Genomic DNA, 288,358 nt, shown 5'->3' with positions numbered 1-288,358 from the left:
CAATCAAGCTAATTCCATATGCTTGTCAAAGGTAGAGATGCTAATCACTTAGTTTGTAAAGGGTTGAAGACAGAAATGGGAAGGAACAGAACAGTGTTTATTAGGCTTATGACAAATAATCAAATGGAAAAGGGTGTGAATGTTTTAGAGGCAATGTTGGCTGCCTAGTAAATTATTGAAGACTGAATGAAAATGTACCAACTGTGGCTGGCAGCACCTCTGGGCAAAGCACACTTGGCATTTCCATTGCCCAGGGAAGGCATGTATTCAGTCAGCCGGGATGATGGCATCTCATCACATGCTAGTGACCCCACTAGTCAATCAGGCGTCCACAAGTCTTCCTGTTGAGCTTCACAGCATCTTCCTCAGAATTATTAATGAGAAAAATAATGTCGCTGTAGCTCAACTGTCTCATGTGGTCCTAAGTTTTTCATATAGAAGAATATATGGTTTCATTAATAAGGATGTTGCTGATCTAAACACATTGCCAGAATGGACATCAGGTAACCTGCAATGTAGCATGTTTAATAAGTCTGGTTTGATGCCAGATTTGTTTCACAAAACTTTATTGTTCCACAATAAAGTTAGTCAGCAAGCTCATTAATGCCTCTTTATGAAATACCTCCACATTGACGGCTCTTACTCATGTATGTAAACACAATCGTTTCCATCAGTCTGCCTTAAGCTTGTGAAGAGTTGTCAGTGTGTCATTTGTAATTGAACTGGCGAGTCATGCCTTTGTGTTTGTCAGAGTAATGCAGGTTTGTGATGACTCATACCTACATGCTACAGAAAGGTCAGAACCAAACCTGCCAGGACAAGTTCTCCAGGTAAGACGCAAGCATCACTGAAGACACTGAGTGAATGCATGTTATTTCTCCTACTGTAAAAAGCAATATTTAACACTAATGTAAATTATCGGGGATCTTCTATTTTTTATTTGTAAATCATCTAGCCGAATAACATGTTCTCTTACAATCTGGAAATAAATGATGTATGGTTTACTTTATGTACAGACCATTATTTATTCAAGAAGCGTGTCCTTGCTCTCACAAAAATGTACAACGCACTTAATTCCCAATCTGAGAAGCACAGGTGTCATCACCCAGGTCACAGACCAGGGGTTATTCTGAAGGAATAGAGATTGAGTCTGTCTCTGCAAGACTCAGTGATCACAGTGCCACATATACTACAGCTGACATAATTTCCTCCATATAAATCATACAGTGATGTGAACCATTCACAGAATTTATTGTAAACAATTTTGTAAAACTTTGAGCAAGTTTTAAAAACAGTGCTATATATTGCATCATTTTTCTCAATATACAACAGCACTTAGAATGTTGATGTGATAAAAGCATTGTTTCTTCACTGGTAAACACTCCATGTCCATGTTTTGTAGAAACACAAACTGTCACCCAGACAACCTGCATTTTGCACCTTAATGCTCATATCAGTTTTCAGACAATAGGATAACATCAAATTAGTACAAGAGAGGGTGCTTCTCTCTAGGGTCACGCCTAAATATGAACTGCACTGTAGCTTCACAAACGACTATTTGTAGTACACTATGACAAGCATGAATTTCTTTTTTAAAATATACCTTAGCACAAATAGTACAACATGCAACAATACCTAACTATATGTTATGGTAAATCATTAAAAATGACTAAAATAAGAAATGCATGTAAACTTCACCTTCAAGTCAAGCTTTGAGCATACATTTCTGAAAGGGAAATCAGTGCGTTATTTGTATAAATAGCTTCTTAAAGTTATTGTTTGAAAAGGAACAAATAAATAAAATAGTCAAATGCAGATTCCCCAAATTTAGAGATAGTGCATGTTCAAAGGAACATGTCTGAAAGGGGTCTAGGCCTAAATGTATTCTCCTCATTCTCATCCTCCTTCCATAAATGATATTCACGTATGGAACTGAACAGTGGTCGTTTATGCTTCTTTTTATGTCCCACATAAGGATGAAGCAGCCGACTTAAGCTGTCAAAGCCCCTTTGAACCTCAGGGAAATGATAATCTTCATTCCTTTCAGCATTTGACTCCTGCAATACCCATGGCTCACCAAGCATCTTTCTTAGTTCAGGGGACGCACCTTTGAGCAAGTAGTGATATGGTTTTTTACCACTGTTATCCCGAATGTTTGTGTCAGCTCCGTAATCACACACAAGTAAAGTCATCACACATTCTTGACCGTGTATGGCAGCAATGTGTAAAGGTGTGTAACCACCATGTGTTTTTCTGTTAACATCAATGTGTACACCCGCTCTCTTGGATATTTTGATTATTTTACAAACCATCTCACTCTTGCCACTTTTAGCAGCCCAGTGAAGAGCTGTAAAGCCAGAAATGAAGTCTTTCTTCTCAGACAGTTGACTATCTTTCAGCAGGAGACCATAGACTTGAGTCCAGTGCCCTGCTGCTAAATTTACAAGCCACTCGTGCTCTGCACGGTCCAGCGGGATGGTTTCTGAGTATTTGGGCTGATCACCCGGTTTTGTGCTTCTGTACCCTCTCCTCATCTGGGGTGATCCTGGTGCCGCACATTCCTCTACTTCCCTCTTTTTTGTTCTGAGAGATCTGTAAGGGTCCACTTCTGAAGCCACTTTACCCATATACATTTCCCTGCAGTCTGCTACTGGGACTTCTGTGTTTAACTGGATTGGTGGCATCCTTAAAGGCAACATGTAGGGCTTCATTGTGGATTCCACTGTTCCTTGATTCAATATTTTGAAGTATGATCCATCTTGTCTGCGCAGTAGTTCAGCTCCCTGTGCATTTGCTTGGGATTTGACTGCTACAACGGCAAAAACGGCACTAGTCTTGTGCTCAAGAGGACATAACTGTCGTGGTAAAGGCAATTCGGTGGGCGAATTGAAAGAGTTACTGTTCAAACGGTCGTCACTAGTACTTGAAACAATTGAAATATTGTTGTTGTCCAGATCGGAATGGAGGGTTTCACCCACTTCGCGATGAGAACAGCCACGGAAATCCAGTCGGGAGAAAGTTTTCCAGCAATCCGAACTTTCCCCAAGCTTTGATTTCTGTGGCGCAATGTCTCCTTTCAGTAAGTGCTGGTACTTTTTCTTAATCACAATGTACTTCATGCCCTCGATTTCTTTCACGACCGCAACGTTGTTAACGAACATCTTGAAAAGTTCCCTTTTGTGTTTCTTTTCCGTAACATCACAACTGTTTAGAATACATTTAAACGCATTCAACAAATCCGAATTCTTTGCCTTGCCGCCTTGTTCCACCAAGAACTTCAAAACATTTTCTTGAGTCAAAGCCATCGTTATCACGCAACAAATGATAAAGCCCAGTATCCAGCCTATCATACAGTTCAGTGAGCCTGTCCCTGCTTCTACCTGCAGCTTCCGGGGCGCACGCTCAGTTGGGGAACAATTGGAATAAATTATGCGTGGATCAGGAAGCGAGGGAACAGACTATGGTTTTAGCGGTGGTTTCTGGTAAATGTAGTCAATTGTGGCATCAAATTGCCTGACGTTCTTAAATTGGCTCCTTTTTATACAGTTTAAAGTAAAAGAGAAAAAAAAAGCCAATCTCTTGATCAGTTATGTTGAAAATAATTCCACGTGTCCGCTTTGGATAAAAGCGCTATATAAATGCAGTCCACTTAACACAAATCAGGTGTTGCAAATTATCATTTGCTTCATCTGAATTCTCAAAAGGAAATCAATATAATCAGTGGACAGTAGACAAAATGAACAGTGTAGAAGTACTGTGACCATGATAATCCAATCTGTATATTGTCAGTTTATCTTGATGTGACATAACCAATTTATTATATGACTTAAAGCTTAATGTACAGAATTGTATTCATTTCATATAGGATGGCTGAAGAACAAGATTTAATGTTTTAATATGTGCATTGTTATTTCACTTTATACAGAAACTGTGTAGAAGTGGGATATGTGTATTATGTCTTGTTTTAGCAGCATTTGCTTGAGAGTAACTGAAATGTAAACACAAGTGCACATGCAGTTGTCATAAAATTGTGGATTGCAGTTTGAGTTTGGATTATACATTTAATTTTGATACTGATGATTATGAATTCGAATGACTTTTACATAAATGTATAATGTATGAAGTGATTTTTTGTAAGTATACAATTTAAATCTTTACTGGAAAAAACTACTTTATAAAGTGGTGCCATGGCAAATGTTTCAGCATTGAAGAAAGTCTCTGAGATTAAATGTTTGCCACTCTGCTAGTTTTAAATCCCAATTAAATGACCGCATTAACAAATGTCAGTTTTGTCCTTGTTTTTAAAAACTGTGTAGACAGCAAACGTTCTTTCACTCTGAACTTCTAATTTAGTTCCAAGTGTCAATTGTGGCATGTTCTCTATTTGTAAATTATGTATTATGAATGTATATTTTATATATTATTTTCTATGATATTATAAATTATCTTTAACAGGGAGTAAATCAAATAGTTTGATTCTCAAACTTGGTACTAAGGAGAGGACCCACGATGTGTATGCTGGTTTTCATTCCATGACTGTGATTGTATAAACTTTAACAAGCCACTAACTGAGCTTGTGACTTAGTGAGACTTTACTTTGTGTAACTGCCACAAGCTACCTTGGCACATCATGTGCAAATGTGAGTGGCATTCCGAAACAGCAGGACATCCCAGAATTGGAGAAAGTTCTCATGCCCCATGAAATATGGTTTAGTCTTTTGAGAAAATATCTCAAAATGGAACTACTTTGAATTGATCTTCCTTATAAAATAATAGTAAAAATGTTACTTGTGTGCTATAGTGGGAGCCTCTGTTGGCAGAAAATATAATTGCAGGGAAAGTGTGACTAAGTTGGGTGAAATATTTGTTTAAATGAGTGTTTGAGTTCACTGGCGGATTCGGGGGGGGGCGGGAGACCCCCATGGCACCAGGGGGGTGCCCCCATGGTTGGCGAGCGACATAGCTCAGGAGGTAAGACCGATTGTCTGGCAGTCGGAGGGTTGCCGGTTCAAACCCCGCCCTGGGCATGTCGAAGTGTCCTTGAGCAAGACACCTAACCCCTAACCCCTAACTGCTCTGGCGAATGAGAGGCATCAATTGTAAAGCGCTTTGGATAAAAGCGCTATATAAATGCAGTCCATTTACCATTTACCATTTAAAGTGCCCTCTAGAGTGGCGGAAACGAGAGGAAGTGCCATATTGGCTGCCCTTCACAATATGCCCTCTAGGGTGCCCTTTCATGCAATAAATTATGATGATGTGCCCTCTAGAGCAAGAAAATTCGATAACGTGTCTTAATGAGTGCCCTTCTAGTGGAGAAAACGTGATGCAGTGCCCTATAAGGTGCCCTTACAATGGTCTAAACTTGACGTTCCCTATGGGTGCCCTTCCAATGGAAAAGGGTGCCGTTATTAAGTGCCCTCCATGCCGCCCCTACATGACAGTGTCCCAAAGGGTGCCCTTTCCGGTAGAGAAAATGGGATGCAGTGCTGTATAGGGTACTCCTACAGGTGAGAAAACATCATGAAGTGCCCAATTAGGTGCTCCTCTAATGGAGAAGTGCCCCTCCAGTGGATAAAATGTGATGCAGTGCTGTAAAGGGTGTCCCTATATGCGTGAGGATGTGGGGAAGTTTCCTAATGGATGCCCCTCCAGTGGGGGAAATGTGTTGTGTTGCCATATAGGTGCCCTTACAATGGGATAAACTTGAGGTTCCCTACAGGTGCCTTTCTGATGAAAAAAACTCATGAAGTGCCCTCTTAGATGCCCCACCAAGTGTGAAAACACAATGCATCATAGCCGGGGCCGGCCTGTGGCGTAAACTCTCTTTGCGGTTGCTAGGGGGTACGGAATGGCAACAGAACATTTCATACCAATGTAATGTAAGAAGGATTTTACCAGGCGATCACCCCATCCCCCCCTTGACATTGACAGAATCCAACAGCATGCCCCCCCCCCCCCCCCCTCGAACAGATTTGTAGATTTGGTTAGTGCCACCGAAATCCTAGGGCCGGCCCTGATCATTGCGCGCTGGTGGGGCCCCATGTTGTGCAGTAGGTGCCCTTTTTATTTTTTCGCCCCTGCCCTGAAAACAACCTGAGTCCGCCACTGTTTGAGTTGTATGATAGTTTGAATAATGAATGTGTATAAATGAAGATAAATTCGACAATGTGGTTTTTTTTAAACTACAAATCTGACTTTATTTTCTCAATAAAATAATTCAATGTACAATCACAATGTTACTTTTAGCCCTTAAAGCACATAAAAAGCTTCCTATATTATTGCGAAACCTTTAGGAAAAATTATTAGTGCATTTGTATTCAGCTTTCAGAGCACATTACTTCAATTTTACTTGCTAGGTACAGAAATCAGCAAGAATAACATTTAATGTCAAAGCTAGCATAATGTCCCTATACCCATCTATACTTCAATTTCAAAGCAATGATATCCAGAAACACATTTTCAAAAGAATCTTATATTATTTTAGTAGTATAAGGACTGCAAACCAGTAGATCATTGATGCAATCTGCTGTGGGATACAATAGTGTATCTCATCTTTCTGAAGGAATGAAATACCAATAAGTTCTGCATGATGAGCATGAGAGACCTCATCTCAATTTTTTCAAGTGTATGTTTAGGTATAACAACAATAAATTATGGTGAAGGGTATACCTCTTATTGAATGGTGCCTGATGAGCTCAGCCAGTTAGTGGGTTTTCTTGAACAATTAATATTATAACTGACATGTTTTGATAGCACCAATTAAAAAAAAAAAATTAATCACATTTATGAAGGTTCATGTGGAGTGATAGCACGTGGTGGCATTTCCAAATAGCTCATTTAAAAATGGAGAGGTGGAGAAAAATGTGTTTAACTCTTGTAGAAACGAAGCTCATTCACTGTCCTCCCTGTAACACACACGCACAGACTTATAAATGCATACCCAAAGTAAAAATGAGCCATAAATGCACATTGCATGCATACTTTTGTACCAATATGAGATTCATGACACGTAAAGACCTTTGTTTTTGTGCATATCCCAGGTGTATGAGATGATGAATGCTGACCGTTTGTAAATTTTATGTGCAATCATGTTCATAAGATTAGCATAAGGAAAACTCCATGAACAAATACAGATAAGAAAAAAATGATGAGTGATCGTGGAAATGTGATTGAGGCCATTGTCATAAATGCATGCACACTTCAAGGAGCTAAAAAGCAAGGATCTATGGGGGGAGGGTAAGTAAGGAGTAAGGCTAATACAGTGTCTGGGAACTGTGCCAAACAGGACTATAAAATATGTTTTGTACATTACAAAGGTTATGACTTGATACTGACTGCAGCTACTCGTGTCTTTGCCCTACTGTTGTGCCAGAATTAGGCTGACTCACTCTGATATGGCTGTGCAAATGTTTTCACAATTTTCTTTATCAAGCCAAATGAGAACCAACCATAAAACTCTGGACACTTAACATATCTGCTGCTGGGCTGGTGATAAAGACAGGCTGGTGTGGTGGAACTACAGTGCTGTGAAAAAGTATTTGCCCACTTCCTTCTTTCCTTTATAGTATTTCACTTCTTTTGTACTCTACTGCATAAGTCTTTCCAACTTCACTGGATTCCTCCTCTTATAATATAAACATATTTGACATTTTCTCAATTTTCTTCCCAATCACTGTGATAGTCACATTGTAGCTATTACTAATAAAATCTGGCAATAGAGCTTTGTGTCAGGTCTGAGATATATAGACTTCACAAATCACCAGACCTGGGTCAAATACGTATTTGTTATGGATTCAAATACTTTTCTATACTTTACTGATCTTGTCTAGTGTGTTGGAACCAATGAAATAGTCTCAAAAAGTGCAAACCCCCCTTCTGGTCATATTGGCAGGCTCAATTGCACCAGGAAAGATCAAGAGAGCACAGAAAAGTATTTGAATCCAAAACAAATACGTATTTGACCTAGGTCTGCAAATCACAAATATGATTGTACAAATATTCTCGACCATCATATCACCTGAATCAAGCAGCTGGAAACTTGCCCTTAAAAGTGCTGGTCTTTTCCCCTGTCTATTTAATAATCTATATATCAGTGTGCATTTCTTCTGTTTATCTATCCACCTTTCAATACTACAGCTTTGGTTGCTTTTGAAGCGGTCAGATATTAATGTGACAACCTGGCTATAAATGGTGTTGTAAACATATCAATTTAGCAGTGAATCCCTTTACCTGGATGGTTCCATGGTGTCCTTGGTAAGATAGACGATCCAGTAGAACAGGTTGAAGGCAGCAAAGGAAAGAGGGAAGAGAATGCGAGCATACTGGTCGATTATGCTGGTGCCTGTCAGAATATGGTCGGGAGGGATGGCAGAGCCCTGCTGGAGGAAGATGGGGACTCGAGGGTGCTCAGGCTGCTCGCTGCGAGATACAGAGCATCTTTTCTTCAGTCCACTGCCGTAGTCAGACTGGAGCTGTGGGCAGGGGGGACAAATGTAGATATTTCTAGGAACACACACACACAGCAAAGTTTTTGTGTCCTGATTTCTGACACAATTGTACTTTATTAATTTTCTATTTATTTAAATAGGCGGTTTCAACAAGTAAAATATATCAATCTGACCACAGAAGCCACACAGCTGTGACTGGTCTATTGCAGATGGACGAAGCTGCTCACAGACTGAACTTGGTTGTTGTAAGTTTTCATTAAATTACACCACTTTGTTGTTTTAAAATGTACAATCACATTCTTTGAGGTTAATTTGAGGTGTTTGAGTATAATGTAAATAGGGAGTGAATGTAGTCCTACAATATTGAGAGGTATAGTTCAAATGACTTGAATTAGTGTCACATGGTGTACCGGCAGGCATAGATCATCATGGTAATTCAACGCTGTGTAAAGAATTTTGTCAACTTTTCATAAAATTGGCTTTATAACAGTATGTTTTTAAGTGAATGACTGTCAGTGAAATGTGGTGACCCATCTAATCCCTGCAACACCACCCGTCAGTTCAGGATAGTGCATTTAATCATGTTATCAGCGTTCGGGTTGAAAATGTTCTTGTATGAATACACATATATGACCAATTTAACAAATGGTCCTTTCTAATAAATAAATATTATATTTCTAATCTGTTGCAGCCCCACAGAAAGAAACAGTAAACAGGTGGAGGTGAGAAACAGCTTGGCTAATGAGGAATGCAGTAATAAAGGGTGATTCTACCGAAGTGAGCTCCTCATCGCTCCCTGCAGCCGCTGCCTCCAGTGCAGCTCTCTTGCGCTTTTCCCGGTTAGCGTGCAGGGTGGCGAAGTAATTGACGGCGGCGAACTCAATAAGTGCGAAGACAACAAAGGCAAAACACACAGCGATGAACCAGTCCATAGCTGTGGCATACGACACCTTGGGCAGAGAGGATCGAGCGCTGATGCTGAGAGTGGTCATGGTAAGAACAGTTGTTATGCCTGTAAATATGAGAACCACAAATATTGGTTTCAGAGACTGGAGTCTGACGTGAGTTTAATAAGAACATTTCCATTAAAAAAAAGAAAAAAAATTTTTTTTTTTCATTTTTTAATGGAATTACACTTTTTAAAAATACTGGCCACTACAAATTTATCTTTGCAATATGTTTAAGAGCCAGGTAAACCTAATTTGTTTTTAGTGCAAGCTTTTTGAAAGATGTTAGCTAATGCTTAATACATTAATGTAAAAAGCAAACTTTAACACTATAAAACACTGAAATACACATGTATTCCTCAGAGGCTATATGTCCAGTCAAGCCATGAAAAACAAGTTTTACAAAGCAAAATGCACATGCTTTCTGTGCATCTTGGACACTTTCTATTTAAAATCTAGACATTCTACAACACATAATAGTTCATGTGGAATGTCAAAGCAAACAAAGATTGTATGTAGCCATACCTGCCACAGTACGTGCAGGGACAGACTCTTTGTTGATCCAGAATACAACTTGTGACAACACAACAGTCATGATCAGTGGGATGTATGTTTGAATGAGGTAGTAGCCTAGTTTCCTTTCCAGAAGGAAATGGATAACCTGGACAGAGTATTCACCTATAATTAAAGCAGACAAACATAGCACTGGTATGATGAAAAGCAGCTAGTGAAGGCTTACAAACAATTCATCTACAAGGAAAAAGGAGCTTCAAGTTAACTGCACTTGGCAATATGGCAGCATGGCAATTGTAAAACATATCTTCATCCTGGTACCATTTTTAAAGAAGGACTGCTGAGATGTTTATCCTGTTAAGGCACTATTCTAGTGTGTAGGTGGACCCCGTAATCTAGTGCACACACACCACTCACTCACACACTCATACTTAGACTCTCCAATTAACCCGTGGGAGAAAAACGGAGTACCCAGAGGAAACCCACGTGGTCACGGAGAACAGGCAAACTCCACACAGAAAGGCCTTCTTGCTGTGAGGCAACCGTGCTACCCACTGCACCACCATGGCGTTGTGCATAAAATATGATATGCATTCTCCTTGGGTAGCCCTCTATTAAATGTATTAATATAAATAACACTATGTAAAATCATACATATAGTATAAATGTCCTTTTTATAGGCTCACATGAATATACTCATATGAACATGTGCATATACAGTACATTTACATAATTGTTGTTAGCAACTTGTTTTCTGATTAATTTACAATTGTTTCACTGTTGTTTTTTCCTCCAGTGTCTTATTATTTCAGATACAGCAGTAAAATATTAAATACATACCTTGTTTGGCGAGGTGCAGACCAAGGGATCAATAATACTCTAAAAAGAAAGGTTGCAGTCTCCTCCAATTCAGGTTTTTAATCACCAATATGCCCTGATGAAGGTAGCTTGCAGCCAAAATGTTCGTAAAAAACTGCATCGATGGAAATGGTGTGTACGACTGTTTCCTTTTAAGTTTTATTATCATAGATACAGAAAAATAATAGAATTAGAATTTTTTCAGCTTTTCATGAAATTGGCTTTATAACAGTATGTTTTTAAGTGAATGACTTTGTCAGTCAAATGTGGTGATCCATCTAATCCCTGCAACACCATCCGTCAGTTCAGGACAGTGCATTTAATCATGTTATCAGCTCTTGATTTAACAATGTTCTTGTATGAATACACACATATGACCACTTGAATAAATGGTCCTTTCTAATAAGGAACTACTTTGTTTCTAATCTAATGAGTCAAGATAGGCTGAATGGTCTTGTGACCTTATGATTTAACCCAGAGCAGTTTGAAGAACACAGTCTGCTCTTTCAATGTTTATATATATATTTTTTTAACAAGACCAGGTCAAAACCTAGAATATGGCTTGACAGAACCGGCCAACCAATGGTGTAACTTTATCAGTCAGTCACTCAGTCACAGACATGCGCGATGTAACTTCATCACATACTCAGTCACAGACATTCGTGTTTATAGGCCTGGCCACTCTGTCCAGCCAAAAATCATACTTGGTCAAAGAAAGAATTTAGCTCTTACCAGTTTTAAACCGGAGTCTTTCGCTGGATGCTCTCTGGCTCACAAGATCATACTGAAGTAAGCTTGATGATTCTTTCGGTACTTCTACAGAAAAAGTTGCTCCCTTCTTCCAAGTATAAAGAAGTTCACTGACAGGGTAGCCATCTGTATTTCAAAACAACATTGTTGTCAGTTTCCAAAAATAATTTCAACAAGTCCTTCTGATAATTACCGCTTAATAAAGGTCAACTTACAGCTGCCAAATTTCAGAGGACAGGCATGTCCATCCATGGGAAAATCCATCAGTCTCATGGGACACTCTGCACTGATAGTAAGTCTGAAAGGCATAGAAAGCAACAAAAAACAACAACTTTGAACTGTTAGTTTTTTCATCATAGCATAGCAACAAAATTAAAAAGACATGCTAAAGCATATGGTGAATAAAACAAAATGTTACCAGGAAAACCAACACCAATATCATAGTTTTGAATTCAAACACCACCAGACAAATGTAAATTGAATCCTGGTAACGGCGTCTCATGGGTCTAAATGGTACGCTTGGTGTGGTAATGGCTAATACTTTTCCATAACTACTTTTTATTTTTTATATACAATACTTGCCAGCAGAGCTTGATAAAGCTTTCTGGGACATGGGTCTAATGATATTTAACCCTTGTGTTTGCTCCTGGGTAATATTGCATTTTAAACTACCCAACCAAAAGAGCAGTGGCACTTTTGACTAGTGGCTAAACCAGTGCTAATTTTCTTTCCATGTGCTCTCCCTGACCATGAAATCAATTGAGTTTAACAACCGAGGTGGGTAACCCGGCTTCAAAGAGTAAAAAGACTGACCATGTATTTGCTCCACCACCATGCACTAAACCAGCTGATTCTAATTAGCATAACTCTTCACCATGGTAGGAGAACTAATTATTGTAATCAGCTGGTTTAGTGCATGTTGGTGGCGCAAATACATGGTCAGTCTTTTTACTCTTTGAAGCCGGGTTACCCACCTCTGCTTAACACCTCTCTCAAGCTAACCAATCAGTGTCATGGGACTCTCCATGACCGCATCTATTTACATTCATGGTTATTTTCCAAAATAACCAGTTAAAAGATATTTTCTTTGCAAGAAAGACAACACTAAAACAAAAAATGTCTTTTTACTGAGTAGACTAATGTATATTTTAAAATTTCTCCAACTTTGTGTACCTGCATGTGTGTGCATGAGTGCATGCCCTTGCGCACATGGATGAACACCATATGTGCATCAGACCTCATCTGAGCATGCATGACTTGCACATCAATATGATATGATTATACTGATGGGTTTCATTTTTCTCAACTTGACATTTTAATTTCCCTTAAAAAGGGAGCATAACAACAAATTTTGAGTTAGATGAATTTATCTCATTGAGTTGTGCATCCTACTTCAAGTTTAGGCAACTTTTTTTCAAGTTGGAATTTTACAATGTGCTGCTGCACAATAAAAATATAATTTTGAAATAGTAATCTCAAAATAGTACTGTTATTATAAGTTTTACAGTATCATTAAAAATGATTTAGCATAAAAAATGTAATCAATGACTGTTGGATGGATAGATGGACAGAATTTTGCCATGCCTTGTTTATTTTGTTTACACCACCATCACCTGTATTTTTACACTGGCCCAGTGTAAAATTCTAAGTTACATGAACTTGGTCATTTTGGGTTTGTATTTGAATAGAGTAATAAAATATAGCTCACAAAACTACAAATATTTTGTGAGCTGAACAGAACAATATGAGTTAATACACCTTATTTATGGTTGCTCTGGAAACATAAAAGGCTTGTCACCAGAGCTTAGAATTAGTGATCCACAGAACCTTGAACCTTAACATTTTTAGATGGGAGAGGCAAACATTTTTACAGTGTGTTCTTAGCTGACAGCCGTGGAACCCGGCATGGTCTTCTGCTGCTGTAGCCCATCTAAATCAAGATTTGATGTGTTGTGCATTCAGACATGCCCGTCTGCACATCACTGTGGTAAAAAAGCTGTTATTTGAGCATTTGTGGCCTTTCTGTTCGCTTGAACAAGTCTGCCGTTCTCCTCTGACCTCTCTCATTAACAAGGTGTTTTTGGCCATAGACCTGCAGCTCATTGGATATTTGTTGTACCATTCCCTGTAAACATTTAGTTTTGACTGTAGTGCATAAAAATCACCGGATGGCAGCTGTTTCTGAGATGCAAGAACAACCACGTTTGGCACCAAAAATCATACCATAGTCAACGTTGCTGAGATCATGCATCTTGCCCATTCTAATGTTAGGTTGATCAAAAAACTAAACCTCTTCATTACATCTGCAACCTTTATATATTACAGCTACATGATCTGCTGTATGGTGGAGCAGGCTATTTGTGTTACAAGCAGTTATACCTAACAAAGTGGCTGGTGAGTGTATTGAGTATATCTGCATAACTTTTATTTTCTGCATTCCTTAAATGTCTTTTACAATCCCAATAATCTCCTGGGTATATCTGAACCAGGCTAACAGTTCCACAGGCACTAGTAATTAAACGGAACACAGAGGTTATGGGATCCTTTGTGCTAAATATCAACAATATAGGAATGTGCAGTGATTGTACAGTGTAAATGCTTGACTGGTATACTACAGAATGAAAATAAAAGTGATTAGATACATAAATGAATTTATAAACTATGGATATTTATATTTCCATTTCTAAACAACAATGGAAATGGCATTCCCAGTGCTTAAAAATTGGAGTTATTCCAGGTTTTACTTAAAGCAAGTGAAATTACTTAGCAGGAACTGCCAATAAGTTACATCCACTTAGTACATTCACATGCATTAAAAAACTGGTATGGCTTGAACACTCACCACCCAGCAGTCTGGCAAGTCCCATCCCATGCAAAGGAATGTATATTCTGGGATAATTGTATTTAGGGATTTTTTAAAATAAATGCCAATAAGAAAAATGCAACCACTACTTGTCGTCTCTTCATTCTGGAGTCCAGTACACTAGCTATAAATGCCATGTGAAAAGGATTTTGGACTTACTTCATGGTGTAGAGAACTGTGCCATTCTGCATGATGCGGAACATCTTGTTTGGAGTGGTCATGTTGTGAGCAAAAGACTTTCTTGCATTCCGGAAGAAAGTGTCTGGGGTCCAAATCTTGTTTACCATGAGGTTGTTCAGCCGGAGGATCTCAATTGGCCCTTCAAATACCAGCCTCTTGTCCACCCACATTTGCCGAAAGAAAATGTCCATGGTGTACTCCTCCAATGTTTAATTGGAAACAGCAGAGAATTACTTTAAGGCTACCTCACAAATATGCTATCCAAAATATGTATTGTTTTCTTATATTTTTGCTTATCCAAATGAAAACACATTTTATTACATGCGCTAAAACATGACTGAGCATATCCATATTGTAGTGCATGCATAACTGTATATTTTTTGTCATGTTCATTAGGATGATAATGATTTGGTCTGAGACAATATAAACAAGATCATTAATGTAATTACCAGTCCTCTAGGATGCATTACCACCATTCTGTATATCATTTCACTTTAAACCCCCCATTTCATGACACTCATTACATGTACCCCCATTCCAGCACTTTTTGGTAATTTGTATTTGTCCTAATATTGTAGCTTGTTCTTCTGCCTAGTTGGCTTGGCAGAGGTTAGGTCAGAATAGTGTCCACTGTGTGAACTAAACTGCGTTCTTGGCTAGAAATAGCCAATCTTATTGAACCTGTGTGTTGTAGTTGTCCATGACCATGAAATGCACTTTTGTCCGTCGCTTTGGATAAAAGCGCCAAATAAATGTAATGCAATGCATTAAAGGATATTATGATTCATTTATTCAATACCAATCTGATCCTATTGTTTTCTCCCAATTTTGGAATTCCCAATTGTATTTGTATGCAAGAACCTAGCCACAGGCAACCTCTATTTGGAGATTCCAGCCAGCTGCCACATCTTTTCATTATACAGTACACAAGGTGAAATGTTCAGTCATATGAATCACACAGGTGAACAGCAGTTTACACATCAACCAGAGGAGATGTTCTTAAATGATAAGGCAAGGGAAACCCTGCTGACTGAAACCTTCCTTCCTGGGGCAACACTTTCGCCAATGGTATTTGCCTGATATGACTCCCAGCCAATATCAACACTGACATGGCTGCATCAATGTATTATAAGACATCTCCAGGAGGTCCCAAGAACTATATATGATGTTGCTCATTAAAATGCCTCCTACAGTGGATACTACAGTGCTGCCTGGGAAGCAAGGATATTAGTGTCAGCACCCATGTCTGAGGCTCATTGCTCAAGACCAGCACTGGTCAGTTGGTGCTCTGCCTGCCCACTCTGCAGACAAAGTGCACTCCCATAGCTTAATTACTAGAGCTCAGGTGGCTGACTGTATAGGGAAAATAAAGCAGTGGATGACCGCATGCTCCTTATGGGAGACCCAGGCTTCTTTGTGCTTACCCCAATTGCCAGAGGACATTGCAGTGATTTAATGGGCCGAGGATTATGATTAGGCATTCCAGATTGGGAGAAAGTAAAATTCCTTAGATAATATGGGTCAGAAAATACTACTTTCCTGGGATAAAAGCCTCCAAAAGCATGTATTCCTGAAGTGTCTGGTTCTAAATGGCTTTTAAAATAGTAAAGAGCACACCAGAAATAGAGCACTCAACTTAAACCTTCATGGCAGAGATTACCAAGAAGATTAAAGTTCTCAACCTGTTCTTCTGTCATGCACGCAAACTGCACGATAGCAGCACCATAAGGACACAACCAAAAGTAATGACTAAGAACATGAATGGAGACTTAAGAGGTTTGTATTTTGTCTACATCTGCAACACTTGAACAAAAATCACAGCATTTGGCAGTTTGCATTTATGGAAGTGAAATATCAGCAAGAACAACCTACCATTTCAACATCTGAAACTGGGCCAAAGCTGGTGACAAAAATGTCTGTTTTGATCTCAGTCACAGGACCTTCAAAAGATTAAAGCACAATTCTAAATTCATTTAACATTTTCATAGCTTAAAAAGGGTTAGAAAATATATAGTTAACATTGTCAGTTATATATAATTAACTAAAGATACTTGGTATTCTTAGAATGTATTTCTGCCTTTTCTTCTTTTGATACAGCATTACAACTTTTCAGCTAGCAAACAAAAAATGAAACATTAGGTTGATGTAATGCATATAGGATGTACTAGCCACATATGGTGGTCCAACTCCTTATTAAGTGGCTTTATGTGAGTATTTAATTTGTTGTTCACCAGTTCAATTTATGCAATTAAAGTTTACATGGTAAATGTGTTTGAACACATTCCCTAAATTAAATGGCAGTGCATTTGACCTTATAAAATTACACTGCAAATGAAATGAAAATAATAAGATGCGCTATATGATAAATGTAATTTCCAATTTTACTTTATTTCACAAGTATTTCTTTACTTGTTATTTATTAAAATTAAAAATAAACTATTTCCCTTACTTATGCCCATAATACATGGTAATACATGTATGCCATATACTTCAAGAACCCGTTCAGACACCATCTCTGATGATCCGCAAAGTACCTAATATCTCAGTTTGTTTTGTAATTTTGGTTAACCATAAATGTTCCAAATCAGCAATTGACTTAAGCTAAAATTAAATGTGCGCAGTGATTTAGGTCGGTATAGGGGCTGTTGTTTGGATGGGGTGGTGGAGAGGAGAATAGGTGGGTTATGAGAGGTGCAGTAGGGTGGGGGAGAGTGTTTAATTGTACTTAATTGTATTAATTCAGCAGATTAATTTAAAATCTGTCAGTTTTCTTTTCAGGTACTAATGGGACTTCATATTTAAATAATAGACACGTCGCTTAGAATTGAGCAACTATACCATAGCAGAGATTATGTACATTGCACAATGTTGCTCTCTTGTGACACAAGTACCTCCAAATCCTGGTCGCAGCCGGTTGTCATAGCCGTCTAGTAGTCTGTCCAAAATGCGCGTGATGTTATCCGAATATACTTGCTGATTTCCACATGCCCTGCATACACTGAAAACAAATGCTATTTAAGTTTTCAAAAATATTATTTCCTGTTTGCTCCAAGCATGACTTAGTCGTATCGCTAACATATGCCACTTCACTAAAAGTACGCTTCAATAACGTCGGTTTATTTATATTTATATTTTATATTATATTAATATATTCTTTACACATTGTAAATATAAGATACCGCCACCGTAAACGCAGTGTTCATCATACCGTGAACTCAGTGTACAAACATCATAGCCTACTCACCACGTCAGAAAAAACAAAACGACAAGGAACGACATTCTTGACCCAAAAGCTCTTGTCAGCTGTAATACTTTGAATATCCCATAGTAAATGTTGGTAATCCGGCAATGTGCTTCTTTACAAATTTGCAAGGAAATGTGTATGGACGAGGTTATACTGGTTAACAAATATATCACATTTTCAACGAACAGCAGAAAAGGAGAGCGAGCCCAAGACAGGAACAAATAACCATTTGAAATAATCTAAGGCATTACTGGAGATTTACTGGAAGTAGCTAATCCACTGGTACTTTTGTAGAAGAATTAGCCAGAGCCGTTTAGGGCAGATATTTTTAAAAGCTGAACGTCCTGCTGTTTGAGAATTTCTTTATTAACAACCTGCCAGTATTATAAAGTAAAACGCGCAACCGTTGGTAGGTAAAGTGAACCAGCCTGTTAAAATTAACTCTCCAAGACAGCAGCCACATTGCGAAGAATAAATAATGTCTCGTGTTGTTTGTAATGTTGATATGACATACATTCATCATTTATGTAGTCTTTTGACCGTTTACCAGATTTTTAAAGCACTGGGAACATTACACATATAAACGTATGTTAAATATTTATCATGGAGATATTTATCCTTATGGAACAAATCTTCCTTCACAATTTTAAAGAGTTAAGGGTCACAAACATGAATTAATTTCATTAAAAATAGGCCCTGGCAATAAACAACATGAAACTGAACGACTTCATATTAAAGCATTAAAACCTACAAGCAGATTTTAGTAGTGCAATTGGGATGGCAGGTTACGACTTGGTGGGGCCGCATGCCCCATACCTATACAGCAACAATAGTTTGGCACTTTTCAAGGTTCCCTACAGAAATAACCGCAATGACTGACCAGAGTGTCAGCCTTTAAAATATTAATTTCTGTACCTTCTGATCCCATTTCAACAGACAGAATTCACAAACAACTTCGCACATCCACACAATAAAGCCCCAAATTTAGGGGATTTCGTATTTTTTCCTCCTCCTCCTTCTTCTTCTTCTTCTTCTTCTTTCCTGCCTGATAATGTCATTGTAAATCTTCCAGGCCCACAAAGAATATATCTCCCCACTGGATGTTTAGGTACATCAGCCAATAAAAACATTGGATACACACACAAAATGGACATAAAAACAAGTGCACACATTTAAAAGAACAAAACTTTGCAACGCTCACATCAGCTTACCTTGTAGTTCACTGAGCAGTGTGTTTCTCTTTAGAACTTCTTGAATGAGTGATAGACCTGGGTTCAAATCCCCCTCAGACTCAAGTGAACCTCTAACTCATTACACTGGCTTGCTGGCTAACTCAACATAAAACATTTAAACTATTGTGTTTGCATCTGTAAAATCATTGCAGGAAACTCATTTATATTTCTGAAATCCAAATAAAATACACTTTAGACAGTTCTGCTTTCAGGCATTTTTTCACTGAGTTTAGCGTTAGCTACCTTGCTAATGACAAGACAGACTGAGTGTATAACATTAGTACGCCTCCAAAATTAAGCTCCAACATCTACGTTGTGATTCGGTCTGGTAGATAACATTATACTGGTGATATAGAAACTGGCAGAAGATAATTACTTATTCACATCAGGTATATCAATTTTGTGTAAGTCAAAAATGGTTCACATTCACTGCTGCGCCTATATTGAGAAATACTTTTTAACTAGGCTACTGTAGCTACCCTGCAAAGCAACATTTCTAAATTAATGTTAGCTAGCCCTATAGATTCTCCATTTAAAAATATGTAATGCACTTTCATTTATTTCTTATTCATGGTAAAGGAAAAATGATTGAATCCATGCTTATGTGTTTCTTTCAGAATGTAGGCTATGTGTATTTGCATGCATTTATGTGTATACATGTTTGTCATAGCCTACATTTATGTATGAATTGCTATAATCACTAACCCATAACAAACACAATACAAAATCTGAAGAAAAACACAAAAAACGTTTTCGACGTGCAAAAATGCCAAGTTATTCTCACATGCAAAGCACTGTCTATAAGTCATTAATTCACATTGCCAAAATGTAGGCCTGCCATTAAAAATATTCATATAAAAATTACACCAAATTACAAGAAACAACATTGGCTATCTTACCTCACACAAATTAAACAAACTGTATTCCAAAGCAATGCTACTCATTGCTTCCTAAATTGTTACAAGTAAATTGGCCCTGTGTGTACAGCATATAGTACATTAATGGTGCGAACATATAACCCACCCTCCAATCCAGGAGGTGGCAGTAATGCAACTCAAGTTGGTTTCGAACCTCCATTAAACTGCAGAAGAAGAAGAAGATGTTTGTTGAATGCGAGTTTAGCCCTTAGTCAGATGAATTACTGACGCGATTCATTTCTTAAAATTTGATTTCATGGTCGTCATCGTGATTTGGCAGTGCCGGGTAATGGGACGAGTACAGAAACAATAGTTACTAGCTAAATATCAATTCCGAACGTCGGAATTAAGCTGTATAAAAAAGATTCGCTATTTAGCAGTTCTTGCGTGCTAGTGTATTGTACCTTGCACTGTGTTGTAGCAACACAAATAGGACAACTATCATACCTATTTCGAAGTTTTTGTTATTTAATATATATTTCGGTTACTGGCTGTCTGTAGTCAGCTGTAGCTAATCGGATTGAGTGCTAGGTATTACGCTGTATAGTTGCTAGCTGGTTGTGTGAATAACCTCGGGTAATTAGCCAAAAAGTTAGCCAAGTTAAAAAAACCGACAAGGTCTGTTTCCATCTAACTTTAGTCTAGTTGCTGACTGTCTGTCTGTGAAGAAAGAGGAAGCTGAGAAAGCTGAAGAAGGAATGTGTCGTTGGTAAGTACTTGTCAAGTTACGACTGCCGACTAAAATCACGGCTTGCCTACCTATCAGACATGATATATTGAACATGTTTGTGTATGCTAATCTATTCGCTAGTTTGCAGTAGATCTCGCTAGATGCCCTCTGTAGTTATCTGTCTGTATTCCTCAAGAAAAGGGTCCTGTAGGCAATGTTTGCTGGCGAAGCCATGGTATACGTGACTGTCTTATTTCATATTAATTTACTGGATGCACGCAGGGGCACAAAGTTAACGATTCTTATTCGAGAGGAACTTCGATAAGGATATTGCCAAGATTACTAATAACTTTAACTCTAAGTGGCAAAATTGGAAATCATTGTTTGCCAATGCGTATACACAGCTAGGGAAATCCATGGAATTATGGGGTAAGGCCAGTGCAAGTGAACTTGTATATAACTACGCCAACAACGTTCACCATAGCCAGCTAACGTTAGCTGAAAGCACATACTTTTAAAAAACCATTCGTGTGTTTTTGCTTTATTCAGACGGGTAGACAGCAGAGAGGGTCGTAGATTGAGAAGGGGCCACTGCTGAGCGTGTGATAGTGGGGGATCGCTCCCTGGGGGACTCGCATGTGACTCGAGTCGTCCACTGTGCACACACTGCGCATCACGTCTCTCCACTTCAGAATGTATGTAAGGAATTCTGACGCCATGACGTTGTCCAAATGGCAAATTAGGTCATGTTAGCTTTGTGCCTTGATTCTTGTTCAAGAAAGTGTGGTTCAAGTGTATTTGCAGATATCTTGAATTGTCGTCCTTACTAGTCAGATTATAAAAGCAAATCTTGAGTTATCATTCTGACTGGTCACAATGTAATTATGACTTTTCAAAATGCATTTGTAGATATCTAAAATGTAATTACGGATAGTCTAGGGAAACTATAAAATATAAAAATGGTTTTCCACATAAAACGACATAACTGCTTCGTCATTGTATCACAGGGCCACCGGTTTGCTCACCATGTGACCTGCAGGAATTTGTATGTCAATGGTTGTCCTCCAGGGGTCCCTTTAGGCACTCCAAGGCACAGTCAAGTGGCTAATTGGTAATACGTGTTTCTAATCGAGACATTTATATAAAAAATTAAAAAAAACAATTAGTTGATCTAATACGGGGAGAGTCAGGGTGGAAAGTGAACATGGATGGAACTTGAAATGCTACGAAGGCATGTGTTTGAGCTAGTAGACTTCACTCCGGGTCATGGTGAGTTGCCGGGTCTGCTGGCTTTCGTTGTTACTCAGAACTTGAAGCACAGCAATTGATCAATTAAAGCAGTTTATTACACAGTTCATGCCCCTGTACAACATTTAGTTCATAGAAGTCTGGCTCTTACCAGACCCCAAATGAAAACAGATTGTTTACTATGCTGACAGAGAGTCAGCAAGTGTGAATAAGAAATGGTGCTGAGTTACAAAACATTTGATTGGATCAACATTGTAGAAAACTTATGTTCTCTGTAATGCAGTGTAATCATGTTTGTATTGGTGGAAAGCTGCTGTCATGGGGAGCAAGTTGATGTCTCAGCTACAAAGGTTAACCCTGTGTGATAAGCTTACAGACATGCCGCAATCAGGATTCATTGTTGTACTGTTTAGTCAGAATTGCATCTTGTGGTTTTGTCTTGTATAAAGACAGAAGTGCAATGGTTTGGGGAGACATCCATTTAGTATGCTGTAGGGCAGTTCATAGACGTCTGCCTCTTATCAGACCCCAAAAAAGTGCAATGGTTCAGGGAGACTAGTCAATGCTATGTCCTACGCATATAAGCCATTTACGCAAATAGCCATTTCACCACTCACATTTTGACCATTGTGTATTGTCATTATTACTGAACAATAAACTGCATTAATTTTAACCTGGCATTCCTCTTTGTCTCTTACCACTGCACACCTAGCAGTTTTAAGGTCCTAACATACACAGAGAACTCAGGATATCTGCACCGTAGTGTCGTAGCCGGATACACATTTTATGTAGGCTACACAAGCCAAAGACACTGGCGGGCAGTGTGGCTTTATACAAAGGAACGTGTGTAGTCTTACCCAGTGCTACTGGAACAGGATTAATTTGATGTTAACTTGATTATCTGACACCAAAATAGTGTTTTAACCTTTCCTTTGTGCTAACAGTTGTGCATAGACAGAGGTGTCTGCTCTTCACCACTAGTGTTTCTCTATATGGATCGCTATCTAACTTTGGCTTGTGTAGCCTACATAAAGAGTCAAAGAGGTATGCCTGGTTAAAATAATGTGGTTTATTGTTCAGTGTGTTCAGTAATCATGACAACATACAATGGTGCAAAATGTGAGTGGTGAAATGGCTATAAGCACAAATGGCTTATATGCACAGTTTTTGGCTGGACCGCAACAGTGGGGCCAGCCCTACAAACATGAATGTCTGTGTGTGACTGACTGACTGACTGACTGAGTGAGTGATAAAGTTACACCGCGCATGTCTGTGATGTCGGCCGGTTCGGTCCAGCCATATACTAGGTTTTAACCTGGTCTTGTTTGGGGTCTTATAAGAGGCAGACTTCAATGAACTGCCCTATGCCATACTAAATAAATGTCCAGTTAAATGAGTGTGTTTTAAACCAAGCTAGTGGTGGTCACTGGAAGCTTTTGAGTCACACAGGAAACTGACCACTTATTAAAGCGCAGTGCAGAAGAGGCTTAGAAGACCCTTCGTTCAGCAGGACGCACCATTCTTAAAATTTTCACTCCTGTTTTGTAGACGTACAAGTACATTTCCTGGATTGTATTTCCAGAGTTTTGCGACTTTCAATAATGAATAATTATTACTTGTAGGATAAAAACAATATTTCTGAGTGATTTTTTTTTTGGTTTCACGGTAGGTAAATAAGTTTTGTTTGCTTTTTTTTTTTATTATGAAAAAGCAGTTTTCATAAGACACTATTGAAATGCTTTTGGCAGAAGTGTATTGCCTGTATTATTAGAGTAAAAAAAAAATGGGCTGGCATTCATTTGTATGAATTTGTATTAATAATGTTGATTTGCATTGGGGCATTAAGCAAAATGAAAACCTGAGCCTTTGTTTTGAGTGGAATCCCTTTTAGAGTGAAGATCTTTTAATCAACCTAAAGATACTTTGAAGTTTTGTATCGCACACTGAATTTAGCCTAGTTGTTATTCTATTTTGACAATCAAATTTGATTCACTGGTGGAGAAAAGATCTGAAAAATTACATTAGAATTTTTCTTGAACCTTTTGAATATTCTTGGGTTTTGATACGTGATGTGTGTGTGTGTGTGAGTGAGTTTTTATGCTATGATTGTAAGTGTGTGATATTTCATGACTTATTTCAAACTAGCCAACCAATTAACTTGAACTGGTTGGGCTGTTCACTCCTCTTTGTTGTCACGTATAATGGTAGATGCTGCTGTGTGCTTCTTTTATATCGAAATCCAGAGCTTGTAGGGTTCAGTACTTTTCTCTATTGTGTATGATCAGACTACGGGACTATGGATCTGAAAACCACAGTGAGCTCTGTGCTGGTGGGAGTGGAAGGCATGACTTGTGGATCATGTGCACAGAGTATAGAACAGAGGATCAGCGGGATGCCAGGAGTGTTCCACGTCCAGGTGAGTTTCAGTATGTTCTTTAGCAAATCGGTGTTCACACAGCATTGGGGAACTCTGTAACATTCAATTGACAATCTCTCTTAATAGAGCAACATCAATATCAATATTACCATTTTATAAGGACACGGTGAGGTATTAGCTAAATTCAGCAGAAATTTGTGTTTAAAGAAGCCGTTGAATGGTTGTGGGGTCACATCAAAGATTACATGATAGATTTTATACTGTTTTCCAGCTGAATGGGTCATAGAACAATGGTTGCTTTAATGCAGGATTCTGCTTTTTTATGTGAATAAAAGACCTAAAATGTCTTTTTAAAGATTACAACCACAACAAAACAAATACTCTCGTTAGCCTACTTTGAGCCAGTCGTTGATGTCTGACATTTGTGTTGTTACACAGCCATTGGTAGCGTTGCACGATTAACAGAGAAAGCATTTCAATGAAATGTTGAAAAGCAGATCTTGCTCAGCATGAGTAAGTTAAAACAGGAATCGCTCCTTGATTTAAAAAAATATATATTTACCCGAGTGGCAAAAATTTGTTTTGATCAGAATGCCAGTACATAGCATAGATTTTATTTGTGTCTTATTTCATCCTACTAATCCTGCTGTTTCATCTGCCTTCTGTTATAGTTGTCATTATGAACAACATGCATTTATTGTGTTATCATTGTGAGTTGGCATGTTGGCAAAATCCGTTATTTTTATCAGAACGCAAGTGAATTGGTGTAAAAGCAGATTTTGAAATGTCCTGAGTTTGAAAGACGCTGCATTCCATGGGCTAGCGTACCCACGGCATAGGTAGATAAGTGTAAGGGTGTCAATTTCAGCAAACACCTTAAGACCTCTTTCAAGCAAATATTCAACCTGGTGCATGGCAAGTTTTAAATTATATAGTGGAGTAAACAAGGTTTCCATGCCACAGTTGTCAAATAAAACAGGCAATGAGACATGGCAGAGGATTTTCAGATTTATGGGAAAGTACCTCAGGGCTTTCCAATTAAGGCTGATAATTGTATTTACTCCAGCCTTCCCCTCCTGTGTTTCTCAATGTTTCTCAACATTTGAGGGAAAACAGTAGGTTGTATTGCTGCCAGATAGCCTGAAAGGGTTTTTAGTGTGGCCTGACCTATCCCCGATCAGTATGTTTGCCTGCAGGGGGAGCTGAATGAGGAGATAATGTAATAGTCTGTCTGATACACAGCTGCCCTTTTCAAAAGTCAAGCCTACAAATGTAATTGTTGACTGTCGGGTACATTTAACAGTAATGTGAACTGGAAAATATGGCACACGTGACTGCTAAGGCAAATGTTCAGAGTTGTTTGTTTACTTTTTGACAGTCTTTAATGCATTGTTTCCTGGGAACCCTGGAAACCCTGTTTTATTCCTTTAAGGTTCTATTAGCCTTTTTAAAAAGGCAAGAAGTGGCACAGTTTGTAGTGCGGCCGATTCTCATGCCATGCAAGTCCCCCAGTGCAGGTGGGGGTTCAAACACCTTTCATGACACCTTCTGAGCTGTGAACCCTATCAGCCACCTCTGCTTTCTTCCTGTTTGAATAAAGAAAAAATATGAAAGCAGGGAGGGCTGTCCACTCTCCGTAAAAAAAAAAAAAAAAAAAAAATTAGTTTTTTTTTAGTCTCTATCTAATCAACCAGGATTTTCTACTTGATTTGAGTTTTTGTTGTCTCTGTCATTTGGAGTATATGTTGAGCAGCTATTCAAACTTTTAAAATTCTTACACAAGTTATTCCCTCTTAATTTTAGAGATTTAACCCTGTGAAGTGTGTGGTATTTTCACCGATTTTCAAATGCTTCCAGTTTCAATTTTATTAAGTCCGGAGTCTACTGACCTGGGGCTGTATTCACCAAACATCTTAAGGCTGAAAGTGGCCCCTAACTGACTGATTTAGGAGAGTCTTTTGAAAAATAATGGTCGTGTCAATTCTAACTTTAGGACTACTACGTTTTTGGACTATGAGTAATTCCACAAAGCATTTTAGTGCTAAAAACAGGTCAATCCGTGAAAAGTTAGGGTTAGTCAGCAGGACTCCTAAGTCACTAAGAACGTTCCTAAAAATGGCTGCTGCTGGTAATCTGCCTCGTATTAGTGTCAGTGTTGTAGAAACATTTAATAACATCAAGGTATTGTCTCAGCTGAGGTATTATGAATACAGTAGAGTGGACAGAAATGGTAATGGCACATTTATCTGGAAGCGTATATGTTCCCACACTTCTTTCTTGTCTTATGAAGTGATCCTGACTCTAAATTTCCCTTTAATAATGTCCTTCCTTTCATGACCCAATTGGGCAAGAAGTAAAAGCTGTTCTTGCATCCTGTTTGGTTTTCATTTTTGTTGCTGGGCAATATGGCATCGCACTTATTGCTTTTAGTCATGGTTATTCTAGCCTAATAATTTAAAGGCTATTTAAATGCATATTTGCTCATTATTTTGTGAGTGGGCGAGATATGCAAGAGGCAGACACTTGTATATGTGCTCGACTAGTTACTATTCAATTCTTGGTTTCATGTTAAGTGACATTTAGCCTACATTTTTATTTAAAAAATCTTTATTTGAATATGGCAACATAATTGGTACCTCCTACCACAGTATTTCTGTAATGAATTCGCTGATGCAGACCTGTCACCTATCAACCAGTCACTGTGGGAATAGTACTGTAAGTAAGCTTGTTTGTGTAACGCAATGTCCAAAGCAACCAGGTAAACCCTGCCCTTTCTCTTGACTTAAGTCTTCCCATTCCTTAGCAAAGGTTGGTCACAGTGGCTTTGTGAAAAGGTTTTAAGAGGAAACTCTTAGCAAGAAACTTAGTGCTACTTAGGGGAACTTTTAGGAGTTAGATAAAATGTTTTGTGAATACAGCCCCAGATCATCTAAGAAAGTTTCACTTATTTATAATTGGTGCACCACTGGCCTTCAGGAAGAATCAAATTGTTTAAAATATTTTTCATAATTGCCCATAATATTCATGTGTGTTGGGAACATAACAAATATGGAACTCTAGACAAAAATATTGGAAGTAAACCAAAATATTCCTTACCCTTGATGATTAACCTCCTGAATACGTGTATCCAGAATAAATCAACCTATTTCTATCAACTTAACGTTCTCGCTGCGCTGTCCAATTTGCACTGTTCACAATACCCAATTTTGGTATCTCCTAGTGTGAATGATAAGCCAGCTGGCTCACAAATTTCTTAAAATTTGTAAATGTGGCAAGACAGCCTCCTAAGCTGTTTATTACAAAAGCTATTCTACCAGCTGTTGATAAGGTAGGCCTGTATTGTTAAATTGGAAAAGTTAACTGGTTCTCCACTTAGACTACATGGCCAAAAGTATGTGGACACCCAAACATCACACCTGCATGAGCTTCTTAGACATCTCATTCCAAAACCATGGGCATTAATATGGAGTTGGTCCCCCCCTTTACAGTTGGCACTATGCGTTCTGGTTTTTTCTGCCAGATAGTGAAGCATGATTCCACTATGCCAGAGTCTAATGGCGGTGTGCTTTACACCACTCCAGCTGGGGTTTGGCATTGTGTATGGTGATCTTCGGCTTGTGTGCGGCTTTTTGACCATGGAAACCAATTTCATGAATCTCCTGACAAACAGTTCTTGTGCTGACTTTGTTCCAGCAGCAGTCTGGAACACGGTAGTGAGTGTTGCAACCAAGGACAGATGATTTTTACATGCTGTGCGCTTCAGCATTCAATGGTCCTGTTCTGTGAGCTTGTGTGGCCTACTGCTCGACGGCTGAGCCGTTGTTGCTCCTAGATGTTTCCACTTGACAATAACAGCACTTACAATTAACTGGGGCAGCTCTAGCAGGGCAGTAATTTGATGGACTGACCTGTTAGAAAGGTGGGATTCTACAACAGTGTAATGTTGGAAGTCACTGACCTTTTCAGTACAACCCATTGTACTGCCAATGTTTGTCCATGGAGATTGTATGGCTGTATGCTTGATTTTATGCACCTGTTAGCAATAGGTGTGTCTGAAGTAGCTAAACTCATTAATTCAAAGGAGTATCAACGTACTTTTGGCCATGTAATGTATGTTTTTGATTTAATCTAGCTAAGTAACATTTAATTAAAATTTGATAAATTATGCCTACATAATAAAAACACACATCACGTCATATAGGCTACTAAGACTAAAATTATGTCAGAAAGCTCCAGAAAGCTAACTGTCTCTTTTAATGCTAACTATAATCTTCATGCCAAGAGAAGTGGTTCTGCTGCAGATGTGAACTGCTGCTGGGATGCCTGAGCTAATGTTAGCTCAGCGAGGCAGTTTCAATCTGCCCACTCGTGTTACTTCAGCACTATAGAAGGAGTAGAGGAGCATCATTGCAGAGGAGGGTACACAACGTATTGAAAGCAGGGGTTCCAGTAATTTTGACATTTACCTTTTGGGGGGGGGGGGGGGGGAGGAAATGACTTGTTACAAGCAACATCTTCCTCTAAACAATTGAATTGGTATAAAAGATGATGATTTTGCCTGTGATTTGAGCACAGAATATAGTTAAATACCTGTGTTGTTTATTTTGGACAGCCTTTTTTTGCATTATCTTTATCAAGCTTGCCAATACTTCTAGACTTGACTGTATACCCAAGTGTTTAAAGGTTGGGAATTTATGAGCAATGGCTATATGAATTGATGCTGTATTTATTACCTTATACCATTAAATTGTTGGAACTGTTGTAACATCGTTAGCTAACTGAAACTTTACTAATAGAATCCCCCAATACTTCAGGTGAGCTTGAACCAGGTGTCGTATTGCAGGTGTCCCTGGAGAAGATGCAGGCTGCCGTGGTATTTGATGCCAGTTTGCAGAGCCCAGATTCCCTTGCCGAAGCCATCGTGGACGTGGGCTTCGATTTCAACCAAGCCAATTCAACCGCAGCCACAGCTCTGCCCACAGAAACCAAGCTCATCGCCATGACAGATCTTCCTGCATTCCAGCCACAGGAACTCCACAGACTATCTGAGTTAAAGGGGGTCGTAGAGGTCCGGACAGCCCCAGATCAGAAAGGCTGCTCCATCACGTTCATTCCTTCTGTCTTAAACGCCGAGCAACTGAACGAGGCTCTGCACAACGTGGCTGTGGACACAACGCCCAGGTCCGTGGACCGGCCATTACAGGAACTGGTGAAAATGCATATCGAGGGAATGGTTTGTCATTCCTGCACCACAACCATCGAAGGGAAGATTGGGAAACTGCAAGGAATACATAAAATCAGAGGTGATTTCCTTCATTTCTTAAGTTAAACAAATTCACCCCAGAGTGGATACATATTTGGCTTCATTGGTTTGTATTCAAAGCTGAATTATTACCATCTGCTTCAACATTAGCATTGCTATGTAAATGTTTAAAATGCTATTTTAAAGTGAATTTGTTGGCTTCTCAGTAAGCTTTGTAATGTCGATTACATTGAATGCCGGTATAAAGGCCTTGGCATTGAGCTTGCTTACTTGTGTGTACACATTTTCATATGTGTGAATGTCTGATCCCATGTTACTCTTAATAGAACTCTATGGCAGAAGCATCAATGTATTTACCAGGTTTCATGAGTTTTTAATAGACTATTTATAGATTTTTTTAATGTAACAATTTACATATATTTATGATGGCTCTCAGAAGGCCTGACTAAGTATCATAATAACAGGCAAGACTTAGCTATTTAATTCATTAAAAGTATGGGAGAATAAATCCAGTTATTATTCATTGTGCACCTGTGGTGTTTGGTCTCATCATAAAAATCAGATTCCAGCCCTGTGTACTTGCACCCCTGATAATATTAATCTTAATTTCCATTGGTGCAGCACAAGTGACCTTACTCAAGGGTAGTATTTGAGTTAACCTCAGCAGTGTTGATAATATAGTTAATAATTTATTCTTTGAATTAAACTTTGATTACTAGAAAAAGCCTAGCCTAGTTGAAATCAAGTGTGCAGTGATGTACCTTAGTTTGAGGTGGTTAAGTATTAGAAACAACTAGGCAAAAAAAGAAACAAACACAATAGGCCAGGCTATGAATAAATAAATATATATTCTTTAGTTATTTTTTTAATGTGTACATTCCCTCTTACTTTGAACCAATTTTTGACCCCACATTTTACTACTCTTTTAGACCAGTCTTTGGAAGTACTGTCTCTTTGTTGCAATGTCCTCTGTAAATTTAGGATAGAAATATACATTATCATTTTATGTGATTCTTTGCAATTAAAAAATAGTCTGTTTTTTTTGTTTATCACAAGGTTAAAAAATGTTTTTAAAAAAAGTTCATAAACATGATAGAATTTAACAAACTATTCTTTATGCTACTGCACAGTGCACATCAGCTAAAGATTTTTGCTAGGTAGCATAAGCAGCATAGCATAAGGTAAGTAAAATATTTTCAGTGAGGATAATTTCAGGATTATTTAACACAAATTATTGTAATTTATCATCACTGAAAATGTGCTGCATATTAATGTGTGCTACGGGTTAGAATGGCTCGCTCTACTAGTGGTAAAATAAACTACTGCGATATACATTTATTTGTATATTTATTTGTACTACTGCGATATACATTTATTTGTATATTTGTATATTATTTGTATATATTATACATATATATGCTCAGCAGTGAGTATATATATGTATTAACAGTAGTTCATTTTACTGCTAGTAAAGCTAGACTTTGAATCCCCATGTGGTCAGTTCTCTGGGTTGGTGAGGCTGAAGCTGTGCTCTTTACCTAAAAGTAAAGTACTTTCAAGGTACAAGTATGTTTGGCACGAACCAAACAACCCATCACCCTGAGGTGCGTTCAAATTCAGTGAACAGAGGCAAACGTTCGTGGCGAACATGTTTTCTTTGAACGGTTAAATTCGAACAGCTTTTTAAGAACGTTCCAAATTGTTTGCATTAAACATAAACAGACATGGCCACGAGAGCATTTGTACTCATTAACGTTAGCTACATTAGGTGGAAATAGCTAATGTAATGTTAGCTAAACGTTATGCTACATAAAAATACTAACATTAACTGTTAGCAAGCTCACACTTACCAGCATCTTCAATTGAAATCCCCATCTGGGAACACTTTCCCTCAGTCTAGCATGCATTTTTGTTCACCGCAAACTACCTTTTCAGACCGTTCGTTTATGTTTGCAAACGTTTGCGGCGAACACAAAGCTAACGGAAAAAAGTTTGAAATAGTTTGCAAACGTTCGCCTTGTTCGCTGAATTTGAACGCACCTCAGGTAACGCCAACCATATTATCAAGCATGGTGGGTTGTTGTTGCCATCATAGGCAAGAAAACACAGGAAAATCCTTAAGGAGAACAAAAATAGGTCCTCCTCCATATTACTGACCCCCAGTGGGAAAATTATGTTCCCCAAGTTAACATTATTCATGGGAATTAAATTTTCTTTCTTTCTGGCTTTGTAGTTTCTTAGTTTTTTCCCCTTTTCATTTTGCAGTTTCCTTGGAGTCCCAGGAAGCTACAGTGTTGTATCAAACTCACCTCATCACAGTGGATGACATCATCCTCCAGATTGGCCAAGCAGGCTTCAAGGCCAGCATCAAATCCAAACCTCGCCCACTGCAACTCTCCAGCAGTGAGCTGGATCGCCTGATGAGCACCTCTGGCCAGAGTGCCCTGTTGCCAGCCAAGACGGTCCCACAGGAGGCCACTGAAGACATAACCACAACTTTGCTAAATGGAAGTGGAATAGATGGTCACAGCAGTGTGCATTGCATGCAGGGCAGCTCCGCTCCCACACCTGAGGTGCAGGCCACAGAGAGAGAGCGCTCTTCTCCACATTCCAACCCCAGACCTGTCAATGTGAGCCCAATTCAGCAGGGAATGGAGACTTTAACACCTGGACAGTTTGTTGTCAAGAACAACAGCGGAAGCCCAACTTTGCTATCAGTACCACCTGCAACCTCGTCACCAGTCTCTCCTTTGTGCCAGCCTTTGGGGGCAGCAGTGGAAATCCGTATTGAAGGAATGACTTGCAACTCCTGTGTACAGTCCATTGAGGGAATGATTTCTGAGCACAAGGGGGTAAAGTCTGCCCAGGTTTCCTTAGCCAACCACAGTGGAACCTTTGAATATGACCCTCTGATGACCTCTGAGGAGGAGCTGAGGGAAGCCATTGAAGATATGGGCTTTGATGCCTTTCTTCCTGGTAAGTTTTACCATTTCATACCTAGTTGTCTGAATGTTATTGAAGCAAGTGATGTGGCCTCCAAGGTGTGGATTTCAGTGCAGCGATTCACCCCACAATCCAGAATTGAATCTTGGCCTCAGTAATGCTGTCTGGTATGATGCATCATTGGCCATAGTTTCACCCAGGGAATGGACGGCTCAGATAGGCAGTGTAATATCCACCTATTCTCACTGAGTCAGCGTATAACACTATGTTAAATAGAGCTGTGCCATTTCATTTTGCACACAGCAGGTTCCATTTAGCACTTTAAATATAAATGACTGTTGACTGTCCTATGAACTGAAATGAGCAACGTGACATAGACCTACTATGAAATTAGTTGGAAAGGACTAATGGTGGAACCGTTAGAGTACATAATTTCCCCCTTGACATCAAAAACATTTATCTCATATTTGACTATTTTGATTGAAATGATCTCCCCTTTGTCAATTGCAGAAACCAATTCCCTAGTACCAGCCTCAAAGTGGCAATCATGTCCCAGCAAGCCGATTTCACCCTCCCCTACGGGTCCAGTGCCTGTGAAAGAGGTGGAAGGGCCTTTATTGGGGAGCAGAGAGGGAGGGGCACAGACCCTTTCAAAATGTTTCATCAAGATTGGGGGAATGACCTGTGCCTCATGTGTGGCAAACATAGAGAGGAACCTCAAAAATGAGGATGGTAAGGCCAGCATGCTTAACATTAATATCAGTTATGGGTGTGATAATGGCAGTAACCAGCATAAAGCAAGCAGTCACCTTGTTTTATTACATTTTGTGATCATGTTTGTATGGTTGAGTATATTAGCCAAGTATGCTCATACTAAAAATGTCACATTGTACTGCTGCGAATGGTTTATTGCCTTGAGAAAACTATCGTACTGCAACAGGAGTTTAACTATTGAGCTGATGCTGATTCTTAACTGGTTTTAGGGGGTGTAATCAGAAAGCAAAATGGTTATGTATTTAATTGGTGTGTTTTTTGTATTTTATGCAGGGGTTTATTCAGTCCTAGTTGCTCTTATGGCCGGCAAGGCAGAGATTCGCTTCAATCCTGGAGTCACTGACCCCTCCAACATAGCGGATTCCATTGCAGAGCTGGGCTTCAGTGCTTCCGTCATGGAGAATGTGGACAACTCAAATGGAAACCTGGAGCTTGTGGTGAAGTACTCATATCTTCTTTCAGTTTTGTGATTGTGGGGAAAAAACCAGAAGAACTTGTTTTAATTGCAGTGTTTTGTTTTTCCTGAAGGTCAGGGGAATGACATGTGCCTCATGTGTCCACAAAATTGAGTCAAATCTAATGAAAACCAAAGGTATTCTTTATGCTTCTGTTGCTTTGGCAACCAACAAAGCCCATATCAGTTATGACCCAGAAGTGACTGGACCACGTGACATCATCAAATTGGTTGAGGTGAGTTTTTGCTATTGAAAAGTTGCAGGGTCAGTTATGTAGGAGAGTGTGAAAGGCCTATTTGTGATAATTGATTGGAAAAACGTATCACTGATTGACAGAACTTGGGCTTTGAGGCATCGCTTGTTAAGAAAGACCGCTCTGCCAGTCATCTGGACCACAGCAAAGAAATACGACAGTAAGTACCCAGCGCAACTTAAACCGCTTTCACACTGTTAATGAATGAATACTTTCATTAGTGTACCAAACAATGCATTAAAGCCTTATGTTATTGGACATACGTTGATACCATTGTTCTTGTTTTATTTATGCTGTTCCCTTGGGAACTTGTTCACCTCAAAATCGTAGTAATTTCAGATGGATCCCAACAGCAGCCATAGGGAGCACTAGGTTTATTTCCAGTGTTTAAATGAATTAAGTCTTCCTGTTTTACCGGTTTGAGTGCATGTTTTGAAACCTTATAGTCATTGTCTTTGTACAGGCTTTCTGAATTAACGCGGTACTCACACTTTTTCCTAGCCTGCTGCAGGGGGTTTAGTGGGGAGGTTGCACAGGGCCTCACTCCTGTGCTGGCCTTGCACAAAACTGTTCTGTGGGGTCTTGTGCCAGACAGGGTTTTTTTTGCTTTAAAGGTAGACCCTGAAGTCACACACATGCAAATGGTGTATGCTGTAGCATTAAGATTTGCCTTTTCTGGAACTAAGAGGCCTAGCCCAAACCATGAAAAACAGCCCCCGATCAAGGGGTGTCCAGATACTTTTGCTCATGTAGTGTAGCTGATGAATAAAACTTATTGCCTCAGTGGGAGTTCACTCACAACGAGCACAACGTAAAACTGGATAGATGCTGCCATTCTATCCCAAAGCGTAAACCTGCTGTGTTCATGACAGGGGTTCCTGTTGGTGCAGCCTCTCATTTTTTTATTTTTAAATTTTTTTAATTGGCATTGGCCTGCTCATTTTGCTCCCACATCATATCCCAGGGTCTGTCTGTAATTCATTTTTAAATTCTCCGATATTAAATCTTTATATTTATTATGAGTAAATTCATATAGGCTTAGTAAATCTGGTATACTGATAGACTATGCGATGACATTGTGTTGTTTGCATGTTAAATCCTTTTCTCATTGGAAAGCTATTCTGCTGTGTTTATATCATTAGTCTTTTTTTATTAGCGATGACTCTAGATGTGCGTCAGTTGCTCTTGGTTCTGAGATGGACCATTCCTTGTTCCTCACAGGTGGAGAAGGTCCTTCTTGGTCAGCCTCTTTTTCTGCGTCCCTGTGATGGGGATGATGATGTACATGATCGTTGTGGACCACTACGTCTACACGGAACACCAGCACAATGCCAGCTCAGAAGACGTTCAGAGTCATCACTCTTCCATGTTTCTGGAGAGACAGCTCCTCCCTGGGCTGTCTATCATGAACCTCATTTCATTTCTTTTCTGCCTACCTGTGCAGGTACCACCGGCCATTCAGGCTTGTCTGAGTTAGGAACCACAGGGAAGGGGTGGAGTTTTGAGTAATTTTAACTTACAGAAATGTCCCTGCTGTCTCCTTGTACACTCTAAGACCTATACAACATATAACATTCAATAAAAGATGTGAATCATGTTCTTATCCTAGCTTTCCTGTTCAATTAAAATTAGGATTGAATGAGCTATTGTAATCTGTGATAAAATTTCTTGAAGTCTGTATCGCATTCTGATTCTTTCTTCAAATTGTTTTTTCCCCTTCTCTTTTTACCTTTGTAGTTCATTGGAGGGCGTTACTTCTACATTCAGGCGTACAAAGCTGTGAAACACAAGACCGCTAACATGGATGTTCTCATTGTGCTGGCCACGTCCATAGCCTTCACTTACTCCCTGCTCATCCTGGTGGTGGCCATGATGGAGAAGGCGAAAACCAATCCTGTCACCTTTTTTGACACGCCCCCAATGCTGTTCGTCTTCATCTCATTGGGAAGGTGGCTTGAACAGATAGCAAAGGTATTCTTTCTTTCTCTTGACAAAGGCCTTGATATTTTCATAAAGTGGGCACTTGATTAGATATACAACTACTAGTTATTGCAAATAGCCTGCTCTTCCAAACAGCCACTAAGCCACTTTGACTGTGGTATGATTGTTGGTGCCAGTGTGGTTCCTGCATCTCAGACAGCTGCCCTCCTGGGATTTTCATGCAGTATAGTCTATAGAGTTTACAGAGAAAAGTGTGATAAACAAAAAACATTCTTTGAGCAGCAGGTCTATGGGCAAAACCACCTTGTTAACTCCTTGAACCCGGATGACGCCAGTTGGCATCATAAAACACTCCCTCCGTTGAAACTCTTATTTCTGAACGCTGGATTGTTTTCTTTTATGCGTCTCTCGAACACGTCAGATTGACCAGATTTGCATTTGAAAACCATGACTACATTTTGGTTGTTTCGTCACCAACATTACTGCTGAAAACACAAAGCACGGAGCATGGAGTACTAATACTTCAGAAACATGTTTCAGAAATAATAATCTGAATACGCTACATGTCAAACCCTGAAGCAGATAGCCTACTGCAGCAAAAGAACATGGCAGGTTCCACTCCTATTATCTAAGAACAAGCTGGTTCCAGGACCATGACAGAACTTCAGTTTACTCCAATGGCCTGCACAGTCCCCAGATCTCAATCCAATAGAGCACCTTTGGGATGAAGTGAAATGGGAGGTTCAAAGCATGAAAATGTGGCCGAAAAATCTGCAGGAACTGCACAATGCTATCGTTTCTGCATGGACCAAAATCCCTAAGGATTTTACAGCACCGTGTTGAATCCATGCCACAAAGAATTCTGGCTGTTCTGGAGGCAAAAGTGGTACCTACCCATTCCTAGATAGGTGTACTTAATAAAGTGGTCACTGAGTGTAAATAAGGCACCTTGCCACAAGCAAAAATAAGTTTTAAGGATTACTGCATTTGATTCTATTTTTCTTCTTTGTGTTAGTGAGCTGGTAATGCAAGTCCCTAACAGTGTGGATTCCCTTGCCAGCGTGAAGTAGAATGATTGTAAACGTTCTAACCTGGTCTGTCTCTCTGATTATTTCTGAAGAGTAAAACCTCTGAAGCCTTGTCCAAGCTGATGTCCTTACAGGCGACAGAGGCGACTGTCGTCACCCTGGATGAGAATATGACTGTTCTGCGGTATTTGGTTTTTGCATTTTAATTTATGTGTTACTTAATGCAGTATTATTTTGACTTTCACCCAGCTTAGAATACTCATTTATATTCGTGAGACTGCCTTGCACTACAAAAATGATGCTATTTGCGAGAAACTTTATGAGAATGATGAAATTGGTAATTGGTTCTTGTTTTTCCCTGTCAGTGAGGAGCAGGTGGAGGTTGACCTGGTACAGAGAGGAGATGTAGTTAGAGTCTATCCCGGGGGGAAGTTCCCTGTGGATGGGCGTGTCATTGAAGGACATTCCATGGCAGATGAGTCTCTAATCACAGGTGGGGCTGATTTTGTGTGCGTGCATGTGTGCGCGCACATGTGTGTGCGTGTGTGTGCGCGCGCACACGTGCATGTGTGTGTATGTTCCTTGATCTTTGAAAGGTGGTATGTGCTCATATATGCTGCTGGTCTTACTTGCTCTCTTTGTGGGTTGAGTGTTGGTTCTCTCTTTGTGATGTGTGTGGTTCTTAGCCTGAGACCAAAACAATAAAATCTCCCTGTTTTGTGTGTCAGGGGAGGCCATGCCTGTGACCAAGAAACCCGGGAGTATTGTAATCGCTGGTTCCATAAATCAGAATGGCGCTCTGCTGATCACTGCCACACATGTTGGTGCTGACACTACCCTGTCTCAGATTGTCAGACTGGTGGAGGAGGCGCAGACATCAAAGGTGATTATGAACTTCCATGGGCTTACTGATTTATTGGTCAGCCATCACACGTAGTGAATCCTGTTCTCTATAATTAGACTGATTTTCTTATTTCATAATAACTTTTTGTTAATTTAAAAAAATTAATTGCATGGCTTATGACCTGGTCTGTAGGTTTATCCACATCTAGACAATATGACGCGGGCATAAGACTGAGTCTCTTTTTTTTTGCCCTCCTCCAGGCTCCTATCCAGCAGTTTGCTGACAAGATTAGTGGATATTTTGTTCCCTTCATTGTCGGAGTCTCTGTCCTGACCCTAATTGCTTGGATTGCTATTGGATGTGTAGACTTTTCTCTGGTTGAGAAATATTTCCCGGTGAGTAAACAAAAAAAAAAAATTCATTAATTTCTGTTTATATCAATTGTTATTGCAGAGTCTATGATGTCTATAAGTGGCTATATTTATAACTATAACTATATATATTTGATTTCAACAATTAGGTCCTGCTCATATTGTCTATGCATTGGCTTACTATGGTGTGCTTGCTGGTTTCTCCTACAGGGCTACAATAAGAGTATCTCTCAGACGGAAGTGATAATCAGGTTCGCCTTCCAGGCCTCTATCACTGTGCTGTGCATTGCCTGCCCCTGCTCCCTGGGTTTGGCCACGCCCACCGCTGTCATGGTGGGCACCGGAGTTGGGGCACAGAACGGCATCCTCATAAAAGGTGGCCAGCCATTGGAAATGGCACACAAGGTTAGAAATTCTGTCAGTTCTGTAAAGGAAGATTTCTTGAGATTAAAAATAAATATTTTGTTTTTATATCGTGCCGGTACTTTTTTCCCTGAGAGTCTCAGGCACATAGGAAATGGTTCTGGAGGGAACTCCAGCAACTGAACCTCCATGACTCATTATTTCAACTAAATAATTAAACTCTATTATCACATTTATATCAGTGATGTATATTCCAAATTCAAAATGACATTTGCTACAAGGGCTAAGCTACAGCCCCCTTAAGCAACAGTCTGTAAATGCACCTCTTCCAGGTGAATCACATTTTTTGCCGGAACCCATCCTTTAGCAATTCCGGTGCATTGCTTTCACTGACCAGGAATGATTGGTCTTCCCCTGCAGATTCAAACAGTAGTGTTTGACAAAACCGGGACCATCACTTATGGCACGCCCAAAGTGATTCAGGTGAAGATGGTGGTTGAGGGAAACCACGTGCCCAGAACTCGACTGCTGGCCATCGTGGGGGCAGCGGAGAACAACAGCGAGCACCCGCTGGGAGTGGCTATCGCTAAGTACTGTAAACAGGTCGGTGCAAGTCCGTCTCCCCCGGATGGGGCCTTTCCAATTCCACTGCTCCGGAAAGTTCTCCGACCTCGTCCCCTTTTATCTCTCCATTTCCAGGAGCTGGGCACTGAGCTGCTGGGCACCTGCACGGACTTCCAGACTGTGCCTGGGTGTGGTATTCACTGCCAGGTCAGCAGCACGGAGCCGCGGCTGCAGCAGAATGATGGAGATAATGAGGACAAGAACATCTTGGTGCAGATCAGCGACAGCGTACACCCCCTCAGCACAGAACCGGAGTCATTCAGTAAGTTGGGATGCATTCCCCATTGATCAAAGAAATGTTGTTAATCAGTATATTTAAAATCTCAACTTGGAAATTGAGCATGATGTCATTGTCATGGGGCGAGGAGCACACAGCTCAAAGTACACGGCGCAGTTGGAAAATGCGCTGGATTAGCCTGAATGTACTATCAGTGGGTGTGTTGCAACTTGATCATAGCCAGTCAAATGGCCCCTTTAAGCTGTTCACTTTGTGCCAAGGATATTTCAACAAATGGTTGCCTCAGAGTATAATTATTATGGGCCAGTTTTAATTTCCCATTAAACCGGTAGTTAAATAACTTAAACACACTATTCTGTAATTAAAAAATAATGACAAGCATCGTGACATTTTATTAGACAAAATAAAACCAGGGAAGGTCATAACGATACCAATGATTGCTGTTCACAGCAATAAAATCAACTGTTGCTCAAACAAAAGAAAAAATTATAATTCACAAGTCCATCATAATTCACAACAATGGCATGGCGTACTTAAACTGAACTGACCGATGCCCTTTAGAGGGGAGGAGCCTTTGGGTGGTTGGTGGGCAGTTGCTGCTTGCAGGTGACTTTCTCCTTGGTCATTATTTTGTCTCCAATGGCATAGAACCTGTAATATTTCCAAATGGCACTGCTCAGGTGCAGTGGGGGAGTTACTTTTTTTTTTTTGGTTCCTCCGTTTGGAATGTGAAGCCTACAGGCTACGGGGAGAGCATGACCCACACATGAACTTTATTTTTAGGCCCTCCAGACAAAACAATATTATGACTTGTTGTTTATTGGTCTCTTTTATATTATTATATTACCCTATGATGTTAAATTATCTTGGGAGGAGAGAACTCACCACAAGCCAAGTGTTGGCTGGAAAGTTGAGCCCAATATGTCAAATACTATGATAATAATACCACTGTCAGGTTGTAAATGGTCTTCTTGCGTACTTCACTTTACACTCTTAGAAGCCTAGAACATACAATGGTGAAATAAATGCTATATTACATTACATTCATTTAGCAGATTCTATTATCCAGAGGAATCTATCAGTTGTCGGAAGTGCAGACAGATCTGATTGGATGTCCTCTGGCTCAAATGTGCCTTCTGGGTGTCCAGCTCAGGTGCAGCTTCCCTCGTACGCAGTCCTTATTGGGAACAGGGAGTGGATGAGGAGGAACGGGCTTACGGTGCAGCAGAATGTGGATGAGGCTATGATTGAACACGAGCGGAAAGGCCGCACTGCAGTCCTGGTAGCCATCGATGGTAAGGATACGCACAATAAACACACTGAAGAAGTGCCTCAGGTATTTAGAGGGGATAAATTAAGGGTAGGGCTAAATAAACAGTTAACTGCTGTGTCCTTCTGTAGGTCTACTCTGTGCAATGATTGCCATTGCTGACACTGTGAAGCCCGAGGCAGAGTTGGCCATCCACACACTCAAATCCATGGGGCTAGAGGTGGTGTTGATGACAGGAGACAACAGCAAAACAGCACGGGCCATTGCTGCTCAGGTAGGGTGCCACCACTTCTGCACCCTACTAGACAAAAACAATGAAAAAAAACTGATGTTGAGGTTCTCATATTTCTAGAATGCTTGTTTTGGAATGTGTAACTTCAAAATGGAGAACAAATATGTAAGATATTCTGTTACAAACAATGAAAAGGAAATGCAAGGATGTGGTATAGTAATCCAGAGTGTCTACCCGTGTGTGCCTTATATCATTTTAAAATTATGGCCAATATAGTTGGTGAATATCATATAAATGCCGAATTTGTCACAAATATCAAAAGGTACATGCACATGCTTATATGGCTGTTACTGTACTAGCTCCTCTTGTGTATTTTATTGCTTTAAATGCTGCTGTCATAAAGCCAGCTTGTCATCAGAAAGTTCTCTAAATATTTATAATATCCAAATATCCTTCATTGTATGCAAAAACCGTGTGGGCCGATTGAAGTTGTACCCTGAACCAGAAATTATATTCAAAAATCCCAGAAAGTGAACTTTCCCTTTAACAATCACTTGTTGCGTTACAAACATGGGCACCTAGTGAACTTTCTCTCTGCAAATGTAAATGGTCTTTCCATGGTAGAACCTGTGTCATGTGGATTTGCTCTTATTCCAGGTGGGCATTAAGACGGTGTTTGCAGAGGTGCTGCCCTCTCACAAGGTGGCCAAAGTGGAGCAGCTGCAACGGACAGGCAGGCGGGTGGCCATGGTGGGAGACGGTGTCAATGACTCCCCAGCCCTGGCCATGGCGGATGTGGGGATTGCCATTGGTACAGGGACTGATGTGGCTATTGAGGCAGCAGACATAGTGCTGATCAGGGTAAGGACTAAAGAGCACATTACATATGACACTACATTACATATGTACACATGACACTACATTACATATACATATGACACTACATTACATATACACACTCGTAACCACTCATTTAGCCCAGGATTTACTGAGCATCTGTGGTCAGTTCATTGCGTCCTAATCCATAAAGGACCAGTCTGCTACTATATCTTCCCTATGATTACTATCGCTATGTGATTGTCACAAATGAGCAATGTTGTTCACTGTCTTTATATTTTCATATTTATGTACTCTGCCATCTAACGTTAGGCTATTATGAAGCTACAGTAGCTATGCACTAATATTAGCATTACGTCATTTAGCTAACGTTAGTCAATCAGATGAATGTAACCTAAGCTGTACCCGTGTATGGAGACATAGCGATATTAGGCTAACGTTACAGCGAAAGTAGATTAACTGTAGAGATCGTTCTATGCAAATGTGTATTTTTAATGTATAATGGACAAAAAGTGATAGTAATCATAGTTAGCTAGCGAACAACGTTTCACTTACTTCTGAAACGGGCAAGAACTTTCCTCTTCCACATGTGTAGGCAATAATAGTCCGCCGGCAATAATAGTCGGCCTGTTTCATTGTCAACATCCGTTGTTGCTCACTTCCGTTATGTTGTGGCTTTGCATTTGTGTTGTGATTTTTGCATTTGTGTTTTCTGTTAATGTGCTTGTGTTTTTCGAATTTGCAAAGCGTTTTGGATATGCAGTTCGTTCGACACGTCTCGGCCACTGTATGAACGGCATGTACTCACACACATGCTTCAGAGACACATATTCATGCTTATCTGCACTCACAAAAACATGGCAAAGCTATAATTATGATTGGACACTAATTTTGGGGAGAAATGGAGGGGGAAAGGGGAATACAACTGGAGGGGTAAAAATGTTTTTATCCATTTTTTAATTCAGGTGAGGCTTGATGAATCACCAGTGTATTTACTTAGATTTTTACACATTTTTATTGAGTGATATTTGTGAAGATGTAAATCTACAAAATAACTTGCAGAAGGCCATCAGTAGTGTATTAGCTGGGATGGTAACTAGCAGGCAGACAAATGATTAATGTCCATTGCCTATCATAAAGACTGTCACCTACTAGCTAGTTGGACATACCACTTAGCCAGGGCTTCCATCCTGAGGTACCAGGGCATCTATGTTATCTTGTGAGCCAATTAACTTGTGTACTGCTCAAATAAAGCAAGTTGCACCCTTCTTCTAAGCTTGTGCTGCCAGCCGCCTCTTCTCACACAGAATTCCACCTGCTGACTTGTGCAGTCATTGTTTTACACTCTGCAGGGCATCTAGCCACAGGCACACTTGCATAGTCCAAATTTCATGCAGCCCCATTGGGTACATTCTCACGCAGTGTCACTTGTCACTTTGCAGGCCAATAACTGTCCTGTTTATTTTTATGTTCTGTTGACTCATGTGGATGGATTATCCTTTACTGATGATGATGATGATAATAAATCAGAAGTTTTTGCTAATATTTATTATTTCTTGTTAACCATAATTTCATTACCACTGTTGTACTGAACCTGACCCATAAAATGGCAGGTAATACCATAAGTCGAGATAACAGTAGGTGTGGTCCATAGAATATATCACTCAGAATAAACTGCATTTAAAACTTAGGTCATGTTTATTTTGTTCAAGAGGCACTGACCCATTTCATTTTTAAAGGTTTTCCTCCTTGCTTACAGAATGATCTTTTAGACGTGGTGGGAAGTATTGATTTGTCCAAGAAGACTGTGAAAAGGATTCGGATTAACTTTGTTTTTGCACTCATATATAATCTCATTGGAATTCCAATTGCGGCTGGTAGGTATCAAGACATAGCTATTTCATTCACCTGAACTTGACGTGAACATGATTTTCTGTTTATTCTAAAAACTATAATATATTGTGACATATCTCAATGGATGTTCATAATTTGATATGGATGTAATAATATTGATATATGATAATAATTTGATACTTGAACATGAAATGTAACATGCATGGCACATTGGTCTGAGTTTTTATATAATGTAATCTTTTATAAAAAGTATCCTTATACTTAAAGTAATAATCTCGAAGATTTTCATTAAAATAAATGTCTTTTAAGTCACTATCAATCACTGCATTGGTGATTGAGCCTATTTTTATATTAATTTATACTATTATTATTATCATAATTGGTGTCTGTGGCGACATTCCCGGGAAAAAATCACAAGCGGCGCACAGTTAGTGATGCGTTTTTCATCACCCATCAGTGGTTGGTCCGCCAGAGAGGGTAGGCGGAACTAACGCAACAGGCTCGCTCTTCTACTCACTTGTGTGTGAGCGGCGTACTGTTTTTTCCGGTGTCTGCATGCGTTACAATAACAGAGAAAGGGGGGTTGGGGGAGTTATGGAACCCTAAAAAGTTTTTGTGTAACATGAGAGATCATATTATTTGTTGATGTAGATTTTGTATTACATTTAATGACAATGTAACTTCACTAAATTACATAGTTATTTGCACAGCTAACGCTAGCTACCGGACCATGTCAAGAAAGACAACATTAGTTTAGACAACGTTGCGCACAGTATCCATCTCTCATATGAGGTAACGTTGCGTTAGCTAGCTAGCTAATGTAATTAACACAATCTAATGTCGGCTAACAATTAGAAAAAAATGCTAGCTAACGCTACCGACCGGTACCGACCTCGCAAACCGTCTCTCGAATGCAATGCTACCTTGTTGCAACGTTGCAGTGTAGCTAACTTAAGGCCAGCTCAGATCAATGATTCGCAACGAGACTGGGTGCAACTTGAAAAATTCCAAGACGTCTGATTGTAAACGTTCTAAAACTGCACTTGGTGATTTGACAAGGACGGTCTTTTAAAACCTCAGGGCAGGCAACGGCTCTGCTACTAGCCAGTTCACACCGCTGCAATTTTCTCTGCAACATTCTAAAACCGTTTCGCCTCGTTGCGAATCATTGATCTGAACTGGCCTTAACGTTACCGTTATTTACATTGCCATCGAGTTCATCAATATATTAGCTATAATGATCGGAATAAAGCCGGGGTATGTGGAGCAGAGCCGGGTCTGATTTCTGAAGACGTCATGCAGGAGAAAACAAAATAAAAGAATACGGCAGTATGGATTAGCATTGTTATTATTTTATTACGCTTCCTCATATGTTCCTTCAGCCTTTATGCCCTTTTTGATGAAATCTCCTTTGTTTTTGTTTTATTCTTCTTGTTCTGATTGCTAATTTAACACCCAGCTCAGCTTTATTCTCGAACAGTTTAGCTAGCAAAACCAGAAACACCAGGGGTAACATTTTGCAAGGCAGTTGTTTCAAAAATACCACACAACAATCATTCACGAAAAAGACTGCTTATTGTGCACGAGATACATAATTGCACGAGCCACAGCGAATCCCGCAAATCCTTCTCTGCAGTGTAAAGATGTTCATACCGGGCAAATGGTGGATAAAGAACGTTTGCAGAAATTGATCATCACTAATTCTACCCCAGGTTTGCTACGGCATTTTAACCCGGCTCAGCAGTGTAAAGACATCTTGAGTTAGCCTCATGTTAGACAACGAATGAGTATGTACATAACGTTACTTTTATAACAACCCTTTTTTATTAAGTAAATAGTAAGTGTTATAGTTGGCGTGCCAACTGACTGACGTCACACAGGCGACACTGGTTGGATCCGGTTGGATCTATGGGAAGTGAGGTCCAAAAACACACCTGCAATTACCGCTTCTCGCCATTGGCACCGCCATAGAGAACGAAACTGAAATCTTCGAGATTGTCACTTTAAGTATCCTTGTGTTGGCTTTTGTGATTGTGTGAATTTGATAAAATATAATCAATATGGCATGTTTTAAAAGGTTTACATTATCTTTAAATGTAAATCAGGAGTGTTCCTTCCTGTGGGCCTGATTCTTCAGCCTTGGATGGGCTCTGCAGCAATGGCAGCTTCTTCTGTCTCTGTGGTGCTTTCTTCTCTCCTGCTTAAATGGTGAGTGTACAGTAACTCAAACATCAAAAAGGGAAGTAGTAAAGCTCTTCAAAATATCAGAAAATACTGTTTGTTATTCATTTGAGAGGGAGGGTAGAAGACATGGGCAGTTACAAAATTTTAAACAACCACAAAAATGACCAGTGCCTCAATTTTCAAATGTGCAAAATGGTGATACATATTACACAGATACTGTTAAAATATTAAAGAAAATATAAATTAAGTGAAGATGCAGTAGAGTGAACTATTGGAGATTTGTCATTAAATGCTACCTTAATTTGTGAACCCCATTCACATTTGAACAGAATTTAACTGGCATATGAATTTTCAAATTCAAGAAGCCCAACAAAGTACTAGCACGCCAAATTCTTTCTAGGAGACCAAAAATAGACTAGGCAGTGCAGTGGATCGCACTGTTGCCTCAGAGCAATAAAAGTAGCTGATCCACAAACAAATGCAGCTGATCCACAAATAAATGTAACTGGTTTACGAATAAATGTAGCCGATCCACAAATAAATGTAGCCAATCCACAAATGTAGCTGGTTCAAATTTGTTCATCACATGTCGCTTGCATTTATTTGTAAAAAAAAAAAAATCTGAGTGGCATAATTAACAAAAAATCCACAAATTGTTTTTTTTTCATGGAGTCTAGTCCAGCCAGTCAGATTTTAAGACATCCTTTCGTTAACAGCCACATTACTCTGACCTATCACAGCACGTATATAGTTCAGGATTGTGTTGTGGAGAGATCACACAACTGCTCGGTTGAGAAGATTGCTGTAATGGCTTTCTCTTTGATCAACGCATGAAGCCTTAAAACCTTGAACCAAAGTGAAACCATCTTATATTTGTACAGTCCCATTCATTTTTGAGAAGGGCTGATGAAAACAACTGTAACTTGTGGTTAACATGGCCATCTGTAAAGACTTGCCACACACCTTATAATTAACTAGTTAGCTTGCTTACTGTAGGCCCTGCACAAACATGCATTTTAAAACGTCTATTGACAGGGTTAATGTCATTATAGTGCTGAAGGCAATGATAGTTGGTGAACTTTGCAAACACTAAAATTAGCTATCTCTAGCTACTGCTTCATTAGCCCTTGTGGAATATATAAAACCATTTGCAATGTCCATTCATTTCAGCGAATATTGTTCCTCTCTCATTGCAGCTACACCAAACCCAGTGCGGAGAAGCTGGAGTCTCAGTTGAAGCATCGTGGGCAGTTGAGAACGAGCAGCTTGTCTGAAATAAGCATACACATTGGCATTGACGAGTGCCATCAGCCCTCGCCCAAACTTAGTCTTCTTGACCGCATTGTCAATTATAGCCGGGCCTCGATAAGCTCACTCCGTTCAGACAAACATTCGCTCAACAGCTTGGCCCTCGGTGAGCCTGACAAACACTCTCTGCTGGTTGGGGAGGCTCTCTGTGAAGAGACCGTATAAGGCCGGTGTATCATCTCTAGACCTTTATTCCACAGCTGCCTTCGCATTGACAATTCGAGCAGAAGCTGGAATTTTAAAATGAAGTTGTATTTATTTATTATTTTTTCGCTCCCAATGTGTGTGTTCACACCGCAGTGTTTTTAATGATTGATACCGTCTACATACGGTAAATTTATTACTCTACAAATATATAAGCATGTTTGCACCTTTAAGTGTATCTTTGAAAGAAATGAAACAGGTTGTACACAGAAATGTCAGTACTAAAAAGCAGGAAAGGAGGTTTGTCAATACTTGCTTTCATTTAGCATAATTGGCCAATTAAAATGCAGTGTGCACACAGTGAAATAGCAGAAGAGTATACAAAAGTTTTTGGTTTCAGGTTATACCACCGTCGCTCTGTAACAGATTTTTGGAAATACTTTTGTGTAGCCTCCATGAGAATCACAGAATATCATTTAGGATTGAGCAGCAAGTGCCTGTGATTAGGACTACACTCTTTCAAAATTTGGTAATTGGTAAACTGAAGGCCAGGCAAGGAAATCCAGTGTGTACTTCTGGTGCAGGGTCAAGTTCCTCTGTTGCAAAAAGACTGGTGTAAAATGTGTTGCTTTATCAACTCTTTTTTTGATGCATCCAGTCAGACTCGTTTCAGACCTTAAGAAAAAAGTATGAACCCCTCTGCTGTTTCCCATACACTTTTATCCAAAACTACAGCATTCCACTAGCTGTCCAACTTTGCACTGCAAAAAATATACTTGACCCCAACAATCTGGCTTCAGATCTGGCCACTCCACTGAAACTTCTGTTACTCCATGAAAGTGGCTGCTTTGTCATTTGTCCTGATTGTGCTAGATCTACCCGCTGCTTTTACAGACAGATGAATATTTTTTACATTGAAGTCATTTACAAGACATGCAGTGCAACCTGCAGTTTATATTCTTCACATACAGTCCATTTATGCCATGTTCAACAGCACTGTACATTGGCAGTGCCCCACCTGGGAATCAAAGCTTTGAAGTTGCATGGTCACTTCACTATACATTATGCTACTCGGGCACTTGATTAACAGGGCCTTTTATTACCTCAAGCAGAAATGGGAATCTCGGGCACTGCCTTCACCTGAATCTCATCCTGCCTCTCAGGGAGTTCTTCCCATGTACCCTGGCTAGACTCCCACTCAATATCACGCTGCCTTTCGACAGGAGTTCCCAGGAATCAGTGCTTGTGTCCCTCCTGTGCTAATTCTACACAGAAACTCATGTGTATGGCATCTCTTCAAAATGGCGATACTTATTTCATTCTCTTTTCCCCTTCTGACCATTAAATATAATTACACAACACCTCCATGACTTATCTGGAAGACGTGTTGCCAAGATTGACTTCTCAAGGTCTCCCTAGTCTTCACCCATCCAAGACCATACTATTACCAATGATGACAACTATGACATCTCAGACTGTCAAAAAACATGCATGACACTAGAACACAACATTCAGTCATTCAGTGTATTATCGGCTTAGACCTCTAGATTCTCCCTCTACTCCCTCTATTCTCTGAGCTACTTGCCCATTTCTTACTACCTACTGAACCCAGCTGCTTGTCCAGATTACTTCTTCCCAATATTAACTATTGTGGCTCTACACGCTGGTCACCATTCATGTTTGGTTTATATTCTACCATTTTATAGCTTGTATTTTATCTATGGAACTAAGTTAGGAGTTTCTCTGCATTGTACATTATCTATTACATAAATACCGTTTAATTCTTTATTTTAAGTCAATGTATTGTTTTAATGTTGCACTGGTTTTCCAAGCTCTTTTCAAGCATGCACAGCTGTATTTCCATAGTGTGTCTCAACCCCTAAATATGACTTGTAATGACTTTGGACAATTTTATAACTATCATACTAATGTTTTTGAGGCATACATAGTTATACAATTTGAAAAGGAAAAAGTTCTTTATATTTAAAACCAGAATCTATTTGTAAGTCCATTTTAATTGAATATTACTACTGCAAATCAAAGATGAATACTGTGATTGGGGTAAATATCTGAAATGCACACCTCTGCTCTATTTCCAATCCTTAACTCACATGCACTACAGTAATCGACCAGGTTCACTGATCATCTCACACTCAGCACTGTGAACAATGCAAACAAAAAATATACCTTAAGTCTTTTAAATTGTCTTTCTTTTAGTACAAATGTATTTAGTACCTGAATAAGTATATTTTAAATAACAATAAACCTTCATTCTTCAGCACTTTTCCTATCGAGTTTGGTATCTGAAAGTGTATAAAGAAAAAATAAATAAATACATGTTTAATACATGTCAAATGTTTCATCTTCAAAAGCATCTTATCTGCTTAAGTAGGACAATCCAAAATTTCAGCAAAAGTAAAACTAATCCTTCCTGCTTCTTAGGGTTATTAAGGTCAGCATCTGTAGACCTACAGGAATGTTGGAGCTTGTATTTTACTATAAGGTCAGTATATGAGTGTATTGTGGTGCTAAGCCATCTAATGCTTTAAAACAAGAAAAAGAAACCATGAAGACAATTCAGGTATAGGTGCAATGTGTACTTTTTTGTTCTCGTTGAAGCACATGCTGCCGTGTTGCTGCTGATCAATGTTTTTGGGGTGACCAAAAATAAGACCCATGGCAGTACATACGTAGCAAGAATATGTATTGGAATTTCTGTATCTGCCTCTCAGAAATTGCCACACTTGGGCAATGTTTGCAAATGTTTCTAAGCTTTTTGTTACTTGTGATATTGAAGCTCTGATTAGCATTTAACACCTAGGTTTTTATAATTCAGTTTTTAAGTTTTAAAGGCCTGTTAGCATGTGTTTTTAGGTTATTTTTCATCTTGGGGCCTTTGTTCCAGTGACTGTGACCTTTGTCTTAAGTTAGTATGAGGAAAATAACCCACATTTGTATTTTGGGCTACTTGGCAAATGTTTTTTCAAAATGAAAACCAACTATTTTGTATGTAAATATGACACCCTAAGACTACGCTGGCATTTATGTTCAAACTCAATGTGCTGTGTATTATGGAATATTTCTGCTTTGCCTGTATAGACATTTTATGTTTATTTGCTCTCCTGTTCACTCTTCTACTATAGCACTTTGCACATCTTAATGTTTTTGTACACCTGAGTATGCAAAAATGGCTTTTGCTAAGCCATATGATTATTAAACTATATGAGTTACAGCTCGTAGATGTAAGAACAAGATGAGGAATTGGGAAAACTAGTTGTTGATAATTTCAAGGAAACTATCTTTCCTAGTTGTGTGCTTATAAAATAGAATAGAGAATTTGTACTCTTATAAATGTTTAATATGAGTTTTTTTTTTGTTGCCAAAAATGACAAGACCATAGAACAAAATCATAGTTGTGTATTATCAGTAACAATTATTTGGCCATAAAGGTAAGTGATTTGCTTGTGCATTTAGTTAAAAGAAAATTTCAGAGGAAACGATGCAGAAATCTGTTACATCCCAATTAAGTCTCTTCAGTTTTGGTTTCATTGTAGCTTCATACGCCGTGTTTAATATGATGCTGCAATAGCAGGTTATATATATGTTGAATGTATTTTTGACATCAGAAATATGTGTGTCATAATGCTGTATTTCTTTTTTTTAAAGCATTTTCTGCCATTAAATAAAAAATAAATTTGAGCCATAGTCCTTGTATTTTAACAAATATTAACATATATTTTAAAACATTACAGTTTTAGTACATAACACTAAAACTCTTTAATTATGCATTCAGCGTGTGATATATACCTTATGGTCTGGTATCCAACCCTGTGGGTGCCAGTGCTGGCCATGACCATTAGCCCCAGAGGGCGGCACATAATTGACTGTAGCAGGGACAGAGGCCTTCAGCCATTTAGATTGTCTGTGTCTCATAATTTCCTAGTGACTCCTCTTGTGGATCAGCCAGCTTCCTGTCTGCCTGTACCAACAACTGTGCATTGAGTGTATTCCTCCAGTGCAGTGACTGGAGGAACAGGCAATGTACTGTGGAGTGAAAATAAGTGTGACTGGCAGCATAGCCTTAGGAAAAGTGCAGTTAGGTCCAGTCTAAAGCAGTGAAGAATTCTTTATCAGCATAGTTACTGTAGCACCCCCATGATTTTGACATTCATAGTGACCCTGCCAGTGCCAATAGTGGCCAGCCAGCAGCTCTGACTAAATTACATTACAGGCATTTACCAGATGCTCTTATCCAGAGAGACTTGCACACCTTTTTTACATAGCATTTATATTGCATCCATTTATACAGCTGGATATATACCAAAGCAATGCAGGTTAAGTACCTTGCTCAAGGGTACAACGGCAGTGTCCTACCTGGGATTCGAACCTGTGACCTTTTAGGTTACATGACCTGCTCCTTACCTCTTATACTACACTGCCGCCCACTAAGTACCCTGTGATGCCAGGAGATGCCATAGTATTGGGACAGAGAGCTGCTTCTCTGTCAGACTTTCCTGTCTGTCAAATATTACTGTCAGATTCAGTATATTTATCAGGGCTGTAGTACTCGAGTCCGGTCTCGATCTAGAGACCAATTTTTGATAGTCTTGGACTCGTAGTTAATATGACTGTCTTGAATCGGTCTCACAAGACTCGTTCCGAGACAAAAAGCTGTGTTCGAAATTGCATAGTTAACGTTACATAATATTGTTTTTAGTTGTGAAGCAACTCTACAGACACTTCTGTGTGTGTGTCTGTAGAAAAAGTTTGACACCGCATTTCCGTGAAAACGAAACTTGAAAAAAAAAAAAAAAGCACACTGCTGTGTGTTGTGTGCGCCAAGCATCTATCACCGAAACAGTGAGAGTATAAGCTTTCTAACTATGTATAACATGTCTAATTTTGCTTTTGTAATTTGCGTTTTATAGGTCAGCGTAACCAAAAAGTTTCTTATCATCGCATTCACTTACGCATTCACTCTGTGGTAGCAGTAAAAGACGCTGCACCTAACGAAACGTCAACGATTTTTCATAATTTCTTTGAAAATACTATTATTGAGGACCTCTGGGTATAGCTAAGCCATATGTTTGCTGATAGAACTATCTGACAACGTTTTCTGGAGCAAAACAGAAGCAGATTGAACTGTATCATTGATTTACTGTCTCTGTCTCCATCTACTGAACAGAGAAAATTTCATCATTGCTTATGTAAGTATTACTGCTCAAAATATTTCGGTTATATACGTTATTTTTGAAATTGAGTGTCTTTTAAATAGGTTAGTGGTATTATATAATGTGGATATTTCACACTGTAATGTAAGCGTTAGTGAGTAGTGTAGTGAGTAAGTGTTTGTGACGCATGCAACAGTGATGAGGAGTGTTGGAACATTGCCAAAACGTGGTGGACAATTGAAAATTGTTTTCATATCGTCCCATCCCCATACAAGAAAACATACGAGAGTACAGAGTATAGAAATACATTCAAGAGTTAATTATTACACATTTAGGTACTGTACAGCATTGTGTGACAATATTTTTGCATTATTTTAAAATCTGATGTCAATGTTTCATCTTAAACCTTCATAAGGGGCTCATTTATATGCTTTACAATGGAGAAAAAGCATTCTATTCCTTTTTGGAGAGATTTTGGATACGTGTCTGAACCTAGCTATTTTAGACCACTGTACTGACAGAAAGCTTGTAATTACCAATAGAAAATGATTGTTGGCTGGTGTGTGCCACCTTGTGGTTTCCGGAAGATGTTTAAGTTAGAATCTTCCTGAATACACAAGGTGGCACATGCCAGCCAATAGGTAACTTGACTCAGTGCCGCGTGCCGATTTTTAACTTTTATTCATACACTTGAGCAACCCTTAAGTTTGGAATTGGCCTTAGCAAGACCCAATAAAATCATGTGTGTGACAGGAGATCCTATGGATTTGTCATTTTTGAAAGTCAGTGTACTGGCTAGTACAAAAAATTTGAATTACAACCAGAGGGACCGCCAAAGTGCTGAGTTATCCTATGCAGCTTTAGTATGACATCTATATTTTCACATTGGGCACCACTTATGTCGGCAAACCTGGGGGGGGGGGGGGGGATCAGATCAGATGTGCTTCATGTTCTTAAAGAGAGTCATTTCTATTTGGACGGCACAGACTGACAGAGCGTATCTGCAATGGCTAGTTAAAATTCTGGGATTGTGACTGGTTTGAAAGAAAACCAGCATACGCAGGGGGGCCACAGGACCAAGTTTGGGAACCCCTGGTCTCGAGGGAGATTGTTCCAGAGCCTACGGGCTGTAACTGAAACAGCACGATCTCCCTTTATCTTCAGTGTAGAGTCTGGAACAGCCAGATGTGATCTGTCTGATGACCTCAGAGGGTGACTGGTTTTGTAAGGAGACAAAAGCTCAGTTATGTACTTACGTTTCGAACCACGCAAAGCTTTAAAAGTAACGAATAAAATTTTTCAATCAACCCTGAATGCAATCGGTAACCAGTGCAAGGCTAAAAATGGGGTAATACATGATCTTTGATTTGTCCTTGGTAACAGCTTAGCCGTAAAATTTGACTGGACAGAATTTGACACTTGACAGGAAGTCCTGCTGTGAACACAACAGGCTGCATTTTGGGATAGATTTAGCTTTTGTTTAATCAAAACAAAATAATAAAATAAGGCTAGTTTTATGTATATTTGTATACATCTTGTGGAAGAAAACAGATTTTATTCAGGGGTATATCAGCACAATGTCATTAGCTGAAGGTAAGCAACTATTTTCTGGTAAGCTTTACGTCCATATGATTTTAGCATTTTAGCAAAAATCTTCTACATCTAGCCGGCTAGCTAAGACTATTTTCATTTCTATTTTGAACTAGCCTAGCTACCTAGTAAGGTGGTTTAATTTATTAAATTATCAATGATAACTAGCTGAATGAATGAAATTAAACTTATTGCCCAGGAAGCAATTTATCTTGCACAGAATGAAAAAAGATACAGCATGCAATGCAAATTTCTAAATGTAACATGCTGTGCTCATGACAGGGTTTCCTGTCAGTGCAGTCTCTCATCAGTTTTTAAACTATCTCTGGCTTTGCCCCGCTCATTATGTCACCTCCTAGAGTCTACCTTTAACTTTGCTTTGACTTCATTATATTTTTTACATGTTTTCCCCACCACAGATTCCATTTTTTTTACTGTTAAAATCAAGAGGGCCTCGCGTCCCCCTGTGAAACGTCGGCGCCCCCCTGGTCGGGCCTCCCAGGTTGGGAACCACTGTTTTAAGACATCGATTTTAGCTTTCATTTGAGAAATCCAGTTCAGGTTAAGTAGGCGGTATACTTAGTAAGAAGTAGAACTTTTTGAGCAAAAAGGCGCAATGAGAACAACTGAAGAACAAAAAGACATGGTGTTGTGTGTTCTCACGGTGCAGTGTGCGACGGCCGCCAGGGAGAACTTTTAGAAAATGTCTTTCTTGTTCTCCAACCTCCGCCTCTCAGCTATTGGTCCAAATATGACATGGTTGGTTATGTCACAGTTGAGAGTTCAGAGGGCAGACTTCACATGCTAATGTACGGAGAGTCAATGCCAATCTCTCTTCTGTAGAGATGGGATTTCTGTGAGTTCCCGCATGTTTGATGAATGGTGCTACTCGTTTTAGCAAGTCATCAAAATGTCTAGCACTCATTCGGAAATAAGAGAAGTGGACCCCCTCGTCTAAACTCCGCATTTGCCGAATGTACAGACAAAACTCTCCATTCTCCATCCTACTCTGATTTAGAGGGCGAACGTACCATCTTCTTCTTTTTTTAACTGCGACCGCAGCAATAGCTCTGTCGGCCGGTCGGTTGGTTGGGTGGTTGGTTGGTCGGTTAGTCCTAAAAAAAGTGTCCCACCCCGTAGTGGCCACAGTTTTCGCCCCAGGAGGCTGAAATTTGGCATGGCAGAGCTGAGTAACTTTCAAGGCCGATTGACCAAGAGGGGGCGTGGCAATGGGCGTGGCCTATCACAAAAAGGCGCATAACTCCCGAATGGATTCACAGATTTTCACAAGATTTTGTGGAAGGTTTGGTCATGAGTCAAAGAAGCGGTCATGTGTTTGTGTGAGGGTGTGTGCGTGTCTGCGGTCGCAGCTATTGCGGATTCACGCTTGTTTTCTTCTTTTGCGTAGCTATATAAACTAAAGCCACTTTAAACTTTTTGTTTTGTGTTGTGATCTCACATAGCCATTCTTTTTATACATCCATGGCGTAGCCGCGAGACGGAGGTCTGGGCGAGATTCCAGCCCCGGTTAATAGCTGCCTCGTAATTATTCTGCACCCCCACAGTGGCGTAGAGTGACATTAAACAGTGTGGTGTTCTCACTGAGTATACCGACAATGGTGTTCGTGGACGTGTTCACTGGTGGTTCTCAATCCTGAAGTTCTTTCTTCTTACTGAGTATACGGCCAGCTTTACTGATCCTGCAGAATTATCAAACAGTGTTTCTTTTATGTTCATGTACGAATGGAGTGAGTCCTTAGTCTCGGTCAGCATAGAACAGCCCCCAGCGCTGATCTCCTGTCGTGCAGCGCTGCAGGTTCTCGTTCCAGCCAGTCACTATAGCATTGTAGTCTTCTTCAGAAAATTCCTGGTAGAAAAATTTAAATAATTAAATACATTTCAACTATACAAGGTATGCAATCCTTGAATAATCTGTTAAAATGCCACAAAAAAACAATTCATTGTAACTGCTGTATGAGGTCTGGAATCATGGAATTCCCCTAGCAATGATGAAGGGACAAATGCTCCATTGGCTTCAACGGGGAAAACATAGATTTAAATAAAACAATTGACCTCTGGTTTGTCAGTGGCATTACATTTTGTAATGGTCATGGGATGGCCATTGGCAAGATCAAATGAACGTTGACAGTGTATGAAAGGAACAGTATTTAGTGTGTAAATCAAATATTAAAATATAATTTAGTTATCTACAGCATTCTGTCCAAATTTTATTGAGTTGGCACACTATCATTGAAATGTAAAATGTCAAGTAACAGTAATTAACAATACTTTATCTTTTGGAAGCACATGGCCATATTTATGTGACTACCATGAAATACCAACTTTCAGAAAAGTAGTCTACCAAATTTAGAATCTTAGCTACAGCCTACACAGAAACAAAGTTATAGAAAACAAATTGTCCACATACTTAAATACTTAATTTAGGCTAAATTTAGCATAATATTAGCGAGAGTTCCTGCACGATTAACAGGAAATTAGCCAGATGGTTAAATAGCCTCACTAATGTTAACTGCTTTGACCATGGCACTGGTAGGCACTAGTCTGTATTACCCAAATATGATTGCTTCAGATTGCTTCTTTTTCCAATCTAACTCAGTAACCTCACTTGGTCTCACAAAAATGTCAATTTCTATCATTTTTTAAATTTATATTACAACTGCCAACTCTTCTCTGTGTCCATTTCTCCATAGAAGCCACCAAATTCTTATTCCATACCACCTGCATAAATGTATTCCCCAGTCACAGGGAGGGAAATACGACTCATGATTGGAATATTGTTTGAATTATGATTGGTTAACTGGCAAAAATATGAATTGGGTATAGAATCAGAAATTTGACAGATTGAGATTGTCAGTGTGGCTTTTAATAAACCATGGCTGTGCAGCAGTTTACTGCTAATTTTGACTAAATAGTGTATAGTAAAACCTTAATAAAAGATACAGAATATACTTTATCCTTGACCAGAAGATCATATTCTCATTACTGACAACTCAAATTCCCTCTCAGTGCAGAAATGGTATATTTTCCGTATGAGAACCTGTGGCTATCATGCTGCTTATTTCCAATGACAATTTACTGAATGACAAAAACAGCCTACAAGATTGGAGTTTAATATTGCATTACTACAAAACTGAAGTACTACTGATTCTGTGGACAAATATTTTATACTTTCACTGAATTTCTGTATCTGACTCAGATATTATGGGATGCATTTAAGGGCTTCATGATAAATAATTCAGTTACATTTACATTAGCCTTAATAAGATACAAGAAAAGAACATGGTGTCCAAAGTTTTTTAAATGTTCTTCGCATAACTGGCATCACATGTGTACATTCATATATGTAATACATTTTTTTTGCCCTGTGTGTCCTACAATTGGCAACTATGAACAGATTTATTTGAACTGTTATTTGTTGAAGGAGACGTTGAAATAAAATTTTTTTAAAAAGGTTTTAAGGACTGCGAGTCAGTGACCATTATGGAATTTCTGTGAGGAACCCTGAAAAGTGTTAAACTTATTTACCTTTATGTACTCCTCTCGTATCGCCTCTGCCTTCTCCAGTTCTATCCGGACCACCTGTATAAACTGTGAGGTCCTGTCCTCTGCGCGGACACGAGAGAACCCAGCTTGTTCCAGGAACTGGAAAAAACAAAACCATGTACTGCATGCAGCCATTTATATACTACAGCTCTGCGTTGCTCAGTACTCTTGGAAATATATTTGTCACTATTTTCAAAGCACATGTGCATGGAGTACCTTCCCATATTGTGGTGGGGTGAACAGGATGTACCCCCTTTGTTTGACATATTCTTGGAATTCTGGTGACCATGGCATCTCCCCACAGCAGTAGTCACTGATCAGCACTTTCCCACCAGGCTTCAGCCATGACTGCAAACAAAACACACACTAACTCAATGAGAGGCTGAAACACACACACACTAACTCAATGAGAGGCTGAAACACACACGCTAACTCAATGAGAGGCTAAAACACACACACTAACTCAATGAGAGGCTAAAACACACACACTAACTCAATGAGAGGCTAAAACACACACACTAACTCAATGAGAGGCTAAAACACACACACTAACTCAATGAGAGGCTGAAACACACTAACTCAATGAGAGGCTAAAACACACACAAACCCAATGAGAGGCTAAAACACACACACAGTCAATGAGGGACTAAAATACAATTCATACAAATGTAATGACTGAACTCATGTCAAGTTGGGAGATTAAAGCACAACTTATAATCACTAAATTATAAAGTTTAAAACACATTACGCATTCATTTGATGAGAGATACAAAAACAACATTAACTATTCTTGCCAAGCAGGCACAGTTTCTATGTGCGATGAAGCATATTTTGATTAGTTAGGGAAGTTTCTGATGGCCTGCTGGCTTTACAGTGGATTAGAGACAAGAAGTCATTGAAGGCAAGATCATAAACTTTAAGTAACTCCAAAGAAACTTGTGCAGTGACAATACATTTCCTGGAATCAAAATAATATCAAGTAATCACAGAAAGAGAACCATCCCTTTATTGTTATGTGTCAAATAATGAACGTACCTTATGGGAACCAAATTTAGTGCATTATTTTTATTTTTTAAAGAAAAATGGGAAATTATCCTGTACTTTACTCATGAGGCATTATGGATTATAGATGTGAAATACTCACATAGAAGCTTTTGAAGAGCTTAAGCTTGTCAGCAATGTGTAGTATAGTGTCCCTACTGTATATCACATCAAAAGACCCTTCTTTGAAGACCCTCCTGGTGGCATCTCCCACTTCAAACTGAACCTGGATAAAATACAAATTGCAAATTAAAAACTGTTATAATATGTGAACATCACCCAGGTTTGCACTGAATCTAATTCACCCTAGAATACATTAATGGACCACACACCAATAGAGCAAAAGCAATGTGTTTTTCTTGCCGTTTACATCACTATCACCTACAGTAGTTAGTCACTATACACTGCCTTCCAAATGTATGGGAATAGTGGTGTGAAATTTGTTATTTTTTCTTTATACTTAAGTTGTTTGGATGTGAAATCAATATGTTCAACAGATGAGACAAAAATACTGACAATCAACTTTTATTTCATGTTTCCCCCCATTTTCAGCTGTGCAAAATAACTCAATGATGACTTACAAGAGTTAACTTTTGCTCAGGTGTTTCCTTTTACATGGCTTGTTCACACATAAGAACAGTGAGTGTCTGGTCTTGGCTTTAGCCTTTGTTTTCATCTGTGGTGATGGCATTTGGAGTCAGGAGACACGCATAATCATGAAGACCAGAGAACTAACTATGGCTGAAAAACAACTCATCTGTAAGCTGATTGGACAGGAGAATGTATTAAGAAGACAAGTTTCCTCCCCAAAACAAGGATCAACTGAAAGCAGCTGCAGTGAAGGCCTGGAAAAGTATTTCCAAAGAATATACCACCAGAAGTTTGGTGATGTCAATGGGTTGTAGACTTGACGCAGTTATTGCATTTAAGGGTTACACAACTAATATACTGGTCATGTAGCCCTTAAATGCAGTAACATTAGACATTATTGCTTTGATTTACTTTTAACTTCATCCATTGACTTTATTTTACAAAAACGGGGATCTCAACAAAAAAAAAACACTGTTTCTGTAAAATGTACAACAAACATGTGAATACCATGAAGTAATAGCTTATTGTCTCATATTAATCTCAAATCCAAATGCCTTGAGTATATATCAAAAATAACAAATTTCACTCTACTATTCCTATACTTTTGGAAGGCACAGCCCCAATCTCTCAGTTGGTAACTTATCACACACTTGGTGTGGTTCATTAGCAGTTGAAATCCAATTTATCCAACCCAAGTAAATTAAAAATAATTTGCAGATGTGACACTTTTTTAAAGCACATATTTATGGAAGAGAGTTCAATGGAAAGGATACATCACTTGGAAACATATTCATTTTTGAGCGTCTACGTATGCATATGAATATTTATTATTATTATTATTCAGGGGCCGCTGGGTGGTACATCCTGTTAAGGCACTATTCTAGTGCATGGATGGATCTGATGTTCTGGCATCAAACCTAGACCATGCCAGTACTGACTATGGCCAGCAGCCCCACAGGGTGGCGCACACTTGGCTCTGGTGCTGTCCAGGGAAGGGTTTCAGCAGGCCCAGATGGTAGAATAGCATCTCATTGCACACCAGTGACCCCCTCTGGGTGATAGGGAACCCACAAGTTATGCGGCACATGAAATACCATTCTCTGACTTTGCATGAACCAAACTTGCCAACTTTGATGTGAAAAGAAGCTGGGACTGGTATTATGTGCCTTGAAAGTTTGAAAGTGCTCCAGCGTGAGCGTCACTCCAAATTGAGGTGAAAAATGGGGATCTATCTTTTGTATAAATGGAATACCGATATACCAAATATTGATCAGCACATTGTTAAGAAAAGTTACACCTAATTTTGTGGTGTTCTCTTTTTCTATACATTTGGTTGTGTAATGTAATTCAATAGAGGTGACATAACACTCTATCCACCTGCACACTCCTCCTCCTCCACCCCATTTTAGTTCTCAGTTTGAAAGAACATTTCATATACCATGCCACAGTCTGATAAGACAAGGCTATAAATCTTCTTTCTTGACTTGTACAGTAGTAAGTAGGCCTCATGAAAGTTGTATTCTGAATTCAATTTGACTGAAGTGTCTTTAGTTTTCTGATATTTGGGAAAACGTGGTTGAATGCAAGAGATATGTTCATTATTTTCTATGCATATGTTTCGCCTAAGTCGGCAAAAACAAAACAAATGGAGCACTTGTGGGTAAAAAATGTAAGCTAAATGCCTAATTTATTTTAATAAAACATTTGCAATTTGTAACACTGTGTTGACATTTGCCTCATTATGATTATGAGTATTAGTATTATATCATTATTATAGGCTATTCAACAAGTTTATAAGCTAGTCTACAATATTTTTATTTGAAATTTGAATATATATATATATATATAGGATATTTCCAAATTATTGATGCTTGAAAGAGGCAGCGATGCTGAGCCTATTAGACGTGGAAACTTACTGAAGGTAGGTTCTCCTTCATGGCTCTCTCAGTTGCAATCTCCACCATATTTGAAGACAAATCCATGCCAAGTACTTTCACACCAAATGTCTGTAAAATAAACACATGAAAACTGCTTCAAATGGTACAGCCAACTAACACATTCCCAAGCCAATTAAAAGACTAAAGGTAGGAATTGTGTTTTCTATTATTATTTTTCAAATTAAAGTTTATGAAAATGCATTTTCTCTTCAACTTCCTGTTCAGCTTACTGAAACTATAGTCTAGCTATAATGCATTTCTTTCTCTCATGCCTGCAACCATGTGAAAGCCATTCATTGCAGTACAAGGAAATAAGGCAGCAGGGGAAGAGGAAAAATAATGGATTATTCTCTGTTAAATGTAGCAAAATATTGAAGTTGTCATTGTGATGTAAATGGATTAATGCACTCAGGACACCTGTGTGCACATGCCCTGATACCCCACATTGCATCAAGGCAAAAACACCCATTCAAATGCCCATCTAATTGCTGCTGTGAAGGGTAGGGAAACTCTACAGGAAATTGCATGTGCTATTTTTTTCCCCAGACATGCAGATGCAAATAGATGGACATGAAATAAGGTTGATAAAAAATGGAGCTTGCAAGTGTTAAATTTAGGACATCACTAAATCCAAATACCAAAGCTATCCACATTGCCAAAGCATGTGCTGTGTTGAACTTTGTGCTCACCCTTGCCATGTAGAAGTCTCCACCCCCGATTCCACAGCCCACATCCAAAACGATTTGTCCAGGAGACAAATTCAGAAGGTCTACAAACTCCTTTGTTCACCCACATCAAGACCGCATTAAAGAGACAAGATGTACATATTTATATTTTTTTAACCTGTGTGCTAAAAGAGTGTCATAGAGAAAAAAAACGTTTTAAATAATATAATAAACTTGATGTTATCATATTATCAAATACTAAACCTTTAAATGTTAGTCAACATTTAAAAACATTCATGTAGTACTGTAATACAAATATTCATAGTTCTAATAGCTGGCAAGGGCAAAGTTGGATATCATGGAACAGGACAGATCCAGAGCAACAGAGATGAGAAACAAAAACATACATTAAACCACCCAAATGGTAAAAGGTGTTGCGTCTTCAGTTATGATAACACTTTCGTTTCCAGAAGTGTTTCTACTTCAAATTCAGTTTCACAAAAATAAAACGTATTCCTTTATTGGACAACATTCGGACACAATCTGTATCCATCATTTAGCCATGATCCTTTATGAATAAAAGAACATAAAGTTCAGAGCCAGGTTCAAAAATAGACTTCAGCCAGTGCTGCATGAACTTTATACTGCAGCCAATGACATGTATCTAGATGTGTTAAATTATATATTAACTTATTAATTATATAATAACTTAAGATATTCACATCATGAAAGCAAATGAAAGTCTATTGTTCTCATACATGTATATAAAAGATGAAAAAACTTATGTGCATTAACTTGTGTTTTCACCATTTATTAATGAACCATTTTACCACAAAGAGAACTTAAACGCTCTTAAACTCTTGCTGTGAGAGCCTGCCCTTTAGTTGTGGATGAGCTTGCCTTGGTGGTGCTAGGTCCTCCTGTGCTGACATATCCATTTCCAAAGATCTTCTCATATCTGAGGATACCTCGCCGGGAGTACTGTTGGTTGTCCAGGAAATCTTGGAATGTGTTAAAGCCCTTGTGGCACTCACTGCGTGGGACCTTCTGCATCAGCCAACACACCTGGTTTGGATTATTCTTCATCTGGAAAAGTGGAAGAAGCACCACTATAATTACTTTCTAATTTGCCAAACATTAAGACTCACTGATTGTCCTCAAAAGTCATTTACCTCATATTAAAGAATCTAGTTCCATCACTCTTAAATTAAATTAGGCCACAATGGCCTGGATCTAGTGTAACACTGCTTAAACTGGAATAATTATTTAATGGCTATTTAAGTATTTATTATCTTTATTTTCAATTTATAAATGTAATTTTAAAAGTAAATGCTAATGATGTCTGATTGATCCACTTACCTATTACAATGACAATGCTACAATGATACATTTTACAAGATTCCTTGCATTAGTTTCTCCAATTAATGGCCAGGCACCCAAATTTGTTTTAATTGACAGACATGCCACTCCTTCTGTTGTAACTAATTCTCAATTGGACAGTTGGCACAGATAGAATACTCAGCTATTCACCTTGATGTAGGTCTGCACTGATTTACTCATGACTACTTCAAAACCGAAAGCTTGCTCCCCTCCTTCTCCCATCTCCTTCTGCAGGGCAGATGTCATGAGATGGTTGTATTCAGCTGGTGAGCGGAAATGAGTAGGATCAAAATCTCTCTTGCCGTCTCCTGTGTAGAGAAATTGAATACGTTGTCAGAAACTCTTTGAGGCTCTTTAGTATTTTATAATTGAATACTTTGGTAGTGACTAATACTATGCACACAAAATTAAGAACTTTGTCTATATCAACTGAAATGAACAGAGTACTCAATTAAGCACTGCTTAATAGTTATCATAATTAAAGATCAAGAAAGCTATTATACAATTTGCAAAACAGCCAAAGCAGTAAAAACATAAAATACTCAACCTGCTTGGTAAAAGCAGGACTCCCGGAAGAAGAGGTAACCCCCTGGCTGAAGCCAAAGCAGCATGTTCTTTACAAGGGAAACCAGCTCCTCATTGCTCAGGTACATCATCAGCCAGTTTGAAAAGATAAAGCCAAAGCTGTGGCAGACATATCAGCAAAAGATTTAGCCCAGATAAGTAATCAGTATCTCAATAAATCATTTTCAGGCAACACCATATAATGCTCCATGTAATGTATTGTCAAAAATGTGTTATATGTAGTATTACCATAAAGTGTACATTATGACCTATGGGTTTTGCACCTCCCTTAAAGTTTACTGTACTTGTTAGGAGCGAACCACATGCACCTATGAGAGACGGAGGGTGCAAGTTTTAAATTAACCCGTCTGAAAAGTAACCAGCATTCTGATGAAGGTCAAAACGTTAACTGTTTTAATGGCAAAGTAAATACAATTATTTGTTTTTCATTTGATTGAATTACAAGCATAGCAGAACGTTGTACTAGTTGCATAGGTCAAAAAGCATTGCTGATGGCTTGAATAGAGAGTACAGCATTAGTTTGGCCATGTGAACATTTGTAACTGTAGAATATTTTTAATTCATGTTTTTGTCATGGACTAGTTTTGTGATCATGTTAAATAACTATAAAAAATCTTGTTACCCTCATAATGATATAGCCAGAGTTTCAGAGTCCACTGTATTATTATTATTTTTGGGAAAGGAGGGGGGGGGGGGGGCATCAATCCAGGGATCACAATCCTTGCCCTATAGAAGATCAGCCAGCTAACAGCAGCCATATATCATTTGATCTTGGACATTTCAGTCCAGAAATGTAAAAAGTCTGCAGCTCACACTGCACTGGTTCATATTCTCACAGACTCAACACTTTAGGCCAGGACTTTCCAGGAGTGCGGCAAACTGAGTACCTAGCCAGTACGTACAGCTGGAAATCTACTTGCAATGAATGAAAAATGTTGCAAAGGGACCTGCAAATGTTAATGGAGTGCATCATTAGGCTGTCCTTGACCGTATAACAAGTTATAAAAATGCTTAAAATTTATATGCTATTTGGTTACATGGTGATATTGTGAACTGTTATGAGCACAAAAACATGACTCTTGCACCATGGTTGCTTGCAGTGAATAGATATTATGTGGGCTGAAACAATTGTCTGTAGCGTGTCTTGACAAAATACTGCGGAAAAAGGTTGCATTAAGTAAAATGTGGCCATATCAGCTGCAATTTTTGATGACTATTTGCTATTTGCTTAATTTATCTGTATCTTACATATTGAAATATTGTCTGGGAGAGTGCATGCAATTCTTTAAAAAATAATTGTTAACCTTCAGAAAAGCTTTTCTAGAAGAACCACAATCTATAGTAATTATTTTAAAAAATACAAATATTAACCATATGACAAAAACATGCATTATAAAATAATTTTAAAATGTTTTATATCTTCCCTCATCTCTATCCAGAAACTTCTAAAAAAAATTTGTCTTCGGTTTTCAGCTTCACTCTTCCTTTAGCTGAAATCCAATTACTTATTTTATTACATTACAAATTTTTTTTTATTTTTTTTTTTACAATTTTCAAATGTACAATTTTCATTCAAATAGTAAGATGCCCTCTTATGGAACACTGTAAAGCATCTTGCTTAAAATTGTACTTCATTGACTTCATAGTTATTATAAACATTGTTTTAAAAGGCAATGTAGCCAATTATGTTCATTTAGCTTGAAATGTCTATTCTCATTGTTGAAAAGGTTTATATACACTCCACGGCCACTTCATTAGGTACATGCTAGTGTGGTCTTCTGCTGCTGTAGCCCATCTGCTTCAAGGTTCGATATATTGTGCGTTCAGAGATGCCTCTCTGCATACCTCGGTTGTAACGAGTGGTTATTTGAGTCACTGTTGCCTTTCTATCAGCTCGAACCAGTCTGGCCATTCTCCTCTGACCTCTGCCATCAACAAGGCATTTTTACCCAGAGAACTGCCGCTCACTGGATATTTTCTCTTTTTCGAACCATTCTCTGTAAACCCTAGAGATGGTTGTGCGTGAAAATCCCAGCAGTTTCTGAAATACTTAAACCAGCCCGTCTGGCACCAACAACCATGCCACGTTCAAAGTCACTTAAATCACCTTTCTTCCCCATTCTGATGCTTGGTTTGAACTTCAGCAGTTCGTCTTGACCATGTCTACATGCCTAAATGCATTGCGTTGCTGCCACATGATTGGCTAATTAGATATTTGCGTTAACGAGCAATTGAACAGGTGTACCTAATGAAGTGGCCGGTGAGTGTATGTACCATACAGTGAACTCCATAATGTTTGGGACAAAGACATATATATTTTTTCTTTATTTGGCTCTGTACTCCACAATTACTATCGCCGCACTAACCGAAGCAAGCTAGTTTCGTGTCATGCACAGAAGCCATCTGCATATAGTCAGTAGATGCATTACCTTGCTCCTCCTATCCGAATATTACGTTATAGCATTGACACGAGCATAGTTGGCAAACTAACTAGAACAAGACCAAGTAATCCGTTGCACAAGATTACCCAATCTGTGGGCAGGTCCAGCCCCGGTCGTGTTGCTTGACAGGAGGTCTTGCCATTTTGAAAAGTGGCATTATATAATGAAGAAGGGAGTTCGGAAATAAAAACGCCATTCGGAAATACGTCATTCGGAAAAGTGTCATTATGAAATGAAAAAAGCCATTTGGAAATACAACATGAAATAATTAAATAGCCATTAGATGGGAATTATTTAATTATTTCAAAATAAAATTAAGTATTTAATTATTTATTTATTTAAAGGATTTATTTATTTAATTAATTTTGGCGCATTTAGTCCTCCATATAACTCTCTTTCTTTTACTTTCTCTTTTACTAATTTTCTCCTTCTGAAATTAATTTATTCCTTTTTTTTTTTTTAACCTTTGTTAACAATCGGTAAATGCATTTATTTCAATGTCACATTTTGGATCATTTTGAATGCTGAGGTGCATTATATGCCCCATGGAGTTATTTTTATCTCGCCAACAGACAACATTATAGAACAGTGTTTCTCAACCCTGCTCCTGGGGACCCACTGCCCTGCATGTTTTAGATGTTTCCCTGCTCCAACACACCTGATTCAAATGAATGGCTCGTCATCAACCTCTGCAGAAGCCTGATAACGAGCCATTCATTTGAATCAGGTGTGTTGGAGCAGGCAGACATCTAAAACATGCAACCAGGGTTGAGAAACACTGTTATAGAACATCCATACACACAGTATGCATTAGATAATCAGTATTTAAGGTGGATTAATGAGATATTGTGATGTAGAATTTGGTGTATGGTTATTGCCAATGGTCACCTGTTCTTGGAGAAATTCAACTGGGTGACATCTGAATGGATGAAGTCTACATTTCTATGGTGACTGTTGTCCTGCTTGTTTTTTTCCACAAATTTCTCCATGAAGTCCACAGCTGTTACGTGGTCAGCATACTGGGCAAAGTGATGAGTGAACCGCCTGCAGAGTTAAAAGCCGATGACAATGATGGTTCATTTAGTGGCAATCAAATGCTGGAGGGCCACAGTGCCTGCTGGTGTTTGGTGTGTTCTTGTTTCTTTGAGTGCTACAGTCCACATACTGTACCTTGTTTTCTAGGCCTAAAATAGGACTGGAGTTCAAGACCCTGGGGTTAGAGGAATCATGGCAGTAATATAGGTCTCATTCATATCCTATCAGACATAAACAGCCTCAGCTGATTTAACTTCTGGTTCATAAAACTCAAATGACTGCACAAAACAGTCTTGAATTCATCAATAATTAATCAATTATAGAAAAATCTGAATGCGCCCAGACTGGCAAGTTTTGGCTAATGCACAATACATTGATTAGCATAAAATAAGAAGGCAGGGATGCAAATTGCAATAGTAGTAATCCACACAAAGTTTGCCAAATACATTGGCTACAGTAAAACATTAACTGTTCTCATGGAAAATGATTAATATTAACACAACAAGAATGACCCTCTCAAATGATGTGATACGTCTTGTACCAATACTAGTTGATTACAAACATCTGTCATGATGACTAGTTTGTGCACAAACAAAAGTGACAGTATTCACTCCAACTTTATGATACAGAGATATAGCCAGGTAGAGAGAAGGACAGACAGGCAATTGGAAACATGGCTGACCCAATGCCAGCCCCCAGCTCCAGCAAACGGGTGCCCTGCAGATTTGGCAGCAGGCCCATTATCTCAGGAAGCTCATGCTGAGTCAGTAGTAGTGCACTGGAGTCCAGCATCATCTCTTCTACCGAGGCGTCATGCGAATGCTCTTGCCAGAACTTCATCATCTCACTCCTTGAAAGCCCTACTTAAAAAATCAGATGTATTTATTTTAGCGCATCATACAGATAATATGGCATGTTGTTCTAAATACATCACAGCAGAAACAAAAATACAATACATGTACAGAGAAATCAGAACAGCAAAAAAACAGACATACTGCAATTGTGTGATAACGGCATTTGTGGGCATTGTAGTAGCTATAGGAAGTATTAAAAACACTGCCTTCCTAGTATTAAAAATTTGTTTAAAAACCCATAGAAACTATTTTTAAACTCTTTGCTGCAAAATTTGCAAGAAAGCAAGTGAAATTATCTTATTTCATTTGGAGATCTCCATTCACCCTGCACCACACAGGTTACTTTTGTTTCTGCAAAAGAGCAATTGGAGGTGTAAATCGGACAGTCTGTCATCAAAGAAATTTATGAATAGTGTTATATTGGGGGGGGGGGGGCGCTCTGGAGCTGAAGTGGACAGATTTATACAAATTGTGAACTCCGTCAATCCACATTTAGAATTTACCACTGAACATAGCCGAACCTCTTCATTTTTAAGACATCACTGTTTATAATAATATCCTTGCATTTATATAGCACCTTTCGAAATGCTCAAAGTGCCCTACAGTCAGGGGGAACTCACCTCACCCACCACCAATGCGTAGCACCCACCTGGGTGATTCAAGGCAGCCATTTTGTGCCAGAAAGCTCACCACACATTAGCGAAGGTGGAGAGGGAGAGAACAAATTATAAGGCGAAGGGGGACACACTTAAAACTATATATCTCCATAAACCAGTCAGTAGAAACTAGGGATTCTGTGTTTCAACGTGTTCCAGCAGCCAGCCGTACAGGCGTACTGATTAATAAGGGCACTTGGCTAGGTAATTTCAAATGTTCAATACTGTCTTTATAATATGCACATTGCAGGCCCATTGCTTCATTCTTCCGCATCCTATTCCTTCAGATTCTGTGTCCACATGTTCCATAAATGCATGCTGACTAATACGTAAATGGTTGCCTTCTAAATACTTGGTCATGGTGTCATTCTTATGGTTGACATCCTGGTTATACTTTTTAATATAATTAGTTAGTTCCTCCATAGCTTATACTTGTACTAACTCCTCAGTAATATATGCATGCTCTAGAGAGTCTGTGGTCCCCAATTGTGATGTTGTCCTGAGTGAGAGCTGCCTCTAAGTAGCCTATTCATTTGCACAAAGAACTTTTAGACTGATCGGAAGTATCTACTTGCACCAAGCACTTTAACTCTGTGTGTGTAACTACCACTAGACTTATCACTGTGTTGCTGTGGAGTGATGGGATGGCACTATAGACAATTTGACTGTAAAACTGTATGATTAGGCCCTAGCTGGCAAGTGTGTAATTTATGGAACTCCTCTTACTATCATCTTGTGTGCTTTGAAGTATATGCGTGCATATATGGTAGATATTCTGAATCAGATTGGTGCTACGTGCCAATGACTTCTGATGGACAAGTTGCAATTTAGCTTTCTATTCATGCTGTCAAATTTCTTCTTCATGGTGTATGCATAGACTCGATTAGCCAGTTAGTATTCTGATAAAAATGATGACCAGTGATTTATCTACAAATCCATGTCCGTGAATGTTTTTTTATCCAGTATTGTGAAAATAAAACTGTTATTCCTTTGTGTACCTCAGCCTCTGCCTTGTTCGTTCAGTGCACACACACCTAGCCGGGTCTTACTGTATGTCACAGTTGGTGCCACCAGGGTCTCCCACCCTTTATAACTGGGAGTGGCAAAGTCTGCTACTCTTGAAACCTGGTTACCCGGGGGTGCCTAGCCCCTCCTGTGGGCCACATACCTAAAATGGTTTCAGCCTATATTAAAATGTAGCAATGGTGTGGTCTACAAGTGCCTAAAGCGGACCAGCCTACATGTTTTTACAAGGTGGAATGGTTTGTGAGTGACTTTGAAATTGTAATAAACCTGTGAGGGGGGATATAACGGGTAGCATTGGGTGATACCGTATAATGCAGGGCAGTGGATGCAGCATGCGTATAAAGTGGATTCCCTTTTGTCAATACCAAACAGAAAAGTGTCTTGGACCATACTTTTTTCTTCAAAAGAAAAACAATGCCTATTCTTAAAATAACAGACCAGTTTTACTTGACAATAATTTAAATGTGTATACTAGCAGACAGTATCATCGATGAAAAAACCCAGATATTTATGTGATGACATAAAAATATCAAAAAATACACGATTAAACAAAAGCCTGTGCATATACGTGGTCTTCGTGTACAACAGGGAACAGGGGAACCGAGCAAACCGATGCCTAAGACGTTGTAGCCAGCCTAGTTATTTCTGCCAAAGCATTTTGATGATAGACATTTTAACTTGACGAATTACCTTATTGCTAACTTTGTGCCTTTATCGCAAAATAATATCTTTATGAAGACATGAGCGAATACTGACGTAGTCTATAAATGTGAGGTGATGCCTCATCACGACAGTAACATGTCATCATACTGTACAGTTCAGCACAGACATGCTATGCAACAAATCAGGCATTAGCCTACCGAGGCCGGACGAACCATGAATGCGTCAGACCGATGAAGTTGGATACATATCGTTTAAGTCAGACCTTTCTTCATCGTGCTCAATGCAAAACCGAAAAAGGATCAAATCGTCGACATCCAGGAACAAAACACGTGCTACCAAAAAAGGCTACTTACCTTCTTCCATAATTTGAAATAGTCAGCGACTAATTTCAGTACTGCTTGCAATTATAACAGTTAATAAGCTTTTATATAACTGTTTGTCCACTCTTGAAACTCTTGAAATTTAACAGCTGATGAGCTGTAACCAGCCAGCTGTTCAGCAAGTTCTGTCAAACAGGCTACAGTAGGCTACCCAGGCAAGCCTGCTTCTGCGTCCAAATGCGAGACAAAACGGTGAGAACGGGTTTTCTTACATTCACTTGGTTTTCTTATTTACTATTTAAGCTGGTCAATGTGACGCCCCCTGGGCTATCCATTTGTGATTGGACACAGGGAGTTGAGAGAGAAATGTCATACACTGTTTTAGCGAACTGAGTAAATGCGTTGAGGTGATTGGTGGAAACGATTCAGCCATCATATGTTTGAACATGATGATTGGTGCTACGCGGTGCACAGCTTCGGTATTCGCAGACCCAACAACCAAGATACTTGAATACCCTCTGTCTGCACTATTGAGAAAATCTGTTTGTGCTGAGATATTAAAGAATAGCTCTCAGAACTCAACATTTAGCTGAAGCTGCAATAGACTGACTAGTTAGAGGCGGACATGAACCCAGTAGGTCACTGTATTTTTAAGCTCGAAATAATTGCCATGTGAACTTCTTCCCCCACATCCTGAGTAGACGACTCGGAATGTTTAACACCCCGTGGCAATGGCATAGGAAAGCTACCAACATTGTTAACTCAACGCTCGAAAGGGACCACGTCAGTTAAAATAAATGGACTGGCAAATGATGTTTCAAATGTATCCTTAGCTTGGCTCTTTTTAAAAGAATGTAGGCCTATACACAGGCATAGAATTAATGTATTAATGTATTAATAGTATATCCGTTTAAATATATTGGCTAAATGAACACTGTCTGCAAATACCAGAGGCATAATTTTAAAAAGCATCTTTGATATACAAAATGCATATCTTAAAATGCATAGTGTGCATAGTTATAAAATATTAAAAGTAACCAAACATTCTGAAAAGAGACTATTTGTGATGAAATTCTTTTAGTTTTCAAAACATCTGCAACTCCTGAAAGTATGACAGAATAAGATCACTACATGACTATAAGTCCTCCTTTTTATGTGGCAATGACACTGGGATACTTCATGGTAAATTTCCCCTCCACATACGGCAGATTGAAATATTATTTAGATGAGGAAGCTGTAAGAAAATGCAGTGTGTGCCTTGATAGCCTAAGTATGATTTGCTGTTTGTTGTCTGGTCTGATAGTATATTGAATTTTCAGGCCATTTAGCATTTAGCTGCCGCTAGCAGCTATATAAAATATATAAACTACAGCCGAGTATACTGTTAACCATCATCTTTAAACAAGCTTCACCTCTGACATAACAACCCAAGGGAACAATGAACATAAGACTCTTACATGTAATGCATTTAGGAGTACTGAAGCTGTGGAAATTTTTATCTTTTTGGGAATTAAATTGATTATATAAGCAGACTTGAAGTGCTTATATTGTAATTTAGACTGCATTGCAAACTGTGGCTCATCTGAAAATATATGATGTAGCTGCACAAGTCTTTTTAAGCACACTTTACTTAAGTTGAAAAGATGGAAGCTTTTGGCATGGAAAAGGCTGGTCTTTCTGAAAAGACAGGACAACTTATGCATTCTTCAAAAATAGTTAATAGGTAATCAAGAAGCAACAACACAATGCTACATGGTGGATAGATTTAACCAATGTGTCTATAACAATTGATATTCATGATATATGAAACTCAAATGAAGCAAAAGATCCGTCATGAAATGAAGCAAAAGATCTCTCAAAAATGACAAAGCAATCCTGACTTTATATTTTCCATTGGACCATACAGAGGTGCTCTAAGTGGTCAAAGTACAGAATGTCAAAGTCTGGAGCCATGGTGACTCCCATGGCAATCCTTTCAATCAATTTAATTTATTGATGTTCAAAAAGTTATCATTTTTATTAGTACCAAATCTAGCCAGATAAAGGCTAAATTTAGTCGGCAGTTTGAGAGAATCCTGGGGTTAGCCTACAAAAATATTCAAAATAAATTCCCCCCCCCCCCCCCCCCCCCCCCCCCATGTGAGGGATATACAGTAAGGTTACATTAAGGTGATCTTGGATAAGATCTGGAAGAACAGGTACACTAGGCTAGTGAAGCAAAGAAACAGCTCCCTTAACAAGATGAAACATGACTTGGTCAAACTTTTAAATACAGAAGTGCAACACAAGGACATGGCCCCATGTATCCTCTGTAACTGTGAACCTCCATCATCCATGGATTTGAATTTCTAAGTGGTCACAACCATTAAATGTTTTTTTTTTAGTAATTATTTCACATTTTAGGGGGCATTTTCTATTGTTTCATCTGATTAAGTCACTATTTGAAACTGGTCTGCCATGCAAAACAATTGGGGACTGTGGCTGCAGCTCTTGCATTGATTTATTATAATAATAATAATAATAATAATAATAACAATAATAATAATAATAATAAATGAAATGTATTATGTGCATTTAATCGTGCAAACAATCTCAAATTAAATGCACTAATGGGATTTTTTAAAAATTCTTTCTGTTGTGCTTCTTTAAACAAATGTACAATCCATTCAGTTGTCATAAACTCTTTAGCATTTTCAGTGTTTAATGTTTTATAATCCTGGTTTTTGATGACCCACAAGAAACATCTCTAATGTAATGCAAGAAAGAATAGTTAATGGCTAATCCTATTAAACATGAGGAGTTCCAACACAGCAGCTCCAAAGTTCAGTGATCAACTCCCTGACTGATACAACTCATAAATGATTAATTTGCAGTTTTGCACAGTATGAATGTATGGCCAAAAACCCACTGAGAATAGTATGACGCTATGAAGTCAGCATGGACCAAAATCCCAAATGAATGTTTCCAGAACCTTGTTGAGTTCATACTGCAAAGAATTCATTTTATTCTGTAGGCAAAAGTGTGTCCTACCCAGTGCTATATAGACATAGCTAATAAAGTGCCCACTGAGTGCATATATGTATACAGTGCAGTCCGTAAGTATTTGGACAGTGACAGCATTTCTGTTGTTTTGGCTTTGCACTCCAGCGAATTGCAGGCCATCATAAGGCTGACAAATGAGAATAAATCGACCAGAGACAGACTAAACATTGAGTGTCAAAATAAACTGTAATACATTGTAAAAAATCAAGAATACACCAGTGAGCTCAGCAAAGCAAACAACCTAGTAGGCCATGGAAGGCCACTGTAGTGGACGACTGAAGAACAGTTGCAATTCTAAAGAAAAACACCTTTTCAACTATTGAGCAGATCATGAACACTGTCCACTATGTGGCCATAGATGTGTCAAAGACTACCATAAAGAGAAGACTAAATGAGCATAACCTCAGAGGATTCACCATAAGAAATACATAAAAAACTGAAGTGTTTTTGGGCAAAATCTTATGGAGAGATCAGGTCATTGTTAACCTGTACCAAGGTTATGGAAAGAGAAAAGTTTGGAGAAAGAAAGGGACTGCTCATGATCCAAAGCATACCACCTCATCAGTTACACATGGTGGAGGTAGTGTTATGGCTTGGGCATGTATGGCTACCACTGAAACTCAATTGTCCTTATTGATGATGTGACTGCTGACGGCAGCAATAGGATGAATTCTGAAGTGTACAGAAATAGCTTATCTGCTCAGATCAAAGCAAATGCCTCAAGATTAATTGGACAGTACTTCACCATGCAGCAGAGGAATAACCCCAAACATGCTGTTAAAGCAACCAAGGAGTTTTTCAGGGCCAAAAAGTGGAATGTTTTTGACTAGCCAAGTCAATCAACCGTCCTGAATACAATTGACTATGCGTTTCTCTTGCTGAAGGCAAGACTGAATTCAAAACACCCCAGGAACAAACCGGAACTGAAACTGGCTGGAATACAGGCCTGGCAGAGCATCACCAGGGAAGATAGCCAGCAGCTGCTCATGTGGGTTGCAGACTTCAGGTAGTCATTGAATTCAAAGGATTTGCGAGCGCTAAATATGATGACTTAGCATAGGTTAGGATACTTAGCATAGGTTAAGTCAGAGTTATATTCACTGTGTGAACTAGACTTTAATGTGTTTATAACTATGAATAACTGTACAAAATGAGTATTGTACCTTATCAGATCTGTGTTTTGTAGTTGTTGCAATGACCTTTGGTATGCACTTATTATACTTTGCTTTGGATAAAAGCGTCTGCCAAATAAATGTAATGTAATGTAATGAGTTACATAAGATTATTGTTTTATTTTGTCCAATTACATTTGGGCCTATAAAACGGGGGATGAAAAGGGTGTGTATGAAAAGGGCTATAATGCCTGTAGAGATGACCCAATATGGAGGTAATATCCTCAAGTTAAATGGATTTTCTGCTATACATTACCTACTCCTTAATAGTCTACTGGAAACAAGGGCTGTTATTGGCAATTCATCAGTGATTATCTTATAAAATTGTGGTGATGCTACAGTTAGGTATGTAAAACTTCCATCTGGACATATAACACCATTTCATTGATGAAAGATTTTTTAGTAGCATCTTAAAAGACTGTTTCTTAATGTAGCCTAGATGCTAGACTTTCTTAATGCTAGAGCATCTGCCAGTGAAGGCATAAATTAAAACTCCTGTCTCCTTGTCGGTCCAGAAGTGAAAGCTTAAACACACCCAGCTGTTTTTATGTTCTAACTCTGTGCTAACAGCTGTGCATAGACAGAGGAGACTGCTGTCTGCCAGGAGTGTTTCTCGATTTGGATTGCTATCTAACTTGGTAGACACAGACATGTCTTTGGCTTGAGTAGCCTACATAAATACAATTGTGTATCCTGCCACGACACTAGTGTATAGGTGAGTGACTACGGTATGCAGATATCCTGAGTTCTCTGTGTATGTTAGGACCTTAAAACTGCTAGGTGTGCAGTGGTACGAGTTAAAGAGGAATGCCAGGTTCAAATGAATGCAGTTTATTGTTCAGTGTGTTCAGTAATAATGACAACATACAATGGTGCAAAATGTGATTGGTGAAATGGCTACATGCATAAATTACTTACGTACGTGCAGGAGACCGTGTTGACAAGTCTCTTCGAACGATTGCACTTTTTTTGGGGTCTGATAAAAGGCAGACTTCAATGAACTGCCCTATGCCATACTAAATAAATGTCCAGTTAAATGAGTGTGTTTTAAACCAAGCTAGTGGTGGTCATTGGAAGTTTTTGAGTCACACAGGAAACAGACCACTTATTAAAGTGCAGTGCAGAAGAGGCTTAGAGGACAGAACAGACCCTTCGTTCAGCAGGACACACCATTCTTAAAATTTCCACTCCTGTTTTGTTGAAGAGTAGATTTCCTCAATTGTATTTCCAGTGTTTTGTAACATTCACAGAAGAAGAAGAATTATAAAAACAATATTTGTTTGGATCTGGATTTTTCTGGTTTCATGGTAGGTAAAAATTTAGTTTGCTTTTTTAAAATGAAAATGTGATTGTTTTCATAAGAAACTGTGGAAATGCTTTTGGCAGAAGTGTATTGCCTGTATTATTAGAGTTAAAAAGAAATTTTGGCAGGCATATATTTGTATGAATTTGTATAAATAATGTTGATTTGCATTGGGGCATTAAGAAAAATGAAAACCTGTTAATCTACCTAAAGATGCTTTGATATTTTGTATAACACATGTAGGCTATTTAATTGTGTTTAACCTTGGTGGATATTCTTGTTGGATTTTGATACGTCAAGTGTACGTGCGTTGGGGGGTGGGTGTTAATTACTTTTATGCTAGGTCTTGTAAATGTGTGGTATTTTATGACTGATTTCAAATTATCCCACCAATTAACTTGAACTGGTTGGGCTGTTCATTCCTCTCTGTTGTCTCATATAATGGTGCTGTGTGCTTCTTTTATATCCACATGCAGAGCTTGTAGGGTTCAGTACTTTTCTCTATTGTGTATGATCAGACTACGGGACTATGGATCTGAAAACCACAGTGAGCTCTGTGCTGGTGGGAGTGGTAGACATGACTTGTGGATCATGTGCACAGAGTATAGAACACAGGATCAGCGGGATGCCAGGCGTGGGTCTGTACAGCCGCTTTTCCACCGCATGGTACAGGCTCAACTCGACTCGACTCTACTCGACTCTACTCGCTTTTGGTACCAGGTACTTCGTTTTCCACTGCAGATAGTACCCCCGTCAATGTAGCTGGTCGTCATAGCGACGCCGCATGAAACTGCCGTTTCTGACCAATCAGTGGTCTGCAGTGTTTTCACGTCACCTTCTGGTATCTCCTCAGCTCGCTTGGAACCTCGACGAAGGTGATACCAAAAAAATGTACCAGGTACCAGGTACTGTCCACAACTTTTGCCTGATGGAAAACCAAAAAAGGTGAGTAAAGTCGAGTTGAGCCGGTACCATGCGGTGGAAAAGCGACTTATGTCTTTTTGTTTGTGTCCTTGTATAAGAACTTAATTTGAGTTTGCTTGTCCAGCAGGGGGTCTGGAGACAGAATGTGGATGTTGGATGCTCTAGGGAAAAAATCTTAATTTTTTGTATTTATAAATTGATTGCCATTGAGCCTCTAAGATTTTGAAAAATGTATTTTTGGTCCAGAAGAAAGATTTTCCCCTAGTGGCTGCCCAATGCCTCCTCTATCAACAACACATTTTTCCCAGGAAGTATACCAGTTCTAACAATAGCAGTGCACCTTCTTAACTTCAGCAGTTTCACATGAGAAAGATGTTATGATTGCAGGCCTGGTGAGGCAATTCAGTGACAATTGAGATAGTTTGTAAGGCAGCTGAATAAGAATTAAATGGCTTTTAAATAGTTTGGTGAGTGCCTTTACCCACTGAGCCATTCAGAAGCCCTAAAGTGTGTTTAAGCAGTTCAGGCTTGTATAAGCTTTTCCTCTGTGCTATTGCAACTTAAAGTTTTTCCCTTGTGACACGTTTTGGGTGTTTTTAGAACAGTGTAAACAGCAAAAATTCTCATGCAGTTGCATTTGTTCGAAAACGTAACATGCGACCTTGCATGCGGCTTGTGTTTGGTCAAATTGAAATTGTTCAGTTCATGCATAGATTTTGTATGCCAGTGTACACCAGCTGGGCTGAATGTAGCCTGTTATGTTCTGAGACGGTTCATTCCCTGCTCCCCACAGGTGGCGATGGTCCTTCTTGGTCAGCCTCTTTTTCTGCGTCCCTGTGATGGGGATGATGATGTACATGATCGTTGTGGACCACTACGTCTACACGGAACACCAGCACAACGCCAGCTCAGAAGACGTTCAACATCATCACTCTTCCATGTTTCTGGAGAGACAGCTCCTCCCTGGGCTGTCTGTCATGAACCTAATTTTGTTTCTTTTCTGCCTACTGTGCAGGTACCACAGGCCCTTCATGCTTGTCTGAGTTAGGAACCACAGGGAAAGGATCCAGGTTTGGGTTGTTCAACTTACATAAAAATCACCACTGTCTCATTGTACACTTTCTAAGACCTATACAAAATATAATATTGAGAAAATATGTGAATAGTGTTTTTATCCTAGTTTTCCTGTTCAAAATAACATTAAGATAGTTTGAATTTTGATCAGAATGTGATCCAGATTTCAAAAAACTTTTATCACAGATTACAATAGCTCATTCTGTGTTTTTTTTTCTTCTTCTCTTTTTAACTTTGTAGTTCATTGGAGAGCGTTACTTCTACATCCAGGCGTACAAAGCTGTGAAACACAAGACTGCTAACATGGATGTTCTCATTGTGCTGGCCACGTCCATAGCCTTCACTTACCTGCTCATCCTGCTGGTGGCCATGATGGAGAAGGCAAAAACCAATCCTGTCACCTTTTCTGACACGCCCCCAATGCTGTTTGTCTTCATCTCATTGGGAAGGTGACTTGAACAGATAGCAAAGGTATTCTTTCTTTCTCTTGACCAAGGCCTTGATATTTTCGTAAAGTGGCCAATTTATTAGGTATACCTGCTAGTTAGTGAAAATTGCCTGCTCCTCCATAACATGATCTTCACCACATATTTGTTGATGTATTTCAGGGAAAATGGCAAGGCTTGACCTGAGATTTTTGTAGCTTCTGCTAGCTTTCAGACAGATACTTGCATCAATCAGTTTTCTAATCCACATTTTTAGAAATCTAATACATTGAGCAATAAAGGCAATGGGCTCTTTTCTGGAATCGATGGCACATGGGCGCACTGAGCATGGGTACTGAAATTAGGTATTTTCTGGCGAGGAGCACACAGCTCAAAGTGCACGGCACAGTAAGAAAATGCTCTGGATTTGGCTGAATATAATATCAGTTGGTGTGTTGCGACTTGATTAAATCATAGCCAGTCAAGTGGCCTCTTTTCATTCCCTATAAGCTGTTCACTTTGTGCCAAGGATATATTTTTCATAAGAAGTTTCTCCCATGATGGTCTTGTACGAGAGGTGCAGAGTAGGGCCGTCACTTTGTTTAAAAAATTTAGTTTGGTTGAATCTCAAATTTGTTTAAATCTCCTTCAGTCAAGATTTCAACAAATGGTTGCTTCAGGGTATAATTATTATGGGGCAGTTTTAATTTCCCATTAAACCTGTAGTTAAATAACTTAAACACACTATTCTGTAATGAAAAAATAATGACAAGCATCGTGACATTTTATTAGACAAAATAAAACCAGGGAAGGTCATAACAATACCAATGATGCTGTTCACAGCAGTAAAATCAACTGTTGCTCAAACAAAAGAAAAAAATATAACTGACAAGTCCATCATTAAATCACAACAATATGATGGCTTACTTAAACTAAATGGAACTGACCGATGTCCTTTAGAGGGGAAAAGCATTTGGGTGGTTGGTGGGCAGTTGCTGCTTGCAGGTGACTTTCTCCTTGGTCATTATTTTGTCTCCAATGGCATAGAACCTGTATTATTTCCAAATGGCACTGCTGAGGTGCAGTGGGGGAGCTACTTTTTTTTGGCTCCTCCATTTGGAATGTAAAGCCTACAGGCTACAGGGGGAGCATGACCCACACATGAACTTTATTTTTAGGCCCTCCAGACAAAACAACGAAATGGCTTGTTGTTTATTGGTCTCTTTTATATTCAGCACTACCAGATGATGTTAAATTGGCTTGGGAGGAGACAACTAATATAGTTCATCCATGTGGCTGGCATATAGCTAGCATTTTAATTATAGTGACATTGAAAACACTGAAAACATTCAAGTTGAAGTTCTTCTAACATTCTTCTCATTACATATGGGTGTAAGAAAATTAACAAAATGCAGTACCACAGGGGCCAAATTGCAGTATAAGAACAGCCACAAACAATGAAAAACATAAATTAACATTAGATTAACGTTATAAAAAAGAATATTTTTTCTGGATTAAAAAAAAAGATTTTTCTTATTATGCTATCAAATTACTGATTTGTACCGATTTTACCTATTTTTACCATCAGTAACTATGTGTCTGATATTTAGCATGACAAGAGTAACAGAGAACAAGTTAAACTCAGTAGAGTGCAGATCTCCGCCGGGCATTCCAAACGGAAGCAGTTGTTGATCACTTGCGGCCCCTAGCGGCATGTTAGGAGTTAGCACTCAGTCTATTTCAATGGACAACAATGATGGCAATTAATTCAAATAAAATACTTGTCGTTGACCGATTTGCAAAATATTTGAGAATTCAGGTCCTTGGCCTGCTGTCACCATGCACAACAAATATTAGGCTGATTGGCCCAGTAATATGCAAGATTAGCTGCGGACAGAGACACAAACAAACACACACCCAAACACACACACGCACAAACACACGCGACCAAACGCATGATCCCCACCAGGCTCTGCCTGGCGGAGATAATAACAACAACCATTTAAATGTCATTTGTATAGAAGTGCTTCCATAACAGTGCTTCACGTTATAAAATAAAGTGCTTGTGAGACTGCTTCTTAATTTCCTATAGTGGGATTTTGAACTCTACATATTCAGTAGTACTACAAAATCCTTTACACACTCACACACATTTTGCATTGGAGGTAGATGATGCTCAAACACGTCCATTCAGGCTCAGGCATACGCAAATGGTATCCCCAATGCTCAAACAGCATCAAATGCTATTTGTGAAATTATTTACAAAAAATCTCACAGTTCCGCAGTATTCTGCATTTATGTGTAAATTTTGCTTTATAACCCAAATTTTGTGATTCCGTCCAAGATTTCTGTGGGCTGTTTGATACTCACTGACGCACCCCCAACCGTGACCTCTCCTCCCACTTCGGGACACAGCGAGTCCCCATATGACTAAATGGGCTCAAGCGTGTCAAAATCCTTGCCGAAAATGCCACTTTACCAGTGTGACATCTCACCACACCGAAAGTTGAGCCCATTATGTCAAATTCCGTGGTAATACTACTACTGTCAGGTTGTAAATGGTGTTCTTGCATACTTACTTTACACCTTTAGAAGCTTAGAACTTTGTATACAATGGCGAGATAAACACTATATTACATTACATTCATTTCTGTTGTCCAGAGGAATCTATCAGTTGTTGGGTGTGCAGACAAATCTGTTTGGATGCACTCAGGTGTGCCTTCTGGGTGTCCAGCTCAGGTGCAGCTTCCCTCGTACGCAGTCCTTATTGGGAACAGGGAGTGGATGAGGAGGAACGGGCTTACGGTGCAGCAGAATGTGGATGAGGCTATGATTGAACACGAGCGGAAAGGCCGCACTGCAGTCCTGGTAGCCATCGATGGTAAGGATACGCACAAGAAACACACTGAAGAAGTGCCTCAGGTTTATAGAGGGGCTAGTAGTGTAATATATGATTGGTGGGAGATGGTGTCAATGACTCCACAGCCCTGGCCATGGTGGATGTGGGGATTGCCATTGGCACAGGGACTGATGTGGCTATTGAGGCAGCATACGTAGTGCTCATCATGGTAAGGACTAAAGAGCACATTACATATGACACTACATTACATATACACACTTGTAACAACTAATTTATCCTTAATTTTACAGTTCAGTGCATCCTAATCCATAAAGGACCAGTCAGTGTTTACAATATTGGGATGGCTGCATTTGACATACCTGAGAGGCAGGAGTGGACCAGTCATAAATCCACAAGGTAGTCCTGTGGGCTGCCTAGCTGCCATATCTCAGAGCCCAGCCCAATTTCTGGTAGCCCACATACTTAGTGATACACCGGAAATATATAGTGCAGTGCATAACCATTTGGATGGGTACAGTTTTTGTTGTTTTTGCAGTGCAGACTCAGCTTTAATTTGAGGGCATTTACATCTACATCGGGTGATCTATCAGAGAATTACAGCCTTTTTTATGCAGTGCGCCCCATTTTAGAGGAGCATAGTCTAGTAGCATAGCACAACCTGAAATAAAGTGGTCGCATTTAGCACTTGGTTGCACATTTTTTGCCTTTGATGACTGCCTGAAGTCAACCTATAAACTCTATAAACACTTGTCTTCCCTGGTGATGCTCTGCCTGGCCTGTACTGCCATCTTCAGCTCCTGTTTGTTTCTGCAGTGTTTTGCCTTCAGTCCAAACTCCAGCAAGTGATACTCATGTTAGATTCAGGAGAGGTGATTTTTCCATAATTTTGGTACAGATTAATAGTCGTCTCATTTGTTCAAAAGACTGTTCCAGAACTCAAAAGTTTTTAGTGTACAAACTCTAACCTGGCTGTTCTGTTCTTGATGCTTATCAGTGGTTTGCATCTTGCAGTGAACCCTCTGAGATTATGCTGGTGTAGTCTTCTCTTTATGGTAGTTGTTGATACATCGATGCCTACATCCGGGCGACATAGCTCAGGAGGTAAGACCGATTGTCTGGCAGTCGGAGGGTTGCCAGTTCAAACCCCGCCCTGGGCGTGTCGAAGTGTCCTTGAGCAAGACACTTAACCCCTAACTGCTTTGGCGAATGAGAGGCATCAATTGTAAAGCGCTTTGGATAAAAGCGCTATATAAATACAGTCCATTTACCATTTACCATAATGGAGTGGACTCACTAAACATCTATGAAGCAAAATGTAAACAGAGTCCTGTAGTTTCTTCAAATCTATCCAAAATGGCTAAATTGTGCATTGCTGTAAATCATAACATTATCATATATTACACTACAAATCAACTGTTTTGACTCATGAAACTCATCATTTTCAAGTGAGAATTACTTTTCATCAGTGTAGGGGTATTAAGATGTTTATGGGTCCAAAACCTATCCAAAATCTAAACTCAGTAGAGTGCAGATCTCCACCAGGCATTCCAAACGGAAGCAGTTGTTGATCACTTGTGGCCCCTAAGCGGCTGGTTAGGAGTTAGCACTCTATTTCAATGGACAACCATGATGGAAATTAATTCAAATAAAATACTTGTTGTTGACCGATTTGCAAAATATTTGAAAATTCAGGTCCTTGGCCTGCTGTCAACAAACATTAGGCTGATTGACCTAGTAGTATGCGAGATTAGCTGCAGACAGTGACATAAACACACACACGTACAAACACACGCGACCAAACTCATGATCCCCTCCAGTGGAGATGATAATAAAAATGAGTAAAATGCTTTTTGTCCATTATAAAGCATCTAGATGTACCCCTTATGATGGCTTTAGACAAAACATTGAAATCACATTGAAAAACTATGCAAAAACATTGTGGCACTGTGGTAAACATACGTAACTATGTAATCATTCACTCTTGTATGTTTTTCTGTACTCTGCAGTATGTAATCTTTTGTTGCATTATGATTGCTCCAAGGGAAATTTTACATTCATCTAGCACACATCATGTGATGTTCTGTGCAAGGACCCAAACGCAGACCAGGGAAATCCAAAAAACGTTGTCTTTATTCAGTCCGAGGTTCGAAGCCAGGTAATCAGAGAAAGGACGGTGCCGAATCGAGTTTCCAAAAGAATTGTGATAAACAGGCAAAAAATCAAAAACCAGGAGATCAGAGCGGCGAAGGTACAAAGGGACAGGCAAAAGAGAAGTCAAAGCAAAGCAAAGGTCAAACCAGAAGCAAACAAACCAAAAAGGGGCAGGAAAACTCAAAGTCGTTCAGAAGGGGTGTCTCAGGAATCTCGATAAACAAAGGCTTACTAAATATCGGCACAATGAATTCGATCAACGTTCTGACTGTGGGCTGGTGGAAAAGACTGACATTTATACACTGGGGAAGGTAACAATCAAGGAGGGGTAAGTGAGTGAGGGCGGAGTAACAAACAACATCCAGGTGAAGAACATTAGGATAACTAATAAAATGACAGGGGACTGACAAAACGCGGACTGGAATCACATAGACAACAATGATAATAGACGGCCAGGGTTAAGCAGGTAAAAACGCGTGCAGAGCGAGAGAGGTGCAGTCAGAGCAAGAGACAGGTGCAGGCAATTGCAGAACTCAGCGTTAGAGCAGGCTACAAAGAAAAGGGGCGGAGCTACAGCGCAGCATGGAAAAGGGGAGACTGGTTAATGTATTAGTATAGTGATCTAAACTATCAAAAACCCAAAACTAGTGTGTGTTAGTCCATTAGTAATATTCACATGTTAGTATATTAATGAGGTTAGTACTTTACAATCTATAAGTTAGTAAGGATTAGTAGAAATTAGTAAAACTAGAAATAAGTAGGAAGTAAGTAAAAACGAGACTGGAAGGAAGGGGGGGAAACCACGGAAACCCGGAACCACCCGAATAGTGAAATCACACAAATACAGGGGAGTGAAGCAGCTCAGGGAACACAGACACAGAGACAGTACTGGGGAGACAAGTGACCGGGAAATACAGACTACAACACATCAGCACATAGTAAATTTGAATGAGTATCTACCATTTCATTGTGAGTGGTATTAATTCTAGCACAGCAGGCCACTACAAGCCACTACGCTAACTATGCCCAGGGTCCATGCTTCCTCCTGCTCTTCGGGCCCACTCCCCAAATCCATGTCAGCATGCCACGAATTTGCTTGAGCTGACAAAATTAGTAAAATCTTCCATACACGGAAGGAAAACCGCAATTACGCCTCAACAAGTCCTTGTATATTACTGCGGAACGTTATGGTTGACCGTTGATGCTGTTACGTTTGGCTCTCAATTGCTATAAATTTCAAATGAGACTTGGGATAGACCATTGCAAAGCTGTCCTCTATTGGAAAAAAAAAGTTATCAATTAAACCCAAAAGAACAGAAAAGGATTACAACAGTGTGAAAAGCAATTGGGGTTTTGTGCATGGTCATTGTAAATTCTTACACCCGCTTTCTCTTTACATATTTATTTCTCAAACGAGTTGTTCAAGACAATAAATAACCACTGAATCTGAAAAGGGACATCTCTACGTGTAAGATTGTATATTTACTCCATATTTAGTCACGGGTACTGACAGAATGACGTGGTATAAATTACAAAATAATTCCTCGTCTATTTCGTTATTCAGTGAGCAATGTTTTTCACCGCTGTATTGGCAAACCTTTGGCCTATTGTTGACTTTATCTTGCTATAACAGAATACAAATATTTGGTGGTGAAAGTATTTTTATAAACTCTCAGTTAGACGCTGTTGTCCTGTGTGGCATGCTTGGGGGGTATAGTTGCAGCTGAGGGTCTGCGTGTTAAAAGGATGACCTACACAAGAATGGTGGCACTTAGAAACTCTGTATTTGGCATAGTTGTCATGTATCATCTACCAACAATGTACATAGTGGATACTATAGGACTATGCCATAGTATCCATCATTAGGTTTGAATCAAACTTAGGGAAATTCACACAACAAAAATTTCAGTCCATTTGAAACAGACAATAAAAAAAGAGTAATCATTCAAAACTTTCAAAATGATGATTACCACAGCTGTTTAAAACTGTTTTTATGTTAATCTTGTTGAGAGTGGAAATCAGATTCTCATCAAGATGCTTAGTCAAGTTGGTAGCCATAGTTTGTTCTTGTAATGTAAACAGGACACCTTTGCATCTAAAAAAAAAACATTTTCTCATGGAACATGTTTTTTCAATATAGATTTTACAAAGTTCAATTCAACTGTCAACATTTTACCCCAGTATTTTGTATCAATTTTATGTTTGAGAACATAAAGCATTTATCTGGAGGAAAATACATTAAAACACATCAGCATCAATCAAGATACTTAATACGTTTATGCAAAGTAATGATGTTGATAGTTTCTGGTGAGATTCTAGCAGAAACTCAGTGGCTTTATTTTCAAGTATATTTCTTTGATTCCTTGTTCTGTTTCATTATGGCCCCGAATACTGTTGTTTATCACTTCTTTAAATCAAATTAGCTACAGTAGTTGTATCCATATCAACACTTAATTTTTTTGACAATCCCAGCAGTCCAGTTTTATAGATCTTTACAACTCACAAAACCTTCATAGTACATGTAACATCAGTTGCATTAGAAATCATTTTTTAATACTTTGGGGCACACTATTTTTAAGATAATGATTCCCAACATTTTTCAGAAAGGATCTCTATTTTACAATTGAATAGATTTGCCACCAGAACAACACACAAACGCACACATGGAAAATAGAACATGCATTTTACATAGTGGTATTTCATATTGCATTTAATATGTCACACAATATAATGAACTGAACTATAGTAAACCTGTGGGCCTTAACAACAATAGTAGGCAATATTACCGTAAGCAAAGTGGCTGACAGATTTTGTAAAACTGGTGGCAATCTGGCTGTGATTTGGAAACCCATTTTTTCTGTTAATATTGCCATGGATCAGAGAGGAATTTTATTTCTTACCGCAAATGACACACTCATTTGAACATGGGAATTTCATTATTTATGGCATGCATAGCTATTTCTGACAATGTGGCTTAAGAGGGTAAATACTTTATTAATACTTTATTGTCCACACTAGGTGGACATTTGTTTTTCGGCTTCACATTACAACATACACACATTAAAAACATAAATGTGAAAATTAAGAAAAAATAACAGCTAGTTGAATTATGGGATTGTGACTGGTTTGAACAAAAACCAGCATACACAGGGGGGCCACAGAACCGAGTTTGGGAACTCCTGGTCTTGACGGAAATTGTTCCAGAGCATACGGGCTGTAACTGAAAAAACACAATCTCTCTTTATCCGCAGCATAGAGTCTGGAACAGCCAGAAGTGATTTGTCTGATGACTTCAAAAGGTGAATGGTAGGAGACAAAAGCTCAGTTATGTATTTAGGTTCCAAACCATTCAAAGCTTTATAAGTAATAAATAAAGTTTTTAAATCAACCCTGAATGCAATCGGTAACCAGTGCAAGGAAGCTAAAATGGGAGTAATATATGATCTTTGTTTGTTGTCCTTGGTAATAGCCTAGCCATAGAATTTGACTGGACAGAATTTGACAGTTGACAGGAAGCTCTGCCGTGAACACAACAGGCTGCATTTTGCGATAGATTTAGCTTTTGTTTCATCAAAACAAAATAATAAAATAAGGCTTGGTTTATGTATATTTCATACATCTTGTGGAAAAACTGATTTTATTCAGGGATATATTAGCACAATGTTGTCAGCTGAATGTAACTACTTTCTGGTAAGTTTTATGTACACATGATTTTAGCATTTTAGCAAAAAAACTTGTACATCTAGCCAGCTAGCTATGACATCATTTTCATTTCTATTTTGAACTAGCCTAGCTACCTAGTAAGGTAGTTTAATTTATTAAATTCTCAATGATAACTAGCTGAATGAATGAAATTAAACTTATTGCCCAGGAGAAATGTGCTTTGCACAGAATGAAAAAAGATACCGCATGCAATGCAAATTGCTAAATGTAACCTGCTGTGCTCACGACAGGGTTTCCTGCCTGTGCAGCCTCTCATCAGTTTTTAAACTATATCTGGCTTTGCCCAGCTCATTTTGCTTTTACATCACACCATAGAGCCTAACTTTAACTTTGCTTTGACTTCATTTTATTTTTTACATTTTCCCCCCCACCACAGATTCCATTTTTTTAAACTCTTAAAATCAAGAGGGCCTCGTGTCCCCTATGAAACGTCGGCGCCCCCCTGGTCGGGCCTCCCAGGTTGGGAACCACTGTTTTAAGACATCAGTTTTAGCTTTCATTTGAGATATCCAGTTCAGGTTTCTGATCCTGCAGAATTATCAAACGGTGTTTTTTTATGTTCATGTCCGAATGGAGTGAGTCCTTAGTCTCGCTCAGCGTAGAACAGCCCCCAGCGCTGGTCTCCTTTCGTACATCGCTGTAGTTTCTCGTTCCAGCCAGTCACTATAGCATTGTAGTCTTCTTCAGAAAATTCCTGGTAGAAAAATTTAAATAATTAAATAAATACATTTCAACTATACAACGTATGCAATCTTTGAATAATCTGTTAAAATGCCACAAACAAAACAATGCATTGTAACTGCTCACTGATTAACTGATGGAGTCTGTGTGATGTCTGAGATCATGGAATACCCCTAGCAATGATAAAGGGACAAATTCTCTGTTGGCTTCAATGGGGAAAACACAGATTTAAATAAAATAATTGATCTCTAGTTTGTCAGTGGCATTACATTTTGTAATGGTCATGGTATGGCCATTGATGAAAGATGAAATGAACGTTGACAGTGTATGAAAGGAACAATATATTTAGTGTGTACATTAAATACGAAAATATTAACTATCTACATAATTCTGTCAACATTTGTTGGCACACTATCATTGAAATGTTAAATGTAAAGTAACAGTAATTAACAATACTTTATCTTTTGGAAGCACATGGCCATATAAAAAACAAATTGACCACATACTTAACTAATTTATCTTGAATTTTATAAATGCATAGAGTTTAGGCTAACACTACACCAGCACTCTGTGAAATCAAACAAAGAAATTAACTTAAAGAAATTATGCATTGTGTTTAGCCAAAACTTACCTGCAACCATAGACAAACAAAGGATAGTAGACCTTAAAAAGCTGGTTATGAAGCATGTGTTATTAGGCCTTCTGTATGTTACAGTATCTTACACAACACCCTTGCATGATAGGTTGTGGTCTAATCAGAATCAGCATTTAATGATATGCTTGCTAGATAATACTCAGTTAATGTTAGCTAGTTAGCTAGTTCCTGTGTGATTAACAGAACCATGGCACTGGTAGGCACTAGTCTGTATAAAGCAAATATGATTGCTTCCGATTGCTTCTTTCTCCAGTCTGGCTCAGTAGCCTCACTTGGTCTCAAATTTTTGATTTTTATCATTTTAAAATTTTTATTACAACTGCCAACTCTTTTCTGTGTCCATTTCTCCATAGAAGCCACCCAATTCTTCTTCCATACCATCCTCATAGATGTATTCCCCACTCACAGGGAGGGAAATACAATGATATGTCTGGAGACAATCATGTTTTTAAGGACTGTGAATCAGTGACCATTATGACATTTCTGTGTGGAAGCCTGAAAAGTGTTAAACTTATTTACCTTTATGTACTCCTCTTTTATAGCCTCTGCCTTCTCCAGTTCCATCTGGATCACCTGTATAAACTGTGAGGTCCTGTCCTCTGTGCGGACACGAGAGAACCCAGCTTGTTCCAGGAACTGGAAAAAACAAAACCATGTACTGCATGCAGCCATTTATATACTACAGCTATGCGTTGCTCAGTACTCTTGGAAATATATTTGTCACTATTTTCAAAGCATGTGGCCATGGAGTACCTTCCCATATTGTGGTGGGGTGAACAGGATGTACCCCCTTTGTTTGACATATTCTTGGAATTCTGGTGACCATGGCATCTCCCCACAGCAGTAGTCACTGATCAGCACTTTCCCACCAGGCTTCAGCCATGACTGCAAACAAAACACACACAAACTCAATGAGAGGCTAAACACAACACACACACTCAATAAGAGGCTGAAACACACACTAACTCAATGAGAGGCTGAAACACACACACTAACTCAATGAGAGGCTAAAACACACACACAGTCAATGAGGGACTAAAATACAATTCATACAAATGTAATGACTGAACTCATGTCAAGTTGGAGATTAACGCACAACTTATAATCACTAAATTATAAAGTTTAAAACACATTACGCATTCATGTGATGAGAGATACAAAAACAACATTAACTATTCTTGCCAAGCAGGCACAGTTTCTATGTGCGATGAAGCATATTTTGATTAGTTAGGGAAGTTTCTGATGGCCTTCTGCCTTTACAGTGGATTAGAGATAAGAAGTCATTGAAGGCAAGAACATAAACTTTAAGTAACTCCAAAGAAACTTGTGCAGTGACAATACATTTCCTGGAATCAAAATAATATCAAGTAATCACAGAAAGAGAACCATCCCTTTATTGTTATGTGTCAAATAATGAACGTACCTTATGGGAACCAAATTTAGTGCATTATTTTTATTTTTTAAAGAAAAATGGGAAATTATCCTGTACTTTACTCATGAGGCATTATGGATTATAGATGTGAAATACTCACATAGAAGCTTTTGAAGAGCTTAAGCTTGTCAGCAATGTGTAGTATAGTGTCCCTACTGTATATCACATCAAAAGACCCTTCTTTGAAGACCCTCCTGGTGGCATCTCCCACTTCAAACTGAACCTGGATAAAATACAAATTGCAAATTAAAAACTGTTATAATATGTGAACATCACCCAGGTTTGCACTGAATCTAATTCACCCTAGAATACATTAATGGACCACACACCAATAGAGCAAAAGCAATGTGTTTTTCTTGCCGTTTACATCACTATCACCTACAGTAGTTAGTCACTGCCTTCCAAATGTATGGGAATAGTGGTGTGAAATTTGTTATTTTTTCTTTATACTTAAGTTGTTTGGATGTGAAATCAATATGTTCAACAGATGAGACAAAAATACTGACAATCAACTTTTATTTCATGTTTCCCCCCATTTTCAGCTGTGCAAAATAACTCAATGATGACTTACAAGAGTTAACTTTTGCTCAGGTGTTTCCTTTTACATGGCTTGTTCACACATAAGAACAGTGAGTGTCTGGTCTTGGCTTTAGCCTTTGTTTTCATCTGTGGTGATGGCATTTGGAGTCAGGAGACACACATAATCATGAAGACCAGAGAACTAACTATGGCTGAAAAACAACTCATCTGTAAGCTGATTGGACAGGAGAATGTATTAAGAAGACAAGTTTCCTCCCCAAAACAAGGATCAACTGAAAGCTGCTGCAGTGAAGGCCTGGAAAAGTATTTCCAAAGAATATACCACCAGAAGTTTGGTGATGTCAATGGGTTGTAGACTTGACGCAGTTATTGCATTTAAGGGTTACACAACTAATATACTGGTCATGTAGCCCTTAAATGCAGTAACATTAGACATTATTGCTTTGATTTACTTTTAACTTCATCCATTGACTTTATTTTACAAAAACAGGGATCTCAACAAAAAAAAAACACTGTAAAATGTACAACAAACATGTGAATACCATGAAGTAATAGCTTATTGTCTCATTAATCTCAAATCCAAATGCCTTAAGTATATATCAAAAATAACAAATTTCACTCTACTATTCCTATACTTTTGGAAGGCACAGCCCCAATCTTTCAGTTGGTAACTTATCACACACTTGGTGTAGTTCATTAGCAGTTGAAATCCAATTTATCCAACCCAAGTAAATTAAAAATAATTTGCAGATGTGACACTTTTTTAAAGCACATATTTATGGAAGAGAGTTCAATGGAAAGGATACATCACTTGGAAACATATTCATTTTTGAGCGTCTACGTATGCATATGAATATTTATTATTATTATTCAGGGGCCGCTGGGTGGTACATCCTGTTAAGGCACTATTCTAGTGCATGGATGGATCTGATGTTCTGGCATCAAACCTAGACCATGCCAGTACTGACTATGGCCAGCAGCCCCACAGGGTGGCGCACACTTGGCTCTGGTGCTGTCCAGGGAAGGGTTTCAGCAGGCCCAGATGGTAGAATAGCATCTCATTGCACACCAGTGACCCCCTCTGGGTGATAGGGAACCCACAAGTTATGCGGCACATGAAATACCATTCTCTGACTTTGCATGAACCAAACTTGCCAACTTTGATGTGAAAAGAAGCTGGGACTGGTATTATGTGCCTTGAAAGTTTGAAAGTGCTCCAGCGTGAGCGTCACTCCAAATTGAGGTGAAAAATGGGGATCTATCTTTTGTATAAATGGAATACCGATATACCAAATATTGATCAGCACATTGTTAAGAAAAGTTACACCTAATTTTGTGGTGTTCTCTTTTTCTATACATTTGGTTGTGTAATGTAATTCAATAGAGGTGACATAACACTCTGCCACCACCTGCACACTCCTCCTCCTCCGCCCCATTTTAGTTCTCAGTTTGAAAGAACATTTCATATACCATGCCACAGTCTGATAAGACAAGGCTATAAATCTTCTTTCTTGACTTGTACAGTAGTAAGTAGGCCTCATGAAAGTTGTATTCTGAATTCAATTTGACTGAAGTGTTTTTAGTTTTCTGATATTTGGGAAAACGTGGTTGAATGCAAGAGATATGTTCATTATTTTCTATGCATATGTTTTGCCTAAGTCGGCAAAAACAAAACAAATGGAGCACTTGTGGGTAAAAAAATGTAAGCTAAATGCCTAATTTATTTTAATAAAACATTTGCAATTTGTAACACTGTGTTGACATTTGCCTCATTATGATTATGAGTATTAGTATTATATCATTATTATAGGCTATTCAACAAGTTTATAAGCTAGTCTACAATATTTTTATTTGAAATTTGAATATATATATATATATATATATATCTATATATATATATGATATTTCCAAATTATTGATGCTTGAAAGAGGCAGCGATGCTGAGCCTATTAGACGTGGAAACTTACTGAAGGTAGGTTCTCCTTCATGGCTCTCTCAGTTGCAATCTCCACCATATTTGAAGACAAATCCATGCCAAGTACTTTCACACCAAATGCCTGTAAAATAAACACATGAAAACTGCTTCAAATGGTACAGCCAACTAACACATTCCCAAAGCCAATTAAAAGACTAAAGGTAGGAATGGTGTTTTCTACTATTATTTTTCAAATTAAAGTTTATGAAAATGCATTTTCTCTTCAACTTCCTGTTCAGCTTACTGAAACTATAGTCTAGCTCTAATGCATTTCTTTCTTTCATGCCTGCAACCATGTGAAAGCCATTCATTGCAGTACAAGGAAATAAGGCAGCAGGGGAAGAGGAAAAATAATGGATTATTCTGTTAAATGTAGCAAAATATTGAAGTTGTCATTGTGATGTAAATGGATTAATGCACTCAGGACACCTGTGTGCACATGCCCTGATACCCCATATTGCATCAAGGCAAAAACACCCATTCAAATGCCCATCTAATTGCTGCTGTGAAGGGTAGGGAAACTCTACAGGAAATTGCATGTGCTATTTTTTTCCACAGATATGCAGATGCAAATAGATGGACATGAAAAAAGGTTGATAAAAAATGGAGCTTGCAAATGTTAAATTTAGGACATCACTAAATCCAAATACCAAAGCTATCCACATTGCCAAAGCATGTGCTGTGTTGAACTTTGTGCTCACCCTTGCCATGTAGAAGTCTCCACCCCCGATTCCACAGCCCACATCCAAAACGATTTGTCCAGGAGACAAATTCAGAAGGTCTACAAACTCCTTCATTCACCCACATCAAGGCCGCATTAAAAAGACAAGATGTATATATTTATGTTTTTTAACCTGTGTGCTAAAAGAGTGTCATAAATAAATAAAAAACTTTAGAATAAAACAATAAAACAGATGTTATCATATTATCAAAACAAAGCCTTCAACATTAGCATGTGAATAGACATTTCAAAGCATTCATTTAGTACTGTATCACAAAAGTATTCATAGTTCTAATAGCTGGCAAGGACAAAGTTGTATATCGCATGTCACAGAACGGACAAATCCTGAGCAACAGAGATGAGAAACAAAAACACATTAAACCACCCAAATGGTAAAAGGTGTTGCATTTTCAGTTATGATAAAAATGTAAAATATAGATGCAATCAACAATTGTGGGGACAAAGCACATGAAAAAGGTTTAGTGCTTTCATTTTCCAGAAGTGTTTCTACTTCAAATTCAGTTTCACAAAAATTAAATCTTTATTGCTTTATTGGACAACATTCAGAAACAATTTGTATCCATCATTTAGCCATGATCCTTTATGAATAAAAGAACATAAAGTTCAGAGCCAGGTTCAAAACTAGACTTCAGTCAGTGCTGCATGCACCTTATACTGCAGCCAATGGCATGTATCCAAATGGGTTAAATTGGATATTCACATCATGAAACCAAATGAAAGTCTATTGTTCTCATACATGTATATAAACGGTGAAAAAACATATGTGCATTAGTATTCGTTATGTATGTCACCATTATTAATGAACCATTTTACCACAAAGAGAACTTCTAACTAACACGCTGTGAGAGCTTGCCCTTTAGTTGAGGATGAGCTTGCCTTGGTGGTGCTAGGTCCTCCTGTGCTGACATATCCATTGCCAAAGATCTTCTCATATCTGAGGATACCTCGCCGGGAGTACTGTTGGTTGTCCAGGAAATCTTGGAATGTGTTAAAGCCCTCGTGGCACTCACTACGTGGGACCTTCTGCATCAGCCAACACACCTGGTTCTGATTATTCTTCATCTGGAAAAGTAGAAGAAGCACCGTAGAAATTACTTTCTAATTTGCCAAACATTAAGATGCACTGATTGGCATAAGTCATTTACCTAATATTAAGGGTTCTTCTAGTTCCATCAAACTTAAATTTAATTAGGCCAGAGAGGCCTGAATCCAGTGTAACACTGCTTAAACTGGAATTCAAATTAAAAATAAGTGATTTAATGGACTTACATCTATATTTTCAATTTATAAATGTAATTTTAAGAGTAAATGCTAATGCGCTAATGCTGTCTAATCGATCCACCTGACTTTTACACTGACAATGCTACAATGATAATTTTTACAAGATTCCTTGCTGTACAATTGCATTCGTTCTCCAATTAATGGCCAGGGCCCCAAAATGCAATTTGTTGTCAATGACAGACATGCCACTCCTTCAGTTGTAACCAATTCTCAGTTGGACAGTTGGCACTGATAGGCCAATTAATTAGCAGAATACTCAGCTATTCACCTTGATGTAGGTCTGCACTGATTTACTCATGACTACTTCGAAACCGAAAGCTTGCTCCCCTCCTTCCCCCATCTCCTTCTGCAGGACAGACGTCATTAGATGGTTGTATTCAGCTGGCGAACGGTAATGAGTGGGATTGAAATCTCTCTTGCTGTCTCCTGTGGAGAGAGATTGAATCAATTGTCACAAACTCTTCAAAACTCTTTCATATTTTATAATTGAATACTTTGGTAGTTACTAATACTATGCACAGAAAATTAAGAACTTTGTCAAGATCAACTGAAATTAACAGTACTCAATTAAGCACTGCTTAATAGTTATTAGAATTAAAGATCAAGAAAGCTAATATCCAATTTGCAAAATAGCAGTAAAAACATAAAATACTGAACCTGATTGGTGAAAGCAGGACTCCCGGAAGAAGAGGTAACCCCCTGGCTGAAGCCAAAGCAGCATGTTCTTTACAAGGGAAATCAGCTCCTCATTGTTCAGGTACATCATCAGCCAGTTTGAGAAGATAAGGCCAAAACTGTTGCAGACATATCAGAGCACAATATTACCAGAGCACAAATATAGCTAAGATAAGAAATCGTATTTGCAGGCAACACCATGCAATGCTCCCTGTAATGTGTACATTTGTTTTTCGTTTGATTGAATTACAAGCATAGCAAAATGTTGTACTAGTTGCAGATGAAAAAGCATTGCTGATGGCTTGAATAGAGGGTACAGCAATAGTCTGGCCATGTGAACATTTGCCATGTGAACAACTGCATAACATTTTAATTCAGGTTTTTGTTATGGAATATTGGATGTTGTTATGGTTTAATAATCGTGTTAAATATCCACAAAAAAATCTTGTTACCCTCACAATGATATGGCCAGAATTTCAGAGCCCACTGTATTTATTTATTTCCTTTTTTGTTTGGGGGGAGGGGGGTTGGGGCATCAATCCAGGGATCACAATCCTTGCCCTATATAAGCTAACAGCAGCCACATATTATTTGATCTCGGACATTTCAGTCCAGAAACGTAAAAAGTCTGCAGCTCATACTGCACTGGTTCATATTCTCACAGACTCAACATATTAGGCCAGGACTTTCCAGGAGTGCGGCAAATCGAGTACCTAGCCAATACGTACAGCTGGAAATCTACTATGTTACAAAGGGACCTGAAAATTTCAATGGAGTGCGTCATTAGGCTGTCCTTGACTGTATAACAAGTTATACAAATGCTTAAAATTTATATACTATTTGGGTACATGGTGATATTGTGAACTGTTATGAGTACAAAGACATTACTGTTGCACCATGGCTGCTTGTAGTGAATAGATATGGGGCAGAAAATGGTCATAAAAACAACTTGGTAGAATACAAATACATGGCACTCAGGAAAATGAAAAGAATAAAGACGAGGGAGGAATTCATACACTAATAGTGACAATACTACAAATAATTCTACAATAGTAAAATAAAGAATCTCAATATACTGGTTCCACCATTATTTTTTTGGTATATATTACACAAATGTGACTAATATATAATAAATATTATACACATATTATATTTCATTAGTCAACAGTGGTACCAATATGAATAACAAAGGGCTGTATACTATATTAACATATAGCCTACTACACTTACACATAATTTGTGTCGGCAAAATGTCACTTGTTCGCCTGCTGTTAAGTCTGCTCTTAACTCTTTAATCCTGCCAAACTCTTAACCCGTCTACAGACTAAATTTAGACAGCCATCTGAACTAGAAGGTTTTTGAAGACACCCACTGGAGACTAAATATTACCCACAGAGATGATGACATACGTTTAACAATCAATCATCAGTTGTCAGTGGCAGTGAGCATTTGGAATTCCCAAGGTGTTACTCGAAGGCTGCCTATCCCTGTTCCTGGAAATCTACCATCCTTTAGGTTTTCAGTCCAACCCTAACAAATCACACCTTATTCAACTTTATCTTTTACTAATTTTCTCCTTTTGAAATTAATTTATTCAATTATTAGGGAACCGTAAATGCATTTATTTCGATGTCATATTTTGGATCATGGAGTTCTTTTTAGCTCACCTACAGACAACAGTATAGAACATCCATACATACAGTATGCATTAGACAATCAGTATTTAAGGTGGATTAATGAGATACTGTGATGTAGAATTTGGTGTATGGTTATCGCAAATGGTCACCTGTTCTTGGAGAAATTCAACTGGGTGACATCTGAATGGATGAAGTCTACATTTCTGTGGTGACCATTGTTCTGCTTGTTTTTTTCCACAAATTTCTCCATGAAGTCCACGGCTGTCACATGGTCAGCATACTGGGCAAAGTGATGAGTGTACCGCCTGCAGTTAAAAGCCGATGACAATGATGGTTCATTTAGTGGCAATCAAATGCTGGAGGGCCACAGTGCCTGCTGGTGTTTGGTGTGCTCTTGCTTCATTTAAGCATTTAGGCTTCATTTAGGCATTGATTGCTACACTCCACATACTGTACCTTGTTTTCTAGGCCTAAAATAGCTGCTGACTAAAAGGAAACCAGAAAATAACATGCAGACACTCTGGCCCTCCAGGACTGGAGTTCAAGACCCTGGGGTTAGAGGAATCATGGCAGTAATATAGGTCTCATTCATATCCTATCAGACATAAACAGCCTCAGCTGATTTAACTTCTGGTTCATAAAACTCAAATGACTGCACAAAACAGTCTTGAATTCATCAATAATTAATCAATGATAGAAAAAACTGAATGTGCCCAGACTGGCTTTCAACAGTTTCGGATAATGCACAATAAATTGATTAGCATAAAATAAGAAGGCAGGAATGCAAATTGCAATAGTATCTAATTCACACTAAATTAATACTAACACAACAAGCATGACCTGCTGAAATGATGCGATACTTCATGTATCAATACTAGTTGATTACAAACATCTGTCATGATGACTAGTTTGTGCACAAACAAAAGTGACAGTATTCACTCCAACTTTATGATACAGAGATATAGCCAGGTAGAGAGAAGGACAGACAGGCAAATGGAAACATGGCTGACCCAATGCCAGCCCCCAGCTCCAGCAAACGGGTGCCCTGCAGGTTTGGCAGCAGGCCCATTATCTCAGGAAGCTCATGCTGCGTCAGTAGCAGTGCACTGGAGTCCAGCATCATCTCTTCTATCGAGGCCTCCTGCGAATGATCTTGCCAGAACTCCATCATATCGCGCCTTGAAAGCCCTACATAAAAAAGCATATACATTCATTTTAGTGGATTCTCTTAACTACAGTGCAACATACAGCTAATATGGCATGCTGTTACCGTATAAATCACAGCAGAAACAAAAATAGCAATACATGTACAGAGAAGTCAGAACTGCAAAAAACAGACATAAAGACTTGTGTCTACATAAAAAGAATACCTTGTCATTAAATAAAACAAAATAATACCTTGATAATAAAACCACCCTTCTTGCATCCAGGGCTAAAGAGCGCTGAATTTATGTATATTACATTGATTTATCAGTTTTTCCATATTTTTATGTCCAACTGTCATTTATTTTCAAAATGGATAAGTCATTTATGAAGACAATTCCCTTTTAACTGTTAGGTTAAATTTTGACTCTTCTAGCCAAATTCCGTAGATGTACACAATTTGGGGCTACACATTTCCACAGGCTGTAAACAGCTGCTGGGAAGGCAAATTTCCATGAGAGAAGGGGGGTCTTAAAAGGCAGCTGGAAAGACAATAAGACGATATAAATCGTGGGACCATCTCACAACATTTTTAACCCACCACCACTTGTGGCCTGGAGGTACAATTTGGGCAAGACATGGTCTCTTTTCATGCCATAAAAATTTTGTGTACCACACTCTCTGCCTCACGTCATGCTCTTGTGCACACATGTACTTGTGTTTTTGTCTTGCTTGTGTCATTGTTTTGTTTGTAGTTTTGTTTGTTCTAATTTTCTCTTTTGTTCCTTCTCATTTAATAAACAAAGCCAAACTTAAAGTAAAAGAAAAGCGAGCAAACCACCATGCCAACCCTGAGGCCTCTGACAGAGTTGGCCAAGCAGGACATTACGGCTCGCCGTCTTCCTACCTCACTCCATGGAGACTGTGACCGGTACGCTCGCAGGAGATCTGGTAAGAGGGGGGGGGGGGGGGACTCGTCCTATGGAGGAGTGTTATGTTGTTTTCTTTGGGTTTTCTTTTTGTTTTGTACATCCACCACAGAAATTGCACAACATACACCAGGTCAAAGCCCTATTTTATGCAATTAGGTTGCTAGTAGTAAATTGTGTAAATCACGTTAATTCTAGGTAGAAAGTCAACCAGGAGGGTGTGGCCAGGTTCACTTGGGACCTGAAAATTGGGTTTGTAATAACTGCAGTCTTGGGTCCGGGATATATTCAGTCAGAGACAGTTATCTCTCAAGGTGACTGGGTGATTCTTAGAGGTAATGCGGTGTATTGTTGTTGCGGTGTGAAATTAGTTAAGCGAGGCGGTGGTTGTAGTCTTGCTGCTGGGATAACTGACTCATTTCATTACAGCAGTTCATTTATTCTGTGAGGTGTGGGTTGTTGCAGAGCATGTGTAAAGTTATGTGCATTTACTGAGCATGACAGCACTCTGGGCATATTTCTTTATTTTTCTTTGTTTTTGTGTTTGTGTGTTAATAACATTAGCTGGTCGCTTGTGTGGTATAGCAATATGAGCTCTACGTTTTACCTGACTTGAGTTTTTCAGAAGTGGAAGGATTTTACAGATTGACTGGTGTCAACTTAAAAAAGCAGAGTTACATATGGTCACTACACACCTAACATACCCTGGTCAGCAGTGATGAATAAAAGAGTTAGTGGAGTTACTGAAAGAAACGATTTAGGTGGAGAGTCAGTACATAATGCTACGCAATTGCAGCTAAAGAAATTAGAAATGGGAAGAGTGAGGTTGTTCCAGATAACAAAGCAGGAAGAGAGATGGGCTAAGATTGCATCAAAACAAGAGAGATGGGTTAAGATAGCATTGGAGGAGAAAAGCATTGCAGTGGAACAGGAAAAGGTGCCCTTAGAACATGAGCTGGAGCTTAAAAAGCTGGAGGTGCAATCTGAACAGTGGCACTCAAGTACAGAGGTATTGCTCATGTTTTGCAGGTATCAAGGTGCCAGTAGTCACACACATGCAGCAGGTAATACACCAGAATAAATGCAGTGCAAGACCACAGACAGTAATGCTCAGCCCTGGGAGCAATTAACTAATGGACAACAGGAAAATCCACAGATAGGCAAAATCGGTAGTGAAAAATTGTGTAGATACTAATAATAGTTTAAAGTATCTTGCTAGAAGTGTAGCTGGTTAACAGACTAGAAAGTCCAGTCATTACTAAGCTAAATATATTGTTCAATCTGAATTTCTCTAAACTAATTTTCTGTAAATAAAAAAGCTGTGTGCACAGGGTGAGACAAGATTACAAGATTTCAAGAACTGCTTGCCATTGGGGAAGTAATAATGACTCTTCAGTGCAAGTTATCGCTGGCCAGATTTTTCTTATTTCCAGAAGGTGATGACTTGGAAATGCAATAGCCAATATTTTAATAACATATTTTAATTAATTATCTCATGCTACTTTATAAATATTAATTCTATGTAAATTCTAAATATTCACAAATATCTTGGCTGTGCTATTAAAGGCCTTACATTTGTTTTTCTGAATGTGTACATGCAGTTGTTAATAATACTATACTACTACTACTACTACTATTATAAACTTTAAACTTTTTACTGAGTATCTTTCATACAAGGTGAGAAGCAGCTCAAAGCGCTTCATTACAGGGCTACATTTTAGTGTACTGACTGACCTGTCCAAACATTTGAAAGGCATGTTAAGCATTTCAAACATTCATTCAGTAACATCTTGCCACTGAATCCGCATTACTGGAGGTTTGCTGTCTTGACATCGTGGGTTATACATCTTGACATACAATGTCCTCCAAATGTATGGGAATGGTAGAGTGAAAATTGTTATTTGTTATATAATTCAGACATTTAGATTTGAGATGAATATGTTACAGAATTCCTGACAATCAGATTTTATTTCATGGTATTTACATATATATGTTTTACCATTTTACAGAAACAGCAGTTTTTATGTTGAGCCCCAGAATTTTCAGCTGCACAAAGTTAAGTTAACAAATGACTGGAAGGTATTACTGTAAGGTTTTTAGCTGTGACCAGCAGCTCTATAGCTCTGTCTGTCGGTCGGTCGGTTGGTTGGTCCACAAACAGTGTCCCACCCCGTAGCGGCCACAGTTTTCGGCCCAGGAGGCTGAAATTTGGTATGGACGTTGGTCATAACCGGAAGGTACAGCTGAGTACTTTCAGGCCGATTTACCAAGAGGGGGCGTGGCGATGCCTGTGGCCTATCACAAAAAGGTGCATAACTCCTGAATGGATTCACAGATTTGCACAAGGTTTTGTGGAAAGGTTGGTCATGAGCCAAAGAAGAGGTCACGTGTTTGTGTGAGGGTGTGTGAGGGGGTGTGGTGATGGGTGTGGCCTATCACAAAAAGGCGCATAACTCCCAAATGGATTCACAGATTTGCACAAGATTTTGTGGCAAGGTTGGTCATGAGCCAGAGAAGAGGTCACGTGTTTGTGTGAGGGTGTGTGAGGGGGTGTGGTGATGGGTGTGGTCTATCACAAAAAGGTGCATAACTCCCGAATGGATTCACAGATTTGCACAAGATTTCGTGGAAAGGTTGGTCATGAACCAAAGAAGAGGGCACGTGTTTGTGTGAGGGTATGTGCGTGGATGCATGTACACATGGATGCATGCACGTGTGTGGTCACAGCTATTGCGGATTCGTGCTTGTTTTTTCTGTTGCACACAGAGTGAGTGTCTTGTCTTGGTTTTAGCCTTTGTTTCCATCTGTGGAGATTGCATCTGGAGTCAGAGGCATATACCCACACTTTGAATTGTCATTGAATGCGGTGGAGCACCATCCCCCTTGTTAACCGAAATAGGAAAAGCCGTCTCCCTAGTTAAGATAGGCAATTCATTACATCAAAATGCATGTGTTAATGCCATGTTTCCCATTAATCAACTAAACTATGGTGTAGGTTAGTAGTTGAATAATTTTTACAAGATAGCCAATACTGAATGTTACAGTACTCAGATAAAATCGGGAGACAACAATCCTGGATCAGGACATCTCTAACAGAAACACCCTGCTAAAAACGAACAGTGATCACCCAAAAAATCTTCATACCAGTTATATAAATATCATACCAGTTTACCAGTTTCTCAGGAATCCAAGGCTGGCCAAATGATGGAAAGATTTAGAGGGGCTATAGTGTAGCAAGCCAAGACAGAGAGTATGAGTTTGCAAGCCATGCAAGCAGAGCATTACATTACATTACAGGCATTTAGCAGACACTCTTATCCAGAGTGACTTACACAACTTTAACTTTAGAGCAGACCTGTTGATGAAGAAAGCTAAATCTACTGTGCTTACTCAACAAATCAACTCATTTTCTAAAAAAAAAACCCACCCCCTTCATGGTTAAATAAAAAAATGCTATCTGCGAATATTGACAAGCGATACAAAGTGACACCTGCCTTGTGGATGTTGCCTCAGCCCCACCGTTTTTTAGGCAACCCTGCAACATCAGACAGAGGTCTGCATAGTTTAACTCTCACACCTACACCCACACCCATTACCTGGGCACCTGCTGCCCCTCCCAAAGGATTTTACCGCTGCCCCCATTGCATACACTGTTCCAAAGCAACATAACGTTTTTCCACCATCCACCATCTGTTATTAACTGTACATGTAATATTACGGCACATATAATCTAAGCATGGCTCAAGTTTGGTAAAAATTAGCCAATTGCACACTTGTATCACAATTATGTCTCCAGGTGAATCAAAGTATAGCTGTAGAAGTTGAACTGCACATCCATTTCTTAAAGCCCTTTCCTAACCAGGGTAAACTGTCAGGCTAGTCTATCAATGTTCTATTAAATCACAAAATGGACATACTTACACCCATTCCTAACTTACTCGAAACATAACTTCCTATTGTGTTGTTGTGCATGTGACAGATAACAGTGTGACATAATTTAGCTCTGTCTCACCGCTTACTTTGTCTCCATTTCAGTAACATTTTGCTGGCATACCCCTCATTAGAACTGTCCTCATTATTTAATGTCCACAACGTATATAACCAAAATATTTTGAACAGCAATACTTACGTATCAAGGATTAAATAATATTTGCGTTCAAAGGCATCCTCCTCCTACAAAGAATCCTCATTCTCACCCTCCTCATTTTGACTTACTCCAGAAAACAGTATTGGCTAGGCAAGCATATGCCTTATGCTCAGAAGTTCTCAAGAATAATACAATTTTCCAACAAATGATGGAAACAAGAATTATGTCTCGCTGGGTTCCTGTCTTTTACTGCTATTGAAAAGGATGAATGCGTAATGCAACGACGATGAGACAAAATGATGAGGCGCGCTGAGCTGTAAACCGCTATTGCAAAAGTCACATTAGACATGTCACACTTCTTTGGAAAGCTTATATGGTCACCTACTGGGTAAATAACTGTAAAACCAGAATGTACAAAAGGTGTGGTTTTACGCATAACTATCTCAGAAGGTACCCAGGCATCACATTATGAGTGTATTTTTCACAAACGGATTGTCCAAGACAATATTTGATCACTCAATCTAGAAAGGGTCATCTCTGTGCATAAAACCAAGGTTGTATATTTATTCCATATTTAGTCACAAATATTGATAGTGGAAGGACTTGATATAATTACACAAGAATTAATTTAGTTTATTTCACTATTCAGCATTTTTCACTGCTGTACTGGCATACCGTTGGCCTATTGGCTTTATCTTGTTGCTATGATGGAATACAAAATTTTGGTGGTGAAAGAATATTTTTATAAAGTCCCAGACAGATGCTATTGTCCAGTGTGCAACACTAGAAGGGTAGACTTGCAGATGAGACTGCAGGGAGGGGATGCTTGTTAAATAGATGACCAACATGACAATGATGGCACTTAGAAACACTGTATTTAACACAGTTGTCCAGTGTTGTCCATGAATAAAGCCAGAATACAGAGTTTCCAACAATCTTAGCAATCTCATGATGCCGGTGACCTGGCCACTAGGGGGCTTGCATGAAGGGGCTAAGTATCTAGAGAAAATAACAAATGTCACTTTCCCATACTTTTGGAGGGCACTGTATATAAATACATCAAATCAAAGTCATAAAATAAATTTTAATTGATAATTTATAATCAATTTTACGAAGGGCTCTCACAAAGATGCTTTACAGAGCAATAGAAGATGTATACACACTGTGTATGTGTGTGTGTGTGCGCAGGCATATAGATTCATGGGTCTTTGTGTCTGAGTGGGTGGATGCTTGTGTTTGTATGTTTCTGTATGTACACATTTTGTCTGAGTAGAGTGTGTTTGTAAGTCGTGGATCGGAAGGTGCGGGGGTTTATGTGTATGTGTACTGTCAAATAAACGCATATAAACACATATAAATGTAGTGTTTATGTAAATTGGTGTCTTGTAAACACAATGTATGTAGTTCTCGGAATGCATCCAAATATATTATAATTATAAATTATAAATAATAATAATAATAATAATAAGTAACAGCACAATGCATTTGATGAAATCAGTGGAATTATAGGCCAAATTACTACTGGAGTGCGGATGCATCTCTAACTGAAAACTATTGGCGGCATGTTGACTTTCAATGCATTGTTAAGAGAAAATAATGTACCAGCAACTCAACAAACCCTACCTGGCATAATGAATCGTGAAATTCTGAGGCTTCATTGAAACAAAATCTTCATAAAAGTGTAATGCACAAGGGGAATGAAGTTATTCGATGGAATGACTAAATGTCTCATTTAAAAGAGCTTTCAATGGTATTCCAAGTCCATGCCACAAAGTATGAAAATGCCATGTGCACTATTTCAGAAATTGCTGCAGATACTTTAAAGGGAAGCTCCTAAGAAGAGCATACATTGTAATCGAAATGGTTTCAGCCTATAAATTAAAATGTACCAATGGTGTGGTCTACAGGTGCCTAAAGAGGACAAACCTACATGTTTTACAAGGTGGAATGGTGTGTGAGTGACTTTGAAAATGTAATAAACCTGTGAAGGGTGATATAACGGGTAGGACAGGGTGATACCGTATAATGCAGGGCACTGTGGATGCAGCATGCGTCTCGGATCATTCAAAAGAAAAACAATGCCTAGTTTTACTTGACAAGAATGTCAATGTGTATACTAGCAGAGAGTATCATCGATGAAAAACCCTGATATCCATGTGACGACATCAAAACATCCACACACAAAAGAGCGATTAAACTGAAGCCTGTGGTCTTGTACAACCTACTGAGAACAGGGGAACGGAGGAAACCAATGCTTAATAGGCTACGTTATACCCTAGTTATTCCTGCTAAAGAATTTGGATGATAGACATTTGACTTGACCAATTAACTTATTGCTAACTTCATATTTGTGCCTTTATCGTAAAATAATATCTTTATGTACAACATTTTAAAAATCAACGCGCGAAAACATAACATATGATCGGAGCGAATACTGACGTGGTCTAAATCTTAGGTGATGCAACATCACTACAGTAACGTTACATCACACTGTACAGTTCAGTCCAGACATGCTATGCAACAAATCAGGCATTACCGAGGCCGGACGAACCACGAATGCGTCAGACCGATGAAGTTGGATACATATCGTTTAAGTCAGACCTTTCTTCATCGTGCTCAATGCAAAACTGAAAAAGGACCAAATCGTCCACATCCACGAACAAAACACGTGCTACCAAAAAAAGGCTACTTACCTTCTTCCATTATTTGAAATGGTCAGAAATTAATTCTGCACTGCTTGTAATTATATATAACAGTTAAGCCTACTAGCTGTTATACTACTGTTTGTCCACTTATGAAACTTTGCTTCAAATTTAACTATAGATGGGCTGTAACCAGCCAACTGTTCAGCAGGTTCTGTCAAATAGGCTACAGTAGCAAGCTAGCCAAGCCTGCTGCTGCGTCCAAATATGAGACAAATGGGTGATAAACAAATACACGTAAGAACACCCGTTATCTTATTTACTATTCAAGCTGGTCAATGTGAAATTTTGATTAGTACACCGTGGATAGTTACCTACTGTATTTGTAGACCTTCAAGATAGGCGTAGGTGGGCGGGTATGGTCTGAACACTAGCGACCAGGAGACGCCCCTTGGGCCATCCATTTGTGATTGGACACAGGGAGTTGAAAGAGAAATGTCATTCACTATTTTAATGCACTGAGTAAATAGGTTCAGGTGATTGGCGGAAACGATTCAGCCATCATATTTTTGAACATGATGATTGGTGCTACGCGGTGCACAGCTTCGGTATTCGCAGACATAATAACCTAAAATACTGGAATATTCTCTGCACTATTGGGAAAATCTGTTTAGTGCTGTAGATGGAAGATGAAAGAATACCTATCAGAACTCAACATTTAACTGAAGCTACAATAGACTGACTAGTTAGATGCGGACATGGACCCAGTAGGTCGCCGTATTTTTAAGCTCGAAATAATTGCCATGTGAACTTCTTCCCCACATCCTGAGTAGGCTACGGGGAATGTTTAACACCCCGTGGCATAGGAAGGCTACCCAAATTGTAAACTCAACGCTCGAAAGTGACCGCATCAGTTAAAATAAATGGACTGGCAAATGATGTTTCGAATGTATCCTTAGCTTGGCTCTTTTAAAAAGAATGCACACACAGGCGTTTGCATGTATTCATAGTCTATGTCCCGAATTAATATATAGGCTAAATAAACACTGTATGCAAATATCAGAGTCATAATCAATCATCTCTGATATACAAAATCAATATGTCTGAAAATGCGTGTGTATATAAAATATAAAAATATGAAAATAACATTCTGAAAGGGGAGTTTTAAAAACATCTGCAACTCCTGAAGGTACGACAGAATAAGGTCACTACATGACTCTATAAGTCTTACTTATTATATGGCGCAATGGCTACACTGAGAAACTTGGTAAATTTCCCTTCCACATACGGCAAATTGAAATATTATTTAGATGAGGAAGCTGTAAGAAAATGAAGTGCGTGCGTGCGTTAAAAGCCTTAGTATGATCTGCTGTTTGTTGTCTGGTCTGACAGTATATTGAATTTGCAGGGCATTTAGCATTTAGCTGCTGTTAGCAGCTATATAAAATATATAAACAACATAACAACCCAAAGGAACAATTAACAGAAGACTCCTAAATGCCATTCATACACAAAAACTTTCTATTTTAAGGTGAATCTTACGCCAGTTTAATATGATCATTGAAATCCCAATTTTATTACCCTTTGGCTGCTTCATCAGACCATGCTACGTTTTCCTCCTATTACTCATAGGTCAAAGTTTTGTGTCCTTTCAGGTCCAAATAGCGCATCTGTACTGAAACTCAAGGTGGCTTTTTGGGAATTAAATTGATTATATAAGCAGACTTGAAGTGCTCATATTGTAATTTCAACTGCATTGCAAACTCAGGCTCATCAGAAAATATATGGTGTAGCTGCTCAAGTCCTTTTAAGCACACTTTACTTAAGATGAAAAGATGGAAGCTTTTGGCATGGAGAAGGCTGGTCTTTCTGAAAAGACAGGGAACAGCTTATGCATTCTTTATAAAAAGAATGAGGTATTCAAGAAGCAACAACACAATGCTACATGGTGGATAGATTTAACCAATGTGTCTATAACAATTGATGTGCATGACAAATGAAACTGAGCAAAAGATCAAAAATGACAAAACAATCCTCAATTGATATTTTCCATTGGACCATACAGTCAAAGTATAGAATGTCGAAGTCTGGAGTCATGATGGCTCCCGTGACAATCCTTTCAATTAATATAATTTATGATGTTCAAAAAGTCATCATTTTTGTTGGTACCAAATTTAGTCAAATACAGGCTAAATTTAGTAGGAAGATTGAAACAATCTTGCGGTTAACCTGCAGAAATATTCTAAATAAATTTGTCCCCATGTGAGGGATATACAGTAAGGTTATACAAAGGCAATCTTGGATAAGATCTGGAAGAACAAGTATATTAGGCTAGTGAAGCAAACGAGCAGCTCCTTTCAGAAGATGAAGCATGCATTTCTGTATTTAAAAGGTCAAACTTTTAAATACAGAAATGCAACATGAGGATGTGGCCCCAGGTGGCCCATCTTCTGTAACTTTATCTCTATCATCTGTGAATCTGAATTTTAAAGTGATCACAACCATTGAATGTTTTTTAAATTTTTAAAAAGTAATTACTTCACATTTTAGGGGGCATTTTCCATGGAATTGTTTCATCTGATCATGTCACTATTTGAGACTGGTGTGCCATGCAAAATAATTGGGGACCATGGCGGCAGTTCTTGATTTAATTTATTATTATTATTATTACTATTATTATTGTTGTTATTGTTGTTGTTGTTATTATTATTATTATTATTATTATTATTATTAATAATAATAATAATAATAATAATAATAATAATAATATAATAATAACAATAAATCAAATGTATTATTTGCTTTTCATTGTGCAAATCCTTTCTGTTGTGCTTCTTTAAACAAATTTACCATCCATCCATTGTTATAAACCCTTCAGCATTTTTAGTGTTTAATGTTTCATTATCATGGTTTTTGGTGACCCACAAGAAACATATCTGATGTAATGCAATAAAGAATAGTTAATGGCTAATCCTATTGAACATGAAAAGTTCCAACATAGCTCCAAAGTTCAGTGATGAACTCCCTGACTGGGTTACAATTTTCTTTTGAAACAACTTATAAATGATTAATTTGCCGTTGTAGATTTGTGGTTTTTGATCCCAAAAATCATTGGTCAAAGTTCATCATCAGTTCAAGAAACATAAGTGCTTAATTGCTATTCGTCAACTTTAAAGGCGATTTCACTATTTAACTTACCAATGTCTCATGAAAAAAATGCAACATATTTAATAGCACAAACAGATCTGTAATTTAAGAATTTTAATTTGACCAGCTAACCCAATTCAGTGCATCATTTTGTTGAACACAAGATCCTGAAAACTAGCCTTAACAAATGAAAGAATTAAATTATGACCCAGAAATTTGAAACGGTCTTTCTTTAATCTAAATATGTAAGAAAATACATACATTTTCATTTATAGATTTAATGCTGAGTAGAAATCTATAATAAAGTAGAAAAATGAAGTTTCTTGCCGGCTGTACTGGAAGCAAACTACTCTTAAAAATAAAAGACTGTATGTGTGTGTGTTTGTGTGTTTGTGTGTGCAGCATGATGCTATCAAGTCAGCATGGACCAAAATCCCAAATGAATGTTTCCAGCACCTTGTTGAATCCATACTGCAAAGAATTCCTTTTATTCTGGAGGCAAAAGGGTGTCCTATCCAGTACGTTATAGGTGTAGCTAATAAAGTGCCCACTGAGTGCATATATATATATACAGTGCAGTCCATAAGTATTTGGACAGTGACATCATTTCTGTTGTTTTGGCTCTGCACTCCAACGCATTGCAGGCCATCTCGAGGGTGACAAATCAGAGTAAATCAAACAGAGACAAAGACTAAACATTGGGTGTGTTAAAATAAACTTTAATACAGTACATTGTTAAAATTCAAGAATACACCAGTGAGCTCAGCAAAGCAAACAACCTAGTAGGCCACGGAAGGCCACCATAGTAGACGACTGAAGAATAGTTACAATTCTAAAGAAAAAACCCTTTTCAACTGTCGAACAGATCACAAACATTCACAATGTGGCCATAGATGTGTCAAAGACTACCATAAAGAGAAGACTACATGAGCATAACCTCAGAGGATTCAGCACAAGATGAAAACACTGGCAAGCCTCAATACCAAAATGGTTGGTTAGAATTTGCCAAAAAAAGAGAGAAAGAGGAAAGTGTAGTGAAAGAAAGGGTCTGTTCATGATCCAAAGCATACAGTACCACCTCATCAGTTACACATGGTAGAGGTAATGTTATGGTGGTTTGGGCATGTGTGGCTGCCACTGAAACTGGCTCAGTTGTTGTTACGTTCCCTGCCTCTGCTTGCCTGGGTAGTGCAGGTGGAGGTAGTTGCTTAATTACTTAATTGCCTGATTGCTTCCACCTGCCTGTGGCCCAATATAAGCCCAGTAGTATGAGGCAGGGGAGAGTTTCTTTTGGGTCTTGTGATTTGTGGGGAGAGCTTTGGTTTTGTGAACTTTGTGTGTTTTTGTTTGTAATTTAGATTAATAAATGTCTGGGTTTGTTTTTAGATCAGTTTCTGTCTTGTTTTTGATCCATCTGGACTTTGTTTGTTGCGGCCAGGCGAGCCAGCCGTAACAGTTGTCCTTTTTGATGTGGCTGCTGACAGCAGCAACATGATGAATTCTGAAGTGTACGGAAACAGCTTATCTGCTCAGATCCAAGCAAATGCCTCAAAATTAATTGGACAGTACTTCACCATGCAGCAGGGGAATAACTCCAAACATACTGTTAAAGCAATCAAGGAGTTTTTCCTTCACGGTTTCGGGGGGTAGGACCCAGGTGCAGAGTGAAAAACTCAGGAGGCTCAGAAGGTTGTATTCAATCAAAGACTTTACTTCGAACAAGAAACAGAACAGGAAACCAAAAAGAGGCCATGACGGGCAAAACCAAAAAACTCCAAATTCCTTGTAACAGGGAACACACAGAAGAACTCAAACACTTGAAAAACCCAGAACAAGGAAACAAACGATGAGGGCAGAAACAGTACGGGCAGAACACAGGCAGGCAGAACACAGGCAAGTCAAAACGCAGGCAGGAAGAACACAAGGCAGGTAGAACACAAGACCACAAGCAGGCAGATACATACAAGCGGAACGCAGGCAGGCAAATACATAAAAACACAAGAACACAAGCAGGCAGATACATACAAGAAGAACGCAGGCAGGCAAATACATAAGAACACAAGCAGGCAGATACATACAAGCAGAACCCAGGCAGGCAAATACATAAGAACACAAGAGGATCCAGCACCCGAGTCAGGGAAACAAAGAACTGGGGTAGACTGGGGATAACCAGACACAGGTGAACACAAAGCACAATCAACACAGAAGGGAGAGAGAAAACGAGACCCAGGTGAAAACACTGATAGAATGAACACAGGAGGGGAAAGCAATGAGACAAAACAAACCAAAATACAAAGGAGGCAAATGCCGCTATCTGGTGGCCCAGAAAAGGAATAACCGAACAGAAAAGGGCAGAATCCTGACATTTTCAGAGCCAAAAAGTGGAATGTTCTTGATTGGCCAAGCCAATCACCAGTCTTGAATACAACTGAACATGCTGAAGACAAAACTGAAGTCAAAAAACCCTAGAAACAGACCTGAACTGAAAATGACTGCAGTAAAGGCCAGGCTGAGCATTACCAGTGAAGACAGTCAGCAGCTGCTCATGTGGGTAGCAAAGTTCAGGCAGCCATTGAATTCAAAAGAATTGCCAGCGCTAAATATAATGACTTTAAGATTATTGTTTTATTTTGTCTATTTACTTTTTGGCCCATAAAACGGGGGAACTGTGTATGAAAAGGGCTATAATGCCTGTACAAATGACCTGATATGGAGGTAAATATCCTCAAGTTAAATAGATTTTTTGCTATAAGTTACTTACTCCTCAATAGCCTACTGGAAACAAGGGCTGTCATTCGCAATTCCTCAGTGATTCGCTTATAAACTTGTGGTGATTCTACAAAGTTAGGTATGTAATACTTCCAACGGCATATACTGCACAACACATTGATGAAAGCAAAAAACATTTGTATTTTTTTGTAGTATTTTAAAAGACTGTGGATATTTTCTTAATGTAGTCTTGCACAACTGGCTAGAGCGTCTGCCGATGAAGGAAGACATTATAATGTCCGCCTCCTTGTCGGTTCAGAAATGAAAGCTTTGTGTGTGCCGCAACATTTTTTAGTAAACGAGCTGGCTGACTTCAACAACCAAGACACCTTGTGAATCTGTGCATGTGCATAAGACTTATTCATGTAATAAGTTGCTTACATTTGAGGATTATTTGAGGCATACACAATAAATTTTGCATATTCAGAAAAGCTTGTTTTGCTTTCAGAATAAGGTGTTTACATGGGCTGTATTGTAACTGAAACACTTGTGTTTTCCGAATAAGATTGGATGTAATGATGTATTGACCCAGCAGTGTAGCTGACTGGTCCAGCGAGGATGGCCTCTGCTCTGTGGGGTCGTGGCTGGGGCTACAGTGCCCCTGCTGGGGGTTCAGGTGTTTCCAAGCCACAGGCTGGAGCTGAGCAGGCCCTCGCTTACCTTCACTGGCACTGATGATGCTATGTCATGTGAACGTTATGTGAGGAAGTTTGTGCTCCAGCAGCTGAGCCGAGGTACTACCTTAAAAAAACAGCATGTAGATCAAATCAAAGGTATAACACTTGCTCATAAGAAATTGTGTTTATTTATTGAATCGTGATAATTGGTTACCCTGGTCTTCATCAAATGAGTGCTGCCATTGCTATTGTCAGGTAAGAAGGATTTTCTCAAAATTCAGTGTGCAATAATTATAAATCTAGCCCAGAATAATGTTAACCATTCACTTTAAACAGGCTTAACCTCTGAAATAACATCCTAAGACAACAATTAACAAAAGACTCCTAAATTACATACAAATATTCCATACAAAACTTTTAAATTCCAGATGATTCATTATGTCACCTTAATATAAAATTTTGTTTTCCTGGTGTGGCCGCCAGTGTCACTCTTTTTGCTTCATTGAAACGTCAGGGCATTCCAACTTCATTTCCAAAGTCAATTGTAATCTTGTATTTTGGCAATGTCTGGCACTGACACACTTTTGTTCCGGTGCTTTTTCAAAGAGGTAATAAAACTCCAGCGATAGGAGAGACAACAGATCTAGGCACATGCAGAGAGGAGAGACTGACAGGTAGTCTAAATACCGTTTATCGGTTTAAGTAATAGCATTGTCTCACTGTGGATTGAATGATGCCATTGGGTTTCTCAAAACGCCCATCCACATCCACATGTAGAAAGAAGAGTAAAAGATAACTCATCAGATCATGCTACGTTTTTCTCCTATTACTCATAGGTCAAAGTTTTGTGTCCGTTCAGATTATGTCTTTGTGCCTTAGCATTGAATAGCGCGAGTCCGAATCGCGTACTAGTGGCATGTAGGCTGCCAGCTTTGTGAAGCTCACGCGGTGAACAGCTTTTGTTCAAATTGAGTCCCAGATGTATTGATTCAATTCTGTGTTCATTTATGAGGCCATTTAAAAAAAGCAAATATCTCGTTAATTGTCTGTTTTCAGTGTCGGAGAGGTTCGACATAAGACCTCTTTTTTGCAGTTTGTTCCTGTTTGGCATGAGTAGGGGAGAGTCGGTATAAATGTAACGCATCATGAATGTAACACGGTCAATAACTTTTTGTACAATGCTGATACAAGTATCCATTTCAGGATTGTGTGGACACAACTTATTCCTCTACCGACTGCCGAAAGAACGGAGCAATTCGAGCAATGTTTTTGGATTTAACTGTATTTTCATTGTTTTTATTTACAATAAATCAAATAGAGGCTAACATTTTAAGCAGCCATCGGTCCAAAAAAGGTTAGTATGTTTTTCGGAGACAAATTTTAGTTTTCTAGGTGACCTAAAAAAACTTGATGTTCCCGTCTGTATAAATGCAACAGCTGTTACAGTTATGGCACATCTGAGTTGTTATAACGAACAACGTGCTTCATGGTGTTATTTGTTCACATAGGCTAATGCCATCTAAAGGGGAAAATGAGACGCTTGGTACCCAGGGAGGTCATTGAGAGGGCGTCAGATTAGTAGATTTTTGACACTAGGTGGCGTTGAATACCATCTACATATAATGTGCTTTTGGGGAGCCCTTAGACATTTTAAATCCACCTCTCTACCCACTCAAGCCCTCTACTGACACCTATGAAATTTATCAAATCAATCAAAATACATTTATTTACATTATTTGAGAATTTGGCTTAGAGAAACATAGAAAGATAAGAACATGTTTTCAAGAGGAATTTTTTCTCAGTTATGTGCAGCCATATGAGAATATTCCAAAAACATAACGCATATACAGAAACTGAATTCCCCCTTCTCCCTACCCGGTCTGTCACCGCGTTCACGTCATCTGCACTTTGATCAAACGGTCAGATGATCTGCACTTAAAATCTTTATGCGCGGGCTACATTACTATTTACGGTAACCCGATTGTGACGCAAATATACAGCAGATAAACGTTCAATACTCCAATAAATAAATAAATAAATAAATAAAACTCCAAAACGCACTATTATGTACTCCAAAAGGGCAATTAAGTTAAATGCATGCCGTTTTTTAAATTCCATAAAACAATCAAATCAAATTGTTTTCAGAAAACCCAACAAGATTTTTGAAGTCTTGCTTCCCTGGTATTCATGCAAATATGTCGGTGTATTTTTACTGTAGGAATCTGGATGGTAAAATCCTCCAAGATGGCCATTCAATTCCATGCATGCCACTTTTTAAAATTCAATAAAATTATGAAATCAAACTGTTTTCTGCAAAGTCCAATATATGCTTTAAGAAGACCTTCCAAGGTATTCATATATGGATTCTGTTGCATGTAAATGATTGAATGGCCATTTTGGAGGATTTTGCCATCCTATAATTCCCCATTCCTACAGTAAAAATGCATGGAATCCATTGCATGAATGCCTGGTAAGGTGGTCTTTAAGAATGTATTAGAGTTTCCAGAAAACAGTTTTCAATACTGCATTTTGGAGTATTTATTTATTTATTGTTTTGGAGTATTGAAAGTGCAAGTAGTAACTGCTGTACATTTGCTTCACAATCATGTTACCCAATATTGCAAAGCACGCAACCCCCTGAAGGGACATGGGTGAGAAGTGAGGAAAAAGAAAATACTTTTGCATTCCCTCCCAAAAGTTTTGCAAGGACATATGTACATAATAGTACATATGCACGGGTCATTGTCACAGTGTCCATTTCCTGGGAAACTGTAGACATGAAGGAGCAGCTGCTTGCAATTTGCTTTCGACTTTGCATTAAATATAATGATTTTAGCAGTCAGACTATTATGAATATATTCAGCCTACACTGCGTAATTTCTATGCCACACACATAATACACAAATTAGATAATATGTGCACGTTTATTTACCATAGCATGTTTTTCAACTCAAATTGATTGAGTTATGTCCTTTATTTCAGGAAAATAGTTTTGAAATATATGATTTCATAATCTTTATCAAATTTGGTAGTTACTGGTGCATAAACCAATGCTGTAATGCAGGATACGTCTGATGCCATTGCCAGCTCATGAGCTAGAGCTTGCTTCACAAAATACAATTTGGGGAAATTTGAGTAGCTGAAGATATGTTCCACCTAGGGAAGCTTTTCGATGTTTAATTTATCCAAACTTATGCAAATCAAACATACAGGTAAAGTGGAGCTTCAACTGAGAGAAAAACCGGAGAAAAAGTATTAACAAACAAAAAACAACATAACATGTAAGCCTTAAATTATGTAGTTTTTATTTCATTAGGAGTTTGTGGCATACAGTAGTTCATAATGAAGATGAGGAACTATATTTTGAATTATAAAATAATCATTTCAGTTTATAATTGACTTTAGTGTCGTCCCTCGGGTAGGGGTGGTGGTGGAGTTCATACATTTCGTACTCTGCAGTTTAGAGTAAAGATGAGTAACTATGTTTTGGTTTATAAAAACATTTGCCTATGTTTGAAACTGGATTTGACTATTTGTTTACTAAAGTATTATGAAATCCTGTTATGGCTATATAACATGAAGTTCATTGTTTGTTAAACACAGCTTTGCCTTTACAGCAAATTACCTGTTGCTAAACCTGTTGGGAAACAGCAGGACACATTTCAAACTTTTTTTGGCCACTTATGGTGATATTGTTCCCCTGACTTCAATCCGTTCACAGATTTTTACTCACAAACAGGGGGCACAGGAAAGCATAGAGGAGACCACTATGGGGATCATATTTTACATTACCAGTTAATTGCTGGACTGCTGGACCCAGTTCTGTGCAGGGAGCTTAGAATAAGGGTAAGAATGGAACTCAATTCATCTTTTGCACAAATTAAACAGGAAGTTATTTTCCAGGTGGAAGACTATGCTTAAGCAATTGAAAGGAGAGATTAAGGGGCTTGTTGCTAGTTTAACTAAGTGTAGGGCCGAGAGGGCTTACAAGTGGGTGGTTCACAAAGTGGGGTACCGCAAAGAGGTAGTAGCTCGGCAACTGGGGATAGGAGGACCTATGATTGTTTTGATAATGAAGGGAGACCAGTTTGTCATAGGTGTAAACGTGTGGGCCATATAGAGAAAAGATGCTGAAAAGATCCCTTATATTGGGTATATTGAAGTGGATTTGCACATTTTTGGGCAGTTAATGCATAATTGGGGGTACTAATTGTGAAAGATACTGATACTCATTCCTGGTCAGGGATAAATGTCTGTAGCAGTCGGTTCGCCGGAGAGGCGGATTGGTCTCGGCTGCGCCGGCTGGTGGAGAGAGCACACGCACCTGGGCTGTGTTAACTAATAAGGCCAGGTGCTTAAAGGTGTGCTGCTCTCCACAGTTCGGGGCCGAGACCGGGAGCTAACATCGAGAGCGCAGTTATGATTTTTGTTTCGTTTTTGTTTGAGCACAAAAAACCAATTAAAGTAATCCTCAGCTGGGATACTGGAAGAGCTGGACCTGGCCGGGAAGGCGGGTCAGCTACAGAGCAAGGAACTGAAAAGTTACTGCTCTATTTTACTTGCTTTTGTCTTTGTTATTTTAGTTCATTGTTTTTGCTTGGAACCCGTGAGGGGGAAGAGTGAAATAGTCTGTTTATTTGATTTCATGTTTGTGTGGGTGCGCTCTGCTCTCCATGCGACAGACAACAGTGTGGCCCCCAGTTGACCGGTCTCATTGTCGCATCTCTCTCTCCGGGGTGTCACGCATGGCGTGTGAAAATGTCATAAAAGAATGCTGGGATCTGTTAATGACTCAGGCTGGGGAGAACTAGTGGACAGGGCTAGGGAGAGCTGCAGAAACCAAGGTATGGCAACAGACATTTAAAGATGTGACCCTTTGGTTAAATTTGGTGATGAGACCGGTCAACTGGGGGCCACCTCCTGGCCAAAGGGTAAGCGGAAGGATACTCCAGCTATGTCTAAAATTCTTAAGGAAGGATGGGCCAAATGGAAGGAAGTATGTAGGCTTGGTGGACTGGTACAGGATAATGGGTTGGCAGGTCAACATCTATGGGCTGTAGCTGTGAATTTTAGGGAATAGTTTTTGGCAGTGTCTCCCTTTGTGGTTTTTACTATTAACAACCCGCTGGCTCATCTGAATATCACAGCATTTGGTGCCGTGGAGCAGTGCCGGGTGGCTATGGGCCTATAAAGCTAGGGGGAAAGGACGAACTCCTCGGGAACAGGCTGCAGAAGACGACCCTCCTTGGACCCTTTTGCGGCATTGGGGGTGGCTTTGTGAACATTGTGGATTATTCTGCATGGAAGTATGTGATTTTAAGACAAATAGCAGTGCCATATTCCCTCAGGAAGTAGGTGATGGAGTGAGTGCATGATCGTGCTGGGTGGTGTCTCTGGTGTGAGTGGTGCTGCTTAAGCAAGACCCCCACCAGTAAAGTGAGTACCCCTCTTGTATCCGTCCAGTCCAAGTATCCCCTGCACAGTGTGTCTGTGGACTTTTTATCCTTAGAAATGGCAAGGAGTGGGATGGACCATGTGTTGGTGATGGTAGAGCTTGTTTGATTTGTGTGAGCTAAGATGGCCAATATTGTTTGTTGTAACTTGATCTCATTTTGGTATCAATACATTCAATGGCAGGCTAAGATTTCGCAATTTTGAATTAATGACCTGTGGACAGTGTTTTGTATACGTGAGGAATTTGTATATTGACAAGTGTTTTTGCAACGCTGGATAGGGAGCTGTAGGTATTTCTGGCGTCTGGAGCTGCTTCATATGGGAGGGGCCTAGCTCCAAAGGGGTGTTACCTAGTTTCAAATAGGAGGGTTAGGGACAGGGATAGGGTTATGGTTGCAGTAATCTCCGCCGGTTTGGAGCTAGCACCGTCCCATTTGGAGATACATATACACAGTGCTCTTTGGAGCTGCTCCAGGCGCCAGATACCATTCTCCCTGCATTCATTTGCGAACGAGGCTGGTGACGTGCGATTGGCCGAAACGCTAGAGGGCGGGGAAGCCTTTCCCTTTGTAGCCTCAACAGTCGACCGTCAGAACAAAACGATATACTAGCCACTTCTACACCCCTTACATCTAGGCTAACTGCTGTGGTTATACACAGGTACGTGTGTTCTCACTCTATGCTCTCATTATTTTCCCTATTTACGGAAGTCATGATTTTAAAGTGCCGGATTTAACGGAGAAATGTACATGTAGATAATTGTTAAACATGCAAACTGTGTAATAATGAAACATGGACGACTTTTCTATCGAACTTTTAAAGAGTTCAAAGCTGATTTTAGCTTGTACTAGGTAACATACAGTAAAGCTAGGTATAACCTGGCAGCGACTGTCTCTTGTAACGTAATTGGCGTGTAGTTATTGTACTCGCAACGCGGAACAAACATAACCAACAACATATTGCATGTCCCCGTCTCTTAATAGAAATTGGCCCATAATATACCAATAAGTCACAACTGGGATACAAAACGGTTGATTATCCTATGCAACTTAATCGGCTAAATTACGAAGTCTAATTGTGTCAGTCAGTTACTAATTGTTGGTAAACTATGAATTAAATAATGTAACTAGCTAACTAGCTGAGCGAGCTACGTGCTTGCGTAATTTGAAGCGTAGCCTATCAGCTAAAACTCAAAAAGTAGCTTAAGCAATACTTCGCGAACTACTGTTTTTTTCCATAGATATTTTAGGTTAGTAGTGAACTAATAGTAAGCTTTTTCCGCATGCCCTTGGAGTAGCGAAGGAATGCTGTATTTTTATTTCGGACCCATAAAACCGTGTTGTCGGATTGTAAGCCTGATAGACATAGGTTTACTACTAGGTTGGCTTGTATTCTGGCCAAAAGTCTAGGGAAGTAGCTATGTACGCCTGTAACCCGACGGCCACTGACATTGCTAGATAACGTAGTGTATAATCTGCCAACATTTCGAATAACATCTCCGGACTGTGTACTATTTATTTGTCAAGCGTTAGGCGGTGGTCCTCATCAACTCTGGCGGAACACTTATAGCTCTAGGTCATACACTGTAGAAAAAAATAGTAGGGGAGACCGGGTATGGTTGTCACATGGTTTGGTTGTCAGAAAGCCCATAACTTTTAATCTAGGGGGCGCTGTGACAAAATTTTAACACAGAAATGCACTTCCCCTTTAACAGAGAGCAACCATTTTGTCTTTAGAGGTTAAAGTCACAACACTTTGAGGTGAGCTCAATTATACTATTTTTTATAACCAAAACGAAATATTTGGCATCTGGTTCTTTATGTTATAAATCATTGTTACATTAGGATATCCACAAAGTTAAAATTATGATGAATAAAGTGAAGGAACAGCTATATTTCGATGCTAAATATGAGTCACTAGGCCAAGCTATTATCTAATGAGAAGCTAATTCATTAAAAAAGTCTGATTGGGGCAGGTTGTCACGTTTCTGGGGGAGTTGGTCGTCACGTGACAACCAACCCCATTATAATGAAGTTATGGCACAGATGTTATAGATGTTATACTTTATTTGCTTTTTTGTAGAGATGCCACAAACATTTGAGAGAAAGACAGATCAAGGCAAAATTAGAACTGGAAAATCAAAAGTCCAGTAGGCCTAAACAAAAGAAGCTGTTTAATCAAACAGAGAAGAAACAGGCCAAAGCCCTCAGAAGAAAAAAGCTACAACAAAAAGAAAGCGATTGGCATCTGAGTCTTCGGAAGATGAGGGCTGCTTCTGTCTAGTGTGCATGGAGTCATATGCAAACAGCCTCCCAAAAGAAGTGTGGCTTCAGTGCTTTGTGTGTAAAGGGTGGGCTCATCAGGTGTGTACCCCAGGGGTCCCAACCTACATTTGTCAAAATTGCGACTCCTGCGACTCTGATACTGGTTAGGCTTCTCTATTTGTTTTTTGGGTTTTTTTTTTTTTACACAAGGACCCCAGTTTTACCAGCATAGCCTGTATTTTCAAAACCGATTCCTCTAACATATTTCTTTTTTAAAAGAGGAGGATAATTCATAATTTAAATGTACTATTTTCTTTATAACACAAATTAAAAACATTTAAAAATAAATATTTTATTGAAAATGACTTTTGACCTATTGTTAATATTAGGCTTTTAATTGGTCAGGTTACATTCAGTTGATATAATTTTGTATTCTGGCAGATATGTTAACGTTGAAGTAAAGGTTCTAGATTCAATTAAAAAAATCTGTTCAAATTATAATTTAGGTTATTTGACCTTTAATAACATTTAACCTGTTTTATGCTTTATAAATAAAGTCTAAAGATTGTATTTGTTGTTTCATTCCTTTTTAATAAAGCATTGTAACAACCAACCCCATATCCTGTGACAACCAACCCTGCCATGGGGTTGGTTGTCATAAGTGGACACACTCTATTCAACCAGTAATAGTTTTATTTTGGAATAAGTTATGCTGATACTTGAAATATCAGTTTCTACCTGAGATGTTCATCTTTCATTTGTAGTTGAAAATAACCTTGTAATGTGTATTTTGGCTGAGATATAGTTGAGAGAGTGCAAAGTGTGACAACCATACCCGGTCTCCCCTACCGTGAAATGAGCGACAGTAAGACGGCAGATTCGTCGGAAATCGTTCACAATAAAAGTATGCCTGCGCAAAAGCGAGAAACGCCTATCTCAAAGTTTATTTTCTAAACTGGCGACGTTTTGACATGTAAAGATACTCCTTCGTTATAATTATAATGCCAATTGAAAAGGCAGTGTATTTTTATAAAGCTTTTTTTATATTTCTGCCATGTTGATTCTTGGAAATGCAGTAAGTCTAAATATGAAATACCATGATCTTGCTTTTTTTTTAGGAGAATATAAAACCGATTCCAGCACATTTGTCATAATTAATAGGTAATGTTACCACTGAGGTGTTCTAACAACTCTAGATGATAGCTTACTGGCTAATTGTTATAGGATAAACTATGTGACATGGGTTTGTTAGTACACAATAAAATGTCCAGTGTTAATTCAACTCTAAATAGATAACATTTGGACCCACATTCCAGAGTCAGACCAAAAGTTATCTGTTGAGACTTGAATTAACAATGGGCATTTACTGCATACAGCCCTTCACTAAATTGATATGATGACAAAGATATCAAATAAACATGAAGCGTCATAGAAAATGTGGCTGGGGTTTGAACATGCAGTACACAGGCGAATTTCATTAAATTAAGTTCCAATTGCTTTCTGATACTATAACAGATAACATGCTCTGCTGCCTCCCCTGGACATGTTGTCTCAATGATATGGGGGTGTTTTGAAAACCTTGGACCCTCCACTCTTCAGATATGGTGTCACTTATATCAAATAAGCGTCATAGAAAATGTGGCTGGGGTTTGAACATGCAGTACATAGGTGAATTTCATTCAATTAAATCCCAATTGCTTTCTGATAGCATGACACATATAATGCGCCGCTGCCTCCCCGGACATGTTGTCTCAATGATACATGTTGTATTTTACATTTCTTAGGCCAAGTATTTAAAGTGTTTAGCTAGCTACTCACTCAATCTTTTGCGTCTCAGTGATGTTCCTGTACCTACTTGGGTTGGTCGCGTTTTTATTCCTGTACCGCTGGTACAGGGAAAGGAAGAGAGTCGGAAATGAATCGGACAAATATGTCTACATCACTGGGTGTGACTCCGGGTTTGGAAACCTGCTGGCGAGACACCTGGACAAGCTGGGCTACCGCGTTATTGCCTCCTGTTTCACGGAGAAGGGTGAGGATGAGCTGAAGAAAGCTGCTTCGGAAAGACTGACCACCCTCCACTTGGATGTCGCAAATACGGATAGTGTCAACAAAGCAGCTACCATCATAAAAACACAGGTTGGGGAAAAAGGTAGGTTTAAGTTAACGTGTAATTACTCTTAGTGTCATTACACTCATGTGAACTGCTTTTGCCTTGTTCTCTTGAAACATGTCTCAGATGATCAGATCTGGTGTGCAAAACCATGGCCCTGGCCTTAAGTAGGCTAGCAATAATCACAAGTTACATTTTGTTTGTAGCTGTTTGCTTAAAAGCATGGGCGTGTGAAAGAAAGTACAATTTCATCAAAATATTTACGTTTTATATAAATAAAACTATTACATGATGAGACTAAAGTTGGTTCAAGGCCTCTAGGTCGTATTCCATGGATGCTATTTGACTTTCAGTGTTTTTATTTTGAATAACATTTCCTTTAAAGTTTACATAGGGACATTTTGAAAAATCAGTCATACATTTGAGAAATACTGTCTATGATGACATTAAAGTTTGTTTGAGGCATTTTGGTCATGTGACAGAAACTTGAAATTAATTTTTTTTATTTTGAAAAAATAATTTTTGTAAAATTTACAAAGGGACAGTCATAAAAATCATTTGTAAATTTGAGCAATAATCTCTCTCATAAGATTAAAGTTGGTTTGAGGCCTCTAGATCATATTTCACCGAGGCTATTGAAATTTGAATGTTTTTATTTAGAGGAGATGTTTAAAATGTGTGGGTGGGTGCATTGAACTCAGTAGGACCTTCGGAATCTAGAGACTAGACTAAACAGTTCAATAATTACAGCCAAAAGTTTAAGTTCAAGTTTTGGCCTGTCGGTGGTGCTAGAGGGGTTAATGTACTGACCCCAGATTTGGTGAGGTGATAACTTGGACTTCCATCTATCAAAATCCATCAATCAGTTCTAGGGGCTTCCAAAGACTGTGGACTGTTTTGAACCGAATGAACCTCCAGCACATTAAGGTGTGGTCACACTGACATTTTCTTCATATGGACAGGCAGTATTTTTTGATATTTCAGTCAAAGAAAATGGGGAAATTCAGATCAAGACTTTTGATGGGTTTTTTGAGGGTGATTGTCTCCAGCCCACTCCCCTAAAAAAGAGTTTGCTAGTTAGTGCATGTCATAGACTCCATAGGATGTGTAAAACAGATTATGGGTGTGAACCAGTGTTTTACTGATGCATTGTTTCCACTGCTGTCTCCATCGCCCAATTAACTGAGTATTTTCAGAAACACTACAAAGGTTGGTTCCCTCACAATTCAACAGAAATTAGTTCACACATTAACGGATGTTCCAGTTCCAATCCTAGCAAGTAATGAACCATTTGTTTTAAAGTGACTCACTGTAATCTCTGATTGTTTCCCATGATGTGTGCCTTTTTTTGCTTTTTTTGTTCTTTACTGACTCTTGTAATCATTTGAATATTGTTTTTGAAGAGACACAGCCATCTGCTGGAAGCAAGATAGTTGCAGGTTTAAGCATTAGGTCTGTTTGTGTGGACATAGTAAGGCTTATCTTCAACCATAGTCTTGTGAATTATGTGAGAACACTGATCTGGCTTTGGGCAGACTTTTCCCTTTTCCCTGTTGCTGAAAAATTGGTAGTTGACATGCACCAGGGAGTTTGATTCAGCATGATCGTACTTACCACCATGTTTTTGAACACGTTTGAATGATGCAGGCATTGTTTCAGAGGTTCGATATAAATCTCTGGGTAGAAATAAGTAGCAGACCTCTTCTCCTGTCACACCTCTCAGGTCTAGCCTAAATACCATGCTTCTGTTTACTGCGATACTTGCTCTGAAGTTTTGCAGTAATGACCATGAATGTCTTACAAAAGAAAGAGGACTTGGATAACAGTAGGCAGTCAAGGTAGGAGACTGTTCTATGGGGACTAGGGCTTCTGCCAGGATGGTGAAGTTTTCATGAACACCCACAATACCCAACTTCATATCAGCACCGGTAGGAAAAATTGGTCCCTCTGGAGTCATCTGCTCAAAGACTGGCCTTGAAAACATATGGGGGAACCGTCCTTGCCTTTGGTCTATGCAGAAGAGCCTGCCCTGCTTGTGTGTCTCTGTCGTGTTTGTGTGCTTAGAATGTAGTGCCATGGCTTTAGCCTGGCTGCCGGCCAGTCTACAAAACATTCAGTGCAGTAACTTGCAGTACAGGCTTTTATCTGCCTGTATTGACCCTTGAGCTTCTGACCAGATTCCTTTTCTGTTTGCCATAGCTGCGTCAGATTGCGTATTGTCAACACTGACAGGGTTTTCCATTTCTAGTATGCTATGTATCAAATTTATTAATCCTGTAGTAATCCAATGTATATGGTAGGAATGCAAGATTATTCATCCCATCAATCAGTAGCAATCAGATCTCAAAAGAACTAACAGTATTCAGGTTGATATCCCACAGTAGGCACACATGTAGGAAATGAAAATAAATATTGAAGGGAAACATTTTACCCTTGTTCACTAATTTTGTGGGGCATTTTGTAAAATAAATTAATAAATTAAATTTTTCTTTGTTTTACAAAATTGTATAATGCTATAATTCTACAATACACCAATGTAAAACGGTTCTTTTGCAATGCTTGTTTTCCCTAGGAGATTAATATCTTCCCCCAAGGTAACCAAAATGGTTTGATTGCACACGCATGTTTCTAATGCTGATATGAGATCTGAATGATTAAATCAAGTTGTTCTATCTGTTCTATACCCTTCCAAGCTTACCTTGAGTCTAATTTCAGCCATTACTGAATAAACATGAGATAATAGGGGAATGACATAGAATAACTTTGCACATAGTGGTTACCAGTGCTGCATCTGTTATTGAGTTGCAGGGGGCAGCAGTCCCCCTGACTTGTCCCTCATTGTGAATGGTGGATATGATATGAATATCAGTTGATCTCTTGTGTCTGTGACAAGTAGAACTTGATGGGGCACTTTCTGTCAGGGGTAAAATGGCCCCACAGGCACATGATTATGAATGAACACTGTGTGTGCTGGTGCTCGCTCTTCAGATTTTGCATCCGCAATCTGTTGTTGACTTTGTACCTGCAGGTGGAGATACCTGAGAGCACTAGTTAGAGTTGTGCAATATTCAGCCTGTTTGTCTAAAAGACGAGTGTCTCTGTTCCCACCTGAACATCAGGTCCAGCAGAGACATCAGTCTTCTTTTTTACTGTTGTTACCAAAGGGAGAGTTTTTCCCTCTTCTCCATGGCATTTATTTCTCCCACAGGTACACCTTTGTAGCACCACTGTGTCTAGTGTGAATTTGTGTGCATGCTTTATTTCACATGTCTGCTGTGAGTGAATGTGCCTGTGTGCATGCACATGATTATATAAGTGTAATTTGAGTTGACATGGTGTGTGATCTTGCAGGTCTGTGGGCTGTGGTGAACAATGCCGGAGTCTCTGTGCCGTCGGCGAACTGTGATTGGCTCACCATTGAGGACTATAAATCTATGTTGGACGTGAATCTGAACGGGGTCATTGCAGTGACACTAAGTGTGCTCCAGCTGATTAAAAAAGCTAGGGGCCGAGTGGTGAATGTTGCCAGCGTCTTTGGAAGGATCAGTCCAATTGGTGGACCTTATGCTGTCTCAAAGTACGGAGTGGAGGCCTTCAATGACAGTCTTCGGTAATAATCCTTTTTAAATGGTCTCATGGAATATACAGTGCCATTGTTCTCTGACACAGGTATACAGACATTATAAATATGTTCTGCCAATAAATTCTGAAATCTTCATTTTCTTATTTCCCAGGAGAAACATGAAATACTTTGGAGTTAAAGTCCTGTGCATTGAACCAGGGTTTTTCAAAACTAGTGTGACTGATACCGAAATAGTAAGAAAAAGCCTTGAGAAAGTGTGGGACAAACTGCCTGAAGAGATTAAAGAAGAATATGGACATGATTACTTGGACAAAGGTAATTGACACAATGGGGTGGCCAAGACTTTAGTCCGTTTTGTTTGTGAATATCAAAGGGTCATAAACCAAGGCACACTTCGCCGCTCGGCTAGCAGTAACTTCGAAGGAAAGCAAATGGTGGCTGTACCACTGCTAATTTAAATTTTCACGCAAGTCCGAGTTTTCGTTCTATTCTTGTCATTTTGCGATTAGCCTATATGGAATTGACGATGAGAAAGTAATCAAACAGCAAATTGTTTACAACGTGTGCGTGTTTTCTGCTGTTGTTGCCAGTTATATTGGAAATGTGAATGCATTCTGTCGCCTCGGATGTCAAGACATGAAAGTGAATGTTCGGATAAAAACATAATGAATGTGTTTGAGAGGATATATAAAACAGTTACAATCTGACTATTGGCCTGTCATATCCTATTTGTTGCATAACAACGGTCCAAGTTCAACTACCAATGACAGTTTTGCTTGACAAAAATATGCCCAAACGGCTGCAGAAGAATATTTCAATTCCAGGTGATTAAATCGATAAAAATCAATAAATACAAAAGTAACCATATATAGTCATTGTTGGCAACCTGTTGTATAAAGCTAAGTGGAATAAACCCCTCCGGGCTGTCCCGGTTATTAGAAAATAATGTAGGCTACTTCGGTGGTAGTTTGGGGTTACGGAAGAAATCATAGGACAGATGGACCGACGACAACGTCGCTTTTTCATATGTCAGTGGGCTAATTTGCCTAATCTTCGCGGGACTTTAGACCATGGTGGAAACGCAGACAACAATGGGCTGAAGGAACCTTTTAGTTCCTTGAAAAGTAGTTCCTGGGACTAAAAGTTCCGGGTACTTTTGGTGGAAATGCGGCTTGTGACTCTAATAAAGACAAAACGTGTGCCTCAAGTCAAGTCTTGGCGGCCCAGAAAAGGGGGCAAAGGAGAGGGAGTTGTGAAAAGTCCATAAAGGAGCCAGTAATGATTAAAATGTGAGATTCTCAAATGGCCAGCCAGGTCGCACAGACCTTGAAGGCTTAAGATGAGTACATGTATTCCAAAGTATCAAATACCATACATATCTACCTCTGTAATTGATTAATTTTATTGAGTGATCAGTTAGCAAGTATTTAATGGTTTCTAAGTTGCTAATGGCTGGCTAGGAATACTCCATCTGACTTACGTTCATTAGTTATTGAAGCAAATGATTAAAACTTGTATTTATTGATTTGGTGACTATAGCTAGCTAGTTACGGTATATCACATGGCTAGCTTCCCTCATATTAAATCACTAGGGTTCAGATAAATAATTGGGTGGTTTTGCATGCATTTCGGTCCAGCACTACCAAGGGGTCATTACAGCCTTTGTGTCACTCCACGAGTCTGTTAATTTGGCAATAATTAAATTCACTTAGTCAGGTACATGAGAATGACCGGACAGTGTTTGTTTACACATGCTGCACTCTGTAGTGTCTGAGACAAGGCAGCAATTGGAAATACTTATTTAAAATGAGTAGTGCTGTAGTGCTAAATGTGTAACATTAAAGTAAAAAAAAAAATCCAGTTTGGTGGCGAAGATAGTTCATATCAGTTTGTTTATTGTTTTTGAGTGACAGGTTCTTTTGGTATTGAGTATGTATTCTATTTGTAAGTGGTATATGGTTACAGAAGTGGTTTTTCAACTTAAATGTGTGGCAGTGCTGCAAAATAAAGGTGTATCCTGTGCTTTCTTATTTCCAGTGAATGAATTGATGCTGAAGACGTTGGCTAAGATGCCAGATACGGACCTGATGAAGGTAGTTGGCTGCATGGAGCATGCCATCTCGGCAGTTCATCCTCGAACCCGCTACTCACCTGGTTGGGATGCTAAGTTTTTCTGGCTGCCACTGTCCTACATGCCTACTTTCATCGCTGATCACTTGCTTCTTAAAGATACTGTCATGCCACAGAAATGTACTATGTAGCTTGTTTTCCATCTGGAAGTCTCAGAGAGCAGCATAGTGAAATAAACAGTAGTCTTTTGTACAATACAGCATGCTTTTGTATTTTCACACTGCTAAAAGGCAGTTTGTAGCTTCGGTCGAGTTGGCCAGTCAGAAACCACCAGCCTGTTGGTAGATCGCCGGTCACCCTTTTATTCTTCACTGCTCTAGCAATGCTCTATCTTTTATGGCATGGCGAGGAACCATTGCTAGCTTGCTGCGATTTTGGTGAATTTTCTTGGTGAATAAGTTGGAGATACCAAAACCCTTTGCCCCAAAAAAAAGCACCACAGACAGGCTGCTTTTTTTACTCTTTTACTTTTTTTGAGAATCAGGCGTGGAACATATTTTTGCTAGCAGTTATGTAATCAGGTTAAAACTATAGGAAGGTATTTTTTTATAGTGCAGTTTTATAGAAATTGGAAAAAAAAAATCTGTTCGGAACTGTTTACAACTACAAATTCAGAGCCCGTTTAAAACTGTAATGATAGAGTATGCAACTAACCATTCAGAAAAATTGGCGGTTTGACTCTGAAATTTAATAAGATTTGTTCTGAACAGACCCCATTCCTGAAGGGTCTATATCTCAGAGGTTCTGTTGTACTTGTATTTCTTATTAATGAGGCTTTAGGTACAAGGTCTGCACCAAAATAGGATAGTGGGTCAATAGGAAAATATACCTGAACTCTTGGGGTAATTGTCTAACATTAGGCTAACTTAAGCTGTCTTTACACTGCTGAGCCGCATTAAAATGCTGTAGCAGACCTGGGGTAGAATTAGTGATGATCAATTTCCACAAACGTTCTTTATCCACCTTTTGCCCGGTATGTCGCCACAGACACCCAGTTCTTTAATCATAAATAATAATAATAATAATAATATAAATTAATATAATAATACGCTTAATCACCATTGTTTTACCTAATCTGGCAATAGATAGTGACTTAACAGACATTTATTTTAATGAAAATCTTCGAGATTATTACCTTAAGTAATGAAAAAGCAAGTATGCATTACGGATGTGGTTGCTACTTCAAGCACTAAGTAATTTAGAATATTGTCTGTACTTGGAAGTATGTGGAAAATGAAAAATATTTTCATCATGATTTGACATTTTGAGCAGCTATTCTTTGTCAATTAGTTAAAAATTGGATACAGAAACTGTTGAAGGCTAGAGGCAGATAAAAATATCAATTTTTTTCTGATTGTAGTTATATTTTTAAAGGACCAGCACAGATTTCAACAGTTGCAGAAACAAGCGCCTAGCTACTATAAACCTACCTTTTCACCGTCATCTTAATTGTATCCATTTGCATACAGAAAGGATTCAGCTACATCAGAAAGGATGCTGATGTCGTCGATTGCTTATAAATGCTTATTCAGCCCTAGAGAGCTGGCTAATCTATTGAGCACTTCCATGATTATGTGAATTTTAATATTAACGTACTATGCAGTTGTCAAGTAAGTTAAGACTTAATTTCCAGAATGTGAAGGCAATGCTTTTCAGCATTTTTAGATCCAAAATGAATTATGCTGGCTAAATTATGCAATTTTAATATTAACATTTAAAAAAATTCATTACATGTATTTTTTAAAATCATTTTATCATTGCACAGGTAATAATGTAGAAGTACTACCTGCTGTCCTGATAAGCTGGTGACTGAATGTTTTGCCAGTATAAGGGTTAGGAGTAAAAATTATTGCACAATGACATATCAATATTTCAATATTTTATTTAACTATTTCCTTCTTTGGTTTCAATGGACTTATAGCACTGCACGAAACAGGAGTTTCTGAAAGTTATCTAACCTGTTAAATGTCATTGAAATTGAGAGGGTGTCTGTTGTGAGTGAGTTTCCTGTGTAACTGTTTTCCAAGAAATTTCTGGACTCACACATTCCCCGAGTAATTCATGGACTCGAGTTGGACAGCCTAAGTTTGCCTAAATTGAAGGACGATTATGAGAAAATCTATGTTTAACCCAATGTACACAATTGTCAGCCTATTTGAGTCAAGTTATTAGCAGCTATTCTTGATGATCTGACAAAGCCTATAGCAGAAATGTCAGTTTTCTTTAGTTTGCCTGCTGCATTGTTGAGCTGCAATGTTTGAATAAACTGATAATTCACAAATGAGTGCAAATCTTGTATTATTTTTCAATGGCCCCTGCAGTATGTGCTCCTATGGCTTCAGTCAGTCATTGGAACAAACATGCATGGACAATCGCAGGTGTAAGAGGGAAATCAAACTGGGACCCAGAAAAGGCTGGCATTTGAACGAGCCGGCATGCTGGGACGCAGCCTGTACTTCAAAGGACGCGAGAGCCTTGTGGTAAAACAATAAGTCACTCGGACTTCCTCTGGATGGGCCGGCCATTTGGCTCTCTGGAATGTTACCACCTGGACACAACTAAGATAAGGGGAACTAGTCTCTTTGTCTGTGGTTGTGGGTGTGGGTGTTTTGGGGTCATAAAGGGCGAAATGTCTGGCCACATTACCACAGTGCCCTTATGTGGGCCCCTCTGACATTACACTTTGTATTTCTTTTCTGGATCTGGACTTTAAACCATCTGTATATCTTATTTACAAACCCCGGAAAACCTTACAAACCATGCACATGTTTTCATTGTATTATTGTATTATGCCTTATGTAATAATAATATGGATTGTACAATGGTTAAACAAAAGAGTATTTTCATGACAACTGCACCATAATATTACATCCACTTGACATGTTTGGTATGTACGTGTTCAACATAATTCAAGCAATTGAATGAAATATGTTTCATACCAAATAGAATTTGAAAAAACATAGTTTTAGAAACTCAGGGAAAAACGAACACAATGGAATGTCCTCTCTGGTAATCATCTCCTTTTCCCCATTTCCCCACTAATTGTTCTAACAGCAGCCTCCAAATGGTGGGGGCCGAAATTTGAGATTTATGATTCGGCCAGGTTAATTTATGGCAATGCCGCCTAGACCAAACGCGGGATTTGGCTTAAAAGGAAGGGAGACAAAGCAATCGAGGAAGATCGTAATCGACTTCCCACACTACCCAGACGCTGCGTTGTGTGTGTAGATGCACAAGGAAGATCGTAACCGATTTCCCACATTGCACATACTCTGTGCTCTGTGTGTAGATAGACAAGGAAGATCGCAATCGACTTCCCACACTGCGCAGACTCTGTGATTTCGTGTGTAGCTAAACAGGCTGGGTAAGAACTCTTTTACTCTGTATTTATGTTTTTAACCCTTATAATTGATTTTGAATTTGAAGATAACCTACCTGCCTGTTAAATAAATTCTTCTTATTTTTAACTTGCGTGGTCTTCATGACTCTAATCCATTTTATCTTCTTTTCAGCCGAAATTACGCTTAAATACTCAGGGGGACAATTATGACTAGGACCTACTGATCAGGGGTCTAGTACAGCAAACGTCTTTAGTGGGGTTTTCAAGTTAGATAGGCGACCACGATCTGCCCGCTAAGGGATTGGTGGTATTGGTTCTGGTGTTTTGGCTTAAGAGGACCCATAGGCGTGGTACGCCGGTTCTTGTCAAATTCGCCTTAAGGAGCCTGATAGATACGCACCATCCTGGGCTCATAACTATCGATGCACTATCCATGTAAGCCAGGCATGGAAGGCATGTATTATGGTGGTCAGCCTCCTACCCTCTGGATTCTTCACCGAACTGAGATTTAACAATAGTGCTAAACCCGGGAGCATATATTGAGGAATGATGGCACAAGACAGAGTCGAGTGTAACCACTCCCAAGTTCCACGTATAGTTAAACCCAAATTTTAAATTATCATGTAATATGGAGTCAGATTAACACGAGAGTAAAACATAGTAACTGTTACGCTTTCTTGCTGTGGTCATGGATATATCTGTTGTGTTGTTCCGCGCATTTGTGAATATTCTGATGCTCCCATTGGAATATTGACAGTCCGGCGACAGATCGGATATATCTCTGATGACAGCATAGCCCCGTTTACGAACGGAGAGTAACCAGAATGCTACTGATCCGTTTCAGGCCAGTTTTAAGCGGGATATGAAGCAGCGCCTTCATATCTAACCCGTGGCAACGGAACCAGTGCATTCTTAATTATAATTGTGCCCTGTTCTTACGAACAGAGGAAAAATAACTAACATCTCAGTTTTGAATCACACCAGCCAAGGGAGTACACGTGGTACCTTCCCCTCCAGCTACAAACCCTCATTGGTCTAGCTGTGAGGTGTTTACACAGGTCTTTCCGGTACTTTTTTAAAGATTCAAAACCCCACATCTTATTTTTCCCAAATGAAAAGAAATCAGGTGAATTCAAGCATACAGGTGATCTGTTTTGGCATCCTTGTTATTATCATATTTATTGTGTTACAAGTGTAATGTCTTTCTGAAATCATCTGAGTTTGTATGTTCTCCCCGTGTCTGCTTGGGTTTCCTCTGGGTACTCCGGTTTTCTCCCACAGTCCAAAGACATGCAGGTAGGCCAACTGGAGTCTGTAAATTGCCCATAGGTATGAGTATGTGAGTTAATGGTGTGAGTCCCCGGCGGCCTGTCCAGGGTGTATTCCTGCCTGTCGTCCAATGCATGCTGGGATGGGCTTCAGCGCTCCCCGCAACCCTGCCCAGGATAAACGGATATAGATAATGGATGGATGAAGTGGCTTGCACACAAAAATTTACCTTTGGATTGGACGGCGATACAAGGACAGGTATTTCTCTCACCCTCCAGGGTAATTCCAGTCCACGATGTCTCCTATTATTTGGCCAATACGTTTATCCAGCATAGACAAGTGGGCCATATTCTGATCTTACCCTGTAGAGGATGTGGTTTGTGGGCAAGGATTTTCATCTTTTCCTCCAGTTTCATGTGAAACCTAAAGGGTTTGAAGTGGGATTATTCGAAAACGCTACAGTAATATTTCACAGAAATGTGGTAGGACATAGATCAAGACCCATTCCGTTATGAACAAGTGTCAGAAGTTTGAGACCTTTTCATTTTGGGAAGATATTCCAATCCAAAACTTCACTTTTTAGTATTACCCTGTATTGAATTACATTGAAGGTTTGACGTGGGATTATTTAAAATTTCCACAGAAATGGGGTAGGATGTAGAAATGGACCCCTCCACTCTGGATGCGTGGGCAGGGTTGAAAACGGTGCTAGCTACAAATGCTCTTTTGAAATCTGATCCCACCTTACAGGCTCTGTAGCCCCACGCTCCCCTCTCCACACAGAAAACAGCATCACACCCAGAAACGTCCTGAACACATTTTAGAAGAAATACAGGGAATGGAGGATGGATTTGGCAAATGTACACAAAGAGAGGCAGCCAGTGCTTCATAGATTATTGAACGTGGTTCATTTTCAAGGTAAAAATCCTGCATAGTAGGCCTATGCCTTTAACTACATTGAATAATAAACCAATCATAACGATAGGGGGAGGTAGAGGACAAGAAGTGTGGGAGGTGCGGACCGTCCGTGTGCACGCACTTCTGTGTGTGTGCGCGTGGCGTGCACTTTGTTTTTTATGGTTTGCAATGAGAGGTTTAAAAGCACATAATTTCAAAAGATGCATTATTTTCACAATATAGTGAAAATACGCATCCTTTAACATTGGTAATGACTATAGCGGGTATCCGACTACACCAGGATCGCATGAATAGCCTGATGGACGTGGGCTACAAACCTGATGCATTTCATGATCATTTAGCCTACACATTTCTGCCAGAGCAAACATTGCGTGCAATCCTGCGGCAACATTGGTCAGAACCAAATGAATTCTCACAGAGGCAAAAAGTTCATTCATTACATATTACATTTGTCATTAAATTATATCTGACTTAACTAATGCTGTTTAACTGAAAATGCGAATCATTATTCAGTTGCCAGTGCTTTAGCTGAAGCAATAGGCTACATCATATATCTTAAAACACAGTTGGGCAAATTAGAAGGAAAGAGTGGTAAGGGAGGGGACATGGGTAGGATGTGAAGGAGGGTGCGGAGAAGTCCGTGCCAGTGCATTGTTCGGATATACACCCCTGCTGACTCAAACACGCTCACCAGCGCGATGGGCGGATTTCATTATGGATGAGGATCTAGATGGGAGAAGACACGACCAAAATGGCAATATGGAGACAATTTTTAAAAATACCAATAACCCCATGCTTTGTATCATACCTGTCACTTGCATTAGCTATGCAGATTTTTGTGACATCACTAACATATAGGGCTACTGCCGTTGTAAAGGAATCATATTTAGGAACGTCGCTTTGTGTGGCTATGGATGCTGAAATAATATCCGCAATGTGAAACGTCAGACTTGAACGGGCCATATTAACATTAACAGTTTAATTGCAACGGGATTGCGATTTGATTTATTGTATCATTCTTAAATTAATTGCGTCGTGGATTTCTTTAACGCAGAGACTACTATGGTTCAGTTCTGAACAATAGACTGTAATGTAGCGCTGTCGGTAGCTAATAACGGACAGAAAACCACCACTGGAAAACGAAGGGAACTCGAGACAGAATATGGAGGGACTGGTGCATTGATTCTGTAATACAGATCACTGGATCCGTGCGTTATTTACTTCTGAAACCGACAGGACGGCGAAATGAGCACCACTGAAATCGCCGAAGAAGGTCCCACCGACTCGGATACAGACGCGTTTTTCAAAACGGGTAGGACGGCTTTGTTTTTCACCAATATTTGGCTACTATGTCAGCGATGCGGGTCGCACCTTTCTGTAGGCTTTGTGTGGTCAAATACGCCACATCTCATCACCACAGCGGAGAACGCACACCGGTGATTATAGATTCAATCGCATTGATTTCTAAAGCATTAAAAATGTCTTGCTCCTAATGAAAAGTGGGATACAGAGCACTTCAACAGGAGAGAGACACGTTCACTGGAGCTGAGAAGGCGAGGGTGTACAGCCACCACCGGTCATGCGAGTTCGTGCATGCATGTGGATGTCTTTTTGTATGTGCGTTAATTTGGGAGTTTTGTGGTCATTGGTCTGTGCTACTACCACTAAATCCATGTTAGGTATACACACGTAGTCTGTTCGCATTCTCTCTCGCACACGCACACACACGCATCGAATTGGCTATAATCTACAGCCTGATAGCCTACTGAACCTAATGCATAAAATCTGTTGCCTCGCATTGAAAGTTGTGCAGAAAGACCATTAAATAGTCAGGGAAAACAGCATCTATACTGTGTAAAGTTCAGTAAACATTTTCCTTACAGAAAGTTTCCGGTGTGCTGCGTAATAGTGAGGGTACACAAACGGAACGTGAAGGTTATTGGTCCCGGAAACCCTTCGGCGACTGGTCCTGGTGGTTCACTCAAATGCTTAGAACGCTAGGTGGATGTCAGTGAAGCTTGATGCTACTGGGTGATCATGTTCACCCCCATGTTCAAGCACTATTTAGCAAAGCAAATGGAGCTGTCTTTCAAGATGACAGTAGTGTGTGTGTGTGTGCCTGTGTGTGCATGTATGTATGTATGTATGTATTTATGTATGTGTGTGTGTGTGTACACACGCACACACAGTTCATTTTATTGATTTTTTTCATTTATTGAGCCCCCCCCCCCCATTTCTACCTGCAATAACAGAGAAAGCTGAGTTTTACTTCAAAATAATTTTAGACACGACTTTCCTCAAAATAGCCTCCTTTGGCTTTAATTTTAATTAAACAAATTTTTGGAAGCCTATCCAATCATTTTGCAAATGGGGGGTGGGTGTGAGAGGGAAGGGTCATTAAATTGAATGATATCTTCTCTACCTTCAGTTTTTTTAAAAACCATGGGTAGCCTAATAACATTGGTCTGTAGTGTAAGTAAAATAGGCATTAAAGCTAGAAGAAATATGAGAAAGATGACTACGTTAGGCTTAGATGTGTGGGGCCAAGTAAACATACACTATATTACCAAACGTGTGTAGACACCCCTTAGTCTGGGGCTGTTATTCATAGTTTAGGCTAGGCCACTTAGTTCCAGTTAGGGCAAATCTTAATGCTACAGCATACAATAATATTCTAGATGATTCTGTGCTTCCCCAACAGTTTGAGGAAGGCCCTTTCCAGCATGACAATGCCCCTGGGCACACAGCAAGGTCCATATAGAAATAGTTTTGTTGAGAACGGTGTGGAAAAACAGAGCCCTGACCTCAGCCTCATCCAACACCTTTGGGATCAGTTGGGAAGCCAACTGTGTGCCAGGCCTAATCGCCCAATCAGTGCCCAACCTCACTAATACTCTTCTGGCTGAATGGAAGCAAATCCCTGCAGCAGTGCTCTAACATCTAGTATAAAGCCTTGTCAGAAAAGTGGAGGTTGTTGTGACAGCAAAGGGTGGACCCAATCCATATTAATGCTCATAATTTTGGATGAGATGTTGGATGTCAGGTGTCCACATACTTTTGGTCATGTAGTGTATTATGGGATGGTTAATCCGCATGTGAAATTGTGAAAAAGCTTAAGACTTCTTGGTGCAGTGTTCAGTACACTCAGAAAGGTCCAGCTGATGGCCAGTGATGTTAACAGGAGAAGACCAAGAACATCAAGAGGCAGCAGACAAACATCTTATGGTATCTAGAAAAATAAACCATTGTAAAATTGCACCACAACAACAGGAAGAACACAATGCAGCTACAGTAAAACCAGCTCCCCTGACTACAGTGAAATGGAAACTGATCTGCTGGTCTAAGGATAGGACACTCCCAAAGGCTCATTATAATACTGTTATCCAAAGGTCATAGCCATTTCTGTCACAAAATCTCAACCCAATCAAGCATTTATGAAATATTCAGGAACTAGTCCTGGGACAGTGTTTTCCACCTTCATGAAACTAAACTGAGATGATTGACTTTCTTGTGGAAGGGTGACCGGTCCTATTAAGTGACTATATTTTGCTTTTCATTTTCCATGTACTATAAATCCAATCAGCAATTAAGCTAAGAAAGCATTGTATGTGCAATGAAACAGTTCAATACATTGCATAAGCTCTCATAATTGACATGATTGTGTCAACCAGACAATTGGTGCTTGCACTGTGGACTAGGCATCCTGTAGTGTAACTGTTATTGCGAATAGGAGTTACATTTAACAGGCTGTGCTCTGAATCAGATGGAACATATCTAACCCTTGGTCAGGAAAAGAGTAAGTAACTTGCCAATTCATGGTGGTAAATTGTATTGCCATGTTCTGAATGGATAGTGAAATAGGTTTAGTTGATGCTATGTATGTAACGGTCTTGTCTGCAGGTTTTGGAGTGTCAGTTATTTGAGTTGAATAGATTCTGATCTGATCTGTGGTGTTTCATAGCTTCCGTTTCTTAGGTGCAGTTTTGTTAGCCTGATATGAAACTACATGTTTCATCTACTAGCCTGAACAGACAGAACAAGATTTAAATTCACACCACGTTCTTCTACATCACCACAGCACACTCAGTATATTATGACTGTCTGGAGAGCCTTGTATAATTTATGTTTAAACATTGTTTTGTACTGTATGTGATTCAGTGTGTGCTGGTTTATGTATGAGTATTTGCATGCATGTGTGTTTGCATGTGTACACATATGCAAGTAGGCTGCATGTTTGTGCAGTATGTGTTTCTGTGTAGTTGTATGTGTGCTTCTCTGAGTTTCATTTCTCTGTGTGTTTGGAAAATCCTTTCCAGGGCTTGACATTAATGCCTACCACCCACCAAATGCGGGGTACAATTTCTGTATGTGTATTTCAGTGCATTAGAGAGTGTGTCTGTTTATGTGAATGTCTGTGAATTAGTATGTTTCTGTTTATGTTGGGCACACTTTTTGGTGTGCACCTAAGTTCAGAAATGGCTTTCACACTGGTGTGAACTGAACTCTTGGGCTAAATGTCCTTGGGTTCGGAAAATCCTTTCCAGGGCTTGACATGAATGCCCGCCACCCATCAAATAGGGGGTACAATTCAGAAGTGGTGTATAAGTCTGTCATTCTTACCAGCCACTTTGGATAACCACTATCCACTGTGGCTGGTGAGCCAAAAAGTTCATGTCAAGCACTGATCCCTTCCAATTGAACTACACATCAAAATGATTGCTGAGCAGATTCTTTCTATTCCAGAAAGGGGAACGAACAAAATGCTCAGACGGTCAGTAGTGTCTCCTGTATTACTGCCATGCTACCCATACCCCACACAAGGATCACTGTGGCTAAAGTGCATGTACACCTCTGATGCATTGATCTTCAACCCAGCGACTATTTTATGCACTAATAAGCCACAGTTCTGCATGAGACCTAATGCTGATCAGAGCAGAGATATGCCTCACTGATAGCAGCTGATTGCCTGTCACATTATAGGGAGGAACTAATGCAATAACCCAAATGAACCTTGTCCAATTTAAATCCACCCTACCCCATGGATTAGTCACGGTTGGCACAGACTTACGACGGCTCATCTACAGGGCCAAGCCTGTGCTTGAGGCGAGTGCCTTACTGGATGCACCACTCTGGAGGCTGCACATTGTGCCTCTTGTTTGCAGAAACCACAGGGCTGCTTTATTATGCTCAGAGAAAGAGAGAGAGCTGAAATGACTCCCAGATGGAGAGCGTTGTAAAAGCCCCAGCAAGGAGCATGACTTAGCTGCGCGGCGACACGAGGCAGTGACATCTGCTCCTGATTGGCAGAGACATCTGTCATCGATAGACATATTGGTACATGCTGGCAATGCTTAATCCTGGGGTTGAGGGGTGAAAGCAGCTGGAAGACCCTTGCAGAGGGTGAGCTGTACCACTGAACAGCCGGGAGGAGGGGATGTTTGCCCTGGGAAGAAAGAATTATGTGGCTGAATGAGCCATATCACAGCACTGGGCTGAAAAGGGTTGAAGTGGTTTTATGGTGCTGAGCCATAGAGCAAACCCTCTGCTTGCTTATTCTGGGTTTAGTTGTGGAATACCCTCACATTTAAATTTCTAATTTCCCTTCAATAGAGTAGCATTTGTGTAAAGGCATTGGATTTGTTGTGAAGCCTTGCTGAATCAGTGGCATTTTAATTTTCAGTTGATTTAATGGGTGCAGGTGAGCTTTCGGAATAGCAGGTAATGCAATTAAATTGCTGCTTTATTTCAACAAGGTGTGTGTGCATTCTGTGTAAAGCCACTATCGGACCAGAAAGTTGTAGCCGCACGCATGCATGCACCACTCTCTCCTAGATCAGCATTACTGAAGGCTTGCTGGCTGCTGCATGTAGTGGCTCTCAGAGACTGATAAGCAGAATAGCTGAATCTGGCAAAGCAGTTCATTTCAGTGATTGGATCCCTTAGCAACAAGGGATATATTAATATAATGATCATTTATATAGTTCATTTTTATGATAATGTTTTGTAAATTAGAGAAAGGATTGCACTGAGCCCATGGTGGCGGAGTTTTGATATTGGTTAGTGTTCGTATGTACCGACTCCCCTGTGGTGTACAGAGTCTGAACCCTGGGGCATCAGTAGTGTCATTGGCTCCATATGTGGTCAGAACACAAATAATAAAAATAAACAATTAGATCAGACAAAGCATTATCTAGCTAACAGGAAAAAAAAACCCAAAAGAAAAACCATTTACCCAGCTCAAATGTAAAACCACCTTGTTGTTGGCCCTGCCCAACATTCAGAAATATCCAGCCCACTATATGAAATTAATATTATTTATGTATATTGTGCATTGTTAATTAAAAAAAAAAATATATTAAACCCATTTAATTTTATCAACACCCATTCACAAAGCCTTCTTTCAAATAAATCTAAATTTTGTGATTTTGTTAATTTCCCCATGATGTACTGTATATTTATTAAGCTAGTTATCTTCATTTTAATACCTGGGTCTGGATATGTGAAACCAGTTTCATGACCAACATTTTACCAATGTTCCATCCAGATTTTCTTCATATTTTACCTGTTGGATAAAGTAATGCTGTTGTACTTTCCATGCATATTCTCTCCAGAACTATGAGCATGTACTTTTATGTATGCTAATATTCATAGCTCTCCAGTCAATCATTACCAATTTTTGGATTCGGCTTTTTTCTGTTCTTCAGCATTGTCCTCATTGCCACCTGTTTCCAGCTACTTTCTAAAATTGCATAAACTGCTGCAGCCTGATGTTTAGTAGGAATACTGCTGTGATATTTAAAACAATAAATAAATATGGTTAAATAAGTAACATTTGGGCACCCTTAGTCAAAGTGTATGTTACACTGAATCTCCAAGTGTACCGAAACTGATCTGACCTCTATATGGCACAGTTTTTCTGATATTTTCCTGATAATTTTAATGCTTGATTAATTTTAGAATTTATTACATATCCAATATGTGAAACTAAAGTGAACACGGCGCAGGCAAAAGTTTGGCACCCTGTCAGCACTTTGTCACACCTCCTTTGAGAGATCTATAACAGCTTCCAAACATTTCCTCTAGCCAGCTAAGTCTTTCTATTTTTGCTTTTGGAATCTTTTTCCACTCGTCCTTGCAGCTGTACGAGCTCAGAAAATAGGCATCCTGCTGCATGTTTGAGATCTCCCATAAATTTATATCAATAATGAGTCTGAGGACTGTGACAGTCATTGTAGAACCTTAATATTTTTTTCCTGTGAGTAATTCATAGTTCATTTTGAGGTGTGCTTGGCTTAATGCTTACCGATCGATTTGCAGCCAAGTTTGAGCTTCCTGGTGGGGAAAGTGGGCTAGGGCCAAAAAACTCAATTTTGCTGTCATCTGACCATCACACACCCTTACAACTGACATTACATTGCTGAACTTTGATTGGAACTGTTCACTATACTCAGATGAGACTAAAACTGATCTTTTTGATCAGGCACAAAAAAAGTTCGAAACTTGAACAAGTGTTCCATTTAGGCATTTTGGGCTGTTCCAGTCCAGCATCATTGGGGTTGTTTGAAAAAGACCACCTGAAGAGCAGATTTGTGAAGATTTCTGCCACCTCTATTTATGTGCACTCTGACAATAATAATTCTGAGGATACTACAAAAAATGACAAATGTGACAGAACTCCAGTAGTTCCACTAATGTCATAGTTAGAACACTACTTAATATAGATGTCACTACATTAAGTTTTACAATCATTTTTATTCTAGGTTTTCAGTTTGAGCAACAAAAGCCTCCTTTGTCCAATTGTTGAAGTCACTCAGAGTTCCTAATCCCAGTCTCTCTATATTACTCATGTCATCCATATATCATATTTGCCTTATTTTATTACATAAAAAATGACACTTGAGCACTTCTATCTCACAGTCTGAGGAATGATACAGTCTCATTCATACTTAGATGGAAATCCATTAGCCCATTTAGATGAGCTTCAGTGATTCATTTTGGTGATGTAGTTAGTTTCACAGACAAAACAAAGTTCAGCTAAAAAAATCTCTCTTTGAGAAAGGATTGTGAACACGCCCTGCAATAGATTGGTGGCCTGTCCAGGGTGTATTCCTGCCTCTTGCCCAATGCACGCTGGGATAGGTTCCAGCACCCTACGCGACCCTGCCCAGGATAAGCTGGTATTGTTAATGGATGGATGGATGGATTGCAAACACAGGAGTTAAATCATAAATCAAAATAGCCAGTTAGAAAGTGCAGTGTGCCAGACCAGAGTGAACACACCATTTCACTTTAGCAGAAGCAGGAAAGGGTGAAGGTGAAGGCGGGGACAGGAACATGAAAAAGAAAATCTTAAAACTTACAGGTTTATGCCTTTGACAGTACAACTGTTTTACTCTAACAAGTGTCTACTTTGTAAACTGTGTCGGTGTGGTTATAGCCAAGGTTACTGTTATTTAAAAGGCTGCTAGGCTAAGTAACAAAGTTTACAATGATGACTGCTGTTTGGACCCTACTCTCCAAAAATGATTTAGCTGAGAACACAGCGGCTGAAATGGTTAATATGCAGAACATAAAGAATGAGCTCCAAGCATTAGAGAATTAATAATATACTGCAATAGAAATAGCTGTGAATTGATACATACCTCCCTTAGTGTTGCCGTTTCTAGAGTCCCTTTACTTTAGGAGTGGATCCCAGGAAAGTTGACTGTTGTTCAGTGTGTGGGAGTATCTGAGACTTCATGAAGGAACAACATGGCCTCCAGTGTTGAAAACGAAATAACAACATTGTGTTTTGCTCATATCTACAGTTTCTTATATTTGTTAAGGCACTACACGTTATACTTTTCCAAAGTCGTATACCAGGCAGGCAGTCATTCTCTCATACACTCCATTTATGTGCTACGTTGCTTGCACAGAACCTCTTTATAGCCACTCTTAAAGTTATGAGTGTAACGATTTACAGCCCACTGTTCCCGTAGAATGGCAAACAGCTCTTTCTCTGCATAACACTTAATACTTAAGGAATTTAGGGGGATGCTAGCTGTGTGTAGGCGCTCAGTTGCATTGCTGTGTATCTTGGCCATGGTGAGTGCCGTTGATCCTCCAGGTTTGCTGTTTGAAATAGAATTATGATGAAAACCCAGCAGCAGACCATGTTCATGGAGCGACCTTTTGTGGTGACCAAATGTTTAATGTAAATGTCCCAGGCGGCCTGCCTTGGACTGTGGTGCCATGACAGTTACGCTGTGTACAGGGAGCAGTCAAATCAGAGGGATATGACCTCATTGATACAAATGTTCCTCTGAGGTACTCCTCTGTATTTTATGAATGCGTACTGTCCGCCGAGGCCTCCTGGCCGTGCTACATTAAACATGTAAACAGCCTGCAATTAACTAGAAAACAAAATATCCACTCCAATTTATGCATGGAATAGAATGACTGGTATTCCGCTTATTGTTTTTGTTTTATTTGTTCAAGTTGGTCTCAGTAGAAACACACACAATTGCAATAATAGAGTTGAACATATTACAGTGCGCATCCTACAGTACAAGCTACATGGCCAAAATTATTGCTTTTGGCTTGTAATGGCAGTATGTTCTTCCTTACTAGAAACAGCTGTGAAAGTCATTCAACACGGAAAGACCATTTCATCACAGCTATAAAAAGGCTTTAAGCTTTACTCAAAGAGGAAACTATGTCTTGCAGATCAAAAGAAAGAAGCTGATAGGTAGTCTGATCCTGGGTCATTCATTTCTGTACAGTATACGTTCCTTCCAGCTTTCACCATGAGATGAACATATTTATCACCCGAGTTGAATTCCAGGGAAAGGTTTCAGTTCAGTTTAGAAACAACAGAGGAATTCTTTCAGCCCTGATAAATGACAGTTAAAGGTATGGCAGCCTCCTGTATTTTCAGTTTGCATGCACACTTTCGATTATGTGACCCCTAATTCTGTGAATCTGAATCATGAGAAAAACTATTCAAGAAAAGGTAGAAGTTACGCAGAAGGGCTAAGACTTGTAAATACATTTTGTGGAACGGAGAGCATAGAGAATAGTAATGTTTACTGCTGGAAACTGATCCAATACATTAGTCGCTCTCTATGCGCAAATATGTGTAAATAACAGGGAGTTAACTCATAACATCTAGTTTAAACATCTAGTTTATCAACATTCTTATTTTGCAGTAACAGGATGATCAGCTAATGGCAAATAAAGACAGCTACTTACTTATCTCATTGTCAGTTTCAAGACCATGGGACTAATTACATGTTGTGAGTGAACCAGACAGAACCTCAGTCTTTCATTCAAATAAATAATTGTTTCCATGGTTAAGTATTAAGACAGAAGAAAACACAGCTGCATTCAATTTGGTGAATAATGGCATCATGTTAACTCAAAAACTCAATGAAACAATTAAAAGAAACATTCCATATATGGATTAAAATTCATAGCTATAATGACCTTTGTGACATTTGGCTTCCACAAACATAAGTCTGAGCCTTTTAAGGGAGGGAGGGTGAAGAACAGAATGAGAAAGAATGAGAGACAGATTTTTATATTCAGAAAAGGTAGTCAGATATTGATTGCAGAATATTTTTACAGGCATGAGTAACAGTACAGCAGAAAGAAATTGACTGCAGAGACGGTGATTGTTTTCAGGAAAAGTGAAGTGCATGCATTTTATGTTTCAAAAGTGTCACGTCTCTCTTTGCTAATTTGGAAAAGGTGCATTTAAACTTTAGAATACTGCAAGTACTGCATGTAAAGATGAGTTAGACAGTATGTAGCTGTGAATTTTGGTAGCAGTGATATTAAATTACAAAGACGATCGGCTATATGTTTGATAGTGAATTGTAAAGGGGGGTTGATATATTGACAGATACTTGGGACAATCAGAATTGATGTTATTTTTATTAGCAGGAAACAAAATTTAATTTGATGACCACTCTTGTTCTATGGATCCTGGGAAGGCTGTTGATCAGGAACTTGGTACTCCTTAGTATCTTGGCGCAGTGCATTTAAATCTCATACCACAAGCAACTCAAAGGAATTCTCTCATTTTTTGAAACCTTTTTTACTCATCTTGTGCTGTCACTGTGGATACAGGCACACTTCATAAGACGACGTGGAATCTAATCCCTGAACCACAATTGATGAAACAGATCTAGCAGAGGAAGTCTCTGCAGTTTCAGCATTTAGTACCAGACTGAAGTGGTTGACCATTCGTAGTATGTGGTGTTTGAAGTGCTATCATTGCAGAATTTTTTATTTAACACTGCCTATGGTTTTCACAATCATACCAAGCTGACCAAATTAATTAGTGGGAGAGATTTCTTTTTTAGAGTGGGACTGAAATTATCTGACTGAAATTGGCAGAAAGCACAGAACAGACAACTTAGATAATGCGCAAGAATTCAGTAGATTTCCTAGAGGTTCTCTGACTTCATACAATATTGTGTAGTTGCAATAACTGTCTTGGAGAAAGGCTAAACAGGTAATTGTGGAATCCTGATGTCAATGTGAAAGTGACAATGCAGTATTACTAAGAGCCATAGTTCCTGCATCATATTGTGCAATGATGCCTGACTTAGATTACTGACAGTGTCATTTCCAGATCATTAGCCAGGCATAACACATACTCTGCTATCAGAGTATAATCAACTTGTTGCCTGTGTTTTGGAAGGCTGTTCTCCATGGTTGAAGACCTCTGAATTTTTAAATGGCCTTTAGTCTACCTAATATGCCCAATATGAGGCACTCTTGACTTTTTACAGTTCTGACAAACTCTTCATTGTCTGGCTTTGAAGAAACCAGGTCTTGGAAAAGAGCCACTGGTCATTTGACCAATAGCAGGATAATAGCAGGAAAAGGTCACTGTTACTGCAGTGGAAACAATGGATTAAGTTTCTCACTTTCTCACTCTCAGTTATTCTCAATAATGTGCACTGAATGAACTTAAGGGCATGAAATGGAATATAGCCAATGTAACTGCTTCTGGAGAGGGAGATAGTCACCTCATTGACTCTTAGTTGCTTGTGGTGAAGTTTTATTATTGCTCAATATACACAAATGTAAAGGCATATGATTTTTTTCTAAAGGTTTCACAATTTGCTTCCATGACTTTGATCTCCTGGGGAACGTTTGAAGGTTATGAAGGTATGAAGGGGTGATAATTGCAATCTTTTATTGTCATGCATTATTTCCCATGAAATATGAAGTCCCTGTGGGAACTGGGAAGAGGAATTGGAAAACCTACTCATTTAAAAGACCATATTCTCTTAAGATGGCTAAATGAAAAGGAAAAAAGCAAAAACAAAACAGGCCTAAGTTCAATGAGTGAAATTGTGTGCACTCTCGTTTTCAAACAATGATTGTTTGTGTGAAATATAGGGTCATGGTGTTTGCTGTAATTTGGCATCATTCAATAATCAGGTAAGCCGACTTGCAGAAGGGCATTTACTAATGTATGGAGAGCAGTGCTTCATTTTAGGATCCTAGACCTCTCTTTTTTTGGACTCTAAAAGGGGAATTACTGTAAGAAAAATATAAATGAAAACCCATGCATCTGTGGGGGTGAAGGTTTGCAATGACTAATCCCCCCCTAGTTCGCAATCACTTCCCAACATCCTTCAGTTTGATATTGCTATACCCCCCGCGGGCGGAACTGTTTCTCCTGTATTTTGTTTTGGCACCTTGTTTCACTTTTTGTTCCAGCACCTCCTGATTTACAAATTATGCTCTGATAGAGTAGATCACTGGTGTATGAGAGAAGCATAGCTTTTTTATGTTGTAAACATTTTGGATGAGATGCATCTTTTTATTGTATATGTTTGGTGAAATGTTAATTGTGTATCCATTTCTGAAGTGTCATTAAGCAACATGAATAGGCTTACAATACACAATGATATCTGTAATTAAACCAGTGATACAGTTTGAAGAAATCATGCCATGCCACACCTGACCGTTTGATTCTGAGGTAAAATTATGGTTTTACAGAAAAACATTGCAGCAAGTTATTTATCTCTGTTTGGAGTTATTATCCCCATACACTCTACAAATATCCAGGATGGGGTTTTTTAATGGTGATGAGTGATTTTAGATGGCTGAATTACTGTTCTTTCGTACTGTAACTCTCCATTCAAGCTACACATGAAGTGGTATGGCCCTCGATGTTTCTAAAATGGAAGGATGCTGGTTGATCTTCAGTCTTCAAGGGTTTTAACACCAGACATGGCAGTCACTCATGCGTGTTGTGGCCCATTGTTTATAATTGAAGTGGAGGGGCAGCGGTTGAAAGTGTGTACATGTCAGGACATCCACTGTGCTGCCACTAGTTGCTTGTTATAGGACTGCAGAGGTGAAATTTTGAACTTTGACCTCTACAGTCCTATAACCTCTGAACATGCAACCAGTGATATCAATGGTATACTCTTGCAGTTGTCTGTGACTTTGTTGAGCTGATTGAAAAAGGTCAGTCTTTACAACTTATGGGAAATTTGTGATCATTTGTGATAAAAAACCTGCTATATGAAATTTGAGTTTCCTGCCATTTTTCAGCTCAGGGTTTGAGACTTAACGTCAGTATACGTGTGACAATGTTGGTGAGAACTCAAGCAATCAGCTGAGTGTAAATGATGACTGAAAAAAGGCACACAACGTTTTTGTTAAAGCTAGCTTTTTTATAAAGTAGTCTGCTTGCAAACTGTCCTCAGTGCTAACCCTTGTTTCTGGATGACTTGGAGGTCTCCCATAAACAATTTCATGATTTGCTCATAAACCTACTTTTCTATGGCTTTGAGCATCTTTTTTAGCAGCTATTTATTGTGATATCCTCAATTTTACTGACCTGCAACCTTTTGCAAAAATCTGGTGGGAAGTTAAGCATTTCATTTGGTTGCATGTAGCAAACTTTATAAACCAGCCTATATGATGAATAAAATGTACCTGTTCAGTGACCAGCCCTTTAGGTACTTTAAAGGCTGGTTTATAAAAGTTGGCTGCATGCAACCTAATATACTACCATATTTATATTTTCTCACAGAACCCCCTTAGTGCTGCATAATGTATTTGCTGAAATGAATTGTGGGTAGAGTTTATATTACTCTGTCAGGAAATGGTCCTGATTGGTCTGTGGTGCTTTTGGAGGGGATTGGCACAGGAGAGGGAACATATGCTTTGGAAGAGACCCCTTACACTTTGTTCTTAATTTATTCATCCAAAACTCAATGCAAGGTCTATAATTCATAGCCTGCTGAGATGGATAACTGAGATGGCTATGACTTATCTGCAGCTGAACAAACAGAGGAGAGTTTGAGAGTTTCTAACTATAGACAGTAGGCAGGAAACTTCAATGTTAGTACCCTGAGAAAACATATAGAATTTTTTTTGGTATTAGGATGATTATTGAAAGATGGTAGAACTTGTAGAAGTCATAAGACTGGAAATATTCATGGGCACATATTTTATCCTAGCTCCACATAGGCCTATAATTTTAAATTACCGAGTATCAGCTTGCAATGTGAATGACATCGAATTCAGACATTATGGTGAAAATGTCCACAACTATACCATATAGAAGCCCCCAAACTCATAATCCCACAGTTACTGAAAAAAAAAAAAAAAAACCAACATTTAAATTATGAATATTTTTCTGTGTGTGAAATAAATGCCAAGCAGAATCTGGCCTGTTTTATAGTGTGGACATTTAGACCATGGCAGTACTCTTTTGCAACACAGGGTACGCTCCCCAGCCCAGTCCATGATCAAAATTCACCCAATAATACAAAAAAATGATACTCATTATAGTACTACATGTCTTCTATCAAGACTGACCTCAAACATATCAAAATCAATGCAGACAGAAATGTTTGAAAACAAAATCGGTGTTTGGCAATATGAGGTTTCTGGACTTGAGCCCTATTAAAAACATGTGTTCTGAATAGAAGAGGGTATTCCCTAAGTGCAAACCTCAGGATATCAATGATATTGAATGGTTGAAGATCCCTCTAAATGTGTTCTCCAAACTCAAACATTATAGGAACAAGCACCATGCTGTTATCCTTACCAGGGAAGGCTGCACCAAGTATTTATCACAAGGGTGGTATTTTATTTCATTATTTCACCCTCCCTTTGAACCAGCTAAGATTTGAGGTATATAATTATCATGATCATGTGATCAAGGACACTAGGGCAATGCTCTATACCAGTTGCTTCCAGACGCACAAGTACATTACATTACATTACATTACATTACAGGCATTTGGCAGACGCTCTTATCCAGAGCGACGTACAACAAAGTGTATAACCATAACCAGGAACAAGTATGACGAAACCCCTAGAGAGAAGTACCGGTCCAAGTGCAGGGAACAACCGCATAGTTCAACTTGGACCCTGAAGGTTAAACTGATTAACACTAACAACGAGAACGGCAACAACGCAGTCTATGGAAAAAATACAAGCAGTAGTTAAGACAGTTAATGCACCTAAGTCACCTACGAAACAGCTGCCTAGTTACAACCCTAAGCTTACAGTCATTTACAGGGGGTAGGGAGGGATGGGGAGAGGTGCAGCCTGAAGAGGTGAGTCTTCAGTCGTCGTTTGAAATGGGTCAGTGTCTCAGCTGTTCTGACCTCCACAGGGAGGTCATTCCACCATCGTGGGGCCAGAACAGACAGGAGACGTGTTCTGGAAGTGCAGGTGCGAAGAGGGGGAGGTGCTAGGCGTCCTGAGGTAGCAGAACGGAGGGATCTGGCTGGCATGTAGGGTTTGAATATCTTGTGGAGGTATGCTGGGGCTGATCCCTTGACTGCCTGAAAATCTATGCTGTCAGATTTTCAAATGACCAAGTACCTTGAAAATCTATTTTAGGGAAGATATTAAATTAGGTTGATTTAAGTATTGATTTTATTCTGAAGTGTTGATTTTATTTCTACCTGGAAAAATAATTTATTTACAAAACAAAGCACCATAGAAATACATTGGACTGGTGGTATCACTTCAAAACCTGGAAGTTATGTTGTGGTAGCCTTACATATGTTCCTTATCGATTGTCATAAAACAGTGGTTCCCTTGGACAATGTGGGTTGCACTCCTCAATCAGAACGTATCTTGTGGGCTGCAGTAGAGATTAAAAAAATCTGTTAAATCAAAGAGAGAAATATCAGTTTCACTAGGATTTTTACAAATTACACTACTGAGCATGGTTTTGCTGTGGTTATAGAAAACCAGTCCATGAACTATTCCTCATTGAGCATGACCTAAATTTATCCCCATGTTACAGCAGTCTGCAGTGTTTGATTAGCTGAATGCCATTACAACAGATTAAATCGGACTCATCCAGATGTGGATGCAAACCTCCCAGTATCAGGCTGCATGCAATGTTTTATTTTCCCCAAGTGCACGAATAACAAGAAACCATAGGAATTCACCTACTGGAAGTCACTTACTTGTGCCAGATGAAAAAGGGAAGCCTCTTCACCTGAATTAGGCATGTACTTTCCTGTGGTGGCCAGATGCAGGTGTTGACTAGTCTTGAATTAATCAACTAGTGCATGGTTCTTGTGTTTTTCAATCTTTTTACTCCACATTTTCAGTATGCTCATTTAAAATCATAACTGTCTCTACACTGTTTGACAAAAAAGGCTGCACAGGTCCACTGTTCATGTATGATTTGACAAAAAATTGTAAAAACAAGCCATTACAACTGCCGACTAAAAAACGATAGAACATGTTTCCTTGGAATAAAACATCATAAACGCTGGCATCATTGATTAAAGAACAAAAGAATTCCATCTGCCTTTTATTTGATTATCATAGGGCTGGACTGTGCATTGAGAGGATGGAAAATAGCAGAGGATTTTATTTGCTACATCACAGGCCTCACGCTATCCCTAGATGGTGTATCTCCACAGAGCTCCTCGATGTGCCTTTTCAAATCCCACTGGGTTCCATTGTTTCTGAGTATTTCCTGGGTATATGGAAGTGCTGGCCTCTTACTGCATTGTGTGCAGTGTCCTGATGATAAATGTGTAATGGACAGGTCTGGACACATTACTGTGATTTTGATAGCTTACACAAGAAATGATGCAGTTGCTTAACAGCAAAAGCAGTATCGCTAGCACTGCTGCCCTTTCAAAGTTAAACATGTGCAGGGTGAGTCTTCAACAGCTGCAGTCAATTCAGGGGTTTCAATCATTTGCTTACATTTTCCCCATTGATCATTAATTTTTCTTACCCATCATGCATCTGTGACCCTGTGTACTTCCTATTGTTTCCTCTTTCTTGTTGCTCACCTGGTTCTGTTTTACCATACAGCTGGAATATCACTGTCTGTGCTAGCAATGAAGCTTCAGTTCTGAACACGTGCAAGTTACCAAGCAATAAATTCTGCTTCTGAGAGCTATTGCTTAGGGTTTGGAGAGGTCCAGGCCTACTCAAGTGCATTGGATGATGCACTCATTACCCTTAGACCATGGTATCATCCTGTGGCAGGAATCAGCATTTTGACCCTTGACTCATATTTCTATAAATGATTTATTTCTTAATTTTACATTTATTTCAAATTATTATTATTATTTTTTTCATACTCACTTGTTATGCTTTTCATATTTTAATCATATGGACAATATGGATTATTGGTTGGTCAGGAGGCAGGGAGCAACAATAACACTTGCATGGGACAAGTAATACTAGATAGAAACATCAGACATTACGTACTGGTTGCTGTGAGCACTCAGTATTTTCCATTGAGAAAAAAACTAGAAATACACATCTCTATCAAGAACTTCATATTTGGTCCATAAAATCATCAAGGTGGGAAAACGTTTCTGGCAAAATTCAACAAAAGCAATGGCACCTTCTCATATAGCATGAAATGGGCTTGTTGAGTCATATCTTATAGGCTGGGTAGATTGATAATTAGAATCAGAGCCTGAACATGATTCACTTTATTGCTCATTGAATACGATTCATGCTTCTCCACTACTTTCCACTGACGTGTACTTCCAGAAATCAGACAGGATTGTTACGCTACCTATATAGGCATGGGTTTTGGTTGTGAAATTCAGCTCAGGCTCATTTAGCATTTTCTATAAATTGATGTACATTGTGCCTTATTCTCATACTTACAGAGTGATTTTCTCAAAGTCGGATATGCATCCACCTGAAATATGCAGTATAGGCATTTCATGGTGGTTGCAATGGAAGCATAACTGATTTCATCTTGATGTTTGGATATGTCTTAGGGATTATTTGAATTACTGCAGCCGTGAAGTACAATATAAATGTGAATTAGTTTTGCTATGTGATGTGCTAGTAAAATTGTATCTTCAGTAATAGAACCTTGATAAATATGGCCGCATGTATACTGTAGTGCCAGTGTTTGCTCAGTGAAAGGCACCCCCTAGATCTGGTGTTTGACCTCATTAACTGCTAGATGACATGTTGAACCTTACAGTGTTATATGGACTGTAATGACCCCAGCTGTGCCCTACACATGAACTCACACTGACATGCTGCGATGCACTGCTCACAGGTGACTGCATCAGAGGAGCCCACCGGAGACCCGCTGGTCTCTGCTCTCTTTTCCGGCTCAGGTCCTCCTTACTTCATTAGAATTATTGATTGGGTGGGATCTAGTTGTTTTACCTGCTGTTCCAGGCTGGAAGCCATCTTTAAAACCCACGAGAATATTGATTTGGGGTCTGGGGAGGCCATTGTTCACCTAAATTCCCATGCCCCCATGACTGCTTGTAGAGATAGGAGTCGCCTTACAGTGTTTAAGCATTTTGTTCTGTTCTTAGAGGCTTGATCAAAATACTGTGGTAATTTAATAGAAATGCTGCACTGATAGGATAGATATCTGGAGGTAATTATGTAATCCAGAACAGGATTAAGACAAACTTATTGGCACATGCAAAAAAGTATTCATTTTAAACCCATATATTGTGGGTGGGGCAGGGAGTCTAAACATCACTTTAACATGTTGCTTGTATCCAGGCAAAGTTGAAATTAATTTCTTAAAATTTCCTGGTCGATAAAGTCCTTGAACACCCAGCCTGGATGTCAGTGGTCTTCATGGGGCTGATTTATGAAAAGTTTGTAAATTCAACCGCCTTTTGGTCTCTCACATAACCACTCTAATTGCCCTTTAACCTGCATTATAGCAAATTTGATGGGTACAACTTTATGGACTTGTATAAATGACAGAATTTTGAAACCCCATGGATAAATACATTTTTTGTTAGCACTGGGTATGGTGAAGAATGTTGAATAGCGTACTTCATTGATTTTGATTGAATTTGAGAGATTGGTTTTATTTGTTAGAGTATTAATACAGTGTTTATGTAGGCCTGTGAATGGAAAACTGATAAATTTGAGGCACGAGGGGTCACTAAATAGTTTGATGAGTATGAAAATGATGCAAAACATATGTTATGGCCTTCGCAGTGACCAGGTCAACACAATTGAACACCTATTTTGCACACCTATGGACACCTATTTGTGTTAATAGTGATGGAGAGCACTTTCTATCAAAACACCAAATGAGGAAATATCTTTTGGAAGAATGGTGATCCCACCAGTAAAGTTACAGAGACTTGTAGGCCAAGACATATTTGAGCTGTTCTGGCAGCTTGTGGTGGCCCAGCACCTTCAGTCAGTCAGTCAGAACCTTTATTTAAATTCTCAGAGGTACAATTGAGGGCCAGGCCTTCATTTTCAATTTAGCCGAGATTACAAACACAATTAAAACACAATAAGTATAATAAAAGATCACAGAATATAGCAACAGTAACTAACATAGTATATAATAAAATAACTAGAATAAAATAAAGTAAAATATAATAAAAAAAATAAAATAAATAAAATCAAGTACAGATAAGATCAAAAACAGATACAATCAGAGACAGGAATGTTCAGAACCAACGATCTAAACTGCCCATAATTTGGTAGAGAACTGATTTTCAGCAATTGTTGACGCTCATTCCAGGAGGATGGGGCACTAAAATGGAATGCTGACTTCCCAATTTCTGATCGAGGCCGAGGGACCTTAAGCATAAGCAAGCCATTTGATCGGGTTCGATAGAGTCCAGAGCGCCACTCTAACAACCTTGTAATATAAGGTAGAAGCATTCCGACAATGGCCTTAAAGATAAGCAAAAATCAGTGTTTATCACGCCTCTCTGCCAGAGAAGACAGACCCACCTTGGCATAGAGGACACAGTGGTGGGTACCATAACTATCGCCAGTGATAAATCTGAGGGCAGAGTGATAGACTGTGTCCAAGCGCTTAAGAGAAGAAGGAGCAGCAATTCTGTAAATAATGTCACCATAGTCCAACACTGAAAGGAAAACTGCTTCAACAATTCTTTTTCTACTGATCATAGGGAAGCAAGATCTGTTTCTATAAAGGAAGCCAATTTTTTGTCTCAGTTTGCTGACAAGATCATCTATATGGAATTTAAACGAGAATTTCTCGTCAAGCCAGATGCCAAGATATTTATATTCAGAAACTCTCTCAATTTTAGAACTATTTGCAGTGGATATAAATATACTATCATAATCAGTGCTTCTGGCTCTAGTAAACAACATGAATTTTGTTTTTCTTGCATGAAGAACCAGCTTAAGCTTAACAAGAGCCTCCTGAAGGGCATTAAAAGCAAGCTGCAGTTTCTCAATGGCAAGCTGAGCAGAATCAGCAGTACAATATACAATAGTATCGTCTGCGTATGGATGGATTTGACAATCATTTACTAAGACACTGATGGTTTTTCCTTTGTCACCCATCTGTGTTTATGGTAGAGGATAGTTTTCAGATAGTTGTATCTTTTGCATTGATTTTTACCAAAAATTATGAATAGAGAATGGATGGATGGATGTACTCCAGCACATTGAATTTGAAACAAGATGAATGAGGTTAAAGTGCAGACTGTCAGCTTTAATTTAAGGGTATTTACATCCATATTGGGTGAACCGTTTTGGAATTGTAGCCTTTTTATATATGGTCTACCCAAAATGAACAATCTTAAAGTTGTCATATTTAGTACTTTGTACCAAATACTTTGCATTTGATGACTGTGTACATACTGCATTTTTGTTTGTGATATTTATAGAAATAGAAGATAGAATGAAGTTGTACTGAGTGACAAGATGAGCCTGCTCACACTTCCAGGTGGTATGGCAGACAGCCTCTTTGTTGTCAATCACAATGTCAAAAAGATATTTATGTGGCACCTTGGCAGCAGGTGTTGCAAAGTAGATAACTGTTTACAAGATGGAATGTTCGATATGTATTGCTTACAGCATCAGATGTCTTTTTGTCGTCAACTTAGCACCACAATTTAACTGCACAGGCTAAACATTGATTACAGGATGCAAGGAGGGTCATAACAGCCAATTGCTTTTTTATTTTTTATTTTATTAAGGAGAAATTAATCGCCTGATGATTTTACGTGGCAGTAGAAGTCTTCATCAGGTGTTGGACAGGGGAACTAAACCTGTATTGTGAAGGAAGACAACCCTGAGCTTGCCTTGTAATTGGGATCTCCCCTGTGGTCTCACTGGCCTTGACCAGTGTACATTATGTGTCAGGATGATATAAAAATATAGTTTTTGGGTGCTCCATCCTGATATTTACTGGTTTCTGACTAGCAGCATTTCTATGAGATTGCATTTCAGACGCATAGTGTAAAAAACTACAGTAGAGCACTAATGTATAATGTCAAGCACAAATATTGGAGTTTATGTTTGAAGCATCAATAATCAAAGAAATTTAAAAATATGAAACTTAGACTGGAGGGCACAAATTATGTTTTCCAAAACAGTTCCTTTAATGTCATGCCTCCCCCATAATTTGATATAGGCCTATTTACAGGGGTGGAGAGACTGTCGGACTGCATTTATTTTGGATGATAGCTTTTGCTCAACTCCCAGATAGATTGGCTGTGCACAAATGGTTTAATAATTGGCTCTCCCATCTAGCCTGTATTCATGGAAATGTGTGCTGTTTTCCTATTGCATAGACACATGGAAGCAACCTGCCGAGGATTTCACGATTGGCTGATTGTTTCTAGGGGGTGCGATTGAAGGGGGTGTTCAGGCTGTTGACTAAAGACAGCAGTGGTTAAAAAAATTGATGTGGTTCAGTGGATAGAGTAACATTGTGTTGTAATGCTTAGAGCAGCAGCATAGATACTGTAGAACTGTTAAAGAAACCATTTTGTTTGTGTGCCATCAAGCAAGCTACTGTCCTGTTTTACTGTTGAAGGTACAGCTTCAAAGAAGTAAGGAGCAAAGGGATGTGGCTGTGGCTGTTGCTTCTCATGAAGCATGTAACTTCAAGATGGATTCAGATTACACCACAAAACTTTGTGTGCCAATCAGCAGACATAGGAGGCAAACCCTACATTAGTGGCCCAATCACACAAATGGGGGGTGTTGGAGGCGTAATTTCCAGCCATTTAACAAATGTAGTGCTCATTGGCCACATGGTGCGGTGATAACAGGCTAAAAAGCTTAACAGTGGCTCAAATTTAAACTGGCATATCTCATGCCCGATTGCAGATGCAGTCATGCAACTGTGTGCATCTTCTGATGTGAAGGGTATGGAAGAAATTAACTATGGATGAATATCTGACAAGTGGAACTGGCATATTTTGACAATTGCATAGTGTTGGCAGAGGTATGCAGTCCATTGAGGGCAGCCATTAGGAATAGCCAAACTGAAGTGTAGTTGCAAATTAATCTGACACACTAAATGACTAAATGTTTAGTACTCTGCATGTCTCAATGAATAAGGAATATACTGCAATATAAAGATATGTTGGGTTAATCACTAAAGTCAGTCAGTACTGGTAAATGTGAGTATTTGTAACTCCTGAAAAATGAAAAAAAAAAAAAATATATATATAGGCTAAAGTTGCTTAAAAGGGTGTCAGATTTGAACCAGTTGTTCTTGCTGGTTCAAAAAAAAAATGATTATGGTCAACGGATCACTGTTGCCGTTTGAATTAGTGCACATAATCCTATAGTACGCATTTACACCGGCTGTCCCTCTTTGCTAATGATATCTTACTGTCTTATTTTCTGACATCAACTAAGGCTACGTTTGTACTGTAGGTCTTCACTTCTCTTAATAGTTACCAGCGAAGAATGCATGTACTAAAAAAAATACATGTGATTCAAATTGGGGCACTTTTACTCGGCAGTGTAAACGTACCCCAAGACAGCTCAATACGGAAGAGGATTAGGGCCACGTGCAATTTTTTTTTTTTTTCTGACTTTATTCTCAGAATTCTGACTTTAATCTCAGAATTCTGTCTTTAAAGTCAGAATTCTGACTATTCTCAGAATTCTGACTTTAATCTCAGAATTCTGACTTTAAAGTCAGAACTCAAAAAAAAAATTTCACATGTGACCCTAATCCTCTTCCGTAGCTCAACGTTTTCTGTCTTCAACATGAAATTTTTAGAGAAATTAAATGGAGGATGAAGGCTCAGGCCAGTGGACAAATACTGTGGTTAAGTGCTTTTTAAGGCTGTGGGGCGAAGAGTAGGTATAGTCCAAATACATGGGATGTTCATTGTTGGCCGAAGATGCTTCGAAAACCAAGACCTTGAATCAACTATTATTTTGGTCTCGATTTGTATCCGTTGCAGATGGCAATATGGCTGTGGCAGCATGGTTGTGTTCTTTCGTTTCGGTAACTATAACAAAACTCTCCTGTATGCATTTGGGTTGTTTCAAGTGTAAACCTTGTTAACGCAGGTAGCAGATATGGGTCACTTTTAAAAATAGATATAAATGGGTGGTCAAAAAAATTAGCATATTGCCTATTGCCTATAGGCAAAAAAATGGAACTGGGCATCAAGACCTACGGTGTAAATGTAGCCTTGGTCGCTGGAGATGCCAAATGTACCCTAATAATTACCCTTTTTTCCATTATCACTGAGGTCACCTATTGTAGCAAATATTTACTATAATGTTCCAGTAATTATCATCACTTTAATCTTTCTTGGCAAGACCAACATCATTTGTTATAGTCATTTAGCCCAGTATTTTTTTTTTGGGTTGCTTTTCGCCACAAAAACGGTATCTCTTGTCATTAGGGCAGGGAAATGTACGTAGGCTAGCATGTATTATTGTAACTGCACAGGCTATGGAAGACTTTTGGCTACTATAGCTAATAATGTTGCTACACATAGTGCAGGCATACCGCAATTAGTTTTTTTATTTATTTTTGTGACCCTGCAATCCTGTTATCTATGTTTCTTTCATTACAGAAATGTATTTTGTTATTCCCATGCGAATGTGGCTTTTATATGTTGTGGCTTTTAAAGAAATCCTATTTATTTTAACTTGGGGTTGTTGGTAGTAAGACGATATATGGGAGAACAAACCCGCGGTCACGTGATTGCAACTCTTTGGTCATGCAGTAATCATATGATGCCATCTTTTCAACATGTTGAGTGCAAAACAATGTTATTGCCTTGCCGTGCTTTAAGTTCAAGGGGCTTTAAGGGGAATGATGTAAGCTCACTTCCTAGGCTGATTTCTTCTGAATCTATGATTTCTATGATATCTATGATAATACTTTTTCAGGAAGAAATTGCTGGTATGAACTGTAGTATTGAAGTATAACCACCGCATATTATGAACATATAATGTATTGGCATATTTTGCCTCATAATCAACTCCAAATCCCTAAAAAATGTTTTGAATAAAGTATTTATACTCCATTATGTTAAATATTTGGATTTTCCCACCATTTTTCTAAAGAGAAAAGCCTTTGACATGGCAGGGGGGAAACAGTCCAAATAAAGACTTGAGCAAAATATAAATACCTCTTGCATTGTCATGTCAATTACAGAAGTGTGACATCATATCATGCTCTGGTATGTTTAAGAATCTCTAACCTCTAACTCCCCACCTGACCTCCTCCTTCAAGGTTTTACCTAAAAACCTTCTTTGCATTAAACAATTAGATAAACATGATTGTATCATGGCAAACGTTTCTCCCCCCCCCAAAAAAAACAAAAAACTTTTGCTCTTAAACAGCATGCAAATCAGTTAGGAAGGGATTCCATGCTTCACAGAAACAGCTTGAATTGCCCAGCTTTGCCACATTGGAGGAGACTCGTTTTGTTGCCATGGAAGCAGAGGAGAGTGGCGCGGCTGCATGCACCGCTGAGCCAAGGTTGCGTGATTGATGGGCAAGGTAATGTGGGAGAGCTGTTCCCGAGGAAAATTGATTTTTGAATTTCTCTGGCTGGCATTAGTGGCATGCCACTTTTCTGTAGGGTTGCGGGGGATTAAAAACTGGTGTCAGCCATTGTCTGCTCCGGCTGGTCATAGAACCTAAACCACCCGCCCCCTCCCCCACCCCCTCCACCCCTACACTCGTGCAGGTTCAGACCATTCTGCCCCTATGGTGAATATATTCACACATTGGTGGACTACAAACTCATATATCTGTTCCTGTTTCCTTTTACTGTCCTTTCTACAAGGGCTTTTATGCATTTTACAGTCATTTTTTTCACAGGCAGTCTATTTCTCAATACTACAGTACTACTTCAGTTTACTGTTGACCACAAGCCCCTCATCCCTGACCCCCTATGAATATGTCAGGGAGAAAGAGAAAAACCTCCCTCTCATTTTTTGTAATATGTGTTCATGGAATTATGATCCTATTTCGCCTCAGAGCATTGCTTGGATGCAGCGAGGGTTATGCTTAGTCTTGAGATCCAAAGAGATGTACATTCTGTGTGTCTGTGACAAACTGACTGACCCTGCACAATGCAGCCTATTTGCTAAGATACAGTGATATTCTCCACAACATACAATGCCCCTGGCATTTTTGAATGGTACTATTTAGCCAAAAATAAATAATGCAGAGCCAAATAATATGATCTCACATAGAAAGAAATTAGATGATTGGCTACAGTTAAGAGCCTATATACCAATACATTTGAGTGCATGTTTATATGGGTGTGCATTTGTGTCTGAGTTTTTTAAACACCTTCTTCTGGGTATTACCATTCATCAGTGGTCTGTTGCAACATGGATGTTGCTATGGAAACAGAACCCATTTGGCCTGCAGTGTCTTACATAAAATGGTCAGACTCCACCTCTTCCTGCGGTGCATCTTGCCTTGGATGCACAGAACTGTGTAGTTGGATGATTACACTGCTTTTCCTGTGAGTCTTTTGACAAATGTTATATGCCGGAGGTCTTTTTTTGTACTTTATTTATTGTCACTCCTTATTATAGAATTTAACAATGTTTACAATGTCTTTAAAAAGTGACAATTGTATTTTTCCCCTCAGTTTTCTGATAGTGAGATATAGCATAGTACATAAATAATAACAGAAAATGAGGTTGAATACCACAGTTGTGTTACTATTGCTTGTTAGTATATCTCCTGTAAACTGCATGTGCTAGACACTAACTGATGTTCACCATCATCGCTGCTAATGTGTCTGTGTGCTTACCTGTGTGTGTTGTAGTGTTGTAGTTTGTGTGTGTGTGTGTGTTTGTGTTTGTATGCATGCATGAATTTCTGTGTGCATGCACATGCTGGTGTGTGTCTGGGACAGGAGTTGTAGAAAATAACCTGCTGTGTTGTGTCTAACCCAGGATGTGTTTCTGTGCTTTTCCTATTTTCTTTTGGCCTATCTAAACATTTCTCTATTATTTTCTGAATTTAGCAAACATGAAATTCTCTCAACTCCAGTTATTCCTCTGCAGTTATCTCAACAGTCCGACATTACTATAAATATTCCATAGGAACCTGTTCCAGAGAGCATGCAGGAAAATCTTCTTCTCATTTCAATATTTAAATAAAAGTTAACTTAGGTGCCCAAACATGGACTGAACACACTGTCCAATTCCCATTCCAATTTGGAATGTCCAATGAACTGTTTGCAGCTGCTCTCAGGTGTAATCTCTACTGTTGTTTTGAGAGTGTTTAAGTCATTCTCCTGAGAAATACATGGTATCACCAGCCTGCTTCTTTACGAACTGCAGCGCACAGCCAAGCTTTCATAGAGTTGAGTCACCTTTCATATGAAGCTTTAAGGATGCTATCGACCAGCACAGGCCACGGGAGAGCAACGAGAAGCGGACTCCTGACCGACTGAACCCTCCCGTACCCTAAGTGATGCAAATTACTAGGTGTTGCCGCGGTCAGTGTTGGCACCTTCGGGATTCGATCCATGAGCCACAGCGTGGTTCCTTCACTGAATGAGTCACCCAGCATCCCTTTCATTTCTGTATTTTTTGATTACTTGGTCTATGGTGAACATCAGTTTGTAGTGAAACACCAAGATCCAGTTTCTTGTAGCTGACAGAGCCTGGTAACACAACTGTGCAAAAGTTACAGTTGCTGTCCTGTTACTTTGGAATCAGTTGATACTGACGGACCTCCCTCACAGATTTATGCCTGAAAGACTTTGCACATGTCCTACAATTTTTCAGCTGTAGTTCTTTTTCGGGCTTTACCTCTTTGGAAACGGGGTGATGGAAGAAGGAATATAATGGATGGGATGGGTACAAGAAATGGATTGATCGATTACTCATTTGCAGGGCTTGACATTAACACCTGCCAGAATTCAGCAATGCCGTCTAACTTGTTCGCTCTTGCTAGTCACTTTGGAGGATGACCTTTCGGTAGCATTTTCTATTAAAAGAATTATTGTAGTTTACAAAAGGCATCTGAAATAATTAAGTCAATTTGTAGTGATATCACACTATATGATGTCAGGTGTCTACATACTTTTAGCCCTGTAGTCTATATGATACTACAACTCCCATGAGTACTGTGTGCACACTGTGTGCTCATCACATTGGCCATCTACTTCACTCCTCGCTCTCGCTTCCTCAGTGGGAGAAGGTGAACCCAGCCGAAATCAAACAAACGTGAACATGGTGCTGCATATACTGTACCAATGTGTGTAGCCTACACCTATACTCATTGTGACTTTAAAGTGTTTGTTTATTGACACTCCATACCAGTGGGATTCTCAGTTCTCCAGTTCTGACAGTTTTGTGATTTGGACGGGTGTACGTCCATGATTTCAAAGTCGCTTTAGTTTCTCCATGAGCACAAGCTTGAATCTCAATGAAATCTAGATGTCTAGAGGGGTGGAAGTCTAGGTTGAGAAATGTTTTGACATAAATGGACTAGGTTAGCTCAATGTAGCTCAGGTTTTACCCAGATATAGCCTGGCGATGTCAAAGCAGGCTAGAAAACTCACTTTCCAACTAAATGTTGCTGGGTTTCACCGAATGTCACATCATGCTCAATACTATCAGATGTAGCCAGTTCTCCTCAGCTGTAGGCAAGTAATAAAGTAATTTTAATTTACAATGCAAAACTGCGCATGTTCTAATCAACATTTTTTAAAATTGTGGATACATGTAGGTTCCTTTTTCTCCCCACTAACACTTGGAAAATATTCATGGCAAAGATCTGCAATGCAAATTTTGTCATCTGAACAATCCTGAAGCACATGTTTTGTTAAAGATATGTAGCTTTTTAGATTTTTTTAGATTTTCCCACTCACTCACACATGCACACACACACACACAGACACACAGTTTATTCAGGTTGGTAGCTGTAAGGGTTTCTGTTCAAATAAAATGTTATGCCCAAAAGATACATTGTCCAATTACCTAGGCTATATTAATTACTTTTTTTGTGAGGGGGTATTTTGTCTGGTGAAAATTCTGAGTGGCTAATGACTTTGGGAAACCACTAGCCATAGTGGCTGGTGAGGCAAGAAGTTAATCTCAACTGGATACAGGTCTACTCAATCTTTTTTATTATATATAAAGGCCATGCATGTACAGCTATGTGTTGGACCATGGCTCCATTTATTACTTCATCATACAGCAGCCTATGTAAAAAAGAAGAAGCATATTAAAATAGAGGATATTTCTTCATCTAATCTGAACTGAATAGAGCAAATATGTATGTTCAAATGCATGTTTTGATTGCAATCATGCTTTTTGTTGGTGAGCTATTGTGGAAGCAGGAAATGTCAGAGTGGCTGAGCATTACACAGTTTGAATGCCCTGCGCTGAGGGAAATTGCCCAAGGCAAATTTACAACCTCCATCAATTGTAATGAAAACATGCTTTTCAAAATTTCCATTTAAAAGGAAACGTTGTAAAGGCATACTTCAGGATTTTTACCTTGAAAATATTATAAAATAATCATACTAAGGCATATCTATGATGCACTGGAAATATCTGTCTTTACGCACTTTCGCCAAATTCATGCAAATAAATTCATGCAAAATCGAATCAATTTACCTGTTATTGTAAAATGTGTGTGGGACGTTTCTGGGCATTTCCTGTGTGGGCAGGGGTGAGGTGTCACTTATTTCACGGTACTAACGATACCTCAAGCTATCCAGCTAGCTACGTTATGTGGGGTACTCAGGGTGAGTGGGCAGGGTTGAAGACGAATGAGGAGACTTCTTTGATTGTAAACACAGAACCACACCAAGGCTAAAAACTCCTGTATATTATGCCTTTCAGTATTCCAACAAATATCCCATACCCTGTTGCCTACCACTTAGCTACGATTGCCTCTGTCTAGTACTTCAACCAGATCTAATATCAAAATTCAGTTTGGTTTTAAGTCAAAATAATTTCACAGCATTGTTTTTTCCATGGATTGCTAGCTAGCCTAGCTAGCCAACTGCTGATTTATATTCAAAACAGAGAATAAACAAACATAGTCAAGTTGTAACTAGACTAGCTGCTCATTATACAGTCACTAATGGACATCAAGCTGACACTGTTGCAAGTATGATATTTTAACTGTTGGCTTGCTTGCTCTTGCAAATTTTCACTTTATTTATTGAGTCAGACTGATGTGCATTCATTTAGAACGGTGATTGAACTTTTGAAGGTACTACTCCATAGTAGGCCGTATATGGAAAAATAATACACATGTCCCAGAATCAGAATTGAGTAATCAGCCAAGGCGTTGTATGTTGGATTTGTGGGCATGCACCATTTGTGCGACATCATATCTGACGCTGATTGTTTGCTGACACAATAAACTAAGCCTTGAGACTTTATTACGATGGAAAAACTTTGGTATTGATTTACCTTGTTATGCATGTTACCGGTGGTGCTGCTTGTCCAGGAAAAAAAAATCTAAAAATATTCTTTCCCATGCGAGGAAATTTATAATCGAGCACATTATACGAACCCTCGATCTTTGAAGTAACTGAAAATAACAATCTCTAAATGGATGTGAGGAGACATTTTTCTCAACCATTAAGCTCCAGAAGGTCTGATTCCCCTTGGAAAAGCTCAGGTTTCTGCAGTTGGTCTACCACCCCTCTTCTTATACTCTGAGACCTGATAATGAGTGAGGGAGATTGGCACTTCGGTGACATTATTGCTGGTGCTCTGTACAGGTGGCCCATTGGCCTCAATGTGGTGAAACAGATTGGGTCATGTGTTAACCTGTGCAGTGATTAAAGAAGCATACAGTCATTATGGAAAAAAATAGCAATCCTTATTTTTTAAAATCATTTTTGAACAGTTTTAATCTTGTGATCTGCACTGGTTATGTAGTGGCATGTTTTTATTAGCTGTATCCCCACCCTGGGCATGTCAAAGTGTCCCTGAGCAGGACACCTAACCCCTAACTGCTCTGGTGAATGAGAGGCATCAGTTGTAAAGCGCTTTGGATAAAAGCGCTATATAAATGCAGTCTGTTTACCATTGGCTCTAAGCTTCCCTCTGTACTGGAAAACATTTATCATCTCAGTTCAGAATGTTTTATGTGCTGACATTTCCATGGCAATTCTGTTTGTGATCAGAATCTATTTTAAGGTGATGAGATCTGGATATGAGCTATTTTAATTTTCTTGAAGCTTAAAAGGCTTTGGTCTAAATAGAACCTGACCTCCAGTATTTTTTGCATGAATTCCTTTTAGAAAACACAATGAGTATTATAAACTATTTGATAAAATTGATGTCAGATTTTTATACCAGAAACTTTCTTTTAATAAAAAAATAAAGAAAAAAAACAACAACATGTAATTGCATCATTTGGAAGCTGTAGTGGGACCTCTAATTCATCAGTCTGTTTCAGGCCCTAGGACACTTCAAAGGGTTTGGCCAGCATGGCCTACAGATAAGACAGAAAGCTGGAACTAAGGTCGGTGGAGTGGGGTTAGTCATTAGAGGTGTAAATGTGTGAATGCATGTGTTTAAACAGGGGTGGCATGGGAAACTTCATGCTGGCATACTTCATACTATTAAGATTCCATTCCTTAACATGTTGTCCACCTGCGAAATGGTATTCAGACTGGTTTTCAAAAACAGTGGAGATATCGAGGTTCAAAAATTGCTGTTTTACATGGGAGAGCTGACCAACACAAACATACACTGAGTGCTGCCATGCTCTGTATAATAAAATGGAAAAAATCAGTACTCCTTGGATCCTCCCCATTCATTAATTAAGTATGAATAGACCAGGAGAACAGGGGGTGCCCCTCCTCTTTCATCTAGGTAAAGTGTGGGTCTCTCTTTCAGTTTTTGGCTGGACCACAACAGCGGGGCCAGCCCTACAAACGTGAATGTCTGTGACTGAGTGAGTGATGAAGTTATACCATTGGTCGGCCGGATGAAGTGTGTTAGGGCCAGCCATATACTAGGTTTTGACCTGGTCTTGTTTTAGTTAGTTGGAAGTTGGCATCTGAGTCCTGCATTTAGGTCTGGTGTTCTACATTTCATCCCTGGCTTTTTGGAGTATTCTGTTGTCTGTTGATTTGTTTAACTTTGGTCTTGGCACAGTTTGGGATTAACTTGGGAGGGACAGGCTGTGGTTTGGTATCTTCTTTCATTCATTTATTTTGTGACTATAACTTCTATTTCTGTGACGTTCATTGTTTGAGGTTGTCAAAACTTTGTCTTTTAGATTAGATGTTGATTACTTGTAAAAATGTCATCATTTTATTCTGGTACTGAGTTGTACATTTTGATAAAGGTTGATCTAACAGGTATTCAGCCTATCAGTGAATTTGGCAATTTAATTGATAATTGATATTTTTGATAATAATTACCATATGAAATCAAATAAATCCATTTTACGTTCTGGATAAGTGAGGGTTTTTTAACTGTTGATGCTTCTTGTGTTCTGTATTCAGCGAGTGCCAACATTTAACTCACGTGATAGCGGTTAAAACTGGCATTTTAAAAAACATTTAATCCTCGCCTCCCCGACACTGTTGACATCCTTTTTTATGAATTAGTTTTGAATTAGTTACAATGTGATGTATTGTGGTATGTGTACATAGTTGCCCTTGACATATTACATGCTCACAATGACATCATCATCATCATCATCATCATCATCATTATGTGGTTTCAGTATGGTGAACAGAAAAATAAAATGGTATTTATGTTTGTTTTATCTGGCATAATTCTTATAATTGCAAAACATATATAATAAAATGAGAACCAAGGATAACATATAAAAAGTTGATTATGGGTGAAACTACTCTTTAAGATTTCATTATTGAAATATAACACAGCCATGATTTAAATAAATCAAGTGAATTACATGTTGTGCTAAAATCAGATGTCTATGAAGGGGTGTGGTGTCGAAGTGTGACACACTGAGTCACATTATCAGTTCCGGCAGCACCATGGCACTTTGAAGATGTGTTCCACTGATCAGACTTGGTATATCATTAAACAGTTTGTTGCACCAAGCCAAAGGCAAAAGGTTTTTCTTTGTACCTAACTACACAATGAAGAATTGAATGTGAGCTTGTCACCATGTCATCAGATTGGACGTCACAGGTTTGACTTATTTTATAATCTACCATAAATTATGTCTAGCCCTGAAATATTCATTTATACATGGAATTTTGCTCTTTGTTTTGAGTCTCTCTTCATGCTCCAAGGAGCAATCCAAATAGAAGCCTTATCAAGACCCTATCCAAAACCCACAGACTCACTCTGTTCTGCAGCATGGATCTGAGACTGCAGGGAATACTGAGCTGCCTTAGGAATTAGGCTACCATCAGGTCCAATCCCAGAGGAAACCGATAATATCTCCTCCAGCCTGCATGACAGTACACAACATCCCTGTAGTCTCATTCTGCTCAAAATACTCTCTGTGTCTTTTAGAATTGGGTGCTCATTGTTTGTACGCCATTTGGATCTGTAGAGACATGTACAGTTGGCACCAATCATTTGTCTCTTGCGTTCATTCGATACCACTGCATTCACCTATTTTTCAATGGCCGACTCAAACTCCCTCCCACCCACCAGCTTTCGTTCTTTCTACTCCTCCAATCTGAGTGTTGGATGTTTTCACTTGTGTAGGTCCTGGTCCTGGAGGTGAGTGCGTCTTTTGTGCTGTCAAGGGAGTGAGTTCTCCAGTCTTTACTGAATTAATTCTGCTGGCTGTAATGTAGCCTTTAATTTGTATGGCTTTCCATTTGCATATAATTTCCTTTGAAATTAGACAGAGCCATTTATTTTTTTATGAAATGCCCCCATCCTATATGTTGGAAGCAAAATGCATTACATTACAGTGAAAATACATTTGTCTGCAATAATGTATACATTTTGTATGCACTGAAAATGAGCCAACTTTGAAGGGTAATATGGAAATGAAAACTTGCATTGCTCCTGAAATGGACTTGCCCACCCCTCGGTTTCAAGAATGTAGATTATGCTGAGCCCAACTTTTACCTTACAATCATATTTTGTATTTTGATTAAATTGTCTGTTTCTTTCTATAGGTAATTTCCTGACCTGATGTATTTAAATCTGTTGTTTTCAAACTCTGTTCTGGGGACCTACTGTGTATGCTGGTTTTTGCCACTGCTGGTGTATTGGTAAATGAAGGATGTTGAAAAATTTGTTGAAGTTACAGCATAATTTTGTATTTTCACCTGTTCCAGTATAATGCAGGTTTTGTATTATTCACATTTGCTCTGAACCCTTCATTTTCAACAAATATTTTCATTTCAATGACCACACTTTAAGCAATTAAGTATGTATATATGTGAGAAGCATTACTGTATATACTCTATGAATGTGATAAATGTGATTTGTCTATGTTTAAATAGTTATAAGTTAACTATATAAGTTAATATCCATATCAGTACAGACTCTTGAGTGGTGTTGTGGACAATAATGAACAAGAGCCATGTAGTCAATGTAGTCCATGTATCATCACTATCTTTCATGCTGGCAAAGTGGATTGCACAATGGCAAAATCTGGATTTACGTTCCCTATACCATCCCATTTCAAGCTTCTGTCTTTTTGCTATCAGCCTGATGGACAAATCTACCCTAATGTGAATAGAACTGAAAAAAAAAACTGAAATTTGGATGAACAAATAACAGGAGAATAGGCACTATTGAATGGTCCATCTAGTGAACAGAAGGATCTCCCTGAATGGTTCTCTATGCTATGCAACACTCCTCAGGCAATGTTCAGTGGGTGTACTGTCGGGGGGGGGACCAAGTTAAAGTATGCAATTGGCCACAGTAAGGCTTGTTAATTTCATTCTATATTCACTTCAGTCCCCTTTCCATATTAAAGGCCCCTGCTTAATTTCAAGTTTGATTAAATACTTGGTCCCTTGCGTTGTTTAATGTGTCCCAAAAAAGATGGTAACATATGAAATCTGTAAAACATGACATTTTATCACATTTTCTAAAAGGAAAAAATCACTGAACAAAAAGAGGAAGTTAGATTTGGCTCCAGATCTGACATAGTTCATTCAAAGCAGCCAATCTACTACCAATTTGCATGAACACTGCAACATATACTGTATTTTCCTGTCGAGGTTCACAGATTAAACGATCAGCCACATTGTAACAAATGCATGATTGATTTAGAGGATATTTTATTCCTGTTTCTCCTCCATGCCTTCAACTTTGGAATCTGACTCTGGCTCAAACAAATACAGCATGGTAGGGCTGCGAAACCATCCTGTTAAGTTTATAATAAAACTGTACTGACAAAATAAAATGTTGCATTCCTTATTGAATCAATACAGGATTCAATTTGTTCCTGATAACGCTGTTTAAAACAGAATAATTGAAAATAGAATAATTTACACAAAAGTAACATTTTGGTTCTCTTGAGTATGCCCTAGATTTTTTGTTTGTTTGTTATTGCAACACCCATTAGCTGAATATTCCTCTGATTCAGCTAATGGGTAAAATATACAGATGTTGAGCTAGAGATTATATTTGACTGCATTATATTAGATTAGACTTTATTGCCCACTTCTGTGTAATTTGTCTTTGGCCTTACCTGGAGAACATATTTTCCAAATATAAATAAAAATGCATAATTAATCTGTGAATTAGGCTATATTACAACAATGTACAATGATCCACTTTGGGTTCATGTTGTTAACTTTAAGATTAACAGAGGACTGATTAAGACAAAAAAATGAAAGACACTGAGTATCTGAGTACAGAAGATGCACTGTCATAGGGACAAAGAATTTTTGAATATACAACAGGTTCTTGCACAGTCTATAATGGTGGCTTGAGGGAATTTCAAACTGGGAGTTGAGAGAGTGGGAAAGATTATCTGTGACATCATATGATAGATACAAGTGTTCAACGGATCAAGGAGATGGAAGCTCAAGTCTGTAACAGAGACTACTTTCTACCTGCTTTGCACAAGTGCAGTGTGCATGTCTTGTGGCATGTGTACCTGTTGTCCTGGATTAATTAAGCCATTTTCACTGTGATAATGTAATGTGCTTTTCCCTGCTGTGTGATTTTCTAAGACTACATTTTGTGTGATTTTTGCAGAGGACCTAAGAGAAATAAATAGGCAAATTGCAGTTAGCTGAACTGAAAATTTCAGGGAAATACTATTGTTTTGTTTAAATAATTTTTATATCTGCAAAATGTGTATGCCATCGCTTTCTTACTACATACTGTAAATGAAAAAGGATAATGTTGCAATGGTTACTTCTGTGTTCAATTATGTCATGTCATGCAAGCTTGGTTGGTTGAATTGTAACACCAAATCTGTTGTAGAGCCTGGCTTTAAGAAATGAAAAAAGGAAGTGGTTCAAGTGAAGCCCACAAGCTCAAAACCTGCCTGTGTACTCTGAGGTGCTGCAAATTCAGCCATCCAGTGAGTCAAAATAATGGCTTTTCTCGACTTCCAAGGAATAATTTTCTCTTAGCCATGACATTTCTTTTGTACTAAAGCCACCCTTGAGAAATGTGGATATCTAAATCTCATATGTTCTGCTTTTATTGAAAACATTCTTGAATGAATCCTCCTAGCTTGCCTTCCTAAATCTTACTAAGGGAAAATAAGAAGGCTTCCATGGAAACAAGCCCTGTGAGTGAATTATCTGTCCCATGGTGCATTGCAGAACAGCATTAGGAGTAGATGCTGTGATTGACTCAGAATATTCGACTGACGGTGCTGAAGGCATGTTTTGAGAATCGTGGGCTTGTACTCTCTCTTAGTTCAAAATAAAGAGCAATGAAGGGCAGTTTGGCTTAGTGTTGTGATTTATTATGAATAACAGGGAAGCCCTGCAGTCTGGAACCAAGCCGTTTATATACACGGGGCTACCCTGGAATCCTTGATCCTACACACTAGAAGTGGATACAAACTGGTTCTGTCTGAGGGGTTTAGCCATCATGGAAATTGTTTTTGTTAGATGATCTCCTGCCATCCGCAAAATTGTTTTCTTGTCTGAGGAGGGAAGTGAATTAATTTTTAGCTACTGAAAAAAGACTGAATTCCTTTGTACAAAGAGGCTGATGCGACTGTAATGGAGTGCTGCAAGGAGAGGGGAGGTGCTGGACTTCATGTGTGAATGTGTTGCTATGGGAACCTCTAGCATGGTGGCCTGTGCAGTTTTTTTTTTTCATAAGGTTTGGATTGTGCTGTGACATTACAATCAGCTTGGTCAGTCCCACAGTACATTCATAGTCATTGGGTGATCACATTCTGCTGAAAGTGTTTTAGAAGGCAGAAGCTGAGGAAATTGACTACATAATGTTGTTGTGTTACATTGTCCTTTTATTCACTGCGTAGAGTTTTAGTGCATTTCAGGTATTCCTTATGAGGTAGTTTAGTAAAGAAGTAGTAAAATACATTGGATGTCTAACCTGAAACCTTTTAGAGTAGGCCTGTAAATGATTAGCAAAAGAAAAAAAAAACATAAATAAATTATCTCCATGTGATCAAATTTTTTTAATACACACAAAAAATGTATTATAACCTTTAAACCAGTAAGTACCTAACTTAAAAACTCATTACTGTAGTATACAGTAAACACCATGATATGTGTTTACAAGTGATCCAGGTGGGTCAGGTATTAATTCAGGCCTTTTAATTGCTTAGTTGGAGTCATTGATTTGATGGGAACTGGAATCACCTATGGTTCCAGGTGTCAAAAACCTGCCAAATGAAAGGCATTTAAAAACAGTGTATCCCTGAGATTGCAGTGTCCATTGAACAGTGACTTAACAGGATGAGCCATTCAGCTGCCCCCATCTACATGTGCTATTCACGCACATTTTTTTCACCTGAAGGCATGCAATTCAGAACTCAAGATACTGTTAACTAAGAATGTGTTTTATTATACTTAAGAAAAATACAAAATTCAAATGTGTGCTCATGGTGCATGCATGATTGTTCAGTTGACCTATTGTTCTTGTCAAAGACAAGTCACTGACATAGGGTAAAGTCACAAAAAACTGGACACATCACTGATTCTAAGGGTTCCAGAGTACAGAAGGATACATTTAAACTGTTGGTGTGACCAAATGCTTTGGAAGCCGTAAGATTCCTGAGCTGCATCTTAGTAGAGCTTAGCGACTTGAATTCATCCAAGACCACTTGTCATTGTTCTTAGAGAAAGTGTGGAGACCCATGAACCCAATGAAAATTTAGTTACGTATTCAAAGCCCATATCAATCTGCAATTGGTAGTGATATATTTCTTTTCCCTTTCTTTATCAGGTTATAATATTTCTAATCAGACCATGTTAAGACATGTTTCCCCGGTTTTATAAAAAATTTGAAGTGGTAGATAGTACTCCCTTCCCATTGATTAAAATTACTTATTAATGGCTTTGTTGAATGCTCAGTTGGCCACTTCAGGCATACTGCTGTCAAGTGTTTCTGTATAATGACCACTGCTGTGGGTAATGGACTACTCTAACTTAGAACTCCTTTTATATCAATCTGCAGGAAGAAGTGCCACAGTGGTCAATTTGATCAATTAATCTACGCTTATGCGCTTGTGTTACCTAGTAAATATAATCATTATTACAGTTATTACTGTATGACTCATGCTAGCTATACAGTAAATGTTCAATTAGCTAATGTTACGTACAACCCAGTCATATAAATGTGTACAGTCATAAAAAGATTTACATTAACAAAACAAAAACTGACCTATCGTGAGCGATGTTACTAGAGGTGGGGGAGGAAATGTATATGTGTGAGGAGAGTGACAGTCAGCCAGAAATCGGCTACAGAGGCAGAGAAAAAAAAGTAATCTTTTGGCTATCGATACAGAGGTTCTGTGTACTAGTCTGTCACTAGTGTTAGCTTACCCTGTATCTTAGTCCAATACCCTATTAGCTAATACTCTCGAAAAAACCTATATTATTTATGAGAACACAATGGAAAATTAGTTTCATATTTATATTTATTTTTATAAAATTACTTTAAATCAATATTTTGTGTCAAATTATTGATTGATCTCTAATTATTTGTGTAATAAGGAGGATAAACACCTCTGAGGTGTTCAGCTATTGAGAAATAATGACTGTTTCATATAGGGGGTTTTTCGCCTCCGCGTCAGTCATTATTTCTTGATAGCTGAACACCTTGTTGTGGACTATCCCTTAAATATTGTGCAATACTAAATTCTAGAGCATCATGAAATCCTGAAAAAATACTGTGCATCACTGAAGCCAGATGGCCAATTTTAATACTATGGAACTATTTGAGACCCATTGCTAGTTTTCTAGTTTTTTTCAATAGACTTGTAAGGCATTGTCGACCTACAGGGTGCTATTGGGGAATCATTCACAATGCCCTGTAGGTACTGATCTGTTGTTCATCTAATTGCTTACACTGGTTGAATTTTAATTACCTACTTGGTTTGAGATTTTATGTACTTGCCCCATTGTTCGTAGTGTAAAAACGTACTGCTCATGGTCTAAAAATTAAACCTGACCCTTGACCAGCTGCTTCTATACCAATTAAATCAAACAAGCATTCAGTGTTTTTTGTGACTGATTGAAGTCCTGGCTGTTTTTTATACAACTGCTAATTTATGTTAGAACATTGCATGATGTAAACTTAAATTAAAACCTTACTTGTATTCATTTTTTTATGCTGAAGTGTTATTAAAAACGTTTTTCACTGTAGACTCAACAAAAAGGCTCAGCTTCATCCGCACTACATTCCTGCTGGGATGCTCCTGATGCTCCTGACCATTATTTGAACTTCCTCAAGCTAACGTGTGAATTTTCCAAAATTGCTGTGGCATCTTTTGTAAAAATAAATTTCCCTTAAATGAAGAATTTTCTTTAACTCAATAGTGTTTAAAAGACTGAAAGTGATATAATTTTTGAGACAAAAATATAAATTTGTGATTTGTAATTGGAGCCGGTTGTACTGATCTGTTGTTCAATATGTTGCTTAGACTGGTTGAATTTTGATTACCTACTCAGTCTGAGATTTTATATATTGTCTTTCTCAAATTTGTGATGTATAATTGGAGTAGGTCATTAAGATTGATAAACCATATTTTGGAAAGATTAGGACCGGCTCTCATGTTTTGGTAAACACACATACAAATGGTCTCTATTTGAGAATATTGAAGTCTTAAACAGGAGTGGTCACAGAGGTATTTTGGTTACTCTGCTTGAGTGCAATGGCACTGGTAGCAGAGACACGGGAGTGGGAATCTCTTTCTTTGAGTCTTGGTCTGTTGGGCTGGTGACCACAGTGTGATTACACTCACTCTCTCTCTCTGTCAGATGAAGCTCATGAAAATGTCCTCCTGGTCTCTTGTCCCCCAGCTGTCTGCCCTGGGATTACACAAATAACAGATTGCTTCTCTAATGAATTCCTCTGAACTCCCAAAACAAGCGGATATATGTGAGGACCTGACACCTGCTTCCCACTATATAGAGTGAGCGCCATAATGTTTGAGACAAAGACTTAAAAAAAAATGGCTCTGTACAATTTTAGATTTGTAATGAAACAATTCATGTGTAGTTAAAGTACAGATTCTGACATTTTATTAAAGGGTATTTTTATACAATTTGGTTTCACCATATACAAATTACGGCATTTTTATGCCCCCTCCCCCCCATTTCAGGACACTGTAATATTTGGGACAGGTGGCTTCACAGGTGTTTCTGATTATTTGAGTGTTTTCAATAGCTTCCTCTGTGCAGATGAAAGAGAGGCCAAACCATAGGCTTACCAAAATCAACTGTTTCGAACATCATTAAGAGGAAAAAGAGCACTGGTGAGCTCAGTAATCGCCTGGAAAGCCAAGGAAGACCACTACAGATGATGACTGAAGAATTCTTACCATAATGGAGGCCAAAAGGAACTGCCCCCAAGATCCAAAGCACCACTGTCATCTGTGAAACATGGTAGTTGGGGGTGTTATGGTTATGTTTATGGCCGCCACAGGTACTGGCTCACTTGTCTTCATTGATGTAACTGTTGATAGCAACAGCAGAACGAATTCTGAAATGTAGAGAAGCACCTTATCTGCTCAAGTTCATTCAAATGCCACCAAACTCATTGGGGAGTGCTTCAACCTACAGTAAGACGATGATCCCAAACGGGCTGCTAAAGCAAAACGTGGCTATCCACAGGCTACCGGTCGCTGCCAGGATCAGGTTCAAAGTCCTGACCCTCACCTACACTACAGCCAACAGGATGGCCCCTGCCTATGTACAGGTCCCCAGAACTGCACGCAATACTCAAAGTACTCATATTCAAGTTTTGATACTCTGACGACGTCATTTTGCCTTATGTTTTTATTTCCCACATGTAGAACTTTAGCTATATTGAATTTCATTTGCCAGTTTTCTGCCCGCTTCTGGATTTTGTTTAAATCTTCTGGATTACTTTATTAGATTCCAAACTGTTAGCTGAACTTCCCAGTTTTGTATTATCTACAGGTTTACCTAATGTACTTTCAATGTCCCTGTCAAGGTCATTGATATAAATGAGGAAGAGCAGTGGTCCCAGCACTGATCCTTGTAGGACTCCACTTCCCACAGTAGTCAGATAAGATAAGATCCGTTCTACTACTTCTCATTGTGTTCGACCCTGTTGCCAGTTCTGAATCCACTTTGAAATACATCCTGTAATTCCTACTCTTCATTTTGCTAATAAGTCTCTCATGTGGTACCTTATCAAATGCCTTATGGAAATCGCAAATATATAATATCATAAGCCTTGTTACAGTCAAAACGCTTGATAGCTTCTTCAAAGAATAAAAATGTCTGGCATGACCTATCTCTTGAGAAAACCATGCTGGCTATCCCTTAAGATAGGTTATTTTCAAGACCTGTCTCTAATGATAGATTCTAGCGAATTTGTATGTGAATTGTTTGATTACCGATCTAAAATTGTGGAGTACAGAGTGAAATTAAGAAACAAATATGTCAAAGAAACATGCACACATGCATGCACATAGTGTGTGTTACGTGATTTGATAAAAGCTTGGGGATTCTACAGTCACTATCTCTGACAGTTCTTACAAAATGTGTTTTCATAAAAGTGAGCCGAATTTCATTTATTTTCTTTTTTTCATTTTTGCATTATCAAAGATAAACTCAGGTTAGTATGATTTGAAATGTCCACCTATGCAAATCGTAAACTAACCTTATGAGACACATGTATACATTGCCCTTTTGCTGAACTTTTCTGAGCTTCTTGCAAATCTTCCAGTTTTTTGTTGAAGTTTCAGTTTAGCCTTCTAGGAAAGTTTGAAATAAAAATGTTTTTTAAATTGATAGAGAGAGAGAGAATGGATAGAAATTGTTTTTGGCCGATCTAGTGAAATAAATATTTCCAGCCCTCTGTGGGAGAGTTGAGTGGTTTTAAGCAGCTGGATTTGCATCCAGATAGTAGCAGGTTTGGATCTAGGTTAACATTATCCTGTGCAATGTTCCACTGGAATACTGAACTAATTAAAATAAATTATGGATACCGTATGTCTGGAATGACAATAGAAAAATAGCTGATATGTCATTTCAAGAGCATCCTAGCTGAGCATCCTGTGTTCTCCAAATTGACAGAGGAAGTGAGCCATGGACTATCAGTGCATGAAAAATGTTATATGGTACCTGTGGTCTGTTTTACAGGACTGGACAGTGCCATAGCTGGGGGTGGGGGGGGGGGGGGGGGCAGAGGGAGAGAGAGAGAGAATAGAGAGAGAGATTATTTCATAATATCCATCTTGCCTAGCCTGTCTTATGCTGATATTTTTTAAACAGCTATGGTGATAAATTGTGTCTGTCTGTGGAAATAGACCCTTGCAAATACTTATAATTGCGCACTTCTTCATTTTGTGTACACTTTCCTCTTTAACAAAATTTTTTTTATTGAAACAGTTTTGAAATGTTTTCTTTGTTGTACTGCTGTACTGCAATACATAGTAGAATTTAGTCCTGCCAAATTCTGTCACCGCAACAACGCGGCAGTTTTATATCATGGAGAGAGAGTCGGATTTTCAGCCAAAAAGTTGCTGGCTGCAGTCCTAGGTTGGACACTTCTCTTATACCCTTTAAGTGAGGTGCTGAACTCACTGGAAATATTAATATGTAATGCGTAAACTATGTCTGGCACCCTGGTGAACACTAGAATGTAATGCAGTCCATAGAATAAAGCAACATCATACTATATATAAAAATTAGACAACCAAATAAGATTCTAAAGGACTGTTTTTTTATAGGATACTTCCCCATACACAGTACTTTCTGTCCCTGTTCTAACTCACGATTGCTATTCTGCATTTTTACACTGCAGTGGTGATCCAGAGAGATAGTGAGAGAAAAACGGCCAGGTGTTGTTTTGAATACAGATGCAGTCTACAGCATGTGACACACGCACCGGCTCAAAGAATACTGCTGTTTCTGGTGGGTGTACAGTCTGTTGACTGGCGCTCAAAAATCTGCCCTGGTGATTCTAAAAATTGATGTAACTGTTTTGTTCATTAATTAAACAGCAACCTTTGTGGTCTCTGAAAATTAGTCTCTGAAAATATTCAGAATAGGGAAGCCTATAAGATATACCATAACTGTGTGAAACCTGTTGTTTTAATTCTGTGATATCTCCAGTCCTTTTTGATTTTGTCTTAGTTTTTCGATTTGGTAATGGGGTCGGACATAAAGAAAGACTCATCATGAGAGACTCATGTTCTCTTCATTTTTCCTTGTCAGGTTCTTTCCGAAATGAGGGGATTAAGGCTTCTGATGTCCTACCTGTTCTGAAAGAGAAGGTAGCCTTCGTGTCAGGTAAGCATTGCTTGTGATTTGTTTGCATTTTACCATTTCTGGAGGTCCTGTGTTTGGAACAGAACTTCAGGTGGTCATATGAAGAAAAGCAGTAAATGCATCTTGTTTTTAATGTCCTGTGCTCATGATAATTTTAATCACAGCAACAGAAGAGAGGGCTTTGACAGCACATTGACAGTGACAGATTCAGATAAATATGCTACTGCACATATGGACATTTTAAACAAATGAAACAAATTTTTATTCCAGATGTTTCAAATTGCGCGTCTCATATGGGCCTTGTGAAGTGGTTTGTAACACGCTGGTAAACTGGTTTGGTTCCAGGTCTTCATTCCAGCCCTTGTTTAAATGAGCGAATGAATCATAGATCTGTCAGGAACTAAAATGACCTGTTTTTCCAGGTGTCAATCAGTTGTGCTTCCATAGAATCAGTAACAGACTTTGCTGCTGTAGAATAACCCATTAGCATTGAATGATCACAGCCTTTTTGTATGGACCTCACTTTACATGCTAATCCTAAAGCTCACTATCAGAGATGGAGGGAGAATAGAGCTTGCACTGTTGGTGTGAGCAGAAAGGGCAAATCGATGCTTAGTAGCTCAGAGAAGGATATAAAACATGTAATTAGAGACAACATGGAGTTACAGAGGGTGAATGAAATGATGTCAAAGTCAATTATATTCTTGCCATTAGATCCAACATGGCATCACAGTGGTGGAATGGAACACTGTCAATTTCAGTTACAATTCAACCAAGAGAGTCAACATGGAGTTGAAGTGGGGTAATGGAATGATATCAATTTCTGTTATAGTCCTGTGGTCAAAACCAGCATGGAGTCTCTTCACTTTGTAGCCTTATTTCAATGTTTTATTCCATAGTTTTTCTTCCCAATTTTTCTCCCCAAGCTGTGCTGTTACTAAGCTGGTGGACTAGGAAAATGGTGCAGCTGCCAGAGGGCAATCACATGCACACCAAGAGCAGTCTGGCGGACGAGGCAGATCATAACCTGCCAACCTCAGGAAATGCTATTGTTAATTGTGTGCCAAGCAGTGGCACTCCCAGCCAAGTTATAATAGACAACAGAAAATACACACACATCCAGACAGGTGCCGAATAGAACAGTGGACTGAATTAGAAGGTAGAGTCCGCATGCTGTGTATGCTCCCCAGTGCCATACATTTATTAACACCAAAAAATAACACCAAAGCCTAGTTCATCAGAGTCTTCATCAGACTTACAAAATACGAAGAACAACACCCTTTAAATACCTGCCTTATGTTCTCTGTCAGACAAGTCGTGAATCACATGACAGAGACAGGCATCTTAACAATGCAGAAAAGACACAGAGTATTAACACAAGTATATGCACAAATATTTACACACAGACTGTGCACAATGGTGATATTATGTACAAATATATACAAGTGAAATGAGTGCTAAACACACCCATGGCTATGTACCAGCTAACGTAGCATCATTCTGTCATGGGGAATAGGCTCACTAATCTCTGATAATCTTCTTCTCGTAGAAAGCATGTATATATATATATATATATATATATATATATATATAGGTAAAATGTATACAGGGTAAAAAAACACACTTAAAAGGTGCTTCTGAATAAATCTTATGTGTTCATATTTCAATTTACGTAAGATACTGCAGAGAGTACATGAACAGGATCAGGACAGAATAAGTACGTAAAATTCTGCATTAAGACCTCTAAGTATCAGTTGATCGGGTTGGTTTTGAGTGTGAAAATCTAAAATGCTTCCCTTCTCAGAAGTCAAGTGTTTTCATTGCCACCCCTGCATGGGCACTTGACCTGCTCAGTACCTATGTATCAAGTGCCCATGCAAGGGTGGCAATATAAACACTTTACTTCTGAGGAGGGGAGCATTAGGCATTTTCACACTCGATATCTCCTGGCCAAATTCTCTGCTGTCAGGATATGGACTGTGTGAGGCATCACAATAGTAACATGCAAGTGCCTCAACACTGCCTGTACATTCTCTATCCTAATTTAATAATGTATCTTTATATCAAGATCTTTTAATTTTGTTTATATTTCTGAAGTTTGTATTTTTGTTCAAGCAAAGTTTCAGCAGGGTGTAAACTACCATATGCTTCATACTCCCCTTGCCCCGGAGAGGTAGAGCCACTTGACCAAAGCGTGCTCAATGAAAAGCCAATGCTCGCTTATTTCTGGCAGAGAGTACTGGAGTTAAATTTGAACTAGGTCCTGCGCATGCCAGTAAAAGCAGGATATTTCTTGAAGAAATGTTCTCAGTTGAACTTATTAACTTGTCACCAGCTCGTATGACTTTCTTGGATCCACTGTGAGTAGGCCTCCCTGTGGATAGAAGCTGCTGTGGTGGGGAGCTCCGGGCACTTAGCATTTTCATTGCTGAAAAATGAAATTTTTCAATCAGGTAGGACACAGCACATGGTGCTGGCTTGGCTAACATAAAGAGAGAGTGAGTAGGATGAAGGGTGTGAGACAGAGGGTGGGCAGAGAGTGAGGGGGGTGAGAGTTCATCCTACAGCCACTGGTTGATAAGCTGACCATGTGTGGTGCTCCCAAAGCATGTCGACTTATACATGAGTAGAATATACATTAGTAGTGTATAATTTCTATGTGTGTTGTAGTTGAAAAGGACCTGGTGATGAAATACAGTAGACTCTATTTTCTATTGTCCTTAATATCAGAATTTCCTCCTTGCCCACAGCCTTACCACCATGCACCTGCTCCTGCTGAATGTTTGAAGCTAAGCAAGTGTGGGCTTGGTTAGTACTTGGATGGGAGACCTCCTGGGAAAAATTATTTGCTGCTGGAAGTGGTGTTGGTGGGCCCGTAGGGGGATGATTTTTCTCCCTCTGGTCAAATAATTCCCAATGCCCCCCGTGCAGTGATGGGGACACTGTGCTACAGGAGATGCTGTCTTTCGGATGAGAACTTAAACCAAGGTCCTGACTCACTCTGGTCATTTATCCCATGATCCGATGACACTTATTGCAAAGAGTAGGGGTTCCCCAGTGTTTTGGTTAAATTCTCTTCCTGGCTCTCTCAACCTGACACCTAATCATCTCCTGATTTAATTGGTTTAAACAATTGTTCTCTCCCTCTCCACCTTAGTTTATGTTCAATTTAGCAAAACGGCTGCATAATCTGTGCCTGTTTCTGTGCATTCTCTGATAGAGTCTGATATTTGTCTGTTGCAGGAGGACGGGACAAGAGAGGTGGCCCAATCTTGACATTTCCTGCCAGAAGTAACCATGACAGAATAAAACAGGAGGACCTAAGGAGGCTGGTGACCTATTTGTCTACTGTACCCAGGTAAAAAACAGCCTCTTTTCTTCTCTGGACCTGTAACTGGGAACTCGTATTTGTGCTTGCACACTGTACATACGAATTAGACGCTCTGTAATGAGGACATTCTCCTACTGAGTGAAAAGACATACAGTGGGAGTTTGATTCTGCTTTACAGTGGTGGGAAGTATTCAAACTATCTACCAGGTTGTCAGCTCTGAGAAGTTGATAACAAGTCTGCTACCATAGCCTGCTGATCTACTACGCGATCTACTGCGTTTCTACCGTTTGACTCATTTTTGTTAAAATCAGATAATTGCAAAGTCGATTCCGCCTCGCTGCGACTCTTTGAATCACTGGTTGGGAGTCAACCCTGATTCTTGTGAGTGTAAGAGTTGAGTAGTCAACCCCAAATAACCCCAACAAACATGTATGCGGTCATTCAATTTTTGCTGGTATCTTCTGAGAAAAGTCGGAGAAGACGCGCTTCCACATCTGATTTGGCAGCGAATGCAGCAGCGTCGTATAAAGCTTATTTTAACAGTTATCAACATTGCTTTTTTTAACAGTAGAGCCCACTCAACAGCATGCTCTATGTTGGAAGTTCTTCTTCTTCTTCTGGTTTCAGCGAGTGAAAGGAAGTCATTGCGCATCTGCTACCAGTTGTCAACTCCCGTTCCTGTCCATACTTGCACAACCAAGCTCATTTGCATAGGAACAAGAGCTTCAGTAGTCACTCCCTGTTTCGAGCAGGATTTTGTTACTACTAGTTGTGTCTCTTGTTCATAATTGTTTGCGTGAACATAACCATATTAGGCACACATATGAGGAGCGACAAACTTATTTAGCTGTAGTGTGAACTGGGGTAGCTGTAAATGCATGCATAGGAAAATTCACAGCTAGAGGCTAGAATTAAATCTGCTGTAGGTGCTGTGTGCTTTCCTCTAAACTCACAGTAAAGAATCTATCCAAAGGAGGTGTTTTTTTTCTTGTTGCTTGGTTGTCAGTGGAAGTTTCTCACCTAAATGTGTTGCTCACAATTAAATGCCGACTGTAGTGCTGTTTGAAGGATTCCAGATAAAAGATTCCATAAGAAGTATGTTTTGTATATTTGTATTTAGGTGCCACTCCTCAACTCCTTTAGCAAATTCATGTTACACCACATAAATACAAGCATGCCAACAAAACAATACATATACATAAAACGTTATTCATCGTAAAATTAAATTACAATGTAAATATAAAAATGTCAAAAACATTCAAAGAACAAATTCTGCCTAGTGAACTAAATGTGACATTTTAATAGAGGTGAAATGTGTTGTCATATGAAATATACAATTCTTCTTTGTACTGGCAAACCTGTTTGTATTTGGTCAGCATCCAAAGCTACTTACTACTCCAGAAAAAAGACTTTGTCCTAAACATTATGGAGCGCACCATACTGTATATATGTTAATATTTGGATCTTTCTGTGAATAGACCCTTACCTCCAGCTGAACAGTTTGACATGTCAGATTTTTCCTTGGCATGAGGATCTGATCTCTTTACTTCCAATGGAAAGTTTTCTGTGTGGACTGTGAACAAGTCTGGTCTTGATCATTAAAAACTATGGGGAGCCACTGTCACACGGTTCTTTTATTTTTCTTCCAAATTCTGCAAGATAACATTATACATAAGTGTATTTCCCAGCTGGATGTTTTGGCCTGCTGTGCCACACTGGATTTAAACCTGCAATGCTGCAAGCACAGATCTGCTCCTTAATCACTACACTGCCCTGTCACACTTTTTTTGCATCTTGCCTAATAGCATCACAAGAACCATAATCAAGTGTATTGGAATTAGTCTTTCATCCTACTATACCTCTGTAGTGCAATGCTTGTCACTCTTGTGGAAAAGGAAATCAATTTAATTGAACTATTGAACCTCCCCAGGGCTCAAAAACAACAGAACCATCACCAGCAAGAGCATTTGGTATATTTTAAACTGATGGCTGTGTAATCACACTCTCAGCGAGGATGATGGCACCTCATAGAATTCATAACCAGTTTAGCGCATTTGCCACTGCATTGAAAGCACTGTGACACTGAGTCATAGTAGTTCAGAGTTTTCATCTGCGCAGTGAAAGGACTGTGACCCTGAGTGACTGGGTTTGGTAAGGGATGCAGAGTGGACATTTATGGACACAGTTGTAAAAATTAAATCTCTAAATGTAGCCAAACCAGCCATGCTGACTGGGCGCTTTATAAGATGTCAGCCAAGCGCTAATACTGTACATTTTTCAGTTACAGTGTCAGTGTGCATCCTTATTGTTGCAGGGCACCTAATTAATTACATCCCTTCCATAACGATGGCAATAATAATGGGGCTTTTGTTGTTGGAGTTACATGCTTATGAGATCAGTATGACATTAATTCTTTAGTAGTGATGTGGGTCTGAAGGAGGTTATGGCAGAATGAAGCAATTACTGCTTATGTCATCTGTTTTTAATGAAAAGGGCTCAGAATAGACTTCTAAGTGTTGCAGCCCCTTAATCTATGAGCAAATGGAACTGTGATTTTAGAGAATAAGAATACATCAGGCAGATTTGTTTTCAAAGTTTAAGAGGATACCTTTGTACAGCAATCAACAGCTCTCCCAGTTAACAAGGTTAATGGTTGATTAAATTGAAGACGAGGCTGGTTCACTCGTTCCATTTAGTGAGACCAGCTAAACAGTTGCAGTGCTCTGTACCCTGCGATGTGATAACAGCACCTCCTTCCTCTCACCTCACAGTGAGGATGTGTGCAAGCGCGGCTTCACCGTCATCATCGACATGCGCGGGTCCAAGTGGGACCTAATCAAGCCCCTTCTGAAGACGCTGCAGGAGGCCTTCCCGGCCGAGATCTGTGTCGCGCTCATCATCAAGCCCGACACCTTTTGGCAGAAGCAGAAGACCAACTTTGGCAGTGCTAAGTTCACCTTCGAAGTGAGCCTTCCACCAGCCCGAAAAAAATATTTCTGTGTGTTTTGCATGATTATAATGCTGCATTTTAAGGAAATTGCAATTAAAAAAAAAAAATGGACCACACGATGGAAGGAAATGAACTGAATTCAAAAATATGACTTAGGAAAATTTTTTGAACTTCATGCATGGCATCAGATAAAAGTATAATGTTAGTATGTGAATGAATTGTTAATGTTTATTATAATTACATTTATGATAATGTTTATTATAATTCATAGATAACAGTTTTTTAAAGGAGAATAGCATGCTTTTTTGGAAAACACATGGAGGTTTACATAAACTCTCTTGATCTGGACTAAGCCTTCTTGACTGCTCTTCCTGGCAGACTAGCATGGTGTCGGTGGAGGGGCTAGCAAAGCTTGTGGACCCATCCCAGTTGACTGAGGACTTTGAGGGTTCGCTGGAATATAATCATGAGGAATGGCTGGATCTGCGTGTGTCCTTGGAGGAGTTCATCTGCAGCGCCGCCCACCTCCTCTCCCGCCTGGAGGACCTGCAGGAGATGCTGGCCAAGAAGGAGTTCCCGGTGGACGTGGATGGCTCGCGGCGGCTCATCGACGAGCACACGCAGCTGAAGAAGACGGTGATGAAGGCCCCGGTGGAGGAGCTGGACCGCGAGGGCCAGAGGCTGCTGCAGTGCATCCGCTGCGGGGACGGCTTCTCCGGCCGCAACTGCATCTCGGGCGGCGCCGACTTCCAGAGCGTGGTGCCCAAGATTGCCAGCCTGCTGGACAAGCTGCACTCTACCCGCCAGCACCTGCATCAGATGTGGCACGTCCGCAAGCTCAAGCTGGACCAGTGCTTCCAGCTGAGGCTCTACGAGCAAGATGCAGAGAAGGTGAGTGTGTAGCAGTTCTCAGGCTGCAGTGTACAGTGGTGTTGAGGGCAGCAACACATAATCGCGTTGAGGGCAAATTATTCAGTAGTGTTGAGGGCAGTAGTACTGAGGGCAGCAGTGTGCACAAGTGTTGATGCTGAAAAAGTTTGAGAGTGGGTATCTAGGGAACATCAGTAATAACTGATTGCTCAATCAAAGATTTTAATTTACTGTATACAGTGGTGCCTTTAGCAGTGACAAAGAACAATTCTGGGATGTGTTACCTAAGACCAGACTCCAATATAAGTTTTCTCGTATACACATTATATGAGACAGAATTTTGGGAAGAATTTAAACAATAGCAGGACTTTTGAACCATTGGAGAGTTTTTCCATAAATATTTCAGCTCTCTGTGAACAAATATTTATTTAAACACACATCTAATTGGCCGCAGAAATGTGCTAAACAACAAGTGAACAGCAAGATATGAATCTCTGTAGGCTGTAGAGTATACACACCGAGCTAACAATGTACACATGAGCATGAAGTGACTTTGAAGAGACCTAAAAACATAGAACCAATTTATTTGTGAGACAAGATATGCAGTAATATCTTGACTGCTATTTTTATTATCTGCAGATGAGGGTAATACCTGTAATACCCTGTTCTTACGAGATAGGGCTCCTGAAAGTTAGTATTACTCCCATGATGTATTTGGGATTAACTCCCTCCTGCTTGTATAAAAGTAAGTACATAGGCAACAGCTTTCAGAGACCTTACATTGTCTTTTCAAATTCAAATTCAGCCATATATGCGTGCAAGCCTGTGTGTCAATGCAATGATTCTTTAAAAAAACTTGATGGGAATTGTATTAAAATCAGAACACTTGCATGGTACCACGCATGGTATAACTAAAACATGTTCAATTTACATCTCATGAAAACTGGCTGATTGCGATGCTGAGTTCTGTCTGAAAGAATGGGCCAATACTGAGTGATACTGATGATGTTTTTTTAAAAGGAGAAATTAGTTGAGCAAAATGTTGGGTAAAATGCATTTTCAATACTGTTCTAATCTCATTGGCTAGAATAATGGCAGGTAGGCTATGCTCAGCATCCACCACACAGTATCATACTAACTTGTATATGCATCCACTTCTCATTATATTCTCATTACTTATGAGATGGAGCTGGATGGTATTCAGATTGATGTAGACCAGTGGTCTCCAACCCTGGTCCTGGAGAGCTACAGGCTCTGCTGGTTTTTGTTTTCGCCTTAAAATCAGAACCCAATTGAGACCCAAGACACCAGATGAGTTGAGTTAACTGTGTAATCAACTGCTCTAATTGATTCATGAAGTGCAGAGTCACTATGAAACCCAGCAGACCCTGTAGCTCTCGAGGACCAGGGTTGGAGACCACTGATGTAGACTAACTAAGTGCATACAAATGCTACTGTTGAGAATTTCAGTGCATTTTGTAATCATTGGTGCTGTGAATTTAGTGGAGCGAGTGAAAATTACCAGCTGCAGCTACTTAGTGAGTGAAGCAAACACAGCTAACCAGGATCTGCCAGGCCGAGCTTCCTCTTCCACTCTCAGCCTGTGTTCTCTCATGGGGAGGGGCAATCACAGGGCTATGGGGCAATCACTGGCTGTCTGGCAGTGGCTGCTCACTCAGCAGTTGTGGCTGACAGCTCTCCTTGGCCACAGATGACATAAGCTTATTTGTGGCACCAATAACCACTGAATGCCTGTAAAATCATGTAAATACACATATGCATTTAAGTGCATGTAAAATGGATACAATGGTTCTCATTTACAAAACTTTTCTTAAATTATTCTTACTTTTGTTCTTAAAAATGTTCCTATGGAAAAAGAAAAAAAAAGAGTTTCATGACCCATGTGCAGACATGTTTTGTTTTTGTGCAGACATGTTTTGTTTTTGTGCATATCCTAGGTGTATGAGATGATGAATGCTGGCTGTTTGTAAATTTTATGGACAATCCTGTTCATGTGATTAGCATAAGGAAACAACCATGAACACATACAGATGAGAAAAAAATGATGAATGCTGAAATGTTCTTGGAAACGTTCTTACACGCAGTTCACGATCAATTGTGATCGTACTCATGTTTCGTGAATGAGGCCCAATGTCCCTGACAGTGTAAATACACCAGATAAATCTAGGTAAACCTGGCAAAAAATACTCTAGTTAGCTTTAAATTTATTGATAATGGAAATCATGCTTTATAATTTAGACATCATGGTATCAGAGGTGGATATTTCAATGAATTTTCTAATACTGTATAGGAGACGTTAATGGTTGGGTTTGCCCAGTGCCAATACCAGTGAGTAGCAACACATAATATTTGTTATATATTGCTACTACAATAAGCATAAGTAGCAGCATATGCATTTAACAAAGTTGGAGGAATTTTTAAAAAGAATTACTGGTAATAAAGATCATTGGGTGGGTATATACACCTCTATTATATTAAGAATACATTCTTTAGTAATAATGGTGTTTTGGGGGCAATAAATAAGTAACTGTGCCGTTGATACAGTTTGTTTTGTGACTGTAATGAATTTGTCCTTATTGTATCAGCTGGTAAGTTCTTATGGTTTCATATTTATTCATAAATCTTCCCTTGTTTACTCGTTGTACCACAGATGTTTGACTGGATAAGTCACAACAAGCAGCTGTTCTTACAGAGCCATACTGAGATTGGAGTCAGATACCAGCACGCTGTGGATCTCCAGACACAGCACAATCATTTTGCCATGAACTCTATGGTATGTCATGATGACCAATCAAGGGATTGTTTTGTCGTCATTTGTTTAATTGCTTAATGATCTCCCACCAAATACAACCATAATTATTAATAGTGCAACTATAAAATATGCATTTTATTGACATGGAATTATTTAAATCAGATGTGCAGAGCTGCAGAGCTGAGCCCTTCTCTCATTCTACTCACTAGCACCAAGCCATTACCATGTCTCTGAACTATTCCATCACTGCTGAGTGCACTGCACCTCACCCTGGGCTATCTCCTGTAAGTTGTGATTAAAGACCGGCTCCTCTGTCCTTTCTGACTGGCTTGGCGCTGGGATGAACCGTTGAGCTGTCAGTCCGATTTTAGCGGTTAGCTGATGAAGGGAGGTCTCTCCGGCCTATCAGTGCTCTGTGCATTCCTGAGCCCCCAGCTTGCGCACCCCCACCTGCCTCTCGCTGTCAACACGAGGCATTAGCGCTTTTGTTTAAATTGGGCTAAGCTTCTTCCACAGGGGAATTCACACATACACAGTTGACATCACTTTTTCATTTAGATGTGAGCCTCCCCATTACATACATTACGGCTGTTGTTTATGCCCAGAACCTAATGGTCAGCTACTTTAGATGTGCTGCCGGTAAATATAGTTTAGAGTACCTTTTCATCTTATTGCTCTTATTCGCTCTTATCTAGAGTGGCTTACACAACTTACATTCTTTTTTCTTTTCTTCTACCGACAATGATTTACGCTGGATATTTTATTTTTAAGCAAAGCAATTCAGGTTAAATACCTGCTCAAGGGTATAACAGCAGTTTCCCACCTGGGAATTGAAAGATGAAAAGTGTGGCTGAAATTTGGGAGTAATGAGGTGTGTGGGGCAGTGGGAGTTAAGTTTGACTGAGAGCAAGATGGGGGTGCCGACCTTGTCAGTGTCTGTGTTAGAGAGATGGCATGAAGTTGGAGCTGAACCCCTGCCCCTGTCACTGTTGCTTTACATGTCAGACCTGATTTATATATGTCCTACATTGCAATAGGAAATGGCACATCTCATGTTGCACCTTCGCAGTCTGACAAGGAGAGTTGTGGTGACCCAGATGATGTCTACAGTTTGTACCTGAGCCTCATAATGTCTCACAGAAGGGCTGCTGGGAGATGAAGTTCAAGGGCAAGATTTGTGGACTACATCCCTCATTTTTCATTCTTTAAAAATGCTTCATGATACTCTGCCTTTTGAATCCAAGTGTCGAAGTGAAAATATGTAAAATGTGACAAGAAATCATGTGATTCTTACTGAGCTAGAGCAGTAATATCGTAAATACTGACAGGAATAGACAGTATTCTCTATCTACGAGGCAGTGATGTGCTTCCTGTCCATTTGCTCTCAGAACGCCTATGTCAACATCAACCGGATCATGTCGGTGGCGGTGCGGCTATCTGAGGCGGGCCACTATGCCTCCCAGCAGATCAAGCAAATCTCCGCCCAGCTGGACCAGGAGTGGAAGAGCTTTGCTGCTGCCCTGGACGAACGCAGCGCCATCCTCGCCATGTCCTCTGTCTTCCACCAGAAGGCTGAGCAGGTGGGCGCTTACACTTGTTCTTTCACGCTGTTTCTATAACCTGTCAGAAACACTGAAATCTGGCTCTCAAGGCCAGTAGTACTGCTGGACTGATTTAAACTTGGGACACAAGGTCAGTTAAACTTCTGGCCAATCAGTGGCATTAATCGATCAATTAACTACCAAGTAGAAACAAAAACCAACAGTACTACTGGCTTCGAGGGCCAGATTTGTGTATCCTATATGATGACTCTGAACTATGGATAATACTTCTGAGAGCAGCCATTTATTTTCCCTTTTTTTGTCCCATTTTGGGATGGCCAGTCATGCTCACGCTGCGATGCTCACCGCAACCACCACTGCCGATTTGAGACAGCACAGGCAAGCATGAGGTCTCATTCGAGATGAGACATGTGACATCAATTGCGTCTTATCACGCCACAATTCGCAAGTCATATGATTAAATGCTGTCATCCCTGCTAACTGAAACCCTCCCATTGCTGGGGGCTGCTGGCTGCAGTCACCACTGACACAGTCCAGATTTGATACCAGACCGTGAGGGCCATTCATTCACTAGCACTTGCCTGAACAGGACACCACCCCTTAGTGCCCAAGAGCAGTCATTTCTAAACTTTTAGCATTCAAGTTAACTCCTGGATCCTGCATTCATAGGAGTCTGTAATACCTGAAACATATATTTAATTCTTGCAGGGTTCTGTCTATATATTAATACCAGCATTCTGTCTTCAGTGACATTTCTTAATCCCAGCATTTAGATTGGTTAAATAATGTTTTTAAAAGCTGTGAAGCCTGCTTTACTGTAACTGTTAAGTCAGAAACATGAATAAAAGGTCAAGTCTAAGATTGGAGCAAAAATAATAATCTGGTCTCGAACACCTCTCTCTCTCACTCGAGAGAGTGTTTCCTGTAATGGTAATGGTAAGTCATTTCAAACTTTAATGGATTGTCTGCATTAAACTCATTGAAGCCAGGCCATTTGCTGGTGACTGTGGATGTTCTTATCAATGTGGGATATATTTTTGGTGGCTGTGAGCGGAAAGGTGCATCAGTGAGCTGAGACCAGGGTGCAGGGGGGAAAAGGCTGCACTCTGTCAGAAAGCACTTGATCCTTATTAGTGGCTAATGCTCGTGAAAGCAGAATGGCACTGCGCTCTGTGATATCGCTCCCTCAGCTTCTGCCGTTGGGGTTCTGAGTCTCTTTCATGGGTGGTTTCCTGGCTCTTTTCCAGTTCCTGGCTGGGGTGGAGGTCTGGTGCAAGATGTGCACCGAGGGTGGGCTGCCTTCTGAGATGCAGGCCCTGGAGCTGGCCATCCATCACCACCAGGCACTGTACGAACAGGTCACCCAAGCCTACGCAGAGGTGAAGCAGCCTTTCACATTCACCAGCTGACCAATGAGGAACCTTGCGCCATTTAGCATCTGTACTGACCAATTACATTGACCATAGTAGTCAATCTCACCAAATGAGGTTTAATAATATTGGGATTATGCGGGGGTAAAAGTACAGGGGAAATGGCATAGGGATGTTAATAAAGCGATAATTATCATCTTATTCCCTGCTCAGTTTTAATAATAGTGGGATAATACTGGGATAATTAGATATGGATTATAATACAGGCATAAAATAGGGATAATATTGTAGGGATACTAATACAGATATTTAAAACGGAATAATGATAATCTTTATTCCTCGTGTTTAATACAGGGATAGGGCAGAGATAATTATACAGGGGTTATGACATCGGCATAGTATAGGAATATTAAGGGATGCTATTAATATGGGATGCAAATATACAAATTATTATATAGATAGTAAATTTAAGGATAATAGTCATCTTTATTTCCTGTGGGACCATTTAGAAATTTTAAAATATCTCTGTTATTTAACATGCATGTTCATTTAACGTTTAATTGTTGACACACCAATGCATGTAATCAAAGTACTCAAAGGAGCATTTTGAGTTTAATTATTTCTTTTACAGCACATTTTATCCAGACAATTAATTTTTAACGCTATTTTTTAATTTGTCAACTATGGCAATGTATCACTAAATCAGATATACCTCCTGCAGAATTTATGTGAACATATGTAAATGTGAATGGTTAAGTCTTGCCAAAGAACACTAACAAACAATAAGGGCTGGATTTAGTATGCTTTTGCACAAAACTGTCATTATGCACAGTATAAATCCTTTCCATATTTATCACACTGTTGCTCCTGTGCAGCATACAAGTGGTAAATATAGGGGTTACTGAATTTGTGGTTTAGCCTTAATGCATTGTTTTGTCGATTTAGAGAAGGTAAGAAGTATCATGAGGGTACGTAGATAGATGCATAATAATTACCTTTAATATGCAATTTATCAAGGCTGGAAAACATAATTGCCTGTTTTTGCCACAGTGAGAAAGCAGATCTTAACATTTACATTTAACGCATTTAGCTGATGCTTTAATCCAAAACGGCTTACAATGAGTAAGAATAGGCCTAGATTCATAAATTACTAACATCCCAAGTAGCGCTTAATGAGAGTGCAATGGTCAGGCTATAACACCCCAGCGATAGGTGCTTTGTCACTAGAATTAACATGTGGAAGGGAAGGTAGAGAAAGGATTTTTTGGGGGGGAGATATTTTGGGTAGATAGAGGGGGAAGATGTGGAAGAGAGGAATGGGAATCAGGATGGAGAAGGGGGGGAAAGGTATTTCCTGAAGAGTAGGTCTTCAGGTTGGGATGGAACAGGTTGTCGTATGACAGTTTGAGATGACCACTCTACTATAGAGAGTATTGCTACTCCTGCATCCTTCTTACACCATGCTTGTTTTCATAATAATTCCCGGTAAAAGTTGTTATTAAAAGTGTTTAGTAAAATGTCAATTCATACATTCAAAATGGATGTATGTCCATTATCTATACCCGCTTATCCTGGTCAGGGTCACGTGGGGTGCTGGAGGCAGGAATACACATTTAGCCAATCTATCTCAGGGCGCACACACCGTTCATTCACACACTCATATCTAAAGCCTCCAATTAGCCTGCCTGCATGTCTTTTGAACTGTGGGAGGAAACCAGAGTACTCAGAGCAAACCCACACAGACACTGGGAGAACATGCAAATTCCACACAGAAAGGCCCAGGCCGGAATTCGAACCCAAGACCTTCTTGCTGTGAGGCGACAGTGCTACCCCACTGCAACACCGTGTACACGAAAGTGAGAGAGTGTTCAGCTCTTCATTGTGACAACCTATTTCTGGTGTTTTCATTTTGATTCTCAGTGCTGTGTGTAGTGTTTCACTAAATGCTGGTGATTATCAGTGCTGTGTGCAGTAGTTCACTGAGTGCTGTTTTTTTTTTTTACTTTTCCTGTTTCTTATGTCTACATATTTAAACAGCATACATAGCTGCATACCTTTCGTGGTGTTGTGGTGCCGCCAAAATAGATAAACAGATGTTCCAAAAATGTGTGTAATTTTTTATTTACAATATTGATTGAATTATAGGATCATCTAGTAAGGAATGGATAAGCTGTGGAAAAAACATTCTATTCCTGGAATGAACCAGAAATAGAATGACCTAGAAGGAAAGCACTCTCTCCCTTTTTTGTTGTAACATGGCTCTCTAAATACCTCCTTTATAGTGTTAGATTCTGTGGGAAATTAAGAGGCAGGAACGGTAAACAATCAGTATTCTTTATTCTGTAGAAAGGGAGTCAGTTCCCACAGAGGGGCAACATTTATATCATTCAAACCTCATCACTTGGTATGTGCCTTCAGCTTAGCAAATCTTCATTTGTTACGTTCACTGGTCGATCATTACAAGGTTCATAAGGTTAGATTTACAGCTTGAGAGAGAGAGAGAGAGAGAGAGCCTGCCCCCCCCCCCCAACTACAAGGTGAATCCCTAATTATGAACTATGGATAATATTTATTAGTTTTGTTAGTAAAATACACACATATATATAAAACATTTTTTTAACAATAGTAAGAAACAAACTCCAGAAACTTAAACTTGTTGCAAATAATTGCTATGTGTATTTTTCTGTTATAATTTTAAGTCTTGTTTAATAACCTTATAGACCGTGAAGCCCTGTTTGTGGTATACAGTGTTGAAACTGATTAGTATGCTATGGATGCCACAAATATACCTTACACAAAACATTCCCCTTCTGTACTCGTGTATTTCATTTCAACTGAGAATGGCCTTCACTGGCATTTCATGTATTGGAGTGTGTGTACTATTAACCTGGAGCTGTAAAAGTTTTCCTGTACCCTATAAATAAGTGTGTGAATAAAACTAAGTGCAAAAATACAGCATATTTACAACAGTAACCGAGCAAGAGTTTTTGGATGCCCAGCCATGACTGTCATCATCACTCATCAGTGGAAGAGGTACTTTGTTGGCCAAACAAGTAAATCATAATTGGTGTGTTTATCAACGTCCAGTCATGGATTTTTCCTTAATCATGTAAATGGTGCGCAGTGTGACCAGTGTTCATAGATACGTTGATAAATAGTCAGGCTTGGCTAATGAAATTATATGGATCAATAACGAGTCCAGGATGAACAGCTCTGATCCCATGCTCTGACAGCATGCTGCTGTGGTTTGTGATCCTGATCTCAGGTCAGCCAGGATGGTAAGGCTCTGCTGGATGTCCTGCAGAGGCCGCTGGGTCCGGAGAACTCAGAGTCTCTCACGGCCACCGCCAATTACTCCAAAGCAGTGCAAGGCATCCTGGACGTGGTGCACGAGGTCCTGCACCACCAGAGACGCTTGGAGAACATCTGGCAGCACCGCAAGGTCCGCCTGCACCAACGGCTCCAGCTTTGCGTGTTCCAACAGGACGTCCAGCAGGTAACTCACAGTGTATGAAACAGAAACTCTTACTGCACTCTGACCCTATTCCTGAAATGCAGGTACTGTAACTCTCACTGCACTCTGACCCTCTAGCCCTATGTATCTGAAACCGGTAACTCTTCATACGCTCTAAACCTATGTGTTTAAAACAGGTATCTCTCTGTGCTCTAACCCTGGGTGTAAAAATTGGTTAACTCATACTGTGCTCTGGCCTTATGGTTTTTACATTTGGTAATTCCCATTGAATCTACTGAACACCATTCAGCAAGCATGAAAATGTCTTGATTGCACAGAGCTTGCTTCTAACATCTGCAGCATGAACCAGACCAACAGGTACAGCTATAGGAAAGGATACAAATCCATTTCAAAGTTTTGAAATGGCAATCATTTTCAATCTTTTAAAGTTTCAAGTTATTAATGGCAACCATTGAAAGTGCCATTCAGTGTGACTTTGGGGACTGTTTTAAGAAGTATTAGGTTCTGTAGTGAAGGCATGGTCCATTACGCATTCATTATATATATATATATTTTTTTTTTGAGCAGAAAAGCCACTGAGTAGCTGAAGTAGCTCAGATATCTGGCTCTCACCATGCAAAATGAAATGCTCACATGAAAACATGAAATGCCATGTTTCTTCTCATCTGAACCCACAAAGTTCAATTCAGAAATACAAATTCAGTTATGTAAGTCAGATATAAGATGTAAAAAAGTCATATCATCTGCCCATCATGTTTAACATATTGCAATTTATAAATTACTTTACTTAATGATATTTAATTTACAGGAGCAATATTCATAGAACAGGCTTTGTTTTCTATATATTAGTTTGGGCATTCCTATGATTCAAATATTTGCTCTATTATTACTATCTGGAACTTTGCAAGAAAAATATGGATGATATCCATGTATTTAGCTCTGTGGTGAAATCCCAGGCGAAAGAGGAGAGGACTTAATCAGCACAGGCCTGCTGTGGCTGCTTCATGTTTAATTCCCAGTTCCAGTGCCAAATCAAGATCTCAGATCTGACTCACGGATCCACCTACGGGGCTGGGATTGTTGTTTATCTTGTGAATAACTAAAAGGTATAATATTTTATATGTTTATATTGGACACACCTGGAATGAAAGGTAGTCTAATACTTTTGCATTAGAATGACCACTGTCTATACACTTTTTTGTGTTTATGTATAAGTATGTGTGAGTGCAAGTAATCTTATACATTTTAGAGTCTCTGTGTGCCAGTGTGGGAGTGTATGTGACTGTGTTTATATTTTGACGTGTGTATGTGAGAGTGTGTTTGAGCACTTCCTTTGCATTTGCATATTACATGCACATTGGTGTTACTTGAACTGAAGGTGAGCCACAGTCTCTCACTTTCTATTCCCATTGTCTCTTTTCCACTGTAATGAGTGTACACCTCACTCATTAACTTGCATACCTCACATCCATCTCATAAACTCAACCACTGGCTCACACCTTACAAGTCCTGCACATTCATTAGCCAACTCACATCCATCACACTCATTCATCTGCTAACCAGATAAAATCCCTCATGTCTGTCTCTCTCACTCACCCACTCACACCCGTCTCTCTCACTTCTCTCTCACATACAAACTATCTGTCTAAGCTAAATATGGTTATCGAATTGGTTGGTATGAGGAGCTCTGCAATATATTATCTCTACAATATATTGAGCAAATGCTAGATGGGCTGTTAAAACTAAACAAAACAATGTATTATATGAACAGGCATTATGACACCAGATACACATACAATTATAGTACATTCATATGCACTCTAAAAAGCTTACATAATAGTTACTGTAAGGGTTTGTGAATGTTTTTAATAGTTATAGAATGGAATGTCCCCAGGACATACATTTGGCAACAAAACATTATTGTGGATGAAATAACTATTTAAAACAAATTCATAATTAATTCACAATTCCTAACCTTTTGTTAGCTTTCTGGTGCATTTTACAATGATGCAAAGACACAAACCTTGCCAAGAAATAACTGGGCAGCCAGTAGTCCCATTGCTTTTGCTCCCCTAGTGGGGACTCTCTCTCTGACTCACTTACCCACTCACTTGCTTCTTACTCATTTACTTACTGTACCTACCGGCTCAAATTCCTCCTATCTGTCTCTCACTTACCAGCTCACACTTGTCTCTCATGCTCATTCACCCACTCACATTTATCTGATCACACACTCTCACCCATACCTTCTCAGTGAAACCAGGGGCTTGACTCATGGCTGCCAGAAACAGCCCAGCTAGATGAAACCCATGTCCTCTTCTCCTTAACCCACTGTCCCACTGTCATCAAACCCTTGCAATCTGTGAGATCACAACAAGAGTAGTCCTGTAAACAGATTTTATAACCATAGAACCATTATTCATTGTGTTCTGACTAGAGTTATGTTTCACTTTTTTGCAATAACTGTGGTTATTTGTTATGCACCCCTTCCCCAAGTGTGAATATCAGATCCATTCAGGGTAGATCCAGCTCGTATTCAGATATGGTTAATGTGTCAGGAATAAAAGGCAAGTATTACAAAAAATTCACCCATAATCAATTCTGACCATGTATGTGGTTGCAGGTTCAGTGCAGCAGATAAACACTTCATTAAATAGGAGACTACACTGTGCCTGTCTCTGGTTCTACTCAGGGTCCATGTCCATCCCAGATAATAAGACCATTTTGTACACACTGCATAATTACATATGGCTGTAAACCGGTAAGGCCTCATAGCGCTGCACCTCAGGGTTGGTTATCATCTAAACAGAGACACAGTACGTCCAATCCAGAGGAAAGTGCATTTATATTGAATACATGGCATATTTATATCAGCTGCACATGTTGAAAGGTCAAGGGAATGAATTTGGCAGCTTTAGACTGTGTACTGTAATCTACTCCAGTGCCTGTTGAGAGAGCCAGAGACGGAGGTTTTCCTGGCAGTTTTTTGTTTTTCCTTGTTACATTAACTTTGTGCTACAAGCCTGCTCCTGAATGCCACTGATTTGCTAATGGCCAGATATGCTTTGCCTTATCCCCCATGTTTCGCTTACAGACATTAACCACAGCTTATTAGAGATTAGCGTTAGTGTAAGTGCAACACTATGCAGAGAGTCACAACTAAATATGAAACAGAGGTGTATTGATCACTTCTATTTCACATGAGCTACATGCCATAAGAAAGGGGGGTGGGGAATCATCCTGTGTGTGAAGAATCTGTATATTCTGGCCTGTCATCTTTGGACATCTATGAGAAGTGCAAGATGATATTGCCTATCTTATGGATGTGCTGGGAGGCCTAGCACTTCTGGTCCATTTCTAGCCATTATTTTTGGCAGGAGAACTCCCGAGTGGAACATTCCTTTCATTTCTCACATTGCAATTTAAAAGCATCCCTCTGGCCAGGAAAGGGGAAAACATGCTCTTGTTTTAATTCTGGTTTATACAAGGCATAAGAGGATAATAAGCAAAAGGAATTTTTGGACTTGGACCATCCACATAAAATGAACATCAGTGACTGCGTGTCAGCATGTAAAACAAGCTGGATACTATGGGAACAGTGCCAAATGGCTTGATTACATGCTGGCTTAATGAGATAGAATGATTTAGAATTTAACCTAAATTGCTGGGATGGGAAATGTTCTGTATTTGTGTGTGACCCTGTGTACTGTATCTCCTTCCCCTATACAGCATGTTCAACTCTTGCTTGGAAAGGCTCTCACCACATGTTTAAAATCACAGTAGACAAACACTTTGTCTCTGAAATTTCACAGCAACCATGGAACAATCTGGGACTGAAGATCTGTTCGTTCATTGTCAGAGATAATTACCTCTATGGTGTCAAAGTGGAGCTTTTATATCTGGGTTGTGAAATTCACAGAACTTTACATTTAACCGTTTGCTGGTGTGTCACATTTATGATATTCGTGCTGCCCTGGTAGACCCTGTCATCCAACCCGACAAGTGTCCATTCGATGCGACCCAAAACTATGATCCGTCCAACAATACAAACTTACCGAAGTCTGTTGGTCTCATATTTGATCACATTACATTATTACATTACAGGCATTTAGCAGACACCCTTATCCAGTGCGACTTACACATTACATCCATTTATACAGATGGATATACACTGAAGCAATGCAGATTAAGTACCTTGCACAAGGGTACAACAGCAGTGTCCCATTATTCCCATTATACTACACTGCCACCCAATCACAACAGTGTTCATTTTCAGGCTTTTTTGGAAGTGCCAAGGCCAACCCCCCTATGTGAATCTCTGAACGAATCCCAGATTATCAAATAAGGAAAAAATCACAAGCATTCAGTTCAGCTCTGGTAACCTTGTGTTACAGTACAGAAGTTGTAATGTTTTATAGAAAAAAAGTTATTTTTCTGAAACTTATTGTGGCAGGCTGGGTTGTGCAACAAAGAGAAGGGGACAAATGTTTTTTTTAATAAGATTCTCAGCTGACCAATTGATTTCACAAGGCATGAAAAGTCCAAAGCAAATAGTCAAGGTACTGTGAAGCTGTTCACGTATGGCAGTCCGAGAGAAAAAATATGAGCCAGGCTCCTGAAGAGCAACCTTCCCTATACAGTGGGAAGCCAGCTGAGTTGTGTCCCAAATTTGTGTCATTAACAGATTATGAATTTGACACTATTGCTGTGGACTGTCATTAGTGAAAGGAAAGCAGTCTGCACCTGAACCCTCTGCCTGGTGTGTTCAGTAAACATGCCTTTGTCCACATGTGCAGTTTCTGCACTTGTGCAGTGTATCATCATTACTGACCATCAGCTGGAACCTTGTGAGTGTGTACTTAACACTGTACCTGGAAAACTTAAGCTTCTTTGCAGTTTCTCACTTCTTGCCAAAATTTTTACTTGGCCTACATCTTAGCCTAGCTCCTTCTTTGCCATAGTTTTTGCAGCTTTAGTGCCTATTTAACTTCCACTACAGGCTAAAGGTATCAGGCTACCTGGGTTTTTTTTAAACATGAGGTAGATAAGATTTCACTCAATTTAATTACACCTCCACATCCCTCCCACCCCTCCACCTCCCACTTTGCAAAATGATTGGATAGACTTTCAATAATTAATTTCATTGTAATTAAAGCCAAAGGAGGCTATTCAGAGGAAAGTCATATCTAAGATTATTTTTAAGTAAAAGTAATCTCTTTGTGTTACTGTAGGTTTTTAAAAAAAATAGTTTTTCCTTTGTTTTGTTATCCAATAAATGCATATATAAAACTGAATTCCCTACCAAAACTTTTTTTATACTACAGTAGGCCAAATACATTTGGCCTGTACTGCATGCACAGGTTCTTCTGAAAGCTGCATTGTCCCAGCCATCTCTACTGCTAAAAGATCGAGCGCTACCTGTATGTGACATGGCAGACTGACAGTGATGACAGATTATTCCTTTAGTGCCAGACTGAGAGAGTGTGTGTGCAGGCTGGTACAGGGGTGATAAACAGGTCCACACTCAGCGCTAATGTGCATTTGTCTGCATCTCCTACAGGTGATGGATTGGATTGAGAACCACGGGGAGGCCTTTCTGAGCAAACACACCGGGGTGGGAAAGTCCCTGCATCGAGCGCGGGCACTGCAGAAACGTCACGACGACTTCGAGGAGGTGGCTCAGGTGAGACCCACGTTGCAAGAAAGGTCATCATGGTGATTTACAACAGCACAGCACATGTTAAAAAACACATGTTATTTGTGCCTCTTAAATTGTCCATTAAATGCATCTCTGAATTACCCCAGCTCATTTCTGATTCTCTCGATGGGCTCTAGATTTTGTTTTAATAATCCCTCAGCTGCATGTTTGGAGAAAACTGGGGCTTTAGTGATACTGTCAAGCTCCATTTGAAAGCAATACATACTTGTAGTTTTTCAGTGTTTCAATGAATATTCAGTGCAGAGATGGCTTCTGTAACTGTGTGGCTTAAATTCCTTTCAAATTTGCAGCTCCCGCTGCTTAAAAGTAGTAAAACAGGATCATTAAATAGCACCGCTGTGAAAAATTGTCATTAGTTTCCCTTACATGTGTTAAATCCTAATTATATTTATCAGTAGTATTACAGTAAATACACCAGCAATGATTGGATGAATCTCAGGGATATGATAAAGGTGGATGCCCCAAACATACACCAAGCTCATGGGCCTTATGTGTGTTCAATCAACTATATCTCATGGGTTTCCTATTTTCACAGAGATGCTTAACGAATGCAGGCCTTTAGGTTTCATAGTAGCTGCTGCAATTCATGTGGAACAGATGATTGTAGACCAAAAGAAAAAAATGGTTCCACTATCTATATCTATGTCTATCTATATCTATATCTATATCAATGTCTATATCTATTGAATCTGTAAAATACCAGCTTTCTTCATTCAGACCATGCCACAGTTGTAGGTAATCAGTCTGGAAACATTTACATGCACAGCATAACCTCTGGATTGGGGCTGTTGCTCTGGCACAGGTAGCTCTGCTGCTGGTGTATGCTGGCATTCCTCTTGAGGGTTTAACACGAGTGTTTGTGAAAGACATCCTGTACTGGACCAGGGTAAATGAGCGTGGTTGGACAGTGATGCGGCAAGTCGTGACCTGGCTCTCTCTTCCTTTTGCCCGGGGCGGATCAGAACACGTACACCAACGCCGACAAGCTCCTGGAGGCAGCCGAGCAGCTGGCCCAGACTGGGGAGTGCGACCCGGAGGAGATCTACAAGGCGGCCCGGCACCTGGAGGTGCGGATCCAGGACTTTGTTCGCAGGGTGGAGCAGAGGAAACTGCTGCTGGATATGTCCGTCGCCTTTCACACCCATGCCAAAGAGGTAAGTCTTTCCCCCGTTAGCGTCCTGTGTCAGGGAAAGACAGCGTGTGGGGGCTGCGGACAGGGAAGGTCACTCATGGTTCCTCTCTCATCGCCGCGTCAGCTGGAGTTTGGATTGGCTGTTGGAGCGAGGTTTTATGGATTGTTTAGTGTCAGCTAAATTGGCGCTAACGACTGCACTACGGTTGTTCGAAGAGGATCACGCCAAGATTACTGTGGGATGCTGTGATTCTTCGCTCTGGTTAGCAGGCTTTGATCCCTGCCAGATGTGAGAGCTGTACAGAGATGTATGTGAGTGCTAAGAGCACTTCATAGAGGTGCAAGGCCCGGTTACGGTGGACTTTGATATGCAAATGAAAAGGAAACCTGGGGCTGGTCTGCTGAAATGTTATCTGCAGGATACACGTGTCATTTGTGCACATCCAGTTTGAACTTTGGAGCTTGAAGCTGATCTGAACTTGTTTAAAAGGATTTGAAATTCTCCCAAATGGCTTAGTTGGTGAGGTGATAGCCACAAGCATGGGTGTAACCCTACGTTTGCAGGCTTGGGCCTGGGCTATAGTGTCAATGCAGGTGTGTCGCATTGTCAGTCAATGATACACTTCTCCTGTGATCAGTGATGGCTATTTTTAGTGCTGTCTGTGTACTGTGGAAGTGGAAAGTGACTTGCCTGCAGAGTGCAGGGGTGCATGTGCTTCAGCCTAAGATTTGAATGTACAGTAGTACAGTGTTTAAAGAGGCACAATTTGGAAAACAAGAGGGAAAAAATGGTTTGCATTGCATGGTTTGAAAATGAGCCCCAGGAACACACTTTGTGGCAGAATGGAGAAGTTATCTGAAATGGAGTGAAAAATGAGTTTGTTTTATTTATTTATTTGTTTGTTTATTTGAGGTGGAGTGAGGCTATTTGTTCCTGAGGTGGTGTGAGACAGTTTGTGTGAGGTGAAGTAAGACAGTTTGTGTGAGGTGGAGTGAGACAGTTTGTTTCTAAAGTGGAGTGAGATGGTTCGAGTGAGGCAGTTTTTGTCTGAGGTGGAGTGAGACAGTGTGTCTGAGGTGGAGTGAGACAGTAGGTTTCTGAAGTGGAGTGAGGCAGTTTTTGTCTGAGGTGCAGTGAGTTTGTTTCGAAAGTGGAGTGAGACAGTTTGTTTCTGAAGTGGAGTTAGTTTGTTTCTATAGTGGAGTGAGGCAGTTTGTTTCTGAAGTGAAGTGCGAGTTTGGTTCTGCGGTGGAGTGAGACTGTTTGTTTTTGCTGTGGTGGGTGGGAAAGTTATCTGAGGTGGAATGGAATGGTTTCTGCCTTCATTTGTTCCCTTCAGTGGAGTAATGGAGACGCTGTCTCTCAGCTTGTCACATTGATCCACATTAAGAAACTGTAATATGATTTTAAGGGTGTACTACTCCAAAATGCATAAAAAGGCTGGTTATGGAAGGAGGTTAGTACAAAGCTCACTGAAATTTTAATATTGACAGTAAGCCCTGGCTCACATCAGATTACATTAATCGTAGTGGTTGAGATTTGTCAGGCAACAGAATGTTCATGTGCACGGATTTATTATCAATTTAAAAATGTGCATGGATTTATTATTGTTTGCAAAAAAACGTATTTTTACCTTTTTCCTCCAAATAAGATTACATGATTACTTTGTGAATGGAAAAAAGCCAGCTGTGTTCTCAGATGACTGCGGGGTTTTGGTAACATCTCTATTATGAATCCTTATGTTTCAATCCTTTCCCCTCTGAATCCTGTTAAAAGAAAGATTCAAATCACAGTTTCTGCCGTACTATCCAGGCATGCGGTCCATTACAGCTACACTAGGCAACATTCCCATATCATGAAATGAAGACAGAATCTGGCAAATCTTCAAGTATTAATGTACTTCACTGAAATGTGTTTAGAGAAGGGTTGCGCCGCATGAAACTGCGATTATGAGGTGCTGAAACACAAATGGTCATGACGCAGTCCACAGATGCATCCTAAGCGCCTCAACCGGTGAAACCTTCCTTCTTCTCGCTGAGTCATGTGAAGCGACTATCTGCTGCAAATCCCCCAAAAAGCAATAACTATCACTCCCTCGGTGTCAAAGACAGCGTTAAGATTAGTCATTTGTAATTTAGCTATTAGCGCTGCATCTTGGTCATTCAGTTGAAGCTGCAGCAGAGCTCTCTAATTCGCTGGAACTATGAACTACAATTATGCATTCAACCGCCATTTTTCTTCCATGTTTATACAGCTGCAGCTCCAGTTATCAGCTTTCCAGTTTAACGTCATAGACATCATTGGTAAGGGGTTTATGTGTCTTGTATGATGGTCAGAAAATCTGAATTTCACAAAGAGAAATAAGGAAGAAGTTTTATTGGCCGATATACAAGTTCTGATATGCGTTCGCAGCAGGAACATGGTGCTAATTATGTGAAACAAGCCAAACCCTGCGGTGTGCTGGCCCCTGCACATGCCCCACCGAGAGGGGCGTTCTCCCATGATGTCTCTGTCACTTGCGCAGTCAGGATAACAACAGAGATTAGCACAGTTTAATGAGGGCATCCCCCTTGTTGCCAAGTCTCACAGTACTCTGTTTACATTCTCTCACACCACTGTTGACCAGCAGTGACACAAAAACAACATGGTAAGCATTTTATGATTTTAAGTTCTCTAGATTTACCTAAAATCTCAAGCTCATTTAAGAGAATCTTAATTTTTTCACATATGAAATGTACATCTTACAAGGACGGTACACCGACAGTACTGCAAAACATAACACTCCACCTTGCCTCACAGCAAGAAGGCCCTAGGTTCGAATCCCGGCTTGGGCCTTTTTGTGTGGAGTTAGCATTTTGTCCCCTTGTCCGCATGGGTTTCCTCTTGGTACTCCAGATTCCTCCCACAGTCCAAAGACATGCAAGTAGGCTAATTGGAGACTCTAAATTACCCATAGGTATGAGTGTGTGAGTGAATGGTGTGTGTGCCCTGCGATAGATTGGCTTCCTGTTCAAGGTGTATTCCTGCCTCTCGCCCAATGCATGCTGGGATAAGCTCCAGCACCCGCTGTGACCCTGACCAGGAATAAGTGGGTATAGATAATGGCTGGATGGATGAGACATTGACATTACAAATATGTAATAATGCAAAATGGTCAGTTAGGCAAAATGTTTCCCCATCTACAATTAATGATGTAAAATACATGCCAAACAAGCACCATAAACCTTTTTTTTTACCTTGCACATCCAAGATGAGATTGTATTTACAACATGCGATCCAGTTAATCCAGTGGACTAGGTCACAGATTACAAGATTACAAGATTTAGCAAATGCATATATACACTGTATGTGTACATTTCTTTTCACTGTATTGGTGCTGTAAAATAGGTCAAAGAGATGCACTGTTGTGGGGAAAGAAAATCTAAGACAAATGTTGTGAATGTTAATGAGGTTGCACTGATATCTTACATTGCTTTGATTTCTTGCTAATCTCTTATGTTTGAATTCAGTTTAAGGCTTTGTAATTCTGGATAACATGTTTTATCTGAAGGTGGACAGTAAAATCCCTATAATGGAAGGAATGGCAGAACTCTTGCACAGTGACATTTGTAATCCAGAGCATGCTCAGATCAGACATGGGAGCAGTTGCCATGGGAACCACGGACAAGGGAATGGCACTCTTTATGCGTGTTAACCATTGCAGTGATTCACGAAATTCACAGGAATTGTATCTGTGTAAACAAGTTATATTTGATTCTGTTATCAGCATTATTGTTTTCATCATGGAGTCCTATTAGAAGAGCTTCAAGTGTTTTCAGATGTTTTTTGTGGTGCTTTTCTTTTCGGTGTGTGAGCAATAGAAATAAATCGATAAATAACTAAATAAACGGCTTTTTTAAAGGACCAATACTTGTTGCACCACTGTTATTGTTTACACAACCATTTGATTTAGTATCTGCTGTGGCAGTGCATGCAGTAATCTTATCCACAATGATTACTCATTATAGGTTAAATTGCATTGCTGTGAATTTTTGGAAGTGCACATTTTCAGTTGCTATGGATACTAAATATACTATACTGTGGGAGTGGCGTTAGTTTACCAACCCCTTTTCTCTTCAAATGGAGATTGCAAATGGTTTGAACTGCATAACTGCAGTACAATTCAGATAATTAAGAAGTCAGGCTTATGTTAAAGCTTTTGGAGACACGGTGTATTGTGTTCAAACTTACCATGTATTAAATCTGAGCTATGTAACCCAAACCAGCTTAGAGGAATTGTTAAGGGGGCTATGTCACTGTCTGAAATGGGGAATTTATCAGAAGAGAGCCAGACTATGCCCTCTCTGTGGATTAATACTTATGGAACAGGATAGTGGATGAGAAATATATGGATCAATCAAGTTTTCATTGAAGGAATGCCTTTAGCAGCATATGATCATTGGTGCCTTATGATACAACTACTTCACAGTTATCAGCTACCAGGTATGCCCAGTGGGAGCTGGGCATGTATTATAAAATTACATATGGGAAGATCAGCCTGTTTTAAATTGTAATAGAATGCAATCTGCTTGATAAAAGCTCACGGCTGTGAGCCTTCACAAACAGTATATTCTGGAATTCATGCTGGAGTCATGGAATCCCAGAAATTGATGTGCAACTGATGCGATCGATGGAACACAAAAGGTTAAAAACTAAACTTTTTACAATCTTTTACAGAAATTTTTACAATTTTCATTGGGCAACCAACTGTTCACCAGTGTGCACATCTGGCAAACAATCATCAAATGCCAAAATATAATGTGATTAAAAATGGGTCCACATTCCCTCCCAAAAAGCAGACACTATGCTCTAGAGAACATTGTGTGAATTACACCCTTTTCGTTGATATTGTGTGGGCATCCTTTTAAGGAAAAAAATTGTTAGCATGGGAAATTGATAACACACGTGCATATACTGTATTTAAACCTTAGATGAAGATTAGTAGCTGCACAATCCCCATGCTAACCAGACCTTCGCAGTACCTTTAGGTGTTCATGAAACTGTTGAAACCATTTCATTTGGTTTAGATTTTGTCCTTTTATATTCAGGTGGTAGGTCTTGCACTTTCTGAAATTTAAAACTTAAAAAGTTTAAAACTAGAGAGTGTTAAATATACATTTGGATGAATTTGAGGATTTCAGGTTTAATTGAGATGCATACAGTTCACGTGTGAATTGACAGGTTTCAAACAGAAATTAATCATAAATGTGATGTCCACAGCTGCTCCGCACAGAGAAAGAAGAATAATGGCCACTTATTTGTTGTAGCACCATTGAATCAATTATGAGGCACAACGTACAGTAGCTTTTCTGGCCTGATCTTTAGCCCGAGGAAGATTGTTTGAGATCATATTGACTGATGACTTTGAGGGCCCCATTTTCACAGTCAAGCACAATTGTAAAACTTGCATTGATTCAGGACCATGGAAATATAAGGCATACCTCAATCAGATAAGCTTTTTTACCCTATTAATTTTTCAATGAGTTAATGCACAATTATGGTGATATATTGGGCTCTAATACAAAAATATCTAGATATTATCAAAATTATAGAAAGGGGCAAATCTTATCACTTTTAACTAAAGAACACAAGTTGGGAAAATAAAGTGTCTGTAATAAAGGGGGAAAGAGTGACCTGTAGTGAAATGCAAGATGCTTTCAAAAAATCCATATATGCAAAGTAAGACATTTACTCTTTATATTATTACAAGACCAGTGCAGTTTTAACATGTAGTCTTAAGGTACCTGATACAGTTATAAACACATAAAACAGAGCTGAGGAAACTCATTTTGACAATTGCTGAATTATCTGCAAGGAGGGTGGGTCAGAATGTGTCTGAAGAAGACCTGGAACGGTTGAAATACATTTTCTGCAACCTGTTTTGATCACAGTTAAACTGGGCAAAGAAATATTCCTTTTGCACCTGACAAAAATAAATTTCACTACATCGCAGGCACATTTGCTCTGCAGTTGTCACCAAATTAGGGCCCTGAGTCTACTGTTAAATTATTTAATATTCAAAGCTCTCTAAGATAGGTTCTCATAGGTTCAGTATGTTGGAACAGACATTCCCCTTTTTCTGTTATGGAACAATTCTCTACAAGGCCTATTGATGAATATATGACTCGTAAAAACTGAGAGCACTATTGTGTGAAGTAAGTTTGCTTGAAGTAATAATGATGAAATGTTATTCAAGTGCACCATTGTGAAATTGAAGAGAGAACTGTTCTGTTGTGTGTGTTCATTTTATCTTATGGATGGTGTGGAAAGCATATTATACAACAGTTAGTTCCAAATGAACATTGTGATTGGCCGAGATGCATTCCATGAGTGGTGATATAGAGTATAACAGCTCTCGGACCTCATCACTGGCCAGGATCATTCCGTATTGTTTTACATTAGATTGCTACATCACCTGTTTCTGAAAAAGGTTACTTTGTTTGCTTGATACATTTCTATAGAAAGCCAACGGTAACAAAATGTCTTAAAAAATACATCTCATTACTCAGTTATTTTTGACCTGTTGACATGGCAAAAATTGCTGTGTAAACAGGGGAAAACAGCACACCTTTAGACCTGTCAACATGTCAATTTTTGATGCATTAAATTTGATGTGTTGACATGCTCATTTTTGACATGTTAAAAAATGACATGTTGTGGTGATTAAGACGTATGGAAAGCCAAGCATAGCTTACGTTAAGGGGCATATCACAATCTCGTGAATATAACAGAACATGTCAACGTGGCTCCAGAAGCTTACATTAAGGGGTATGTCACAATCTCATGAATACAACAGAACCCATCCACACTATTAGGAAATGTCGTAGTGATGACACATGCCTTGATGCAATATACTAATCTGCACACATTTCCTGCATTGCTGTTGCAGGCTGAGGCAAGCAATAATGCATTGTTGACACAGCAATCTAAGCCATGTCAACAGGTCATAAATAACCGTGATGAGACAAATTTTTAAAATATGTTTTGGCATTTATGGCTTTTCTGTACATTCCAACTTCAACAGTGAGATTCAGCGACCTGCCAAGGAACGTACGTGACTATCTCAGTCGCACATGTGCAATAATGTTCACTTAAGTAAGGTAACATTCAGTAAGAATGGTAATGTGCTCTTTTTTGCAGCTGTGGACCTGGATGGAAGATCTTCAGAAGGAGCTGATGGAGGAGGTGTGTTCAGACTCTGTGGATTCTGTGCAGGAGCTCATTAAACAGTTCCAGCAACAGCAGACCACCACTTTGGAGGCCACACTTAATGTCATCAAAGAGGGGGAGGACTTGATCCAGCAGCTGAGGTGATTCACATCTTTGTTTACACATATGTTATATCCAAACAGAAGTGACTCTCATTTCTCTGTACACAAGGAAGAAGGGTCTGCGTGATTTTGAGTATACTTCACTCATTGTTTTCCCAAAGCAGAATTAGCCTGTGACAATTATGTGATAGTCACACAGCAAAAATTCTCAGCGTCAAATGACTCTAACGGAGATGAAAAGACAGTATGTACTATTCGAGTTAAGAGTTGCTTTTACCCTGAACATTTTGCTGTCGACAGTTATTGCAGTGTGTTTATGCATGAGGATCATATGGCTTGCTAACTTGTCAGACCATTAATGCACAGTCATACCTCACCTTGTTGAATGACTGGCCCTTAAATCAATTACTTTTAATGCCATGGGTGTGTCTCTGCAAAGATGAATCACATTACATTTCTTTGTAACAGGATGAGATTATGATAGAGAACTCTCTTCCCTGTGTCTTTTCTTGCTATAAAAAGACAGCAGCAAGATCACACTGAATCCAGTGATGAATATCTTATGTGTTTTAGACTGCTATCAGTTTAAAGGCAAACTTATATTTCTCTCTGTCACTTCTGACAGTGGAATCCAGGCCTTTTGTGTTGGAGAAGTGTTCTCACTCTCAGCTAATGGAAGATGTTGTGCAGTCTTATTGCAGACATCAAAAGCAATCGTGCTTAATGTTGAATTTCTGAGAAGCGATGAGCCCTCACTGCAGAGCTGTGGTACACTGTGTTCAGCACATCTTCCTTGCTGAAAACAACACTTCAGTTTCAGTGTAAAAGCAGCTGTTTGAAGGAATCATTTTTATTTCTGAAGACTATTTTAGTCTGGTGCACATTTTATGATTTAACATTTTTTTCCTGAAGACCGTTTTTTAACTATTGCAGGTTACATACTGCCATTTTCTGAAGTCACTGAATTTTCCGGTACCACATTTGTTCTGTAACACTGGAAGGCACAATCCCATGAATCAATTTCCAGGGGGAAACTGTACTAACTGTGAGTTGCAGAGGTACAATGTAGAGTGTTACACCTATGCATAAAACAAAAATACAACCAGCTAGAGGTACTTCACCCTGATGTCTAGCCATGACTCAAACCAGTGTTCCTGCCCTGACTGTCACTGCACCTCCTCATTCTTGTCAAAATTCCTGAATGGGACTGTACACCACAAGTCCTATCTACGATCCCCACTGACTGAACACTAAAACTATTGAAAGACCTGACTGTGACCGCATGCCAAAGTTCTAATTGAAAGTCCTGACTGACTGTGCACCGCATCTCCGACGAAGCTTCGGTCTGCACACCATTGCTGCTTCGCCCTTTTTTTGGAGCCTGAAGTTTGCTAAGGATCTCACGTCTTGAGCATTTTGTGGTCCATTACTACAGGGACTCTGCGATGTCCAGTAACAAACTGCCACACAGCAGCTCAGTCACGCACATCGAGAGTGTACTCCAGCAGCTAGACGAAGCACAGGGGCAGATGGAAGAGCTGTTCCATGAGCGCAGGATCAAGCTGGACATCTTCCTGCAGCTCCGGATCTTTGAGCAGTACACCATGGAGGTGAGGAGGCCCACTCTTTGCATGGCTTAGAATTTATAGGCAAGATAAGAGCGCGTGCGAGTGTGTCTGCTTGCCTGTGTGCCTGTGTGTAATGGTCATTTTTAAAATTTGATGTTGGATATAAAAGGGGATGTGAGGATGAGCTATGTTAATGGAGCTGTGGCAAAAGACCCCGGTTACTGGCAGAATAAATCATCCAGTGAGATTCAGCACCTTGTCCAAGAGCATACATGACTAGCTCTGTCATACCTTACTCTGTGCAATAATGGTCACTTTTTTGTTTATTCATGTATTTTTTTTGAAAATGTGCTTTCATTTTATCTCATTAATAATGCATTTTCTGTCAGTAATAATGAGCACACTTATGAGTGAATCAGTCTCGTATTTGTGTCAGTTATGAAATATTATCAGTCATTTCATGTTATTATTGATGAAGAATTATCCAGTTCCCTCTTGATGAGTGTAGTATAGATAATTAAAATCTTATTTCCTGAAAAGTGAAAATAGGTCTCTTCAGGAATGTGCTACCCCTGTGTGCCACTTTAGTATTAGTTGTTATATTTCTTGTTATGGCTGGAAGGTAGCATTAAACATTAATAACCTTTTCCACAAATCTGTAATGTACTGTACTGTACAGATGTGATCACAGGGGTTGTGGCATATTTGTGGCCTCTGATGGATAGGGCCATCAGTCAAGGGCACCAGAATCATTTTGGAAGTGGGGGGGTCCAAACACTGTGAAAAATGGGGGCGGGGGCAACCGGGGTGAGGGGTGGAGGGTGCCTTACCAGCATCCCTGGCACCAGTTCACAAACGGGCTGTTTCTTGGCGTAGCGGATGTCTGGACCGCACAGCGAGCGTTACCTAAGTGTCGGTTGCCGCAGGTGACAGCGGAGCTGGACGCCTGGAATGAGGACCTGATGCGGCAGGCCAGCGATTATGGCACGGAGGACCTGGCGGTGGCGGAGCAGCGGCTCCAGCGGCACGCGGAGCGCAAGCTGGCCATGACCGGCATGACCTTCGAGGTCATCCAGCAAGGGCAGGACCTGCACCAGTACATCATGGAGGTGCAAGCATCAGGTGAGCCAGCCGGAGTATGACGGCACAGCTCTCCTCACACAGCAGCACACTGTTCTGTTATTGGCTCAGCTTCCCCACTGATTGACTCACATAGGCCATATGCCTGGACCAATGGGAAGAGATTGCATTTCAGACGAGTGGAACAGATGCCTCTGTTTGACCTTGCTGAATAAGAACTTGGCTGTGAGGAGAGTTTTGTGGGTACCTGGCCTTACATAACCAGTTGGAGAGAATAAAACAAAAATGGTAAAAGACACTTTTCCCCTGACTTACACAGTACCTGAGTATGACTCACAAGGGGATGTTACTTTCAGAGGGAACATTTAAGCTTCTAAATACCCCTCTCTCACTCAGTGGCGGGACCAGCACAGAACCTACAGCTGGCATTACTTTGGCAACGGTGGGGCCAGGATACTGTGATTGAATATGCAGCATGGACCATTGATTTTATTGAGCGAGTGACCATATATAATGTATCTGTTGCCCTTGCTTATAAATGAGCTTGTGAAGCAGTTTGTATAGCAAGAACAAGCTTTTAGTAAAAAATAAATAAAAAAACCCATAACAAATACACTTAGTTATATTTGTCTGCATACAGCAAGATAAGGTAACTAAGGTAACTTGTAACACTCTTTCTGAGCCTCCCACATCTGTTGACTGTGCATTATATATATTGCAGCACCACCTATTGTACAAGAGGTGTAAGAGCCTGAATTTTCCTGAATGAGAAATACAGAAATACAGTCAGGTTCAGTTTGTTCCTTTACTGTATTTTTCCAAACATCTTAATTTACATAAGCAAAGATAATGCCTCTTCTTCACACCTTTCCAACAACATTCCTGACTGTTTGGTTTTTCTTCTAGTGCATTGTGTTTGTCTATGGTATATCCTGAAATGCTCTGGGTAAAGGGGCTGCAGTCTCAATCTCAATGTACTGTGTAGGGACTATATAATAAATCCATACTCTACTTCTGTTGTAATGTAACATTTCCTGAATCTAGTTATTCTAGCATTGTGGTTTTATTCATGTTACAAGCAGAATCACATACAGGTTAAGCGTTGTACCTATTTTTTTTGCCACGTTGATCACGCAATGTCTTGACTGTTTCTGTGTGGGTGTGCTTTCATGCTGGATACATGTTTTCATTTCAGGCATTGAGCTGACGGGGGATAAGGAGGTGGATCTGGCCGCTCAGGTGCAGGAACTGCTGGAGTTCCTTCACGAAAAGCAGCATGAGCTGGACCTGAGCGCAGAGCAGACACAGAAACACCTGGAGCAGAGCCTGCAGCTGCGCCACCTGCAGGCCGAGGTCAAACAGGTACTGAACAACCACCTCTCACCCACAACTGCGCCACCTGCAGGCCAAGGTCAATCAGATACTGCACACCCACCTCTCACCCACAACTGTGCTACCTGCAGGCCAAGGTCAAACATGTACTGTACACTCACCTCTCACTCACAACTGCGCCACCTGCAGGCCAAGGTCAGACAGGTACTGCACACCCACCTCTCACCCACAACAGCACCACCTGCAGGCTGAGGTCAAACAGGTACTGCACTCTCACCTCTGACTCACAACTGTGCCAACTGCAGGCCAAGGTCAAACAGGTACTGCACACCCACCTCTCACTCACAACTGTGCCACCTACAGGCCGAGGTCAAACAGGTACTGTACACTCACAACTATGGCACCTAGCTGGTGCATCTCCTGTCAGTGTAACTCTTAGTTTTTTTTAACCTGTTATGTTAATTTGTCTCTGTTTAGTTTCATCTCTCTGGTTAGTTTTATTTCCTGTTAGTGTGCATCTAGTTAGTTTTCCTCCTGTTAGTGTGCATCTAGTTCGTTTTCCTCCTGTTAGTATGCATCTAGTTAGTTTTTCTCCCGTTAGTGTGCATCTGGTTAGTTTTATTTCCTGTTAGTGTGGATCTGGTAAGTTTTCCTCCTGTTAGTGTGTATCTAGTTAGTTTTTCTCCTGTTAGTGTGCATCTGGTTTGGTTTATTTCCTGTTAGTGTGCATCTAGTCAGTTTCCCTCCTATTAGTATGCATTTGGTTAGTTTTCCTCTCCTGTTAGTGTGCATGGGATTTGTTTCCCCATCTATTGTTGTGCATCTGGTTAGTTTTCAATCCTCTTAGTGTGCCTCTGGCTTATGGATCTTTTATTGCCAATGCAGTAATTTTGAACATCTGTCCTCGTTTGTTTCTGCGTATCATCAGCTTACAGTTGAGAAACATTTGCTGAAATTCTTGTAAAATACAAAAATCACGTGTTAATTTTTGGGATGTTTTCATCAAGAGGAAATGCAGCTTCATTTGTGGGTTCAAACACAGATGTTTGGTAATACCCATGACATAAACTCTTGAAGCCCTGTGACTATAATGTGATTCACTTAAAACTAGATTAAGTCAACAGACCAGTCTGCCTCAGGTTTTGTGTGGAAAGCAATGGGATTGTAATAAAAAAAAGATATAATTTGTCAAACATGCACATACCAGAATTGTTATCTACATACTGTGCATACTAGTGATGTTATGAAGACATTACTATTGTACATTTTCTAGATTGTCATGTAGATTAAATACTACGTCTTAATTGTTTGATTCTCTCTGGAATATTTAAATTTTAAAGTGTAAAACAATGTTGAGCATTGTCTTCTCTGTTTTGTGATTCAGTCAGTAGCATGTAATGATTACGATTGAAAAAAATACTAATGCAATGATACGCATTAAGATATTTGTGACGTGTATGGGTTTTTTTCATTGAAGCATAGAAGTTTACATCCAAAAATGACATTTCTGATCTGAAAGGGGAGTGTGTTTTCAGTTCACATCCTGTTCTCCCTCCCTGTTCTCTACATCGTGGATCCAAACTGTGGCAGACATACAGTTTCAATAAAACATATGACACTCCATCCCTTCCACAAGATTGGGAATATAGAACAACCTCCTACTGTTGAAGTCAGGAGCTAAAACAAAGATGAATAATTCCTCATAATCTCATGATGCTGTGAATGATTCCCCATGGTAAACATGGTAAATATAAATGAAATGAAATTACATTTATAAAGATTTCATTAATAATGGAAGATAATTTATGTATCTTTCCCTATTTATTTCTGGAGCAATTGGTTCCTGCAGTTATATGTAAAATCAATCTGTACTGTGTGTTAGTTTCTGTGGTTATATGTGAAAGTGTGTTGTTCTGTGAGTCCTAAGGTTGAATGTGAACAAGCTCTGAATGTTTTCCCTCATTCTTTTTTATAAGGTTGTCACTTCATGTTTATTCAGCATTTTCAGAAATTACATGCTTGTTACTAGCAGCAATCGCAAGTCAGCTGTTTAATTTTATCAAGGGAGGAATAGCAGGATGCTGCTAAGTATTTCCCTAAGCAATGTTGGCTGATCCTTCTTCTGTTAAATTTAATGTGTTTCAGAGCTCGCTGCCATTATTCAGAATTCATTCATTTTGGGCGGAGCAGAGAGCCACTGTCACCACTTACTTAAAAAAATGAAAAGGATTATTGTGAAGATAAGCTTTTTTGAAGCATATGCTTGCAGGTCATTAGCACCCTCCATTAAACGTACTTCATATTCGTCAATTTATCTGAAGTCCTGAATCAGAATGAGGACGATCTCCAACAGCCTCATCGCACACCAGCGCCCCCACTGGTCGGTCTGGCAGCTGCAGGTGCTCCTGTTGAGCTGCTCATGTGATGTGTTTTTCCAGTTCATACCTGTGTGAGCTGAACTTCTGGACCGCACTGTGATAAGAAGTGGTGGCTGACATTACATGCAGACAGAAGACCTACCTCTTCAGATTGAATATTGGCTTCATTAACCCAGACCCTATGTCTCAAATTCACTTGTGCCATAATTTATCGCATTGTATAACACTTGATAACTGGCTATGATTAATACGATAGCTGAATTTGCTTGCAGTAGTTTTGTGGTTGTACTGTTACAGGTTTACTTACTAGTACTTTTTGTAATTACTTGCTAACATATTATGTGCACTAATGTACTTGATGAGATTGGCTACTTTGGACTTGGAGATGTTTTACTGTGAACTATATCACATGACAGGATTCAACTCTTGGAAAACATTGTGATGGCCAATGATGTGTGATGTCACAGAGAGATTCTTATGAATTAGTTGGGATGTTTTTGAATGTGAATGGTGACGTACCCAGGTCCTGGCATGGATCCGGAATGGGGAGTCGATGCTCAACGCCAGCGTGGTGAATGCCAGTTCCTTGTCGGAGGCGGAGCAACTGCAGAGGGAGCACGAGCAGTTCCAGCTGGCCATCGAGGTGAGCAGCCAAACAGGGCTGACGAGGCCAATTGCTTCAGCATGCATATACACGTAATGGGGCTTAGCAGGGGGAACAGCAGGTACAATGTAAACTTACAACTGGGAGCAAAGAGAATCTGTTTTGCCAACATACCAAGTACACAGAATAATCTGTTATTTAGAATGGAGGTTTTTGGCGCTCTGTCACAGCAGTGCATTATTTCCATTAATCTCCAAGAAAACCTCCGGGAACGTGTGTTCTGCATGGCACTCATCAGCCCCATGGAATGTATTCCTGAACACAAGATCTTTTAACAACCTGCTTTAAGAACCGTGGTGGCAGTGTAGAATAATGGGTAAGGAACTGGTATCGTAATGACCACAGGTTCGATTCCTGGATAGAACACTGCCGTCGTACTTTTGAACAGGGTACTTCAGTGTATATCCAGCCGTATAAATTGATGTAAAAATGTTGAGTAAATCGCTGTGGATACATGTGTTTGCAGAATCCTGGGAACCAGCTCATTTGATTTTATTGCATGAAACAGAAATGAACAAAAGAGAACCATTTCCTTCCACCCAGAACTAAACAATTAAACAATTACAATTTTTTTGATATTTTTTATAATACTTAAATATTGTTGTTTCCAAGTGGGGTAATATTATTATTTATCATTTATTAAAAAATTCCTTTGAAATAATGTGTTCCATGTGTAATATGTTGCCTCTGGATTTGTTTACAAATTAAAGCAAAGTGTTATAGCACAGAAAGCAAATATGTTCATGCACTCCTCAAAGAAAAAGCGAGTATGAATTTATGATTAGTCTCCAGGTATTTAACCAATGTATTTTTTTAACCTATATTTTAATTTGAATTGAACTGAAAAGCAAAGGCTTGAGTTTTGAGCTTTGTCAGGAAGGTCACTAAAATTCCTTCTTTCTCACTTAATAGAGTCCTGTTCTTCCTCATTCTTTATGTGAATGTGAAGACAGCCAGAATGGATTCAAACAGAACATTCATGCTGATATGGAAATGGTTAAGATTCCTCTGTGCAAGCTTTACAGGTTGTCTGGCCATTTTAAGAAAGGTTATGTCATAACATAGTATTCCGTGAGAAAGAACAAATGACACAGTAAATGGACTGATGAGCGTAAATCACGGTTATTCTCACCACGTGACTGGAGATGTGTGGACACAGGATTGATTATTGATTGTTATCTCCCATGATTTCTCCTCACACATATCTGAAATTCTGTCATTAATCACTAGAATTTAAACAGTACAGCCACTCTCTATGCACAGTCCCAGGAGATCAAATTAAAGTAGTATGTTATTAACTGTTAATTAATTATTTTTTCTCTTCTGTGCTACTTTGGTGTAGCCAATAAACAGATCTGGTAGTGTTATGATAGGTGAAGGATATTGGTCATTATGAAGACAGTGACTATGAGAGAAAACCTCAAAATTGTCGAGACATGTTGCTGTAGTGTCTAGAATATAATACAGTGACTTTAAATATTTTGAAAATGCTAAATATGGTCTCAGTGGAATTATCAACATACATACAATTCATAATGTAATCTTGTTGAGCACAACTCCTATGTTATTTATGACAGAAGCCCCTGGGTGCTTTAGTGAAAAAACTTTTGTTTTATAATTGAAGGATGACAATATTTTTCATGTGCAGATGTTGAGCATTACTTAAAAGTTAGGGGTGTAGTTAGGGCTGGGTGATAAATAGATTCAAATCAATTCATTCAAATCTATGTGTCTGAATCACAGAATTAATATTTTATGTTATAATGTGCACAAATGCAGTAGCTGATCCCACTCAGACTGTGCCTGCTGTACCTGCTAATCACCCATCACATTCCTGGATATCACGCCCATGAAATGTATTTCCAGTCAGCCAGATATGCTATCAAGATGGTGACAAGCAACGGTTCTTGTGAGGATGAGATAATTCCCAAAAAAGGCAGCACTGTCACTTCAGTGATATGGAAGTGGTCCCGTTTTGCGGGGTGTGACGTCAAGCACATCACTGTCCTGTGTTAAGTTGAAAGTCTATTGCAATTAAAAGTGCAGCACAAAAACATTATTCCAGCACCTGCTACAGAAAATCACAGTGAAATGTGAGCAATGTGTGACACTGCGAGATGCAGATGCTAGCTGCCCTCCCCCTCCAAAAAATGCCTGCTAAGAGGCAATGTAAGTTACTGTGTCATGGAATTACAGATTCTGTGACATTCCATACACAGACTACACAGTTGAAAAAAAAGGGTGGGTTCATAAAGAGGACAAGAGAAGAACAATTGATCCAAATTGATGTGAGCTGTCGAGCATCAAATATTTTGTGGAAGTAGCACTGCCCCGTTTTACATCACTGCGGGCGAAAGAACATTGTACATCGAACATTAACATGCCACAGGGCATGCCTCAAGCCAGAGGCAATAGACAGGCTTGTGTTTCTTGCGAAAGCCCTGTAAGAGAAAACGAAAGGAACATTGTTTTGTTTGACAGCAATTTTCTTATTTTGCTGTTTGTTTTTTCAGGGATAGCCTACTAGATGCAATTTTTCTATTTTCTATTTAAATAATGTATACACACTGATAATATCTTTGCAAGTGGTGCCTGTTTGTTTGTTATTCTTGCACAATTGTCATTGCACATGTAGCCCTAGTTGATACAGAACACAAGTCTTGTTATTAATTTATTAATTTTATTTTATTCTTAATAAGAAAATATTTATTTAAATTATGCCTTGATATTTTTTAGTTTGTCTGGAGAAAAACATTAAGAATTGAGAAAAAAATAGTGAATTGTCCATAAGAAATGTTATTTTTAGGCCATATTGCCAGCCCTACTTGTAGTCAAACAAAATACAGTAGTTTCATATGCAATTAAGTAATCTTCTTGCACATGATGTACAGTAACTGTGTGCAGTGATCTGCGCATGACCTAAAAAGAAGCATCCATAGGCCTCGTTTGTTAAGACTTGGTGAATTAATTGCAGCAATTGATTGAAGGGGGAAACCCTGAGGTGTGTAAAGGATGGACATCACTAACTACGTACTATGTCCCACCCTTATCCACCAGTCACTGTTCCACGCCAACTCCCTGCAGAAGACGCACCAGAGCGCGCTGCAGGTGCAGCAGAAAGCGGAGGCCATGCTGCAGGCGGGCCACTACGACCCCGACGCCATACGCGGCTGCGCGGAGAAAGTGGCGCTGCACTGGCAGCAGCTCATGCTGAAGATGGAGGACCGCCTCAAGCTGGTAAATGCCTCGGTGGCCTTCTACAAGACATCAGAGCAGGTGAGTCCCAGTGGTGTTTGCAGCGCCCCCTGGGGGAATTCTGTATTTGTACAGGAGTTCAACAACTGATTTTTTTACATTGAGCCTATACACACGTTATGATTTTATTCCTGGGTTAGGTCTTTGAAATACTGTTTTGGATTTTGCCACAATATTTGGTTAAATTTGTTTGCGCTAGCTGAAGTTATACACAGAGTTACACACACACTATTTTCTTGCACTAACTGCACACCTCATCGTGGTATCGCAGTTAGAAACTACAGATCCTCATGGAGTGATGTTTATTACAGTAGCTTTCATTGTTTGGTCTTGCCTTAACAGAAATGTCAATTACGCAAAACAGACTGAATGTTCATCATAACCAAGTGAATATGCCATGCGCTTGTGGATTACATTACAGAAATTAAAAAATGGTAGTGTGTACTGATGTTGTATTATTTCAGTCTTGGAACTGAATTGTATTGTCTCATGTATAATTGTATTAATATATTTTGTTCTGTCATAATAATAGCAATATGATGAAGCACATATCCAGAAGCACCACACTTTTCTGTACTGAAATACTACCGGTCACACAGTTGAAGTATACACTTCTTCCTTGCAGGTGTGCAGTGTGCTGGAGAGTCTGGAACAGGAGTACAGGAGGGATGAGGACTGGTGTGGGGGTCACGATAAGTTTGGGGCCTGCGCAGAGACAGACCACGTAATTCCGCTCATCAGCAAACACCTGGAGCAGAAGGAGGCCTTCCTGAAGGTGTGTCCTCAGAGTGCCCTTTAACGACCTTGGAGGACATACACTTGAAAATGTCTGAAAATATGTGCAATGAAAGTGCAGTGGCTTTAAACAGCTAGCTGAAGCTGAACACCTAAAGCACGCAGAGACATCTTCCCTCAGACTGACTCTCTCTGACCACCTAATCACCCCCTTTACATTCCTTACATGACTATGCAAACTGAGAAATGGCATCACATTCAACCTTTCCACTTAATTAAAATGTTACCAACTCATCTCAGGAATTTTTGACGCAGTACATTGACGCAGTCCAAGTGCACTATGGCCTTGTGGGAAGCAGTAGACTTGTGCTGTAGTTTTATTTAGCACGTGTAGTCCAGGGAATCACTGATGTGACCTGCAGTTGCAGTGTTGTCTTACATTACATTTTCCCTCTGCTCCGCAGCCTTGGCCTACATCAGCACAACCCGAACTCTCAATTTAAAACAGCAACAGCACAACAGACTGATTCCAGCACTGGTTTCTATACATTAATAGTGCTATACAGCACATTAATGCAGAGTGTGGTCAGGCAATTCACATGGTTATTCTCACAAAAAATGAGACAAAATTGCTGAGAAAATCCAGCATATCTAAGATAGCCTCAGGCAGTGAAGCCAGTTTTCGTCAGACATCATTTGCAATGACAGCGTCCAAATATTAGCAGTGTAGTGCAGTTCAAGTGATGTGTGTAATCTGGTGTATCGTGTAACATAAGTGGTCTGTTCTGTTTGATACATCACAACCAGTCATTATGACCAGTGCGATTGTTTGCAGATGTGAAGTGAGAGGTTTTATGGGATATGTGCAGTACATGGATGCTGTGTAGGGTCTAGGATCAGGCCCCAGTTAGAATCTGTACTTACCCACAATTCCCCAGGGTGTTGCCAGTTGCTCATTTCTCTGTTGTCCCTGTGGCTCTGTGTTACATTGGGTATCTATTTGTGGCAGGCCTGCACCCTTGCCAGGAGGAACGCGGAGGTCTTTCTCAAGTACATCCACCGAAACAACGTAAGCATGGCTGGAGCCGCAGGCCACACCCGCGGACCGGAGCAGCAAGTCAAAGGTCAGGACTCCTGACTCCATCAGGATTGGGGTTCCACCATGCTAATTCTCCCATTGAGCTCAGTACGAAAATTAGCATGGAGAAAACCCCACTGTGTATTTACCCATTAATAACATGAAACATGACAGGATGGTGATGGTTTAGGGCTGCTTTTATGGTTTATGGCCTGAAAATTGAGTCCGTCATGAGTCCACCACGTACTCCACCCTTTACCAGAGTGTTGTGGAACAGGATATGGTGCACAACTGAAATACTGTTGAGATGCATTGAAACGGCCTGAAGGAGGCACATACGTGTACGTAACTATGTTAGAGTATGTACAGAGATGTGTGTGTAAGAATATGTATCGAGAGAGATGTGTTTATTTAAAGGTACCTTCACACATGGCACTAAAACTATAAATGATAATCACAACTATAACGATACACAATATAACATTGCGCAAGCGTACACGAACAATGAAATTGTTCCACAATGTTCCACAATAATTTTGTGAATGTTATTACTGGAAGATGGAGGATGACTATTTCACAGATTTTATGCTACTGTACCCACTTTCAAAAATAAACAAAAGGCACAGTTGGTAAATTTTGGTACATGAGTTGCTGTACAAGAGAGTGGAGTTGGGTGAGTCAAACACTGTGCTGAGAGACCCTTGAAGTCTATTCATACTTCGCATGAACCAATGGTAATTCAATCACATCCTGGCTCTCATACAGGATAATACATTTAAACAAGAGACGTGATTCAGGAAGCCCTCATGAACTTCTTCAATAAGTTTCTCATTCAAACTAAATGGCATACTGTAGCTGAGTAATGTGTGCGGGACGGTGGGATGTCAGTCATGGAAGGATCCTGTCAGTGAAAGATGCGATGCAGAGATTTTTCACTTTAGAACTCACTTTTGATTGTCTGAAGGTACTTTATCATTGTGCCTGCATGAAAATCGCTCTGTGCACCATCCAAATTTATAGTTATAGTTATCGTTCTGACTGCATTTATATTTATCACTCTAGTGTGACCATAATGTTTACTTGAGACAAATATATTGCTTATGTTGTTATTGTTATAGTTAGCATTCTCAGTGTGAAGGTACCTTAAGAATATCTGTGTGCACCTAATGTCCCTGCTGCTCTCAGCCATTCTCCAGGAGCTTCTGCAGAGGGAGAACAGAGTGCTACACTTCTGGACCATGAAGAAACGTCGGCTGGACCAGTGCCAGCAGTATGTGGTGTTTGAGCGCAATGCCAAGCAGGTGGGTCAGTTGTAGTATTGTAGCACAACAGGAAGGAGTTGTATCTCTCACAGTGATGAGAAAGTAGTGCTACAAAGGAAGTATTATTGTGGTGCCTGAGAATAATTGGCTTGGTGATACCAGGGTCCACATCCAGGAAAATGATCTTTGAATTAATGAGTGAAAGATAGAGATGTTCCACAGCTGGACAAATATTACAGTCTTTTTGTAAAAACAAGGTACAGTTATCTTTAATTCTGCTATCAGTATATTCACATTCATTTTCTTTCAAGAATTTGGTGTATTTATTGGATTTGGAGGATGGTTGCAGTTCTATTGTTACCACATGCTTCCACATTTAACCCAGCACTCTAGAGTGAGACATCACCTTCATGGGTGGTAAAGCACAACAACCGTCAACTTTCTCAGATCAAATACTGTTTCATGTACAGGCTAAACATGCCATTCTCACAACATCCAGGTCAAATCTCTGCTGGTGCTGAAATCGTCCATTTACTCAAGCAGAGGGGGATGCTGCTCACAGGTTCTGGCAGAGTTTCGATCCTTTCTTGGATGGGATGTAGCTTAATTAGGCACTTCCGCTTCCATTTTACTCTGTTGGCTCTTTCTTTAGGCCTTAGACTGGATCCAGGAAAGAGGAGAGTACTTCCTCTCCACACACACGTCCCCTGGGGAAACACAAGAGAGAACTCAGGAACTACTGAAGGAGTATGGAGAGTTCAGAGTTTCTGCTAAGGTAAGGACAGCAGTAACCTTCATGTGCTGCCATGCTGATTGTGGATCAAACCTAAATTTATGCTTGAGCTTAGTCCAGTTCTTTTTTGGAATGTGGGCCATGATCCCATCAGAAATGTAGTGAAACCCAAATGAAATATATGTACTAAGATAATTATGCGAGCAGGTTTGTTACTCACAGATTTAGTTGATGAGATATTGAACACGCTGAACACATGGACATCAAATCCATTTTGTGGCCTTCAGCAAACTCAGGAGAAGGTGAAGTTGCTCATCCAGCTGGCGGACAGCTTCGTGGAGAAGGGACACGTCCACGTAACCGAGCTGAAGAAGTGGGTGGCCACAGTGGACAAGCGCTACCGGGACTTCTCCCTTCGCATAGGGAAGTACCGTGCCAGCCTGGAACAGTCGTTGGGGATCAGCTCTGAGGTGAGCCACCTGCACCTCAATGGCTGGCTCTAGAACAGAACAGTAGTCCCTCTAGCAGGACAATAATCTTTACCTGATCAGTAGTCTCTCCAGCCAAATGATAGTCTCTCCATCTGAGCCATGTTTTGATTAGTGACATATATAGTCCAGAAATGGGGCCAGTTCAATTTCTACTTGGGCAACTCAGTCAATTCAGGAAAGTAACTGAAATTGAATGAATCGGCTGAAAATTGTAGTCGAACATTACTGACATGTGTAAGGAATTAATCTAAGTTCAGAATTTCAGAACATTTCACAAATTGACTGAATTTGAATAGAATTGACCCCAGTCCTGCTGTGTTATTTCAGCAGTGATTGTGTACCTTGCATTTCAGCTTGCCCAGGAGGACTACCCCACCCACTAACATATACAGTGAACCCACACCATACACACATCCACACTCATATGCCACTACAGCTTTCACTCATACACACATCCACACTAATATGCCACTACCGCTTTCACTTATTCACACATTCACATTAACATGTCGACGTATGATTTGTTTATCCCAAGACGTCCTAAGGAACTCAACTTCAGCTCAGATTTACTTCTAGAGATGCTGCAGGCACAGGAAATACTTTAGTTTTACTGCTGACAGAAAACAGGAAACACTTCAGTTTTACAACAGGAAATGCTTCAGTTTTAAGGGAAAGAGGAAGCTATGATGTTAAAAATGGTCATTTTCATGATAATCCTGAAGAAGATACTGTTGATGTTGATGGCGATGATGGTGGATGAGATGATAATGATGATTGTTATTGTTGTTTAGGATTGCAAGTGTATTCTTTTTATCCTGACATTTCAGAAGAATTAAGGCAGTTGTCGTGATTTACGATGAAGTGGGTCCATGTGGCCTTCCTCTTGAAAATGCTCATAAACAGTCTGCCCTACATTGCTGCTTGACCATGGCTGGACAAAAATAGCAGTCACCTTCCCTGCAGCCAGCTTCTGTCAGTACAGCATGCAAACAGGACCCCAATCCACTCTGTCTTCTTCTGCACCCAATTACAGTACAGCTCTGCAGGGTAGCATCTACAGGGTAGCATGCTACTGGCCTATCGGAGAAGCCAGCCTGCCCCCAAAGGATTAAAACACACATACGCACACACATGCTCACACAGAAAAAGACACGCGCACACACACACGCACACACACATGCACAAACGCATACGTATCCATACACAGAGCAGGAGAGTGTGTCACAAATAGCCTGTTTTTTTATAGGATAATAAAGACCTGGAGCTGGACATAATCCCAGCGAGCCTGACCGACCGTGAGGTGAAACTGCGCGACCCCAACCACGAGGTCAATGAGGAGAAGAGGAAGTCAGCCAGGAAGAAAGAGTGTGTTTAAGTCCTTTCTCATATAGCATACAACAGAGTTAAAATTATATTTTTGTTACATATCCCTACCACATTCCTATTGCTCATATTCTATAGGTTTAAGCTAACAGTGGTACAGTTTGAATGGAATACTGCAGTACAGTATATTATTGTTAACACATATGGATATAATTACATAAATAATGACCTCGAAAGTAATTTTGGACAAAAGTGTCTTCCAAATTAATACGTGTTTCTAAAATATAAGGGGATATTTTAAAGTGTAAATTTAATCATTTTAAAATATAAATGTAATATTTTTTCTTGGGTTAATATTATTCTTCACTTTGCAGAGTATTGACATTCTTATGTTCTTTTATGATTCAAGGTTTATAATGGCTGAACTCCTACAAACTGAAAAAGCCTATGTCAGGGACTTGCATGAATGTTTAGAGGTAAGTGTTTTTGCTTATTTTATATTTATTTTTATATATTTATATAATTATTTTATACTTAAACAGCAACGCACAAGAGTGTATAACTCAGAAAAGTACAACACAATGTTACTTGTGTATTGTACAGAGATATGAGGTATGGATGGTCTCCAGAAGGCTTGGGACCAACAATTAGCTATCACACAATGCACTCAGGTTAAGTCAGCGTTTTCTGGGATGGTTATTTATGTGTATTCCCTTAATGTGTACCTCTAGACCTACATGTGGGAGATGACCAGTGGGGTAGAAGAAGTTCCACCAGGAATCATTAACAAGGAGCATATCATCTTTGGAAATATTCAGGAAATCTATGATTTCCATAACAAGTAAGAATTTCAAACAGGTTTTTAGTTGTATAGTTGTTTCGGATAAACTCTTAAGAGCTTCTCAGTGTATTGGCTGTAAGGATAAAATAGTGTTAGATATTTAGAGGTACATAATAACCATTGGCAGACTTACAATGTTCATAGTTTACACAGTGAAATTTGGTAATCAATATTGTATATTGATTAGCTGCCTCTCTGGTGATTAGCCAATTATGAGATATTAATAAGCATGGCTCATAATAGATAATGTGTATAAGTGGTATTTAATTTAATTTGTTATTGCAGCATTTTCCTTAAAGAACTGGTGAATTATGAACAGTTACCAGAGGATGTGGGTCACTGTTTTGTCACATGGGTAAGGTCCTAATTTGCCGGCTCATAATGCCATTTCAACAATGAGCAATTCAAATGGTCATGCTGTCTAATAGTGTTTTACTGTGAAGTTTACAAGGAAACCTTAGAGACTGAAATCATTATGGAAGAAATTTGATACTAATACAATACAATTGTATTAAGATGTCTCTTAAAAAGTAAAGCACTAAAAAGTATCTCTGTCTGTAAATATAGAAGCATAATATGCCTATTCTCAAGTAATCTCGTGTCACTCTTTCTCTTTGCAAGGCGGATAAATTCCATATGTATGTGACATATTGTAAAAACAAGCCTGATTCCAGCCAGCTAATCTTGGAGCACGCTGGGAGTTTCTTTGATGTGAGTTTCAGTTAACCTGATCTTTCATTTTTATTATAATTGTAATCTCAGTTTGTATTGCTGTATTATTAAAATATTTTTTTAATGATTCCTGATAAAATGCATTGCAGCATTTTGCATCCCAATGATATGAGCTGCCTGTAGGTGGTGCCACAGAGTTCCTTTCATTCTGACCTGGACCTCTGTCAGTGCCAGTGCCTATTATATTCTCCATCATCTGAACTGGATTAAGCAGGACACGCTTAAGTGTACATTGCTGGTGGTGGAAACTCATTTTGCACATCGTTATAAATCTTAGTCACACCTTGCATTCTGTTCACAGGAAATTCAGCAAAGGCACAACCTGTCAAATTCCATCTCCTCCTACCTGATCAAGCCGGTACAAAGGATCACAAAGTATCAGCTCCTGCTTAAGGTACAGGACATCACAATAAGCTGGGAACTCTGAGATATGATGGTGATATGCACTCTCCATTTCTGTGTGTTGGCGTATTCTCACCGTTGGCTGTTTCTTTGTGGAGTCTTCCTCCATGCTCTGCAGTAGTCTTTGTTGCTGGCATATTTCAGAATGAGCTGTGTGACAGCACTTATTCAGGGAATGTTGTACAGAATGGCTTTCAGATGCAAATTTCCTGTCTGAAGGACGAATCAATGGCTAGGAATCAATACCCAGGTGCATTAGACATGCTAATGCTTATCAGTGAATTTCTAATGTTTTAATAAAGACTTCAGAACTGGAAAGTTGTGTTCGTATTTACTGCTGTGAGTCTTTTACTTTCAGACCTGATAAATATATTGCATTATATATAATAAATAATACATTTACAAATATATTTTATTCAGTGCATGTATTGTATATATCACTTCAAAACTGTAATGTATCATTAATGTTGATTATAGTATAGTGATTTGGGAAATCTTACATACCCAACTGTTTATATGTTATCCAGTGTAGAGGATATTTGCTAAAGAAATCAATCAATCATGCTTAGCAGTACTGTACTATAGCTGTGCTCCATGTGGGAATTGAACCTCCAGTCTTTTGGTTATGAGCCCTTTTCTTCCCTTGGCACACTGCTGACTGTACCCTTGCAGCACAACAGAATGTGTGACTGAACAAACATAATTAAGGAACAGCTGTAGGATTATTCGAGTTATTGAGCATAAGATCAGACATAAATAACTTGGATCAGTGTTCAAATGTCTGTTTGATCAAAACTGTTAAGTATTGGATTTATTCTTATCAGCATTCAGGAGGGAGATCTGAAGAACCGTAGTACAACCTCCATAGAATGGAATAATTAATATTGTCGATATTATTGATTTCCCTGCCTGAAAGTAAGAGTGAATTCCAATTCGTGCATATTCGTGGTAACCTTCCTGAGCTTACAGGGCGGTGGCTGCGCTTTTATTTGGACAGGAGCTCCTGGCATGCAGTGAGGAGGGGAAAGGTGAGCTTAAGGATGGGCTGGAGGTGATGCTGAGTGTCCCCAAGAGAGCCAATGATGCCATGCATGTCAGCATGCTGGAAGGTGAGGTGCATTAACATGCTGGAAGGGCTATGTATTTGAAATTGGAGATCTGACACACATCTGAAAGTGCATAAATGAGTTACAGGTTCAATTGTTGTTGAATTTGATAGTCACCCTGATAGTCTTGCACTTTACAATCCTCTACTGGCTTTGTCCCCTAGGATTTGATGAGACTCTTGAGGTCCATGGGGAACTCATTCTTCAAGACACTTTCCAAGTTTGGGACCCCAAGTCACTGATCCGCAAAGGCCGGGACCGCCACCTCTTCCTCTTTGAGATATCGCTGGTCTTTAGCAAGGAGATAAAAGACTCTGCAGGACGGACCAAATATGTCTACAAGACCAGGCTGTTGGTAGGCCAGGGTGTTCTGTTTTTCTGGGCGTGGCCTTCTGTTTCACTAGGTCCTTTTGTGGGAGGGGCCTTCCATGTCTCTGGGCAGGACGGGGCCTACAGGTTGCCCTTATTATTAAACTTTGTGCAGCATAACCATAAAACAATGGATGGCTTGAGAGAACTTTAATTTTCACTGTTATTCTGCTAGTATTCTACATATTTTGTAGTAATACACACTATTTAAAATTTAGTGAATAGTTTAAAATAGTGATGATAATACATGTTACATAAAGTAAACTAATGTAAATACTGGACAGTGAAAAAGGTGCTTTGTTAACCCGGCAGCCCAAGGAGATTGGTGATTGATTAGTTTGTCTTGTCTGTTATGGGTATGGATATGTGAAGCCCTACCTGCACTGCAGAAAGCATTGAGTGCTGATTAGCTCCTGGTGTGCTCCCAGCCAATGCCCCCTCCCCATTGCTCACCACAAGGACACACTGTTCTGTTCTCCAATCAGGGCACCTGAGGCATAGCTACATGTGGCATGCAAAATAACATCACATCACCACACATGCTTGCAAATGCATATGTATATATATATATATATATATATATATACTCACATATACTCACATAAAACTTTGGAGAAATCACTATAACATGAGTGAGAGTATTGAGTATATGAGGAAAAGAAATGTTGTTTTAATGTATTTGTTATCAAAGAATGCATACTTGACCGAGACCAGCTGCTTCACTCACATGAATGCTGTCTATAGGGACTCCACAGAAATTGAAACTGTAGATTGTGTTGCTCATGGTTTTTTTTTTTTTTTTGCAAAATAGGATGGATTACCCTGAATATTCTTTTTTTTTCAGAGGTATAAGGCATAACCCCTTCCCGAACCTGCTTGTGTGAATATATAATATTTAAACTTCAATTAATTTGATTTGTGGAAGGATTTTGTATGCTTTTGTATTTAAAAGGTGTTTTTTATTGTACAACATACTATTGAAACGTTTATTTAAAAACTCATAGAAAAATGTAAAAACTCACAGAAATCTTAGCATTACTTGGTTATATATCCAGTTGAAGAGATAAGGAGTTCTCGCAACAGCAAAATTTAATTTACCAAAATTATATTTTATATGCTACTGATATATTAATAGTGGAATAACTGTCACTGATATAAATTGTACAAGGACAATTTCTGTTGACATAAAGTTAATAAATGATATATGTGTGCTTATCTGCTGTTAGACATCAGAGCTGGGGGTGACAGAGCACATTGAAGGAGACCCTTGTAAATTTGCCTTGTGGGCAGGAAGGACCCCCTCATCCGACAACAAGACCGTCCTAAAGGTATGTTCCTTGCAGCGTGGAGCATTTCGAATGTGGCTTGACTGTGGATAGAGGCCTCTTGGAACAGAGTAGAGAGATGTGATTGGTTGATAGTATCACTGCACATCTTCCACAGAGAACCCAGTCTCTGCCATGTCCTGATACAGTTGGCCATTTTTTGACCTTGAGACTGAGCTCCCATACTATTTAATGTATTATTCTCAACAGTGTGAATAAGCAGTTGTAGAAGCAGTATCCATGTTGCAATTTCTCAGTTGGCACATGGCTTCATACTGTCTGTTGATGAGGCAGTCCTGTTGGGCCTTTATCACCTCTCTACCCTGGTTCAACTGGTTTGTGTACCAGGACCAGAAGTTAAGTTGTTATTTGGAGGCTTAAAAAATTGCCTGTTCAACAGAATTTCAGTGTCATGATTCAGGGCGAGCTAATTACATCTCCCCAACACAGCCCCAAAGGGACCGCTGAGTCTATGGGAAAACAAAAGTAACACTCTAGTGCTGATTTTTTAAATGTACTCCTACATCGTTCGACTTGTTTTGTGATAATAGACAAAGATACATGTAATCACTACTATTTCCAAGACCTTTCCATGCCTTTTTCACACAGCTTTGGAAAAAGGGAAACCAGACAGGTGAATTGCGATTCTGTTCAAATCATTTTTGCTTGGCACTGTATAAAAGGCATTGGTAATACTTTACAATAACTGACACTAACTTCACTAATGTAGTTGTTAATGTAGTTGTACATCATTAATTCATGTTAAAAACTACATTAGTTAATGCCAATTCATGTTGCGATTAAAAAACATGTATACATGTATAATGTATAAATAATCATGTAACTTATGCATTAGTTAATGTATTTGTTAACTGATAAATACATTTCATGATTAATTAATGTATTCGTACATCATTAATTGATGTTAACAGCTACATTAGTTAATGCCAATTCATGTGACCTTATTGTAAAGTGTTACCAAAGCATTTTCTTTAAAAAAAAAGTTCACCAAAACCATTTTCTTCTCATTCTTCCAAATTTTTGTTTTTCACTAAACAACCATGTCAGACCAAGTGTTTGGTGAATTGGATGCTGCTGTGCGCTCTGCTTCTGTCAGCTTCCCAGTGTGGAATGTAGAAGGATACCCCAGTCCCTAATAGCCACTTCATTTACTCACTACTTGCAGCTCAGGGATTCCCAAAGATTGTTCCCAATTACGAATGGAAGGTCCATTAACACTTATATGGATTATTTGACATATTTGAAAGCAAAGAATTAGAAACTATTTGAAACAATGTGGATGTGCAATTACTAGAGTATTTAATTTATGGATGTATTGCAAATTCTATCAGTACCTTTCAATTCCCATATGGGGTAATTTTTTTACTCCAGGGCATTTCTAAATGCTAAACACCTCATAGATCTGTGATGTCACTAACTCAGTCACTTGCTCACTCACAGTTAGCCAACCTATCTCTAGTGTCAGTTAAAGACATGGCAGGTGCAATGCATCGATGACAGTGTGTGTCTTTGTTAAAACATACAGATTTCATCAAAGCATTTGACCGTTTGATATTTCGTGCATTTTGCAAAAATATTGTTCTGGACATTATGGATCCTATTCCATTGTCACCTTTGTTTCTTACCTTGTTTATCTTCAATAAATGCATTACATCATCTAAAGTTTAATGTCTCCTACAACAATTGTACTCTGAACACTCACCAGTTACATCTATGTGATGATCTTTTTAAACTGTTAATTTAATTGTGTTTCATGGTTACTGCCCCTAGTTTTCTCCAGTAATTTTGTATTATTATTATTATTTATTGACTGTGATCATTGTATCAAATGAAACACTTGACAGTATAAAATAAATATTATACAATGAGTTGAAAATTTCATAATTTCATTTTCTAGTATCACATAGATGCAAACACTAATTTAATTTCGCCATACTATGTATATAACATATAATAAAATATAAAATATGTATATACAATATAATGGAAATCAATCATATATGTAGACATACACATCACAAATGTTTTGGTAACAAATCTTTAAATGAGAAAGACAAATTTCTGACTGGGGTCACAGGTGACTCCAATGCCTCAAGGTCATAGAGCTCAAGAATCTTAGATCTCACAGGTGCCATAATACAAACAATCGAGCGGCCTTCATCTTAATTTTAGTCAGTGAGTTTTCAGATAGGTTGGTAGCCAGAAGAGATTGTCAAATAAGCGGGGGTAAAAACACAAGGCTGGTCAGTACACAGCACACAATACAACTTTCCAAAAAAAAAACACTCCACCCAGGTGTGCTCAAACTGGCACTCAAACATAGCAGTGTTAATTGGCTGATTAATTCCAGTGGTGTTGTCAATCAACATTGGGCCACAACGTCCCTTCACCTGGCAATGGGTGGAGCCCAGACTATGATAGCCATTTTTATAAAAGCTGCTACATTCCTGGGCACTGTATTAGATGAAAGTATTTTAAATTTATTTGAAAAGTATTTGAATGACTTATTTGGAAATTCTTGAAATATTTCATATTTCTTTGAAATAATATTTGAATTCATTTTTTGAATAATTTGAAATATTACAAGTATTTGGTTTCTAATGAAAGTATTTGCTTCAAATAGGAATCATTTGTTTGGGCCCATTCATTTGCAATTATTTCAAATACATACAAATAAAAAAAGAAATTCTTCATTAATATCTGTATTTGACCCTGATCTGTACCCTACCCTGTAAAAACTGGTGGCTGGATCTGGCCGATGGTGGGCTATAAGGAATATGAGGTGGGTTGGAGTGGAAAGTGAGATTTTACAGAGCTTGAAGAAACAGCACTTGCCACCTCCACACTGCGTGAATGGGTTTTTCAATCTCAGCACCTATTCCCAGTTATATCCTCTTGGGATGACAGGAGCCCAGTTACTCTGAGTGCATGCTGAAAGGCCTGGATAATTAATTACATGGTGTGAAAAGCATCTCCATCGCTGCTGCTGCTTCTGCATCTCAACCTCAGATTTACTTCAGAACTCAGTGACGAAAGAAGGGTGCACCTGACAGGAAAGTGAACATTTCCTGTTTACAATCTGAAGCATGTTAAACACTGATTTGATAAGATGTGTGGTCAATGTGTAGCTTTGCTCATTAAGTAGGATATTCATGTGGATGCGAACATATTTCCATGTTCCTTGAGAATTTGATGTTGAATGTGCAGACTTCTGGGCAGACTAAATATGAATGGACGTGTTCTCTTCAGTTGGCATAATATTAATAGATATGAATAGATATGATCAGCGGTGGCCATGTTCCTACAAGCATAAAGTTCAGTGGTGAGTGCATACAGTATGACTGGCAGCAGCCATGTTGTCTCTGACAAGCATAAACTGTCAATAAACATGATTGGTGGCTGCTATTTTTTCTTCCACAGGCATCCAGCATCGAGGTGAAACAGGAGTGGATCAAAAATATTCGTGAGGTGATTCAAGAGAGGATGGTCCACTTGAAGGGGCCACTTAAAGAGCCCATCCACATGCCTAAAACACCTGCCAAGCAGCGTAATAACAACAAAAGGTAAGAATCTCTGTGAATAACAGGAACGCCTATCCACATTAGAAACTTCTTCACTGAAAGCTCTGCCTTCTGAATTATTGCAGTGTGGAGCCACTAATAATATATTTTGGTTCTTTTGACTGATGTTTGCAATCAAATGTTTTATTTGGTATTTTGTGTGACTCCTATTCCAGGGACACAGGGGATGATGCAGACAGTCAGGGTGACGGCAGCAGCCAGCCCGACACTATCTCCATAGCCTCCAGAACTTCACAGAACACGGTTGACAGTGACAAGGTAGGAACACAGAACATTTTTGTAGTGCATGTGCTAACATTGTCCGAGAATTTACTCCTGAAATTGAGTGTAGTTAAAATGAATTTGTAGCCATGGTTGTGGAGTAATTTAGCTGTACACCTCTTTACTGACTTGAAATTAAATCAATTAAAAGTTCAGAAATGTAGAATTTATTCAGGGTAAGGGAATGAAGCATTGTATTTATGAAGGATGAGGGTATACAATACAAAAGTGCATATTTACATTTTGTCTCAAATGTTAACATGATACATCTACAGCTAAGGTAAATCCAAGAATTGTATTTTTCCTTTCAGTGAGTTGAAATGTTTACTCTGCATCTCTGAAAGTTAAGATAGTATGGGGTTGTTAGTGTGGCCATGTCCAGGCTTCTGAGGGTGTAGTAGTTGTGTATGGATGTTTGGCCTTTATTGTAAGACTTTGTGGGTGTTCATATGTGTGTTTCTAGGATGTAAGACTTTTGTAAGCATTGTTGCATCTGTGTCTGTCGGAGATACAAGTTTAGGGGTGTTTTTGTGTGTGTGTATCTTGCGGAGATGAGACATTTGTGAGTGTTAGAGGTGTGTATCTCCTACATGTAGCTGACTGTGATGCCTCTACAGCAAATTAACACTCTGCCAAGTGTTCTTTTATCTTGCCATCTGGCCCATCCAGTGCGGCTGGGGCTGAGGCCCAGAATTCTTCTCTGTTGAAGAGTGCTGGTTCTAATCACACCAAGGGCGTGCAGAGAGGGAAACTCGCTCTCCTTTTTACAAAATGCATACTCTGCATGCATACATTCCTGCATATGTGACAGGGTGTAAGGCATCAATGTGTGCAAGGCACCAGTGAGGGCCTAGTTATAACTGAGCTGAATATGGTTGGATTGAAGGATATAGATTGTTTTCAGAACATGAGCACTTGACGAGACTACTTCTACCTCTTGTGGGTTTGTTGACACCAGCACCCCGGTTTTGTTTTCATCTGCCTGTCATGCTGTTAGCTGTTTACAGATCACTGAGACATCACATCCTTTCTCTTCTTAATGTGTCCACTTTTTAGGAATGTATGTGTGTTCATTTTCTGTTCAGTATAGTCCCGAAAAGCTTGACATTCCCTAACAGTATCGACATGAATGAATGTTCTGTTGTACATGACACACATTACCCTTAGCAGTTATCAAACTCTGCTCTGGCACAGAAAGTGTATCATCATAAAAAGTATTCAGTATTCTATACTGTTGAATTAGTATGGTTCTGTTTAGAGCTCTATTAATGCACACTTGAAAGATGAGCAGATATATAATAGAAAACTACGGAGATAGATGTAGAATTCCTTTCAAGTGAAATGATATATACAGTATTTCTGATAATGTAATGTATTCCTGCAGTGATATGTACAGTATTACAGACACACATGTAATGTAAAATACAACATATTTTAAATAAAACTAGCATGTGCACACATGGAATAAATAAGATACTGTAACAGAGGAAAGATACTCTAAATAATGTCCCTACAAAGAAAAGGAAATAGCTTTCTATACCTGCCTTATTTACTCATCATCACCAGCAGAATGTGAAACCAGGGCATGGCCAGAACAAACACGCTGTGTTTATTTTACTCTTCTGTGCTAGTGAATGAACACTAGGCTCGTGCACTCGTGCTTCACTGGCGCAGCCGGGTTCCTGCGTGAACACAAACAAATGTTGCTGTTTTCTGTGAATGAATCATCATTTAGGCCACTGGCTGCCTTCCAAGCCCGTGGCGTCCTGGTGTTTTGTCCAGACGGGCAGTTTGGCACTCTGCACTAGCATAAGTACCACTTGCCTGCTCAAACCCTGGTTACTCCTTTTCTTGGGGTGTATGCGTGGATGTTTTTTGCTCCTTGAGACACAAGAGCTGGGATTGCTGCCTGGAATTCTTCAGAAAGGTTCAGAAAGATTCTGCAAGGCTCGTTGTATATTGCTGATGGTTACAAAAAACAGCAGATTCTGTGCATTCTAGACAGCAGTTTCTGTGGTGAACCTCTTGTTTCCCTCAACAGTTTCCACCCACGACATCGCGGGTGAAATAAATGCAACAGTTTGAGAAGTCTGATTACTCAAAGTCCCTGGAGACTTAAACCACAATGAAAATAAAGTGAGCATGCACAACTTAGACAACCTGTATACCACTGAGTTAGTTACTATGTTTAACTAATAGTAAATGATCTTATTTAAGTGGTCTAAACTCTTATGTTTTTTTTTCACTATTTCTTAGTCTGGCTCAGTTTTACTGTGGGGGTTTATGGTTATAGAATAGAAAAGATTGTGCTCTCTTGAGATCAAAGTTCATACACCTGCATAACCCTCTATTGCAAAAGATTTTTTTTTCTTTTCCTTCTTCAGAACCAATGACTTATTTGATTAGTGAGCAAGTAAGTCCTTCTGTGAGTCACAAGTTTCTCCTCATGTGCCTGCCTCCTGTACTTGGACGTCTTGGTTTTCTGCCCAGGGCAGGGCGTCTCTCTCTCTCTCTCTGTCTCTCTCTCTCCTCCCACCTCTCTTTGTCACTCTCCCTGTTACTCTCCCTATCTTCCTCTCAGTAATAGCGCCTCAGGTGTTGAAGCAGTCATTCAGTCAGTACGTGAACGGCAGGGTCAGGGCTTTACAGAGCCATTGCCCTTCTCCCAGCACTGTTAGAGAAGAGCGCTACAGAGTACACGCAATGCCCAAGTGGATGAATTTTAAACTTTCCAAAGAGAGCAGTCGCGTAAGTAACAGCGATATTGTTTACTGAAAAAGTTGTAGTCACAAACAATTGCTACAACAGTTGTCTTCGCTTACAAATGTGCTTGGTGTGCTTGGTTTTAGACTGAGTTTTAAGGTGTGATGATATGTTGAAGGCAGGATTGCTTTACAAAGTAAACATTTCCTTCTCTGGAACTGATTTTCATGTGGAAAATAGATGTCAGGACACATGTTTTTGAAATTTGGCTGGCAGATGTTGGAAACATGTAGTACAAAGTTAATTTCATTTTAAGTATTGTTAATGTGGCATGATAGTCATTTCTGTCTGTTACAAATCCCCTGCTTGAATGTTTTTAAACCATAGGAGAGGTGGTGCTTTCTCCTGAGACTAGCGTCATGTATTAGAAACTCACATTGTCTGTTAGAGCCTTGGTCAGATTTGTGTACATAGACCTGATTTATGTGTTGAATGTTATTTGTCTTAAAGTCACTGCTGTTTATAAAGATCAGTTTTTTGTCTCATGACAAAGCTCTATGGAAAACATGAATGGCTAAACATTTGGAGCTGGGAGCTTGAACAGGAAGCAAACCATTTAGCTTCATAATGAGATAATATTGTATGGTTGCACTGGCAGGAAATGCAGTTGAAAAGTTATATTTACATGAGGTTTCGTCTAAATTACCAGGTAATCTGGACAAATATGTTAATAATGTTGCTCATCTCTTAGGTATGCATATAATACATATAAAAAAACAAAGTTATGGGGCTTATATCTTTCATATTCTAGAAAATATGAAAAGCTTATAATAAAACACTGGAATTCAATATTTATTTTGGAATTCCCTGCTGTTCCATATGAATATATTTAGATTTACAGAATGATTGTGTGTAGCTTAATAATTTTGTTTTTTTAGCTGCGACCGCAGCTCTATAGCTCTGTCTGTCGGTTGGTTGGTTGGTTGGTCAGTTGGTCCACGAAAAGTGTCCCACCCCGTAGCGGCCACAGTTTTCGCTCCAGGAGGCTGAAATTTGGCATGGATGTTGGTCATGACTGAAGGTAGAGCTGAGTAACTTTCAAGGCCGATTGACCAAGAGGGGGTGTGGCGATGGGCATGGCCTATTACAAAAAGGCACATAACTCCTGAATGGATTCACAGATTTGCACAAGATTTTATGGAAAGGTTGGTCATGAGCCAAAGAAGAGGTCACGTGTTTGTGTGAGCGTGTGTGCGTGGATGCATGCACACATGGATGCATGCGCGTGTGCGGTCGCAGCTATTGCGGATTTGCGCTTGTTTTAAATAAAAAAATTAATTTGACCCCTGTAGCTCCTGCAGTGTCCATATATGACAAACAAAATCTACTGACCCTCACGACATGTGCCAATGCAGTGTCCAGGAATTATTTAATTTCACTGAATGTTGGGTGTGTTGAGTTTAGTCAAAACCCTATTTTTATTTTAGAAAACTATTGCTGATACTACAGTAGCAATTTGTGTGATGGGCTGTGGCATAGGGAGCAAAGTGGGGGACATGGCAAAAATACCAACTAATACATGACGTTTCTGTTTTCAGCTAGTGTGTAAACTGTACAATAATATCATTATCGTACTTAATTCATTCTCACTCCCTTATATTTTCATGTTATACCCAAATACATGGTAGTTGAACTTGAGGTCCTACAGTACCCAATTACTGCTATTAGATTCATGTCAATGAAAACTGATTAAAGTTTCTGGTTGTTTTAGAAATGTATGGATTTTGTCCATACAATTTGTTGGCAACTTTAACCATGTGAGCAGCAGAACTTCAACAAACTAACATTAGCTAAGAGCTACTTGAGGTTTTCTACTGGTCAATAGTGTCTCTACGATAGTGTCTTCTGTTGCCTGGGTAGTCCTCTCCATTGAGCCTGATTGATTCTAAATTAAGAGCCGTGAAGTATGATGGTTTTGCTGCTGTGAAGGCCAGGAGAGCTGACTGGGCTATCACTAGCTTGTCTCAGTGTCATAATAATAATATATAAAACATCAATTATACTTTAGTTTGTAATACATTTTAAAATTGCTAAAAACTTGTGCAATAGTAGGCTATTTCTTTTAAATGACTATTATGTATAATATAGCTAGTGCTATGCCTTATTTATTGGATGGATAATATTTTATTGGATATATTAATAGTATGTGTGGTTTGTGTGAATAACAGTCCATTGATTAAGAAAGGAGTAGCCACACACTGTGCTATTACTTGGTAACATCCTCATAACTGAGGAGAACATTTCGACCATTCCTTCACTGTTTTATTCTGTTGACTAACTTGGCAGTGCCAGTCTAACATTTATTAAGCAGGGGTGTGTATATGTCCTTGGTCAATTTAGATTTTCCATACTCCATTTTTACTTTTTTGGTGTTTCAACAGAAAGAAAGCGCTGGTTATGAATATTTCCTCTCTGAGGCTCTCTGGGATAGGGATAGATGTACAGACCACACCCTGGACCATCCAGTTTGCAAATGTTCCAATCTGGTCTTGAACTTGCACTGTCAGCGGCCAGGAAAGCACCATGATCACTTTTATTTTCTTTGTATTTTCCAGTATGAAGTCATAGCAGAATTGCAATGAGAAACACAGTGAGCTGGATTCAATAAAATCCTCTGAGTATTTTAAGGGCGTATGTAAATCAGTCGAACCAAAACAAATCTTTCCCGTGTTGATCTGGCATGGTAACATAATGAAGCCAATTTTTCTCTCCATGGGGAGAGGAAGTCGGAAGGTCTAGCCAATAGCAATTACTTTTCACTGAGTGATTGCCACTATGAGTTACATCTGATAGGTCAGGTTTAACAAAACGTTGCAATTGTAGTATTAGTTGTAAGTAGTAGTGAGTAGCAGTAGTAGTATATTTTATAAATTTCATTGACTGGGAAATACTTTACAAGGACAGAGGCCTTTTTAAAAAGTTTGGGAAGCACATAGTTAAGGCCTTATCTTTTCCAGTTTCCTGAACTTTCAGTCCTTTTGAGTATAAGGCTGGCCCGTATGAGCCTTATGACTGTATGGTTGAATCTGAATCTGATATGATTGAAATGCATGTGCCCTTAATGTGCCTAGGCACATTTTGAATGAATTCAGGGGTATGTTGTCCAGAGGAACTGTCTCCATAACAACAGGTCTTAGACCCTTGAATGCTGAAACTAATATTGTTTAACCTGTTTACCCTTTGAAATGAGGGACTGTCACTCGCTTGCCCCCAAAATCACCTAGCAACCAGTCCACCATCCCCCCTTTTCCAAGTGACCTGATACCGTGCAGGTGGTGGGTGAGAAGGACAACTTTGGTCACATCTGCTCGAGCCGCTTAAACCTGAGAGGGGCTGACATTTAAGGGATAAAAACACACAGCAGACCAGACAGATCCTACTTAGTGTCCACCTACCTCAGTGTTTGGTCGGAGCTACACTTATTTTTAACACAGCACTAAATGAGGGATTATTAGTGAGAAAATAAGACCATTATTACAGCTGGCTCCTGAACCTTTGCCTCAGTATAAGAGAGTATTGGCCAGCTGAAACCAGAATGCAGTATTTACTGCATTTCACAAAATGGACGATGTAATTGCACCGTTTGTGTGGCAGTGTACTGTAGTGGTTTACAGCTACCCTTTTTTGTGGTGTCTGGCTTGGTAAGTGAATCTGCAGTACTTGCATTGACCTCTTTTTTGATTCCAGAACTCCTGTGGGATGGTAGTTTATAATCACATGTTTTTTTTAGTTGCAAAAACATGTGATTTCTCAGTGCTAAAATAGCAAATGGCTCCTCTGTTTGAAGTCTTGACAGTTTGACAGATTTTGCCAGAGACTTAAGGATTTCTTGCTTCTAACAACTCAAAACTGAATTTGCCCATAATTTTCATCAACATTTTAACAAAACTAAGAAAGCCACCTCCCTGAAGCATTTTATGTATGTATTTTATGTATGGATTATTGTGGGCAGACACAAGTTGTCCTTTATTTACACCATGCAAGGGTATAATTGAATCTCTCGCTAATCTTTATGTGCGATGTGAGAAAAATAATGATTCTGTCTGGACACCAAGGGCACCACTCCTCATTGATTGGTCATAGATTGGCTTTTTGCCAAAGGGTTTGAGTGTGTGAGTGAGAACACATGTATTTGACACATTTGTGTTTGACTCAGGTTGAATTTGTGTAGGGGAGGGGGGTTGCTTATGAGTGTATTTATGTTTGTGTGTCTTTGTGCGCAGGAGTTGTTCATAGACTCTTTGAAGGGCATGAGCTGAAATGGCTCTTGCCTTTGCTTTGTGCTGCCCTATGCAAGATTGAGGACAGCGGGTTGGAAATTGTGAACATGAGGGGGCCCGGGGGGGGGGGGGGGGGGGGGGGGGGAGGCTAGCACCTGTAGTTTAAAAAACAAAACCAAGAAAAAAAAACCACTGCAGCCATTTTTGCTGTCTCCAGGCAGGAGACATATGCTGTGCACATGTGATTTTGTGCGTATGGGTATGCATGCGTATTTATATGTGTGTGTGTGTGTGTGCATGTGCACAGAGGTGTGGCTTGTCTGAGGAAAAGGGCGATGCTTCAAGCAGTACATTGGTCAGGTTGTGGTTTTCTTTACTGCCTAGGGTTAAAGTGCTAAATTGTAAAACAGTTTTCCTTTTATTGCAGCGTAGGAGGTAAAATGTGTCTGTGGGTTTCATAACTTACTGAAGCTGTTTGGAGTAATTATGTTGATATAATGCTATTTGTTCATTGTTCTCTTCAGAACTTTTGCGACATCCATACTGTGCCTGTTTAAGCATGCTCTTTTGGCTGTCATAATGTAACCAATTACTGCGCGTAAACAATCCACAAAAAATGTTTTTCTGTGTGAAAGCACAGATTCAATTTGGAATTTTACTCCTCTGGAGAGGGAGTTTGTATGTGTGTTTGCCCAGATATGTAGTCACACTTGGAATGAGCACATAATTTTTTGGGCGGAGTGTGTGATGTTGAACGCTCTGTACAAAACGCCCATACTGTTCTGGACAGCTTGTCTTCATGGTGACAACAGTTTTTCTAGACTATTATTTTATTATCTGGTATATTTTTCACTACACCAGTACTCAGTGTTCCTTAGAAGGTGAAGCATGGATACTATGAGAACAAGGTCATTGGACTATCTCTGTGAGACTTTTTGCATTGAGGAATATTTTTAACAAAGCTACCATAACCACCCCCTCCCTCCCAAGAAACATGTCTGTACCTATAAGCACCTGTGATTTTTCCTGTATGAATCTCAAGGCAAGTAGACATATTTTCTGACATCATCAAAAGTTTATCTTGCATTTTCATGGAGGAGATGTCTACCAGTATAAGTATAGAAGTGCTCGGGGGAGAAAAATGTGTTTATAGCGCACACAAGGTGGCCATCCTTATTGGGCATATTTCTTGATCTGTGTGTCTGTACAGCATGTTCTCCTAAATGATCTCTAACAGTCCAAATATAGGCAGTGATGGGTAGAGCTGAAACATCTCAGCACCAGCTGTAAATTCACATCCGGCATGCTCTCTGTGTAGCTTTGTACCATTATGCAGTAGTAGTGGGCTAAATATTGTGAGCGTCTGCACATTAAAATTCTCTTCTGGCGAACCATGACCCTTTGTACAATACACATTTCCCTAAAAATACAAGAACAAACGTGAGAGCACTGGCCTTTTGAAGCAGGCAAGCTATTATACTGCACCTCCCAACCCTCAAAACATGAATTTATGACAATACACAGGTTTGGGTTGGGTTAAAATCGTCATACTGTTATGTGCCGTGACTTGGTAATTGGCTGTAATTTTCTTAGTAATGCAACAGATTACCTTTCTCTAAAAGCAAAAATATTAATGTAATAAGGACTGTTGAAGTGTAAGTCGTGGAAGACAAATTTTGCTTATGTATAAAAACATTAAATGAAAATGACACTATAAATATGCAGGTTACGCAATAATTGCTCACTACATTTGTTGTTATTTGAGTATGCACTACTGTTGTTTCGCACCCATATGTATTACCACAGTATTACCACAAAGCATGTGCAATGGTATAGGTAATTTATCCTTAAAGATAAGTTTACTACATAGGTTAAGCCATTGGCCTGATAGTACACTTTGCTCTGCTTCCTTGGAAAGCGCAAGTAAATAGCTATGACATCACACCAGAGTAGTAAGTGAGAGCAGATGTACAGGAAGAGGGTGCGGCCGAGCCGTCTCGGCCAAGAGGTCTGATGGATTCCCCAGCAGGGACCTGACAGCTAACCAAGCCCTCGCCTGAGTTTATAGCTCGACTGCAGGCCTCTGAGTGGGAGTCACCTTCACAACAGCGTGGATGAAGTGCACTCTAGAGCTTTGGAACATGAATCATGTTTTGAGACTCTTGCTGTGGTGCTTCATCGTGAAGTTTGTGCTGATGAGTTGTAGAGGACGTATCCTGGGATTTGGCTGCCGGGCAGTCTGTCTTCACAGTGGCAGATCAACTGAAGGCAGTTATCAGGTGACTCAGTGAGATTTCCTGTGTCCACAGTTAGCCTGGTGAACTGAAACACACATCAGTATGTGATCATAGGAAACCCCCTCTAGTCTCATGAGGAAACATGCTTGCCTCTCAAGGCAAGCTTCATTCCTATCACCATTTTCCATACAGTCAACGGTTGTCTTTCCATGTTACATGCATGAATTAATTCCATGGCTTGTCCTAATTATCAGTGTAACTTCAAACCATTAAGAGTTCTTTTCTTAGCTTTATACATCTGCTAAATTATGGGATTGATCGAGAGTTGCTTATTGTTCTGTTCTAAGCCCAATTTTAAAATACTAAAACTGTCTGTTTTCTTTGTTCAACCTTTTTAACCCATGGTAACACTATATTGGAAAAAAAAAACTTTTTTATCGTGATATAAAATTAGTAATTTGAGGAGATGGACATTGTTCTTATGAAACATTTGTTTTTTTTGCAGATACCTTTTAAACCCCGGAAATTAACACTGTTAGCATCACCGTTTCGAAACATGGGAATTAGGGAAACTTTTATTTGTGGAGGTGGTTCCCCATCTGCTATGATGTTCCAGGATTAAACAGTGGGTGTGATGTAACTAACATATGCACAGACCGTAAGAATGACTTGCACATGCAGTTTACAATGATCTGCAAAAAAAACACCAAAAAAACCCATCAATTCTGTACTGTCAATAATGAAAACATGTGTGTTCATTGCTGTTCAAGCTATTGATCAGAAACTGAGGTAGAAGAGTATACGGGCTGGACTGTGGGCATAAAGCTAGCGAGGGATTGGTCATGCTGTGTCATAAAGCACACAGCCTATGTGAGGGGACTTTGAAAATGGAGGAGTGGTTTCCTAATAAGCTGACTAGCCAGCACAACTTAAATGGATTCTTGTACTGTTATTGAATAAATACATCTATCCATCAACCTAATACGAAGGTTTTATCGAACAAGTGAAGGCAGCATTGGTTTTCGTTTCATTACGCTGCTTCCTCTGAAACTTGTTCCCTCAAAAACTCAGTGGGCCCCGATACCCAGATTTTATTGAAGTAGAGATGGATGATAAGGAAGACTAGTATTACTGAAACTGCCAAAACATTTTACTGATTCATTTTATTAACTACAATTAGGGTTGGGGTAGATTCAAAGATGTTTTAAATGCATTGTACTAAGCACTTTTTCCCACGGCGCACATGGACTGGCACAGTGGACTATGCGTGGCAAATTCTGGTCACTCACTCACTCAGTCAGTCAGTTGGTCAGTCAGTCAGTCACTCACTCACCTACTCACTCACTCACTCACTCACGGACAACCTTTGAGGGACGTTCGGTGGGATACATGCGCAGGTGGGGCTTCATTTAGTAGGACGCATGCGTAGGTGGTACGGCACAACATTTTTAAACACAGCTTTATCGCCGTTACTCTAGCTAACCCTAACATGTTCGCGTTTCGCCTACTTTAGCTAACCTAGTTAGCACGTATGGATCGCCTACTTTAGTTAACCTAGTTAGCGTATATGGATGCTATCCTGCACGCATGTATAGGAGCTAAGGACACACAGCTACAACCGCCGATACAGATGTATGGACACATGGAGGACAACAAATAATGTTACAGAGGTGAGGGCGTGCCATAGCTAGCTAGCTAAATAGTACGGAGGGCAAAACGGAGCTTTATAATGTTGCCAGCAGTGTATGTGCATGAGCTCGACAACACATTTCTCATAGAAAAGGTAGTCTGTAAATTTTTTTAGTTAATTACAGTGGTGGTACAAGTGACAAGAAGTAAGTGGTACTGTGCTGTTAGCCTTTATTGATCGCCGTATAAGGTTCATGTAAAGTAGCTAGCACAATCTGACAGCACTAACCCATAAAAATGTACTGTGAATGGTACTTGCTCAATCAAACGGTAAATGTGAAAAACATACGATTACAGTCAGCGGCACCGAAATTTTCTGTCACACCCTCAATAAACAACAAAACTCCCAGTAAGATTGAATTAAATCTTTTAACGTTTTCTGAAACGTTATCGATTCTGCTTGGCAACAGTGAGTGAAACTAGGTGATCTGAGCGTATAGTTTCTATGCAAATTACGTCAAAAGGATTCAGCCTTGTTGTTTGCTACCTAGACTTCACAGCATAGTCATTGCCGTTATCATGATTGCAGCATGAAGTGTCTATTTTCAACCAACTGCCATATATGAGCGCATAAAATAAACCAAAAAATATAGTTCGCCAAGTTGCGCCGTGGGTCTGGACGGTTTCATGCTTGTTAAAATGCTCTTTCAATATCACATTTTACATTTAGACTGTGATACAAATTACACCATGTACCTTTTTCAGTTCACACACACATATCATACTAAAAATGCATCACACTTAAGTTAAGTCATTCTGACTTTCCTTCCAAAATGAAGCGAATCTTTTGTGGGAGCTGTAAAACAAATCCCACGTGGAATAACAACATTGGACACAGTTAGAGTATGTTCAATTCTGAGACTTTTTCATGAAAACATCAACAACAGCAAAGCCTGAGTTGATAAGGAATAGAGAAAGGGATTTATGCCAAATTCCAGGCTCTAGGAGATATTGTATTACATCTTAAATGTCCTGTGACTGAACCCACTGAGAACCTGTCTGTACAGAGGCACAAGCAGCTCACCTGTCTCCATGGAAACCACTTTTGGAGGACATACTGTTTCTTCTGAAGGTTTAGGTTCTGAATGAAAGGAGGACACTTTGAAACCTTTCATGTGCCACAGCCACAGCAGCCCATTACATTACATTCATTTGGCAGATGCTTTTATCCAAAGCGATGTACAAAAAGTGCATTTCATGGTCATAGACAACTGCTAAACCCAGGTTCAGTAAGGTACAATACTTATTTTGTACAGCTATTTCTAGCCAAGAACACAGTTCACACAGTGAACACTATTCTGACATAACCTCTACAAAACAAACTAGGCAGAAGAATAAGCTACAGTATTAGGACAAATACAAATTACGAAAAAGTGCTGGGATGGGGCAACATGTGACAAGTGACATGAAAGGGGTTTTTTTTTTTTTTTTTAACCCTCTGGGGTCTAAGGGTAAAATGAGGCACACTGGTGATTGTGCGATGCTCTGACATTTGTGTAAATTTCATCAACTTTATATAAAGTGATTCCAAAGTGTTTCATATCTTTGTTTTCAGCACATACTCAGCTACAATAATATGGCAGCAGTAAGTAGGTCATAATCATGTGTGGATTGTAAACTGCTCTAAAAACACACAAACTGTAAACAGTAGTTTTGAACATGCACAGGAATGTTGTAATAAAGCACACTGAACAATTGTGACTAAGACTTTTGGTCACTGAAATGTGTTCATCAAGGTCTTGGGTATCAAAAGATGACAAAATATTTTAGCAAATCCAATGAGAAATATAAAATACATTGCTAAAAGTTAGTGTTGTGACTACTATTTTTCAACACCAGGTGAGAATGGGAGGGCAAATGGCCTTTCTGTAATGAATATGCATTGGGTAGGACGACCTGCCAGCTAAGTAGGCTATTCACACCTGGCCGCATGCCTCCCCACCACTAAGACAAAGACTCAGTGAGCCATTTAGAAGACAGAAACAAAGACATCTTTTGATTTTCAGAACATTTATTGAAGCAAACTATATGCATGGAAGATGAGATGAGACTGGTGTACTCTTGCAACGCTTGCGTGGCCTCTTAGCTAGTGGTGAACTAGGCCGTGTTTCCTGATCAGCATCTCTGTAAATATGATAAAAACAAAATTGTTAGGAAATGTGACATCAAATCAAACTTTATTTATATAGCACATTTCCTTCAACAGGTGAAAATTAAATGTCCTTTACAAAAAAGGGGCAAACCACTAACTAATGAAAACAAAACTTAGGAAATGTGACATGGTTACATCATATACAAACAAAGAACCAAACAAACACAACCAGACGCAGAGAGGTAGCCTATAATTTTGAGAAGCAATGGTTAGAATCATTCGTAGTGTGGGAATTTACAAGCGCGCATATTAGTGAATATTCCTACAAACACACAGAGAATGCAATACAGCACACATTTACAAATAATGCAAGCTATCAACGAAACAACATTAGCTAAACTAAATAAACATTGCTATTCCAGCTCAACTACACGCAACTCATCAATAACAAAGCCTCAATCTGAAGTAGGCTAGGTCTGTTTAGCTAAGTGGTTATTATATTGCTATTTCCCGAATTTACTTACAGTATGCTAATATCGATTGTGCGAGGACATCAGTCTTAGCCACGCCACGGGCTATTTATTACCAATATGATCGAAAAACATACAGTCTACCTGATACTTCTAACACAACCAGACGTGGAGAGCCTAGCCTATAATTTTGAGATGCAATAGTTCGAATCGTTCGTAGTGTGGGAATTTACAAATGCGCATATTGCTGGATATTCCTACAAATACACAGATACGTTGCAATACAGTACACATGTTTACCAATATGATCATAAGAAATATACTTACGCATGAAGTTGATCCTCAGCTGGATCAGTTCGCTGTTCGAAATGACACCGCTCTTCATCAGTGTCGGCTTCCGGACGGACCATTTTCCAAAATTAAACTAAATGTTCACCTCAAAAGAAGTGAATTAGGCAACACTTTGACATTCTATCCCGCTTTCGCAGACTTGGCATTTCTCACATGGATCTCGCATCGCCCCTCCTTTAGTCTCCTTCTATGGAGAGTAATTATAATGTTGTTAACATGTGAATTGGGCGGACTTCCTGCTGAGCGAAATTCACATAGTAATGAGTAAAGTTTAACGAAGCATACATGATCTAATTAATCAAATTTAGAACATTTAAAACAATTCATATTATTTGCCAATGGGCGCATTGGAAAGTCTAAGGTTTCTGTCAATGTTTTTGTTGCGTCTGTATGATAACAGTACGTGAAGTTAATCATCCAAATAGAAACGAAAGTTAATTTCATCTTGTCGAGCTCCGCCGGCGGAGCTCTCCAGCCCAGAGGGTTAAAGAGTGAAATATACAGCGTGGTGGTGGTTAGTCTAGGTATAGTCTGAAGAGATGAGTCTTCAGGCCACGGCGGAAAATGGGTAGTGAGGGGGCGGTTCGGAGAGGGACGGGGAGTTCGTTCCACCACCAGCTAGGGTGAAGAAGCTCTGTGATCCCTTTGGGCGGGTGGGAGGGATTACAAGGCGCCCTGCTGCCGCAGAGCGGAGTGGTCGAGCAGGCACATAGAATTGAGTCATGTCCTGCAAGTAGATGGGGGCTGTCCTGTTGGCAGCAGTGTAGGCAAGGGTCAGGGCTTTGAACCGGATCCTGGCGGAGACCGGTAGCCAGTGGAGTGATCGCAGCAGAGGAGTGACGTGGGAGAATTTGGGGAGGTTGTAGATGAGTCGGGCAGGGGCATTCTGAATCATCTGTAGTGGCTGTATGGCACAAGCTGGCAGGCTTGCAAGGAGAGAGTTGGAGTAATCAAGGCGAGAGGTCACTGTAGCCTGGACGAGCAGCTGGGTGGAGTGTGTCGTCAGGTATGGTCGAATCCTTCTGATGTTGTACAGAAGGAATCTGCAGGACCGTGATGTTGCCTTGATGTGCTCATCAAGGCAACACCTTGAGGTCCAGTTGGTCATCCAGGACCACCCCCAAGCTCTTGGCAGAGTGTGAGGCAGTCACTGTGGTGCCATCAACTGTGATTGAGAGCTCACGAAGTACGGAGGTCTTGCACGGGAAGAAGAGCAGCTCAGTTTTGTTGAGGTTGAGCTTCAGATGGTGGCTGGCCATCCAGGTGGAGATGTCAGCCAGGCAGGAAGAGATCTTATCATTGACCTGTGTGGCTGAGGGGGGGAAAGAAAAGAAGAGTGTGTGTCATCTGCATAACAATGATAGGAGAAGCCATGTGAATTAATAACTGAACCAAGAGATTTGGTGTATAAGGAGAACAGCAGAGGACCCAGTACAGATCCCTGCGGCACTCCAGTAACAAGTGGATGAGAAGCAGAGGCAGACCCCTTCCAGGTTACCTGGTAGGTCCTATCTGCAAGATAGGAAGCGAACCAAGACAGGGCAGTCCTGGCGATTCCCATCCCAGCCAAGGTGGAGAGGAGTATTTTATGGTTGACAGTGTCGAATGCTGCAGACAGGTCAAGAAGGATCAGGACAGAGGAGAGGCGTGAGGCTCTTGCAGTGGCAAATGCCTCCGTCACAGCTAGGAGCGCAGTCTCTGTTGAGTGCCCGGATCGGAAGCCAGACTGGTGAGGGTCTAGCAGGTTGTTCTGATGGAGAAAAGAGGTTAGTTGTTTAAGAACTGCTCGTTCAAGGGTTTTGGACAGAAGGGTAGAAGCGATACGAGTCGATAATTCATTACATCGGAGGGGTCTGAGGTGGGTTTTTTGAGAAGTGGGGTAACAGGAGCCATCTTAAAATCAGAGGGAATATGACCGGAGGAGAGAGAGGAATTAACAATGGAAGACAGATAGGGAAGGAGCTCGCTGGAAATGGATTGGAGAACTTTAGATGGGATGGGGTCAAGTGGACAGGTGGTTGCACGATGAGAGGTGATGAGTTGTAATACATCGGAGTCCTCCAGCATCTCAAAGGAGGTCAGTGTGGCTGTGGGTTTGTCCCGGGGGGTTGGGGGGCTCACTGGATGGGAGAAGGAGTTCCAGATTGTAGCCACCTTTCCTTCAAAGGCGGCCAGAAAGTCATCTGCGGAGAGGGAAGAGGGAGGTGGGGGTGGAGGAGGAATGAGGAGGGAAGAGAAGCTGGAGAATAGTTTGCGTGGATTAGAGACACATGCACTGATCTTAGATTGGAAAAATGAGGCTTTCGCTGACGTGAGGGCAGATGTGAAAGTCGCCAGCAGGGTATGATAAGCGGTCAGGTCGTCAGAGGATCGGGATTTCCTCCACTTCCTCTCTGCAGCCCGCAGTGATGTTCTGCTGGAGCGTAGTGACTCAGTCAGCCATGGGCAGGGGGGTGAAGAGCGTGCTGGTTTGGAGACAAGAGGACAAAGTGAGTCGAGGGACTAGGAGAGGCAGGAGTTGAAGGTGGGGGTGGCAAGATCAACTGGCAGGTTAGAGAAAGACGCAGGAGGGGGAAGTGTAGACAGAGCAGTGGAGATGAGGGAGGATTGTGACAGAGTAGAGAGATTTCTCCTGAAAGTTACTGTGGGTGAGCTATTGGGTGAATTGAGGGGGAGTAAATAGGAGAGGGAGAAAGAAAGAAAGAAGTGGTCCGAGACATGGAGGGGAGTCACTGTAAGTTGGGGAATGGAACAGCTTCTGGTGAATACAAGGTCTAGTTGGTTACCAGCCTTGTGTGTGGGGGGGGGGAGAGGACAGGGATAGGGCGAAAGACTGGAGGAGTGAGGCAACCCTGGACAGTTGGGAGGTCTCTGGTGGGAGGTTGAAGTCTCCCAGTAGAATAGCAGGAGTGCCATCCTCAGGGAGGGAGCTCAGGAGAGTGTCCAGCTCGTCCAGGAAAGAGCCGAGTGGACCTGGAAGACGGTACAGAACTATAATGTGAAATTTTGAGGGATGAGTTACAGTAATCACATGAAATTCAAAGGAGGAGGAAGTAGGGTTAGGACTGGGGAGGACACAGAACATCCAGGACAAGGAAATGAGCAAACCGGTACCCCCGCCTCGGCCAGAGGCCCTGGGGGTGTGCAAGAAGGAGTATCCCGCAGACAGTGCAGCTGGGGTGGCGGTGTTATCGGGAGTGATCCAGGTTTCTGTGAGAGCCAGGAAGTCAAGAGACTTTGTCTTGGCAAAGGCAGTAATGAAGTCAGCTTTCTGGACAGCTGACTGGCAGTTCCATAATCCACCTGTGACAGTGAATTCCTGAGGTGTGGATATGGGTGGGTAGATCAGGTTAGATAAATTGCGCCAGCCCCTTTTGGATGGTTTTGATTCACATTCTGTGAATATTTGTGTTGGAGGAGCCATTTCCTCTCTGGAGTCCATTAAAATGTGCTGTAATTCAAACTGCTTTGTTCTGACCTCCCTGATAAACTGGGCAGCAGGTGCATCCCTGTGCCTGCAGGCAGTGTAATGGACAAAGCAGCGCTTCAGTCAATGGAGGGAAAGGCTAGAGGGCTCGCTGTCTACAGCACTGCCCCCTGTGTCTGCTGGGAGATTCTTCTCCCAGAGAGTGTGATGAGGTGCACAGCAGAGGAAGGAAGAGTCACTTTGTTATTCTATGTGCTGGAGACCTGAGTTTGATGGAGAGGGGGAGCTGGACACCGTCACTGAAAAATCTCACTGAACCCTCTTCCTGAATGCACTCCCTTTTCACTGTTTACTGTGCACAGTTACTGAGCACTCTCACTAGAGAGCATGGTGTGGAATGCTCAGTAAAGCCCAGGTGTTCTGTGGTGATGACCACAACCATGTTTGTGTGTGTAACATCCATATCTGTTTTCTCTTTGAGACAGAGCAGGTGAGTTTGAGATAGCTACCTAATAGCAGGTCAGACTGGATATAACCCCTGAATAAATCTATTTGCTGCCTGAATCCAGACATTTTGAGATGCTTTCACTCTGAAAGTCAGATACACGCCTGCGTCTTCTGTGAGCGCTCACAGCGTGTATGAATAAGGGGTCCATTCGGTTGTATCGTGATGTATGGGTTTGTTTATACAGAGGTTGGCTAGCCTCATTTAGCACAACACTAGCTATCTTCAGGACATTCAAAAGAGCTGCTATTAATCTTCTGGATGACGATAAAATCACAGGATGAATAAGGTTTGATGAAAATCCAATAAAGTGTGACTTTAGATGATATAAAAGTTATATAGCTGTCAAATACTTGAAATAAACAAAGCAACACACAGTTGCACTGTTCTTATAATTGCTTTTGCCCTTGGTTGTGTAAATGATGGGATTTCAATTAGGTTGTCTGACTGCAGGCCTATTTTTGAATAAGACATACTAGCTACATTTCTCTCGCTTTCTCAGTGTCCTCCAACTGCCTCTCCTTTTTATTTGGTGGCAAAGGGGACACTGCATATTAATTAATATTGTTAGTCTGTGCGTTGAAACTGTCATGTTGTTCGTCAGCATATTATGACATAAAAACGTGGATAAACATGTGTTTTGTGATAAGCAGCGTTAGAAAGCTAGGAGGCTAGGCTTTGGGCTAGCTGAAGACAGTTAGTCAAGAGACCTGTAAAAGTACTAGGAGTCTATCCCTGCCACCTCTGGAAAACTAGAAAAAATAAAAAAAATAAAAATCACAGCAAGCTTCTTAACTTCGTACTGGCTGTTTATTTTTATATCCAGAACATTTTTGGTGAGAGCTACTTATTTGGTATGTTAAACATTTTCGGTATGCAATTCAATTTTGGATGTACAACATTCATATCAGTTTCAAATGATTAATTTTGTTTTTCCGGAATATAATTATTTATAGGTGTCATGAGCACGGCACTCAGCTGAAACAGTCACAGACGGACACAAGCAGTAAAATCCCTAAATCACAGGGTGTTCCCTACGTCATCTTAGCCCTATGATGTCTGAGCCATTGTGGGGGAATGCCCATAGTGATAGATGTCCATGATCAAGGCAACCGGAAGCATTGACTTTGCTCCTTTACAGTTGGCTGTCTCTGTCTGGCAGTCATTTAGAATCCCAGTGAACTATTATGTCTCGTTGTTTTCTCGAACGGGGGTCAGTGAATCTCAACCAATCAGAAGTCATATTGGTTAAAATCTAGGACTACTGTATTTTGTCATGTAAGGGCTCTGGAATTTTGGTATTACTTGTGATATTTTATTTTGTTTAAATAAGTGCACTACATTCTTATCAATGCCTTTTTAAAGTCATGTACACATGCAACATGTTTTGCATTCTGTTATTCTTATTCTTACTCTTGTTCTCAAACTTGCAACTTGATATACCTCTGTGAGGGATATAGACTTACTGTACTGTAACACCTGCTATAAAATTATATTGTACACACCTTACAGACATCTACAGGTATTTCATCACAGGGCACGGTTGTAAAATGACATTACATCCACATAAATATCGGCCAACTACATGGCCCTCTCCTGGATTGGACATATGCCCAGTTAAATGTCTGAGTAATCACGTCATTTGTATTGCTGTTCTTCTCTGTACCTGTCAGAAACAGAAAATGCAAGAGCAGTATCAGTTAAGTTCAGATAGAGATTTGTGCTTGTGTAATCACTGGGTTTGGAAGAGGACCATTCCCCATGTAAGCAAAGTTACCGTTTCTTACATGTGTCTCTCTCTCTCTCTCTCTGGCTCAGCTCTCAGGAGGTTGCGAGCTGACGGTGGTGCTCCAGGACTTCAGCGCCGGCTGCAGCAGCGAGCTCAGCATCCAGACGGGCCAGACGGTGGAGCTCCTGGAGCGGCCCAGCGACCGCCCCGGCTGGTGCCTGGTGCGGACCACCGACCGCAGCCCCCCGCAGGAGGGCCTGGTGCCCAGCAGTGCGCTCTGCATCTCCCACTCCCGCAGCAGTGTGGAGATGGACTGCTTCTTCCCTGCCGGAAAAGGTGCCTCCATCAACCGACACCCTTTTGGCAAATGCACAGACACTGCGATGAAAACTGTCATTCTTTTTCTTCCTGAAGCCTGCCAATGACATTCAGTACATAGAAGGTATTAGTGGAGAAACTGAGCATTAAATGGCAATGATTTTTTGCAACCAATAAAATGTGTTTTAAAGTATTCATTACATTACATTACAGGCATTTGACAGACGCTCTTATCCAGAGCGACGTACAACAAAGTGTATAACCATAACCAGGAACAAGTATGACGAAACCCCTAGAGAGAAGTACCGGTCCAAGTGCAGGGAACAACCGCATAGTTCAACTTGGACCCTGAAGGGTAAACTGATTAACACTAACAACGAGAACGGCAACAACGCAGTCTATGGAAAAAATACAAATATTCCTTGACACATTGACAGATGCATGTATTAAATTACCATGCAAGATGAACAAACCCCCCCCCCCCCATGGTTGACTGTTCATCTACACTCACCTACCCAGAGGTGTGCAGCGTTGTCTCTGTACCCCCTAGTGAGGATGCCATGGAAACAAGTAATGGACGGACCAGATTAAGCCTCAAAGCAGATTCTGTCTCTCTTACTGAATGCTGTGTGATTCAGCCAGGCCGCTGTGTACTTTATGATGCTGTGAGAACTTCAACACATGTTTTCAACCTAGTACATACACTCCACTATTCCATTTGCAAATCATTGACAATAGAAAAAGGGAAAGCTTCATTCACAACGTATTATTCTTTGTGTTTTTATCTGTTGTGCACAGATTACAAGAATAACATACAAAACAGAAAGTCCGTACAGGTTTTGGTTTAAGTCTTCATCAGTACATGGCAATTTAATGTTGCAAAAACATCCCTCAAAAAGGAGGTTGTCAGTTTTAGCACTTGCAGTAACTTATCACACTGACAACAGGCAAGGCGATGCACCGCTCACTTGAATATTCCAAAGATTCATGATTGGTGGTTGCATCCAGAAGTGACTATTCTCCCTCTCGCCTTGCTCCTATACATGCAAAACTCAGACTTTGGTCAATGTGGTGAGTGGTTGCAGTTACTCTGACAAGTTCCTAATCTTCTCCAAAAGGAGTTCAGGACCTCCTTTTCCAAGTCCTCTAGAGGGTGCTGGTGATTTGAAAAGGCACCACAAATGTGGCAAGCTTTTTGAAAATAAAAACCTTTGCTGAATAGAGGAGGAAAATCACTTTAAGGCTTTTGTAGTTTACAATGTGATACTACCCTTCAGAACCGTCAATGGAGTCGTAGTGATGTAATGTGAATTGACTGCCCTTGGATGGAAGCCTGCTGGGGATTTGAGCATGGAGGTTATTCCTTGTATATGTTCATAACAGTGGCGCTCCAATAAAATAAGTGGTGTGACTCTGGATAAAACATCTGGTGAATGAATAAATGATCAATGTCATAATTATGAATTAGGTTGATAGATGTAGCAGTTATTAGCAGTTATTAGTTAGCAGTTAGCCCTCACATAGCTGAACAAAAACTTATTTTTTACTCTTCTCACTTCCAAATAATTCTGTTTTCGGAACTCCCTCTCTTGGCTGTGTATTTTGAGGTTTGGAGTGCATTTGTTGTGGAGATAAAGCACACTGCTGTATCATGGAATGTTTTGTAACTGAAGCAGGTGGAAGTGTAGATTAGTGTGTAATGCATTCCTGCGCTCTTTCAAAGTCAACAATAAGAGCCATTCAGTCAACAGCACAGTGCAGTTCTGACTTTTACACACGCTTGAATCCCTGCCCTCTTATTGCATTTTAGCAAGTACCCAGGGAGCACAGCAGCAGTCTCATCAATTGACATGAAATGCATTCACAGTGATCATTCTAATATTACAAAGGCTATTTGGTTTATTTGAATGTAATCTGCCCTATTTATCCATTGGTGTATTTATAAGTCCAGGGTTTTAGCTGTCCTAGAACCCTATGGTTGTGGAGTCAAACGTCGCCCTGATGTCCATATTGGGTAACATAAATATGCATCTTCAAATCACTGGTATTTTCATTAGATGGTTGGTTTGTAAATGCTTCATATGACCAGCCAATCATTTATTCAGTCATTCTGATGCTAGTGTCTAAAACCCATATCAAGCCTATCACTGTGCTCATGTATTGATATCAGAGTACATTGGAAATTGGTGCCATCTACATGTTGTCTTTTTCCTTGCTCTATTTTGTTTATAATATCTAGAAGACTTTAATGAGACCTTAATAGTACCATTTTGAATCAGTATAAGGGCCGGTTTAGCACTAGCTCTGTGTTCTGTTATTTATGGTGAGCATTGTTATTTATGGTGAATTTCATGTCCATTGTCTGACGTCAGAAGGACAACAGTTCTGTTATTTCCCAACTTGCACTTCCTCTGTGTCCTGTGTCCTTTCTCTTGTTTAAAATTTCCCTTCCAGAACGCCCCCAACTATTTCTTCCTGCCTCTTTTTGTGACTTGGAGAAGGGGAACATATTCATAGTTACAGATTGATTTAACCTGATTGATAACCTGATTTTACTGTGATCAGCATGCGATACTGGGGATGCACAAAATGTGACTTCAGACATAGCCAATAAGGTAAATATCAAAGATTTGATTGGTTTAGATGGTTCAGAATAACTGTTGTTGAAAAGATGTCAGCTTCAAACATTGTAAAAGATAAGTCTACATCCCCAACAGGACTGACATGGCACATGCATTTCCAGAGAATGGGCATGGTATTTATGTATTTATGATGCATCAATTTCAGTTATTATAGCTACATCATATTCTTAATCATTTGAAAGGCTAAAAGCTAAGAGCATGACAGTGGTCTACCTAAGATTTAATGTGTCATTTGTCTGCATGTGATTTACACAACACATTGCTTATGTCCCTCAAGTGCAGCACATGCAGATATACTTAATGTCCAATATTTCAACACAAGGGTATATCACTAGTGCCTGTGTAGCATGCACAATCCAGTACATTTACAAATGTATACATATAAAGGCTGTAAAATATTGCCTGACTGTATTTTTTGTTTTGATATAATGAAATTAAATCTGCAATCCTACTTCCTGTCTATTTCCCGTTTAGCTCTGCAACATGATTCTTGTTGTCAAGACAAATATACTGACTGTTGGTGAGAGCTTTCTGTTTCTCTATAGATACCTAAGTATGAATTGGTATTTTACTGGACTGCATATCTTGGAACTTGGTGTTCCACTGATCTGGCAGTAAGGAAACAGACCTTGTGGGAAAAGCAGGCACATTTTGTGTAGAGAAGCACTACTCCCAGACTACACACTTCCTGTTCCTTGACTTGGCGCTCGTGTTCTGTGCTAACAGGGACCTTCCTAAAACAAAGCTTGCTGTTGTCTCTCTAAATCATTCCCAGTACCTTGTGGATACAGTCTGAGGTTCCCACAAATAGTCAGTCACTCTTAAACGTACTTATCTGCTCCTGTAAGTCTCAGAGTGAGGACCCTGCTGTTGTCATATATATGTTCCTCTTTCCTGTGACAGGAATGGCTTGGACGGGCCATATTTGCCACATGAAAATCAAAAAGTGGTCCCAGTGCACATTTTTGAGATGAAGATGTGGCGAAACGCTCTCGGTGTTCAGGTGAAAACCTGGCTACATTTGATTTAAAAGTGAAAGTTTTCTTGCTGACTAGGACGTTGCCAGGCTATATCTGGGTAAAACATGAGCTATATTGGGGTTAACCTGTCTGTTTATGTCAAAACATCTCTCACCATAGACTTCCACCCCTCTAGATTCATTCTTTTTTCTCACTGGGGTGTATGAGCAATATGCCACAAATAGTAAACCATTGAATGCACCGTTCTGTAGTCTCAAAGCTTGGTTTGCTGAGGGTAACGAGATTACCCTTTTTTCTTCATACTATATATCTGTCAGGCGGTTGTCTTTCAGCCCTTCAGGAAACAGTGAACCGCCCTACTTTCCACATGCTTTTGCAGCAGGCTCATTTCAGGACAGCCACAACCTTGCCATCTGGTGTTCCAACCTACTTACAAGAAGGGATGAATGCTTGTGTCATCATGTGAAAATGAGTTATTCTCATTTTGGGTTGTGCTTAAGTAACTTAAATGACAGAGGCAGGGGGATAAGTTAAAGCTGCTAAAGCTGGAGAGCCAAGATGGCTTCAGTTTCACAAGCTGGGAAGGATCCTTCCTGCATATATTGTAGAAAAGGTTCTGAAAGAATCATTTCATTGAATAGTGTACAGTGCATCTGAACTGGCTACAAGGCTCTCTGCTGCTTATCATGCATGGTTGCATATTGTTAATGGTTAAAGAGCATTATTTATGTATGTGCAGTACTGCTAAAAATGTCCCATTTTCCCTCCCATGCATTTATAACTATAATGTAACAGACACAAAGAGTGGTAAAAATAAAAACCAGGGGAAGACTGAAATGTATTTAAATCTTACCTTGTAAAAGCAAGTTGTGCCAAACAAACCCTTTCTTGAGTGTTCATTTTCCAGTAGGGATAGAATGACATTTTCTGGAAATGGATTAAATCTAATTAATGGAATCCATTTTCCCAACCCCTGCCTCTGTAGTGTATATTTAGTATATTTAGTATTCAGCCCAGTGTTAGGGAAAATAGCTTATGGCCGAGTTTAACCGTCCTGTAGTCTCCCTTTTAAGGTGACTGTAAAGATAAATTTGTGAAAGGATTGAGACTCCATTGTATGGGGTTATATAGTATGCATGTAAGCATCAGCAACAGTACGAGTAATCAGTTGCATTGTAGTGGTGACTTATATCAGTCTAAATACTTCCATCTGTTCCTATGTGTGGATTGAGTTCAATTTATTACCGGGCTCTGAGCTGTTGGCTCCAGGTCCTTCATGATATAATGAAGGACCTGATGTAATGGCCAACACATATTTAAATATTTAAAATTATTTTAACTTGTTTCTGGGGCTGTTCCCTCTCTACCCTCTTTCTGGGAACATCCTCTTTGTCCCCCAATAACATCATTGGCTAGCTAGCTAGCCACCAACTGGCTAATGTTTTATGTGCCACCATGTTTCTTGATATTTTCTTGTGTCATAGCCACCCGTTGTTGCTTTGCATAATGTGTGTCTAACTGCAGAGGGGAGTGTATGGGTAGTGGATGGCCCTCAGCCATTCTAACCTGTTTGATAAGGTTGCATTCTGATCTTATATCTGATTTATATTTATTTATAGAAGCATGCGTCTTATGCCAGGTCCAGCTGGTCTCTGTCTCCAATCGGCAGAATCTCTGCCCCTAAACTGGGTACACTGACACTTGAAAAAAAAATCAAACTGATTAAAAAAGGTTTATGGAGGCAAACGCTATGAGATATGAAAGTCAAGGTTAGTTTTGTGTGCTATTTGTCACATTTAATAGGTTCCTGCTGGAGAAATCCTAGACATATGAAATCTATTCAGTAAAGACATTTTGTTAATGAGCTCAATAAACAGCCGTTGAAGGATGTGTAAACAGCAAATATTGAAACCTGATTATGACAGATGACAGACGAGCATGTAAGGCCATTGTAAAATAAAAAGGGGGTATGTGGTTGTGGGGGTAGTTTTGTGAAAAAGGAATGCATCTGGGCTTGGTGTTGTGAAGTATAAATGAATGTAAGGTTAGTATTGAAAATGAGAAATGGATGTGAGATTAGTATTGTAAAATAGCAATGGATGTAGTGTTGGTATAGTAAAATAGTAATGCATGTGGGGTAATATTGTAAAAGAGCAATGGATGTGGGGTTAGTATAGTAAAAGAGAAGTAGATGTGGGGTTAGTCTTGTAAAAAGGAAAGGATGTGGGGTTGGTGTTTATTCCATGATCACTGGGCTCTGGCATGCATATAACGGTATTCTTAGTTAGACAGTCTGTGGTTGTGCTTGTATTTCACATCGCTCCCTGCTCCATGAAGTGTATTCACACATACCAGTGCACTTTTCCCTTGGAACCCAGTAGAGCAGATGCCACAACTTCTGGCAGAATAAAAATAATTCTGTAAGAAATCTTAATTTAAATCCATAATTCTAAAACATAAAAAGTGTGCCCTTGACTAGAAATGTAATCTGAACTGCTGCAATAACTATCAATCTGTAGGCGGATCTTCAGTAAACTCCATGTCAAGTGCATGAAAATGGAGAAGCAAATCAAATGTAATCATGAAGATTTCAGTTTCCAAAAGGGAAAAGTGGAAGAAACTACTAGTACGTTTTTCCAAACTTGCCATTTACGTGTTTTGGTAAGTTCTTCTAAGAAAAAGAAAAAAGGAATTTACAGCCTAAGATAGTGTTATGTCAAGAAATGTTTGTTTTGGTTCTTGTACGTCTTTTGAAATCTAGAGGACCTGAACTTAGCAATGATATACAGTGTGAGTCTCGGTTATTAATAGGATTTTTTACATTAGAGGTTGTTAAAGTATCATTGTATAAAATCATTATCTGACAAACAACCCGTATCTTTCTCTATATGCAGGAGGTAGACAAAGCTTCAGGTACCTTTGTTACTCAGCAGTCAATGTATTAGTGATTCAGTTGATCATAACATGCAAAAAACCTACAGCAGGGTAAGTTCATCACACACACAAGCATTTCAATGTTGAATTTAAAATGAAATATGCTTTTTATTTGATGAAAATGTGGATTGATACTCGGAAGTGTTTAATCTGGGTGTTCTATCTGGCCCTGCTCAGAATAATGTAACATAAATTTGTTCTTTCTGTGGGGGAAAGGTACTGAGATCCCTCCCATTGCCCCTCCCCGTGTCCCTCCCTCTTCCTGCTTCATTGAGCGCAAGCAAACACAGCGTAGAGTGAGCAGTCTGAACTGGGCTACAGTAGCACTGTGCACAGACCTTCTTTCTCTCCTTGGCTTAAGTTTCTCCCCCATGCCATGAGCTAGCATCCAGGCAGGATGAAACGAGGGAGCAAGTGCTGTTCCTGCCGTTCATGTCTTGGTTGGATCTGGGCAAAATGTTGCCGTTGCTGCTGTAATGTGACAGGTGCGTCGTGTCTCTTATTTTTAGCTGGAATGTTCTGGAATGGTGTGAGGGTTCGGGTACAGAGCAGGGGTTCTGGAGTGGTTTGAGGGTCCTGGGACACTGCAGGGGTTCTCAAATGGTTCAAGGGTTCTGCTGTCTAGCAGGGGTTCTGGAATGGTGTAAGCGTTCTGCTACAGAGCTGGGTTTCTCAAGTACAGAAGTGCTGGTTCATAGCTTATGTCTTTTTTTTAGATTTTTATTGGATGTTTGGGAGCATTAGGGATATTTAATGTGTTTGATTAAATCTGATTGCATAGTGATGGTTAGTTGTGTGAAATCATGGTATGTATGTTGGCAAACAGCTTTATTTACAATGCATATGACCTTAGCCTGTCAATTATTATCAGTATTGGTTTAAATGCATTGTTTATCATATGCAAATTTTGTTATGAAAAATAGAAAATACTATGCCATTCAAATGTTAACTCTTTGGGCAGAGGCTGAGGCAGTATGACATAATTTTTTCATTTTTATTTCAGAAACAATTGTGGTTCAATGATTTATTTAAAACTTTTTGATTTGTAGTGACAAAAAGTATTTCAAGTGGCAATGCAACTCACTGAGGTGTGAATGGGATAACACTGAAAAAGGCAGGTTAGCATTGTGCTCACAAACTCACTGACAGTCCACAAAGAACCTTGTACAAATCAGCTTCATTAATTCTGCAAAATTCCACCAGGACATGTTTTTGCCTGTGTTTTTTTCCCTATGGTCCAATATTAATCCTTTACTTTATTGCATTGGCAAACCAAAAAGTGTCTTTTTTACATGCTTAATTCCATCAGGATTTGTGCTTCTCACCTGCAATATGTTGTTGTAATTCCCATAGGAAATGTCCTCAAAAATGTTGTTTGCCGCAGCAGTGTAGCATAATGGTTAGATAATTGAGATTACAACTCCAAGGTTGTGAGTTTTGGCATGCTGTTGAGCATGCTGCCGTTGTATTCTTTAGCATAGAGCTTAACCTGAATTGCTTCAATGATCATCCAGATGTATAAATGGGTTGTATATTAAAAAGTATGCAATCTGTGCTAAGTTGCTCCGAATAAGCTAAATGCCTAAAATTTAAATGTAAAATTCATCACCTTCCAAGGGAGAATTTGGCTTCTTAATTTTTTTGTTGTTCCAGCTGGAAAGCTGGATGTCCTCTTTACTTGCATTAGTTTGCCTTCATTCTAACATCAATTGACCTTTCTTTTCTATTTTCTTTTTCATGCCTGACATTCCATTAGAAAACATGTCCTCTTTATTTGATATTTCCATGACATTCCATCAAGAATTGTTCAGAGGGATCACATATGTGATATCTCTCATTGCTTGTAAAATAAAGCATGAGATTGTCATTCTATCCTGAAAATATACAATGACTGATAAGAAAAATTAATGGTTAATCATGAACACCGAGGTCCAACGCACAGCTAGGCACACATTGAAAAACCGCTGTGTCGTGAAACATGGTACGACTACTTGAAATATAGTTAAAAGATAACTATAACGCTACTCTTCTTAGACAGCAAAGGAAAGTATTAGTACAGTGTCACCAAGGTGCTGATGGAGAATATACAGACCGGGCATTATCTAATTATAATGGCGGTAAGTTTCACTCGATTGTTATGGTTTAAGAACTTGCTAATACCATGATGTGATGTTTTGCCCTATCCTAATTTCCTAATTAAGGAGGATTGACTAATACAGTTGTGTAGCCTTTGAAAAGCAAATGAGCCTCAAACCCCTTTCATCTGAGCCATTTTAACAAGAGCCTTGCTTTGAAGATGATTATTTGGGGAGAAATCTAGAGTTTAATAGTCGATTGAAGATAGGGTGCTTATTTAGAAATTGCTGTTCTCATAGCCAAACTACAGGCTCCTTAGCCTCTTGGTAATTTTTTTTTTTGGTGAGGTGGCTGGGGGTTGTTTTATCAGAAGGAGGGAAGACCTAGAAAACAGCTGTTTTTCCTAAATTGGCAAAACATTGCTGCAAGATGTGCTCAGAATATGCTCCACACATCCAGTTTCATTAAAAAGAGACCGCTCTTCAGATTTTCCTGGTATATCACAACATCTCAAGTTATTTGTTCCCGTGACAGCTGTGGAAAATGAAGTACACGGTGCAATCTTCTGTCCATGTGTGAAGCGAGTGACGAGCATAGTACTAGCAGGACTAGTAGGGAGAGGGATGAGTAGTTTTTAGGGAGACACTTGTATTCAGCTTATTTGTTGTGTTATCTGAACCTCATGCGGGCTCTAACAGTGGACACAGCAGCCAACTTGTTCAATAATAACAGTCTAGGATAATCCATTTGAAAGCTTTGGACATTTTGTGTGTGTCAACTTGCCACAGTTTGTGATTGTGAGTTGCAGGAAGGTATTGTAATGCCAATAGTTAATTCATGCATTTGTATTAAGCAAATCATAAGACTACCGATAATTGCAGAACAGAATTATACGAACACCAACATAAGAATATAAAAATGATTCAGAAGATACAGATGGTGCTGTAGACATTAATGAAAATGTAATTAATTGAATAGTTTGTCTCTTTTTTGATTTGATTTTTACTGTTTACTTAGCAAATCAGCTTAGAATTCAAAAAGATATAAAACCTGTCATTAACTGAAATGGATGAAGATGCAACATAGTGCTGACAGGTTATCTCAGTGTTCCAATTATATACTGCTATCCAATTGGGAGATGTTGAAGAGAGAGTGAGGCGAAAGGTCAGTTGGGTTTGTTTATCCTGCAGGGAAACCTTGCATGTTTCATCACTAGGACGAGTGGTCTTACTGCACCATGCATCCTAAGGGGAAGCAAATGTCTGTAGGGAAGCCACTGGCTGCTGGTCACTGGGCTAATTCACAAGGGTTGGTGTCAGTCCTGTTCTGTCCTGGAGCTTGTGTGTCATGGACTTGAGGGGTTCTAAAGTAGTGATGTCAGGATCGCGATATTCAAACAGACCGAGGCTGTGTTCACTCTTTCTGTTGATGCAAAGCCCGTGGAGCTAGTTCGGGCAGACAACTGGAGTAGCGCTGTCCGCTCTCATGATCGCTTACACCTTAATAGGAGGGGTATTGCAATCACCAACCTTACCTGTTTGCGCCATTTTCTCATGCTGCCCTGCTGCTGCTGCCCTGCTATCCCTGCTGCAGCTAGCCTTGCTTACTCCTGTATTTATGCCTTTCAGACCTTACTTCCAAGCATCCACCTGTGGCTTTTGATTTTCATATGATCTCCGTAGGAGGGTTTGTAGTTGTCACTTCCTGTTATCATTTTGGCTCGCTTATATACAGGGCATGATAAGAGGCAGAGCTTTGACACCAAAGTTGCATTTATATTGAACATCAGTAAATTTAGCTTAATTCAAATCGTGAGTTGTCTGACTGAACTTCATTAAGAATCTAAATCTGAATGTTCTAACATTGCGGGTTCTAACAACCATTGTTGTTAAGCCCTATTTGGGGGTTAGTTGTGAAAACTGTTCTAATACTTAAATTGTGTTAATGGAAAGCTGCATGAGCTGTTGCATAATATACTGCACCATAATGCTCAGCAAGCAACCCAACACAAATAAATAAGTGAATTATTATTGGTCAACACAGTTCATATTAGGTAATGTAAGTAAACTGTTTTTTAATGCGGATAGTTAATAGCTCCTTCATTGTGACCATGTACTGTACTGAAATAAAAAATGTATCTAAGTAAGCTATCATATGAACAAAAGACATTATACATATAACTAGGTGTGAAAGAGCAATATCACTTAGCTAGAGTTTTAAGTCTATCCATGTCCTGCCCACTTTACAATGCTGCATGATTGGAACAGAGATGAACCAACATTTGATAACACCCAGGATGCCACAGACAGTTTTTTTTAACCATGACTGTACAATGGTCAGGGCTTGAACTTTTTTGCATAAGGCAAACAAGCTTGTTTCAAGTTGCATACCCTTGGGTACAGCACATTTTAAAACCACAGGAAATGCAAATTGGTTGCTAGAACCAGAGAAGAACTGGAATACATGAAAATAGTTTGCCACAAATTACATAAACAATACTGCCTGTTGTTACCAGCTACCGTACGTATACTGGAGCTGCCCAGAATGTAGTAGTATTGTTCATACTCAGCACAGAGCAGATCAGGTCAAATGGAGCAGGGCCGCTATGGCCCCTCCCCCATGCCCTCCTGCTTGGGAGCCACACTGCTTCTCTGGGGAATTCAAGGGCAGAGAAGTCCTTTTTGGGCCAAGGAAACCCCATTTCACATTTTTGCCAAAGGAACTCCCCAGGTGGCGAGCAGGCCCAGGCATTTTAAGTATCCAAGCACCCCTGCTAACATTGGTGTGATGAGAGGAACATCAGTCGTTCTGGGAACTCTTCAAGAAAACAGTCGCGGTTAACGGTCATGTCAATCCAAGCAGGATCTTGATGAACACTGGCAAACCTATCCTCTTTTTGTCATATTTCCTTTGTATAGCAGCATCACATACAGTATTTGTAAATTTATGACAAAGCCCTTCATTCTCAGTATTGTGAAAAAACCATTGCAAAAGTTATCTACAAAACATTCACTATTCAACCAAATTTAGCTGGGCTTTCACCTGAACATCTAGTTTGTTTATGTCAAAACATCTGTCAATCTGTCATCTGTCACCTAGATTTCCACCCCTCTAAACGTCTGGATTAGGACTTTTGCTCACTTGATGTTTTGTGTGCACAGAGATATGAAAACTTGAAATGAAAGAATGGCGAGGATAGCTTCACAGTCCAAAGTAGGGATGCAGTGACCTCATCCAATTTGTGGGCAACTGCTCCCTCACTTGTGTAAGAGGCATGATAATGAGATCCAACTACGCAAAAATGTGTTCTCCAAAATGACAGACAGGGTGACACTTAATTCACCCCTCAATTCTGGAAACCCAAACACCCATTACTCAACTTAAACAAGTACATTAATGTGTACAAAATATCCAAACCAGCAGGAGACATCAAAAACAAACTATCACTCCTTAATATTTGCCTCCATGGCAGATTACTCAGTCAGCCTTTTACTGTTTTCCAAATTCCTCTTCAACAGGTATGCTCCTCGTGACAGGAAGTGCCTGCGCTGTGTAAGAGTTCTACAACATGTAACCCAAAACAAAGCCATTGGAGCTTTGTTTATTGGCAGATGCTTTGCATAAAGGACACTGCAGTAGTAGTTAACAGTACTGTATTATTGTAAATTGTTCATGATTAGATTTTATATTTCCTCCTTGTGAGCGCTCACTTGTGATCAGGAGGTTTACTGCCATCAAGCCTAATTTACGTCAGCGATCTGAGCACACAGCAAGGATTGTTTCTAAGTGAATTTAGTTTGTGTATTAACTAACCATTATGAACATATTCTGTACATACCATAAGCTCTCTAAAAGGACAGCATGTGACTAAAATACAGGGCTTAGTCAAAAGGTGAGAATAGGTAAATAAAAAATATTTATTTTGTGGGGTTCGAGAGGGTACCACCCTCAATAGAATTAGCATCTGGATATGGCTGGGAAAAAAGATATACACAATATTCCAATCTGGAGAGGTTTGGTGCCATTTGGAGAGGTTTTTGGGAGATTTGGGCCCACCTTTGCGAAAACGCATGTCAGATTTTACTGCTTCGCTCAATCCACTCCAAAATTTTTTTCCCTGGTGTTGTATGCATCCTGGGGTAAGAAATCTGGTTTTGTCCAGTATCATAAGTACATATAAACACTACTGAATAAAGAAAGATTTTTGGATTTCTTTGTTGTTTTCAGAATAAATATGTCCTGTATGTTTATGGAGTCAGACTCCCATAGGATCAGGGGATTTGGTCATTTTGGTACAAATGTCCCCTTTATTTCAAGCTTTGAACCATGTCTGTACTGTATATAATGGAGACAATGGGGTTTATTTAAGACGGGGGATTCTTACAAAAATCACTGGATTTTCAGTGGGGTGTAAGGGGTTAATTGGGTATCTATCAAGAATATCTGCAAAGGGTTGAGTTAATGACATGTCTACTGTAAATGGTGGAAAGTAAACTTGGACACTAGTTTTCCAAAAAACAATTTGGATAGTGATGATGTCCCAAATCCAGTTATTACATACTCTCCTAATAGCAAGTGAAAGAATAAATAGCAGCATATATTTTTGTGTGTACTCTGGTATGATGTAAGAAGTTCCCATGACACCTTGTGGTTTTTGCAGTTTATATTGTGATGATTAGAGCTTATTGTTATTGTTTGCTTTTGCCTTTTCCTTTGGGCTTATGAATTGTATTGCACATGTTGGAATCTTGCATTATCAGCGATAGTGGGCTTCCATACAGTAATTCTGAAACTGAAAGCCCCTAACCAGCACTCAGCTTATTCAGAACAGATTCTGGTTTAAATGGAAATTTCTCTCAGATGCTTATTTTGTCTTCCACAATGACCCACTTCCTCAGAGCCCTACCTTACCAGAATAACACAGCTTTGCTGAGAAGTAGATTTTCTTATTGCATCAACATCTCCCTAAACCCAAATATTCAATGTGAACATCTGTTCCTGGTTTTTTCTTTATTTCAGTAAAAAAAAGGCCGATATTTGACCTGTATATTTTGTTGTGGCCTGAGATTGCGTGAGAGGGTCTGGGGCTCCAGAGAAAAAAATAAGCATAAGCATAGTTTTCAGTGTAGTGCGTTCAGTGTGAAGCCCTGGGTCTCAGGACAGCAATCGGGGTCTGAAGCAGTAGATCTCAGTGCAGTGCTCAATCATAACCAGCTTTTGTTGGCTGTGTGGCATGCCATGAAGCAATGCATAAATGGTCAATCCCCGGTCAGGCAGGGTTTAATTCGCAAAGTATTTCCCATTATTGTCACGCCAGCTGCACAGATGTGTAGTCCTCTGACATAATGGATTCTCAACTCAGCTAATAGACTGCAGTGTCAAGAAGCAGTGGCTGACTGCATGCTTAGAACACTACTCTGCACTCCACCAAATGAACATGATTATGATGCAGTGATGGGACTGATTGGGCATTCCAATTTGGGGGCTCAAATACAAATGGTTAAGAAGGACGATGTGATTAGTTTAGCAAGGCTATGTTCTCTAATCACTCTCTCACTCTCTGCCTTCACACGGTCCAAACAGGAATGATGTTATATCTGTACCATATGTCTGCAATGGAAGGCTGTAGTGGTTACAGCCTGCTGTGAACAGTGATTTCTTTTGTCCACATATGACACGTCTGAGTGCTGGCTGTCAGTATTTCTAATCCACACTCTCATTTCTATGCTATAGGCCTCTTCAGCAGTCTCCTGGGTGTTCCAAAGACAAGTAGATATGGTTGGCTTCATATTAAAACTAGAGCTAGAAAATGAAATACAATCCTTTATGGCAAAATCTCTCCCTTGAAGAAGGTAACACTTCTTGCCTAAAGCGGTTTGAATAAAGTTAGGCTACCCTCTAAAATGGCCAGCTTGTGTCCTGCGAGGGAACACACATTTTGCTTAAAGATGAGTGAGCAGTGAAACAAAGGGCTTTGTAACTCCAGCTGAAGGGCTGCATTCATCTTATCCAAGAGACGCTTCATCACTTGATCACACATGGAGTGATTACAGGTCAGCCTTGCCCAGCACACACAGGGAGGGAGTCACACAAGGCTCTTCTCCATTGATGACACTGTAGACTTCCTCTACAATAATGTATGCGTCATTGAACACGGGCCAACCGCACACTGTCCCAAGGGTGAATATTCAAAAATGTTTTGTCAGGTTTCTTGTTACTCATTTGCTACATACTTTATCTGGCATCTGCGTACAAGTTTCCTTGTTTTGAGATTTGCTATGAAAAAGCCGTGAAAGTAAGTGCAAGGCTAGGAGTAGTCACTGCACATTTTAGAGTGGAAAATACTTTATAAATGTCCAGCAACATTGTAGCTTGTCTGATGCAAATGTATGTTGTAGACTGAATTTCACAAATGTGTTTTGAGCAGCACCCAGGTGCCCCTTAAGCTTCTCTGTCCTCAGTGTGCTCACTGAGTGTTTGTTTCACCCATGGGAAAATATTCTCACAATGACACGGACATTCAGATTGCACTGCCTTCATGTTCCTCATCACTTTGTTCAAGGACATTTCCCTGTAATGATTAATCTACCACCAAACCAAGCAGTTGACAACAAGATATACATTCACACTACAATGCTGTATGGGAGAGAGCCAGCTGCAGTCTCTTATTCATTATTCATTTATTATGTTTGTTTATTCAAGTTGATCCTCCCTGATTATGGTTTTGGCGGATGTAGCATATAGACAAATGGACAATATTTCTATTCTGACCTACTTATTACTGCATTCCTGTTTTTTGTTGTTGATAGTGGTGTTATTTTACTTAGCTAAGGAGATTTCAGAATCACAGAACCAGAGATGATTTCATGGACATGCATTAGGTACTGTAGATGGTACAGAACATAAGCCTGTTGTGCTGCGGAGAGCAGTGACTGATCTGATATCAGCCAACTGCAGTTCAGACACAGGCTCCAGTGTGTTCACATTGTGTTGAGATTGGGGAGCAGTGACTGATTCTAGTCCAGACAAAGTTTCAACTGAAATTTCTCTAGTGATCTCATTCTTAATTTTAATTTCACATTCAGAACCTGCTCGTTTTGCCAACAGTGTTTATTCACCCATACAGTCATACTGCTGGATATTTCGGAATATAAGACAGGTTATTTTTTTATACTGAATGCTGATAGGCTGAGTCCAAGTTCTAAACAGTGTCGCTCCACGCTCACATGGTTTGACCTGTGTTTTGTAGTTGTTCCAATGACCTTCGGTATGTTCTTATTGTATGTTGGTTTGGATAAAAGCTAAATAAATGTAATGTAATGGTTTATTGCGAAAAAAATATTGTGTCATCAATTGTTTCTATATTTTGTAACTGTTTTATAAAAGCAATACAGCACTCGAGGCCTTGCTGGATTGTGAATATGGTCATTCTTACAGTGGTTTGTTGGCACTGTTGTGCTGTTGTTGATACAGCACAGCTTCTCGTGCCACATTGCTTGAATACAGTTTAGGCTGAATTCCCAAGACAGTACAGCAGGTCGCCAAGACAGTGCTGCAGGTTCCCACTAGGGATATAAAACCTGCAATTTTTAAATAACCTAAACTAATTTTATAACAGTGATTATCAATTTTGATCTAATAGGTCATAATCTATATAAATCTAAAAAAAACATCTTCAGCCCTTACTATAATAGCATTGTTGCACCATTTTAAGAGATGGGATGAGAGTAAGATTTAATCTTAACATTTTAAGTTCCTAAAATGTCCTTATGTTTGAGAAACAGGATGAAGTTATTATACTGTAGGATGGGAATTCAGCAGCAAGGCAGGGTTTGGCAGTTAGGGAGTGTGCATTATGGCTTTTCCTACAATAGAGCTGGCTTTGGCTGCCTTCCTGCTGCTGATTTCCGGTATGTTCACATGGCTGCAAACAGGAGAGATTCAGCTTTGACCTGCCTGGTTCACAGAAGACGTGCTGCTTTAACACAACCATATCTAATCCTCTCTTCTAAATGTGTTGTCCAAGTGTTTATATCATACTCAGACTATATAGGGAATATGAAAATGATTTTTACCCACAATGCCCCCTTTTAGCTGTAAAAACTGACTTTGTTCCTTATGAAACAATGGACAAGTTGATAAACCCTGTGATCCACATTTATTTGTATTGCAGCCCAATATTGATGCAATACTCAATGCTGTGTACTTGTCAGACTTCTTTGATGGCTTTTAAACATTCATTCCACATGTTTCTGTGATTAATATGTAAACATTTACCTGTGAATTCACCACGCCACTGTCTGGAAACTATAAATCACTTTAATGCACTGCCTGCAATAATAGACACCCAGTGGGAATTCTACTGTGCTAAGTACTGGTGTTGATAATGTTAGTTATGTTCAGGCAATAATATAATGAACTAAGTTGCCTGTTCTTACTACCCCATAGTTGGTAACCAGCTCTGATAATTGTATTTATCTGCAAGGATAAGGTTGCGTGATGTGGACAGTATTAGTCACGTGTCATATTTTTCAATGTCGTGTCTACTTGGTGTCCCACCTGATGTTGCAGGACTTGGCAAGAGCAGGACTGAGAGCACTGTGCATCACTGACTGCTTAGGGGGTTTCAAGTGCATGAATCTGTGATATATTAGTTTGGTTCAGTGAGGTCCTGTGCTTTCTGAAATGGATGCAGTCCCCACGACTCTGCTGGAGTAACTCATCGCCCTTCAGGACAGTGTGCTCTGACTCAGAGAGTCATATCTAAATGTTGAAGTTAGAGTGGTCAGTGTTTCTTTTGTAAGCCGTAAATCTATGCCACATCGTATGTGTGTGTGTGTGTGTGTGTGTGTGTGTGCGCGTGTGTTTTTATGTGGAATTAATTATAATACCATCTGAAGATTTGTCAGCTTATTTGTCAACTCATAGCCTGTTTGGACAGTCTCTGTTTTTCAGATTCTATGACTATAGATGACTATAAACCACCAAACAAGCACTGAAAGCCATATTTGGGTCTTCAAGTTCCACAGTAGATATCAATATAGATGATGGAATATAATTAGATGGATCATCAGCTGGTATTAGCTTAATACTACAGGTATTCACTTCATTTAGCTAAATGGTGACCAAAAACCCTGAGGGCTTTTATATTCACCAGTCTGTCTCCCCATCTTTCTCTCTCTCTCTCTCTCTCTCTCTCTCTCTCTCTCTCTATCTGTCTGTTGTCTCTTTTTTATTTGACCATGTCATTCTTGTGTGTGTTTTTGCAGAAAATTATTCGGTGAGTGGCCCAGAGGTGAAGAGCGAGTCTGTGACCAACCTGCAGTCCCAGGCCTCGGTGAGCTCCGTGCAGACCAGCTCCCCGGGCCCCAAGCGCTCCGGCAACACGCTGAAGAAGTGGCTGACCAGCCCGGTGCGCCGGCTCAGCCACGGCAAGGCCGACAGCAGCGTGAAGAAGATCCCCACCAAGCATAAAAAAAGGGATGGCCGCAAGAGTGTCGACCTGGGACCGCCCCGATTCAGCGACAGCGACATTCCACCGCAGGACGAGAGTGCAGATGAGGTGCTGGTGACCACCTCTGCCTTTAATTGATGATGGTTTCTGGGCGATTTCTGTCTTTAGTAGAGGACTGGTTTCTGAGAGATTTCTACGTTTAGTAGTAGACTGGTCCTGAGAGGTCTCATCCATCTTTAATAGATGGCTATGGCTGGTATCTAGAAGGCTATTCTTTCTGCATTCATTTTGTTTATTTTGTTGCAGTGAACTATGAAGCAACACTTTAGTTTAGGCCACATTCCGTACCTGATTAAATGTACCACAGGCAGCTCAAAGTCAGTGCATGTCCAGTCGCACTAAAGTCTGCTCAAATTCAGTACCTGTCTAAAGGTACCAAATTCAGCTCAAATTCAGCACCTGTCTAAATGTACCACATTCAGCTCACATTCAGTACCTGTCCAGTTGCACCAAAGTCAGCTCAGATTCAGCAGATTCAGTACCTGTCCAATCGCACCAAAGTCAGCTCAGATTCAGTACCTGTCTAAATGTACAAAGTCCACTGAGATTTAGTACCAGCCCAAATGATCAAAGTCAGCTTAAATTCAGTGCCTGTCCAAACATACCACATTCAGCTCATATTCACTACTTGTCCAAATGTGCCATGGCCTACGCACCCTGCAATACAGACCAGGCTGTGTGGTACATGTTTTAGATGAAAAATGTCCAACTGCGGCTTTTTTGACCTTGTACAGATAAAGATATGTCCCGGAACACTAGCAAATACCAAGAACACCGAAATACACATTAGTACACAAAGTTAAGAAACAAAGGAATTTGAGGATGCATTCCATCCTACTGTATTAAAGTAACTTTTTATTCTCTTTCCCTTTTTTTGCTTTCATTGTTATGACTACCAAAAGCAGCTAACACGTTCCTGTTTTTTTTTTTTTTTTTTTTGGTTAGTCCAGATAGTTTTTATAGGATATTTAATACATTTCTGGGAAGTTTCTGACAACCCATCAGCTTTACAATGGCAGGTATAGGGCATTCCTGGTCCAGTAAATAACATCAGGTCTTTTGTGTTTTCTTGCTGAAAAGCAGCTGTTGAAACATTTGCAGGAGCACATTTGCACCATACAGAATATCTGGGTCCCTAGTCCCATTTCCTCATGGGACAGCTGATGCGGTTTTTGTGACTGCGTCATACCGATATCACCACGTGCTTTTTGAAATGGCATGAGTAATTCGCATGCAGAATCTTCTGTTTTGCATACTGTGCCTTGAGGCCTTTTTGCAATGATTTGCGCAATGGCCGACTTGCCATCCTACAAAGGAATACAGTTATTACAATTTGATTCCTGTCAGTGCGGACAGTGAGCTGGGACTTTGTCATAAGCTAATTTTATCATGATTTTGCTATTTTTCTAATGAGACTTCAGTGTCTCATTATTAAAATTGCTTCAGTAAGTAAATAAACCTTCCTTCTGCCTGGTTCATTGCTTCAGTGTCAAACCAGGCCAAGCCGAGTAGATCAATTTACTGGGTTACCATCTTTTGTGTAGGAGCCATAAGTGCCTGCCTTTTCCTGGATGTGACATGGTAAATGTCAAAAACTCTGACCTCAGAATTTCACTCATTATTCAACATGTTGGATTTATAGTATTAAGTGCAATCTTGTTCAGTGCCTTTTCAAGAAAGCAGCTACTTTCTGACTTATTTATGCTCATTTCATGGACTTTGTGCACTGGGGTATTCATACATGGAATCCATGAAACTTCTAATGCGTATGTTTCACAAGCAGTTCCACCTTCTTCACAGCACATTATTTTAAGTAAACGGTTTTAGATTCTTCAAGAGTCTATTGCTCCTTGCCTTTTCACAGTTCTTTGGACTCCATCTATCCGCTAAATTTTCCTCTCTCTAGCTGGCTCATGCTTGACTGACTAGGCTTCTTGTTTTCTGCCTAAAGCTATTTGTCTCTGATTTCAATCTGTACATTTAGAAATGCTATGAATGGCTTAACTACAAAAGCCCCCCAATGATTTGAAAATGTTCAGATGGAGTCGATGTGCGTTGTTCACGCTTCCTGCTGCAGGCAACCGCTTGGTGCACAGTGTGAACTGACAAAAGAGTCACTGTTGTGCAGGACACCCCTGTGAACTTCTCTGCAAGGCCCTGTCGGGACTCCACAAAGGCCCGCATTAACTCCCTGCGCCTTTTTTTTCCAGCAGAGGAGCAGGAAAGAGGGCACTCTGTCCAAGTCGTCCTCTGGTATGCAGAGCGGAGGAGAGGAGGAGCCAGAGGACGAGTCGCACCCGCCCCTCCCGCCCCCGATGGAGATCATCAAAGACCCCTCGTCCCAGGAGGAGAAGGTATGGCGCGAGATGTGGGAAAACTCACTCGTTTAGGGACACTACTCCCAGCCCCTCGAGGCTGTTATTGAAGATGAATCCAGATCAAAGGGTTCACAGCAGTCCTGCTTCATCGGCAGACTCATCCAGCACAAATACGGCAGAGCCTCCAACTGCCGTACTCCCAGTTCTGCAGCCATGAATCCCAAACTGTGGGTTCATTCTGAATCTCTACCATCCTCTATATATTTTTTTTCTAGGGTCTAGAAATCCCTATCCTAGTTCCAGTGAGCAGAGCCTGACTAACGCATACATTTTCCTCCTTCCAAATGTTGGTGCCTTTTAGTTCACATGCCCATGAATCAAATAGTCCACTTTAACAAGGCCATACATCATAGTCAACGAGAGAGTAAATGGTTGGTTGTGGCACAGGTGTGCAGAAAGTGTGGCATTTGTGGGGAAATCATGTGCACATGCGCACACACACACACACACACACACATGCATACACCTACACACATGTACACGTACACATGCACATACACACAGAACCACAAACTCACACACACACATAGTTATATCAGGCATGAAAAAAAACCCAGTGTCCCACAGTGATGGCTCAAAATATCACCAACAGCAACAACAATCTAGACAAGAAAACCCCAGCAACAACAATCTAGACAAGAAAAAACAGAAAGAAGAAAAAAGGGAAAAATAGGGAAAAAGAGCATGGATTGGTATGAGTTTCCCTGCATTATTATAAAGGTACAGCAGATAAAAGAGCAGTTAGGTTAGCAGGAGAAAATCTAGAATTATTACAAAGCTTGTTATTGAAGTGGTCAATAAAAGGATGAGAGGTCTGATAGAACTTGCCTGTTTTCACCTCTGAGTGAAAATGAGATTTTTTCTAATTTAAGGTGCTGCATCACATTATAAATCATGGCTGCTTAAGTAGGTGGCTGTGACGGTTTCCATTTAAGCAAAATCAGTCTGCATTCCAGGAGAGTAACAAATGATCCCTTAACACCCAAGACTGCTATCCGAGGGTCAGTTAAATGCTCTATAATGCCTGAAAAATATATGACCAATATGGTGATGATGCAGCACCCTAAATGGTTACAATCCATGCCTAATGCAGACAGAAGATGACTGTACTTGCTTTAGTGCCACTGTCCATTGGTCCTTTGTAATTTCTACACTTGTCTTCTTGCCAGGCTATTTTTAGGTGCTCTAAAGAAACAGTGTTTGCAGGCTTAGATTGTCATAGATGTGGGATATCCCACTTTTAATTTAGGGGTTAGTTAGGAACAGAGATTCCATTGGTAAAGGGTCTGGAACTTCAGGAAAGAATTAGGTATTGTGCCTTACACAATTACGTACTTGCAGACATCAGAAAAAGTGTGAATGGGGCAAACCAAAAGTATTTTTACAGTTGTTGGTAGGATGAAAAGACATTATTAGTGTGTAGGTCTGAGAAGGACTGTATAACTTTCCTATGCCAAAGATGAAAAACCGTATAAGTGAGGGAGGGTGCAGTTAAGTGATTTGCTGTAATAGGGGCCAGGACAGAGCTGCTATGCCACCCAAAATGCTTTTGATCTCGACCCAGATTCCTAGAGAGTGAGTTACAATTGGTTTGTTATAGGACTGCTTGTTTGCTATGGACAGCGAGGAGCAAATACATTCCGAAAAATAAGGAACAACATCCCCTAGATCCTGACCTGGCAAACTGGAGGAACGGCTTACATAGAAAATTGAATCATGCTCCTGTTCACACATGACGCTGGAACATTTATAGATTATGAGAAGGGGACTACTGTAGTAACAGTAGTAAGTAAGTAAGTAAGTAAGTAGTACTGTAACAGTAACTGGCAGACATATCCAGCTGTCATTTTCATTTGAAGGATCTCTCAAGTCCACTTTAAATCCATGGTGGCATTATTTTGTCCTTCAGCAGTTGCAGTCCCTCAGACCTGCTGTTGGTTTTCATTTAAAAAACAAAATGGGGACAAGCTGAAGTCCAAACCATGTTTCTAGATAGCAGCTAGTTGTCCTCCAAAGCTTTCCAGTTGCACCTAAAAACTTCTTGTGCACTTCTTTTCCTTCCTTCTTTCTGTCCATCCATCTGGCTAACAGCCTTCCTCGTCCCCTCATCACACTGTGCCTTGCTGTCTTCCCCATTGCTTACTAGGCTGCAGGGCTCGTCAACATCCTCAGCGTCGCCTAGCTTGTCAGTGCAATAGATAAATTGGTCAAAACAATGACCAAGATGGTATAAATTGGTGAGTGGAGTGCCACATTGTAGCCCGAACAGAATGTACGAGACTATCTGTCAGGAAAGATAAAGCGGATATCCTCCAAACAAACCAGGGCTAGATGTATGTCCAGCAGTGGCTTTTGTTTGGCAGACATTTCACAATGTGTTTTGTTACAATTGACAAATGGACAATTTTTGCAGTTCTGGGCCTCCCTGGTTCGAGAACAACAGTACCAAACAAACAGGAGGAAAAACAATGCCCTGGCTTGGCTTTTCCAACATGTTTAGCCCCAAGGTCTAACTGTATTGCAATGCACTTGTTAAAAGTGGTTACATTAACTAGAGATCAATATTTTCCAATTTTTTAATTTTACAGGAAGTACATTGAAAGCTGGTCTCACACCCTTTCTCATTTACATTATATCTCTTATTAGATATTATTTTCCATTTCCGCTTTTGACATAAGCATTATATTATTCCAAAGATACGTTTGAAGTACTGGTATATTATGCAGGGAAACCGAGCACTATATATCACGTATTCACTATATATCACATATTCATTAAACTGCTACTGCTAATTTATCTTTCAAAACCGCTAATCTAAGCAAGTTAGTAGCTTGTTTTAGATGGAACAATGGCTGCATTGTAAAGTTTCTGCAGTTGTGCTGAAGTCTGTTCTGGTTCTGGCCGAAAAGCAACAGACACATGATGAAGTACTAGCCTCTTGTTGCAACAAAATCAGCTCTCCGTCTGAAGGAGAACACACGTCCCTTAAGTGGCACTGATGTGATAATGATCTGAGGGTTGTCTATAGCTGCCTGGTCTGTGTATATTTTGTGATTTTAGTCATTTATTTGCTGTGTGTATGCCAATAACCTGCATTCTTTCAGCTCTGAACACAAGTACCCTTTTTAATAAAAAGCATCCTGTATTCGGTGGCTATGATCGATGTTAAGAGAGAATCGATAAAGTGAATCATTCTGCAGCCCTCCGAAGTTAGGGGGCTCATATCTTTGTTTGACTTTCTGCCTTATTCGCTCTCCTTTGACAGACGCTGGAGCCCAGATCTTATGGAAATTTCAGCCCAGTAAACCCAGCAGACCCCAGGGACCCTGAGCAGGAGCAGAAGGCCAAGGCACTGCGTGGCCGCATGTAAGATCCAAGTTATATTTATTATTATACAGTGTGGCCGCATGTTGGGTCCCAGTTATGTCTATTATTACACAGTGTGGCTGCATGTAGCATCCCAGTTATATTTATTATATTTCAGGCAGGGTGCTTGTAAGATCAGGGTTATATTTTTTGTGTACATTGGCTGATCGTGCAGTCTGTTATATTTAATATTATGCAGGTAGACTCAGTGTTAGATCCAAGTTGTGCTTCTTTTTATAAAGCTTTACTGATTGTAAGATCCAGGATATTACACAGATTGCCCACATGTAAGAGGCCAATTATTATACTGACTCCAAGTATTATTAATTTTTATGTTTTATTCATCTGAATAATTTTATTACATTATTTGGTATCGCAGTCTTCTTTCTTAATAGGATGCTCTGACTAATAGCTATTTAACCTTAATTCATTTTAATAACCAATACTAAAGCCTGCAGTAAACAAGATTCCATTAAAACATTGTTTCCCACATTAGCCTCCCAAACAATACAACTCCAATTCTGCTGTCTTAGTCTTTCTTTAATTTTGTATGAGCCCTTCTTATTTAAAACGCTGTTGACTTTCCCACATTTTTAATCTTTAACAACAACGCGGACATGCCTCTGTGCATTTTTATGTGCATTTTAACTGTTTATCAATGGGACATGAGCCTTGTTTTCATTAATTGCTCACATTTTTGCATCAGCGAAACATCCTCATCAGGCTTAATTGTGCATGCGACTTGCAAGCTTCATATGTCTGAGATTCTGCTGCCCGAGGAGGAAATAGTACTGATATTCTGGCAATTCTCATTTTCAGGTTTGTGCTCAATGAGCTGATTCAGACAGAGAAGGACTACGTAAAGGACTTGGGTGTTGTGGTGGAGGTGAGTCATTCAAGTCTGAACAAATGAACTGAAGGGGAGGGATAAAATACTTACAGACATTTGTAGTGAAATGTGAGTTCATTTATATGTGAGGTAGTGTAATTGTAACAACTCATGTTCAGATACTGTCCTACATGCATCTAAACATAAATAAGAATACATCAATAGTGTACGTGTGGGTGAGAGAGAAATCGTGTTGGTGCGTGGCTGAGAGAGAAATAGTGTAGGTGTGTGGCTTCTGATTCTGTAAAAGCACTGTTTGTCTGTTTTTCTGGCTCACAGCCCGGCAATGGTGTCTATATGTGGTCACATTTGCATTCCACCCCCCCCCCCCCCTGCAGAAATGTGTCTGTCATAGGCAAATTCCCAGAGGTTCTTCCTGACCACAAGGGCTGTGCATTATTGGGTGCATGTGTGTGCATTTGTCTTTTTATGTGGAATGTCTTTATACTGTGGGAGTTTGCCTGCATATTTCTTCTCATCTAAGTGATAACCTTCTCCATGTTCCAATCATTCATACACGTTTTCTCTGCACCTATGGCTTATACACTACGGGTAGATGTATTGTCAAGTTATTATTTCTGTAATGTTCTTCCTCAGGGGTTTATGAAGAGAATAGAAGTGAAAGGTGTCCCTGAAGATATGAAGGGAAAAGATAAGATTGTTTTCGGGAACATCCATCAAATCTCCGACTGGCACAGAGAGTAGGCTTTCAGTCTCTTCTCAGCTGTCTTATGGTATAGCATAAGTAATGAATGGGGTTTTCCCGCATGACCCAGCATAACTGCCTCAATCAAAGCACCCTCACAACTGTAGAATGACATAAAACGTGTAAATGTTATCATGGATCATTGCAATTCAGTCCAGTCAGTGTGCAGCTGAAGTAATTTTCATGGGGCCAGTCCTGCTATGGATCTGTGTTTCAGTATAGTGATTCAGCCCATGGTCCCGCCCCACTGGCAGCGCCACAGGGCAGCACTGTATTGGACATTGTCTATGTTCTCTCAGAATTATGGAGTAAAATGTCATTGACCATTCTATGACATAAAAAATTGAGGCAAAATTTAGGTTAAAAACCAAATTATTATAATTGAAACTAGATAGTAAATATAATTTCATTGTTACGGGGAGAAACCAATTGATCCTCTATATGGGGCTTCATTTCTTTTTTTTTTTTAGGTTTTTCCTGGGAGAACTGGAGAAATGTCTGGAAGACCACGATCGGCTTGCAGAGCTATTCATAAAACATGTAAGTCTGCCACTGGATATGTGGGATGTGGGATGCAAATAATGTGAGTGTGGTACGTAAGACATTTGAGTTTAGAGCTCCTCAGAGGCCTTGTCAGTAAAGACACTCTTGGGCAAGCTGGTCCTTGTCGTAGTAGGCTCAAGTCTGGGCTTGATTAGCCAGCCCACTACCAGGTGTAGAAAGTGAGCGATAACTTATACCTCTTCTGATTAGTGCTACCTCTCCCATATTACTGTACTGTTGTGTGTAAGATATTCACTGGCAGAAATTGCAGTTAAAATTGCATTGCAGTGCAATGGAAAGCTACACATATTTCAGCTGTATTGGTCTTGTGTAAATACAGGCAGCAAAGTGGAGCAAAGGGGGCAGAGCAAAGGGGAAAAATAAGATAAGAAAATATGACAGCACTGAGGTGATTCAGGCTATCATGTCCCTGTCTGCACTTTGACTTTACATGTTATATCTGACTGCCCTGTGATTTTCATATGCTATATCTGACTTTCTGTGACTTTACAAATTATAACTATACTCTGACTTGCAAGTCATATCCAATTGTGCAGTGGCTTTACAGGTTATAATATACTAAGCAGGAGGAGAGTGGCTGACAGGTGTATTTGTTTTATCCCAGGAGAGAAGATTGCACATGTACGTGGTTTACTGCCAGAACAAACCCAGGTCGGAGTACATTGTCGCTGAATATGATGCATACTTTGAGGTATGTTTTAAAAAAAAATGTATATTGCACACTTGGTGGCCTTTGGTAAACATTTTGGGTGTGAATTGTTTATATGTGTGTGTGTGTGTCCATCTGTGCAGGGTACCATCTTAAACATTATATATTTATGCAAATGTATATGCAGAGTTACTATTTATTTGCTTAAATGTGTAATTTGACCAATATTACCATTATAATACCATTTATTATGTGTATTCACAGCTTAAAATATACTGTTACATATTTAAAAATGTAATTGTAATTCTGGACATTTTTATGCATGCTCTGTCTGTCCAGACATATACTTCAGGTGTTATCTTTTCACAAAACAATTTTATTTGTCTTTTAATACTTCTACGTTACATCAGATGGAAGCTTACATCAACTTGACGTACTCCTGCAAAAATGTCTCTTCTGCATCTGTTTCACAGGAGGTCCAGCAGGAAATAAATTCCAGACTGACTATTAGTGACTATCTCATAAAGCCCATACAGAGGATAACTAAGTATCAGCTGCTTCTCAAGGTAAACCTCATATTCTTGAAATGTCCATTTCAAACTGACTAATAGTAAAATGGTGTGATTGTTTGGAAGTTTTTAGCCAGGATATTCCAGGTTCAAATCGCAAGTGGGAATCTAATGCAATTGCTGTACTCTGTTCAACTCTGTGTTCTGTGTTGTTGAACGAGGCAGTCAACTCAGATTATTTAAAAAAGAATTCAGCTATAGAAGTGTTCATTATGTAAACTGTTGCCAACTGCTGATGTCAACTGCTGACCAAATTAATTAGACATGTGCTTTAGATACACGGTATTAAAGTTGTGCTTTTGGTTCAAAATTTCTTAAAAATGATTACATTTGGTCATTACATTTTGTCTAATATATAACATAAGGACATTGCAGCGGACATATCATCCATTGTAATTTAGGCCAGTAAGCTGTAAGCTTCTGTGTATTCAGCAAAACATTTAAAAACATAGCTATGTGCAATGCTTAAATATCATTTGTATGCCATATTTAAGCCATACAACCAAGGTGTATTTTGCATAATATCCAGTGTTCAAGGCTGTGCTACCTTCATTGGGCTCATCGATTGTCTCTTGGGTGTTCATTTGTGATATGATTGATCAGCTCAAGTGCTTGGATCCAATGTTTGCATTGAAGTAGCTTGTCGTCTATTTTCACATATAAACCGCTGATGGGAGTTCTTTTCTTTTAATTCTGTGCAAATTATTTTGGAAAGGCAGTCTGATTTTGAGTAATGGTGCATTGCTTCATGACCGGTTTTTAATTTGTTTTTGTCTATTGAAATTATGTCTTGGTTTGGTGTCTCAGTAGAATCACTTAGATGAAGAAAGATTATAAGAATTGTGCCTTTTCTTTCTAAGGACTTCTTGAAGTACAGTTCAAAGGCAGGCATGGACTGTCAGGACATTGAGGTGAGAAATTAGATATTTTACCTGCTGCTCAATTTTTATCATGTGTATAGACAGTATTAAAAATTGTGTTGCTTCAATGTTATTTTGTTGCAATAGTAACTGCAATTGCCATTGTTGTGTTTGTGTAATATTATTTTACAGAAAGCTGTCGATTTAATGTTCTTGGTCCCAAAACGCTGCAACGACATGATGAACCTTGGCCGACTGCAAGGCTACGAGGTATCATGCACGATACTGTCCACACCATAAGTTCACAGGGCCAGTGAGCTAACGGTTCTGTGCTTTTCATCAGTGTTCAAAGTGAGAGAGGCACAGGGTGGGCAGGCTGACCCAGTTTTCTCTCCTCTCCGCAGGGGAAGCTGACCAGTCAGGGAAAACTGTTGCAGCAGGACACCTTCTTTGTGACCGAGCAGGACTCGGGTGTCCTCTCCCGGAGCAAGGAACGCCGAGTCTTTCTGTTCGAGCAGATCGTCATCTTCAGTGAACTGCTCCGTAAGGGCTCAGCCACGCCAGGCTACCAGTTCAAGAAGAGTATCAAGGTAAAGAGGAATCAGGCGCAGATATAAAGAGCAGTGTATGCAGCCCTGTTGCAGGTTGGAGCCTGTTACATGGCATCATATCCCATGCTGATGAACTATAGTGAACATTAGAGGTAATTGTCATTGGGATTGGGTTGATTGGGATGCATGTTGATGGGGATTTACAGTGTTGAAGATACAGGTTGATGGGATTTGTAGTGCAGAAGGTTCAGATGATTTTTTTGCCTTGTAGGTGAGTTACTTGAGCATGGACTCGAACGTGGATAACGACCCCTGTAAGTTTGTCCTGTACTGCCGTGGGTCGTCGTCAGAACGATTCACCCTTCAGGCTGCCAATCAGGACATCAAGCAGGTCTGGGTCCACCACATCAATGAGGTGCTGGAAGCCCAGAGCAACTTCCTCTCAGGTAATTTGGAGACTGGTGATATAGTGTTCATGGTCCTGAACATATAGGGCCAGATCTGTGGGAATGGATTAAGTCTCGGCCTAGACTAAAATGGCCTTTAAGCTTGACTAAGTCTCTTTGGCTTTCACAGACATTGCTTAAAGTAGTCATAGATTTAACATGGTCTTGATTTGACTAATCAGGTTTCTTGGAGAATGAATGGAGCTACTCCAAGACAAAATGAGGGCAGTACGATGCATTTAGTGAGATAGACAGAAATGGACATTGCTGTTTTCTATGTCTTGGTAGTTTATACTAATCCTTGCTGCTTGTCCAATTGAAGAATTTTTTTATAATTTATTTTTTATTGCAGCACCAACAAATTACAGACAATACAACAGGTTGCCGAATACATTTTGATTGTTTAACCCAACTATCCCTCTACCTCCATCCCTATCTCCCCCATCCCTCTCTCCTCCCCCCTTCCCTCCACCAACCAACAGGGTAATACTACCTACCCAGACAGAGCATCCTTATTTAGCTAGAAGATCTGTTAAGTTAGATATCAAATTCGTCCACATTAAAATCCAATTGAAGAATTTTGACTGGGAAATCTTTCTGCAGCCCTTCAGTCACCAATCGAATATCAGAAGAAGGAGACTTCTCTGACCCGAAACCCATCCACCAGTGGGCGACCCTCCCAGTCCAACAGCAGACCCCAGTCCTCTTCCTCCATGGGGGCGGAGAAGCCCCCAATCTCTGGCCGCGCCTCCACGCCTCTCAAGCTATCTACCTCAAACGGCAGCCCCTGCTACGATCCCCACAAGCACGGCGAGCGTTACGAGTCTTTTGGGGTGAGTACAGACGACGGGTCCCTGCCAGGGTGACCCCACAAGCACGGCACGTCAGCCCATTTTGCGTTACACGGCTAGCAGGCGCTCTCAGCATACCTTTAGCCTATGGCACAATGGAGGCTGATTCTTAAAAAAGTTTTTGTAGGCACACAGTCAGCATGCTCCCATAGAAGGTGACTCTTACCACAGGTTATTATTAGTGGTGCTGCTGTCCTAGTTCCCCTCCTTTCCTCGGTTCACTGGCTTGTTGTGCATTTGTCGGCCTTGAGCTTTTGCCGCAGTCATGCTTCTGTAGGCATCTTGAAGTGTTGTAATGAATCACCTTGTCAAGACACTTTTACTCAAGTAGCCCAGTTACCGGTCATGTTTATTTTTAAACACTGAAAACTTATTTCCTCGGCCTACTCTCATGTGTAGGAAAAGTAGTTTAAGGGACAATATGTATAGGGCAGACCAAAAGTCTGAGGACACCACCAAAAACAAATTGTTTTCAGTACTTATCAAGGGCTAATACAGTTATGATACTCTGTTTAGACCTGTTGTTCAATAATACATTATTAATAGCAAACTGTAAGTAAAAAATGTATTTTTGTTGTTTATTAACGGTCAAATATTGTTAGTAGTTGGTGTGTCCACCTTTCACCTTAATCACCACTTTCACTCTGCTGGGCATTGATTCCACCAGCTCATGCAACGCCTCATCTCCCATTTCATCCCAGCACTTTCTCATGAATGGGGAAGAAAGATGATTTAAGTGACTTTGAACGTAGCATGGTTGTTGGTGCCAGGTTGTTGGTTTGAGTATTTCAGAAACTGCTGGGATTTTCACGCACAACCATCTCTAGAGTTTACAGAGAATGGTCCAAAAAAGAGAAAATATCTAGTAAGCGGCAGTTCTCTGGGCGAAAATGTCTTGTTGATGGCAGAGGTCAGAGGAGAATGGCCAGACTGGTTCGAGCTGATAGAAAGGCAACAGTAACTCAAATAACCACTCGTTACAACTGAGGTATGCAGAAGAGCATCTCTGAACACACAACATGTTGAACCTTGAAGCAAATGGGCTACAGCAGCAGAAGACCAACCCGGTACTAGCAAGTACCTAATGAAGTGGCCGGGGAGTGTATATAAATATTATATTCGAAAGTTTGACATAAATAAAAGTACAACTTTATCAATAATTTTTTGCTGGGTTATCAGTAATGAAAATTTGGTTATCTCTTCGGCCTTACTTAGTATTGTACTAAAAGTTTGTGAGGAAATGTGACGATGATTTCCAATGCAAATATAGTGAGGGTGGAGTGTTTTCAGTAGAATTTTAACCGAACCTCTTTGTGTCTGGATTTGAACCCCCACAGCACGACACAGCTGGATGTAATGGGATGTCCTCTAGCATGCTTGTGACCCAGGACTATATCGCACTGAAGGAGAACGAGATCTGCGTCACCCAGGGAGAGAAGGTTCAGATCCTGGCCTCCAACCAGCAGAACATGTTCCTGGTATTCCGGCCAGCTCACAGCCATTCCCCTGCAGCAGAGGGCTGGGTCCCAGGCCACGTCCTGGGCCCGCTCACTAAGCCACTCATCGACAGTGCTGAGGCAAATGTGAAGTAAGAGTCCCAGGCCTCCGCTTGAGCTGTTTGGATTGTAGCACAGAGCAGAAGTGATGCTGTGCACTGCCCCCTGCTGGTTGATCCCTGCCAGCACAATAATCCGTGAGTGCTGGATCCGGATCTGAACACAGGGGAGATCTCTTTGTACGGCTCATTCTGTCAGTATGTACAAAAAAGTGATTAATGAATAGATAAGTTAAAAAAGGACGGACATATGAGGACGGACTGTTCATATAGAGAAAACAGAGAAGAGTGATCTTACATCAATGTGCAAGTGACTGGTCAAGATGTTTATTTCTGTTTCTTACATTTCTAACAACATTTCTCTTTACACCTTTTGGCAAAAAAGACTGAGGCCTCTTTCTCCGAATGGAGAGAATTTGTTATTGTCTATGGCAATCTGTTTGTACAGCTTGTATTTTTTTCCTTTATTTTGATTTTTTTTCTCAAAGGAATTCTTTTTTGTATTTTAATTTGCCATTACCAGATACGTTGGCAGTTTACTGTAAAAATCTTCTTTTTGTTAAGTATACTCTTTCCAGTACATTCCTGTATAAAGTTTTTTGCACTATTTAAGAAAAACTCATAATAATGAAGTCAGGTTGTGCAATATAATGATAGTCACAATGTTCATCATTGTACTTGTAACTAATAATTTTAAATGTATTATTTTAAATATACTAAAAAAAATTTGACATGAGCATGATGTACGAAGAAGTAAATTTAACATGTTGTGCTTGAGGCAATGGTAACTGTGATGGATACTACTAGGGCAGTTAGACTGCTTTTTCCCAAGAATTCACAAGCTACTCTGGACACATACAATGCATCTCTCTATTCTTATTTTAAATGGAATATTGAAGACTCATCAAATCTATTCAAGCTATTCTTGAATAATGTTTATTTTGATTCATATATCACTAAGTGGTGAAATCTATGCTATTTTTCATTATTTGCATCTGCAATAGTTAAGCTTTTTAGAGTTTCTCATTGCAGAGTAAGTATTTCCCCATTAAGCTAAGTTTAAAATGTAAATATGTCGATTTTAATTGTGGCTGATCATTTATTTTCTTTAATGATGAACATTTCTAAATGGTGGACTACATTAAAGTTGATCATTTCTCCTCTTGGAAATGTGATGGTGTCTTTTTTGGTTTAAAAAAAATGCATGGTATAAAATGGCATTTTTTGCTTACAGGTATTCCCCTCAAGGTAAGTTTAAACTTGACCTCCTTAAGCCATCGGACACAGAGGCCCATTAATAATCAATAAGCATCCGGGGCGGCATAGCTCAGGAGGTAAGAGCTTTGGATAAAAGCGCTATATAAATGCAGTCTATATATATATATATGTATATATATATATATATATATATATATATATATATATATATATATATATACACTCACCGGCCACTTCAATAGGTACACCTGTTCAACTGCTCGCAAATATCTGCTCGCAAATATCTAATCAGCCAATCACATGGCAGCAACTCAATGCATTTAGGCATGTAGACATGGTCAAGACAATCTGCTGAAGTTAAAACCAAGCATCAGAATGGGGAAGAAAGGTGATTTAAGTGACTTTGAACGTGGCATGTTTGTTGGTGCCAGACGGTATGGTTTGAGTATTTCATAAACTGCTGATCTACTGGGATTTTCACACACAAGCATCTCTAGGGTTTACAGAGAATGGTCCGAAAAAGAGAAAATATCCAGTGAGCGGCAGTTCTCTGGGCGAAAATGCTTTGTTGATGACAGAGGTCAGAGGAGAATGGCCAGACTGGTTCGAGCTGATAGACAGGCAACAGTAGCTCAAATAACCACTCGTTACAACCGAGGTATGCAGAAGAGCATCTCTGAATGCAAAACACGTCGAACCCTGAAGCAGATGGGCTACAGCAGCAGAAGACGACACCGGGTGCCACTCCTGTCACCTAATGAAGTGGCCGACGAGTGTTATATATATATATATATATATATATATGTATATATATAAGAATAATCCACAAAGAGGTGTGCGAGGGTTTTAAGGTGCAGAAACAAAGTTGCCTCCGCAGTTGCATCAACGGCGTGGGTTAAATCCCTTTAACACACACCTTGTAGTGGATTATTCTGCTTACACCATTGTCATTGTCTTTAACATATATTGAGGGGTCATTAATATTTTGGCCAATTCACCATTAAAATATAAATGTTTTTGCTGGTACTAACTACTTGAAGCCAAGGAGGCTACTATTTCAGCATATATGGTTTAATTATCCTCGTATATCCTGGTTGGTTCGCTCAAAATAGAGAATTCTTTTTTTTTTTTGTTAAATCCGGATCAGATTTTTAGGTATGTTGGTTAAATTCAAGGTTTCAGACGTGACTGAAGTTATTTGAAGCTTCTTATTCATTATTCCCAGTCCACCTTAACTTTTTTAAAAAAAGTTTCTTATTTTCAGCTACTTGTATGCAGTTTTACAGGCTGATTCAGAACTCACAATTTTACAGCCAAAACAGGTTTACATCATCTAGTGCCACACAAGTTCCACACAATACATCACACAATTTAGCCAACATAGCTAGCTTCTCTATTTTGTGCTAGTGATAGCTAGCTAACACCTTTCGGCATCTAGTCTTGATTCTAGGCTTTTGATTGCCTTTGGATTCTGTTATTGGCATTTGCAAACATCAGGATCATAGTTTGCCAGTGAAAGTCAAGGAAGCCATTATGAGACTGAGAAATAAGTAGAAAAACAAAAAAACAGTCAGACATAGGCCAAACCTTAGGCGTGCCGAAATAAACCGTTTGGAACAGCATTAAGAAGAAAGACAGCACTACTGAGCTCAGTAGTAGGTCTACAAAAGGCCTGGTAGACCAAGGAAAACCTCTGGAGTTGATGACTGAAGAATTCTCACTATAAGGACGAAAAACTCCCAAGCACCTATCCGACTGATCAGAAACACTCTTCTGGTGGTGGGCATGTCAGTGAGTACTGTCTGTATAAGATTTCATGCACAGAACTACGGAGGTTACACTGCAAGATGCGAGCCACTAGTTGCAAAAACAGGATGGTCAGGTTGCAGTTTGCTAAGAAGTATATCAATGAAAATGACCCACACTCGCCTGGCCCCCTCTTTATTGAATTCTATATCAATATTTTTCATGTAAAAACAACCTGTCACTTATCTTAATAACTGTTTGCTGACTTTACAGTCCAGAGAGATGGCATTTCTTCAGTCTGCACTAAGCATTTTTACTATAAAAAAATCATAATTGATTTTTTATGCTTTAATAGATGTGTGGCACTTTGATTGTGACTTCTGATTTCATGCAGGGTTAATATAAATTCCTAAGATTATCTCTGTACTATAATGGTGTACCGGTTTTATGAAGAATATAAATTAGGGAAATGTTTACCTTTTTATAATGGTAGGGTCACTTTCAGAAAAGTCATCAAATTTCATGCGGATAAATTTTTGTTTTGGGGGTTTTCAATGTTGTCACTGCTGATAGGGTCATTTTTCACCTTGAGGACAACATGAGGCTTAAATATAAATTTAAAAACTCAGAACATATTTATTTTCTGTATTTATTTTCTAATTTAATGAATAGGGGATGTGCAATATTTGATGTTCATTAAATATTTGTAAAATAAAAATGTATTTATGAATACACATAAAAATGTTCTCATAACATGCTGTATACTTGGACCTTCCTGCCTGCTGTCTTAAAACATTTGCTACATAATTAAAGGGCCGACAGTTTTTGGGTTCTTACCTTCAAGACTGTTACCATTTTGTTAAAGCAAACATTTTCGAATTTTAAAATAAAAGTCAATACGAATAGTGCAGGGAAATACCAATTTATTGACATGAATGTTGTGAATCTGGTTATTATTTAATGAACATGACGATGCATTTAAACTGCAATGAGGGTCATTTTATGCATTTTAGACATCTACATTTTTTAGAATACGTATGAAACCTATTCTTATTGAATAATTACATTGGCTAATTTGAAGAATGTGGCGCTTTGAAAGCATGATATGATTGTCCCTGTCTGTATTAAAACCAGGGTAGAAGCGATAAACAGGGACCTGATGAAAGTGCTTAAGTGTGGAATGTCTTTATTTTGGTAGGATGCCAGGAGGCAGAAACAGTTTGTTTTTGAACAACAGATACAATGTCTAGCAAAAGTAGACTTTTTAGTTTCCGGACAATTCGCTGTTCCCAGTGGAATGGTGAGCAGATCCTTACCTCAGGCACGGTTTTGAGTGCAAACTGACTCATTATGCAACATGTCTAGTGTTGAACATGGGTAGGATCGAGGCGCCGTGACATTGCTCTCACATGCTTAGAATCAGTTATGGCCCTGAGGCTCTAATACTGCAGGCATGCTGTCACACCCACCATAAATAATGAGGCCTGCTCAAACTTCATAACTCAGGCTGTAATTAGCCATGCTCTGGTGATGAGTTGTTTACGGCACTAGACATTAATGAGAAAAAGCTTTAATTAAACCATCCTTTCAGACCATTAGCGGTCTCCAGAGAAACTCATTATCTTCTTGATAGGATATCTGCAATCTCTGTGCTGAGAGCTAGAATATTTGCATGATGTCCCTTCAAATACTTCCTGTTTTGCCAAGTACATCATCATAAGAAATGAGTCACTGACCACTTCCCATTTGTGTCTTTTTCAAGTGGAAAATTTCTTTAATAACTATGGTCAGTAATTTTTCTAAAGCACCTGACCCACAGAGAATTAAACCTGCATTTCAATTAATATTTTGTGATGTCCACATAGGCACTACATTGGCATAACCACATGACTAATCATACAATTAGTGGTTAATTGTAAATTGGAACTCTCATAAAAGCAATCAATTTTCCTAACACATAGAGCAGAAGCAAATTCAATATAGACGGAATGTCAAAAGAAATGCATCAGTGTCTGCCTGTTCCACTTCACACAATCTTCCACACAGTTCGCAATTTATCCATACATGCACACAAAATAACAATAGATTTGCAATTTTAAAAACAAACTATGGTTT

The 288,358-nt window shown here is 39.5% G+C and overlaps 7 protein-coding genes across 15 annotated transcripts; 3 read left to right on the top strand and 4 right to left on the bottom strand.

Moving 5' to 3' along the window:
* Positions 1-1,232: 1,232 nt before the first annotated feature.
* LOC118222204 (ankyrin repeat domain-containing protein SOWAHA-like) lies at positions 1,233-3,402 on the bottom strand. Its single transcript, XM_035407602.1, has one exon. It carries the CDS (start codon positions 3,348-3,350, stop codon positions 1,845-1,847), a length of 1,506 nt encoding a protein of 501 aa, XP_035263493.1. The 5' UTR covers positions 3,351-3,402; the 3' UTR covers positions 1,233-1,844.
* A 2,806-nt stretch (positions 3,403-6,208) lies between these two features.
* LOC118222205 (gamma-aminobutyric acid receptor subunit alpha-4-like) lies at positions 6,209-18,052 on the bottom strand. The gene is made up of 10 exons (XM_035407603.1): positions 17,806-18,052; positions 17,453-17,559; positions 16,434-16,501; positions 14,541-14,761; positions 11,734-11,816; positions 11,501-11,644; positions 9,923-10,075; positions 9,224-9,462; positions 8,233-8,474; positions 6,209-6,908 (listed from the first exon to the last, which is right to left on the bottom strand). The coding sequence occupies exons 1-10, from the start codon at positions 17,838-17,840 to the stop codon at positions 6,893-6,895; spliced, it is 1,308 nt and encodes a 435-aa protein (XP_035263494.1). The 5' UTR covers positions 17,841-18,052; the 3' UTR covers positions 6,209-6,892.
* Positions 18,053-20,132: 2,080 nt separating this feature from the next.
* atp7a (ATPase copper transporting alpha) lies at positions 20,133-50,875 on the top strand. 2 transcript variants are annotated; one of them, XM_035409907.1, is made up of 24 exons: positions 20,133-20,663; positions 21,174-21,319; positions 24,158-24,288; positions 29,093-29,552; positions 31,778-32,488; positions 32,966-33,187; positions 33,503-33,666; positions 33,758-33,919; positions 34,021-34,097; positions 35,159-35,381; positions 35,675-35,908; positions 36,999-37,090; positions 37,272-37,399; positions 37,635-37,789; positions 38,011-38,145; positions 38,332-38,526; positions 38,905-39,087; positions 39,184-39,370; positions 40,495-40,641; positions 40,748-40,890; positions 41,506-41,709; positions 43,445-43,562; positions 45,645-45,747; positions 46,920-50,875. In XM_035409907.1, the coding sequence occupies exons 3-24, from the start codon at positions 24,169-24,171 to the stop codon at positions 47,194-47,196; spliced, it is 4,440 nt and encodes a 1,479-aa protein (XP_035265798.1). In that variant the 5' UTR covers positions 20,133-20,663; positions 21,174-21,319; positions 24,158-24,168; the 3' UTR covers positions 47,197-50,875. The 2 variants fall into 2 exon arrangements, with proteins under 2 accessions (XP_035265798.1, XP_035265797.1); XM_035409906.1 differs by lacking the exon at positions 21,174-21,319.
* Positions 50,876-53,810: 2,935 nt separating this feature from the next.
* Positions 53,811-70,971, bottom strand: LOC118223416 (phosphomethylethanolamine N-methyltransferase-like). Of its 4 annotated transcripts, XM_035409911.1 has the most exons (13): positions 70,728-70,970; positions 68,650-68,678; positions 67,858-68,035; positions 67,029-67,184; positions 63,662-63,798; positions 63,265-63,422; positions 62,635-62,820; positions 61,759-61,848; positions 61,049-61,138; positions 58,645-58,767; positions 57,717-57,848; positions 57,483-57,599; positions 53,811-55,803 (listed from the first exon to the last, which is right to left on the bottom strand). In XM_035409911.1, exons 3-13 carry the CDS (start codon positions 68,016-68,018, stop codon positions 55,693-55,695), a joined length of 1,461 nt encoding a protein of 486 aa, XP_035265802.1. In that variant the 5' UTR covers positions 68,019-68,035; positions 68,650-68,678; positions 70,728-70,970; the 3' UTR covers positions 53,811-55,692. The 4 variants fall into 4 exon arrangements, with proteins under 4 accessions (XP_035265802.1, XP_035265799.1, XP_035265800.1 ...); XM_035409908.1 differs by lacking the exon at positions 68,650-68,678 and having other exon boundaries at positions 67,858-68,038; positions 70,728-70,971; XM_035409909.1 differs by lacking the exon at positions 68,650-68,678 and having other exon boundaries at positions 70,728-70,971.
* A 14,439-nt stretch (positions 70,972-85,410) lies between these two features.
* Positions 85,411-106,155, bottom strand: LOC118223417 (phosphomethylethanolamine N-methyltransferase-like). Its single transcript, XM_035409913.1, has 12 exons — positions 105,839-106,155; positions 97,997-98,174; positions 97,136-97,291; positions 95,332-95,468; positions 94,943-95,100; positions 94,270-94,455; positions 93,353-93,442; positions 92,644-92,733; positions 90,237-90,359; positions 89,458-89,589; positions 89,224-89,340; positions 85,411-88,062 (listed from the first exon to the last, which is right to left on the bottom strand). The coding sequence occupies exons 1-12, from the start codon at positions 105,846-105,848 to the stop codon at positions 87,952-87,954; spliced, it is 1,488 nt and encodes a 495-aa protein (XP_035265804.1). The 5' UTR covers positions 105,849-106,155; the 3' UTR covers positions 85,411-87,951.
* A 12,093-nt stretch (positions 106,156-118,248) lies between these two features.
* LOC118223490 (retinol dehydrogenase 7-like) lies at positions 118,249-130,149 on the top strand. The gene is made up of 5 exons (XM_035410099.1): positions 118,249-118,434; positions 121,876-122,190; positions 125,503-125,761; positions 125,886-126,049; positions 127,772-130,149. Exons 2-5 carry the CDS (start codon positions 121,878-121,880, stop codon positions 127,993-127,995), a joined length of 960 nt encoding a protein of 319 aa, XP_035265990.1. The 5' UTR covers positions 118,249-118,434; positions 121,876-121,877; the 3' UTR covers positions 127,996-130,149.
* Positions 130,150-133,998: 3,849 nt separating this feature from the next.
* LOC118223676 (kalirin-like) lies at positions 133,999-284,449 on the top strand. Of its 5 annotated transcripts, none has more exons than XM_035410527.1 (48): positions 133,999-134,703; positions 176,864-176,938; positions 180,161-180,275; positions 183,021-183,213; positions 183,578-184,090; positions 186,741-186,863; positions 188,231-188,422; positions 189,652-189,783; positions 193,040-193,270; positions 198,810-198,932; positions 199,931-200,122; positions 207,281-207,450; positions 208,847-209,021; positions 209,906-210,101; positions 211,255-211,421; positions 214,293-214,412; positions 217,491-217,709; positions 218,314-218,463; positions 219,433-219,547; positions 220,687-220,802; positions 221,416-221,538; positions 221,784-221,966; positions 223,234-223,352; positions 223,720-223,786; positions 224,042-224,151; positions 224,437-224,506; positions 224,773-224,862; positions 225,185-225,277; positions 226,283-226,394; positions 226,556-226,746; positions 227,987-228,088; positions 231,527-231,669; positions 231,843-231,945; positions 251,521-251,767; positions 269,651-269,943; positions 272,109-272,249; positions 275,539-275,639; positions 276,459-276,525; positions 277,126-277,229; positions 277,705-277,774; positions 278,403-278,489; positions 278,921-279,013; positions 279,877-279,927; positions 280,069-280,146; positions 280,281-280,466; positions 280,699-280,873; positions 281,477-281,706; positions 283,062-283,316. In XM_035410527.1, exons 1-48 carry the CDS (start codon positions 134,637-134,639, stop codon positions 283,314-283,316), a joined length of 7,068 nt encoding a protein of 2,355 aa, XP_035266418.1. In that variant the 5' UTR covers positions 133,999-134,636. The 5 variants fall into 5 exon arrangements, with proteins under 5 accessions (XP_035266418.1, XP_035266417.1, XP_035266419.1 ...); XM_035410526.1 differs by having other exon boundaries at positions 134,000-134,703; positions 272,106-272,249; positions 283,062-284,449; XM_035410528.1 differs by lacking the exons at positions 133,999-134,703; positions 176,864-176,938; positions 180,161-180,275; ... (26 more) ...; positions 226,556-226,746; positions 227,987-228,088 and adding an exon at positions 231,286-231,428 and having other exon boundaries at positions 272,106-272,249.
* The last annotated feature ends 3,909 nt before the right edge of the window (positions 284,450-288,358 follow it).

Source organism: Anguilla anguilla, chromosome 3 (genome assembly GCF_013347855.1).
Source record: "Anguilla anguilla isolate fAngAng1 chromosome 3, fAngAng1.pri, whole genome shotgun sequence".
NCBI lineage: Eukaryota > Metazoa > Chordata > Actinopteri > Anguilliformes > Anguillidae > Anguilla > Anguilla anguilla.
This window is presented reverse-complemented; position numbering and strand designations above follow the sequence as displayed.

Excerpts from the sequence above, each read along its gene's own strand:
- LOC118223416 (XM_035409908.1), bottom strand. Across the intron at positions 61,849-62,634 it reads GAGGACCTAGCACCACCAAG|GAGTTTGTAGACCTTCTGAA; the intron begins GCAAGCTCATCC and ends GGGTGAACAAAG. Across the intron at positions 55,804-57,482 it reads TACGAGAGGAGTACATAAAG|GAATTTTCTGAAGAAGACTA; the intron begins GTAAATAAGTTT and ends TTTTTCTACCAG.
- atp7a (XM_035409906.1), top strand. The coding sequence starts at position 24,169 with ATGGATCTGAAAACCACAGTGAGCTCTGTGCTGGTGGGAGTGGAAGGC. Across the intron at positions 39,371-40,494 it reads CACAGAACCGGAGTCATTCA|CTCAGGTGCAGCTTCCCTCG; the intron begins GTAAGTTGGGAT and ends CTGGGTGTCCAG. Across the intron at positions 41,710-43,444 it reads CAGACATAGTGCTGATCAGG|AATGATCTTTTAGACGTGGT; the intron begins GTAAGGACTAAA and ends CCTTGCTTACAG.
- LOC118222205 (XM_035407603.1), bottom strand. The coding sequence starts at position 17,840 with ATGTCGTTCCTTGTCGTTTTGTTTTTTCTGACGTG. Across the intron at positions 17,560-17,805 it reads GTTTTGTTTTTTCTGACGTG|TGTATGCAGGGCATGTGGAA; the intron begins GTGAGTAGGCTA and ends ATTTGTTTTCAG. Across the intron at positions 14,762-16,433 it reads CAGTTTCAGATGTTGAAATG|GAGTACACCATGGACATTTT; the intron begins GTAGGTTGTTCT and ends TAAACATTGGAG.
- LOC118223417 (XM_035409913.1), bottom strand. Across the intron at positions 97,292-97,996 it reads GAGCTGGGGGCTGGCATTGG|GCGGTACACTCATCACTTTG; the intron begins GTCAGCCATGTT and ends TTTTAACTGCAG. Across the intron at positions 94,456-94,942 it reads CAGTGCAGACCTACATCAAG|ATGAAGAATAATCAGAACCA; the intron begins GTGAATAGCTGA and ends CTACTTTTCCAG.
- LOC118222204 (XM_035407602.1), bottom strand. The coding sequence starts at position 3,350 with ATGATAGGCTGGATACTGGGCTTTATCATTTGTTGCGTGATAACGATG.
- LOC118223490 (XM_035410099.1), top strand. The coding sequence starts at position 121,878 with ATGTTCCTGTACCTACTTGGGTTGGTCGCGTTTTTATTCCTGTACCGC. Across the intron at positions 125,762-125,885 it reads GCCTTCAATGACAGTCTTCG|GAGAAACATGAAATACTTTG; the intron begins GTAATAATCCTT and ends CTTATTTCCCAG. Across the intron at positions 126,050-127,771 it reads ACATGATTACTTGGACAAAG|TGAATGAATTGATGCTGAAG; the intron begins GTAATTGACACA and ends TCTTATTTCCAG.
- LOC118223676 (XM_035410526.1), top strand. The coding sequence starts at position 134,637 with ATGAGCACCACTGAAATCGCCGAAGAAGGTCCCACCGACTCGGATACA. Across the intron at positions 209,022-209,905 it reads TTGAGCAGTACACCATGGAG|GTGACAGCGGAGCTGGACGC; the intron begins GTGAGGAGGCCC and ends CGGTTGCCGCAG. Across the intron at positions 219,548-220,686 it reads ACCGGAGCAGCAAGTCAAAG|CCATTCTCCAGGAGCTTCTG; the intron begins GTCAGGACTCCT and ends TGCTGCTCTCAG.